Source organism: Pygocentrus nattereri, chromosome 9, assembly GCF_015220715.1.
Source record: "Pygocentrus nattereri isolate fPygNat1 chromosome 9, fPygNat1.pri, whole genome shotgun sequence".
NCBI classification, from domain to species: Eukaryota; Metazoa; Chordata; class Actinopteri; order Characiformes; family Serrasalmidae; genus Pygocentrus; species Pygocentrus nattereri.
In genome coordinates this window covers 14,418,236-14,706,593 of record NC_051219.1, presented here as the reverse complement: position 1 = coordinate 14,706,593, position 288,358 = coordinate 14,418,236, and the positions used below count along the sequence as shown (strand labels likewise).

The 288,358-nt window shown below is 40.3% G+C and overlaps 12 protein-coding genes across 22 annotated transcripts; 6 read left to right on the top strand and 6 right to left on the bottom strand.

Annotated features, from left to right (window-relative positions):
* Positions 1-7,519: 7,519 nt before the first annotated feature.
* On the top strand, positions 7,520-17,663 carry copz1 (COPI coat complex subunit zeta 1). Its single transcript, XM_017707933.2, has 9 exons — positions 7,520-7,640; positions 8,651-8,719; positions 9,789-9,870; positions 10,004-10,095; positions 10,189-10,244; positions 10,340-10,417; positions 13,530-13,581; positions 13,853-13,891; positions 17,009-17,663. Exons 1-9 carry the CDS (start codon positions 7,623-7,625, stop codon positions 17,054-17,056), a joined length of 534 nt encoding a protein of 177 aa, XP_017563422.1. The 5' UTR covers positions 7,520-7,622; the 3' UTR covers positions 17,057-17,663.
* A 28,432-nt stretch (positions 17,664-46,095) lies between these two features.
* znf740b (zinc finger protein 740b) lies at positions 46,096-62,360 on the bottom strand. 4 transcript variants are annotated; one of them, XM_017707929.2, is made up of 7 exons: positions 62,251-62,341; positions 56,974-57,122; positions 56,392-56,640; positions 55,538-55,672; positions 55,262-55,391; positions 52,641-52,759; positions 48,625-48,801 (listed from the first exon to the last, which is right to left on the bottom strand). In XM_017707929.2, exons 2-7 carry the CDS (start codon positions 57,016-57,018, stop codon positions 48,625-48,627), a joined length of 855 nt encoding a protein of 284 aa, XP_017563418.1. In that variant the 5' UTR covers positions 57,019-57,122; positions 62,251-62,341. The 4 variants fall into 4 exon arrangements, with proteins under 4 accessions (XP_037397324.1, XP_017563418.1, XP_017563419.1 ...); XM_017707930.2 differs by having other exon boundaries at positions 62,174-62,274; XM_037541427.1 differs by lacking the exon at positions 62,251-62,341 and having other exon boundaries at positions 46,096-48,801; positions 56,974-57,018.
* Positions 62,361-64,549: 2,189 nt separating this feature from the next.
* On the bottom strand, positions 64,550-82,109 carry csad (cysteine sulfinic acid decarboxylase). The gene is made up of 14 exons (XM_017707926.2): positions 82,026-82,109; positions 81,213-81,337; positions 80,982-81,108; positions 80,250-80,340; positions 74,562-74,784; positions 73,188-73,267; positions 73,033-73,087; positions 72,716-72,832; positions 72,366-72,430; positions 68,904-68,985; positions 67,010-67,209; positions 66,191-66,242; positions 66,007-66,096; positions 64,550-65,868 (listed from the first exon to the last, which is right to left on the bottom strand). The coding sequence occupies exons 1-14, from the start codon at positions 82,045-82,047 to the stop codon at positions 65,695-65,697; spliced, it is 1,503 nt and encodes a 500-aa protein (XP_017563415.2). The 5' UTR covers positions 82,048-82,109; the 3' UTR covers positions 64,550-65,694.
* A 6,142-nt stretch (positions 82,110-88,251) lies between these two features.
* Positions 88,252-95,501, bottom strand: zgc:174906 (uncharacterized protein LOC571548 homolog). 2 transcript variants are annotated; one of them, XM_017707924.1, is made up of 4 exons: positions 95,423-95,501; positions 90,827-91,197; positions 90,649-90,720; positions 88,252-90,063 (listed from the first exon to the last, which is right to left on the bottom strand). In XM_017707924.1, exons 2-4 carry the CDS (start codon positions 91,143-91,145, stop codon positions 89,780-89,782), a joined length of 675 nt encoding a protein of 224 aa, XP_017563413.1. In that variant the 5' UTR covers positions 91,146-91,197; positions 95,423-95,501; the 3' UTR covers positions 88,252-89,779. The 2 variants fall into 2 exon arrangements, with proteins under 2 accessions (XP_017563413.1, XP_017563412.1); XM_017707923.2 differs by having other exon boundaries at positions 95,294-95,488.
* Positions 95,502-97,938: 2,437 nt separating this feature from the next.
* Positions 97,939-123,512, top strand: lima1a (LIM domain and actin binding 1a). Of its 2 annotated transcripts, none has more exons than XM_017707922.2 (13): positions 97,939-98,204; positions 98,498-98,584; positions 104,060-104,458; positions 107,331-107,466; positions 108,858-108,900; positions 112,219-112,587; positions 118,862-118,925; positions 119,172-119,269; positions 120,283-120,357; positions 120,459-120,510; positions 120,886-120,932; positions 121,120-121,253; positions 121,475-123,512. In XM_017707922.2, the coding sequence occupies exons 4-13, from the start codon at positions 107,345-107,347 to the stop codon at positions 122,403-122,405; spliced, it is 1,935 nt and encodes a 644-aa protein (XP_017563411.1). In that variant the 5' UTR covers positions 97,939-98,204; positions 98,498-98,584; positions 104,060-104,458; positions 107,331-107,344; the 3' UTR covers positions 122,406-123,512. The 2 variants fall into 2 exon arrangements, with proteins under 2 accessions (XP_017563411.1, XP_017563410.2); XM_017707921.2 differs by having other exon boundaries at positions 97,942-98,204; positions 121,448-122,448.
* A 2,496-nt stretch (positions 123,513-126,008) lies between these two features.
* Positions 126,009-177,527, bottom strand: spryd3 (SPRY domain containing 3). Its single transcript, XM_017707920.2, has 11 exons — positions 177,369-177,527; positions 176,158-176,285; positions 173,083-173,158; positions 162,930-163,054; positions 162,503-162,638; positions 161,458-161,646; positions 148,751-148,900; positions 141,450-141,507; positions 134,414-134,521; positions 133,577-133,713; positions 126,009-127,654 (listed from the first exon to the last, which is right to left on the bottom strand). The coding sequence occupies exons 2-11, from the start codon at positions 176,283-176,285 to the stop codon at positions 127,520-127,522; spliced, it is 1,242 nt and encodes a 413-aa protein (XP_017563409.1). The 5' UTR covers positions 177,369-177,527; the 3' UTR covers positions 126,009-127,519.
* A 3,206-nt stretch (positions 177,528-180,733) lies between these two features.
* On the top strand, positions 180,734-187,674 carry igfbp6b (insulin-like growth factor binding protein 6b). The gene is made up of 4 exons (XM_017707918.2): positions 180,734-181,348; positions 182,508-182,542; positions 183,051-183,170; positions 186,208-187,674. The coding sequence occupies exons 1-4, from the start codon at positions 180,979-180,981 to the stop codon at positions 186,319-186,321; spliced, it is 639 nt and encodes a 212-aa protein (XP_017563407.1). The 5' UTR covers positions 180,734-180,978; the 3' UTR covers positions 186,322-187,674.
* Positions 187,675-188,988: 1,314 nt separating this feature from the next.
* Positions 188,989-203,412, top strand: pip4k2ca (phosphatidylinositol-5-phosphate 4-kinase, type II, gamma a). The gene is made up of 10 exons (XM_017707917.2): positions 188,989-189,652; positions 190,857-190,954; positions 191,340-191,436; positions 193,450-193,593; positions 197,475-197,621; positions 198,985-199,023; positions 199,134-199,247; positions 200,478-200,742; positions 200,965-201,068; positions 202,532-203,412. Exons 1-10 carry the CDS (start codon positions 189,503-189,505, stop codon positions 202,610-202,612), a joined length of 1,239 nt encoding a protein of 412 aa, XP_017563406.1. The 5' UTR covers positions 188,989-189,502; the 3' UTR covers positions 202,613-203,412.
* An 8,403-nt stretch (positions 203,413-211,815) lies between these two features.
* gpr182 (G protein-coupled receptor 182) lies at positions 211,816-214,672 on the top strand. Its single transcript, XM_017707916.2, has 2 exons — positions 211,816-212,016; positions 212,733-214,672. Exon 2 carries the CDS (start codon positions 212,736-212,738, stop codon positions 213,801-213,803), a length of 1,068 nt encoding a protein of 355 aa, XP_017563405.1. The 5' UTR covers positions 211,816-212,016; positions 212,733-212,735; the 3' UTR covers positions 213,804-214,672.
* A 629-nt stretch (positions 214,673-215,301) lies between these two features.
* Positions 215,302-225,268, bottom strand: LOC108433388 (zinc finger and BTB domain-containing protein 39). Of its 2 annotated transcripts, XM_017707913.2 has the most exons (4): positions 224,984-225,268; positions 223,974-224,043; positions 221,028-222,557; positions 215,302-220,255 (listed from the first exon to the last, which is right to left on the bottom strand). In XM_017707913.2, exons 3-4 carry the CDS (start codon positions 222,531-222,533, stop codon positions 219,341-219,343), a joined length of 2,421 nt encoding a protein of 806 aa, XP_017563402.1. In that variant the 5' UTR covers positions 222,534-222,557; positions 223,974-224,043; positions 224,984-225,268; the 3' UTR covers positions 215,302-219,340. The 2 variants fall into 2 exon arrangements, with proteins under 2 accessions (XP_017563402.1, XP_037397428.1); XM_037541531.1 differs by lacking the exon at positions 223,974-224,043.
* A 4,545-nt stretch (positions 225,269-229,813) lies between these two features.
* agap2 (ArfGAP with GTPase domain, ankyrin repeat and PH domain 2) lies at positions 229,814-265,241 on the bottom strand. 5 transcript variants are annotated; one of them, XM_037541364.1, is made up of 19 exons: positions 264,951-265,241; positions 249,983-250,041; positions 248,781-248,868; positions 246,606-246,691; positions 246,285-246,426; positions 245,598-245,732; positions 244,887-245,008; positions 242,704-242,847; positions 242,319-242,402; positions 240,598-240,702; positions 236,988-237,147; positions 236,787-236,894; positions 235,466-235,603; positions 233,947-234,006; positions 233,468-233,616; positions 232,123-232,213; positions 231,766-231,988; positions 231,224-231,497; positions 229,814-230,512 (listed from the first exon to the last, which is right to left on the bottom strand). In XM_037541364.1, the coding sequence occupies exons 1-19, from the start codon at positions 265,111-265,113 to the stop codon at positions 230,306-230,308; spliced, it is 2,538 nt and encodes an 845-aa protein (XP_037397261.1). In that variant the 5' UTR covers positions 265,114-265,241; the 3' UTR covers positions 229,814-230,305. The 5 variants fall into 5 exon arrangements, with proteins under 5 accessions (XP_037397261.1, XP_017563397.2, XP_017563398.2 ...); XM_017707908.2 differs by lacking the exon at positions 264,951-265,241 and adding an exon at positions 254,211-255,285; XM_017707909.2 differs by lacking the exons at positions 233,947-234,006; positions 264,951-265,241 and adding an exon at positions 254,211-256,170.
* A 7,013-nt stretch (positions 265,242-272,254) lies between these two features.
* Positions 272,255-285,415, top strand: tspan31 (tetraspanin 31). The gene is made up of 6 exons (XM_017707907.2): positions 272,255-272,466; positions 277,393-277,560; positions 278,666-278,746; positions 278,991-279,131; positions 279,341-279,445; positions 283,310-285,415. Exons 1-6 carry the CDS (start codon positions 272,404-272,406, stop codon positions 283,382-283,384), a joined length of 633 nt encoding a protein of 210 aa, XP_017563396.1. The 5' UTR covers positions 272,255-272,403; the 3' UTR covers positions 283,385-285,415.
* The last annotated feature ends 2,943 nt before the right edge of the window (positions 285,416-288,358 follow it).

Here is a 288,358-nt window from a genome sequence, read left to right as displayed (position 1 = left end):
ATTGATGGAACGCAAAGGGCGGAACTTGGAAGTGGGTAAGTGCAGCGCCCGGACAGTCTGTGGCGGCACATAACAGAAACACTACTTGATGAGTAAGAAATCTGACACACTGTGCATTAAAGCCAGGTTAGATCAGGAGTCCCAACCCACATGTCAAGAAGAGCCATTTTGTCCTTTCAACAAAAATCAAACCACCTTGGGAGCCACAATATTTTATGTTCAGTGTGTCTCAGTGTGTGCTGATGTCCTAGTATAGGCTAAAAATGTAAACGAAAACACAGACTTGCTTTGCTCTGCTTTAAGTTTTAGCTCAGCTATATATATATATATATATTTCCTCCCGTCTCTGCCAGAAAACTCCCTCAGAAGTAGAGCAACTTATTGTAAAATGTCTCTCATTGTTCGGCTGTTTTACGAGGCTGAATTCGCTTCTTATTCTCCAGCTTCTTGTTAGAATTTTTCCATTCCACCTTAAATTCTGACTGAGGCGCCGAATGTAAATGCGGCACCACTTAAGGTGGAACGGGAAAATTCGAAAGAGAAGTGCCTTCAGCTTCACAACGTTTTAGTGTTTGACAGTCCGTTGTTGCAGATTTAACGTTCCAGGAAACCAAATGCGCTGCTTATAAATGCGTCTCCAAATGTTCGTCTGAGCTAAATCTCTCTACCGTTTTTCGCTACTAACCAGGAGAGACTGTGTTGCTAAGTGGCCTGCAGTCTCATTGAGAAACGGGGCTTTCATGCTGCATTGCTGACGTCCTGTCTCGCAGATATTTTACTCACACAGTGACACCTGACTCTCTACAACATGACCAAAACCGAAATGATAAAATTAACTAAAGAAAACGGGCAGGTCGGCTGTAACATGCTGCATGGACATCCATTATCACTGGATCTTATTTCACCGTAACAGCCATTTTATCGCAGATGAGTGGCAGCAGCGTCTAATGAGCTCAAAACAAAAGCAGTGAATGAGAGCCTTCCAGTTCACTTACCACATCGCTTCCATTTGTTTTATTAATAAGAGATATTGGAAGTAAATTCATTATAGATCATTACAAATACTTTGCTTTAAAAGCACCAAATCTTCACACAGTGAGGAAAAAAAAAACAGATCCTGCATAGAAATAAAGATGCATTTATAATCGTTTGATAATTGTATCGCAGCCTTCTGAATCATCATCGAATCGAATCATGAGATGCCAGGAGATTCCCATCCCTAATGTTGACCTTAACCTATTTGCATGATAATATTCAAAACATATTCGAGAGTCTTCAAAGCCATACAAACCTCTTAAATATGGAAACTTAGATTCATGTTTGACATGAAAAGAAATCTAATTAAGGCTACATCATGTACATCTTGGATTCGGTTTGAGACTTGGAGTTGTAATGTGCTTCAGACCTCTTCCTCGAGCAGATAAATCCGATGATTGCCAGAGTGTTGAAAGAGTTCAAAGAGAACTCAGTCAAAACTTGGTGAAATACATGTCTTCCAAGAACGTGGGTGAATTATGTACTACTGTCATCATATATTTATAAGTATAATGTTAATTTTACATTTGCAAATTAAAAACAATCAGATGGATTTTTTTTTTTGAACATGAGTGTGGCAATGAAAAACATTTAGACAACCCATTTCCAGAACAGTGGGGAAGCTGTGCAAAATGTAAGTGAAAATACACTGCTCAAAAAAAATAGAGGAAACACTCAAATAACACATCCTAGATCTTATTGAATGAAATACTCATTGAATACTTTGTTCTGTACAACGTTGAATGTGCTGACAACAAAATCACACAGAAATCATTAATGGAAATCAAATTTATTAACCAATGGATGCCTGGATTTGGAGTCACACACAAAATTAAAGTAGAAAAACACACTACAGGCTGATCCAACTTTGATGTAATGTCCTTAAAACAAGTCAAAATGAGGCTCAGTGTTGTGTGTGGCCTCCACGTGCCTGCATGACCTCCCTACAACGCTTGGGCATGCTCCTGATGAGGTGGCGGATGGTCTCCTGAGGGATCTCCTCCCAGACCTGGACTAAAGCATCCGCCAACTCCTGGACAGTCTGTGGTGCAACGTGGCGTTGGTTGATGGAGCGAGACATGATGTCCCAGATGTGCTCAATCAGATTCGGGTCTGGGGAACGGGCGGGCCAGTCCATAGCTTCAATGCCTTCATCTTACAGGAACTGCTGACACACTCCAGCCACATGAGGTCTAGCATTGTCCTGCATTAGGAGGAACCCAGGGCCAACCGCAACAGCATATGGTCTCACAAGAGGTCTGAGGATCTGATCTCGGGACCTAATGGCAGTCAGGCTACCTCTGGCGAGCACATGGAGGGCTGTGCGGCCCTCCAAAGAAATGCCACCCCACACAATCACTGACCCACTGCCAAACTGGTCATGCTGAAGGATGTTGCAGGCAGCAGATTGCTCTCCATGGCGTCTCCAGACTCTGTCCCATCTGTCACTTGTGCTCAGTTTGAACCTGCTTTCATCTGTAAAGAGCACAGGGCGCCAGTGGCGAATTTCCTGGTGTTCTCTGGCAAATGCCAAGCGTCCTGCACAGTGTTGGGCTGTGAGCACAACCCCCATCTGTGGACGTCGGGCCCTCATACCATCCTCATGGAGTCAGTTTCTAACCGTTTGTGCAGACACATGCACATTTGTGGCCTGCTGGAGGTCATATTGCAGGGCTCTGGCAGTGCTCCTCCTGTTCCTCCTTGCACAAAGACAGAGGTAGCGGTCCTGCTGCTGGGTTGTTGCCCTCCTACGGCCTCCTCCACGTCTCCTGGTGTACTGGCCTGTCTCCTGATAGCGCCTCCAGCCTCTGGACACTACGCTGACAGACACAGTAAACCTTCTTGCCACAGCTCACATTGATGTGCCATCCTGGATGAGCTGCACTACCTGAGCCACTTGTGTGTGTTGTAGAGTCCGTCTCATGCTACCACGAGTGTGAAAGCACCACCAACATTCAAAAGTGACCAAAACATCAGCCAGAAAGCAGAAAGGTACTGAGAAGTGGTCTGTGGTCCCCACCTGCAGAACCACTCCTTTATTGAGTGTGTCTTGCTAATTGCCAATAATGTCCACCTGTTGTCTATTCCATTTACACAACAGCTGTGAAATTGATTGTCAATCAGTGTTGCTTCCTAAGTGGACAGTTTGATTTCACAGAAGTTTGATTTACTTGGAGTTATATTGTGTTGTTTAAGTGTTCCCTTTATTTTTTTGAGCAGTGTAATTTAAACCCTTTATTTAACAGAAGATAGTATAAAATCAACATGTCAAATGTTGAAACCAGGAAATTGTTTTTTTTTAAATATATTCCTGTTTTGAATTTGGTGCTGTTTCAGAAAAGTTAGGGCAGGGCATTACCACTATGTTGCATCACCTCATTTTTTAACAAACTCTGTAAGCGTTCAGGAACTGAGGAGACCAATTGCTGTAGTTTTGAAAGTGAAATGTTTTCCCATTCTTGCTTTATATAGGATTTCAGCTGCTCAGCATTTCTGGGTCTCCTTTGTTGTATTTTTGTTTCATAATGTGCCAGTGTTTTTGATGCATGACAGGTCTGGACTGCAGGCAGGTCAGTTAGGCACCCAGACTCTTTTACTACAGAACCATGTTGTTGTAGTGTGTGATTTGGCTTTGTATTGCTGAAATAAACAAGGCCTTCTCTTAAAAAAGACATCATCTGGAAGGCAGCATATCTTGCTCCAAAATGCTCAGCATTTACTGGTGCCTTCACAGATATGCAAGCCATCCATGCCATGTGCACTAATGCACCCCAATACCATCACACATTCTGGCATTTAAACTGAAAGCTTGCAAGATGGTCCCTCCCTTCTTTAGCCTAGAAGACATGGCATCCATGATTTCCAAAAAGAATTTCAAATTTTGATCGTCAGATCACAGGACACTTTTCCACTCAGTGGAAGCAGCAGTGTTTTTGGATCATGTATTTTTTCTTTAGTATAGTTTTGACTTGCATTTTTGGATGCAGTGATACAGTGGTTTTTGAAAGTGTGCATCCCTGTGCAGTGATTTCCACTACAGAATCATGTCTGTTTTTGGTTCAGGGCTGTCTGAGGGCCTTTAGATCACAGCCATCCAATACTGGTTTTTGGCCTTTGCAAACAGAGATTTCTCCAGATTCTCTGAATCATTTAATGATATTTTGTACTGTAGATGATGAAATCCCCAAGTCCTTTGTTATTTTATTTTGAAAAACATTATTCTTGAATTGTTGTATTATTTTCCCACACAGTCTTTCACAGAGTGGTGAACCCCTCCCCACCTTTACTTCTGAAAGACTCAGCCTCTCTGGGATGGCTGGGATTTTATATTCAGTCATGTTACTGATCTGTTGCCAATTAAGCTAATTAGTTATGAAATGTTCCATCAGGTGTTTTTTTAAGCATTCCACTTTGCTAGTCTTTTTTCCTCTGTCCCCAACTCTTTTGAAATGTGTTGCTGGCGTCAAATACAAAATAGGCAAAAAAAAGTAAAAAAAAACAATAAATGTTCAACATTTGATATGTTGTTTTTGTACTATTTTCAATTAAATATAGGGTTCAAATCATTTGCACACCTTGGCATTCTTTTTCATTGACATTTTGCACAGCACCCAACTTTTTTGGAAACGGTTGTAATTTGTGATGCAGTAAACCACAAAAACTTAGAGAAAACCACACACTAAATTTCAAAAGCCAAATAGATTATCAGAATATGTTTATCAGGATTACAGGAACATGAAAAAGGAAACACTTTTACACAAACACATATAACCATATATGCAAAGGCATGACGAAGTCAAAAGCTTAAAGAAATCAGCAGGATAAAACTCTAAAAGTATAGAGAGAGAGAGAGAGAGAGAGAGAGAGAGAGAGAATGATGGGGGTGAGAGCACCCACAGGTGTCATGTTTACAATGCAGACTTGAATGAGCTCAGAAACAAAACTGAGCCCCCTGTTATTGGTGACATTCAGTCAGCAAAGTGTTTCTCTTAATGATGTCAGCAAGAGTCGCTATCAGTCAGACTCAAGGCCTTTGAGCTCCCTGAATGGTCACTTTTCATTCAGTTATACAATAACGTGAATACCTAGTTCAAAATCCTGCACCACAGGCTGCTGACATGTCTGCTAGGACAGACTGGAGATGGGCATAAACAAGTCTTTAGCATATGCCCCAGAATCCTTCTCAAGGAACATGTCCCAGGCCTCACAGAGGCAAAAGGCAAAAGCCAAAGAACTATAGTCCTAGGTGGAAGAAATATGTTCTTATGAAAACCACTTTATTACATTGATTAAAAATTGATTATGGGTAATGATGTGTGTGTGTGTGTGTGTGTGTGTGTCTGTGCATTATCTGTATGATGTAGGCTCAGATTTTTGATTAAAAGGGCTTTAGATGATACCTTAAGATAACCTTAAGCACATTAACAGTACATACATTAGGTATCTAACATCTAACTTTGCTTTAATGACTATACAATGTGTCAATCCTCTATAGTGATGAAGAGAAACGCTGGCACCCAGATTAGATGAAATTGACAAGGGAGAGTCAAATACACTTTGGCTACACAACAGACCTCAATGCATGACAACGCCTGTGCAAAAACATTCTGGTAAATAGTAAGTGGTACTGTAGGCAAGGAAGTGCGCCTATTTTTGTGATACAATTATCTATTGGTTTTGAATTCAGCATGACAGAATGGAAAGTTTCAATAAAGGCAAGACGGCTTGGAATTAGCAAACAACTCTGACACAGTAATCCACACTTTGGGACAGGAAGGTCATAAGTACAGTTAGCAGACACGTTATAGTTCACCATATCCAGAAGAGAGAATGGACAGATGAACTTTTCAAAATGCAGTGATGATGCAGACTGCAGGAAGTGCGGTACTGATAAAATTAAATAGCACAATACTTTTCAAATTATTCATAGTATCACCGTATAAGATGACACTTAGCATTAAGCATTATCACCGTATGAGATGAGACTTCAATAAAGTTAATGAAGCCTGTAATGATTGGCTGTTTTGTTCTTATCTTTTTAAAAGGTGGGGGGGTGCAGTTGTCCAACATGGCAGTTGTTGGTTGTCCTGAGGGGCCTGAGCCATGTACACGAGTTCTCATGAGATGCCATACTTGGCTTTAGTTTCCTAGTGATGGCTCAGGTCCTGCTCGGCCTCTGGAAGGAAATGCTGGGCTTGGAGACGGGACAAGTTAAGCTGGTTGTGGCAACTTGCGGAAGTTGGTAAAGAGTGGGTAGCAGGCACTCCGCAGCACTTGTGCTGGCTGGGACTCTATTTGGACTGTGTAGGCTGCCAGGACAACTGACCTTGGGTAAGGGAGAGATGGTGCTGTGTGGCTTCCACCACACGCCCCACATTTCAAGAGGAGCATGGTATACAAAGCTGTGGCACGCACACCGCCTCTCCTTCATTAGAAAAGACAATTGCTTTTGCTGTGTTGCTCTTCATGTTGGTTTTGTTTTGGTTTGAAATGTACGTGTGTGTTGTTAGAGTGTTTACCACAAAATGAAACCAAAATTATCTGCCTGCTATTCCTATTTTCATGTGCCTTTTCTGCTGGTGTAAATAAAAGATATACGCAGGTCAGGCATAACATTATGACCACTTCCTTGTTTCTATGCTCAATGTCCATTTTATCAGCTCCACTTAGTACATATGTGCACTTTGTAGTCCTACAATTACAGACTGTAGTCCATCTGTTTCTCTGCATACTTTGTTAGCCCCCTTTTACCCCATTCTTCAATGGTCAGGACCCCCATGGACCCTCACAGAGAAGGTACTATTTGTGTGGTGGATCATTCTCAGCACTGCAGTAACACTGATGTGGTGGTGGTGTGTTAGTGTGCGTTGTGCTGGTATAAGTAGATCAGACAGAGCAGTGCTGTGTCTGAAAGAGTTTTTAAATCTTTCAGTGTCACTGCTAGGCCGAGAATATTCCATCAACCAAAAACTGACAAGGCAACAGTGTCTAATAGAGTGGACAGTGAGTGGACAGTGTCTGATAAACTCATACAAGCACAACACACACTAACTCACCACTATCTCTCACCATCAGTGTTACTGCAGTGCTGAGAATGATGCACCACCCAAATAGTACCTGCTCTGTGAGGGTCCATGGGGGTCCTGACCACTGAAGAACAGGGCAAAAGGGGCTAAAACAAAGTATCAGAGAAACAGATGGACTACAGTCTGTAATTGTAGGACTACAAAGTGCACCTGTACAGTAAGTGGAGCTGATAAAATGGACAATGGGGTCGGGGTATATGAGGAGTATTTAAATCTATGCCAAATTTGTTGTCAGACCCTCCACCAGGACACCAAAGCGTCTGCCGTAGATTTAATTTGACTTTTTAGGTACGACTAGGAGAGGGTAGTGTCAGATTAGGTGAGAAAACTGTCTGAGAATATTCTACTGAAATATTTAACGCGTTATTTTGATGACTTGTGTTTTGACGACGTGTGAGAAGCAGCTTCCGTTCCCAGGTCGCCCTCTCACCCCGCCGCAGGAGGAAGTGGAGACAGCTCTGTGAAACATCATCGCTAGCCGCTGCGCTAACTGCCCTGAAGATGGACACGCTAATACTGGTAAACATGTATTAAGGTGTCGTATTGGCGGTCACCTAATGTGGCCCGTGTTTGGTCTCAGACTCCATCAGACGGCAGCTGTAGTGATACAGCGCACTAGCCTTTTCCAGCGTTAGCAGCGAGGCTCACTGATGGACTAGAAAACAGCTGAAAACTAGCCGGACTCCGGCTAAGGCGGTTTTGCGGTAGAGAAGTTGTTAGTTTTATAAATTAGAGCTTTTTCAGGCAGTTGTTTTGGGGCAACCAGGCTCAGTAGACACATACTGAATCCTCCTTTGCTAAGAAGTTTCCCTTCTTTAACATATGGGTGGGTGAAAGCTAGCTAGTAAGCTAAGCTACCTGAGGTACAGAAATCATACCGAGCTGTGATGTAAAGTTAGTGTAGGTGAAACTACATGAAAGTAAATACAAGCACAGTGACAGCACAGTGAACATGGACCATATTAAACAACAGCCTAATGCCCCTGACACATGAAGACAGCAACATTTGTGTCGTGGTCTGGTGCAGAACATGTTTATCAGAGCTGGGCGATGCGGCAATAAATGTCGTATCATGATAACTTCACGAAATTGTCACGATATTTCTTTTTTTCTGATATCTGAAAAGTTGGAACAGACAAAGTAGCGTACCTCTAAAAATACTTTTAAAACCCAGCCCAGTTATTCGTATTTAACATTTCAGATACTCAGCTATACTTAATCAGACATGCAGCTGTAATGTCGATCTGTTAAATGATGTTACATGAAGTTTTATCCTTTATCAGTACAGTACATTGATATGTCTTCAGTTTTATTAATGTATTGATGAGTTTATTTTCAAATATCATTAAATGTTTTAGTTTTAGAGAGATTTTAGCTGGGATGAGTCCTACAGACACAGATTCAGACTCTGCCCTAGACATTGGTCCAACCTTTGCCTTCTGATATGCTGATCTGTGCAAGAGTAGATTAAACCATAAATGTGCTCACTGATTTACTTCTATGATTGTGTGCTGCTGCTGCTGTTCTAGGAGCCCTCACTGTACACTGTGAAAGCGGTCTTAATTATGGACAATGATGGAGAACGACTCTATGCCAAGGTGAGACACACAACCTGCCACCTTATATACCAGCTCTGTCAAGCTCCACTCCCAGGAGGTCCCCTGACAGAGCTTGAATTCAGAATTTCTCAAATTTCTGCCTTGGTTTTGTTTTTTTGTTTTTTTTGTTTGTTTTTTTGGGGGTTTTTTTGTCACAATTTTATTTTGCTCTATTCTTATATTATAAAGTTTTAGGCATTTTTCAAGCATGACAGAGTAATTTATGTTTTTGCCAAGTCCACCAAGGACCAGTATAGAAACAACATACAAAATGAAATGTTTTGGGATGTAAGAAGGGATTTATTGCTCAATAAGTTTGTTGTATGGGAATTTAAACTTTGCTTTGGACAGCTGGTAGGCAGTTCATTTTTTATATTTTGTTTATCAGTGATCTGATGACAGCTCCCTTTGCCAGAGAGTTAATAAAACAGAAAGTTAATATTGTCATGAAGGTAATTTAACAGGCACCATCATTAGTATTGTGGAGTTTTACTGTTGGTGGTTGAGTTCAAACAGGGTTTTGTTGGTTTCCAGTCTGGTTCAGATTCAAAACTTGGTGCTGTATATCGAGTGTAGACAAAATTTTAGGCCCAATTAAAGCTCTATCCCCTGCACTTTCTGGCCATATGCTCTATCCAAGTTAAACGTTTTGATTCTAGAAATCAAGTAGTTATAAAGACCTTCACAGGTTGGTTTTGGTGTGGTAGAGTATTAAAAATACTGAAGTGGTCTGGCTTTTCAGTACAAAACTTCACATGAAACTGCTTTAGGGTAATGTTTGTGAACATCTACTCTTATTAATTGGTGTATTACTCTTATTAATTGGTAGCGCCTAAAGAGCTTCAAGACAACACATTTCTATCAGAAAAAATATTTCATTGGTAATACATCTTGAGAAATTTAATGTTGATACTGTGAAATTGGTCAGACTCCAGTAGTCACCAGAGTAAAGTAAGAGGGTCATGATGGTTGTTTGTCCCAATTAATATATACTGCCACCAAGTTCTAAGACACAAGTTTATATTTGTAGATGGTGTTGTAATATCTGTCTGGTTTATGTCTGTTTCAGTATTATGATGACACTTACCCTACAGTTAAAGAGCAAAAGGCCTTTGAGAAGAACATCTTCAACAAGACACACAGAACAGACAGTAAGGCTGTTATATTGTGTGTGTGTGTGTGTGTGTGTGTGTGTGTGTGTGTGTGTGTGTGTGTATAAATGTTGATGTGTGCCTTCTTTTTTTACATACAGTCCTAAAAGATCATTATTTTTTGTTTTCAAAGGTGAAATTGCTTTGCTGGAAGGCCTCACGGTTGTGTACAAGAGCAACATAGATCTGTATTTCTATGTAATTGGCAGTTCACATGAAAATGAGGTATTTATAGAAACATGATTCTACAACCTATAGCTCATTAACTATCTATGCATGAGTCATATGAACTTATCTGTTTATTTATTTTTCCTGCAGCTGATGCTCATGTCAGTGTTGAATTGTCTGTTTGACTCCTTGAGTCAAATGCTGAGGTAAGAAAGAATTCTCTGACCTGATCTTTCACATACTCTGTAACAGTACCCATGTCAGTTTGCCTTCAATAGTAATAATATTTCTTTTCTTTTAGGAAAAATGTGGAAAAGCGAGCCTTACTTGAAAATATGGAGGGTCTTTTCTTAGCTGTCGATGAGATTGTAGATGGGGGGTATGTATTTTTTTTCTTTTTTTGACTTGACTGACATGTCATAGACATGTAATATAGGCAAGGCAAAGTAAATTAAAGAAGAAATGTTCAAGCTCAGAGTCTACAAATGATTTATGGTTTTCAGGGGGTTTCTTTGCATTTAAGTCACTCACTTTCAACATAACAATAGTTATGTTAGTTGTAGGGCTGTCAAATGATTAAAACAATTAGTTGTAATAGTTTAAGTAATTAATCACATTTGTCTTATAGACATGCTAATATTCAGTAATAACAATCATAAGGATACTGCAGTATTCAGGACACGTGCTGTGGTAGACACTTTGAAATACAACATCACTATAGGAAAGTCTGTTCATTTGATGGCCGTCTTGGCAACACGACAGGGCAGTTATCCCCACTCATACAAGACCAGGCTCCTCTCGCTTTGAATGGGGACAGACTTATGAAACTGAAACCAAATCCATATTAACGTTTTAAATACATATTTGAAATTACTGATAAAATCTGACAAAAGAGCATAAATAATTTTCAGCATTTGGCTCAAATAACACAGAAAAACATTCTGGCTATGACACAAGGAGGAGCTTTTCCCATAAGGAGGAGCTTTTCTTGCTTGCGGCTTAACTAAAAAGCTGATTGGCTCATTTTATTGAAGGGCGGGACTTTCTTAGTAAACATATGCCATGTTGAGCCTTATGAGCTTTCCCATTCATATTTCAACCAGTGACCTGTCTCCTGCTTTATGGTGGTTACAAGTTCCAATCAGTATTATCTTTAGTTTCCATCAAAAGGATTTTTTGTGGAAAATGTTATTCTTCATAAAGTTTGTCAGCATGGACAGTGAAAACAAAAATTGTCTGTAATATCTTACGAAAGTCGCCTTTTTTTTAAATAGCATTTTTAGCATAAATAAGTTTATGCATTTAGTATAAATTTAGTGTTGTGATGAATTACGGCTGCAACTATCGAATATTTTTTGCAATCGAGTATTCTGTCAATTTTTTCATCGATTAAACGAGTAATGGGATAAATCACACTTGTGTTTGTAAACAACTATATCGATAGTGTGTTATGCAACATGAAAGGTCTCTTAAAATGAGCAAGCAATTGGCTGTTATTCCTCACAAAAGGTTTTTATTCAAACTCAACACTTTTACTAGATCAAAGCTTAAAACCTTTGGCTTATTTTCTCCAGAACTAAGCCCATTTATTCAGCCTTTCTGTGAAAATTTTCTGATGTACATTAAAAAAACTATGAAATACAGCTTCACAAACATAGGTTAGCCTATTTGTCCTTAGTTTTACCTGAATAAAAAAGGAAAAAGGTGTAGTGAATGTAGTCATAAATTAATTTGTCCATCTGTTGCATTTATTATTACTACCTCTTGTATGGGGAAGGTGTGTTTTGAGATGTAACCCATCTGTGTGTGTGTGTGTGTGTGTGTGTGCGTGCATGCGTGCGCGGGGGAGGGAGAGATGAGGAGAGATAAATTACATGAGTGAGACCTTGGTGCATTTGCTGTCTTGCTACTTATTATGCCTGGTCACTATCGACTCATAACACGGGCTACAAATAATTACAAATTCTGTACGTTCTACCAAGCGCTGGTGTTCATGTCAGTTAGCAATAGTAAACACATGTTGTAGGGGCTCTGAGTCCACCTGGAGAAGTGCAGTTCACGTGAGGACGCTTTTGGTTCAGGTGCTGACGAAGTACTATTATGGTGGGCCAGGTCTGTTTTACAGTTTATACACTGCACTGCACTGTGCCTCTTGCGTTAAAAAAAATAAATATGTATACAGTTAATGGTTCGAACTCCTGCATGACTGTAGCCTCTTATTCTCACGCTTAATTGTATGTCTTTTGTGTGCTTGTCACAGTGGAGGCTCTCGAGGGGAAACTAAGGAAGTTTTTCACTTTGCTGTTGCTTTTGTTAGTTTGCTGCTCATTGATTAATTCATAGATGTTTCCCAAGCACTGCCCAGCATAGTCTGCCTAAAAGTGCTTAAGGGATCAATTTAAAAGCCAGAGCTACAGGCACAAACTCTTCCAACAGTCATAGACTCTTGCAACATTCAGTCTGCACTACTATGGATGGTTTGAAAGATTAAACTCTGAAAATTCCTTAGCAGCCTAAAAGAAATTGGCTTGTTAATAATTTCACATTAACTTGTCATTAATGCTTTAACATAGGCAGCCCTAGTTAGTTGCAGTTACTTTAATTTTTAAAGTGCAAACACAATTGCTGCACATCCAATAGGTGACACTACTCTAGGTAGTGATGACGTTTACCAGTCTCACTGTAAAAATTCATATGATTAGTATTACTGCTTCAAATTTTAGTTAACATTAAAACCATGGTTCATTGCTGTGACAGGGGGCAACACTTAAAATCGTACGATTCATCTTTGTGACTTCTTTGGCGAATGCATTCTGATAAATTGCTCTTCCTTGTCCACATGTCATACTGTACATACATGTGCTGTACATAAAACTTCATGTAGGATATTTTGATAGCTTAAATCACCTTAATTGAAAAAGCCTAAAGCATTAAAATGTTTTTCTGAGTTTCTTATTCACCAGCTTCTTGTTTAAATTTTCCCATTCCACCTTAAATGGCATAGCAGTTATTATATCACTTCAGGTGCCAGAATGTAGCTGCTGCAACATTTTAAGGTGGAACTGGAAAATTTGAACAAGAAGCTGGAGAGGCTGAAGCTCGTATTAAGCCTGCTGGTAGGATAGTTTGATAGAATAAATTTCCTTCAGAAAATGTTACCAGCATTACAGGAATAAAAATATTTGGATGGCCCAACTCAGCTTAGCAGGGAGAAGTAGCAATGTTAAACTTACTGCCAAGGAACTGAATTAATATAAAAACACAACTTTATCATACATCCCCCTTTTTTTTTTTTTTTGGTCAACATCTTTCCACATCCTAGTATCCACTGAGCGTTTCCCAGAAAAGTGTCTGTCTGTCTGAAGTTAAAGAGATGCTGTGTTACCAATAGCTCTGGGACAATGTTGCAGAATGAAATTATTCAAAGGATTCTTGAAGAACTGCAGTTTTACATAAATTATGTTTCTCATCTTTCTTAATGTTTCTGGCAGTGTCATCCTGGAGAGTGACCCACAGCAAGTGGTCCACAGAGTGGCTCTGAGGGTAACTATCATATTTCATTCTGTCTTAAACATTCAATAATGTCCCCTTACACACTTTGCTCTGGATTTGGTTTATATATGTATATTTTTATTTGTGCTCTGATGCTCGTGACTGATGGGGGAAATGGAAGTATGAAGTAGTCCTGCTGGTAACTGTTAGATTTGATTTTAAGTATTCAGTAGATAGCCAGCGTGATCGAAGTGAAAAATGAATAAGAAGCCCTATTAGAAGTTGATGAATTCCATCACTCATCTCCTTTCACCTCCTACAGGGCGACGACGTGCCTCTGACAGAACAGACCGTCACTCAGGTGAGAGAATACTCTCACTCCAGCCTCTCTGCAGTGTATCTCTCGATCTCTTTTTCTCTTTCTTTTGGGTAAATCCAAATTATTGTTCCTCTTCAAGATTTCAGAAAAAAAGTTTTCACTTGACGATATCAGAGTTACACGAAACAATATAAATTTGGCTGCTGTGCAGATTTTTTTATCTGTTTATTTATTCATTAGTTTTGGAGACACAGTTGTATGCAAAAGTCTGGACATCACGTGTGTTGTTCATTTTCTAAGTGTAAATAAGTTAATTTATCCTCTACAGAGAATAAACCTACTTATGGTGTTTTCCTGCACAATTTCTATTCATTTCCTGAGAAATAAAACATAAAACGTATGTGTCATAACTTTTGCACAGGCCACATGTGCAAAATTTGAATGCACAGTAATTGTGCATTAAAATATTAAAATGTGTGTTCTCTGTAGTGTATGTATGCTTATTTTAGGTACTGGGGCTATAAAAGTAGGAGTGGCTTAAATGTTTGCCTTAAAATCACAACACCAAAAAGTCTAAATAACGTACTGTAATTTCTTACAGTAATTTATAGTAAAAAAAGTTTTCTGCCTCAAGATTTGACCACCATGTTATGAAATATGAGGCATTCTGAATGTCATTTTTAATATCTTAGTTCTCAATGTTATAACGCTTTATCAGTTATTATTGAATCTTCTACATCTCTGTTCATGATTCTGGAAACATCTTAACATTAAAATGTCTTTTAAAATTTTTCTTCCCATTGAAGGTAATTTTTGCATAGGAACTCTGCACTGGGGCCCAAACAATCCCAGTTACACTGTTTGACCTTTCTCTCTCTTGCTATCCTGTTGTCTAACCCCGCTAACAGTTGTTTACTGGTGGCACTGAGCATCTCTGCGCATCTCATTTATAAAGATCAGTCTGTGGTGGTCTGTTCAGCACGTGTACAGCGGTGCCTCTGGGAGTCAGCCTCAGCCTCCCTCTCGCGCCTGCCTCATGTAAAGCATGATGGCTAATTATTGGCGGCTGTCTGGCAGCAGCGGCTCCCTGTGGCCGCGGGAGGTGCGAGTGCAGTCTGATTGATGGGCTCATTTAAGAGGCCTGCGACAGACTGCCTGCATCCCTCCCGTGCCGCTGATTAATGCCGCTCCTTGTCCTCCTGCTTTATGGTTATACTTTACCTCGTCTTTTCACGAATTAAGATGATTAATTAATTCCTGGATATTTTCCCTCGCCTGCATTACTCAAGCAGAAACTTTTTTTTGGGGTATGCTTTTTGACAGTCTCCACTTTCTGCATTTCAGAGTGCGTGTTGGATTGTAAAGGGTTTGTGTTTAGTAAGCGCTCTCTGCTTAACTGCTTTCATTGATAGTTTTCAGTCAGAGGTGACCTGAAAGGGAGGCGTTGATGGTGTGTGGTGGTTCTTTCAGCTTTGAAAACTCGACGTCACTGGCGTGATGAACGACTGTGTAACGATGCAGTAAATAAAAAACGAATGCGTTAATGGCACAACATGGCTTCACTTTGTGAAGATTCAATTAGCACTTTTAGCCTTGTGCCCACAGAAAAATTATTTTTGAGGGATCTCTATTTGTAGGTACCTGTGTTTATCGATGAGAGTCCAGGGCAGAGCACACTCATCAAATAAACTGCCTGATTCTGGCGAGTTACACTAATTAAATGTAACTGCTTTAACCGTTTGGCTTATGGAAATTTGAAAAGTGAGTGTGTAATAATTTCATTTTACTGTCTCTCATATATTCAGCATCCAGAAAGTGTTTGGGGTTGAATATATTAGTTTTATGCAACTGTTTTAAATCTCTGGAGGAGACGTGATTAGATCATCTTTTTTGTATCGAAATCAGTTTAGAAGAGCGCAGTTTTCAAATTGGAAGAACTGTAGTTTTAATTAAAGCACCTTGTCTTTAAGTGGGAAAATTTATCTGATAACATGGAGCTTTTGAACTGCTTGTAGAGGAGTTAGATCAGTCAGAAGCAACTAATCACACATGAATGCATACATGACAACTCCGCATTCAGCACTCAATCCTGAAGCCGGAAAAGGGGGATGTGCTAGTCTTCCTGGCCAAAACAAGACAGGCATGGACCTTAGGATGTGGAAAATAATTTCAGTTTAAATCACAGCTGCAATATTGGTCAGAAAAATCATACAGTTTTAAAAAGGGCTCATCAATTCAAACTAAAAAACTATTTCATGTGGTAAAAAGAATATTAGCTAGTTTTATTTAACCTAAATACATGGGTTGAATGTTACCACATGAAATAATTTTTTAGGTTGAACTGACAAGCCATTTTTTGCAGTGTAATAAGAGATTTTCCCAAATTTCAAAAATCATTCACACTCTGGTGTGTTAAAAATGCAATATTCAAATTTTCCTCACGTTTTTGAATAAAAAAGTTTGTTGTATGTAAACATTGTGCAGATTTCAAAAGATAGTATTCACTCCTCAGTCCTCAGAGTCCAGATATAGAAACTAAGTTGCTAAAACATTCAGTTTAATTCATTTACAGCCATTTATCTGCCTTTTCAGCATACAGCAGTTTAGCTCCACCCATTGTTGAAGGATTGTTTTAATTTGGCCCTTATATGTATGTATGTATGTATGTATGTATATACATATATACACACATGTGTGTTTGTGTGTGTGTGTATATGTGTGTATATATATATATATACATACATACATACATATAAGGGCCAAATTATGTTTTGTTTTCCTAAGTAAAAATAAGTTACACGGATAATACAATAATTACTGTTTGTTTGCTGAGTTTAACATTACAATCTGTGATAGTGTTATGGGACATTTTGTTTATTTCTTCCCAATGTCTTAAATGCCAAATATCAGTTTGTTACCCATAGAGAATATTAACTTAGAAAATCTCATTTGACCAGTTTGTTTATTCCATACAACTGTAAATCCATCTTAAAGACATGGTAACAAAAACAGCTTGATTAATTATAAAGGATATGGAGTCTTTGGAAATAAAATGTAAATAAATTTAGAAAATGGGCCCTTTAAAGTGCTGTTTCATGATTTTTTGCTCTCTCTCTCTCTCTCTCTCTCTCTCTCTCTCTCTCATCTCTCTCTGTGCAGGTGCTGCAGTCTGCAAAAGAGCAGATCAAATGGTCTTTACTACGATAGGACGCTACTGTCATTAAGAACATCGTAGCGCATGTATCACCACTTATCCTGTCACTTATGCCTTTTATCGCATCTTCTTTTCACACTTTTGAGTATTCCCTGTACTGTGAAATTGAAAGTCCCTTGAAAAGAAACGTTTTCTACCATTTATCTGACTTCAAAATGAGACAGGCACTGAACACGTGGAGCCCTGAAGAAATTATGCAAACATTGTTCTGTTTATGACTGTTTGCTGAGTGGACTCTCTCTTTTTCTTGTTCTGGAAAGTAAGTCAAGTCCATACTGCATATGTGTCTACAGTGGATATAGCAAGGACCCATTGCCACGAGCCAATTCTTTTTTTCTGTAATACAGGAAAAGAGAGAGACAGAGCAAACCCAGGGTGTTTTGTTTTGGAGGACTTGCCCTTTAAGGAAAAGTACCAGGGACTTTCTGATTATTCCATTCCGGTTGACCTTGAATGTGTGTTTGTGTGAGAGATTCGTGCTGTACGCAAAACACTGTGCGAATAGAGAATGTGATTCATGTACATTCCAGTGGTCGAGTCTCCCCTCTCCCCTCCCAAATCCATGTTATGATTGAAATAAAACCAACTGTTTCCTCTTTGCCCTTCTTTTTTCCTTTCGGACAGTCATTTCAGGTTGACTTGCGTTTGTCCGTCTGCTGTTATTTTTCTGTTACTTCAGTGTTACTGGAATGATTTTATTTGAATCTAAATGAAGACTATTACTTCCCCCCACTTTTCTCATCAACAGATGCCTTCAACATGGAAAATAGACAGGGACTCACCAGCAATATCAGAGCGCCATCTTCTGGCACAAAGTCAAAAGCACAGTGTTAAAGTTGAGGTACATTCAGTCAGTCTTTGCAACGTTTTCACTCTGATTGGGGACAAACTTGCATATGCACCTCACTATCCATATTAAGAGGTTTACAAAAAAAAGTTTAGTTTTTTTTTCTGGCACTCAGCATGTATTCAGTGGTGACCAGTTAAAGTATTTGTGTAGGCTACTCCATTACTTTATTACAGTACTTTTTTTGAGACTTTTATTTTTTTACTCTACTATGTTTCATAGAAAGATCCTCCACTGCTTTCTGCAGCAAGTGTTGTTAAATAGAAGAGTTGATTTTTCATTATATGAAAACAGTCAACTCCAGAATTACTGACATCCTTTAAGAAACTGGACGAGAACCGTCATAAAAAATAAATAATATGCTTGACACGTTCCTCAACTATGATTGAAGAAATTGCTTACCATTTATCTAATTAGATATAATTTCTATAAAATATGTAGTTTTATTATGAGTATTGTCATTTCAAAAACATGGGGCACAATTTTAAATTGCTTTAAAAAAAAAAAAAATCCTTCCAAAGTGCTGTAAACTCGGATGAGACAGAAGATCGTGAACCTGCGTAGAACAAGTTGAAAATTGCAAGGAACTGTTAAAAAGGATGCATGAGCTTACTGCCCCCACATACAGCTAGGACAGTAAGAGAAGCGAAGACGAACCCAAAGAACGTACTTTTCAGAACTGCACAGTTCAATTCAATACTCCTCCCATTTACTTTTGGGGAAAACACTGTTAGCTTATTTGTTCCCTGTCTCGAAAGCTCTAGGGCTTATATTCTGAGTGTGCTTGTCATAAAAAAAAAAATGCAGCAGAGAAGGTTGAAAGCCACATGTTTTTCCCCCTCCTCCCTCCCGTTTTCATGCAAATGAGCCTGTGCCCCAAGAGAAATGAGAAGGATGACAGGCAGTGTGTTATGGATGTGCTAGAATGATGTATTCTAGGGGAAGTAGAGGTGACATAAGCGCACTCTCGCTGATGTACTCATGCGATGGGCATGACCCCATTAATGGCCTGGCCTCGACCGTCTTCATGCAAAGACTTAAACAATAGCCCATGGTCACTCAGATCAGCATTTGCTGCAACTCTTTTGTCTCCTGATATGCAATAAAAGCATTTCCTAGAATAGCACCAGAGGGCTGGGTATCAGGATTCAATACAGTTGCTCTGGACACTGTTCTGTTGAGAATCCCTGAGCCTGGGCTCTCATGTCGATGTCAGTCTCACATGTTCAGGAATGGTTTGAGGAACATGAAATTGTTGTCCTGGGCCCCAGGTCTCAGTCCTGTTGAGTACCTGTGGGTTGTGCTCGAGGTCCAATCAGCGGCAGCACCACCTTGCAATTAACAGGACTTAAAGGATCTACTGCTAGCGTCTTAGTGCTAGATATCACAGAGCACCTGCAGGGGTTTTGTAGAGTCCATGCCTCGGTTGATTGGAGCAGTTTGGGTGGCAGGTGGAGGACCAACAGCATATTAGGCATAATGTTTTGACTCATGGGTGTATATATATTCTGACGCAGCAAGGATGTGTGTGTGTGTGTGTGTGTATATATATATATATATATATATATGTGTGTGTGTGTGTGTGTGTGTGTATAAAATCTCACTGCTGTCAGTTTGTGATTTTTTTTGTTTTTTTAATATTACTGGTAGTGTGAAATCTTTTTGCATTTCCAAGACGACATTAAAAAAGTATCATCCAGGAATTGGTATCAAAGTCAAGGAGCTCACTGAGAAGCTGCTTTGGTTCAAAGCAGTGGTTGTGAGTCAGCACATGCCGAGTGTGCTGATTAGTTTGTGAGTCGAGTCAGGTGTTCTAGCTGAGGAAAAGCACAAAATGTACACAGTGAGGTCACCAGGTCCAGGATTTGGAACCCCTGGTTTAGAGCTTGTTCAGGCAAGACTGCTGTGCATTCTTACTCACAGTGCACTCCTCCTACTCCTTTCATTGTACCACTTTTATATTCATTCATCCATAGCTCACTCTTTAATAATGACTTGGCGTCCATATGAAAGAAGCACAGAAAGTTGCCTTTATCTTGGCTGCTGCTTTCCTGAGGCATGTAGTGGTTTGTAAAGAGCTAAAGTGGAGACTTTTGCTGAAGCTCAGATACAGCCAGCCTTTATCTTGAAGCCTTCAGCAGTTAATTCCTTCCTCAGTTCAGTGAAGTGGCTGAATTATTAGTTGGTGATTCTTTGCTGGATGGCCCTCCCTTACGGTGCATTTGATTCACATCATTTTTACTATTGATAGGGCCATTAAGTACAAGTTATTCATTTTTGCAGGAGATATTTCTGAAAACAAATCATTAGCAAATCATTGAGAAGATAATGTTCAGAAGTCAGGAACCATCTTCATTCATCCCATCAGTCTTAGAAGTTGGTTACACTTGAAATCTCTCCTGATAATTTTATAACATACTTAATGGCTGTTTTGACTGGTAAATTAAGTAATTAAGCGTGGTCTCTGACGTAAAAGAGGACAAAAAGAAGTGTGTAGGCTCGCTGGGCATTTTGAATAGCAAATAAAATGGCTATATTTGTGTTGTACACATCACAAACTTCTGTTTCGTATCCCCACCACTGTAAAGAAATCTGACTTGATAAACTTCTCCACAAGTAATAATTTCACATCAAACTACCATAAGTGACTGTTTATATCTGTTATAAAATTTTCAAAGATCAATGGAATTCCCTTTTCAAGGTACACTCCTTCATTTTTCCAGAGGAAATGTGCATTTTAAGAAGAAACGTAATAAGATATCAGGATATATGGTGTCAGTGCAACTTGCCCTCGTACAGTTTAGTGCCTTTTTCTAAGTGTGCACTATAGCCCCAGTGAGAAGGTCAGATTATACCTCATCCAGCCCCCCCCCCGCCCACCCATCTCTTCACCCCATCACCCCAACATACCTGCCATTGCCTCTGGCTTTTCATCTGCATATTCCAGCGGCACCTGCGGGTGCGTTCAGCAACTCACTTTCATCTGCTAATTACAGTGGCACCACCATAAAAAAGGCAAAAAGGTAATTTATATTAATTATACAGGAATGAGCATAATAGTCTGAAACGCCACGGCTTGATGCGCTGTACATAACATGCCATAAAATTGTCAAAGGCGTGTGGGCTGGAGGCCTGTAATTGATAGACGCACAGAGCATATGTGTGTGCGGGCTGGTGGCTGCGTGTGTGAGTAATGGTCAATAATGGGTTAGAGATGGCATAAACATGTTAGCAGAAGAGTTTTATGCAATCCAGCCCCAAAAATATAATGAGTTGTCCCTTGATGTGCATTCTCATTACCTGAGCCCATGAGACTAAAAACAAGCTAACTCATCATAAACAGTACAAAACACTAAAGCAAACATAGCAATAGCAAATAGTTATATACTAACAACAGCACAGTGCTGCACACAGAATTGTACCAAAGAAATGGTGTGGTTAGCAGCAGTGGTGCAACTGGTACCTGCAGCAGGGCTTAGCTGAGTAGCTAAACTAGCAGTTACCATAAAGAAATGGAGGAAACTGCAGTTTGTTTGTAGTTAATTGGTCCATTGTATAATATTAGATTTTGTCATTTTTATTATTTTGAATATTTTTAATGAATGAAAAGATTACAATTTATATATATATATATATATATATATATATATATATATATATATATATATATATATATAGTATTAGTGCAACCTTGCACTGAAACTTTTGACAGCAAATGATGGTGAGGTTATTGTGGCCCTTCTTATTGTGTCCCTTCTTCTCTAAACTTTATTCAGAATCACCACCTAAAGTCAGCTGAAAATAAGCCAAACAAGATTAGAACCAGTGAACATTAACATACAGATACCCAGTTAAGCATCATGGAAAGATCTATTAGGTCCTCAACTGGTGGTGAATGGATTTTATTTAGACATGCAGAGAAAGGACTGTTTCATTCTGTTTGAAGGTATTGTGTAAACTGTTTCCATTTCCATCCTTAGACAGAGGCATTGAACTGGGCTGGCCTCAAGCACAATTTCCGAGTCCACTTTAACATTAAACCGAGACAAAACTGAATCAGGATGATACCAAGACAATTTTCAAGTGTGGACTCTTTCACTACAACAAGTAGTGCTAGTGAACCTAGGTTACAAATTTGTGTGTAACAGTTCATGCTAGTGTGACTGGACCTTTAAGTTGTTGTTAGATTTGACCCAAAGTGATGAAAATACACAAATTGTTAATACTTCATTCATGAGTAGTAACAGGGCATTGGTACCAAAAATAAAGATTATTCTATGAACAGCAGTATGTTTTTTGGGAGATTAATACACAATTCAGTCTGTGATATATGTGTATATTGAGTACTTCACAACAGCTTCACCCAGTCAGAGTTTAGAACCAGAACCTTTCCATTTAAAAATAACTCAGTGTGCACTGTAAGTACTGTTTAACTAAAACTACTGCAGTTCACTTTGAACAATCAATATTGGATTTGAAATTTCACACACAGTCTTGTGTTCAGACTCTTTATCCATGTGGGCTTTCAGAGCTGCAGTGGGGACGGCTGCAGCCACTCACCAATGGCTGCCTTGGCTTGGCCTAATCAAGCCCCCACACACCACTCTGTGGATGAAGCTGCGCAAACAGCGTGGCTGCGATAAACGGCAGCTGATGAGATGGAATTGATCAAAGTCTATAGTGGGCAATGACTTGAGAACCCCCACCCCACACACACACACACACACACATAGGGATGAGATAACATGGTTAAGGCTCTGTTGTAGTGGCTTGAGTGCTAAGCTGCATGCCCACGTACACACACGTTGTCTGGGTACAGCCGGTGACATGCTTTACGGTGCCTCACACCCTCACTGGGCCCGTTTATGGATTCCCATCGAATAGAAAATCATTTTAGCTCGGAGGCTGAGGCAGCCAAAAACAACATCGCTGCCACAGCTTTTCTATGCCTCTGTCTATAACTCATACAGGCATCCTGCTCCATACACAACAACCTTTTTTCGCAGTTGCTTAAATTTTCTTGGTAGCTATAACAATTAAAACACATGTAAATTATCACCTTTAAATTCTTGTTAATCATGGTGGTCCAAGAAAGGGTTTTTTGGAGTGATGCCATCGAAGAACCATTTTACATTCAATCTAGACCTTTTCTGAGGCTGTGCAAAAGTTATGGCACATTTAATCTTTTATGTTGTTGTTTTTTCCCCCCAATTATCAGCAAACAGTTAGATATTGTGCACTAAAATTTGCATAAAAATGCTACACTTATGTTTTTTTCCCCTGCAGAGGATGTTTTAAATTATTTTCACTTAAAAAGTAAAGAAAATGTGTAATTTGACCAGGGGTATTCAAGCTTTGGCATATGACCGCATATAAAAATACTCCTAGTGGCTCAGCAGTCCTAAGCAACTGTTTATGCCGCTTATAGTTAGAAACAGCCCTGCCTTCTATACCAATTAATGTTGTTTTTTTTATTGAACTGTATGTCTAAGCCAAGAACCATTTCAGAACCTTTATTTTTTAGAGTGCGGCGGCCAAGATCCTCAGTTCTCATACACAGACTGTATTGAACTTTTTGGAAAACTGCTTGACGCTGAAACGATGGGCCGTTTCATAATTCCACACTATCTATACAACAACATATTATTGCTTTGAAATGCATCATTCAGAGAGAATGAGATGTTATTGCTCTGGCTAGATCTTGGTGTAAGGATATACCTTGTTTTCCTGTCTCCTGACTGGGCGCTTGAAAAGCACATAAATTCAAACAGAGGTATGCCACATCCATCAGCCGGCCTGTTGGACATGTCCAAAAGCCTGTTTGGATATTTCTATTTTCGATTTTGCCTGCGCTATTATTCACCCACTTTGGCAGTGGCTCCCTATTGAAAACAGGCGGCTGTGCTGTGGAGTGCAGCCCTCAGCACCCCCTGCTAACAGCTGAAAGCGATAGTCAATTTTTCCCTTTACCCCACAAGTAAGGTCAGCTAAAAGACGCTTAATGTGCTAAGTTTGCTTTTTTAGCTTTGAACTGGAGCAACAGGGTTTGCAGCACACACTTACTTCAAAACATAGCAAAAAAAAACAGTAAATCTTGAATTACAAATCAATGTTTATAAATAACAGCACTGGCGCAAACCTGGGGGGGGTGGACATGTCCCTACCATGTTTTGATGGGAGGTGACATATTTTGAAAGTGACTTTTCCATAACATTTCTTACACCAGTGATATTTCGCTGTTATTGCAAGCTAAAGGATATAAAATGCTACATTCTTCGGAGAACAGTATCAGAGAGCAACGTCTACAGAACGATGAACATGGATGCGTTTGGACATGGGAAAATAACTATAACCAAAACACTAGATTAGCCTTGTTAGCCGGAGTTGAAACAGCTTGCTAACAAGAAAGTAGTTGTCGAAAAAGTAAACATACATACATACACGTGGTCTGTAGCGCCGCTGTAGACGTTTTCCACAATGAACGACTCCCCGTCAGCAGCACTGCTGTGTCTGATCCACTCGTACCAGCGCAACACACCACAACCACGTCAGTGTTACTGCAGTGCTGAGAATGATCCACCACCCAAATAGTACCTGCTCTGTGAGGGTCCATTTGGGTCCTGACCACTGAAGAACAGGGTAAGAGGGGGCTAACAAAGTGAAACAGATGGACTACAGACTGTAACTGTAGAACTACAAAGTGCACCTATAGAGTAAGTGGAGCTGCTAAAATGGACAATGAGAGTAGAAACGAGGAGGTGGTCATAATGCTGGGCCTGGTCAGTGTATATCAGAAAGTGTACATTTGTTAACATAGTAGAGGTACTTATGCTTGTTGGTTTTATTTTGTGACTGAGACAACGTAGGACCATGAGACGTATGAGAGCATAGTCTTGATTTTGGGAGCATAGAGCTGAATTTCTACAAATTTCAACGTGCAAGTAAGTGGCTGTGGGAACATTGGGATGATCTTGGTCTAAGCTTTTGTTGCATGTTAGCCTCACTGGCCTTACTGCTCCAGTGCAAGCCTAAAAAGCTAAGTTCAAAACATTTTGCTCTATGATTTAGGATGAGCCAGAAATCTCTGCAGATCCTAGAGGCCATCCTGCTGAGTTACACACACACAGCACGTGTACATATGCATTTGTTCACACACTGCTCTCCTTAGTCGTGACTTAGCCCTTAGCGAGCGTGTGTTACAACATCTGGACGCCATTCAGGCAGCTCAGGGTGGAGGTAGCCTCTAAAGTTGCTGTTTCATGGGTCTGCTTTCAAAACTGTTGGTCTACAGTGCATATATTGACTGGTCAGGCAACAAAGGAGACGGATGCTGTGGGAAATTATATGCATCATATTAAATTAATCAAGCTCTTGCAACGAGTAGCGAGTCCTGACCCAAATTTGAATTTGGAACAAAGTGATGTAATTGTTAAGCTGAAATGTTCCCATAACTCACATTTGTGGGAGACACTCGACACCCGATAGCAGTGGTAGCAATAAAGCTTTATGACTTTTTTCCTTTTTTTTTCAGGGTGTTATTTATCCCAAATGCGGCCCTGAGGGGGACATGTGTTCCCTCTCTCATGTGGTCGTGCTCGGTCTTGTCTCGCTCAGTTCTAGTGCTAACTGGCTCCAAGCTCCCTCATTTTATTGTGATTTGTTTAAATGCGGCTTTTCATGTTGGCCAAAGAAAGATGCCTTTTAGTGGCACATATCAGAGCTCTCAGCTCATCTCGCCCTCTCTCTCTCTCTCTCGCTCTCTCGCTCTTTCTCTCTCTCTCTCTCTCGCTCTTTCTCTCTCTCTCTCTCTCTCGCTCTTTCTCTCTCTCTGTCTCTCTCTCTCTCTCTCTCTCTCTCTCTCTCGCTCTCTCGCTCTTTCTCTCTCTCTCTCTCTCGCTCTTTCTCTCTCTCTCTCTCTCTCGCTCTTTCTCTCTCTCTGTCTCTCTCTCTCTCTCTCTCTCTCTCTCTCGCTCTTTCTCTCTCTCTCTCTCTCTCTCTCTCTCTCTCTCTCTCTCTCTCTTTCTCTCTCTCTGTCTCTCCAGCTCTTCCTCTATTCTCTCTCTGCTCACTGTCTTTACTTCTCTTTCTCTACTCTGTTTTATCCAACTCTTTCTTTATTCCTTTATTCTAACTCTCTCTACTCTTTCTACTCTTCTCCCATGCATTCTCTATTCTCTCTGCATATTCCCTCTCTTTCTCTCTTTCTTTACTCTCTCTCTTTGCTCTTTCCATCTTTCTCTCTTTTTCCACTCTCTCTACTTGCTCTCTCCCTCTCTTTCTCACTCTTGCTCTCTGTTGTCTTTTAGTACTCTTTCCTTTACCCTTCTCTCTCCCCCTCGTCACCTTCCCCATTCTTTTTCGCATTTTTTCTACTTTCTGTCTTTTTCTACTTTACCATTTTTCTTTCTGTATCTCCACTCTTCCATTTCTCTCCCTCTACTTTCTTTTTTCTTTCTTTCTTTTTCCTTTCTTTCTTTCTTTTTCTTTCTTTCCTTAACCTTTCTCCTTCTTTCCTCTCTTTTCTCTTTCTACTTTCCTTTTCTTCTTTATCCCTTCTCTTTCTCTATCTCTCCCCATTTGTCCCTTTCTCAGTCTTTTTCCACTTTTCTCACTCCTTTTCTCTTTCTACTTTCTTTCTGTCTCTCCACCCTCCCCCATCTCTCTCTCTCTCTCTCTCTCTCTCCCTCTCTCTCTCGCTCTCTCTCTCTCTCTCTCTCATACTTTCATTCCTCCCTGCCCCCCTTCCCTGCGGATTCCCAGTCTGCACCACAGTGCCCGTTAACAGACCCCCAGCCTGACAGATTTACCGTCGCCGTCCTGCCATTGGCCGCCAGTATGACAGAGCTGATTTAATGCCACTTTCCCATTGGTCCAGAGCTGACAGGTGAATTTACAGCTGTGCTGTGATTTGATGCTGGCTGTCTTTGATGTGAGTTACAGCTCTGTTGCTTATGGGACACAGAAATGGTGTCAGGTTTCAATCGTAAAAGCCTCTCCCTGAGGGAAGGTGCAAGGCGTGCACTACATTTCTGACGTCATGAGAGCAGAAATGAGAGTGAGAGAGAGAGAAAGAGAGGGAGAGAGAGAGAGAGAGAGAGAGAGAGGTTGAATGATTTAAAGCTGAAGTCATTTTCCTTCGCATAGGGCCACTGCTGCAGTTTTGTGGAACGTGTTCACATCCAATTCACCTACTTGAAATAATATCCCATTCCGACACCCCGCACTAAAAGAAAACATTACATACAGAGCCGCATGTTTATTTGGACAAGTCCTCCAGAAACGTAAACATGATTTTCAGCAGATAGTAATGGCTGTTTGTCATTTGTATGGCCCTAATGTTTATACTCTATGAATTTGTAGGCTGGTAATGATGATCATATTCCCTGTATGAGACAGCGCTTATGCTTAAAGCCCCAGTCAGGGCCAGGACAGTGCCAAGGCCACCCCAGGTCTAAATCCAAGGTTAGTTATGGTTTTGCATGCATTTGAATGTGTATAGACTATGAAATTGAAGCACAGGCTTGTGGCGTTTCTTTGAGGCCTGTTGTTGCAATGACAACAGCAGAAGTCCTAAGAAGGGTGCTGGGAGGTCAAACAGAGAGAATATAGGGCTGTTTAGTACTGCAAAAGTCAGAGACCACCTTTTATTTGTTTAATTTCCTGTCATTAAGGATAAGTTATTCATATTTCAGCTGCAGGGAAAAAGCAGAAAACATATTTAACACAAAATGACAACAACTAAATATATATCATTTTAAATATATATATATATATATATATATATATATATATATATATATATATATATATATATATATATATATATAAAATCTATTAATTATTTATTTATTTATTTATTTTATTAAGTGTGTCCACTCTTTACCTTTATTACAGCTTCCATTCTTTTAGGGAGACCTGCTATCATTTTTTCAAAGAAACTTGCAGGGATGTTTTCCCACAAGTTGGTTGCATTTTCCGCTTCTTATGAACCAAATAATCCCGAACATTCAGTGTTGAATTCTGGACTCTGGGGTGGCCAGTCCATCGTACATCTGATGGTGACAGTTTAGGTGGTATGCCAGGTCTTGCCTGTTTGTCAGGAGTCTCTGTATTTCTCAATATACTTTTAAGAATTAAAGTGTCTCCTGTTTTTTTCCAGTGTTTTGTTTGAATTTCTCCTTATGCAGCTGAATTACCTTAAATCTAATCTCCTTAGAAATACAACCTAAAAATGAATACCGTTGTACTTAATGGCTGTTTTGCCTGGAAATTAAATAGATGATGGACGATCTCAGTGTTTTGGGTGACTTTTTTGTTTATATTTCGTTTTTCTTTATTTTAAAGACCAAATAATAAAAAAAAACATCTATAGCAGTTCAAATATTCCAAAATATGTCAGAGGAAAAAGATGCTTTAAAAGAGTTTATTAAAAAGTTTTGAAAATGCATATAAGTCAGTCGGTGTCCATTAAGTTGCGAGAGAGAGCAGTGGAGGAATTTATAATATGCATCGTCAGTGTCATGCAAACTGCCAAGTAATCACTGCCGGCTCATCAGCGAGGTAAATGTTAATTGATTATCTTTTTAATATGCAGTTTAATCCAATAATCACGTCAGCTCTGAAGTTGAGAAATGATTTCTAGCAGTAATCTGCTGTTTATGAACAATGCTGTACAGCATTACCTTCTGTATTTGTCTCTGTAGTGTCTGATGGGATGGACATTGTCCCTGTCACTGTTGAGTGTTCCACCACTGTGCTGTAGTGTCGTCCCTGCTTTGCACACCTTCAAAGCTAGTTATCAAGCCCTGCATGAGGTAAATCAGCTTTGTATTTATGTATAAGTAGGTATATGCTTATAAGACTTGTTTTCATTGTTAACATATTACTGTGTATCCTTTGTTTTATTAGAATGCGTCAGATATTCAGTGTAGGTCTGAAACCTTAAAGCTTTGTTGTGATGAACATGCAGTAAATGGCTGTTGTATTTGGTAGGTATGTTTCTTGTGGTTTAATTTTTAAACCGTGCAAGAGTGGATCAGGTGCTGCTTCCTCAAGACAAATGGCAGCATGCAATTAGTTGACTGTCACATAAATCTTCACTCTGTCTTTCTATCTGTGAGTGTGTGTGTGTGTGTGTGTGTGTAACTGCACTGCAATTTAACTTGAAAGATGAGCGGTTTGAACAGTATCTTTGAAAATTCCCCCGAAATAAGCAAAAGTTGCTCTTATCCGGCCCATTTCTTTTGCTCTTTTATTATCAGCTCTTACATCTCATTGATAGATAGATGCTCAGAAAGTGTCAACAGGGTGTGCAACTTTGGCCCTCTGTCTCTCCACATTAAAGTACAACAGATCTTTTGAATTTTGGTATTTATTACTTATATCATGGCTGCTCCTTTGCCAATTAGGTTTTGGTCCCAAAGTAATAACGGCTTCTGATTTATGAGCTGTTTAAAATGAAAATGTCACACTTCAAAGGCATGTTGCTCATGTCTGACATCATTTATACTGTTGGGAAAGTGCAACATTTCAATTAACAGATGTACCAAGTGCAAAGCCGGTATCTGCTTTTTGCATCCCTCTTTTATTATCAGATCTCTCAGATATTCAGTAAGTACCAACAAAGCACATACAACTCTGAAGTTAGGCCGTCCGTTAGGACATCATAAGGGTATCTTCTTAGATCAGGCCTGGGATTCATAAAGCCTTTCGGAGAGCCTGCTGATCTAGAAGCTATTTATGGGACTGGGTTCACAGATAAAACAGAGGAAGACCCTGATCCTAGATTAGTGCTCCTACTGTGGGATTCTTTATGAATATGGATCCTGAAGCACCGTTTATCCCTCCTGCCCTTGCGCTGCCCCTAAGATCAGTGAAGTAGCATATGACTCATATCTCTTCAAAGCACTCCTAACAGCCACTTATAAATCAGCGTATCGCAGAGTTGATCAACAGAGGCAAACTGCCAAAGTCACTTTGGCCTATAGTGTCTGCACGGGCCCCGGCGGAGCCTACCTGCTCTCGGCTCTTATCTGTCCATCAGCCCCATCAGGCTGACAGCTAATCCCTCAGAGCTCTTCAGCAGCCCGCGTGAACCCTTGTCACGGCCGTGACCCGTGAAAACATCTCAGGGTGAATAGCAAGGCCGGCACCCTCCGTCAAAAGCCCAAGGATTCGCACGCCATGCGGATCGTCTGAATCGGACGCCTCGGTTCGCTCTCCTTTTTGCTTGCTCATGTGGAAAATTGCTGAAAGAGAGGGAGAGAGAGTGAGAAAGAGGATGAGAAAGAGTGAGAGTGAGAGGGCAGAGAGTCATAGAAAGACCTTTCCCTGAAGTGAGTAGATTAAGTCAGTTTTTCATGGAAAGCCATTTTAAAGGAGATTTTTCAAACTTTATGCATAATTGAGTCATTAAGACGTAAACAAAGTCATTCAGAGTGCTTTGACATGAAACACTCTTTTCTAGAGAAACTTGCCAAGTCAGAATTGTTCGCAGTTGTGACAGAAAACAGACGTCTGAAGCAAAACAATGTCCCTTAAAGCTACCACACAGAGAGATATTGCAGGCGCGTGAGACAGTTTAACGATTGTTTTGAGAAAACATTTTGGCCTAACAGTTTTTTTTATGAAAATGAGAGACCACTGCATTCAACTAAACAGTTGTTTTATGCATTTTCTTCATCGAGGAACATCTGGATGCAGTTTGGGTGGGTTGAGAGAAGTTTTGAGGATGTTTTATGGAAAAGATTTGGGTGACTATTGACTTCTAGTCTTAGCAACATTAGCCTCGTAGCTGCAGCGCTAAACTAAAGAAGAAAACTTTGGACATGGCTTTACAGATCAACTACATCTGGGATAAGTTTGGTAAGATTGTTTGATGTCTGAAGTTTCCTTCATTAGCTTTGCACACTGGAGCTAAGAGGCTAATATAGCTAATAAGTAACGGCCACTTATTAACAGTGTCAGAAATAGTTTTCTGAGATTAGGTTATAACTTTACCAGGTTTTAGGCAAGTGTTATTGATATATAGCGATGATGCTAATCGCTGGCTTCAATCATATGTTAGCATTAGCCTCACAGATCTAGTAGAAAGCTAAAGTTAGCTAAAATCTTAGCTGATTATGTTATGTGACCAGTGACCATTTAGGTGTTTCCAAATGCTAATGAGTAAAAATGGCCTGTATCGAATTCTAAAATGGACCCGATGAAGTGAAGCTAAAACAGGACTGATGTCATTTCTCCTCTTTACGCTACAGAGTTGCCAAGCAGCAGCATTTTGAACTGTAGCCATGCAAAGGAGGCCTGACTGAGACCCATATATAGTGAATTATAGCCATCCAGGAGAGATGACACTAGTGAGATGACACCCTTGTCAAAAGTAATTGCGTAATGTCTAGAGAGGCGCATTAGGGCTCAGGACGTGCTTGGCAGCGAATCTTCCAGCCCCTGCGTCTCACCGTCGGCGGTAGATTGTGTAGTTGCACTCTCACAGTGCCGCATTCTTGCGAACAAAAGCAAGCCTCCGCAGCAATGCTTTAGGATCGGAGGTGCAGCTTTGTTGCCCACTGGGTGCTTATGGAAGGTTGGGGAGGCCTAAATGCTTCTTTTATTAGTTTCATTAGCAAAAGGGTCTGTCCCATGAAAAACAACTGCATAAACAGTTCACAGTTTGGGACCTGAAATCATATTTTGGTAATAAAATTGTTAAACCCATGACACACACAAATCCAGGCAAAAAAATGTCCAGTGTATAATTTGGAACCAGAACCAATTAAGAAGACATGTTGTATAATTTGGAGCAAAACTAATTAGGCATGTAATAAAAATAACTTCATAAGATACATATGTTGTAAACTGTGCTGGGGAAAACAAGCCTGTTCTTTAAAAGAAACTTAATAATTGAGTGCCAGTAGTTTATGACAGAAGACAAAATTACAGGCAAAATTTGAGTTTCAAGATGACTGACGTTGCTGTTTTTTTACTATGCAACATTACATCGTCCATTATAATAGGTGGGTCATCTATCATTATGATGGCAAGTGTTGTTATATTGAAGAACATCTGTGAAGTGGTAACACTGCTGACAGCAAGTGGCAGCTTTTCTACATAAGAAATAACATTTAAAAAATAAAATTTACTCTAAGAAATAAAGGTGCTAAACTGTCACTGGGGCAGTGCCCCTCTTTTCACTGGGGTGGCAACCTCAAGGGTACATCTCAGTACCGTTAGTCAGGGAACCTAACTGTACAATAACGATAAGTTGTATTGACTCCACACACCCCGTCTCGTCTCCAGGCTTTTTTATTGTTCCGTTTTAAAAGATTCGGTTATGAAAAGGTGCTAATGTGTACTTTTCACCTGGAAAAACGTATGTAAGGTACAGAACTGGATCTTAAAACCACTGTTCTACCTTCGAGGGTACGTTTCATTGTTTGTGATGAATGAAAATGTGCCTGCACATTACCTTTATTTCTAATAGAGTACGTTTTTTTTTTACTGTATGTAGAAAATTACAACAATTGATTCATTTTGTTATTTGATTTCAATTAACAAGTAACATCACTGACATTACTGACTGATATTTTGTAAATGATCAGAAATATCAAAAGAGATTTCACTAATTATGGACTTATTGTGATCAGTCTTTCTTTCGGTGAGATATGCAAACAATACACAACTTAAAAAGACCTTGCTGTTTGTTTTTTTTGTTTTGTTTTGTTTTGATGAAGTGTTATGTTTCTGTAGCACAGCTGACACCGACAAAACCTCAGGACTTCAGACCTGGAAATATATTTATAAATTTAAAATCATTTTAACATAGAAGAGACCATTTTAATGCATTTTCATAATTTAATATTTAATTTCATGATTGCTGTTTTGACGTGCTGTTTTGTTTAAGCACAACACGACTCAAAACAGTAAAATAAAAAAGGTATTGTTGGTTTGCTTAGGTATAAAATAAAGAATAGACAGACATCAACTTCCAGAGGTTTATTTCTTCTTTGAGCTTATTTTGACTTCCAATTTTGCAGGAAACCATGTATCTCTGCAACGGTAGAATGACCCAGATAACAGTACGTCATACGGTGTCACCATGTCAGAAACCACACGGCCAAGTCTATTTGAGATTGCTTGTAATTACTTGACGTATGTATATATATAAATATTCGAGGAACGTGACAGATGATTATGGCCTGTGGTTTCCACAGTGCTTAAGTATTAGGTTCTAATGCTTGTCAGCTACATAAGCATTGTAGCTTCAACGCAGCACTAACGAAGCAACCACCAAACACACCTCAGATGGTCTCTTCATCACAAGAACTGAAGCCCACTTCCAATACCAAGTCTCGTGCCCTCAAAATGGAGTCCGTGGAGGACGCCGGAATGTTTTCGTGAGCCAACAAATCTAACACCAGACGCCTCCGCTTGTATACATGACAGAGAAGTCATGACCCAGCAGGAAAGAGAGGAGTGCTGTTTCGGGGGCACCACCACCCAGGCCCCTGATCTGGCCCGAGGGAGAGAGAGAGCATCTCTTGCTGGGCCTGACAGTCTGTGCAAGAGTCTGTGGGACTGCAGGACGTCCCAATGAGCTGCAGATTGATGTGGGGGGGACACGGGGCCACCGCCTGTTAATGTATCTGTCGAGGCTAAATGCCTCTTTCGGAAAGTGATTTTTACGCTGTTGGCAGGGCGCCGGGGCGTTCGTCCTGTCACAAGGAATGTGGATGGCTCTTGAACGAGATAAATCTTATCAATGAGGCGCTGGTCAGCTCAAGCCAGCCTGATGTTTTGAGTTTCTGTCACAGAAGGGCTGCTCAGCCTGTTCATACTAGCAGCAATGTAGCATGTTTCAGGCAAAACTTAACACAGAGGTATCAGTTGGCCAAGACATGTTTAGTATCCAAAATTTGTTTCTTTAGTTTCGCACTGGAGTTACAAGGCTAATGTGGCTAATAAGGCATAGAAACTAATGAATGAATAGTACTAGTTAGTATTGTGCAAACTGGAATGTGTAAATCATCACACACTTGGGTCAAGCAAGTCAAGCTGTTAATGTAAAGTAGACGTTCTTATGTGGTTTCTGACACTTTATGTCATATTGTTATCTATAGAAATGGCCAAAGCACAGACAAAATACAGGCTTTGTTTTTTTCAACATTGTTTTTGTTTTAGCTATAAATAATAATAGTAATAATAATAATAATAATAAAATGATAATAATAATATTTAGGTTTATATTTCCTGAAGGAAATACAAGGCAAGAAAATAATATACGATACGATAATGTTTGAGGAATAAGTCACACAATTCAAATGGAAGGAAGGAAGGAAGGAAGGAAGGAAGGAAGGAAGGAAGGAAGGAAAAAGAAGAAATGAATTAGAAGGGAACATAGAAAGCGAGAGGAATAAAAGAAAATAAGAAAAAAATGAATTGTTGGAGAAATGGAACGAAAGTAAGAATTTAAAAAGAAAGAAAGAGAAAAATACTATGAAAGAATAAAGGAAAGACTTTCTGGGGTGAAACATCAGCTTATGGCATGAGGTTTAGAAAACGTCAGATTTAAAATGTAATAAATGATGAAAACAGCTGAACTCCTTTCAGTGCAAAAATGGACGAACAGAGAAGTGATGAGGCTGAAAAAATACAAAAAGGCAGCCAATCAGCTCCAAGGCCACAGGTTGACATCATCAACAGCAGTCTGGTCTGTGGCACTTCAGATCAGCAATTTGTTTACAGAAGACGAGCTGAAGCTGATAAGCAACAGAACACCTGACCTACAGTCCGACGTGGTGGTAGATCCATAATGCTGTGGGCTGCTTTGCTGCCTCAGGTGCTGGAGGCCTCAAGCAGACTGAAGGAATGGTGAAATCAGAAGATTACCAAGGCATTTTAGAGAGAAATGTTTGGGTCAAAGATCATGATAAAGACCCAAAACACACATCAGAAAGCACAGTGGAGTGGTTGCAAAGGAAGACGTGGACTGTCAAACTGGCCAGCAATGAGTCCTGATCTCAACCCCACTGAAAATATTTGGAAAGAGTTGAAATCTGCCATAGGGAAGAAACTTAGAGTTTTCATTGGAGGAAAGAGAAAAATTACCAGCAGACAGGTGCAAGAAGCTTGTAGATAAGATAAGAGCTCTTCAGGGAGCACTTACTCTGATCGCCTCTTGCAAATCTAATGTAACGGAATACAAGTATTGGGAATACATATTCAGAATACACGTATTTTAACATTTTTAGGAGAATACTTTTAGATTACTTACCCAGTACTTTTAAAAAAAATATATATCATTTTTCAAAGAAACACCATCACTGCTTGTTAAGTAACTATTAATCGGCACACAGCATGTAAAGATTTACTGTAAAGAGCTCAAAAATGGCTTCTTTACAAACAGTGAAGTTCCTGCTAAAGCCTGAGTGGACTGATAAATCACTGCGAATAGCCAGTTATTAATCTAAGTTGCAGTAAAATACTTTGAGAGATGACATTTTCTTGGGTGATAAGCTTAGCTTTGGCATTGTATTGGACTTCTGCAGCAAGTTACAGAGCAATCATCAACTGAAAATCACCTCCACTCTTACAATAGATGGTTATTCAAGGGTTCTTTAGTATGGTCTTAACCAGTCCCATGAGTTCTACATAGAACTATTTCCTACTTAAATGGCTCTTTGCATGGTGAAATCATTCTTCAGATTGGTGAAAAATGTTGTACGTGGTTCTATATAGAACCTTTTTGAAAATCTTTGTTTTATTATTACAAGCTTGACATCATAACAACAGCAGAACCCTTTTTGGTGCCATACAGAACCATATCCTCATATACTTCATGCCATGTTCTAAAGTAATTTTAAAAACAGACTTGCTGATGTAGTTTCTGACAGTGTGTGACATTCTTAACTTGTGATGCTCGACGAAGTCTGTTCTTATTAATTTAATCAGTTCTGTATCAGTTACATCAGATTGGAAAGAAAAGGGCGCCATTCATCACTTGAGAGGTTTATTTTTGCTCTGCATGCGGGTTCTTAATGCGGTAAAACCGTACAGCTGCTAACTGGAGTGTTTTAAAATTTGCATGAATATGTATGAATTATTTGGATAAGGTCGGGAGGAGCTTGCAGAATCTGTCTTTAATCCCCCACTGTCCCATGTGGTGTTGGTGACAGGGGCTCTTCCAGTACAAGAAAGAATTGGGGGTGGGTAATTAATCTTATCTTGTGTTTTGTGTCAAAGTGAATGACAAAATGGTGCGTTTGAGAAAAAAAAGATCACAAGCTCCTAAATTAACCACCAGATACAGTCAATCCTTCCTCACAATGGTACCTTCCACTCAGACCAGCACAACACATACTTACACACCACCACTACATCAATGGTACTACAGTGCTGAGAATGATCCACTGCTCAATAATACCTGCTCTGCAGTGGTCCTGTAGGGATCCTGACCATTGAAGAACAGGTTAGAAGGGGGCACACAAAGTATGCAGAGAAACAGATGGACTACATTCTGTAATTGTAGAACTATAAAGTGCACCTATAGTAAGTGGAGCTGATAAAACAGACAATGAGTCTAGAAACAAGCAATATTTAAATGATATGTGCAATGGACTAAAAACTACGAGTGATTTACTTTTTCTAGTATCGAAGAAAAACAGCAAGCCTCTCATTCAGAAATAAAACTTCACCTCATACAACACAGAAAACAACTGAACACCAAGAGAGGCAGAGAAAGGGAACAATCTTATTAAATATTAAGGCCGCACAAATGGACACATTGACCTAAACTGCCCCAGCCTGCAACTGACCAACCCACAAAAACCAAGTTTTTATCCTCTTCTCTGGGTAAAGAGGGTTCATCACCTGGCTTCTCCTTTCCCCTCACAAATATTTCAAACGTTTTGATTTGCCATGCCATGGTGACCTTGAACACCCTTATTTCCAAATTAGATCACTTCTGTACACAGCTTTACACGTCATTATTCATGTCATTATTAACGTCGGTTTTTTTTTCTTATCGAAATTTCGTCTTGAGGTCATGTATTAAAAATATTTACAGGCCAAAGTCACACTCTGACTCTTTATGTATTCTATCTATTAATTTAAACTTGTTTCAATTAAGTATGTGCTTTTCCTTTTTCAAGACATGTTCAGTAATTTCTTGTGGTTTCCAGGCCGCAGCCTTTGATGAGGCTCACACCAATACACCTCCGTGCCCCATACTCAAGGTCACTCACAGATACACACACACAATGGGAGTGGCCCATAAACAGATAGAGCCATACAGCACAATATAAGTAATAAAGATAAGAATCATCTGTTACTTGAACAAACCTTTTAAAAAAAACGTTCACGTTATCAAAAAATCTCACATCACAAAATCACACCGAACCACTCTGAACGACTCTGTTTACATCTGCATTATGCAGAGAAGTAGACAGATCAGTGGAATTCACCCCAAGTAGTGATGCGCTCTACTCTTTCCATCCTTAGATGTTTGCCTCTAGAGCTCCTTTCCTTTCTCCCCTGACCAAGTCTTAGACCAGCCTGTAGGTTTACGACTCTGATTAATTTGGCTCCTGGTGAAGAAAATCTTTATTCATAACACACAGCGAGACATTACAGGCCTTCCTTACTGAGAGCCGGCCCCCCTGTAATTACTCCAATAGCTCATTTTTGTGGAGCTACATATACAGTCACTGGCCACTTTATTAGAAACCCCCACCTTGTAGCTCTCGCTGGTGTACAGAGTTAGAGACAATGGTCTATCATTTTCTGTGCGCAGTTTGCGGCGGTCATCCTCTCGCTCTTCATCACTGACCACATCACTGCTCTTGGCTGGCCATGTAACAACCCCAGCCACACCACCCCGCCACCATGTCAGTGTCACTGCTATTTTGAGAACGCTCCACCACCCAAACGTACTTGGTCAACATCCTGTGGTCAGAAGCTGACCAAGTGACGCATGACTGTCTGTGATATCTAATGTCGCAGTACTTCATGATGCAGTGTGTCACGATATTCATTTTTTATGACATCTGATAAGCAGGAACAGACAAAGTGGCACATTTTTAAAAAAAAAACATCAAAAAACTACGAACCCAGTTATTTGTATTGAACATTGCCAAATAAAACAGAACTAATTAGGCTCTTTTTAACGAAACATGCTGTTGGGAAGTGATTTCAAGCACTCACAGTATCCACAGCACGCTCAGAAAGGCCTGTCGTGGCATATTGTGATGTGATTTGTCACGATAACGATAAATACTGTTGTATTGCCCAACGCCAGGCTGCAGGCTGTGCGGACCTGCCCCATATAAAGTGGCCAGTGAGTGGAATGTGTTTCTAATAAAGTGGCCAGTGAGTGGAAGGTGTTTCTAATAAAGTGGCCAGTGAGTGGAAGGTGTTTCTAATAAAGTGGCCAGTGACTGGTCCCGGGGTCCTGACGGCGTTGCTATAAAGAACACGGTGGCACATTTAGATCCAGGCCCCTCGCCGGCGTGTCCCGCACTCAGCGGACTGCTCTCATGGTAGTCACGCTTTAGCCCCGAGCTTTCATAAGGAGGACGAGGCGCTTTATCAATATTTCATTCCCGTCATTTTGCGGCGAGGCCGTGTTAATACTTCGGCGAGCGCGCGCAGCTGCGCTCCGCGAGACGGGAGTGAAATTTTAATGCGCGTGCTTAAATATCAGCGCTAATGAAGGCGGAGACGGGCGCGCGCGCCGACAAGAGCGTGACGGACGGGCGGGCGCGCGCGGAATCATTTATTAACGAGGACGTAGCAGGAGGACGAGAAGAGAAAGGAGATTTACTAACCAATTACATTCCCTCATACCCCCCTGGCTGAAGGGGAATCCCTCCCGCTTTTCCAAATTTCAGCGTAGTGGTGGAGGACAGAGAGTCGGTGGATGAGAAATGGGTCGCGGTGTCTGCACGCGCCTGCTGGGGTTTATCGTGTAATGTTGATGATGGTAAATATTGTAAATCTGACAGAATATTTTTTCTAGGGACTACTTTGCCTCACGACGCCTTCGCGAGAGTGTAAAAATATTGTGGCGCCAGCGGGGAAGACGCGAAACATGGCGCTTCGAAGGCCGTCGCTGATTTATCAAAGGCAGCGTTAGAGAACCGCCGTTCACGCTGGAACCTCTACCCACACATTTCCGCTCTGTGGCAGAGAGTAAACCCACACAAACCTCCTCAAATAACACGCGTGCACGTCTTTGAATGAGCCACAGCGACTTATCACGAGGTCTGTCTGTCGTGCCGCAGCCATGTTGGGCTATTTCATGTGAAACGTTCTGTGAGGGAGCTTTGAGGGCAGATTGGCAGCCCAGCTGTTAGAAGGAGACATTCTGTCCTTTCAACAAAAATCAAACCACCTTCCCAGGTTGCATGCAGGTGTGGGCCAAGTCTGGCAGAGATGTGGCGCTGCTGGGCCTCGGTCGGTGCTGGATAACTGCAGGAGAGCCGAAAGTGGCCCGCATTTTAAAACGCTCATGTGGCCCATGTACACGTCTTAAAACAGATCTGGGCCACGTCTGGCAAACAGTGCCAGTGTTGGCATGATCTACGTTATAATCATGTTTTAAACAGGGATCAACAGGACTGTGGGGGAGCAGAGTTTACAATCAGATCTTGGCCATATACGGCACAGTAAACGCTCATTTTAATTCATTCAGCACGCTCTGCCTCCGTACTAGGAACACTACCGCATATCCTAGTTTGCAGTTTAATCCAGATTTAATGTTCAGTGGTTTGTGGCAACTTAAAAACACTTATTTTAAATGAAGCAAATCTGTTTAGTTCACAGTGTAGTAAACATGTAGGAAGCGTAGGCTTGTATATGGGCTGAGCATTTGCTCCTTTATCAGGAAATCATGAGCTCAAATCCCATCAACACCATAGCCACCTGCAGCTAGTGGTCCAAAAGTGGAAACACCACCTCTCTCTGAGCCTCATGGCACTGAGCAGCGTTCCCCCCCGAGAGAGCAGTTGTTGTAATGACCTGGTTTTTATACTAATGGTTTTAAGTGGTGGGTCAGTTCTGGCAGTGGTGGTTTTTAGGCAAGCTGAGATGTGGCCCTTGTAATGGCAGTAAACAGGCTGGATTCTGGCAACCGCCTCTGGCCCACTTCTGTGCCGTCATTCCGTGAGGTATGTGGGCCGCATCTAAATGCCGGATGTGGGCCAGGTTGTTCTGTGTCCAGGAAGTGATGGTTTCTTTTATATTAAATATGAAGCATTTACAAACTATGATTTTGCTCAAACGCTCCATCTTACCCCTTTCATTTTGGACCCGCTAGCGTTTGAGAAACCTGGAAGACATTACAGGGTGGTAAGTTCTCTGCCAGTAGCTCTGACTTTTATACTATCATTACAGGTTTTACAGTAGTGAACTTTTGCTTCACTGAGAGTTGACAAGTCACTTATTTATGCTGTTTCACAGAAACAGTAGGTCAGTATATTGTTTTGTCCCATTTGCTAATATTTGTGACCGCAACTCGTTAGCTTCACAGCCGCAACTGTAGCAACACTTTGCTAACCCACTCCCTTGCTAATATTAATTACATTGCTTGCTGTGTGGTTCTTCACTCTAGCATTAAATCACTGTATTTGTCCATACATTTGTGAAGGGTTTTAAGGCGAGACGTAAAAATAAGTTTGCCAGCCCAGTAACTTTCACCTGGCCTTGGCAAGGCTTGTCCAATTTGGGCGGCAGAGCTTCTGAAGGGAGTGGTGTATTTGTTTTGCTGTTGAGGTTCAAATATAAACAGTCATTCTCTAGAACCGAATACTGCGCCTTTAAGTGGTTAGGAATGCCCTGCATGATGTCTGAGACATTGTTTCATGATAGGTTTGAGCTTTTGGCCTAAAAAATGTGGATTTTTTACTATTAGTCCCAAAAGAAAACATTTCCGTCTGATTTTCCACTATTTCACCATCATAAAAGACTCAGAAGACTTGGGTTAACTAGTGGCTTTGGATAGTAAATAAAATAACTATATATACACCTTGAAGACTCTGTGACCTCTGGTTCCCATCACCACCACCGTATAAAACTTCAAGTTTGTCTGCTGTGAACCACATCCTTTCACATCAAACCGCTTTAAATAACTGTTGACTGAAATATGCAGATGTTTAGAAATCTGTGGAATTTACATTTAAGGACTTTTTCTACATGATATTGTATTGAACTCTGGCTACTTTGATTTGATTCATTACTGCATTAGAACAGCAACTTTTGCTACTTACCAAAAGCAAGAAAATGGAAATTAATACAATATGGGTGTTGACATTGACAGTACCACTGTGCTAATCTGAGGTTATACATTGGTTCCAACCCTAAATCTAGCAATCCCAAAGGCCCTAATTAGCAGTACTGGTTGAGTTACAACTGGAGCTATGGGCCGGTCAATGTCCGTGCAAAGTGTTCCTGATGTGCAACTTAGCATTGAATGCTTCTCCAAATCCTCAGGCATTCTGCCCAACCCTAGAAATACGATCAGCGCATTAAAACGCTGAGTGTTGCTCATCTGATTCAGTTCTTCAAGCAGGTCAGATGGCCTAACCAAAGCCAAACTACAATCAGCTGAAGGTGAATTGTGCAGTGCTGTGATAGAGTCTCCTTGGCATTGGAATTGGACATTCCAGCATTAAATGACTGGTCTGGTTGTCTAGGAATCTCCCCAACCCCCATGTTCTCTCGACCCCATCACTGTGTTCATCATTAAGGAGAGACTGCAGTAAATGCTCCCTGTCCACACGCACAGTAAATCAGAGCTACTAACCCGGGCAGAAACCATCCATAATCTTCTCTGAAACCCCACAGAGCCAGACTGCTCTTTATCCTGCATTCGTTTATCTAGTTTTCTAACACATTTCTGCTGAACGTCATTGCTGATGCTCCAGTAGGATATTAGCCACAAAAGCCACACTATTTAAAAAAGAAAAGTGGTTCTTTGAGCGTTGCTGTAGAGGAACCGCTTTAAGTTCCTTAAAGAACCATATTTGAAAATGAGTCTTGCGTGTGAAGAACTTCACAAACTTGTTAGTGTCAAGAACGTTTACTTAATGCAAAGATCCTTCAGATTCTGAGGTCCACACTGTGGATTCTCCTCTTCAGCTCATCCCTCAGGTTTCCTATGGGGGTTTAAGGTCAGGAGACTGGGGTGGCCATGGCAAAACCTTCTGTGGTCAAAGAACCATTTCTGTGTTGATTTTGAAGCGGCTTAACTGTTATAGATGGTGTTGGATTGTGGCTTTGGAGACACTGTGACCCCAAGACCTAACTATTCTCTGCAGTTAGCCATTTGTGATCCCTGGAGATTGTGTGTGCACTTGAGCCAGCCTCCTCACTGTGCATGGGGTCAGTAGAGACATACATTCTCTTCCCGGCTGATTCTTAACACCTCCAGTTGTTTTGTATTTCTAAATTATTGCTCTGATAGTGGAAATGCGCATTTCAGCCGTTTTGCTATTTTCTAGTAGCCATTTCCTGATTTGTGCCACTACCACTCAACAACCTTAGTCACACATCACTCCTGAACTGTCTGGTCTTTCTCATAGTGATGGTGACTGAGGGCATTTGGCCTGTGTTTGATCTCATATATATTCCCCAGTGAATCAGGAAGTCGTGGCTGATCATTTAAGAGTTCCTAATCGCTCAGGTGAATATACTTCAGTTAGATTTCACTCATAGGAATTTCTAGGAGTGCCAACAATTGTGGCACCTATAGATTAAATTAAAAAAGTTTCATGTTATATTTCATGACAATATTTTATTTTTTTAGATATTTTCTTTCAATTCTTTATTTCAATTCTTTTCAATCATTTCAGTTATTTGTAAAATTAAATAAAGGCTAGATTTTGCTAACATTTTGAATAGAGGATCAAAAGAATAAGTAATTAAGAATATTTGTTGCAGCTTATTTTGCTTATAATTACCAGGGGTGTCAATATTTATGGAGGGCACTGTACATAAAAGGGTCATTTGAGTGACAGCATAAATGGACCACTTTAGGTTCCTTAAAGAACTATGTTTGAAAAGGAGATTTGTGAGAATGAAGAACCTTTCAAAGGTTTAAAGAACACTGCCATGATGTACATTTCTAGACCAGTTTGAAGGTTCTTTCTAGACCCTTTCCATTATGTAACGGGTTCTTCACTCACACATCTCATTTACAAAAATGGTTCCCTTAAAACTTTTAATGGGTGTTTTTAGGTGACCATTTTTATGAATGTGATGTGTGAGTGTGAAGAACCAACATATTTTTTAGCATCCAAACAAGCTTCTTCTATCAGGCATCTTTAGGCAACTGTGCTAAGAGACTGAGACTGAGATTAAGCTTAAAGCTGGGTGTAAAAGACATTCTAAAAGGTGATTCACCACTGACACTACAACTTAAGACTGAGCTTAATCCATGTCCAGGAAAGCAGCCCTTCGCTGTTCCAGCGACCAGTAGTTAAAAATGTACCTAGTTCACATTAACGATGTGCGATATGATGATATGTGATCACTGTCGTGATAAATTACACCACAGCAGGCGTTTCTGAGTTTACTGTTGGTACTGCCAGGCCTTCTACAGCACTCAGCAACGGCATGGATCAAATCCAACTTAGATGTTGCCGTTAAGCCAGCCGCCTTTTGGATACCACTGGTGTCAAACCACGGCTAACTAGCCCAAAACGGATAAGGACAAACTAATCCATGTGATGGATCCAAGCTATTCGTTTTACGCTTGGTCATTTTGACGAGAAGATCAAGAGGTACAATTTCTCACGTCACCATGGTTTGGTGTGAGGTACTCCATTCTAGAGCAACCTGCTGAGTCAGAATTGGTGCAGTTTGGAACAAGCTCCTCCGCAGAAATGGTTGTGAATACACTGCCTGATGTCTGAGACATTGTTTTGCAGTAGTTTGTCATCATGTTTTGGGTATAGAAAGTATTTTAATCAGTTTATTTTAATCCATCCGTGGCGGATGGATACATGGAGTGTTCTAAGGCAAACTAGTCCCCAAGAAAACTTTTTTTCCATTTATCAACATTACATATATTAACTCAGAAGACACATGAAGGTTTATTGGTGGTTTTAGATTGTAAATAAATTGGCTATATTTGCGTTGTAGCTAGACATGGAGACCTCTGGTTCATATCAGCACCACTGTAAAGAAATCGGAGTCAGTAAGTTTCTCTGCAAATGAACCATTTTTCACATTAAACTTTTATTTACAACTCAACCACTGAATTAAGCATACATTTTGAAAAATCACTGGAATTCCCCTTTAATGTTTCCACTGTAGACTTTCTGAGGGCTTCGCATTGCGGTACATCTTTTAATAACCTTTATACACAGAAGCGCCATTTTTTCAAGGAGTGTAAATAAACTTTCTTGTTAATTAGTTTTAGTCTCAAAATCTAATATTAAAACATCAACAGTGAAACTGTGGCATAACTGATGATCTGAGGTCAAATTATATTTCACCCACCCCGTTACATCAAAAACAGGACTGCTAATCGGCAGAGGGCGCCCACGAGTGAGCCCTCAATGAATGGGAGTGAACGAAGCTCAACGGCTAAAAACGAAAAGTGAAAATAATTTTTTAACTTTTACCCAGAACATTTCTTTAATTTTAGGAAGTACAAGGATGTGTTTCACTAACAAAAGGAAAGAAAACTCATCTATATACTTCCTTTTTTCTACAGGAAACATGTTTTGGGCAGCAGGAGGCTTTACTGCTACAGCATGATGATTGATTGGCAAGCGGAGCAGCTCATTGGCTGTTCGCGCTCACTGACGTCATGGATCTACATGAGGTGCCGTTTTAAGATTAAGATTAAGATTAAGATTAAGTGACCCTTATTAGTCCCACAACTTGGAAATTCCACCTCCGCATTTAACCCATCCGTGAAGTGAAACACCACATACACTCTAGTGAGCACACACACACACTAGGGGGCAGTGCGCACACTTGCCCAGAGCGGTGGGCAGCCCAATCCCCAGCCCGGGGAGCGGTTGGGGGTTAGGTGTCTTGCTCAAGGACACCTCAGTCATGTGCTGTCGGCTCTGGGGATCGAACCGGCAACCTTCGGGTCCATGACTGCCCCTAAACTAAACTCCTATATTTCGAGTTTAAAAGCTCTTAAAATATAACAGCTATAAAATGGTGTCTAGTGCTAAGCAATGGGTTTGCTAGGAGACGCTCAAGCTATCCGAAAGTGTTTACTTCTTACTTTGCGCACAGACAGAAAAGAGAGACTTTGAAGATCACATTTGACAGGCAGCCGCTTCGGGTCAGACTCTGAAGATGAAGCTACACTAAATTCCCAGACTGTCAGTTGGTTGCTAAATTTCCTTCGGGATCAATAAAGTATCGATCTGGTCTGTGAGGAGCTGGAGAGCGAACGGCCGGCTGAGCAGCGAGTGGGCGGAGCTCGTTACTCTGACGTAGCAACCAAGCTGCTTGTTGCTGCTTGGATCTATAATTTGGCGGAAGGAACGGCGAACATTAAAACACATTAAACGACGCGGTTTGTTTATAACGGCCCAGTTTATTCATCTCTTACTCTATTTATTCAACTGTGGTGAAAAAGCAACAGAACACCGAGGTCGTGTGTTGTCGCTGTTGGCGCGAACTCTCCCTCTCGTGCTCTGCTGCGTATTTCCATCATTGGCCTGGTTCTTATTCCAGTTCCAGTGTACCGCGTACTGCACACCATGAAAAGGTATTCAAGACTCGTGACGTTATGTTTGCCGTCTCGCCCGCTGTAGTTCACCTCAACATGGCCAGAAGCTCTTAGATGGAGACATGACTTCACTAAGCCGTGCAGGGCCCCCCGCTGGCTCGCGCAGCCTTGAAATAACCTCATTACCCTTTGGCCATTACGAACAACGCTGGACCCTAAGATGCTTCTCACGGCCACTGCAGCGGGTCAACTGGGCGTGTCGTAAGCGCTGTAATAGCCAACAAATCATCGCAAACGCATGACACCCTTTTTAGAGGTTAAAAAGCCAAACATTTGCAGACGGTACTTTTGATACAATTAGACTCTGCCGCAAGAATTGGGCACGATGTGCCACCTGGTGGCAATACACAGTACAGCATGTCAACAAATGCTACACAGGCCTGTGTGTGACCTCCTGTCTTCAAATGCTAACAGAGGCAAAAGAAAGCAAATGATTCTTGTAAAAGAAATCAATTTATTGGTGTTTGAGGCCCTATCTCTCCATTCACTACATGTCTAGCTGGGTAAGAAAGTTTAGTGTGCATGTTTGAGCATAATAAAAAATATAAACCAAAAAAAAATAACAATGGTTGCAAAAAAATACTTTCTTCTTTCTTTTAACAATCACAATACAGTATACATTTTGAGCAACTGAACTTCATGCAAACCTACTTATTATAAAAGGGGGCAGGGCTATCGAGACTACCAGTTTAAACACCTGCAGCAGCCTAAAAACCTATCACTACACAAAATGTCTTGGAAAATGCAAAAAATAAAAAAATATATTAACTTAATAATCCAGCAGATGAAAACTGCATGTAGTCTGTGTTCTCAAAGTCTGTATTAGGTTCAGATATAAAAAAATGACTGACTTTAACTGTTAAAAGCACTGTTTGGCCCAAATCGAGTCCAATTACATAACAGCTCTTAAGACGCACTGTCAGAAATACAAGACCTAGTAAAAACAGATCCAGTCGCTGAATGACCCATTTCCAACCTGGATCTGACTTGTTTATAAGACAAGTAGTATCCATACAGTTCATAAGCACATAAAAATAGCAAAGGATAAACACAAATGCATTTCATGACCTTTTCAATGAATGATTGACCTGCACCAGTATTTATTACTTTCCTAGATGTACCCTAGAAAGTAGAAAAGTCCCTCAAACAACATAAGCATTACTGCAATCTGACTTTTCTGATCTGATTGCATTAGTTTGAGTCAGTGGCTTTAGAACTGCTAGGGCTGCAAAAGTTTTGCTCTTAACTGATTCATCATCCGCTGAGCGAGACATGATCTCACGAGAACGTCCAGGGACGGCCATGAGAAATATTGGGCAAAATGTGGAGGGAAATACTGACTTATTATGGTGGGAACAAACTAACGTGAAATTTGTAAACTAATGAAACTCCTCGTAAAGGTGGAGGTCAAAGCAGGGGACGACGGCGGGCTCGTCAACACTATTGGACAAACAACAATCCTGTCATTATTCCATGGATATCAATGTAAGCATGGCTGAAAAATCTCCTGAAAAACTCCAATAAGCGTGTAGATGAGTGCACAGCAAACGCATTACAAGCTGTAAAAATAAACAGCTCCACTAGCTAGTTTGTTTTGCTGGTGTTATTGCTTATACTTGACGTTAAATGACGAGAGGAACTGGGGGGCATAATTTAGAGGGGCCGTCCCCTAGCTCCAGAAGTTTGACAGTTGTCCCCAGACATGTTTTCTCATTTCCAGATCACGTGTCCTTGCAATCTCATGCTCTTGTAGCTGGATGCAAAACTCTTGCCACTTAGATTGTTAAAAGTAATGGGCGAAAAATCGAATATACACCAGTTTCCACTGACCATGTCAGACGAAACATATTTGGTGTCCAAATTTTCCTTCTTTAGTTTAGCGCTAGAGCTACAAGGCTAACACTGATAAACACCAGAAGTGATTATTAACCCAAACCTTTTCCGTAATTACATCCCCAAAACTTCTAACCTGCTCAAACTACATCTAGGGTTTCACTAAGGCTGTCCAGACTTGTCAATGTAGTTTAGGACAAAGTGAAAACTCACATTTATAATTCACAGCAAGTCACATGCACCTTAATGAAAACCTCAACGAGGTTTAAGAGTTGACAGAGGCTCTGGGGAAGTATTTACGGAAAAGATTTGGGTGACTACTGACTTCTAGTGTTTGTTAGCAACACTTAGCCTCATAGCCATAGAGCTAAACTAATGAAGCAAAACTTGGACACCACAGTGGAAAGCTGTGTAAATTAGAATTTTTGCTGAACCAGATGTTTATTAATGGCCACGTTGTCCATATCTGTTTGAATTCAAATGATCAGGAGGTTAAAAAACCTTTAGCTGTTGTATTAGTCAGTTTTACACTGGTTAGCACCTCCTTGCAATTACTACTGGTTATCTTGCTGCAGACATGTGGCATAAAAGGTTGGAGCAAAAATTTAGGTCTGATCATTTCAAGGCCACATGTGACAATGGCTGAAGCCCCTGAACCTGTTCAAAATTATTCCTGTGACAACCCAAATGCAATTCGACACATTAACTGGCCGTGTTATGTGTGTCAACCATTTTCTATCCTGTCACTTGAACCATCAAAGGATGTAGTAGTAATAACCCCATTTCACTGATCCTCTACTTGCTAACTGAACTCATTATTGCCTGTGCAGTGTAACAAACTACTCCAACCCTTCCAGGGTCAGTACCTTCTACTTTAAAAAGAACAATACAAAATGATCCCCCTCCGCCCGAGTCAAAACAATAGAAGAAGGAAAAAGAAAAAGAAAAAAAAAACACTTCCACCGTCTGTGGTTGAATATTGACCTGGTTGGAACAGGGCTGGAGACGGAGTCTTTGCCAGAGGCTCTGGGATCAGTCTGGCATAGTAGAGCACCCCCAGGTGGCTGCATTGAGTCCACTCCCCTCTGACTGAGCTGGCTGACCAGAGGCTTCCATCAGAGCACAGAGCTTCACACAGCCAGTCTGCTGTTGCTGCTGTTGGCCTGTAAGGGGCTCCAGGATGCCGTGTGCTGAGGGGGGTCCTGTGAGTAAGAGCGGCCCTCACAGCACGACTGGTTCTCCTCCTTAGCAATGCCTACAGCACACAGTCGCCGGTGCCGCAACAACCGGTCCGTCCTGGAGAAGTTCTGCCAGCAGGAGAGAACGAGGATGAGTGAGAAAGAAAGAGAAAGAGAGAGAAAGAAAGCAAGTCAAACACTATTATGTTATGTGAAGCAGAAGACTGCAATCTGTCCAGAGCTAGACCTGGACAGACTCCTCGCTATCCAGGTCTAGCTCTTGACTACAACGCTAGCACTAACTCTAAAGTATTATTTCAATTGACATCCCATTCTGATTTGAAAGATCAGTATTAGAGGTGTAATAATGCATCATGACATTGTGAAAGTGAGATGCAAAAACGTAGCAATGAGCATTGTGGAGATGCCATTTCATGCATTTACATTGTTTGAAAACAAAAGTTTGTAAACTAACAGCACAGCTTCTGCCCCACAGCTCTAATGTTATTAATAATACTCATAATTCTTTATTTGCATTTTGTTCAAAATATTGTGAAAATATCAAGTCATGAATCCAGTACGGAAAATCTAATCTATTTATGGGCTGAGCGTGTTGTTACACTCCTAATTAGTACTGGAGCCAGGTCCAATCTGAAAGCTTGTTCTAATTTCAATGCCTTGTTCAGACTATTTTACCCCATTGTGCTGTGTTTACGCTGCTGTCATAGAGGTGACATAAACAGACATTTTCCACAACTTGTAGTGCTGAGGCACATTTTCAGAAGCTAACAAGCAGTGTGCAGCGTGGAACTACTTTGAAGTAGAAAATGCAAACTTGCCAGTGTTTTGACTGCGGTTAGCCTAGCTGCCTTGTTTGAAAAGAAAAAAAAAAGCTAAACCAACTGCATGTAAAATTAGAGTGCATTTCTATGGCACAGAGAAAATCAGTAGTTTGCTCATGTTAGAGCAGCTGAAAGTAAACACATAAAACAGTAAAAAAAAATTAGACAGATTTGCAGAGATTTGAGTATGCAGATGCTTTATCACATTTTAAAAAAACAGTCCCAAAAAAGTATCAGGTATCACACTAAGGACAATAAACTGAGGCACAATGATTTCGGAGTCATCTTGGTACAGGCAGATTAGACAGGTGTTTAGATTCCAAGCTGATATTTGATGATGATGTATTCACTGTATTTAGGTGGCGCTGAGCTACTGTGCTAAATGTTATGTCTCTGTACTGTTAGTCTATGTCAGAGGTGTTCAGTCTTATCAGCAAAGGGCCAGTGTGGTTGCATGTTTTCATTCCCACCTGGTCTGATATCGTCCCAATGACTTCATTCCATAAATGTTTATGCATCTGCATCAGCATAGGCAGATATGTGAACTGGTTCAGAGAGTTCAAAACCCATTTTGGACTTTGAACTAAATATAATCCTTTTGCTTCGAGTGACCTAAAACCTTAATTATCTTTATCTTAGCAAATTAAATGACAGAAAATTCTATTTAGGTCACTAGTTTAGACGAAACAAACAACACTACCGACACTTTACCAAATGTTTCAGTAGTGACTGTTTTAGTAATGACCATTTTACCAAATTTTCAGCATAAATCAAAAATCACAGAACTGTATGTTTTCATTGAAACATAAAAATGTTTACTGAACTGCAGGAAAAAAGTTTGTTTCGATAGTGACAATTCCTAATGTTACACACTTATGATTTCTGGACATATTTACTTTAAAACAATGAGATGTAACTGCTTGCCATGTGGAACTGGAATGCAGTCTCAATGTGAAAATGTGGAACAGCATTTTTTGTACACACACACACTATATATATATATATATATATATATATATATATATATATATATATATGCGCGCACACACACACACACACAGTTAGGGCCAGAAATAGTTTTTTAGCTGTTGTAACATATTCAAGATGCAGTTGTATAACATGTATAAAGTTGTATAAAGTGCAGACTCTCAGCTTTGAGGGTATTCACATCCTAATTGGAGGAAGGGTTTAGGAATTATGGCTCTTTAATATGTAGCTGCCTCTTTTTCAAGGGTCCAAAGGTAATTCAACATGCAGTTAAAGTCACTCTCAATGGAAGTGAAACAGACCACAATTAGGCTGAAAAAAAGAAGAAATCCATCAGAGATAGCAGAAATTTTAGTAGTGGCCAAATCAACAGTTTGGTACATTCTGGGGGAAAAAGAGCCCACTGGTGAGCTCAGGAACTCAACAAGGCCTGGACATCCACAGAAGACAAAAGTCCACCCAAGCTAAAAAAACTCTCCAGGAAGTAGGTGTATCAGTATCTAAGTCTATCATAAACAGAAGACTTTATGAGAGCAAATACAGAGGGTTCACCACAAGGTGCAAACCACTAATCAGCCTTAAAAATAGGCCAGAATAGACTTTGCGAAAAAAACGTCTAAAGAAATCTGGAACTTCTGGAACAGCGGTCTTTGGACAGATGAAACTAAGATCAACCTGTACCAGAATGATGGGAAGAAGAAAGTATGGAGAAGGCTTGAAACGGCTCATGATCCAAAGCACACCACATCCTCTGTAAAACATGGTGGAGGCAGTGCGATCGCATGGGCATGCACAGCTTCCAATGGCACTGGGTCACTAGCGTTTACTGATGATACAACAGAAGACAGAAGCAGCCGGATGAATTCTGAAGTGTACAGGGATATGCCTTCTGCTCAGAATCAACCAAATGCAGCAAGGTTGATTGGACGTCGTTTCTCAGTGCAGATGGAGAATGACCCAAAACATACTGTGAAAGCAACCCAGGAGTTTAAGGCAAAGAAGTGGAATATTCTGCAATGACAATCTGCAATCAATCGCCAGATCTCAACCCGTTCGACCATGCATTTCACTTGCTTAAGACAAAACTTAAGGCAGAAAGACCCACAAACAAGCAACAACGGAAGACAGCTGCAGTAAAGGCCTGGCAAAGCATCACAAAGCAGGAAACCCAGCGTTTGGTGATGTCCATGAGTTCCAGACTTCAGGCAGTCATTGCCTGCAAAGGATTCTCAACAAAGTATTAAAAATGAACATTTTATTTATGGTAAAGTTAATTTGTCCAATTACTTTTGAGCCCATGAAATGAGGAGGCTTTGTAGAAAAATGGTTGCAATTCCTAAACATTTCATAGGATAATTTTGTGCAACCCCTTGAATTAAACCTAAAAGTCTACACTTCAATTGCATCTCAGTTGCTTCATTTCAAATCCAATGTGGTGGCATGCAGAGCCCAAAATCATGAAGATTGTGTTACTGTCCAAATATTTCTGGGCCTACCTGTATGAAAATTTCAATTTCACTTTAAAAGCAATCAAAAAGATCTTTAAAAAAACAAAAAATAAATGAATGAATGAGTAAGTAAATAAATATTTTTACAAGTTGAATTTACAGCCATCTCCAAATGGACAGCACCGTATAAACTATGATTTTGTTTATATGTGACTTACTTATTATCTGAATTAATGTCTTGAGTTTAAACAGATAAGAATCCTTGTGAATATCACAAGACTGAATACTTAAATACTGCTGTTTTTTTTTTTTTAAGTTTTCATTTTGTTTTTTTTGTTTGTTTTTTTACTCAATGGAATGGTCAATTTACATAAAACATTGCATTTTAAAATAACAAGCAGCACAGCATATCTTACCTGAATTGTCTTTAATAATATTAATGTACCTGAATTGTGCACTGTATGGCTGTATTAGCTATAAAAAATAAACATTGGACCAGGACTGGGGCAATTTTAATCCACTCTGATGAGGACTGGGGCAATTTTAATCCACTCTGAACAGGACTGAGAAAACGATCTATAAGTTTATAAACGTATTTCTGGACATTCTTACTTTCCAATGATTTCACTGATTACAGGTATCTCACTCAGGGTACATCAGTAGGTAGATATCTTGCATGCAAGTTACTGACCTGCTGACAGCGGTCACACTGATACGGCTTCTCTCCACTGTGTACACGCTTGTGTCTCTCCAGGTGATAGCGCTGAATAAACCGCATGTCACACATATCGCACCCAAAAGGCTTCTCTCCTACACACAAAACATACATTTATACAGTGAGGCACTCATATTAAAAAACAATCAGGTTATCGGTCATGTTATGTTCAATGGAGACAATAGGCCCTTTTCACAAGATTCGTGATTACTTCCGGGTAATCAGGGTAAAACTCACTTCTTCTCCATATAACTACTGCAGAAGCGATGACAAAATGTTATAGTAGTGACCTATAATGCTCAAACACTGAGCTGCAACTCAAACAGCGAGTGACAAACAGCGAGAACAAGCAGTTGACAGAAGCATTTATTTAACTTTAAACAGAGTTAATGTGTGGGAAAGCCTTGTTTTCACTGCCTCCCATCAAGCAGACTGTCTTTGTACGACATGCAGCGATTTCTGTAATATTTCTGTTTTCAAAACAAAGATGAACTTTTATATGTAGCATGAAATTGATGGATATTAAGCTGGCTGAGCTGGCTAGAAGCTATTACTAACAAAACTAGATTACCTGGCTAACATAAAGCAGCTTTCTTTTTCAAATGTCACTGCATAACCACAATGCTAGCTAAGTTAGCTAGGAGTCATGTTTTTGATTAAGCAGTGAAAGGTGCAATTTATCCGAAGTACTGCTTCAAAAATTGCCATGAACCTAGGAATAATCCTGTTTGGCAGATCGCTAACACAGCTAGCCAGCAAGCTTTAAAGTCTGCTACTCCTATGAAGCTGGTGTTCCTCATATTGCTAATGCTAGGCTAGCTAATTGGCTACTATAGCCTGCTAGCCTACCATAAGCTAAGCCAGAGTTTAAACGATTTCTGTGAAATGGACTTTACATACAGAAGTTTTGGTTCTGCAGCTAAATGTGTCACAGAACCTGCTCCACATTAGCCGGCTAATAAAAGCTAGTTAGCTTCCTTGTTTGGGAACACAGCTACAGTTAGAAATGGCTTCTAGCATAGCTAACTAGCTACAGCTAAACATCATCTATCTAACTCATTCTACATATAAAAGTTCTTCTTTCTTTTGAAAACAGAAATATTACAGAAATTGCCGGCATGTTGTACAAAGGTAGAGAGACTGCTTGATGCGAGCAGCTGCAGCAGCAGTAAGCAGGGCTACATCACAGACACAGCAATTTATCTCTGTTTAAAGTTTCATCGGTGCTTCCATTCACTTCCTAATCTCACTGTTTGGGCATGAAAACTAACATATGTCTGTTGTAGCTCAGTATTTGAGCGTTATGGTTCACTACTACAACATATTGTCATCATTTCTACAGTAGTTGTATGGCGCGGAAGTTTTTAACACTGCTAAAGCTTAAACCGGAGGTAATCACAACTCTTTGTGAAAAGGGCCCATTGATTATTCAATCTGACTGTTGAAGCGAAGAAAGCAAATGTCTTAACACCCATGACCTGAATTAATTCTGCTACTTTACTGATACCGAGATGTTCCGCTGCACACAGACAGTATGTATGATCTCTGTTGAAAAGAACATAATGGGCTGCTCCACATAAGCTTTGGGGTGCATTGCCCCAGCACTGGTGTGTGGAGAAGAGGAACTATGTGGTGGAGCTCCATCCAATACCTATGGGATGAGTTGGAGCAGCTTTTGTGATCTAGAACTAATCATCCAACTTCAGGGTTCAGCAATGTTCCTGCATCTACTGTAGAGCCCTCTGAGAAGAGTAGAGACTATTACTGCAGTAAAAAGGGAACAAACTCCTTATCAATACCATTGAATTTAGAAGAAACGCTAGATAAGCCTGTGTCTACAAACTTTTGGATGTAAACAGTAGTGTGCAAAAGTTAGAGTACAAGTTATTAATTTTTCAGGAAATATTTCTGAGGCGAATAGATAGATAAGGTGATTTACCTGTGCAATGATGCGGGGGGGGGAGTAAAAAGAAAAGACTTCTCAAAGCTGGAGTTCATTAAAAGATAAAGAGAACACTGGACTCCTAATAACCACAAAGACCTGGTAGATCACCACAACCGTCACCATTAGATTAACATTACTTGGTTTCATCTTTGAAATAGAGGTGAAAAACAAGCTTCACTGTTACACAATTGGGACTCCTAACATATATGCAACACCCCCCCCCCAATAAAAAAATTAACAATTTGTACTAAATGGCCATTTTGGTAGACAATAAATAATTAACTTAAATAAATGAAGGATGATCTCTGACTTTTGCGCAGTACTGTAGTACTGTCATTGGTAATAATAGCACTGTGGAAAACAATTCCTAGTTACCCAAGCTATCTAGCTACCACCATTAACTAGAACAAAATGGGAGCTAATGAGCACGGTGAGTCAAATCATTAAAAGCACACATGATAAAATGCCAGATCACGTTTTTGTTACATTGGATTACTGAGCATACACAAGGACACGAATGAGCCATGAATCTCATGGTACAGTTGAAATTCAAGCAGTTTTTGGCCCACAGCGCAGGTGCTTGCCTTTTCTGCTTTTACAGCTTAATTTGTGCTGCATGAAAGCAGGAGTCAGGTAATATTGAAAAGCACACCTGTATGGGTGAGAATGTGCCGTTTCAGGTGGTAACTACTCCGGAACGCTCCGTAGCAGTGCTCACAGATGAAATTCTTCTGGACTTGGGAGTTGAGGGAGCTGTCATCACTGGGATCAGGCATCTCCACCTGTATACATACAAACACAAACTCACAAAAATCAAAAGGGAAGAGACTTCACACTTCAGAAATATATGTGCATACACTTGAAAATGGAAATTCAGATAAATTCTTGCAAAGAAGCATGCAATCACGCAGACAGGCTGGTTACTTGCCTGTGCTTTTTCTCTCACTTTGGTAGGTATTCCTGTCTTTCTGTTCTTCTTCTTTGGCTGCAGGTTCTGGCTGGACTGCATGTCCTTCTCCTCCAGCAGCCTGGAAGAGTGGAACTCTCCATCCTTATTAATGAGCTGCAAGCACAAACAAATGAAGTCTATTAGATTACTTCTCCACCTCTTACCAGTTTGCTTTCCATATTATTTTTTGCTGAAATTTCACTTGTCCTATTTAACTTAAAAATAGTTTTAAATGTTGACAACAGTGCAATAGGAGCAAATCTGGGAGGAAAAAACTCTGGCCACTTTGCCTAACAAGCCAATAAATTAATTGCCTTCACTGACAACTGACATTAAGCTATACAGACATTTACAATGAGGCATATTCCAAAAAGCGAATAACAAAACCAAGTAATAGAAAACGGCACCTCCATTTTATTTGTACCCTATAAACAAGGCCAACTGCTTAATCCTCAATTTTCATGACAAAATTTCCATTTTTGTCGAAGGTCGAATTAGAAGGAGAAAGAAAATGATCTCCAAAATACCACTCACAAAGCAATGCAACTACTGTTTTGTTGAGTGGAGTTACTGTATGGAAGTGTGCCACTTGTTGCATAACACTGCCAGGAATGTCTGGGTGATAATGATTTGATACAGTTTGCTTTGGGAAATTACACAGATCCTTTATCCAGTACAAATGGGCCAGTCAAATTAAGCCCAGATTACATTACCGGACCTCCTCTGGCAAAACTAATCCAGGACTTAAGTGGAGTGAAATTTCGTTTTCCTGTATGAATTCCACAAAATCCTCCGTGATTCCATGAAAATGGCTGCCACAGAGCCAAGCTTACCATTGGTGGGCAGCTGACTCCAGAGGGCAGGACCATGTGGCTGTGGTGACTATGAGCATCCTGGCTGTGGTTCTGGTTGTGGTTTTGGTTCTGGTTGTGGTTGTGGTTGTGGTTATGCCCATGGCTGTGGCTGTGGTTGTCTCTCTGACCCTGGCCCAGTGGAGTGGCCATCTTTTTATGGCTGGGTGTGGAAGTGGCCTGCATCAAAGCCATACTGGAGAGCACTGCCTCACAGCCCAGCAACCCAGCCTGCATATACAAACACAAGTGTTAAAGTAATCTGAGCCATCGACATTTCCTAATTTCCCTTTTTCCTGATCACTGCTAATATTGATTTGTCAGATTGAACTGATTGATTTTGCTGACTTCCAGTTGGGAGGCTGGTTAAGTCAGAGGTTAAGGGTGAATTTGAGAATGTATGCAGAGGTCACAAACAGATTAGGAGCGGATGTGAACATGAAGCACATTTTGGCACCACAGGACTAGCAGTGGAAGCATGTGACAGGAACAAAACACTTAAGCTCTGAACGCAAAGATATGAAACTGAAACAAATGCAAATAAGGGGGAAAACAAACACTGACCCATTTCATGTGCTCTCGGACTGAGTTGCTGGAAAGTTGTGACATCGCAGGGATGAGAGTGTGTGCGTGTGTTGGGGGACAGAGAGCTTCGCACTTGGTAGAGTGAATGAACAGATACCACACAAGCCACAATCATCAGGGGCGCAAGCCTAAAAACAGAGGGGGGGGGGTGTGATGTAAGGCCAAGAAACTGTCCACCCATAAGAAGCTAAGAAGCCCCCAGAAGCTCAGCTTTAGACAACAAATCAAAACATTTACATGCTAAAATCAGGCATTTGCACGTTCTCCCACAGTCCCTCATAGAAATGCATCATTAGATTTAGGCCTGATTATTTCAGGGTCTTTCATTTCAAAGCTCTCAAAGCAAGTGTGTTCAAGGATCACTTTTGGTTCTAAAAAACTTACTTTGAGATGCCTGATACATCTGCTAATAGGCATCTTTATGATAGGGGTGGGGAAAAAAATTGATTCTTGTCGAACTGTGATTCCGAATTGTTTCACTGAGCATTATAATGGAACCTTTTGTTTAAGGAATTCCATTGATTTTTCATCATTTCTGCTTAAGTAAAGTGTCAAGATGTTAACAGAGTGGTTTGATGTGAAATGGTAATAGTTTACACTGGTGCTGATCGAAAATAGACATCTGAAGATTATGGAAAAATAATAAAAAATTATGGAAAACTTGCATGATATCTGAGGGTTTGTTTTATGACACTTTTGAGACAGAGGACTAAAGATTTTGAATATTTTGGCCTGAAACTTTTTTTTTTCTATCCATGACGGAGAGGTACAAACAGGACATTGTAAGGCAAGTAGTATGCAAAGAAATTTTACTTTTTCAGGTTTAACACTATTTCATCATTTTTAACATTACATATTAAAACTCATGTAGGCTCTCGCATCATTCTGAATAGTAAATAAAATGGCCATTTTTGTTGTAGACATTGCAAGACTCTGGTTTATGTTACCATCACTGTAAAAAAAAAAGTCAATAAAACAGTCAGTAATTTTCTCTATAAACCATTTCACATCAAAAATTCTCAACTTTTTAGGTAAACTGCAGGTGAAGTATCCCGGTGGCTTAGCTGAGTTCTAAAATTATGAAAATATAGTACTTTGTGGTTATCCACACACATCTACAGCTGAATTTTATAGCAATCCTAAAGCGATGGAAAACACCTAGTACTCACTCACTCACTCACACCCGCACTCTGAAGTTTCTCATAGGTTATTAGCATGTATCACACTTCAATCGATGAACAAGCAGGAAAATAGCTGTCAAAAAACATCCTCATTGTTATAGTATTTACCATGAGATTTCCAAGAACAGTGTTTCTTTAAATCGATTAACGTGAAGAAAGAACATAAGCCAAAAAATTAATATAAAGTACTTATAAGCTGTAGCAAACCTTGTTAATAATAAATCATAAGCTGCGTGAAGATGCATAAAGAATCATTTTCAAATCGCATCTTGCACCCTAAACGGAAATCGAAAACAATCCATCTGCAAGGTGCCTAAAGATTCCCACCCCTACTTCATAGACATCAATCCTGATTAGCCTGTTGTGTTGTAATGAAAGAAAGCAACGAGGAAAGCCACAATTAACAGTAGCCATTCCACACTAGTCAAATACAGCAGCCACATAATGTAGAAATAAATCAGATGAAGCATGATTTAAAAGAATAATAAACTAGAAAATAAGACTCAATGGAGGGAACTGTACAAGACAAAAATTCAAAAGCAATGAAATGTGTACAGGTGGTTAAAATTACGGTCACAGTTGGTAAGCGCTTATTAAAGTGTGTCTAGCTACTTGGCTACACATACATAGTTTTTACAGAGAAAAATGTATTTCTTTTCAGCAAATGGTGTAAAAAAGCAATGCTTGCTCTATTTACATACTCTGTGTGCTGCTCTTCAATGTCTGACAGGGTTTGCGTAGTGCTGGGTGATCTATCATTTATACCAGTATAACATGGCATTTACATACTGTGATGCTGCTTTTGCATCTCAATTTCAGCAATATGTTTATCAGCACATTCATGACATAATGACCATAAAAAGTGCCAGGTGATTTTTTTATGTACTTTACATATCCAGAGCCTGACAGTTAAATGGGAATTCCAATGGCAAAAAAACTTTTACGATGTACAACCCCATTTCCAAAAAAGTTTGGATGCCGTGTTAAATGTAAATAAAAACAAAACGCAATGATTTGAACCCTATATTTAATTGAAAATAGTACAAAGACAACATATCACATGTTGAAACTGAGAAATTTTATTGTTTATTGAAATATATTTGTCCATTTTTAATTTGACGCTCCAAAAACGTCGGGCCGGCGGCAACAAAGGCTAGTAAAGTTGTCCAATGCTAAAAGAAACTTATTGGCAACAGGTCAGTAACACGATTTGGTACAAAAAGAGCCTGAGACTTTCAGAAGTACAGATGAGTTAGAAGTCTCAGAGAATCTGGAGAAATCTCTGTATGCAAGGGACAAGGCTGAAAACCAATATTGTCTGACTCATGATTTTGGGCCCTTAGATGCTACTGCATTAAAAACGGACATGATTCTGTAGTGGAAGTCACTGCATGGGATCTGCAACACTTCTGAAAAACACTGTCTGTGTAAATAGTTAATCAATGCATCCACAAATGCAAGTTAAAACTCACGCAAAGAAGAAACTAAATACAAACAAGACCCGTAAATGCTGCCGTCTTCTCTGGGCCTGAGCTCATTTAAAATGGACTGAAGTGAAGTGAAAAAGTGTCCTGTGGTCTGACAAACATTCGAAATTCTTTTTGGAAATCATGGACACTGTGTCCTCTCAGCTAAAGACCACCCAGCTTGTTATCAGTGCACAGTTCAAAAGTATAGGAGGGCATTAGTGCACATGGCATGGGTGGCATGTACATCTGTGAAGGCATCATTAATGCTGAATATATACAGGCTTTGGCTACATGTTGTCTGGATGGCAGCATCTTTTTTTCAGGGAAAGCCTTGTTTCATTTCAGCAAGACAATGTAATATTCTGCATATATTACAAAAGCATGGCTCTGTAGCAAAAAAGTCTGGGTGCTAAACTGACCTGCCAGCAGTCCAGACCTGTCACCACCAAAAACATTTGGAGGGTTATGAAATGAAATATAGGACAAAGCATATCCTGAACCTTTGAGCAGCTGAAATCCTACATCAAACAAGAATAGGAAAATATTTCACTTTCAAAACTACATCAGTTAGTCCGCTCAGGTCCCAAACATAGTTTTGTTAAAAGAAGAGGTGATGAAACAACAGTGGTAAACATGCCCCCATCCCAACCTTTTTTGGAATGAGTCACTGGCATCAAATTCAAAATGGGCATATATTTTTCAAAAAACAATAACATTTCTCAGTTTCAACATTTGATATGTTGTCTTTGCAGTTTCCTTTAAAAATACGGTTTACATGATTTGCACATCGTTGCATTCCATTTCAGCGTCACAACTTTTTTGGAAACGGGGTTGTAAATAAAGTCACTGAGAGTAGTTTGATGTGAAATGTTCCATTCTAGATGAACATCAGAATTGCTCACAGTGGCAGTGCTATGACCCTAAAAACGTTTTCCCCCCACTTGTGGTTTTTAACAAATAACATGGCTATATTTGCATTGCGGACATTGTGACTCCTGGTTCCTATCACCACCACCACTGTAAAGAAATCTGAGTCGATCAGCTTCTCTTCAAATGAACCAATTCATGTCAAATCACTCCTTGACTGAATGACTGAATCATGCAGAAATGTTGAAAAATCAGTGGAATTCTCCTTTAACAACGAAGCGCATCACTCCATAAAAATATGGTATGTTTTCTTTCTGGAAATGTGCAGTGCAATAAAACCAAAAGGTATGCGAGTTTCTTTTTTAGAACAAAACAGCAGTAATCAGGAGGCCATTAACTTCATCAACAAAGGTTTTTGCCATTTGGTACAATTATATATTCACAAAATACTGTGGTACTGAATTTGATCAATATCGCCCAGCACTAGTTATATAAATACTTATAGGGGTATTCCGCCAATTTTTCAAAATTTCTGACCAATCCAGTCCTTGAGATGGTAAACTGAGTCATTTAGAGTGGTTTGATAAGAAATGATTAATCATAGAGAAAATTAAAGACTCTGAGTTCTTTACAGTAGTGCTGATAGGAACCAGAGATCCTGACGTCTTCAACACACATCTTATTTACTATCCAAAAACCACCACACTTGAACATACTTCATCATCATCATCATCAGGTCATACCATTAACATTCTTAAGTGTTCTGAGTTTTTAACATGTAACGTTGATAATGGCAAACTAGTCATACAACTGAAAAAGTAAGTTTTCTTTGGGGACTATTTTGCCTTACAACACCCTGTATGTACCCCTTTCACTCACCACCATAAATGGGTTAAAATAAATGGTTTGAAACACGTTTTAAGCCAAAGCTTTATCACAAAACTGTCAAATTCTGTCATGACTTCAGGGAGTATAATCATAAACACTTCATGTAGGTTAATAGCTTTCTGTGAGGGAGAGGCACAAACTCTTCAGACGTCTGGTTCCTATCACCACCACTGTGAACAATTCTGACTCTGAGCGTCTCTCTAGAGCAGAGCATTTCACATCAAATCACCCCGATTCACTTTCTTTAAACCTAAATTTTTTTTTTTTTTTGTTACAATTTTTTTGAGAAATCGGTGGAGTTTCCCTCCATGTATTATGGCTAATAGTATTTCTATGTACTTTGCCTCGTCAGGTTTCTGGTATAATGGAATAACGAAACCCAACAGAACTGTCCGCTCAGTATAGAAGATCCAGCCAAGCAGCTCCACCGTCGCTGGAGACACTAACTCTAAAGTGCTGTGGAGCTCGTTAGCCTGATGCTAAGCTAAACCCCATTCACCATCTGTTCAATCAACACAGCAGCAGCAGCAGCAGCAGGACGAGGCTGAGCTCAGCGCCTTGTTCTCCGGCTTCTTGCTCGAACTGTCCCGTTCCACCTTAAATGGAGCGGCAGTTACATTCGGACGCCCCAGGCGTTATAATAATCACTGCTGCACCATTTAAGGTGGAACGGGAAAAACCAAAAAAACAGCCGAACTGAGCCGCGGAGCAGCAGCGGGGCGGTGAGCTTCACTCCAGCGGCCCGGATTAAACGGCACGCAGCCGCGTGTTTACCGACTGCGCTGCAGGTTACATCACTCGGTCTCACTCAGCTCCGGCTCGGCCCGCTCGGCCGGCTCGGTCCGCGTTACCTTCTCGTCTCTCTCTGCGCGATTTCTCTCCTCCGACTTCCAATTTTTCCCCAGTTTACAAACACAGGAAACGCTACCGGAAGTGCTCTCGGGGGAGCGCGGAGCACGTGACCGGGACACGGCGAGTGACTCTGTTCCTCCGATCCAGCAGGGGGCGCTGACCAGTAAACCCAGCTTAACTTAACCAATTTAATTAACGTTTTTATATCATTAAAAAGGGAATAACAAGACGGACTGTACAACCAGATAACTTCTCAGACGCTAGAGGGCGCTCCCGAGTGAGTCCAAAATGAATGGGTTGATATGGAGCGTTTGAGCAAGATCATAGTTTATAAATGCTGAAATATTTTAATGTAAAATTATGCAATAATTTCCTGAACACTGAATATCATAAAACATTTGAACACTGCTGTTATATATTTAAGAGCTTTTAAACTCGAACTATGGGAGTTTAAAACGGCGCCTCGTGTATGTGCTGTGACGTCAGTGAGCGCGAACAGCCAATGATCTGCTCCGCTCGCCAATCAATCATCACGCCCCGCCTCCTGCTGCCCAAAACCCGTTACCTGTAGAAAAAAAGAAAACATATAGGAGATTTCTTTGTTTTTTTGTTTTTTTTACTGAAATGCATCCTTCTACTTGCTAAAATTAAAGAAACGTTCTGGGTAAAAGTTTAGAAACTATTTTGACTTTTCGTTTTTAGCCGTTGAGCTCCGTTCACTCCCATTCACCGAGGACTCACTCGCGGGCGCCCTCTGCTGATTAGCAGTCCTGTTTTTGAAGTAACGAGGGGATCTTAAACCGGCTCTGGTAGCCCCTTTGAACCATTGCTGTCATTCAAAAGAGACAGAGTTTAAAAAAAAAAAAAGTGAAGTACAGATAAAAAAAACAAAACATAATTAAAAACAACACTAAAAACAATTAAAACAAAGGAATAAAACAAATTTAAAAGAGAAATACATTAAAATAAAAAAATAATAAAAAATAAAATAAAATTAGAAATTAAATTAGGATAGTTAATCAACTAGAAAACTGGAAACTAGAAAAAAAAGTTAAATTAGGATGGAAAAAGAGGAAAAGGGAGCTAGGAACACTAACGGTGTTTAAACTAAGCTGAAGTTGCTTAAATAGGAACGTTTTGAGCCTGGATTTAAAAGTGTCCAGTGTCTGTCTCTTCTAACGCCCTCTGTCAACTCGGTCCATTTAAGAGCAATGTAGTAGGTAAACTCTGCTTCTCCATGTTTAGTCTTCACCTTCGGCAGGACTGACCGACCAGTTCCTAATGATCTGAGAGTTCTGCTCGGCTCATATCGCTGCAACATATGAAATAAACCTGCTGGTCCTGCACCACTGAGCAATTTATAGACCAGTAATAGTATCTTAAAGTCTATTCTGTAACACACTGGTAGCCAGTGTAAGGATTTGAGAACAGGGGTGATGTTTTCCCTTCTTTTACTCCTCGTGTGACTCTGGCAGCTGCGTTCTGAATCAGCTGAAGCTGTTGTCCAGTTAGGAGACTATTACAGTAATCACACAATTCCATCCCAAAGTTAAAGGGTTGACGTAGGGTTGAGTATTTTTTGTGCTAAAATTTTTAGTCTGTAGTTTTTCTCCATGAATGTCCTATTTTTAGCATGTTTTTGAGCAGTTTTGAACACCTGTAATGGGACTTTATAACAGAACCTCATGTGTCATGGCACCAGTGAATGCTCCACTCCTCAGTCAATCAGCACTCAGTAGCAGTAATGCTAACTAATCAGCACTCAGTAGCAGTAATGCTAACTAATCAGCACTCAGTAGCAGTAATGCCAACTAATCAGCACTCAGTAGCAGTAATGCTAACTAATCAGCACTCAGTAGCAGTAATGCCAACTAATCAGCACTGAGTAGCAGTAATGCCAACTAATCAGCACTCAGTAGCAGTAATGCTAACTAATCAGCACTCAGTAGCAGTAATGCTAACTAATCAGCACTCAGTAGCAGTAATGCCAACTAATCAGCACTCAGTAGCAGTAATGCTAACTAATCAGCACTCAGTAGCAGTAATGCTAACTAATCAGCACTGAACTACCAAAAACTGTGAGAACTGTACCCGTCCCCCTCCCCCAAAAAAACGATACCACCAAACCAAACAATATAAATCTGTTTAATAGCTCAAAACCATGTTCAAGTTGGATGTAACATTAAACCCCATGCACAACTATAATGCTCTCTGTTAGTAGGCCTTCATTCCTGCATTTTAAAAGTTGTTCCAGGCTACAAACACCCAGCACAGCAAAGAGTCCACAAAACATATGACTGATTTACAAATTATTTTATTGACAGTACGACATGTTGACATTGTAATTACAGTGTATTAAAAAATTAAAAGTAACAAATTGTCTTGTTCACAGGCATGATGTCTCAGCCTAAACAATTAGATCAGTAGCATTTTATGCCCCCTGTGTTTCTCACTAGCACAAATATTGCTGTGATTACTGTAAGAATAAAAGTAGCCTGGAGGACAGTAAAGAAAGTAAGTAAAAAATGGAAGGACTCAGTTATCAAGTATGCGCTTTTACATATCAAAACCTAATGTTTATAAGGCACCATCTTGGACGTATGTAACACTTTATAGTGGGTCTAAAGTTCTAGTAGCTAGAACCCATTTTTGTTGAGGCCTAGCAGAAGTGATCAGTTCAGGGCCTTGTCTAATTCTCTACTCTAGTACTAAAGAATCCGTCTTCATTAAGACTGACCAGTGCAACGCTAGCACGATCAAGCACAACTTTAGTTTTCCTGACCAAACAAAGCTCTAATGACAAAGTAAAGCTCCACTTTATCTTTCTGGAGCAAAGTCTTACAAAGTTTCTATAAACTTATCTGATGCTACATTTTATTTTTCATAAGACCTATAGTAATGGATGGATGAAATAGAATAAAATGCGTAGAGTATGGATGGAAGAGCAAAAAGAAGAGCAAAAAGAGTGTGGATGGAAAAAAGGAAACATTAAAGAATGATTGATATAAGTCTAAAAAACAAGTCTAGTCTAAACCTACACATCACATAATGTAGATTGAACCAGAATATGGTAGAAACAGAGCTGGCTAAAAAAAAAAAAAAAAACAATAAAAAAATTAATGTACAGAGCAGGACAGGAAAATAGTACAGATTCAAAAGATAGAGACACAGATTGGAAAATACTGGCACAGAAAAAAAAAGCTGAACACAGGGTGGATCAGTGAGCACAAGTAGCACCAGCTTCCTTCTGTAGCATCACAGCCTTCACTTAGTAGTTATTACTAAGTGGTGCCTGATCTTATCAACAGAAGGACAGTGTGGGTCCAAGCTTTCGTTCCACCAAGGAGTAACACGCATAAATCTACTACATGACATACATATATAGCGCAGAATTAAAGGATGTTGAAGAATGAATGACCAGTATCACCCACGGCCCAGCTCAGTTACAGGTCATTGCCGAGCCTCTCTACTTCATCGAGAAAGAAATCCAAGTCACTGTGGTTCAGCTGGGGTGAAAGAATGACCATGCGGAAAAAGTTAACCCGACCGTCCAGAGGCTGATAACCCACCATCATTGAGCCCTTCTTCACCATGCGTTCCTTGATAACTGGTGCCACCTGGTGGTGAAGAGATGGCATAAAATGATACTCGGCATTCTTTTATCCAAAAGAAATGTTACTTCTATCAGATTTACTAAGCTATGTAAACTCATGAGGCTTCCCTGATTTAATACTGGACAAATATAGTGGACATACCTTTGCCAGTTTCTCCTGGTAGTCAGGACTGTTTTCCTTCCCTCTCAGGCTGGGTGGTATAAACCAAAAGCATACATTCACGAACTGAGGCTGTGGGGGAATCCATAAAGAAAGCATATCAATACAACATTGCATTAACATGTTTGTTGCCATCTAAGTGGGAATGACATCTGCAATATGTTACCTCAGAGACAACCTGAAACCCTTCTCTTTTCTTCAGCTCCTCAACAAAATACCTAGAACAGACAGGAAGGAAAGAATGTAAAAAAATTATGTAGTTTAGCCTAATTTCTTTTATGGTTAGTAAGACAAGCCCAACTACCACATAGCTGCTTAATTACTTAGCTATGTAACTATTTATACAGTGAGCTACATAAATACTTGTAACCCATTAATTTTACATTCATTATTTTAATTTGCATACAGTCCTGAATGTATGACTCTAAAGCCAAACTTTTTTTTTTACTTTTTAATATCTTGATATTTATTTAGGGACAAGTTTAGTTGTGACCTAGAAATCTAAATAAAGAAGCTAAAGAAATTGCACGCAGTGGGAAAGAGCTTTTCTCTACGGATCTTTCATATTGTAAGGGACATTTTCATAGTATAAGGGACATTAATATTCTGATCACTGGCTACATTTGACAGAAATATATCTACCCTAACCTGTAACTCCAGGTTTCCAGTCTTTAGAAGAGACAGCTTTGTCAATGGCTGTTCAGAATTGGGTTTCGTTGCTTTTAGCAATTTTACTTTTCTCTCTTTGGGCAAAATTTCCAATACAGTGGTAGTTCCAGCCAAATACATACCATTGTGCATTTTTAAATGAGCAAACACAATTCCTTGTGGCTTACTAATTGCCGCTAATCATTAATTGTCTTCCTGCATATTATGTGGACCTCACGTCTGGTACAATGTCTATAAGAGAAATTTTCCAGAGAACCAAATGGAATTTAGTTTGGTGGTGTTACATATATAATATATATAATAACATATTATCTACCTTGTGCTGGCAAAAGCAATGTCAACACGGTTGGCTAGGCCCTGAGCACCTATTGCCTTCCACATGAGCCACAGTTTCAGACAGTCCACTTTGCGCCCACACTGGATGGACTTGTCCCCAGTGTCCAGGCTCATGTCATAGAACTTGTCTTGCTGGAACAAGTATGTAGCATTGGCACAGTGACAGTGCATCAGCAGGTTCTGGTGTGAGAAAAGGAGTATATGAGAGTTTCCAAAAAAATCTTTGAACATACAATATATGGACAAAAGTATTGGGACACATAACTTTATCATTGAATTCAGGTGTTTTATTCAGTCCCATTGCTACAGGTGTGTAAAATCAAGCACCTAGCCATGCAGTCTGCCTTTACAAACATTTGTAAAAGAATGGGTCGTTATAAGGAGCTCAGTGAATTTGAGCGTGAACCTATAATAAGATGCTACTGTTGCAACATGTTGGTTTGCAAAATTTCTTCCCTTCTAGATATTCCAGGATCAACTATAAGTGGTACAATATATGTGCAAAAGTGTTGGGACACCTACATATTACACATACAGGAACTTTTATGACATCCCCTTCTAAATCCATAGGCATTAATATGGAATTGGTCCCCCTTTGCAGCTATTACAGCTTCCTCTCTTCTGGGAAGCTTTCTACATGATTTCAAAGTGTGTCTGTGGAAATTTTTGCTAATTTATCCAGAAAAGCATTTATGAGGTCAGACACTGACATTGGATAAGAGGGCCCACAATCTGTTAGGAAGGGTCTCCTTGAACAGTGTTCTCCCTCAGAAACCAGAGAATGAAGCGATAAACCAGCTCGGCAAATCCCACTAAGTCCCAAGACAGAGGGCTCTCAATGCAATGATGAACATACACTCTCGTAGAGAGATGAGAGATTTATTCACAAAGCACACAGAAGAAGGGGAAGTCCCCTCTTTATAAACACAGAGAGCCCGTCCCACGTGCTCGCAGGCAGCCAGGAAGGGCCCGACCACATTCTAACATATTTCGTAACCTGCTTGTCCATACATGGAGTTGTTTTTCTCCATCTCTGGATTTGCTCAGTTCAACATCAAAATCCAGTAAGTCAAAAGTGCAAGTGGTTTGCAGAATAAAAGAGGAACAATAGTTATTCACAGCCTGTAAGTATGCACAAAGGGCAGACACCCTTGCACCCTCAGCAGAGTCTGATTTTATTAATACATGTTAGTCACTGGGGAAGAGACAGGCCAAAGGAAAGTTAACCCTTTCACAATCTCTGTTCTACTTCATCCCAAAGCTGTTCGATGGGGTTAAGGTCAGGGAGGGCTGTGAGGACCAGCCATCCCTTTATGGACCATACTTTGTGCACTGTGGCTGTCATGGTGGAACATGCTGCAAAATGGTCTTTCCCAAACTTTTTCCACAAAGTTTAGAATCATACCATTGTCCAAAATGTCTTGGTCTGCTGAAGCTGCTTAAGATTTCCCTTCACTTAACTTAAAAGGCCTAGGCCAAGACCTGAAAAAAACTACATATCATTATACCTCCTCCACCAAACTTTACAGTTGGCACAATGCAATCAGGCAGGTAACGTCCTCTTGACATGTGCCAAACCCACATGTCCCAATACTTTTGTCCATATTGAGTAAATGCCAGTTTGTTAGTGAGTTAACGTATGCTCACTGCATATCTCTACACAGTTATATATACACCTCCAGAGGAAAATCAGATAAAGTTTAACTCTGTAAGAGGTTTAGGGACTCTGGACTTTATGTAATATCTTCACTCTTTGATCACAATCAGTTACCATACTGTAATATTGTATATTTGAGACTGATTAAAAATGACAATACAATGAACTAACTTAAAAACAGTGTTTGGTTTTGATAGCATGTATCATAGGCCCATACCGTTGTGTCTCTCATCAGAAAAACAGAGCACTGAAGTCCAGCCATCAGCATTTTATGTGGATTCCAGGTGCAAGAGTTTGCCCTGAAGATGTAAGAAAAAAGAAAACAGGGTTAAAGCTGGCTCCTGTTCTATGCCTATCGCTGTCAAAAATCATGCTGAAGCCCTGTTCATGTAAACCTTTCATTTTCTCAGGCTCAGGTTTTTTTTGGCCAGTTCTATTCTTAATATATACTTTATTAGAAGCACCTGCAATGTTCAGCCACTCAACCATTGAGCTCCACGTTATAAGGGCAAACTTGTATGCTCATTTTTCAGGAGTACAGTTACAGTGTAGATTATCTGTTGTCATGCAAAATATGTCAGGCTCCCTGTACATAAACTTTGCTTGCTTGCTGTACCCCATTCATCACAGGTTCATTTCTGACCACAGGACCACCGGTGACCAAATATTATTTGGGTGGACCATTCTCAACATAGCAGTGACTAAAGCTTTATTTAAGACTTAAATATTCATTTAAACCAGAAAATAGACCAAGAACTTTCTCTCTGATTCAGCCCAACACACAACAGCACGTTTTGTGTCCAAACCCAATCCAACCCTGACAAAATTTCATCTGAACCCAACCTGAGCCGAACTACCTGAAGGTTTGAGTCCAAAACTGACTGGAGTCAAAACTGACCTGAACCAGGTCCAAAATAGCAGAGAAAAACCTGACAGAATAGCACCAGTTAGCATGTAGTGACAATAATATGTGTCATTAGTTCACAAATTAATGAAATACAAGGCAATATAAATTAATGTTATAATAAAACAATGACCCATTCAAAATGAAATCCTGCTGAAATTTCATATATTCTAAAGTTTTTGATAAACTTTTCATAATGTGCTATTCTCACGCTGTCATCATCATGATCGTCGTTAACCTCTTAGTCCAGATAGGGTTCCGGTAACAGTTGGGAGAGCAGAGAATCCCAGATGACCCTGTCCCCAGCAACTTCCTCCAGCTCATTGGCCAATCCAAGCCACTCCCAGGCCAACTTAGAGATGTAATGCCTCCAGCAGGGGTCTTATGACCCCAGGGTCTTATCCCAGTAGGCCATGGCTGGTACACCCCCACCAGGAGACGTCCAGGGGGCATCTGAATCAGATGCCCGAACCACCTCAGCTGGGTCCTCTCAATGCGGAGAAGTAGCGGCTCTACTCCGAGCTCCTCCCAGATGGCCGAGCACCTCACCCTATCAAATAGTGTGTGGCCCGCCACCCTGTGAAGAAAGCACATTTCCACCGCTTGTATTCGTGATCTCATTCCTTCGGTCATTACCCACAGCTCATGACCATAGGTGAGGGTCGAGATGTAGACTGAATGCCCCCTGGACGCCTTCCAGTGGGGGTGTACCAGGCACGGCCTACGGGTAAGGCCCCGGGGTCGTCCTAGGACCCGCTGGAGGGATTACATCTCCAAGTTGGCCTGGGAGCGGCTTGGGGTCCCTGGGAATGAGATGGAGGAAGTTGCAGGGGACAGGGTCATTTGGGATTCTCTGCTCTCCCAACTGCTACTGTGACCCTATCTGGATTAAGCAGTCAACGATGATGATGATGATGGAATTACAAGTAGTGTGCTCAAATGGTGACACGTGGTAGCGGTATAGTAGGTTGGCCCTACCATGTGGCCCTTAGGTTAAGTGTTGTCCAACCCAAAATATCCTGCCAAGTGTGACAATTCAATGAGAGGCTTGAGGATGGCAAACACAAACTGTGCATAAAAAAAGGTAAATTGATTATCTAAAGTCTCTAATCAGCAAAGTGGGCCTACAAGGTAGATGTTTCTAATGAAGTGATGAGTGTGCATGTACAACCCCAATTCCAATGAAGTTTGGACGTTGTGTAAAGCATAAATAAAAACAGAATATGATGATTTGCAAATCTTTTTCAACCTATATTCAATTGAATGCACTACAAAGACAAGATGTTTAATGTTCAAACAGATAAACTTTATTGTTTTTTGCAAATATTCACTCATTTTGAATTTGATGCCTGCAACACGTTGGGGCAGAAGAAGTTGGGACAGGGGCATGTTCAACACTGTGTTACACCACCTTTCCTTTTAACAACACTCAATAAGCGTTTGAGAACTGAGGACACGAATTGTTGAAGCTTTGTAGGTGGAATTCTTTCCCATTCTTGCTTGATGTACAACTTCAGTTGCTCAACAGTCCGGGGTCTCCGTTGTCGTATTTTGCACTTCATAATGCGCCACACATTTTCAGTGGGAGACAGGTCTGGACTGCAGGCAGGCCAGTCTAGTACCCGCACTCTTTTACTATGAAGCCACGCTGTTGTAACACGTGCAGAATGTGGCTTGGCATTGTCTTCCTGAAATAAGCAGGACGTTCCTGAAAAAGACGTTGCTTGGATGGCAGCATATGTTGCTCCAAAACCTGCATGTACCTTTCAGCTTTAATGGTGCCTTCACAGATGTGCAAGTTACCCATGCCATGGGCACTAACACACCCCCACACCATCAGAGATGCTGGCTTTTGAACTTAGCCCAGGTAACAATCCGGACAGTCCTTTTCGTCTTTGGCCTGGAGTGCACGACGTCCATGATTCCCAAAATCAATTTGAAATGTGGACTCGTCAGACCACAGGACACTTTTCCACTTTGCGTCAGTCCATCTCAGATGAGCTCGGGCCCAGAGAAGCCAGCAGCGTTTCTGGGTGTTGTTGATATATGGCTGTTGCTTTGCGTGGCAGAGTTTTAACTTGCACTTGTAGATGGAGCGACAAACTGCGTTCACTAACAGTGGTTTTCTGAAGTGTTCCTGAGCCCATGTGGTAATATCTGTTACAGAATGATGTCAGTTTTTAATTCAGTGCCGCCTGAGGGATCAAAGGTCACGGCCATTCAAAATTGTTTTTCTGCTTTGCCGCTTACTTGCAGAGATTTCGCCCGATTCTCTGAATCTTTTGATGATATTATGGATGATTCATAGATGATGAAATGCACGTTGAGAAACGTTGTTCTTAAACTGTTGGACTATTTGCTCACGCAGTTGTTCACAAAGTGGTGAACCTCGCCCCATCCTTGCTTGTGAACTGAGCCTTTCAGGGATGCTCCCTTTATACCCAATCATGACACTCACCTGTTTCCAATTAACCTGTTCACCTGTGAAATGTTCCAAACAGGTGTTTTTTGAGCATTCCTCAACTTTCCCAGTCTTTTGTTGCCCCTGTCCCAAATTCTTTGGAACATGTTGCAGGCATCAAATTCAAAATGAGTGAATATTTGCAAAACACAATAAAGCTTATCCATTTAAACATTAAATATCTCGTCTTTGTAGTGTATTCAATTGAATATAAGTTGAAAAAGATTTGCAAATCATCATATTCTGTTTTTATTTATGTTTTACACAATGTCCCAACTTCATAGGAATTGGGGTTGTATATGGGATCTAGATACCTTTCCATTCCTGCAATCAGATGTTTGTGTTTCTTGGAAAACACAACGCTTCCTCCCCAAGCGGCCTGTGAAACAGATTGAGAATAAGGTCAAATCTTGACAAGGTCAGTTTTGTCTGATAAAGGTCTTTCTAGGAATTTGACCTCTGCTCCAGACCAGACGGGCAACGAAATCAATATGCTAATCTTACATAAGAATGTCTGTAACATAGAAGTTATGTCAAGTTGAGGGACCATACATTCAGTGATATTACTTCACATTAGTGCCTGTGCACATCCTTGTTCTTTTGTTCCAGGTGTTTTTGCACAACATAACTTTCTTTGAAGTCATGAAGAAGTGCTCAGGCTTACATCCACATGCATCCATATGCCATTCCTCTCGCTGATGTCAGCTATGCGGTCCAGGGGGTCAAAGGCACCCTGCACAGTGGTACCAGCTGTGGCATTGACAAAGAATGGCACCGCACCCTGTAGGAGGAGGAGAAGGCCCAGTCAATTGCTAATAACCAGACATACACCAGAAATGACAGAAGTGTGAAACATATTAAAATATTACAGTTTGACTTTTCAGTGTTTCTCTGTTCAAGATTTTCATACTAAATTCTAATGCTTAAATCAAATGCTTGAATGTGTCACAAAGAGATCTGTTGGAAGGATAATGTATATACTTGTGATTTGGCATGAACAATTTTAGCTTCAAGGTCCTCTGGGATCATTCTGCCACTGTGGGTACAGAGAAGTTAAAGAAGGATGAAGTGAAGGCTACAGGTGATGTGGGCGTATGTAGACATGACCAGCAAAGGCCTTGTGGAGGCTACTGTACCTTTCATCCACTTTCACGTGGTAAACGTTCTCCGTCCCAATGCCAAGGAACGCAGCAGACTTTTTCATCGAGTAGTGACTCTGAAAGTAAAAGAAGATTGCAACTTTTTTTGCTCCATATCAAATTGAACAATTTACACAATTTCCCTCTTACCCTAAATGTATTGTTGAAGTTGAACAGGAGCTATGAGGCTATGTATCTAAGTCATGGACGTTTTTGCCCCAACCATAAGCATAATGCAAACTGCATGCCTAAATCATGACATACTTCATACATATAGATGTGGTTCCTGCCACTGTGTGACATCTTGTTATCTAAAGAAATGACAATAGACCGTAGAAACCACTTTTTGCCCAAAAGCGGCGCTTAAACTGCCGTTTTGGATGGACATGAGAAATTGCTGGTGGGCCAAATCTTGAGTTTCACTCCCACAACCTCAGTGCAACAATATACTAACCACGGCTATAAGGTGACCTAAGAAAAGGAAAACTAAAAATGAAATATATAAAACTTCAAATAAGAAAAAAATCGAAATCTGATTTTTGAAAAAAAAAAAAAAAAAAAATTTTTCTGCAAATTTGCTTTCAGAATTGACTGATGCTAAGTGGAATCCATTGTTCCATCTACCTGCACAATGCTTCCTGTGCTCCTGGCTGCCACACAACCTCAAAACATAACAGATCCACCTCCATGCTTAACTTATCAAGATGTTCTTCTCATCCAATGCTGCTCCTTTTTTTTCTTCAAATGTACCTTTAGCAATTGTGGCCTCAGTTTCATATTAATTTCAACAGTCCACAGCATGTGGGGGTTTTGTTTTGTTTTTGTGGCCAGAATACGAGCAGTTATATGTGAGTTTTTCTGCTCATCCAGATCTTGCTTTCCACTTTCTTACACTTAACTGTCACTTCTAAATGACATTCCAGACAATGTAAAGTGTGAACACTTTGACACTTTCTTATAACCTTCCCTTACTTTATCATTTTCAGATCCTCAACTAGCTGCTTAGAGGAGCCAAGGGTTGTTGAGTGCACAAACGATGTTTGAAGAGAATTTCGTTACGCTCTGGAATTGTCATCAGCTGACAATTCCTTAGGACGATTCCGATTATCCAGCACTTATATAAGTAATATAAGAACGTATAAGATATATAAGAATATTAGGGTATAAGAACTTAGTTAGTCTTGTAGCTAAAATAAAGAAGTGCAAAAACTGAAAAAGCAAACTTTGGACACCAAACACATGTTGGATGATCAACTAGATTTGGGGTTTCATTTTTGCTTAACTGTCAAATAATTAAAATAAAATTTATCTGGATTTAGCACTTTGTGCTAATCTTGTCGACAAAATACAAAAACATTTTTTCAGTTTTACCTCCTGTGAAGTAAACACAGCCAGGCGTGGGACAGTCCACAGGCCCTGTGTTTTGACTTGCGGGAAAGCCCAGTAGCGGGCCACATTCATGGCATACATGTTAGACACAGAGCCTCCAGGGCAGAAGATTCCATCCCCCTCTGACCAGCCCACCAAAGAGCGTAGTTTGCGTAGAACCACATCCTCCATTAGCACAAACACTGGAGCCACTTCGTAGGTGTACCTGCAGGTGATTTGTACAGGATTAATCTGGATGTGGCTACATTGTGAAGAATGCGAGCTAGCCATCAGCCAATGGTATACAGTATTGTACAAAAGTCTTAGGCCAGCCAAGAAAATTGTAAATTGTTTCTTGTTTTTAGTGGTTATTTTATTGTATTTATTGTTCCTCCTCTTTTACAGGTATAATCATTGCATGGATTTGTTCATTTCCACTGTAAGCATGTGAGCCATGGTTTAGCATGGTTGAGTCAACACAAGATAACACATGGTTAAGAATGGTTAAGATAACACACAAATATTTCAAACTTTTTTGCATAATTAAATAATTAAGATGTAAAAAATGATTGAAGCATTTATTTTCTCTAAAAGCTACATCACAGAAAGTACATCACACAAAATGCTTGCCAATGCATTGCCTGTTACCTGATATGTGGTCTTGAGAACAGTTTAGAGAAGGTTTTGGCCTAAAACCTTGAAAATATTCGTTCACGGCAGAGAGGAACATGCAGAGTATCGTTAGGTGAAACAGTCCCCAAGGAAACCTTTTTCTTTCGGTTTCTAATTTTTTTTTTTACCAATAACATTATGTATGTCCCTCTCCTTGGATCACCACCTTATCGTGGTGGAGGGGTTTGCGTGCTTGAATGATCTTAGGAGCTATGTTGTCTGGAGCAAAAGCTCCTGGTAGGGTCTCCCATGGCAAACTGGTCCTAGGTGACAGGTCAGACAAAGTGTGATCCATAATAACCCCTATGAAGACACAAAAACAGGACTTGCGTACCCTGCCCGGAACAGGGTTACCGGGGCCCCACCCTGGAGCCAGGCCTGGGTGAGGGGCTCGCCAGCGAGCGTCTGGTGGCCGGGCATTTACTCATGGTGCCCGGCCGGGCCCAGCCCGAAGGAGTTACATGAATCCCCCTTCCCATCGACCCACCACCAAAGGGAGGGGCAGTAGTAGGGGTTCGGTGCGTTGTGGATCAGGCAGTGTCCGAAGGCGTGGGCCTTGGTGTTCTGATCCTCGGTTGCTGAAACTGGCTTTTGGAACTTGGAACGTTACCTCACTGGCGGGGAAGGAGCCTGAGTTGGTGCGCGAGGTTGAGAGATACCGGCTAGATATAGTCGGGCTCACCTCAACACACAGCTTGGGCTCTGGGTCCAATCTCCTTGAGAGGGGCTGGACTTTATTCTTTTCTGGAGTTGCCCATGGTGAGAGGCGGCGGGCAGGTGTGGGCTTTCTCATAGCCCCTCGACTCGGTGCCTGTATGTTGGGGTTTTCTCCGGTGGACGAGAGGGTAGCTTCCCTACGCCTTCGGGTTGGGGAACGGGTCCTGACTGTTGTCTGTGCTTATGCACCGAACAGCAGTTCAGAGTACCCAGCCTTCTTAGAGTCCTTGGGAAGGGTGCTTGAAAGTGCTCCTCCTGGAGACTCTATTGTCCTACTGGGGGACTTCAACGCTCACGTGGGCAATGACAGTGAGACCTGGAGGGGTGTGATTGGGAGGAATGGCCTCTCTGATCTGAACCCGAGTGGTGTTCAGTTTTTGGACTTCTGCGCAAACCACAGTTTGTCCATCACGAACACCATGTTTGAACACAAGGATGTCCATAAGTGCACATGGCACCAGGACACCCTAGGCCGCAGTTCAATGATTGACTTTGTAGTCGTGTCATCGGACTTGCGGCCATGTGTTTTGGACACTCGGGTAAAGAGAGGAGCTGAGCTGTCAACTGATCACCACCTGGTGGTGAGTTGGATCAGGTGGTGGGGGAAGATGCCGGTCAGACCAGGCAAGCCCAAACGCATAGTGAGGGTTTGCTGGGAACGTCTAGCAGAAGAACCTGTCAGATTGATCTTCAACTCACACCTCCGTCAGAACTTTGACCAGATATCGGGGGAGGTGGGGGACATTGACTCAGAATGGGCCATGTTCCGTTCCTCCATTGCTGAAGCGGCTGACTGTAGCTGTGGCCGTAAGGTAGTTGGTGCCTGTCGGGGTGGTAATCCTCGAACCCGGTGGTGGACACCCCAGGTGAGAGATGCCGTCAAGCTGAAGAAGGAGTCCTACCGGGCATGGTTGGCCTGTGGGACACCAGAGGCAGCTGGCAGGTATCGACAGGCCAAGCGTTCTGCGGCTTCAGTTGTTGCCAAGGCAAAAACCCGTGTATGGGAGGAGTTTGGTGAGGCCTTGGAAACTGACTTTAAGTCGGCTCCGAAAAGATTCTGGCAAACCGTCAGGCGACTCAGAAGGGGAAAGCAGTGTGCCACTAGCACTGTATATAGTGGAGATGGTGTGCTGCTGACTTCGACTGAAGACGTCATTGGGCGGTGGAAGGAATACTTTGAGGACCTTCTCAATCCCACCGACACGTTCTCCAGTGAGGAGGCTGAGTCTGGGGACATGGGAATAGGCTTGTCCATTACTGAGGCCGAAGTCGCTAAGGTAGTTAAGAAGCTCCTTGGTGGCAAGGCTCCAGGGGTGGATGAGATCCGCCCTGAGTTCCTCAAGGCTCTGGATGTTGTGGGGCTGTCTTGGCTGACACGCCTTTTCAACATTGCGTGGACATCGGGGGCGGTGCCACTGGATTGGCAGACTGGGGTGGTGGTGCCTCTTTTTAAAAAAGGGGACCGGAGGGTGTGTTCCAACTACAGGGGAATCACACTCCTCAGCCTCCCTGGCAAGGTCTATGCAGGGGTAATGGAGAAGAGAGTCCGGCTTATAGTCGAACCTCGGATCCAGGAGGAACAGTGCGGGTTCCGCCCTGGTCGTGGAACACTGGACCAACTCTTCACCCTCTCCAGGATTCTGGAGGGTTCATGGGAGTTTGCCCAACCAGTCCACATGTGCTTTGTGGATCTGGAGAAGGCATTCGACTGTGTTCCCCGGGGTATTCTGTGGGAGGTGCTTCGGGAGTACGGGGTACATGGCTCTTTGCTACGAGCCATTCAGGCCCTGTACAAACAAAGCTGGAGTTTGGTTCGCATAGCCGGCAGTAAGTCAGACTCGTTCCCAGTGAGAGTTGGACTCCGTCAGGGCTGCCCTTTGTCACCGATTCTATTCATAATTTTTATGGATAGAATTTCTAGGCGCAGTCAAGGGATGGAGGGTGTCCGGTTTGGTGACCTCAGGGTCACATCACTGCTGTTTGCAGATGATGTGGTCCTATTGGGGACATCAGGCCGTGAACTTCAGCTTTCGCTGGATCGGTTTGCAGCCGAGTGTGAAGCGGCTGGGATGAGAATCAGTACCTCTAAATCCGAGACCATGGTTCTCAGGCGGAAAAGGGTGGAGAGCCCTCTCTGGGTCGGGGATAGGCTCTTGCCTCAAGTGGAGGAGTTCAAGTATCTCGGGGTCTTGTTCACGAGTGATGGTACAAGGGAGCGGGAGATTGACAGGCGGATTGGTGCTGGGTCAGCAGTGATGCGGGCTCTTTACCGGTCTGTTGTGGTAAAAAAAGAGCTGAGCCATAAGGCAAGGCTCTCGATTTACCGGTCGATCTACGTTCCCACCCTCACCTATGGTCAGGAGCTTTGGGTAATGACCGAAAGAACGAGATCGCGAATACAAGCGGCCGAAATGAGTTTCCTCCGCAGGGTGTCTGGACTCTCCCTTAGAGATAGGGTGAGAAGTTCAGTCATCCGGGAGGGACTCGGAGTAGAGCCGCTGCTTCTTCACGTCGAGACATCTGGTTAGGATGCCTCCTGGACGCCTCCCTCGGGAGGTGTCACAGGCGAGTCCACCTGGGAGGAGACCCCGGGGAAGACCCAGGACACGCTGGCGCGACTATATCGCCCAGCTGGCCTGGGAGCGCCTCGGAATCCCCCTTGGAGAGCTGGTGGAAGTGGCTGGGGAAAGGGAGGTCTGGGCTTCATTGCTTAGGATGCTGCCCCCGCGACCCGAACCCCGGACAAGCGGAAGATAATGGATGGATGGATGGATGGATTATGTATGTCATATAAACATAAGTCATATTTTCATTAGTAAAACATAAAATCATTCTGAGTGGTTTGATATGAAATGTTCTGGTCTAGAAAACTTGCAGAGTCAGAATTGTTCACGGTGATGGCAGACGTCTGAATAATGTCTCTGAATTCATGAATGGTTATGAACATGTTGCCTGATGTCTGAGACAATGTTTTACAATAGTTTTAGGATAGTTTTTAAGCCTTATATACACATACCTCCATAGCAGAGAGGTACAAGAAGGGGGTTATAAGACAAAATAGTCCCCAAAGAAAACATGTTTTCAGATTTGGCACTATTTTTACCATCAACAACATTACACATTAAACATACACATGTAGGTTCACTGGGTCTTTGACAGAAAATAAAATGACTATATTTGTGTTGTAGACACCACAACCATGTGTTCATATCACCGCTGTAAAGAAATTTTGAGTCAATAATTTTCTACATCTGAAATGAGCAGAAATTGTGTTGGTGGAATTCACATTTAATAGGTGTTTTTCTCTGAAAAAGTATAGCTTTAACTATTATTTTCTCAGCTGGCCTAAGACTTTTACACAGCACTGTAAATAATCTGGCTAGTGTGTAAATTAATCACGTAATAAATATGCTTGGGTTATCCAGCTTTACTGCTTTCCTGGACAAGGATGGACAGACAACACAAGTAATAGTCCACCCTGGACTATATGACCCTTGGAGTCGCATATTGGCAATGGTGTTATACATTCATGTGAAGAAATTCTCAAAGGTTTATATTTAAAATGATGTTCTCTCGGTTCAAACGATGTTTATCTCTGAATCTCAGACTGTGCATTCTTGGGTATGTCCCAGTATCATGACTTAATACAACTACCTTAGCATGGCATAAGTGTTTCAGATGTTTCAGGTATGTGAGGTCAGTTTTGAATAATGTCACACGAGCGTATGAGATAACCTTGAGGCAGAACGCTGATCTGACAATCATTGATACAAGGTCTAATGGAAAATCTCTGAGCTACATTGCAGTTAGGCAACAATTTCATGCCGTATTTGGTGATTCTACACCATTTAATAACTGAAGATCAATGAAAGTTTGTAAAAAAGTTTAGCTTGTGCATCTATGTTTATTAATGCATAGATTATTTTTAATTCCTATGTTGTTCTTCTTAGGGTACAATTTCCAAAAAAAATGCTTAATTTCATAAAAATGTCCTTGTACAGTTTCTAATCAATAATATAAACTCAGAATAAAAGCTTCTTAATGAAAAAGAGCCTGGTTTCTTTAAAGCGTCACAGTATTGAGAAATAGTTCAAAATGACTTGACTTTATTGTGCACTTTTAGGGAGTCAGAGGTCAGACTGATTGTTGTTAATGTAACAGGGCAGTCACTGGGTAAAACCAGCACTCATACTGGAAGGTGCATCATTAAAGATCCTGTATTTCAAGTCAAGAGGGTGTGTCTGCCTCTGAGGCTTCCGATGTTCTTATCATTCTTGTGTACTGTGCCTTCTCTACACTTACTGGCTGGTGTTGAGTGCCTCCGTAAGGAAACGCCCGGTCAGGGAGTGGTAATCCACTCCAGCAAACAGCTGATTGAAGAAGCGAGGGTGATCTGCAGAAGAAAAACAAAGCTGTCGATTTCAGCTGATCACCAAACGACTCTTTATCGGACAGACATCTCTATAGTCAGTCTACAAAGCAATGGGTTACAAGAATTTAATTTCTTCCTTTTGTGTGACACATTACAGTAGCATTAAATAGCATTATGGTACTGATGTTACTGACTGCTACTGAGACCGCTGAGAATTTTGGTTCATGCATTATTCACATGTCTATAAAACAACAATATTAAATTTAGATTTACATCCATAATAGGTACATTTAAATGTGTAATTTGGGCATGTTGTGTTACCTATGTCAGTCGCATGTGCGACTTTCATTGCATTTAATCCTGCTAATATGAATCTGATGGATAAATGATGGACTGTGATTGACTATTTCTTTCTAAGTAAGTAATAAGTAGCTTGTTCTTTCCAGGTTTTATGGAGGAATATGGAAGGAAAATAATTAGCAGCTAGACACATATTTCTGGAAGTAATATTTGAAGCAATTCCAGTACAGTTTGGGAAAAGTTACCATAAATCTGTAACGAGTTACTGCTTTGTGTAACCATGTAACGCATTATACAGGAAGAAGAGAGCCAGTTGAGATTTGGTTCTTCAAATGATCTGGCCAGTTTTGAAGGCCACTTACTTGTTTTGACACTGTATCTGGCGATATCGCGGACTCTCTGCAGCAGCTGCTGGTGAGATTCTCCATGGTCTCCCAACTCCAGGTCCATCAGAACCCTCAGCTCCTCTGGATCCTTCCATTCACACACCTGTAAATGCATACGCACCCATATACCATCCCATATATCATTCTGCCCAACATTTTTGCATCCTGTTTTAAAAAAACATAATTAAAAGCAACGCAATATGGCACCTTCTCCTTCACATCTGTGGCCTTGTGGACCGCCTCCTCCAAGATCACTTTGAAAGCCTCGGAGAGGAACAGCTCACCCTCCGAACTGTTGTGATGACCATTCACCCCATTACTCATCCTGCACTCTAAGGGATTTGGAGAGTGAATGAATGAATGAATCCAGAAATATATAATTGCTTAAAAATTGATTGACAACTGCTCTGAGGCAGAACCTCCACAAACTCCCAACTCCCGGGATTATGAAACGACCAGCGGTGAACTGCATGCCCAAAAGGCAACCTTTTCGATCCCGCCCCCTTCATCCTGGCCCCGCCCCCACCCACCTTCTGCGCCCATCCTGCGGCCAGCTTCACCAGAGCCACTGGATATGGGGCGGTACCGCCACGTTGAGAAAAGCCCGCAAGGACTTTCCTGCATTTTATACAACGCTTTGCAAACTAACGTGGCTGTTTTAGTCGACGTGAAACGTTTTCCATTAAAAACCGTCTCGTAAAAGCCTCAGCACGGACAGCGGCTGCATCCCGCCGCGCTACCGCGGAGGGTGGCTGGGTTCACTCGGCATCGTGCTGTCCCAGTTCGCAGCTCTGCTTTGTCTGGAAATGAAGATCCTTCCTCTCCCCGCTGTCTTTTTTAAGTCGCAGCTGAACTCAATGCACATATAAAGGCTTAAGGCTCCTCTACTGAGACGGCTGTATTAGCTATGACGCATTTTTCCAGACAACAAAGTTTCGACCTTTTTCTGCCGCATCCCTCAGGAAAATGTCCGTATGTCCCACAGCAGCGCTTATCAAAGCCAGCCAGGCTGTTTCTCACCTTTAGAAACTATTGTGCTCATTGCTGCGCTCCACCGTGTAGCCTGCTAACTGCACAGAGCCCATGCGTAACCTGATATTTTGAAGTCCGAGTTAAGGCGACCCGCGGGCCAATCAGAAGTCAGGAGCGTGGACGCACCAGCGTGTGATTGGACGAGACAGGTCGGGGTGCAACGGCCGCCGAGCTACAGCTCAGAAAGGCAGCCAGCTAAACATAGCAGTGAATTAGGATTGCGGGCAAATTATAGCCCAGCTTATGAATACGAGCCCTGGAATACGCAGAAATGTGCTGCAGCAGGAGACGCTGCTCCTCTGGCTTTGGGGGCGTTTAACACCTGTTTCCACGCTATAGTTATACAAGCCTGTTAGCGACGCCATAGTTTTATCTCATAATAAAATAACTTTATTTACTTAATTATCTGCATATAAATATCGTCTCTGTCCGGGCAAAACCTCGTATCTCCAAAAAGGAATTAAAAATGATGGCTCTCCAAGGGTTCTTTAGTAAAGACAACGATGAGTTCTATTTAGAACCGCACCATTTCATGCTTAAATGTTCTCCTTTTAGACTGATGGAGAATGTGCTGGGCTCTACATAGAACCTCTTTGAAAGTGGTTCTATATAACACCAAAAAGGGTTACAGAGTGGTTACAAAAGACGGTTCTTCAAAGGCTCTTCAGTAAAGAAAATGGTTTATATAGAACCACTGACACTCAAAGATCCTTTTGCATGACCCAAGCGTTCTTTGCATTGTGAAAGTGTTCTTCAGACTGAAGGAGAATACGTTGTCTATGGTTCTACACAGAGCCTCTTTGAAAAGGGTTCTATATAGCACCAAAAAGGGGTCTTCCATTGTTACAAGCTTGACATCGTAACTCGTTCTGGTGCTAGATAGAACCCTTTTCAGACATCTACAGCACATTCTCCATTAACCTGAAGAACCATTTCACTGTGGAAAGAAGCATCTAAGCATAAATAGCTCTATATTGAACTCAGGGGTCTTAAAAGAACCATTCCTTTTACTGAAGAACCCATGCAGAACCAGTAACTTCACAGGAGAGGCAATAAACATTCTAACGCTTCAACACAAGTTACTATAACTTAATTTTATGCAAAATCATTTCTATTGATTATGGAGTTTTGACACAGTATAAACAACAGCTGTTTTTTTTTTTAAGATAATAAATCGATAAAAAATTGAGATGCAAGCTTCTGTACCAACAGCATTGAATCACCAGAAGTGTCGCATTCTTCAGGGACTGTCACTATGAGTGACTCAAGACTCATGGAGTGCTTTCTAGGACACCTGATAAGTCTATTTAGACTGTATTGGCATTTTTGTTTGCCTATACGATCAGTGAGGTGTGATCTGAAGATAGTGCTTCATTGACATAATAAAGGCTGATAAACTGTTAAAGTCAAAATCAAATCAAAGGCTATTAGCATTTTTGTGAATCATTGACTATAAAAGAGTAAGGAGTGAAAAGGCATGCGATTCAGCTATTGTTTAAATCTGAGTTGTGTGCTGTCAACGAATCATTTTGAAAGAATCGTTAACTTTTTTTGTGATAGTTGATTATCAATGATTATCCATGTGTCAGTAATGTTTTATGCATCGACAGTCAATCATGTCTAATTCATGATTAACAAGCTGGTAATATGCACATTTGATTAGATTGATCAAATTGGAATGATCTGAAGTGTATTCTGACTGAACGTTTCAAGAGTCAAGAGTTTCGATTTCTGAATTATGTGACAGTCCCAGATGCTCTAACGTCTCTTATCTGATCAAATTTGAGCTTTTATTCTTTTATTCTATTATTCCACCTGGCATTTGATTCTGATATATATCAGCACTGATTTCACCTTTAAGCATAAAACTCAAAACTTCCACAAGGCTTAACTCCATGTAAGGCATGAGTTAATTGATTTGATAGCCAATCAGGCTTCAGTTAGTTTAAATACTCATTTTATCTACAGACCAGTGATGTAACCCCTTCCAACCACATTTTTAGGTCATGATTATGTTCATGAGGCTCTTAAATTGCACTGTAAATTGCCCTGATCTTCAGAACTTTGATCCCATGCCTTTATCTATAACTTCTTTCTGCAATTCTCTGTCACTAACATCACTAAAAATGTATTTATAACACACTTTGTTCAGCTTTTTGGGGTTTTACTGGTTTTGGCTCTTGCTTCATATCTGTGCATCAAGGTAGAAAGGATATCACCTTGAAACAATCCCATTAGATGACAATCTAAGCAATCGGGTTTCAATCAGCTATAACTATTGAAAAAAGAATTGCACCTGTTTTTCAAAATTCCTGCATAATGCAGCAGACGAGATGTAAACTAAATCATTCCGAGTGGTTTGATGTGAAATGGTTCACTGTAGAGAAATGTATTGACTCACAGTTGTGGTGATAGTAACCACATACAGCCATTTCATTATCTTTTGAGGTTTCTATGCAATGCTAGTAATGATTAAATAGTAGTAAATCTAGAATCTAATCGGGGGACTACTTTCTCTAACAGTGCCCTGAATGTCCCGCTCCACCATGCATAGATTTACAAAAACACGCTTTGTGCTAAAAATCTGATCCCAAAACTATCAAAAAAAGTCTTAGCACATTTGTCATCACTGTGTGTAATAAGTTTCTGTGAGGGAGCTTTTAGAAGTGGACATCTGGTTCCTATCACCACCACTGTGAACAATTCTGCCTTGGAAAGTATCTCAAGAACGGAGCAATTCATGCCAAACCACAGTGAATGACTTTGTTCACATTTTAATAAATGAACTGTACAGAAATGAGAAGAATCATCAGAATTCCCCTTTAAGGAAACATTTCGTTTCCTGACTAATATTACTAATTTACACAGATCACTGTGTTGTGGTAGTTTGGCAGGTCCTCCCACACATATTCACATGAACGAGTCCTTCATCTTGGGCAGAATATTTAGGCGTGGAAAAGAAAACAACGATGTCTTAATATGCTTTGTGCAGTAATACATTACTTTTAAAGGGGGGTAAAATCTACAATGTAAGCTCTAAGGCATCTATGAAAGGTTTTCTATACACAGTCTGGTGAGAAGAACCACATTGAAGTCATATGCTAAGCTATTACAAACACAAATAAAGCCTTAAAAGTCTCAACAAATAACCACTTTACATAGAACTCAAGCCCAGTCCAATAATATTCCTTATATTAGAGGAAATATGCTTCAAGTAGAGAAAACAGTTGTTAAAGCATCAGCTCATAAACTAACAAATACAAAATTGTAAATCTGACAAAAATCTAAATTAAGTTGTAAAACCTGATAAAACTGTTACTGGTTAACGTCCAGTCCTTTTCACCACTATGACAATAATTAACCAAATTCCTTTTTTTCCTTTTGACTTAAAACAGGCTCAAGGCCAAAAAAAGGGAAAAATAAATAAAAGGAATAAGTGGGGGAAGAATCGACATGTGAGAAGAAATGATGAACGTGAAAAATGAAAGAATGACTCAAAATGGAGGAAACAGGCGTTAATGGCAAGTTTCTCCCCATAGAAGCTCACTGAGAAAGAAAAAGCATGTTAAACAGTCTTGGAATGAAAATATTCCATGATGTGAGGCAGCGCTAGCAAGTTGATGACTGTGCAAGGGAATACTAACAAAGCCCCTCCTCCCAGCTGATTACTTGGCTCACAGTACAAGGGTGAACAAGGGTGAAACACCAGGGTGAAAATGCATCAGGGTGAAACAACGTGATACTTGCCGAGAGAACAAAGGTCACGATAGAACCACTAGATAACTGTTTAAGCTGGAACATAAAAGCCATCCCTTTAAACCCTCCTCATTTCTCACGCCAGGGCTTCACTGAAAAAAAGCTTAGCTATTAAAGCCAAGTCTCCCAGTCCTAAACCAACAGGAGTTTTAATTGGACAAATACCAAAAACAAAGCAGTTTTAATTAGACAACCTCCATTGTTACTGCAGAAAAAGCCTTAATCCGCACGTGGGAAACCAACTGTAGTCACACTGTTAAAAAAAAAATACAATTTAGTTTCATCTTCTATTAAAATTACTTATAGATGGTAACTGGAATGCTGTGATTTTTTTCCCTGCTCCAAAAAATGGAAAAAGAATCTAGTTACCATATAATACAGTGCAAAAACAGGCTGTTTGCATTTGGAAATGTGCCAAACTCCTCAGATTAAGCTGGTTCAAGATGTTTCGGTATTGCCTCTCTTTATGAATAGAAAAGCAAATCATAAGATGATCATGAATCTATTTTGCTTCTTTATTTTAAATAAATGGACCGCATTAGCATTCCATTCATGTGAAAAAATAAGCACAGGCTTACCATTCCAAGAATACTGCTTTATTCTTCCAAAAAGATTAACACATTTCGTGCAAAATCCTTAGCACAGTAGATAAAAACGTCTTTACAGATATAAAAATATACAAAGTGTACCATATATATACCAAATGTGACGCATTCCACATATAAAGTTTGCATTTGCATATTTTCAGAGCAGAAGAAACACTTACAGAAGAAAACAAGAAAAATTCAGCCAACACTGTACTCTTCTAAAATCTCTCCTTGAGCACTGAATGTGCTCTAACACCACTGAGGCAACCGAAGATATGTTTACCACATAGTTTACCCATGCAGATATACAACAGAAAAAACAAAAACAGACAAAAACAACAGACAAAATTCCAAGACTGTGTTTCCCCTTCTCTAAGACTGAATTGACTCACAAAAGACCCTGAGGGAGATTTCATGAAGCAAGATTTGGTTTGTTGGACATCTAATATAAATGTCTATTCTTTTTTCTATGTGGCTTAATGGAAAGCCATAAGCTGCTTTAGGGTTTAGGGTTTACAAATGCAGTGATAAAAAAATTAACAGCTAAAAAAACAAAAAACATCAACGAACAAAATTCACAGGCTAATTTTAAGACAGAAAAATCTTGGTTTACTGGTTTTATTGTCTATTTTCCACTAATGTACAAATAATCATTTGACATGCTTTGTTGGTTTTCTTAGTGAAAATAAGTAAACACATCCTTTACAAAGAACATATAACATAACTTATATACATATATAAGTTGGGAAGCTGTGCAAAATGTAAATAAAAACAAAAATGCAATGTTGTGCAAATCATTTAACCCCTATATTTAATTGAAAATAGTACAAAGACAACATATCAAATGTTGAAACTGAGAAATGTTTTTGTTGTATATATGCCCATTTTGAATTTCATGCCAACATCATGTTCCAAAAAAGTTGTAACAGGTGCAATTCTAAAAAACACCTGGTGGTAGTCTGGCAACAAGTCAGTATCATTATTGGTATCTGGAGAAATCTCTGTATGTAAGGGACAAGGACAAAAAACAGTATTTGCTGGACTTCGGGCCCTCAGGTGGCTCTGCATTAAAAACAGACATGATTCTGTAGTAGATTCTGTGTCTGTGAACACAGTTCATTGCTGCATCCACAAATGCTAAATAAAAGTCTAAAAAGCAGTAACCGTATATAAACAGGATCCGGAAATGCTGCCACCTTCTCTGGGCCCGAGCTAATTTAAATGGACTGAGGGGAAGTGGGAAAAATGTCCTATGATCAACATTTGAAATTCCTTTTGGACATCAAGGACACTGTGGCCTCCAGGCTAAGTACTACTCAGCTTGTTATCAGTACACAGTTCAAAAGCCAGTATTCATGATGGTATCAGGGTGCATTAGTGCACATGGCATGGGTGACTTGCACATCTGTGAAGGCACTGTTAATGCTGAAAAGAATATATACATGTTTTGGCAATATATGCTGCCATCCAGATGACATCTTTTTCAGGGAAGGCCTTGATTATGTCAGCAAGACAATGCCAAAGCACATTCTGCATGTATTACAACAGTATTGCTTTGTATTAAAAGAGCCCGAGTGCTAAACTGGTCTGCCTGCAGTCTAGACCTGTCACCCACTGATAGCATTTGGCACATTATGAAATGAAAAATACAACAAAGGAGACCCCAAAATGTTTAGCAGCTGAGATCCTATACAAAGCAAGAATGGTAAAACCACTTTTTTTCACTATTTTCCTATAAAAATGATAATTTACACATCATTGCATTCTACTTTTATGTACATTCTGCACAGTGTTACAACTTTTTTCGAAATGGGATTGTATATTTATCAGTTATATAAATATATATATACATATATATACACATAGCACTTTTTGTACATTTTACTTCTATTTATTGGCTTTTAACAATATAAAACATACAATATAAAATAGTAAGTAGTTGCGCATTAAAAAGACATGTAACTTATTTTCACTTAGAAAATCAACAAAACATTTCAACAAGTCATTTGACCAGGGATGCCCAACCTTCTGCATACAACCGAAGTCTTGGTGTCACATTCATGTTTGTGTGTTCTGCAAATTTAAAAAAATAATTCTAAATTAAATCAAAATGATCTTATCAAATCGTATAGTGGCAAATCATGATTTCATAATGCACCGAATCATTTCCTAAAGAGCCATCTTTAAACTGAATATAAATGATTTGAATTTATTTTATTATTATTTGATTTGAGACTTTTTAATGCACTGAATCGCCTCCCAAAGAAAGAAAGAAATTTGAACTGAATAGTGGTGATTTTTTTTGTGTGTGTATGATTCATTGAGTCAATTTCTAAAGAGGCATACTGAATACTAATGAAAAAAAGAGAATTTTTGATACAATTAATCGCTTCTTAAAGAGCTGTAGTCAAACCCACATAGTGGTTTAAAAAAAATAAAGGAAGGAAAAAAAATTCACAAATGCACTGTATCATTTCGTAAAGAATCATATTCAAATTGAATACCGATGAAATTTACGGTTACATTCATTACCAGGTTGAAGTGGCACAACTTAGATCTGATGTTTTCGGGGCTATGTGGACACGCAAATCTGATCTTTTCATATCCGACCTGAGTCACTTTCATATGTGGTCCTAGATTCAATACGTTTATGATTGGTGGTCATGTGCCCTTAATGTCAACATTCAGATCGGAATTCATGAGCATTGTTTCCACTGCACGTGCGCATTCAGCATTTCTGTGGCAGCAGCGCCGAACAGAAGTTAAAGCCTGTAAACGGCGGAAAAGCAGCACATCACCACATCTCTTTTCCGCCTTCGTCTCGCTCTAATAATGAAAAGCTGAGAGCTCTTCAGTGTATTTTGGCCCATCTGTGCAGTGAAATACCACATACACACTAGTGAACGCACACACACTAAGGGGCAGTGACCATACTTGCACGGAGCGGTGGCCAGCCCTATCCTATGGTAGCAGATGGAGGTTCAGTGACTTGCTCAAGGGCACTTCAGTCACATACTGTCTGCGCAACGGCCTGAATCAGCAACCTTCCTGTCACAAGGCTGGTTCCCTTACCTCCAGCCCATGACTGCCCCCTTCGTTCCCATTAATGAGATTTAAATCACTTACCCAAACAACTGTAGACTATCATGCCAGAGAGATCAGATTTGAGCAAAAAAATCTGATTTGAGCAATGAAGCTTGTAATGTGAACATAGCCTGAGTTTATGAGGCACTGAATAATTTCCTGAGGAATCCTAGCCAAACCGAAAAATGGTGAAATCTAAGTTCACTGAAGGCACTGAATTGTTTTCTAAAGATTTACACCCCAGTACACTAACCCACGCAGCACCCTTACTCTCCTCCTATCCTGATCTAGCTGATATGGGAGCGGCATGGCAGCTCAGTTGTCTTCCAACAGGAAGTCTATGCTCCCGGGGACCACTGCATTCTCTTCTTGAGTGAGGAGAGAGTGAAGGCGGTCTGCTGTGGCTTTCTCCCTCTCACGCATGGTCCAGTCTCGCAGCATGGTGAACACACATTCTCTGAGGTTTCGGGGGTTTTCCTCCATAATCTGCTCCAGCCTGGTGGAGGAGCTCTCCAGGACCGCCCTGCCCACCTCCTTCCAACTGCTGCCGATGTGGCGAGCCACCAGCATCAGCTGCTTCTCCGTCACCATTCCACTGCCTGGGGGAAAGAATATTCAAAGTTTTCAACTAAATAAAACCAAATGTGGATGCAGATTACCCAAAGTTCAAAGGTTTGGAATTAGTTTGTTCTTTTATATACTATGAAAAACTTATGCAATGTAGATTGAAATGTTATGAACTAGACACCAGCAAGTAGTTTTAGATTAGTATTAAATGAATCCCACCTCAACATTTTTGAAAAATGAGACATTCTGGATTTTACATTTATTATATCTTACAAAACTTTCTTACTTATAATCAACAGCACTGAATTCCACACACATCTACATTTTTTTTCTTACAGCTTTGTAGTTTCCCACGGATTATTTGAAACTTGTGATGTTGCACAGAACCAACATACTAGAACAATGTAAAACATTTTCCTGTTTAATTTAATTGAAAATGCTGATATTGATAGAAGCAGCCAAAATGATGATCAGTGCTATTGATTAATATAAAATGACCATATAGCATCAATATAGCAGCAAGGAGCAAGAATATTTTTATTATCCAAAATCCAGAGAGTCCAGTTTTCTTTTAAAAAGTAAATCAAGGACTGGAAAACTGGTCGTTGTGATCTCACTGGTTTTGCGCGGCTGCTTTAGCGGCACTTCTTCGGCTGGCAGATTTCCTTGTCTTTTTGTCGTCTTCTTCTCTGGAAGTCAAACACATTTAAAATCATTTAAATTTATCGTAAATTTTACAATTTATTTTAGAATTCTTTTATTTAGGCTTCACATGACAACAGTTGGTGTGGTCACCTGCAGTCTCTTGTCTGCCCTGAGGCAGCTTTTTGAGGAAGCCCAGTTTATGAAACGTCTCTTGCATCTCATTCTCCTTTAAGAGATCCAAGAAGATCTGGACACATTCGCTATTTTTTTTCATCATGTAATCCAGGATGTCCCGCACTTTCTCCGACGGGACAGCAGTGGCTTTGACATGCTCATACTCTCGCTCGGACAGTAAGCCAAGTGAATGGCAATGCTGGAGCACAAAGTCTGCATCTCCACGCAGAGCATCTATGAGTTGAGGCTTAAACTTCTGTATGATCCTAGTGCCACCTGCTGGATCTCCATCCATCGTTTCTTATGTACTTTTGGAATAACCCAGCAAACGGGTTTCTCCAGCTCTCCTGTTAAAAAGCAGAAACATGAACAGTTTACACTATTGAGCATTTTTAAAGGTACTTTAACATTTTACAAATTTGTGGCACTTGGTTTGCAGGAATGAAAATCTCTGACCTCAAAACATTTTGATTTGATTACAGTTTTAGGAAACGATTTGTTGCACTGTGAAACAACAGTATAACTGGATAAACTACTTACACAACAGAGACAAAACAAAATACACCAAAAAATGAGCACATACTGTTACATTTTACAATCAATTAAGACTGATTCTAACATTCTGCATCACCACTACTGAGTAGTCAAAGTTTAAAGGCAAAGTCCAACTTTTTTTAAGAAATATCTGCATAATTAAATTGTTAAGATGTAAATAAAGTCATTTAGAGTGGTTTCATGTGAAACACTCCTGGTGTTGAGTGACTGCTAAAGTTTAAATCAAATCACTGGGTATTAAAAATTTAAAACATTAACTACTATTAAAAACTATTAACTACAAAAATAAGTTATTAGTTAAAATGTCACATCTGATCTGAATCCCATGTAAGTTTTATCGTTTTGATCATATTTGAATGTTTGAAGTGTATTTGTTCGTACGTAGCTTTCTAAAGGTCACTTTGGAAAGAGATCCAGATGCTTGCACTTCTCTATGTGAACAGATTTAGCCCTAGCTTTCTAAGGCTGTCTGGAACTGCTTCTACATACATGAATTGTTCTGCCTGTCAACATTTAACTTTTTGCATGTAAACACAAGCTCAAATTTTTTACAAGATTTTATGCCATTTACAGTATTAGAATCAACAATGATGTTATAGAAAGCCATGTTTCAGTGTGCTCCAATTCTTAGTTTATCTAGAGATCAGTGACGTAACCCCATCCAATTACAACCCCAATTCCATTGTCGTATTTTGCGCTTCATAATGCGCCACACATTTTCAATGGGAGACAGGTCTGGACTGCAGGCAGGCCAGTCTAGTACCCGCACTCTTTTACTACGAAGCCATGCTGTTGTAACACGTGCAGAATGTGGCTTGGCATTGTCTTGCTGAAATAAGCAGGACGTTCCTGAAAAAGACGTTGATTGGATGGCAGCATATGTTGCTCCAAAACCTGTATGTACCTTTCAGCATTAATGGTGCCTTCACAGATGTGCAGGTTACCCATGTCATGGGCACTAACACACCCCCACACCATCAGAGACGTTGGCTTTTGAACTTTGCGCTGAAAACAATCCGGACAGTCCTTTTCCTCTTTGGCCTGGAGGACACGACGTCCATGATTTCCAAAAACAATTTGAAATGTGGACTCGTCAGACCACAGGACACTTTTCCACGTTGCGTCAGTCCATCTCAGATGAGCTCGGGCCCAGAGAAGCCGGCGGCGTTTCTGGGTGTTGTTGATTTATGGCTTTCGCTTTGTATGGCAGAGTTTTAACTTGCACTTGTAGATGGAGCGACGAACTGTGTTCACTGACAGTGGTTTTCTGAAGTGTTCCTGAGCGCATGTGGTAATATCCATTACAGATACCGCTACTTCTTACTTTCAGAGAATTATCCATAGAAATATTATAGATTTATTTTGATGACATTATGGACTGTAGATGATAAAATCCTTGCAATTGCATGTTGAGAAATGTTGTTTTTAAACTGATGGTGAACCTCGCCCCATCCTTGCTTGTGAACGACTGAGTCTTTCAAGGATGCTCCCTTTATACCCAATCATGACACTCACCTGTTTCCAATTAACCTGTTCACCTGTGGAATGTTGTTTTGAGCTTTCCCAGTCTTTTGTTGCCCCTGTCCCAACTTCTTTGGAACGTGTTGCAGGCATCAAATTCAAAATGAGTGAATATTTGCAAAAAACAATAATGTTTATCTGGTTGAACATTAAATATCTTGTCTTTGTAGTGTATTCAATTAAATATAGATTGAAAATGATTTGCAAATCATCGTATTCTGTTTTTATTTATGTTTTACACAATGTCCCAACTTCAGTGGAATTGGGATTGTACAATTTCGGTCAATTATTACATTATCCCATGATCTTTGTACCATCCCACTGTGTTATGAGATCCTTAACAAGCCCTGTACACTTTCCATATCTTCATCTCTGACCTCCTGAATTGGTTTATAACTTCTTTTTATTGTTGTTAGATTCTCTTTCCACTTCCTAACTAAGGTCAGCAGTCACTGGAAACAGATCTTGAACATTCCTGCACCAGCTCCGTTCCAGAGAAACAAAGTGTCAGAATTGTTTACACTGGTGATGGTAGGAACCAGATGTCCAAAGTGTTTAATGCCTCTAAAAGCAGGCTCACACATTGCCTGAGGCCTGAGATGTGGTTTTACATTTTCATGGTTGGCCTGAAATCATATTTTTTAAAACTCATTAACGGCTGAGAAGTACATACATGCAAAGCATCAAAAAGCAAAATAAAAAATACCCAAAGTAAATGTATTTCTTGCGATTTACTTTAATTTTACCCTAATTAACAGTACATATGATTTCCCTACAGTGTGTTACATTTGTAACAGTACAAATGATTTCCCTACAGTGCACCATTTCACATCACACACTCTTAATGACTGTTTACATGTCAACAATTGAAATATGAAGAATTTTTGAAAAATCTGTGAAATTCCCCTTCAGCGAGGCAGACTGATCTTTGCTGAGGGTTATAGCTCCTGGTGGAAAAATAGTTAACCAGATAACCTAATCTAAAAGTCAAGCCTGTTGGAGGAGAGCTAAGAGAGGGTCCTAGTGGATAGTACTAGGAATAATGCCTATTAAAATATCCTTTGGGGTATTTCACAAAGAAGGATTTCTCACTTCAGCCAGATAATTTAAGCCCAAAGTCAAGACTGTCCAATAGGAAAGAAGGGACATTCCTACTAGACAGTCTTCATATTTGGGCTCAAGTTATCTGGCTAATGCAGAAATCACTGTGAAATCCTCCCCTACTCATCTCCAGTTAGTGTTAAATTTATATAAGAGATATTGCTGTTAATCATTAACACGCAACCTCCTCATTTTTTCATCTTTGTGCATTATGACGTACGGGGTGAGAACTACTGCATTTGAATATGTTCTTTGTACAGAGGCCCAGAATGCAGAGCATGTGTGCATATGTATGACAGAAGACATATACAATATTTAAAAAGCATCTTAAAAATGTTCTTTGTGTGCTGCGAGGATCTTGACCCACTGATGGTCTAAAGGGGAAAATCATTTCAATTGTGTAATTCAATTACTGAAATGTAAACAAAGTCAAAAGTGGTTTGAAGTGAACTGACACACTGTAGAGAGACCAGCTCTGATTTCTTTACAGTGGTTGTGACAGGAACCAAGGGTTGTGATGTCTACATCGTAAATATACCCATTATATTTGCTGTCCGCTTGCCTTCTGAGTTTTTACATGCTGATTGTTGTTTAAGTTGATGACAGTGCAATAGTAGTAAACCTATGAGGCCAAAAGGATACGATTTTGCCTAACAACAACCTACATCTACCTCACTGCCTTTAATGTACTTTTAAAAGTGGGTTTAGACTAAAACATTTCATAAAACAATGTCTCAGGATTCAGACCACGTATCGTACTTGTATCCATTCAACTTTCTGCTAGAATGCTTTACATATACACACACACACACACACACACACACACACATATATATACACACATATACATATATATATATATATATATATATATATACATATATACATATATATATATATATATATATATATATATATATATATATATATACATACATACACATACATATACACATATACTCATACACATATACACACATATATATACATATATACATATACACATTCTCCCTCAATCTAAAGAACAGTTTAGGCATGAAATGGTTCCCTGTACACTCACTGGAACATTTCGCATCAAACCCACTATGAAGGCCCCTGTTTACATCTGGGACCCTTTTAACATAACGTTACTACAAGGCCTCGACCAGCAAACGTGGCCAAAACAGTTAAGTTATAGTCTCTATGTAACGGACAGGCCATCTAACTACACCCATCTTTTAAAAACAGTATTTACTGTAATCTGTGAGTAAACCGGAGCTAGTTTACCTCCGTAGGACGAAGCTCAATAGGTTGTAGCCCAAACGGTTTCACGGAGCTACAGCTGCTTATCCTTAAATCATTATTTCGAGAACATGTGTAGTATCTGCACATACGTGTGTTTAAATATGTACATACAACTCGGCGACGACTTCGCGTAACTAAACCGCCGCTGCGATCTGCATGAAGGGCGCTTCTCGTTTGTTTTGGTTTTTCCTCAACGTACAATATGAGTGGCCTGCTGTCTCTCTGCTGCCACCAACAGGGCGGAGTATAGTCTCCATAGACTGAACTACAACCTTTGTTTTTATGTGATTTTTTAAAAATTAGGATCCCGTACGCGCACAAGAGTTCAACTATATTATATGTAAACTACACTATACTGCCAAAAGTATTCGCTCGCCTGCCTTCACACGCATGTGAACTTGAGTCACATCCCATTCTTAATCCATAGGTAGAAAGCTTTCCACAAGGGTTAGGAGTGTGTTTATGGGTTTACCATTCTTCACAAGCACATTTGTGAAGTCGGACACTGATGGACGAAGAGGCCTGGCTCGCAGTCTCCGCTCTAATTCATCCCAAAGATGTTCTATCGGGTTGAGGTCAGAACTGCTTTGTGCGCAGTCATGTTGGAACAGGAAGGGGCCGTCCCTGAACTGTTCCCTCAAAGTTGGGAGCATGAAATTGTCCAAAATCTGTTGGTCTGCTGAAACATTAAGAGTTCCTTTCACTGGAATTAAGGGGCCAAGCCCAACTCCTGAAAAACAACCCCACACCATCATCCCCCCTCAACCAAACACTTCACTTGCCACAATGCAGTTAGCCTGTTTTTGAGCTAAGCTGAAGGCCACAAAGTTTGGAGGTCTGTAGCGACTGACTCTGCAGAAAGTTGGTGACCTCTGTGCACTATGCATCTATCACGCTCTGTCATTTTATGTGGCCTACCACTTCGTGGCTGAGTTGCTGTCGTTCCCAATTGCTTCCACTTTGTTATAATACCACTGATAGTTGACTGATAGTTGAAATTTCATGACTGATCTTGCTGCACAGGTGACATCCTATCACGGTATCACATTCGAATTCACTGAGCTCCTGAGAGCAACCCATTCTTTCACTAATGTTTGTAGAAGCAGTCTGCAGGCCTAGGAACTTGGTTTTATAGACCTGTGGCCAAGGAAGTGATTGGAACACCTGAATTCAGTGATTTGGATGGGTGACTGAATACTTTTGGCAATATAGTGTATATTAAAATAAAGACTAAATAGTCCATATTACTTTTCAGGTGTCTAGATCTAAGATACAAGTGGTTCCATATGATTTCCAGCACTGTACTTTAAGATTAAGAGACCCTTATTAGTCCCCCAACAGGGAAATTTCACCTCCACATTTAACCCATCCATGAAGTGAAACACCATACACACTAGGGGGCAGTGAGCACACTTGCCCAGAGCAGGTGGGCAGCCCAATCCGCAGCGCCCAGGGAGCAGTTGGGGGTTAGGTGTCTTGCTCAAGGACACCTCAGTCATGTGCTGTCGGCTCTGGGGATCGAACCGGCGACCTTCCGGTCACGAGGCTGGTTCCCCAACCTACAGCCCACGACTTTACACCCTTGAGAAACTAAGTGATTCTGACAAAAGCACCTTTTCCAGCTGTGACCATGACCACTTGGTCTCTCTGCAAATCTACACAATGCTCTGGAAAGTCTTTCATGACGGACACATACTGTTACTGACATTCAGTCTAGAATGACCTTCACACGTAGCTGCCTTTGTAATAGTGATTTAGCTGCTTTTTTAAAAGGTACTTCCCTCCTTTGGTGTTTACATAAGTGTAATGTATAGCGAGAACTTTGGGGACACTCAGCAGAGAAGGGCAATAGTACTAACTGCTAAAATCACGATACATGGCTCACTGACGCTTTTAAAAGTGTTCTTGTGCACATAAAATGAGCATTTCACTGCGATTTTATGTGGACATAAAAACCTAATATTATTAAATTGCCACATAAACTAAAATAAAAATGAAAAGGATAAAATGTAAATGCAAACCTCTTTTTGCCATTTCTTTTTCCAAAGATCTGTGCAAATATCCCGCCAAAAGTGAAGAGGAAATGAAATGCCTTCGTTTGCCATTTCATTTTTCACATGAGCGCGAGCCGTTTGTGAGAAAAATGAAAATAAATCGTAAACGCCGATTTATCATTTCACTTTAGTGGTTATTCTGGTTTTCACGGCCAAATCAAAATTGAAAAGGCGAAGTTTGTGCTCTGTTTTGTCTGTTAGCTTTTTCATTGTAGATTTGACGGAGCTTCGGTTCACCCACCGGTTCACCCAGTCAGAACAGGCGAAGACACTGACGTCATACCATCTAGTTTATGCCATTTATTTCCAGTTTAGCTGCTAAGTAACATTATATCACTCTCACACACACACACACACACACACACACACTCATACACTCATTCTTTCTAAGCCGCTTCTCCCTCGGGTGACATTATATCACCAGCTCTTTGTTTAAGACCGTGTGTCGTGGGAGCGGCTAGCCGGCTATTTAGCTTTTGGTGGTCGGCCAGCTGACGTAGGTTAATCCCGTGACGCGCCCTTTTGGTGAGGGAGGTTAAATCGTGTTACTGATGCGGGAACCGCGGCTGCGAGTAACGTAGCTTACATGTGTAACATCTCTGTATCAGGCAGGCGAACTGTGGACACAGGCCCTTTGGGTAGCTGACCGTCATCCCCACTGTGCCTTACTCCGAGAGAAGCAGCCCTGGGAGGCCCCAGTCTTCGCATCGATCAGTGTTGATCATTTGACCACTCGTATCGATATGTGCTTTCTATTTGAAGGGCAACTCCACACATGTTTCAGAATTTCTGCATAACTAAGAGGTTTACATGTCAAGAAAATCATCCAGAGTGGTTTGGTATGAAAAGCTCAGTTCTAGTTTAATCTTTTTCCACAGTGGTGGTGTTGAGAACCAGACCTCCAGAAGCAATATGAATATGAATATGCTGCGTGGTGTCAGAGACATTGTTTAACAGTAGTTTTTGGTCTAAAATGTATTTTTGATCAGTTTATTTGAATCCATTCATGGTAGAATGATATAGTCCCCAAAAAAAGAAAGCAAACGTTTTCATACTGTTCACTGTTTCGTCTTTGTGGAGTGAGTAATATAATTTAACAATTTCATATGTGATATTCGTGTAATCGACGTAGGTGATTCCAGCCAATGGAGCAGCACCTCTGACCCAAGGCGGACCAGCCCACTACGCTACGGTCACCACACTGGTGTTGTAACATCAGGTAAGCCAGCATGTGTACCATGCAGTATGGGATCAGCTGCACATTGATGTCTGTCGTTTAATGTTTTGCTGCACGGTTGTTGCTGTAGCTGTATATTTACGATCCAGTGGTTTAAACATATTACCAGATGACATAAAGCTTGTTAAGGGACAAAGGCTGCACAGGACTTGGGATTTCTAACAAAAAGAAGGGTCACACAGTGTATGACCGTAGGTTCATTTGTGCCCATATTGCAGTTTAGGGATATTTTTGATCATTGATTTTTGGAAGAGGATCATTTTAGTCTCCTATCGAAACCGTAACACCAAACTAAAACTGGACTCTTACTCTATGAAGTGAATGGAAATAAAATAAACAGATCCATTGCTTTCTTCGCAACATGAGTGTAGATGACTACTGGTAAATCTGCATTTCTTGTACTTCATCCATCCATCTATCATTGTAGCCATGTGTAACAAGCAACATAAGCAAAAAGAGTACTGTACTGTAGGAGACCGGATATTGCAGTAACGCTTCATGAATTAACTGTCTAGCCTCTCGGATATGGGGTCAGCACAGCTTGTTTGTTCAAACAAATTGTAATTGTACTCTGTGTAAATACCTGTGACAAGGCACAGCATAATGACCTCCTCCTTGTTTCTACTTTTTGTCCTTTTTATCAGCTCCACTTACTGTATAGGTGCAATTATGTAGTTCTACATTTATAGCCTGTAGTCCATCTGTTTCTCTGCATGCTTTGTTAGCCCCCTTTTGCCCCGTTCTTCAGTGGTCAGGATCCCCACGGACCCTCACAGAGCAGGTACTATTTAGGTGGTGCATCATTCTCAGCACTGCAGTAACACTGACGTGGTGCTGGTGCGTTAATGTGTGTTGTGCTGGTACAAGTGGATCAGATACAGCAGTGCTGCTGGAGGTCCACTCGCTGTCCGCTATATTAGACACTCGTCCCTTGTCAGTCCACCTTGTAGATGGAAAGTCAGAGACGATAGCTCATCTGCTGCTGCAGTTTGTGTTAGTCATTCTCTAGTTCTTCATCAGTGGTCACAGGACGCTGTTAGTGGGCTATTCTTATTCCAGCAGCACCACTGTGACTGATCCACTCAGACCAGCCCAACACACACACACACACACACACACACACACACACACACACACCACCACCACTACATCAGTGTTACTGCAGTGCTGAGAATGATCCATCACCCAAATAATACCTGCTCTGTGAGGGTCCATGGGGGTCCTGACCACTGAAGAAACAGGGTAAAAGAGGCTAACAAAGTATCAGAGAAACAGATGGACTACAGTCTGTAATTGTAGAACTACAAAGTACACCTATATAGTAAGTGGAGCTGATAAAATGGACAGTGAGCATAGAATCAAAGAGGTGGTTATAATGCTGTGCCTGATCTGTGTATTTGTTCAACAGGATTGTCATTGCAAACCTCATACTTTATTCCTCCTCTGTCTCAAAGGAAAGAGTAAAACAGTAAATGACAGCCTGTTAAATGTACATTATGTTTTGGTGCTATGCTTTTTAGTTAACAAACTTGCAGGAAATGAGCAGTTCCAGAGGCCTGAGGGGTTAAGGGAAAGGTGAAGTTGTTTCAGATGGACGTTTACTTCCTTGATGGGGTTCCGTTCCTTCTAGACATGACTCAGAACATGCTGGAAAGACCCTGGACAATAGCGCTGTTGAGTCAAGTGTTTTCTACCTGTATGGAGTGGCTTGATTCAGAAAAACTCCACTCCACTCAGCTCTACTTGTGCTGCACAGTATATCGTTTGTTAATGTTTAATGCAAATGTGTAAGTAACATGCATGATGTGAACATCCTGACTACAGTTCCAGATAAGTGTTTTTGTGGGTGTTTAGAAGTATCAAGCAGTTCAGCAAAGTAAATTATTTTGGTCAAAATAATGCAAGGCAGTCTTGATCTGTGTCGCTCTGTTGATTCACTAATATGTTTTCAATATACTGCTAGGTGAATCTCAATAGCACCCCTAGAGGAACTTTGACATTAAAGTGCTTTTACATATGGTCAGATTTACCAGTGCTGCTTGTGGGTAGCGCTGACGCCTCACAGCGCCTCACAGAACCCAGGGCCAGGGTCCTCTCTGTGTGGTTTGCATGTTCTCCCCATGTCTGCATGGGTTTCCTCCGGGTTCTCCGGTTTCCTCCCATAGTCCAAAGACATGCAGTCAGGCCAACTGGACATGCTACATTGCCCCTAGGTGTGTGTGTCTGTCTGTCTGCCCTGTGATGACTGCTGGGATAGGCTCCAGCACCCCACACACATCTACTGCTGGTCAGTTACTCAATGAAGTAATGGACCAGATAGCCTTACAAGCTGTAACAGTTTGTTACAGATTGTAGCTTACAAGCTACAAACTGTTCTGCCAGAACCCTTAAATTTGGTACTGATGCAGGAAAAAAAACATATACAACAATACATTTTATGAATTGAATATATCCGTAGATAATCAGTGATTTCACAGCAAGGTAATGTAGTAACGAAATAGTGACCAGACAACCCTGCTTAATCTAGGTCTCTCACATGTAAACCAGTGATTAGAACCTGTTGCCCAGTGCACTCTTTCAAGGTCCTGCGTCCCTTCGTCTGCACTGCATGCATTTTCGTTTTTTCAGTATTGCAGTGTTTAAACCAGAAACCTTCCAGTCACAACCCTGCTGCCATTCCTATTGAGCAGCCTCCGAGTGCCTCTGCCAGTTTACGACCTAAAACTGCACCATCTGACGTCTTTGTTTCCAGAATTGTGGGGAGGCAAGATGAAAACCCTTTTTCCCTTCATGCTTATTTCACAATGTTCTTCCAGGAAGAGTATTGAGTGGGCGGGAGAAGATGAGGGAGGAGCGGTTGTGATTTAGTGTAGGCTTTACTGTACCTGACCATTGTGTCGTGCCTTATTGAGCTGATTTCACAGGTCAGTGGCTGCTTTTAATGCTTCGGTAGAGACAGGACTGTGTTATGAACATGTATTTTGGGTTCCTGAGACATCAGAGTGGGCCGCATGGTGTTTAGACTGACCTCCATGAGTTGAGTAATCTAAAAGAATACAAGGCATGATATCTTACATATTGAAGATCAATAGTAAATGTTTTACAAACACTGATGTTGTGGAGTCCAGTCTCTTGTGGTTATATGAATCTCTGTGGGAAGATCAGTTTGAATCCAGCCAAGCTGAGTTATTTACCATCCCTAGAGGACCAGCTAAACTTGCAGCTTTGTAAATATTTGTCTGTTTGTGTGCTGAACGTTCCAAAGGAAGTGCTGAAGGAGGCCTGCTATTTTAGGTAAACTTGATGTAAACATGGATTAATAAATGAATAGTTCAGTGACAAGTAGAGATAGCATAATGGTATCAGTGGGTGTTGGTATTGGGACAATATTTGCAGAAAATGCTGGATGGGATATTGGAGGGGGAAAAAAATGAATCAGATCAGTCCTGTAATAAATCTACTTAGAAATGTCACTCATGCGCTGTGCGATGTACAGCTGGGCAAAATCACAATATTTATTGTTATTGTGATGAATTACACCACAGCATGTCATAGTATGCTTTTCTGAGCATATCATGGATATCTTCTATATTTTAAAAAACGCGTCCCAACTGCTTGTTTGAGGATAAAGAGAGTATCATTAGTCCTAGTTACCTGTTTTTATTGTGGAGTACAGTGTGTGAAATGTTCAGTACAGATAATTGGATTAATAGTTTTTGACAGCATTTTTTAAAACTGTAGCATTACTGTGTCCAGTATGTGTTTCAACTTATCAAATGTCAAAAAATGTTGTGACATAATGTGAAAAAAATCTTATATTGTGATATTACATTAGTGTGATGCCGTTTAGTAAGTTGAGCAGTTCTTCCTTTGGGGTAGTAGAGTAAGTAGTTTGTTAGCCTAGTGCTTCAATTGACAATGTTCTAGATTAGTGTATTTGTATCATCACTTAGTCAAGGTTTCAACCTTAGTGTCAGTTATTGAAGTGTATGAAAACTGGGCAAAAGTAAAACTGGCTGTTCCTGTTTTAGCTATATGATGTGTTTTTGTCAGTAAGTCATACAGCAGTCCTGAAGATCCATCACCCTGCAGAGTTTAGCTCCAACCCTAGCCTAACACACCTGATCCAGGTAACGGAAGCCTTCAGGCAGGATCTGAAAACTAGAAGGAAGTGTGTGAGATCTGAACTCTCCAGGGTGGCGGGTCCCAGGACCAGGATTGGGCACCCCTGTCATACAGTTTCAGAAACTACATAAGTAAGTCTGTTCGAGATTACATGTGTTCATCTGTGTCATGATTTAGGAATGTTGTTCAGACAAACTGGTGCTAGCTAAGTTAGCCTCATAGGTCCATTGCAGGACCCATGAGAAGCAAAGACACTAAAATTGCCCTGAGTGAATATAAGACTAAAATAGTGAAAATAAGTTAGATTTTCAGCCAGATGTTTTTCTTTGTTCAGACTGTTCAGCCCATACAAAATGCTTGCTGAGTTCCACGTTAAGCAGTGTGAAGTACTGCTCTAGAGCTCTAAATCCCCTTTAAGATGTGCTTCTGTGTCGAGAGAAGTTAGCTCAAGGCATGTAGTGCCAAGCCCACCCTCACACAAGCCATCCATGTGATTAGGATTATGGTGATGAGACATTCATGTAGACAGCACTGTTGGCACTTTTGGTCCCCCAAAAGCTTTGCCATGGGATGGGATGGTTATTGTGCATGTCTGCACTGCTTAACCGTTCAAATCTGTTTAAGCCTCAACTGTCTAAAGCAGCGCTCCAGCCAGAAGCAAATTTACTCTGTTTTCCCTTTATACCAAATGCAGTTCGTTGGCCAAGACCTGTTTTCTTCTTTCAGTTTTCCACTGGAGGTACAAGGCTCATGCAATAAGTAATCGAAGGTTACACCCCACTAACAAACATCACGCAAACTGCATATTCAAACCACACGTGAAAGTTTTCAAACAGACATACTTGTGAGGTGTTTCACATACTTTTGTCTGTATAAACGGGTGCATGTACAGTGTACAACAAACAATATTAGCAGTTGAAGCCTGAATATTGTCCTTACTTTTTGTTCATTTTTATGTATAAGGATGGGGGGTGATTGTGCAATTTGCACAATGCTAAACTGATGGCTATAGGTTTCAGTTACGTTTTAGATGCATTAGCCATTTAACTCCAAAAAGCAAATATCATTTGATTATGTAAAAGGCATTTTTGGCTGAGGCACTTTAGTACAAGTATTGTGGCATTTTCTTGGCACTCTCTTAGCAAAAGCTACACTTTGATTTCTGGGTTTCCTCTTAACTTCTATTCTTTCCTCTGGATAAAAGTGTTCCATGGTCCTTCTTTCTTCATACTAGAACCTAAAATGAACTCTACATAAACTTCACCTACTTACAAAGTCAAAAGATTTTTTCCATTAAGTTTCTCCAGAATTGTAATGTGTGCTTGTTTTCAGATTTATGATTTCATTTAGAAGGAAGTGGAGACTAAATGCTATTTCCAGGAACTGTGAGGGGTATTCCCAGTCCACCAAAGGAGTCTGGAGTTGAGTCACCCTGATTGGCCACGCTGATAGTGTCTGAAAAGACGGGGGTGATGATGCAAACTTTGAATGGATGAAGCTTTACCTGCTAGGTGAAAGACAGCTGTGTCCTCATTGGCTGAGAGGAGGCCACAGTATTTCACCCTCCCACACATACACACTCGCATAGCCAAAAACCGCTCAGACTGAGCTCAGACACAGTGAGGACAGCAGCAGCCTGCAATCTGTGAAGGACACAACCTGAGGTCTACATATTTTAACCCGTGGACAACAAGAGGAGGATTGACTAACCACCCAGTGCACTTGTGTAAGGTATGTACTCTGTTTTCTGTGTGGAGTTACTGATTATGTGTCATGCACATTTTATACTGTCTAATATTTGGTTATTTTACAAAGTATATTCTTCAAGAACAGTTAAGTCCAAAGTCAAACCCGTCTAATAAGAGGAGAGCAAAGGGGTGTTTCTATTGGAAAATACTTGCTTTTGGCTTAAATGACCATGTTTGCTGGTAAATGCTGCTTTGTGAAATAACCCCCTGGTGACATTCATGAGTAAGTAAATTAATAGGTTAATGTTGTTTATATTTTTTCCCACTGCTTCTCAGTTCTGTTTTGAATGTAGGCTTTCTGAATTGTGACATCTCACTTTTTTTGTTTTACTGACACTATCTTGGTCATCAACAAAAGATGGGACACATTGTGTCTTTTGCTTTGCAAATACAGGACTTGGAGGAAGGCAGCAGGATGAGTCTTTCTCTGGGATGTTGGGCGACTGTTGTGTCGTGATGTTAGTGTGGCTTTGTTGACCCAATGCATCCTGTCATTAAAGCAGAATTATATGGTGGACCAGCCCCACTGCTTTAGCTGTGAAACTTTATGAATTACCGTAGCAGGATGACTGGCTAGGAAAGCATCCGTCTGCAGCGCGTCTGGAAAACCCCTGTGTTGAATTTGATGGCTTAAGATGCTGTCCTTTGACCTCTCAGGGTTTTGTGTAGGGGGAGTTTTGGATGTAGCAGGATCTGAATCATATCCTGTAAGCCAAGGGCCTCAGTTCGCCAGCACTTCTTAATAGATCTGCCTTTCCTTTCCCATGTGTCATGGGACACGGTTCACTTTTTTCACTCATCATGGCCCCTTTCACTTTGAGTGTCCCATTTCGTAGTGGTGGTGAATGTGATGCAATGTGACTGTTACCACAGATTGATGAGTAAACCCATTTAAGTTTTCGCAAGTCATTTGCTTGAATTACAAATTCTGTTCTTTTTAATAGTGTTCTGTATAGTACCCATGATTTTTACAATATATGGAATTATGCTTATGGGCACATTTCAAATTTCTCTCATCTTGCCTTTCTTGTTGACTGCTACAGTGTTTTTGTTTATGAGGACTGACTGAAGACCAGATAGTAGAGAGTAAGTGCTAAGATGGTGTTGCTGCAGTTTACCTAAATAAAATGCTTGCACAACAACTCTCCTTAAGGAAGTGGGGGACAAAAAAACATGACCATATGAAGACATTTGAGGGCCTTAAACTCACTGTAGGCCAAACTTGAATAGCTTTTATATTGTGCTACAATGAGTCACAATGACTGTAGATTTGACAGTGTGAGTCAGCTGCTGTGTCAGGGCTTGCCATGCTTCTGTCTGAGTGACACACAATTCTCTCCAAGTACACACCGTTATCAACAGCAAGATGGTCAGCTTCTTTACACATGGCATTAGTGCAATACCTTGTACTGATACTGGGTCAGGAATTTGCTTTGCCATGGGATGGTTATTGTGCATGTCTGCACTGCTTAACTGTTCAAATCTTTCCCTTATATGCCATTTCACCCTGGACTTATAGCCATATATAGGCAGTAGTTGTCACCAGCAGTGGTCACCTCCTGGAGATCTACCTTCCTATAGGTTTCAATTTTTAACCCAAATTTAATATGCCTTATTCAGCTAATAAGGGACTTCTTAAGGCAGTAATTAGATTGATCAGATGGGGTTGATTTAGGGTTGGAGCTGATGTCTGCAGGAAGGTAGATCTCCAGAAACAGGGTTGGTGACTATTGATATAAGATAATATAAGCAGAGGTGGGTAATTCAGGTCCAAAAAGTAAAAATTCCCCCCAGGATTTGGTTCTGTCTACCTGAGCACATGAGCACATGCTTTATTGAATATTGCTATAATCGATTACAGAGGATTCTAACATTGCTGAATTATTGGCAGTTGAAGTACCACCTTTAGATTACACAGATTTGTTTTACATCCGTAGTACTCACTAAGGTGTTGAAGGAGTAATTAGAAAAGCAGTAGCTACTGAGGCAGTAGTCAGTAAGGCAGGAGTTATGAAGAAAGTCTATATGTACCGATCTGTATCTTGACACACTTTTCCTGTGAAACTAACATTCAGTGTTTTCTGTTTTCCATTCAAATTTTTCCACTCTCACTGCTGATTTAGAAAGCAGATCTCACCTGTAAGTCAGTGTGCAGGTTACGTTTTTATGCAAGTTCCCACTTGCTTTCAGCCAGTCTGTTGTGCCACTCTTTCTCACCAAGTGCAGCTAGACGTCATGCCCTGAGGTACAAGTGACACCTTACTGACTCCTATCTAAAGTAGGTTTTAGCTCATGAGAGAGTGGGTGACGGAACCCCAGGTGAGCAGCAGGTGCTTGGAGCTGAATCTGAACAGTGATTCATTTCCTGTGTTAAAGGAATAAAGTCATGTTCCCATAAAGTTCTCTGTTTTCTCTGTGTGGTTCAGACAAGTCAAATCAGGTCCCTTAAGGTCATACAGGCTTTGTTTTAAATTTTGCTGCCAAAAGCTTTTTGAGTGACAGTACAAAAGTAAATATTTCATCATCCTAGTTTCCCAGGTTCAGTGACTGAACGGTACATGTACATAGCAGTTACAATTCAAGTGTAAATGTAAAAAATTGCAAGATAAAATATAAACACAAAAGTTACACACAACACAAACTCTCATGGACAGAATCTTTAGACACTTAAAAAAAGACCTCAATATATTATGTGAACATTAACTAAGCTTCAGAACGCACTTCACTCCCAGTCCACATAATCTAAATAAGATAAATAAGATGCAAAAACCAAAAAAAACCCGTTTTGACTTTTTCATGGACACAAGGAGGCCATACAGTACTTTATTTGCTGATATCTTCTTTCTTCCTTCCAGCCTCAGAAGCAGCGATGGCAGTCAGCTCTTTCGACAGAAGGCAGTGGGCCTCCCAGTCCCTGCGCGTCACAGCCAAAGAGCTGTCCATTGTGGGAGCGCGGGGCAAGAACACAGCTATAGCTGAGCGCTTCTCTAAGTATGTACATGCATGTTTATTTGATAAGCACATGCCTATTCATGCACAACTCTTTCTGTTTGGCTGCATTTTGCTTTGGACTCCCCATCAGCATGAGCAGACTGGCTCTTACTTTCACTTTGGCTTACACTGAATCTTCGGATCCGGCTTAATTTCACTTTTGTGTTTTTGGAATCTGTTTTTGAAAGTAGGACCTTCATGGACAAGAATAGTTGTAGCAGCATTCTTAAACACTGAATTTTGTCTCTACTTTTGTTCATTTTTATAGTCTTACAGTACATGTCTGTTGAGATGACCGCTTGACACGGTTTAAGATTTGAAGTATGGGATGAATTTAAACATACAGTTCCAATATGTGTCAGCTACATTAGAGGACTTTTGGACCACGCATAAGGAGTGCCTTCGGTTGCTCAGTAGACAATTTAAAAAGACAGTTTAAAAAGGTCACATGAACACCTCCTGAGCTCAGGTGTGAAACTAAAGAAGAGACCTTTGTCTTGACTGCTTAACTACATTTGAAATATCAGGCAAGATCATATACATTTGATTAAGCTGTATGACGAACTCTGGGCCATCTCTGCTTTAGCTGTGAATGTTGTGTTAAGTCTGTGCTAATCTTTCTCCTTTTTCCATCCTTCAGCATTCTGGCCAGCAGACTATCATACCTGATAATTATGCTTGTTTCTGCATTACATTCCAATTCAGCATAATAAACTTGTTCCACTTGTCTATGGTAGAAATACTCCATATGAAACAGTATTAGTTTGGAGTAGAGGAAGAAGTGGTGGGTCTTGGCCATTTAATAAATTGTGGAGAAAATTGGTAACTCTCTCATTTTAAAAAAATACCATCAGTTATTATGTGAATGAATAAGTAATGATTAGCTAGCAATTATGATAATCCATCTTTTAAATTCTTTTGCTGGTATTTCTTACAGTAAGAAATATCTATATGCATTTTTGCCCAATAAGCTTTTTAAACAAAGTATTTTTTGACTCTGTCCAAGTCTGTTTTAATTGTTTGGCCTTTTTTCTAACTCCATTTTTCATCCAAATAATAAATAGATACTCAAGAAACAAGATGGGCAATAGTGACAGCTTTCCATTACAAATCGACCACATTTCAGGTTTTTTTCCACTTTTTTTTGCACTGCCATTTTGCACCACCTGAGGCCACTGTTGTTCTATATAAAAGGGCTTTTGATGGCCACTTTTATGTGAGCTACAAATCTCCTTATCTTCTAAACTTGGATAATTTACTTGGATTATTGGATATTATGAAATGCACTCCCTCAGCGCCACTGGTTAATCTGTTTTCACTAGCTACAGGATTGTGAAGAGCGCCTAAATTTTGCTTTCTGTGTTGATCCTATTCTAGCGTTCTCTCTGCAGGTACCAGAAGGCAGCAGAGGAGACCAACTCGGACAAGAAAAAAGTGAGTGTCTGTGATTTCACCTCCTTGAGTTAGAAAGAAAATTCTGGACAGCACGTTCTGTTCAGTGGTAAAGCGTTTTAATTCTCAGGAGATGCTCACGCAACAGCTAATGTTTCAGCATAAACGATTCATTTGGTCTCATCCACCTAAAACATGCATCAGAATGCTATAGCACTTTCTGAACCCCCAACCATGCACACAAAAAACACAGTTTGGTGGGTTTTTTTTTTTAAAAGTAATTGCCTTTTTTGTATGCAAGCATATGCATAAACAAAACCCTAAATCCCTAAAAGGATATTTTTAGATGTTTTATTCAATAACTAATTTTGTGAACAACAGGGTTGCTCAGTGAATAATGTACTATATCTATTTAGTCATTTGTCTCAAGTTATCTGTCTCAGGATTCGTTCGTGTCATACCAGGAGTTCTTACTTCCAAGCTTCCTACTGATTGATAAGAAACCTGTGAAGTTGCAGAGTTCTAGCATATTAGAATCAGTTTATACATTTGTCTGCAACCAGTATTATATAATTGAAAACATTGATTCTGAACTTTTGAACTGTAGTATAAGATGTATATATTCAGTCATGCCGTGAGCAAACAGACAGGCTCACACGTGTTGTTTCCTTCTCAGCCACACACTGCAGTTAGTGCCTAGTCAACTTAATCCCTATTTAGACTTCTTAATCTGCAGGTAAGTCCCCTGTAGTTGAGCAGCTCCAGATATTTTATGCAGAGCCTCATACCATGGAAAACACACCTGGTGAAGCTGAAGAGAAGAAACTGATTGGCATGTAGGCCCAGGATCTTTATTAGCATAAAGACAAGACTGCAGTAGCTGATCTGAAGAGGCAGAGAATGACTCTCCACTGGGAATAAGCAGGTAGCAGGAAACGAAGGCATTTGTGAAACAGTCTTCAGCCAAAGCTAGACCAGTAACTGATGTATGTTTAAAATGTTTGAATGTGAGACAACACGTTTCTTAACATCTTCCATTTCAGTCATTGTGGGAAATTGTCTTGAGTTAGCTAGTTAAAGACGGGACAAAGACAGAGAACGAAGTTATTGTACGTTTTCACTCATGACATTGTTAAAATATTCAGAAGCAGACTAAAAAGCAGTAATAGATCTTTTAATTTCAGTATTGTATATTTAGATTTTGAGTCTTTTATAACACCAATAAAAGCAAGGACAGTTTTAATGAAAATGCACTATTTTTTTTTTTTTTTTTTTACTGTTAATTATAATTTCGGTACAGTATAACTGTGTCCTGGTGTGTGCAGGTAGACTGTAGCAGTAATCCATTTCCCTCACCTGTGACCTTTTTTTTTCTTAAAAAAACAGTAATTATACAGAGTTGTTGGGAACAGTTTGATTTGAAGCAGTACGATTCTCACTGGGTTTGTACTGCGGTATATTATTAAATCCCTAGCGCTAATGCAGTTTCCCGTTAATGTGGCAATAATGATGACTCGGGTTACTGTTTTATTGTTTAACTTATTTACGTTCGCCTTGTAGACAGGGAGGTCAGGACACCTGAGGTCAGCCAGAAGACACTTGAGCATAGGAGCAGGAAGGAACATATTTCTTTCTTTTATCACAGACCACTCAAAAGATTGGTAACACCTTACCTTTCAAAATAAATAAACAAGTTTTCTGGTTTGCAATAACCTTTGCAAAATGAGAACTGCCAAACGTACTTCCTTGGGAATAATGCCAAAGCCCACATATTTTCTCCCCTTTTTATTCAGTTTTCCCATGAGACTGATGTGAGTGTTTTTGGGGATTGTGTAGTGGAAGCTTGTATGGTTCAGTAGTTTATTATAGGTGGGCTCTTTATTTCTCTATCAGAGGGCAGAGCCTCTGTCAGTTTGCTTTGAGTACTGAGGGATCAACAGAGTTTGGCTTACCTGAAAATTGTCTAGTGTTGTCTAAGTATGGAATATTAGTGTGTCTTGTGATAATGGGTTTGAGCTATTTTGGCATCAACTGTGAAAAGTATAAGAACTAAGAAAGTGGTTTGCGGCTTATTTGAGGCACATTTACATACACACAGTCATTGTCTTGCAGTGTTATTATTATTAGTGTTATTATCATGTTATTATTAGTCGTGGGCTGGAGGTTAGAGAACCAGCCCTGTGACCGGTTCAATCCCCTTGGCTGACAGTCCATGACTGAAGTGCCCTTGAACAAGGCACCTAACCCCCAATTGCTCCCTGGGCGCCATGGATAGGGCTGCCCACTGCTCTGGGCAAGTGTGCTCACTGCCCCCTAGTGTGTGTGTTCACTAACATGCATGTATGTGGGTGTTTTACTGCACGAATGGGTTAAATGTAGAGGTCTAATACAAATGGTTGTAAATTCTATTCTACCTTTTGTTTTAAAATAACTTACATTTTCACTTTCTTATTGATGCCAAATGTGGTAAATATACAAATAATCGTGTTTCTATGTTTTAAAATAAGTCACATTTTCTTATTAGGTCCTTTTTCAGCAAATGTTTCAAACTTTCACGTTTCATGTATTGGCTCTTCTTTGCTTTTCAATGCTTTTTTTTCCTCCATTTTCCCTGTCTTTCTGTGTCTCTTCTCCACTCCCCTTTTCCTAGTTCTCCTCCTGTGCCATAAGGGGGGTGGGCTGATAGTTCCTAACAGTTCACATCTGGGACAGCTTTCTTTCGCTTCCACCTGCACAGGGAGCTGAGGGAGCTGCTCGATTCACCAGGTTTTCTTCTTTTACTGTCCTTGTTTCTAACAAACTAACAAGATCATACTTTCCCCCATACTAATTTACTTTATTCAAGTTTTATCCAAGTTTGTTGTCGGACATGTCGGTCATCTGAGTGAAATACTGAGATTTTCAAATACTTTCACTTGTCAATGTTGTTGTTTTGTTTTTTTTTTTTATCTTTCTGATTATATGTTTATTGAAATGCACTCACATTAAGCTAATATTATAGTTAAAATTAGTAAAATTTAAATTGTGGTATCTTAAAATCTTTGTCTTATTTAGACTAAAGTATATTGTCTCTGTCAGGTCAAAATATTGTATCTCAGCTTTATATACATTTCATGAATACCAATAAAAAGGATCTGGAATTACTTTGGAAAACAATGTACTTTAAACATATGTACTACATAACGTGAGTTAAAGTTAAGAATGTTTTTCCTTCTATTATAAAGTTACCATTTTAGGCATAGAAAGTTTTGTTGCAACAGTAACAGTATGATATCTGGCAGTGAAAAAATGCTCTCATATCCTAAAGGCTACACTACATTGAATAAATCAATTCTAATAAAGAATCGCTTATGCTTTCAGTCTGTGGAGGCTGTAGCCCCTGCCCTGCGCAGTGGCAACCTCGGTGTTCTGAAGAAACGGTGGGAGGCCCAACAGCCTCTCTCACCCGAGCCTACAGCCGTGCAACGCAGGATTCAGGACGAAGTTAAAGACTTGTCTGCAGACACTCCACGCTCTATCTACAAAAAGACTCCATCAAAAGCTGCAGGTATCGAAACAGACACACAGGACCAGGTTAGTCAAGAACCACCTCAAAGCCCCAGAGAGCCAGCTATGGAAGGGTGGGTGCAAGAAGATACAGAGAGTCCAGAGGCAGCAGAAGTGCCCAGCATGCCTAGTGACAAGCCCAGCGTACCTCTCAGCAGTCTCAAAATGATGTTTGAGAACAAGGTGGGTAAATAATTTTACATAGTCATGGTGCCAGTCACATATCATCTTTGTTAAAAGAAATTGTAAGGGGAATTAAATGTATATTGAAAGAATAGTTCAAGTCTTATGAAGTGGGACGCACCTATAAAGAATCCATCTGGATCAGCATTTTGGAAAAATATAACATTTTATTTTAGTAGGTTTACAGCAGTAGTAGCTCTGCATCACTGTGTTATATGTTTGAGAATGTGTTGTGCGTATTGAGAGGTGCTTGATACCAAGATTCACATCACCTCAATAACTAGATAGATATGTTTATTTTTAAAGAGGCTTGTCATGGTGCCAGTCACATGTTCTATCATCATGAAGTCATAAATATGCCCCAGAACTATTTTCTGAGTGAACAAAGGGCTCAATGGACTTCAGGAGCCAGTTGTAACAATTACTGAATTGTTAGAGAAAATTATTTCACACACAAACTTTTACTGCTTGATCACGAGAGTTTAACTTAACCTCTGAAACGAACCAAGATCCTGCAACCCTTCAGTGAATGTGCATGGCACATGATTGCTTTTACATTTGTTGTACCACTACTGCTGGAATTGTTGATGTAAAAGAGAAATGTTGCACTAAACTGAATCCAGTCCAGGTCCTCAAAGCTGTTAGATGTTTCTAAACATCAAACATGTGGAATCATTCACAGTTCACAGTGCTGCCTTATATATTTGATGTTTTACCAGCCTGTGTGGGAAAGAAGGAACTTTCATGTGTAGTCTTCTTTTCATCCGCATTCTTTAATCCTAACTCTCAAAAGGTTGTGTGTTCAAAATAAAAAGGGCCATAACCAGAGACAGTGGCTCTTTGTCTCTTCACAGGGTTGTGAGGGCACTCATGGATAGTTTCTCATCTGGTAATGAGAAAAAGAGACAGAGATAGGGCGGGTGGAAGGAACACTGTAAAGGAGAAAATGAGAGAATATGGATGCAAAAGCTAGAATAAGATTAAAGGAAATTTTCTATCCATCCATCCATCCATCCATTTTCTAAGCCGCTTCTCTAGTGAAACAAAAATATATTGCATTGCTGAGAGTAGCAGTAGTAGCGTACATCTTGATGCCTGAAATTAGTTCATAGCTTTTGTTCATTTTTATAGAAAGCAAAATGTCAAACAGTGTCTGGAATTATAGAATCAACTCAGTATATTTCAGGGTCAGTGGGTGATGATTTAGACTGTAGTTTGTAGTGCACTAATTGGTGGGATAAATGTTACATACTTTTAAGTAAATACTTTTTAGCTGCATTTAGTTTGCAGCTTCTGTACAAAACTAAAGAATCAAACTTTCAGACTGTGAAACTATGCATTTGATTTCTGCCAAACTGTTTTTTTTAATCTTAGACTGGGCCTTAATTACATTTTCTCTCAAATATCTCTCAAATATTTGTAAGGGCTTATATCCCATCATTTTATTTTACTTAAGTTCCACTTAACATTTATGTGGGTATGTGTACTCAAAACAGCCATAATTTACTTTTTCATGACCATCCAACCTCTCTTTTTGCCTTAGAACTTAACAGGCTGCTTTAGGTGCTCTGGCCTTAAGACTGCTATATGTAAATGAGCTCTGTTCTGATTGGGCCTCATTCAAAAAGCAGTACAGGGTGGAACATTCTTTGTAACTTCAGCATAAATGAGTGGGCCCAAATTGCTATAGGCTGAATAGGTGGATATGCATTAATGTGGTGGTTTTCATGACCTTACAAAAATGAAAATGTGTTTTGCAGCTTAGTTTCCGTATATAGACTGGGGAGTGAATAGTGTGTTAAAATCCAGTTTTAAATGGTTAAGCATGGAGCCTGGTTTTGATTTTATTGTTGGTAGGGGTGGTGTTTCGAGCTTTGAATCTTAATTTTTTGCCATCTGTATGTGAGCATATGTTCCCTTTGTATTCTTTACCCTATATTTACGTATATCCTTCCCAGCCCTGTTGTCTTTGAAAGGTCAGGAGATGGTCTTGATTTCCTCCATATGGAGGCACTGGAAGAACACTTTCCTTGGGCTGCTATTAAGGCCTGACTAAGCATCCCTCCTGCCCTTGCATGGCCTCAGCTCCCCCTGCTCATCACCTGACCAGAGGTCATGGTCACTCTACGCCTAGCTGCACAATGCAGTACTCCCTGGGGTGATGTCATGGGATAAGGCTCCACATGACCATAGCAGGGCTAAAGGGCACAGGCCCTTCCTCAGCACAGCTCTTTTCAAAGCCTTGCTTCTCCTGCTTTAGCTGGAGGGAAAGTCATGAGGCTGAGCACCCAGAATGAAAGGAATAGTTCTACAAAAATGATGGTACAGTTTTCTCCTCATGCCAAATGTAGTTTATCAGCCAAGGCATGCTTGGTGTCCAAAGTTTGCATCTTTAACTTTTTTAATCTCTTGAGCAAAACTAATGTGATTAAAACATATACCCTGGCAACTAGCACTATGCAAACTGCATGCTAAATCATCAGACAACTGCTTAAGCAATCAAAAATACAGACAAAATATGAGCAAAAATATCCCATAAGTCTTTTGCTACACTGACTTTGTAGTTCCAATACAGAACTAAAAAAGCAAACTTTGGGCACCAAATACAGCAAATTAGTTTTTTTTCACTGAACTGTCACCTTCCATCTCCTTCCTCTGTATACTTTTTTTATGAAGAGATAGATGGGGATTGAATAACTTGCCCTGATAAATTAACCATTTTAAGAGCTTTAGGAAAAGGTGGTCATTATGAGAGGGGTTGCGCTTCAGATTAGATTTCAGCCATATGCTCTTTCTTGAAAGGGCTTGTTGGGTGGTTGTAATTGCTCTACAGTGATTGGCTTCTGTGTGAGATTCTTGATGAATCAGATGTTATATGATGACAAAGCAAGAGCTCAGGCTGCCTCAAAGTCACTCATTTATCTGATTACACTGCATGTGAGGAGTCTGTGTTTAACTAGTCTTTCATTTTCAAATTCTTTAAAGAGACAGTTCAGCTAATATAATTGGCCCCTTCAAAGTTTTCACCCTTTAAATGTAGGATGCTGCATAGCTAAAAATGATACTAGCAGCCCCTGAATTTCATCTGCACTTGTGTCCATTTTTATAGATAACAGTATGACATACGGTATCAGTAATCAGCTAAGCAAGTCAATTTCATATTACTTAACAAAATGCAGTTTGAGGCTAGTGTGTGATGATTTAAATCCTTTAAACTTCCATTACTTCTGAGCCATATTTGCCTTGTAGCTCCAGTGCAAAGAACCAAATTTGGAACAGCAAACATGTCTTGGCCAGTTGTCTACAATGGATAAAATTCACTTTTTTTCGCAAACGATTGCTTTAAACTTCAGTATGCTTTGACTGAATCTCTGCTTTGATGGAATATAAAACTGAAAGTGTTCCTGGGCTCCCCATTTCCCACTTTGGATGCAGTCATGGCCAGCCTGTCTCAGATGCTCTAACTCTTTTGTATGTTGGATTAGTGTAAGAGGCCTTTGTCTATGCCACCCTCCCACCCCCCCATTGGGGCCTTTGTGCTGCATTTGCCTCCTGCTCCCCTGGTGTCAGCGCTCAGTCTGGAGACTGTAACCGCAGGCCTGGCTGCTTGCCTCCCCGCCTCTCCAACTGATGGCTAATCCACGGAGGGCTGGAACAAGACAGTTTTAACCCCCCTCCCTGTAGTTAAAGGCTGCACCAGCTGCTCGGGGCCCATCCCAACCCCCTTTCCATCCTCCTGCCAACAAAACACAGACAAGCTCCCCATCTCTAATCTGGGGATGTGAGTACAGTCAAGCATTGGACAGACACTCATACACTCACGCACGGCTCTGCACGGCTCCAGGAATCAAATTTAAACTGGATTGAAGACTCTTTTAATAGGTAAGACATAATTAGGGAGCTTTGGCTGAGTAATACCTGCTGGAGACTATGGCAATTTGAGCAGTGGTTTGGTGAAGAGACTGGTTAGAGACTGTTTTATTACATTGTTAACTCAAACAGTCGACTTGCCAGTGAGCAAATTTGAAAGAATTGGCTATTTTGATCAGTGTCTCTATTGTATTGTAAGTTATATAGTATGGACAATTTGGTTTTCAGCTTTGAGCCTTGTACAGTGCTTTTAAATTGGATCACTAGTCAGTTTTTAAGTTTGTTTTGCTGCATTGTCGGTTTAAACCATTGAATTGCTAGCATCACTAGGGGCTGTTCTATCTGAGCAGTGTTTCTGTTGTAAAAAAAAATAGCATGTAGAAAGTTCTCTTGTTTTTAAATGTAAAGCAGTCAGAAAAGTTATAAAGGCCATGTAAAGACACGTTTCTATATTTCAGTTATGTTAAAATGTATTAATTCACAGTGTGATGGGTCTTTTGCATAACCACCAATCTGAGAGAACAGGCTTCCCCTGACACCTATGTATTAGCTATTGTACATTTATACTAGGTTTTCCACATTTAATGTATTATTACTGGATTTTATATTGACACGTTGACAGTTGGACGTCTTGTACTTATCAAATGATTCAAATTCTGGATTATATGTTATGGACATTATAAAAACAATTAAGGAAAAGCTCGCCATGTTCAGTGGGCAGCAATATGCAAATCTGTCACACAATCATAGAGAAGTGTGATTGGCCTGTGGTTCCTTTTAGCAAAGGAGATGAGGGGGGGCCTGGCACCCATCCATTCTGATGAGAATGCAGCCAGTTTTTTGGGACCCCCAGCCATGACACCATGGTTGGGATTCAGACGTTAACTAGTAATAGGGTTCATGTCTGCATATATCACTGAACCTGTTTAGCGTTTGGTAGTTCCCATCACTGGGCTTGGAGAACCCTTGACCTGCATGTTGTTTCCTCTTAAAGCAACACAATGCCAAATTGAATTTTCACAATATATTATTATGAATCACAGTTATTTAGAGGTTGGCAAGACAGTAGAGTAGTGCCACCTTTGAAGAGTCATATAAAAAACGTATGTTATGCAATACACTATTTAAGAACAAAAAAGAGAACAATTGGCATCAAGACAATTTTTAAAAAATAAAACTCATAAAATAGCAGAACGGCATCCAGTGAGCCAACTTGCTGTGCGGTTTTTGTAGTTACCTTACACTGGCTGTTGTGGTTTACAAGATCTCAATATTGGTCTAAATATCTTTTTTAAAAAAATCCTAAAAAAATGTTCTGTCAGTACAGACAGTACCCTTAGTATACACAGAAAAGCATATTTTGATATAATGTATCATAATAATAACATCAAATTGCACACTCCTGTGCCAAACCAAAGAGAGCAAGCTAATCCAATGGTTTCTGCAGCTGTGTTGTCCTCTGCAGGCACTGTCTGTTGTCCTCGCAGCAGGCCCAGCTGTAGGGGCAGGCTGAGGTTTAGCAGGATTGCTGGTGGCTCTGGCAGTGGCCATGGTGTGTGTGGCCAGACGGTGGTGTCTAGCCATGCTTCCGTCGCTCTGAGCTCATTAGTGGATTATTAAAGGCAGGAAAAAACAGAAGAAGCTGGCAGGACATTGCAGAGTCAGAGTCAGTTCTGGAGAAGCTTTTCTCACCTCTTTAACGTCATGGAGTGGCTGTGGCACAGCAGACGCTTTGCACATGCATGGTGCTTTGTCATAGATAGTGTTATGACAATTTTCTCTTTACCCCAACTGTGGTCTGCAAACCCAGATGTTTGGTGTATGGAGTTTGCATTATAAAGTTTTCCACTGGTGCTGCAAGGCTAAAATAAGTAATGGAGGCTTATGTAACGTTCGTTAGCATCATGCAGACTGCACACCTAAATCAGTACACACCTATCTCAGACAATGTTGAGCAATTTGAAATAGACTTGTTTACATGGTTTCTGACACTGTATGACATACCATTAAGAAATTACAAAAAGAGCTGAAAAATTCAAGCTTCAGGATGACTGCTACCATTGTTTTTCACTCAGCGCAGTCCTTGTGACCATTTTTTGTCATGTCTTGGCTGAATGAGTACATTTGGGGGAAAGAAGGAATTTGTTTACATTTTTCATCCCTACAAATGTAATACTACACACTACATCTGAATATTTACGATCTTTTCATGCTATCTGCTTCTCTAATGTGGATCTAGTTTCCTGAAAGAAATTCTTTCCATTCCTAGAGTGCAAATGTTTTAATTGTAATTTAAAGTCTTATTCTTTATATTCATATCAACAAATACTGTGAAAGATTTCCGCAGTTCATCGCAGCCCTTGTCCTGTCTGTATACTAATCTTGTTCTGTTTTGTCTGTGCAGGCATCTGTGGAGCAAGTGAAAGCAGGAGGAAGTGGCCCTGAGAAAATGGAACTTGGAGACAAAGGTGCAGCAAAACATCCCAAAACACTGTACTGAAACTCAGTACTTAGATAATGGGTGAATTATTGAAGTCTTGAGTTACGTGTCGTTTCCTCTTGGCCAGAGCTATCAGTGAGAGAGAGTTCAAGGGGGCAGCGGAAAGTGCTGATGGCAGGCTTAAAGTCATCTAGTACTTTTGGTGGAAATGCTTGTTTTTCATTCATGACCTGACCTTGTGTCTTTCTCAATGTCTCTTTTCTGTGTCTCTCAGGAGTGTTTGATGCAATCGTGGAGACTACTCCACTCAGGGATAGAATGGCTCTCTATCAGGCAGCTGTGTCTAAAGTAGATGTCCCTTCTTCCACTCCGGTGAGTGTCCTGCTGTCAGATTTACTTTTTTTTTTTTTTTTTTTTTTTTTTTTTTACTCAAACCACACATTTCTATATGCATTGAGTTGCTAAGGACCTCATACTGATGCTTATGCCAGTGCAGCACATTACAATTTGTACAGGGTTAGTGTACCAAGGATGGTCTACCACCCAAATATCTTGTGTGGACTGGTTGTTTCATGGTTCCTTTCCATTAATAGAAGAGACTACAAGAGATGGCCTTGCAAAGTGAACTTACATAGTAGATGTACCTGAAAAAATTGGCAGTGATTATAGCTGTAAGGTAAATGTGCCTAATAGACAGCCAAAGTGTGGTGATTTTGTTTGAAAGCTACCTTTTTGTGGTAGCTTTTGTCACTTACCATGGCCAACAAACACCTACTTTGACAGAAAGCGGCCATTTGACTGATATGTGAGGGGATCATTGTTTTTACATGACATAGGAGGAGGTAATTTTCAAAAGGGTGTTTCAAACAGAACTTCTGAATATCTTTTAAAAACATAATGCTGTCAACTTTACTTCATTTTTAAAAATCCAGCAACTATATCCTGCTACAAAGAAAAGGAAACTTGCTTGCTACTGATGCAGACAGGCACGTAACTCTAAAAAACAATAAATGTTTCCAGTCTGACTGATGAAAATCAGTGTACTGAAGTGCTGATAGCCAATCAGAATGCAACAGAAAATCCTTGATGTTGCATGTATGTGTGAGTGAAGCATCTGAGGCAGAGACAAGGGCTACGTTAGCTGAGAATGAATGACAATAATAACCAGCTGTAGCTCTGAACCCTTGAATCTCACATAGTTTAAAAGTCTCTGCTAAATTCTAAGTGGCCTGTCTAACTGATGTGTAAGCAGTAATATGTGCTTTCATTGGTCTACATCTTTTTCGGGACCTTTTTTACTCAGTGGCCTTTTTCTGAAAAAGGTGCCACTCATTCAGGTGGTTTTACTGTAAACTTTACTATATTCTATTTTTCTTCATGTGCAGAGTGAACTGGACATGGAGTTATGCAGCTCCAGTGTGAAACAGAAGGAGAATGTCCCTCCAGCTTCGAGGGATGTGGTACGTCCTCAGTGGCCTTAATGTGCAACTGATGGGAATATTCTATTTTGCCTGTAGGGGACACTATTGCTACTGTTTTACTCAGTATCTCTGTTCAACAGATCTCAACCTCTGAACCCAACAGCAGAAAGGGTTCATCAACAGACAGCAATGGTGAGGCACAATTCCGTACTCGTGTGTAGCCTCTGCAGACTCGGAGGCATTTATACTTTCTACTAGTGATTGTCATCCCAGTGGGTGATGCGTGAGAGCGTTCTTCAGTATTGCACTATTAGAACCTCTCAGGGATGCTCCTTTCTGGGAGCAGGATGGTGATTTAATGCCTAATTGTAATTACTTTTAATAGTAATTGCCAAATAATTCATAGTAGTTTATGAGTAATACATCCTAAGATTAATAATTGAATAATACTGCAGGTTAGGGAGTTGAGCATGAATTTTAATGGCGAATACTGTGTTCCAAGTCCACTGATTCCTTCTAGTGGCCTCATTTTGGTATTGCTCACTGATGGCTTTTCTCTTTCACCAGGCCCTACTGCGACTACTCCTGACCAAGGCCAAAGTAAAGCTTTCAAGGTGATCAAGATTTCTTAGTTTGATTAGTTAACAGCTCATGATATTGCAGATTTCTACTCATTTTTACCACTGAGTGAAGAAAGTGTTGTTTTTTTTAATCTTAAGTAGAACCTTCAAGATAATTTGATATAAATGAACAAAAGAAATGTATGGGATTTGAACATTGAACATGAGTATGTGCGTTCAGAAGTTCCGCCTTCCTGTGTGTGAGACCTGTGTGATGTGCCTGAAGACCGTGTACCCCTTGGAGCGCCTAGTAGCCAATCAGCAAATCTATCATAACACATGCTTCCGCTGTGCCCACTGCAACACCAAACTGAGGTGAGTGAAATGAGGCAGATTTTTTTAATCAAACTTGATGCCACAGAGCTCAGAGCTCTTGATGATTTTATGTTTGAAGTCAGTCTTTGCTTTTGATGTGTCACTCTGTGTGAGGTTTTCCCAGTGATTTATTGTCGCATTTCTCTGGTCGTTCTCTTTTCTCAAATGGTGCTATATGTACCTATGCTGGACAGTATTGGGAACTATGCCTCTCTGCACAGCAATGTCTACTGCAAGCCCCACTTCTGCCAGTTGTTTAAGGCCAAGGGCAACTACGATGAGGGATTTGGCCACCGGCCTCACAAGGAGCTGTGGGAGGCACGGGGAGAGGAGTTAGAGGAGCAGACGAAGGATGTCCCAAAGGAAAGCACCGTCAGTCCTACAGTAGAGGAGTCTCCCCTGGAGAAGGTCAACATACTTGCTGCCACTTTAGAGACACGGGCCCAGTCTGCAGCAGAGTGGGTGGAGAAACCAGTGGAAACTGGCCGGTTGAAGATTTCCTGGCCTCCAAGGACAGATGAAGGTGAGGGAGGTTCACCTAGGGCCTCTGTTGAGGGTGCCATCCGTCCCATTCGTCCAAAGTGGCCACCAGAGGGCGACTCTTCCCCAGTCAGCCCAGAGAAAGCTGAGCTGTCCAGCCTCGGCAGAAGCTCCTCCCTCAAAGAACGCAGCCGGCCATTCTTGATCACTAACTCCGCCTCTCCAGTCATTCAACCAGTAGCGAAAGAGGTCCTATTTGAAGATGAAATGACAACAGCGGGTTCTCCCTTGAGTGCTGAAGACCCTATGATTGAACTGGCCAGTCCCACACAGGAGGAAGAGGAAGCAGTGGCTGAACAGGAAGAGGTGGACAAGAACAATGAGGAAAAAATGGACAGAGGAGAACAAGAGGAAGAGGATGTTACAGAGGAGAAAGATGGCCAACAGGAAGAAGAGGAGCCAGCCTCTTTAACATGCCAAAGCACTTCACTGGATATCACGCCCCCTTCTTCACCCCTAAGTGAATCAGACCCAGGCTCCGGATCTGAATCAGAGCGGCAGAAATCCTCTCAGGATGTGGGATTCTGGGAAGGAGAGGAAGACCAGGCTGACTATTCGGTGGAGGAGCTGATCAGGAGGAATCGTCATTACGATGAGGAGGAAGAAGATTGATTGTTACTGACTCACATCTTTCCAATAAAAGATCAAAACCAAACCAGTCTATTCAATTCCACTGACGAGATGGGGGTCACCATTTTTCATTGTGTTTCTGTCCAAAGCACAATAGGACAGTTTCCCAGAGGCAGATTAAAGGAATAGTACAAAATAAACTAGTAGGAAAATCTAAATTTCTCCTTATCCATAACATAGTCCAATCAGCCATGACATGCCTAAAGTTTGGTTCTTTAACTTTGCACCGGAGTTACAAGTCTAATGTAGCTAATAAGCAGTGGGACCTTGTTCCCCACCAACTGTGCAAACAACTACATTTGGACAAGAGAAAATATATAAATTAGATTTTTCACTAAACTATGCCTTTAAAGCTAGTCTGGGGATTAACTCTCGCACACTGTGCAATTAGGCTCTTTGCCCTGAGCTTTTTTCTTTGTGCCTGTGTATTTGAATGTAAGTCAACATATACAGAAACCCTCAATAATCATTTGCTTATCCACAAAGGTTTTTAGGGCCACGTTATGTGCAACCAACACATGAAATAAATGGACAAGCACAGTTTCCAGAAACACTGATGCATTTGGTACTTTTGTGTATATCTTTGTTTGTCTTTTACCTTCTTTTTTGTATATTATAAATGCATTTCATGCCGCTTTTATGGTGTTCTAGTCTAAAACCTATTTTTATAGGGGCTTTTATCATGTTACCTATTAGTTGGCTTTAGTCCTGAATAAAAGCAGTAGATATATAGACAACAGCAGTACTTGTTAAGGTTGTTCATTGTGGTTCAAATGCAAGGTTCTTTTTGTTTTTTCATCAACTAAGACTTTGTAGTTATTCGACATAAGTGCTGAGTAGTGGTGTATTGCTCTTGCACAGAGTTTGGAATTGCAAAAGAAATGAATTCTCCGAAAGCAAAGACGTCTGGTGCGTAGAAATACTGTGGGATGCAACTGGTCCTAACTAATGTAATATTTTGTGTGCACTATTTGTGTATGTCAACTTAGAATCAGTTGCTTTTTAACTTTTTAATTGCACATTTGATGTTTTTTTTTATCTGAGGACCAAATTTCCTGCAACACTGTTGTTCAATAAATATTTAATGTATAACTGTTTCTTTGTCATTTACCAGCATGTTTGTTACTGTACATTTTGCTTCTTTATTTTTGCACTGTAGCTGCACTACATGGGTAAAAGTACATGGACACCTGAACATTATAGCCATGTGTGAACATCCCATTCTTAAACCATGTGCACAAATAAGGAATTGCTCCCTTGTTTGGTGCTCTGGCAGCGGCCCTACTTTTGGAAAGACTTTCTACTAGATCTTGGAACATGGCTGTGGGGATTCACCTCCATTCAGCCGCAACAGCATTACTGAGGTCAGGCACTGGTGTTTGGCGAAAAGGCCCCGCTCACAGTATTTCCAATTCGACTCAAAGGTGATGGATGGGGTTGAGGTCTGGCCTCTGTGGAGGCCAGTCATATCCTTCCAAACCACTCCTCTATGCACATTGCTTTGTGCTGGAGGGTGCTGTCATGCTGAAACAGTAACGGTCCTTCCCCCACAGTATTCACTTCAGTAGAACCAAGGGTCTGACCTCTTCAGTAATGTCTATGAAGATTAGTTAGCACAGTGCTAATATGTGGGTATAAGGCTGTTGGCTTCCAATTAGCCTTATTAGCTACATCAAAGCTCCCAGGCTCTATGTGAAAAATGTAAAGACGGTATCAGAAGCATCTGTTTAAGCTGCACAAATGTACAAAAGTAGCATTGCTGTAGATGCAGAATGTCTTGACTGATTACATATTTGGGGTAAGGATAAAATTGTGGGCCTGGGTTCGATTCTCTGGCTGGGTGACTGGGGGTCTTTTCTGTGTGGAGTTTTGCATGTTCTCCCTGTGTCTGCGTGGGGTTCCTCCCACAGTCCAAAGACATGCGGTTAGGCCAATTGGACATGCTACATTGCCCCTAGGTGTGAGTGTGTGAGTGATTGTGTATGTCTGTCTGTCTGTCCTGTGATGGACTGGCAACCTGTCCAGGGTGTATCCTGCCTTCCGCCCAATGACTGCTGGGATAGGTTCCAGCACCTCCCTGTGACCCTGAGAGAGAAGCAGCTTAGAAAGTGTGTGTGTGTGTGTGCGTGTGTGTGCGCAATCAGGCATAACATGAAATGGACTTCTTGTCCATTTTATCAGCTCCACTTACTGTACATGTGCACTTTGTAGTTCTACAATTACAGACTGTAGTCCATCTGTTTCTCTGCATACTTTGTTTTACCCCCTTTTGCCCTGTTCTTCAGTGGTCAGGACCCCCATGGACCCTCACATAGCAGGCTCTATTTGGGTGGTGGATCATTCTCAGCACTACAGTAGCACTGACGTGGTGGTGGTGGTGTTTGTGTGCGTTGCACTGGTACAAGCAGATCAGACACAGCAGAGCTGCTGGGGTTTTTAAACACTGTGACCTGTGTCCACTCCATTAGACACTCCTATCTTGTCAGTCCACCTTGTAGATGTAAAGTCAGAGGCGATAGCTCATCTGCTGCTGCTTTGTGTTGGTCATCCTCTAGTCCTCCATCAGTGATCACAGGACACCATTGGCATTTTTGGTGTACTATTCTCAGTCCAGCAGTGACACCTGTGTGTGTGTGTGTGTGTGTTTTTTTAAATAATCTTTCAAGGAAACGATTAAACTCACATTCCTCAAGTGCTCTAAGCCAGCCATAACTAACATGGCTTGTGCTACAAATTCTCAGTGGAATGTGACCTCTTTATTCACTGTACAGTAATTCACATTCTGTTCGTACATAGAGTGCATAATTCTGTCTGATCATGGTCTTGTAGAAGATAAATCTCATTCTTAGTGGATATGGGGTTATAATTATGAGACGGAATCTCACTGAAACGCTGGACCCCAAAATTACATATGGAAATAGTAACTTTATAGTTGTCGTGGCCATATGTTAGAACAGCGCATGCCACAATTATAAAGATGTTTTCATTCATAACGAGAGATCCCACGTAGCAGCAGTGTCTGTGGTGAAATCAGTCATCCATGATTTGCAAACATACTGACCAGCCACATTCCAACATTAGAATTTGAAGTATTCTGCAGACCACTTGACTGTCTGCTTCTTGCATAATCTGAACTGACAAGTGGTATTTGATTTTGGCTTTTATATACATAACAACCCTGTCAGTTGTTTTTAATATTCTGGGCACCACAGAAGCTTTAGAAGATGTGTATTCATATTAGCACAGCAGGAAAACTCTCATATGCATATATGAGTATTTCATTTAATAGAACCTGTAAAAGGGAATACTGAACGGAAAGTGAAGACTGTTGAATTTTGCTAAAATCATTGCTACAATTAAGTCATAAAAGCACTTTCTGCCTGGAGCCTCTTACCCAAAAAGGGTCGTGAATTAGTGACGCTGCAGCAACATACTGATCAAAGTATTACACTTGATCAATGTCCATGTAAATGTGACCTGTTACTTGTCTTACCTGTTTTGGAGACTAAATTTCAGGCCTGACATTCATATGTAGATTCTCAGTATCCAAGATAAAAATCTGAATCACCACAAAGTGAAGCAAGCACTGCCAAACTGATGTAGTTTAATGTAATCCTTCAATGATTGATATGCAAGACAATTAATCAAATTCTCTTTTTGTTGAGGGTGCTAGACATAAGTTGACAAAATGTGACAATTTTGGCATTGAAAAGTATGAAAAAATACATCTCGTTTTTGTGTGACTATCACGAGAAAAAGTCAATGCAGGCTAAACTTTATTACTGTGTCAAGTTTGCTGATTGGTCTAAAGGTGCGAAATGGAGTTCGTTCAAATGGCTGGAACAGAATTTCTAATTTTACCACCACCCCATCTCCAAAATTCTTCAATACAAACATACATAAACTCACAGCTGTATTCTGTCTCTCCTCCACACATTTACAAACACATGGCTTCAAATCAATCTGCCCTAAAGTGCTTGTGGCATCAGTGAACCGGACTAGTAATAAAGTGATTATGAAGATTGGGATGGGGGTTGTTAGGGTACAACCTGATGCAAGGTTAAGACTATAGCTTAGAACTGTTTATGAACAGATTGAGGTTTTTCATGAACTGATTTGCACTGAATTGCATAAGTATAGCTTTAGCAGCCTAGAGAAATGAAACCTGCTGTCCCCTCTCACTTGCCTGGATTTGCTGTTTTTTTTTTTTTGTTTGTTTGTTTGTTTTTTGCTTCATAGCAGCCGAGTAAAACGTGCATCACTGGAAACAAAACGTCAATTTCATCCAACCTTAGCCCTCATTCCAGGCAGAAGAGATAAAGTGGCACATGATTAACTCTGACATTCAGAAATAAAGAACAAAAAAAAAAAAGGACGGAAATGTCACTAGCTTTAGGATTGACTGAGGGGAGGGGGAGTTTGCGGCAGAGTGAATGGGAGTGTGAAGACAATGCTCAGGGACGTGACTGCCCCTTGAATGCATGCTATTTTAAACCAAAATGCCAACCTCTGGCCATTCACCCCTGCTTTCATTCATTCATTCATGCATTCATTCAACATTTTCCTGAAGTGATTCTTTGTTACCTTCTGTGGCATCTTTTGTACAGCAGCCCATATAAATTTACATTATGTACAAGCACGTTAAAAATATATAGTAACATATGGTCTATGCATTTTACAGAAAAAAAAAATCTTCATACAATCTGTTAATTCTCTCGTTAATCAAATATGGTTTGGTTTCATACAGAACCGTCATCAACAATGAACAAAGAACATAGACCTCTATCTGAATTCAGACAGAAAGATCTAAAGACGATATCAGAGGCAACTGTTGTCTGTGTTTAAGTGGAAATCATGCATTCGCTGTTTTTGGGGTCATGGCAATTGATATGAAAAGCATCCACCTCCTCCTACAGTATCTCATCACCCATGAATAAGAAAAAAATAACATTAAATCGATTTGCAGATTCTGATTCAATCTCCATCTGTCCCAATCTAACCCCGTGGTTCTGCTGTAAGCAACAGACAGCTGAAGGCCGGCAGACTGGCATTGTGGCATAAGTTGCTGACACCAGATTGGCTGCACCTGCTGTCTGTCAGCCGCTGAGAGGATGCAGGTCCACTTTCACCTTCTCCCCGCTGCTGAGCATGCCAATGGTGGGGTAGAAGCCTCCCGCTGGCACCATGACTTCCCTCTTCCCAATTATCTTACCATTCCGGGTGAAGAAAACCTACCAGGTGCACACAGGGGGCAACAGTGAGTCAACATTTTCAGAGCTACAGGGCTTGAGATGTAGCCAACAACAGCTGCCTTTTAGAGCAGACAGAGCTTAGTTATAAAAGCTGTGTCTCAAGCCCTACGTATTAGACATACATAAACAAAAGATTGTGCTTCATTCTTTGGCTCACAAAGCTCTCTCAAGGTTTACTTGCTATTATTCGCCAATCACCCTTTTATTCTGATTAACTAAAGTACTTTCAGCAACAATACTAAAATCCATTTTAGTTTGCCAGCTATGTTAATACATTTAAGTAACTTGCTGCATGATATGGATATACATTTTTGAAAATTCTATTGAATATAATCATGATATTAGAATATTCTTTTATAACAAGATAAAAAAAATTCAATTCGGTGAATGCAAAAAAACATCATTATTATTATAATCATTCTATCAATTTATTTTCTTGCTTTCTTTACGCCCTTTAATGAAATCTAACAAATACTACAAGGTAATGATCAACACTAACATCACTAATACACAATTATTTTCAGAGCAAGTAGCAAAATATGGTAATCCAAGTGATCTGACTTAAGCTGGCAACACAGCCACATAGAGGTGCACAAGTACAGAGGAAACAGCAACTTCTAAAACATCAGGATACACCCTGGACAGGTCACCAGTCCATCGCAGGGCAGACAGACAGACAGACAGATACATTCACACCCACACTCACACCTTGGGCAATTTAGCATGTCCAATCAGCCTGCCTGCATGTCTTTGGACTGGGAGAAACCGGAGAACCCGGAGGATACGGGGAGAACATGCAAACTCCACACAGAAGGGACCCTGGTCCCCCAGCCAGGGAATCGAACCCAGGCCCTTCTTGCTGTGAGGCGACAGCGCTAGCTCTAAATCAGTAGTACGGAGCTCTTGCATGCTTCTTTTAATGGTCGCCAGAGCATCTGACCAGTTTTGTCAAACAGTGAGACCAAGAGCTGGTAAGCAGGAGTAGGCATTTCTTTGGGTCAGTGTAAAAACATTGCTACAACATAAAGCTGACCTGCCATTTCCTAGTGAGCACTGCCTTGACTCAGTACTCACCAGGAAATGATGTGCTGATAACATCAAACAAAGTGTCTTGCAACTACAGTTGACACTGGATCTTGCTTTTAGGGCTTGTGACATTGTGCAGACCGCCTACTGTGACCAGCTAGCATTTAGCTTGATACACAAAGGTTTGTTTCCAGAAGGCAGAGCTGACATTTCTTCAAAACATTGTTATGAAATATCATAAATGTTTGTTTCCCAATGGCTTTAATGTTTTCAAATATTTTAATTAGTAAGTCTATGAATATCCATTGTAGCACTAATTGTTATGGTGTAAGAATAAGAGTCAGCATTCCCCCAACAGTTTTTTTCTTCTATAGGCTTACAAACACAAATATGTATGAAACACCTTAAAATCCTTATGCTGATGCAAGTTTGTTGTAACACTTGCCATAACTACTTAACATGTTTTACACAACACAGTGCAGAAAGAGTAGTCGACCAGTTTGAAGTCTTACAGACTAGTAGTAACAGAAAGCTTTCAGTTGTGAACATGTATGTACTTTGAGTGTCAAACTCAACCACTAAAAGGATCATATTAAACAATCTCAATAATTCTGTGGGCCAGAGAACACTTTATTACGTTTGACTTCATGATTAACATTTTGCTAAGACCCGAACAGGCCATTGTTTATTATTTTATTCAGCAAAATAAACTAAAATAAACTTCTGCAGGGTGGGCCATTTATATGGATACACCCAAATAAAATGGGAATGGTTGGTGATATTAACTTCCTGTTTGTGGCACATTAGTTTGTGGGAGGGGGAAAACTTTTCAAGCTGGGTGGTGACCATGGCTTCAAAATGCCATTTTGAAGTCGGCCATTTTGGATCCAACTTTAGTTTTTTCAATGGGAAGAGGGTCATGTGACGCATGAAACTTATTGAGAATTTCACAAGAAAAACAATGGTGTGCTTGGTTTTAACGTATTTTCTTTCATGAGTTATTTACTTCTTTCTGACCACTTATAAAATGTGTTCAAAGTGCTGCCCATTGTGTTGGATTGTCAATGCAACCCTCTTCTCCCACTCTTCACACACTGATAGCAACACTGGAGAAGAAATGCCAGCACAGGCTTCCAGTATCCATAGTTTCAGATGCTGCACATCTTGTATCTTCACAGCATTTATAAAATGCTCTGCTCTTAAACAGAGCTCTTTGGGGGCTGGAGGTTAGGGATCTGGCCCTGTGACTGGAAGGTTGCCGGTTTGATCCCCAGGGCCGACAGTCCATGACTGAGGTGTACTTGAGCAAGACACCTTACCCCCAACTGCTCCCCGGGCGCCGTGGAAAGGGCTGCCCACCGCTCCGTGCAAGGATGTGCTCACTGCCCCCTAGTGTGTGTGTATTCACTAGTGTGTATGTGGTGTTTCACTTCACGGATGGGGTAAATGCGGAGGTGGAATTTCCCCGGTTGTGGGATCAAAAAAGTATCACTTAACTTAATGTCACTCTCTACTGGAGATCTGCATAAGAAATTTGATCCGTTCTGTTATCACAACTCTTTAGAATGTGTTTAAGGCAGAAACTCATCACAATGATGATAAAAATACAATAAATTATATTAACATGAAACATACTAGACAGACCAAGCAAACAAGCTAGATTATTAAATAAATGTGTAAATGTTCTAAACAGAGTGCTATTTTTACCATCAAGCAGCAACGCACTGGCAAATCTAGTGCACCAACCAATATTCTTGTGAAAGTGTGGCAAGGTACGTGATAACCCTTTCCCAGTAGGCAAAGCTGAAAGACTCTGTGGTCAAGTGTTTGTGTTAACTCAATACCAAAATCCCCCATGAATAAGACACAGGCACTGCTCAATTTTCACACCCATGGAAATGAAAAGCACTCAGAGAGCGCATGCACAGAACTGGCACATAAAACTCTGCCCTTTGCTACAGGAAAACACTGCTGACTTAAACAAATTTGTGTGCAACCAACTCCAACCTAAATTTGAAGCTGCATCTAACAAAGACCATGACGATTAATTTATGTAGCTGTCAAATTAAGGCTTTGAGGTTTTGCAGTGACAAATGAATGCCTGTCAGGGAGCAGTTGTTGTAGAAAAGAAATACGTATGATTACACCACTGCCCATGATAATAAAGGGTCTGGGTCACACACAGGCATCAAAAGCTAAAAACACAGGGATCTCTGTCAAAAGGCCAACGGCTACAGCAACAAATCTAAGGCAAATGTTTTAAAAGAAGCATTTGCCTTCAGGTCTTTGAATGGGCGTGGCTGTGTGTACTTGAGACAGGCAAGACAAAGAAGCAGTTTACCAGCTTGCCAGTAAATGACATTTAGTTAGGAATAAACAAATAATTAACGGGTAATTCATTAATTCACTATATTAAACAAAAATGGCATTAAAACTATAACTTATTTATAAAATGCATCAATAAAATATATGAGCTAGACATAAAAACAACTCCATTAAGATACATTACTTCATATATACAACCCCAATTCCAATGAAGTTGGAAAACATGAATAAAAACAGAATATGATGATTTGCAAATCCTTTTCAACCTATTTTTAATTGAATACACTACAAAGATAAGATATTTAATGTTCAAACGGATAAACTTTATTGTTTTTTGCAAATATTCACTCATTTTGAATTTGATGCCTGCAACACGTTCCAAAGAAGTTGGGACAGGGTCATGTTTACCACTGTGTTACACCACCTTTCCTTTTAACAACACTCAGTAAGCGTTTGGGAACTGAGGACACTAATTGTTGAAGCTTTGTAGGTGGAATTCTTTCCCATTCTTGCTTGATGTATAACTTCAGTTGTTCAACAGTCCGGGGTCTCCGTTATCGTATTTTGCGCTTCATAATGCGCCACACATTTTCAATGGGAGACAGGTCTGGACTGCAGGCAGGCCAGTCTAGTACCCACACTCTTTTACTATGAAGCCACGCTGTTGTAACACGTGCAGAATGTGGCTTGGCATTGTCTTGCTGAAATAAGCAGGACGTCCCTGAAAAAGACGTTGCTTGGCACCATATGTTGCTCCAAAACCTGCATGTACCTTTCAGCATTAATGGTGCCTTCACAGATGTGCAAGTTACCCATGCCATGGGCACTAACACACCCCCACACCATCAGAGATGCTGGCTTTTGGACTTTGTGCTGATAACAATCCGGACAGTCCTTTTCCTCTTTGGCCCGGAGGACACGACGTCCATGATTTCCAAAAACAATTTGAAATGTGGCCTCGTCAGACCACAGGACACTTTTCCACTTTACCTCAGATGAGCTCAGAGAAGCTGGCGGCGTTTCTGGGTGTTGTTGATATGTGGCTTTCACTTTGCATGGCAGTGTTTTAACTTGCACTTGTAGATGGAGCAACAACTGTGTTCAGTGGTTTTCTGAAGTCTTCCTGAGCCCATGTGGTAATATCCATTACAGAATGATGTGGGTTTTTAATGCAGTGCCGCCTGAGGGATTGAAGGTCACGGGCATTCAATGTTGGTTTTGTGCCTTGCTGCTTACTTGCAGAGATTTCTCCAGATTCTCTGAATCTTTTGATGATATTATGGACTGTAGATGATGAAATCCCTAAATTCCTTGCAATTGCACGTTGAGAAACGTTGTTCTTAAATTGTTGGACTAAGTGGTGAAACTTGCCCCATCCTTGCTTGTGAATGACTGAGCCTTTCAGGAATGCTCCCTTTTAACCCAATTAACCTGTTCACCTGTGAAATGTTCCAAACAGGTGTTTTTTGAGCATTCCTCAACTTTCCCAGTCTTTTGTTGTCCCTGTCCCAACTTCTTTGGAACGTGTTGCAGGCACCAAATTCAAAATGAGTGAATATTTGCAAAAAACAAAGTTTATCCGTTTGAACATTAAATATCTTGTCTTTGTAGTGTATTTAATTAAATATAGATTGAAAAGGATTTGCAAATCATCATATTCTGTTTTTATTTATGTTTTACACAACATCCCAACTTCACTGGAATTGGGGTTGTAAGTAATATATACAAGTATATAGTTAATAAATGGATTAAGCATCAAGACTGTTCTCTGTACTGGCACCCGGTGGTGGAATGAACTCCCACTGGCTGTATTGAATAGCAGAGTCTCTTGTTGTCTTCAAACGCAGACTGAAGACATATCTCTTTATAAAGCACTTAAATGAGAACTGAAATAAGTATTGATTGTAATGTTTGTACTGCACTTATGTATTGTATTGCACAGAGTTCTGTGTTGAACTGTTCCTTTTTCTCTGGGTATCAACAGTGACTTTTTGTTTCTAGCAGTACCTGAGCTCAGGACTAGCTTTCTCTCTAACCTATTGGTAACTAGCAAATATACTTTCCCTAGAAAGACAAAGCTCTTCTTGTAAATTGCTCTGGATAAGAGCATCTGCTAAATTCTGTAGATATAAATGTAAGGTAATTTGTGGGCTTTGACTTGCCAATTTGTACGGGACAAAGTGTCTGTGTACAGTCTGAATATTCACATCGGCGTTACATGACCGCATCACAATACAGCACGTCTATTAGTAGGTTTTGTTATTACAAAATCACTAAGTCAATTAGAACTGGATTGTTATTACAGAATGATTGTTATTCCATTCGCCCTACAATTATTAATCAGACTTGCAGAATTTACAGCCATTGCAAGTTCGTACTGGATAAACGTCACCGATCTCATCAGTAATTACCAAAATTACACTACTTCCCCAGGTAAAACTAATCAAGCTCAGAAAGGGCTTATGATTATTGTACTGTGACCTTTTTATATTGTCCTAGCTCATGTGTAGGCCAAGGACTGGAGTCAGCATGAACGTCAGAACCGCTTACCATAACTTTCCTGCCTTCCTGCTCCTGATCTGCGTCATCTCCCTCTTCCTCCTCGTCCTCATCATACAAGTACAGAAAGTTCTGTACACGACCCGGCTTGGGGCGGTCATCCGCTGCTTCCCCATCATCAACTTCATCTGAAAGAGAAAGAATATACCAACTGAACACAATTAAACACAGACTACATGAATACTTTACACAGAAATGCTAAAATGGATAACAATTGGAAGGCTCAGAATGGTGATCTGCACACTGACCATGAATTACTAAGAAACTGGAAAATTGCCACAATTTAACAACCCTCATCAGCTATAGCCAGCACACTGGCATATCTCTGCAGCATGTTTCATTCAAACAGTTGAATTACCTTCAACTATAAGATCTCCATACTAGATAAGGTAAGCACACTATTAAACCAAGACTGTTATGATCAGTTACACTTGATAACTCAATTGAAAAAGATTCAAATTTACTTTCTTAGTGATCTGTCAATAATTAGTTGTCAGTCTGCAGAATAAATAATATTTTCAAAATCATGTTTCTAAATTCTACTACTGCTGTCTTATTAAGAGGAATAGTCTGACTGACACAGGGTTTGCCATGGTTTTTATACCTTTTATGTATACTTTATGTATCTTTAAAGTCTCTAGTTTCTCTACAGAATCTTTGAAAGGTTTTTTATGTATCTATGGAATGTATTTTATTTGTATTTTATTATGTATTTTTTTGTATCTATGGAATCTTTATAAGGCATGGTTTGTAATCGTTCAGTTAAGTAGATAAAAAAAAATACCTCAACAGCCCCATATTAAACATGAAGTCTGGGAGGGATCTTACCTTCATAGTCACGTGGGAACATGATCCCACAGCCCATGATATCCCCTTCAAAGCAGCGAGGCCCAAACGGATCGCCAACTCCACTTCCATGGAAGATCTTTCCATCATCTATTGGAGACAGTGACACAAACCAAGAAAGCTAGTATTGATGAATTTTATGCTTCTACATCACATAAAACAACGAAATGCTAGTTTTTTCTCTATCAATTACACAGTTTCAGGTCAGTTTCAAATCAAAGTGTAGTCCAGTCTATGGTTTTGTGTTCAAAGGGCCTATAAGACCATAACTGACTGCAGTTTTTGAAACTCAAAGGAATTTCTTGCCCACCGTTTGTCATATAAAGGCTAATGTTCTCTGGAAAAGTAGGATAGCATTAATAATTTCTTTGCACGGCTGATGCTTGGCATAGCTTAAACCTAGGCCTTGAAGGGTAATTTAGTGTGTGACGCAGACAGATTATACTGTCAAGCCATGAGTTTCAGTAGGGCATTATACTTTATTTTATGTACAGCACCAGCAGGCCTATACAACTAACATTTATTCTGAAGATAGAACTTCACTGACAGCACATACACGGCAGACTGAAGTGACTTCATGGCTACAGGCTACCAATGCAATTTTACAGACCTATTCTCAATTTACAATGGCCCACTGATAAAACTATAAAGTTCAAGGGCTGTATAAAACGTTACATTTCGTTATTTTAGTATTTTTTTGTGATGTATTTTGAAAAAAAAGTGTTCAAACATTTACCTACATAAAGCATTCCCAATGCAGATAATTATGACTCTAGTAAGAGAAAAGGTGTAGACAGTAAATTAAGCTAGTTCAGTGTTTTGCTTAGGCCATTATATGGACAAAATATCATACTATATATTACATTTGCAATATAAACCTTACAATATATCAAAATCACATTATAGATGTGACTTTGTTACAGTCTGGCCTGCATTATATATGTTTTGTTTTTTGATAATGTGAATGCCTTAATTCATTCAAAACAGTCAAAGCAGATTTGTGATTGGCCAAGATGCTCAAAGCACACAAGAAAATGTTCAGTGATTGGAAAGAGGATCATTGCACACTTCTGAGAAATCCTTACTGCAAAATTAGATGTTGCAATGACAATTAAGGAATCACGTTGTAAAACCCTAGATAATATTCATAAGACAAAAATTCATCTGAGAAGTTGCAATGAAACTTGCAAGAGAGAGACAATGCCAGAGCCAGTGGTTTTACGCACCTGCTCCTCCACGTTGAGACCTTGTCTGAACTTAAACTTCCCCGTACTGCTAGAACATTCCCTTCGTGTTCAGCTCTTAATGATCCCAGAACTTGTTATGCTCTTGATGCAGAGACTGACAGGTCAAAACAAAACATAGCTCTCTCCTCTCTATCTAAACTTCTTCCCCGCTCTTTTATTTGAGCGCTCTGGCGGAAAACAAAACCCAAGAAAAGATGCCAAGATGAGGCAACAACAACAATAAAAGAGGGAGTGTAAGAGAGACACTGAAAAGGTAGCCTGCAGAAAAAAGCCTATTGCACTGCGTGGCGGGTAAATATTTGCAGAGTTGTCATGGGACCCGTCCCCGGCTCAGGATACTGTTTAAACAATCTCTATCTGAATACGGGGCGGGCGATGGAGACACTGTATCATTAAGGCTCCCATGCGGGGCCCTGTCACAACACCACACACTCAGCAAACACCACAACCAGTGTGGGAGAGGAAGATGGCTAAAAATAGATGAGGGGGCAAGTAGTGTGGAGGGGTGGGGGGTGCTTGGGCATGCTTTCTTGGCCTGCTGGAACACTTTTAGGCCTTCTGGCACCTGAGCAGATAGGAAACGGTACACCAGAGAATGGACAGGGCTTTCCTCGTACAACAGGCCATTTCCCAGAGCCCCGTCTGGAAAAGACGAGTGAAGACATCTCTGCCGCAATGCTACTGACTGCAATGCTTCCACAAACAAGGAAGATGATTTTAAGGTCCTTTGGACTGAAGAGCAAAACCAGGGGCAGAGGTCCGCAAGTACAAGATACAGGGCATTCTGGTGCCCTTGACAAATGCTTATCATGCCTGCAGAATATGGTCACAAATTTTAAAAAATGTAAAAATGTAAATTTACAAGATAATACATTTTTTTATTCAACACAATACATGCTCTATTGAAATATTCCAATGAGCAAAAATAAATATTGAGATGAGTCTGCATATCCATATATATTAACTTATCCTACAATGCTACCCCAGGTTTATTTCAGACCTATGGGAAACACTGTTTGAGGCTGTACCCATTGCAATTCTTTTTTTTTTTGCATACCACAGGAGTAATGGTGGACTTTACAATACTTGAATCAAGCAGTTTGTGGAATGACAATAGTTCTGCCACTTGGCAGAGTAAGGAATTATACAACACTGTGAGGAGAAAAGTGCCCTATCACTATTTGATAACACATTACTGCTTTACTACACAACATCTTTTTCAGATGAAAAACTCAAACCCCAAACTCATAAAGTTTATTTTATTATGAACAGGAATAATGTACCAGCACAGAAAAAGAGCAGGTATGTGATAAAACAACAGACTGTTTGGACTGATCCCAGTGAGGGCTTTGCCCCAGGGGTGTGTATAGGACAGTACCAGTCTCACAGATGGGGGCTTCATTTACATTGGGGTACCTTAATGAGGCATGGCCTCCACATCTGGACCACTGCTCAGCCCTGAGTAGTCTCCTCAAGAAGCCTCACAATAACAAACAGCTATGGCTTGAATTGATGGATGTGATAAGCAGGCAAGCTCCTTCGTAGCATAGGGAACAATGATAATGGAGGAGCAGGGAGGATATAGCAACCTGAATGCACAGGTTTGTTCATTAAAATTAAAGTCAGTCTGCACTGTAGTCCATATAGTTACAGAATAATAAGCCTTAGGATACTATAAGCCTAGGATATGAAGGGATTAATTACATCACATTCATGTAATAAATACTGTAAAACAAACAGACACTGAGGGTACAGACACCATTAACAGGTCACATTCTCCTAAAAGTAGGCAGGACTGGTAAGTCAAATCCAAAAATTATGAAGCCCATTAAAAATAGGACTGATATTCTAGGTTATTTTCAGGAAAATAAATATTGGTCTTGGTCTTCAACTACATTTAAGTTTAAGGGAAACTGAGTAAATGTGATTTTTCACAACTATCACTTTAAAAAAAAGCTGTCAGAAATGAACATTAATAGAATCACTATCTGATTCTGATGCACATGAAACACAGGCCCTATTCACACTTGGTATTAACATGCGTCTCAAGTGATCTGATCATAAGTGGACAGCAAAATGTGTCGCCGTTCACACCTAGCACTTCCATGGTTCTTAAATGCATCTCCAGTGATCGCATTTCATTTGCTACATCAGTCTCTTGCCGTGTTTCCTGTCAGACAAAAATGTACCCCAAGTTTGTGTAATGAAAGGGCTGTAATATGAGTTTAGACCACACAAACCACTAACACGACTTATAAACAAATGATAAGAGACAAAAATGAAGCTACACAGCTGCTTATTGCTAGCGAAGTGTTTTTCAGCACATAGTTATGTGCCATTTCCATCAGGCTACTGCATTAGAGATTCTCAAAGCTCTCATGTTTTGATGGAGGAGAAAGCATTGAAGCTGAAGACACCATGCAGAGGGTGCTGCTGGAACTGTGGAACCATGAGCACACTCCTGCATTTCAACTTGGGCATGGTAAAGCATGGAAAACCACATCTATCATTCACCTCACTAACAAATAAGATTAATGGCAGCTGTGCTGGGGCGCTCAAATTTTTGCAGCCTTCTCCAGCTCTGAGGCCAGGAGCTGCGGGAAACCACATAACCCCCAGTGAGTGGCAGAGCCCTGAGCCTGTGCCACATAGGTGGCTGCCGAGGGACGCACCAGTTGCAGTGCACAGCACTTAATTAAAACCAGCACCTTCGCAAGCTGGGACATAAAACGCATTAATGCATCGTGATCCATCAAGCTGAAGGTGCGAATTCAACTGCATTGATTTTGCATTGTTAGTATTGTTGATATGTATGCACATTTTTGCTTGAAATAAAATTCTCTGGTTATTCACAAACTTCATAAAAGCTTCATATATTGTCTATACTTCTGAATCGTTTTGAGTTTTCATGATGCATTCAGGCATCTCCTGAAGAATCATAAACAAACCAAATTATTGTCAGACTTACACCACTAGCCAGCACTTGGAACGTTTCCCACATCAAACTCCTGCATCCAGGCCCAGTCTGGTCATGGAGATGTGGGTCATCCTAGGCATGCTAATCCCCTCAGCACAAAGCCTTGGTGCCATGACAGATGTGTGGAGGGATACCACAGAAGTGGCTGTCTTCACATGGGGCCAACTGTGCATGGTTACTCAACTCTATCTGATATAGCGGAACTGCCTTTCTCTACTGTGTGGAGATGGGAGGCTGTAGGCTAAGATAGTGTTTTTTATCCTCTCCACGTCTTCAGAAGCCCCGCTTCCCTTGCTAATCAGCCTTCCATCTTCCATCTTCTGAAGCCTGTTATCAGGCCTTCAGTGAGCTGCAGACACAGAGCTCACAGATTCAAAAGATACATGGCAACCCTGAGGCTCCTGACCACACTCAAAAGCCCCTAACAGGAATTCAATGTAATCCATGGATGAGCACAGGCACATGAAAGGGGCAGATTATTGAGCAGATTTACAGTTTTAGATGAGGCTGGTTCTTATAAAAGAACAGGGTGTAAACACTACAGTACCAAAAAGATTTGTCTTAATTACTAATTGGGTTTTATATGCGGCAGTTCCTGAGGGCATTCTCACTAATTACTAGGCCTGCACGATAGGACAAAGTAATTGGATATTGTCGATGACAGATAAGTCCCCTAATGGCGATGTGCAAAAGGCGATGATCAGGAAATATCAGAGAGACAACATGAGAACACTAATTTACTTTTAAACAGCTTGTAAATACTGTAGTGTTTGACACTATAAAATAAGACACAGCTGTTTCCATACAAAACGTTCAGCTTTATTTAAGTCTGTACTGGACTCCAACTTTGCTTCACACATAGAATATTTCTTCTTTTGCCCTCAGCCTCGCTACTTCGAACATCTTCTAATGATAAATGTGACGCTCTCTTCCTGAACTAAGCATCAACACAAAGAAAGAAGGCTTCGCAATAAGAATCCCTGCAGAAAAAAACCCTGAAAATAGCTGCAGCTAAACAGATAATCCAGAATAAACATGCAAGTGGCCATGATACTGAAGTTATCTACAACCAGAAAAGGCTTGTGAATGCTTGTGAATGTGTTTGCAGTAACATCCCTTATAACAAAGGTGAAGTAAAGGTTTTCTAAATTATTGGGTTACTCAATATTATGTGGTTTCAGATTTTCATTAAAAAAAGTTAATGTTCAAAAAAAAGCATATGGACCAAATATACAAAGAAGCAAGGTGAAAGCTGAAGCAGAGCATGTGTATTTGTTTCATGAACGAGGGTGAAGTTCACAGGGCAGGTTCATGCGATATCGATAATCCCAATTTTTTTTAACTAGACATTTTTGTGCTAACTGCTTTTAGATAGATATCGGCCAGGCCCAACAGTCACACCACACTGTATAAGAGTTGGCTTGTAAAATCATATGCAATTCAGCATCATCTGATTGTTACCCTAGCCATATTAATAATCGTGGCCTGGAGCAGGGCTTATTAGGTCTGCCAGCAGGCAAATGAAAGTCACTTTCCAAATAACTAAATAATTAAATAAAGAATATTTACACAATCATTAATAACAACAAGATATTATTACTTATTTTTATAATAATAAATACATTTTAAAATGAAAATAGTAAAATAAAAAGAAAATGTGTTTTCTACAAGAAGAATATTTATTAAGGAATTACCAATATGGGAATTGTGTACCACACACGTTGTGTGTCACGAGCCCACTATCTGAACACGTTTTTATTTATTTATTTATGTATTTATTTTCACCCGATTTTCTCCCCAATTTAGTTGTCTCCAATTCCACCTGCTAGTGAGGACTCCCCCAATCACACGATGCTACCAGTGCTAGGAGGGTGAAGGCTTGCACAGGCTTCCTCAGAGACCGCTTCTTTTCGAACTGCCGCTCATGCAACGCCACGGGACAGCTGAACGCGCTCGGAGGAAAGTGCCAGCCGCCAGATCTGTTACATCAGCTAACAGACACCTGCGCTGACTAGTATCGCGCTGAGTGATGGGAGGAGAAGGGGGGGCCATCCTACCTACCGAAAGAGAGCGAGGCCAATTGTGCTCTCTTGGGCTCCCGGCTACGGATGGCTGTAGCATCACCAGGGATCGAACTCGCGATCTCCTGATGATAGGGCCAACGCTTAGACGGTTGCACCACTTGGGAACCCCCTGAGAACGTTTTTAGTGTGTAAAGACAGGTGACCGGTGCCATGAGGCTGTGCATAACCGGAACTTGAAGCTGAAGACCTTCTGAAGCCATATTCACTGCAATTTTCTTTAGTAACCCGTTTCAGTACGGCAAGTAACAAAGTAACACCACAGAGAAGCCTTCTTAAACAGGAGAAAATAATGTTTGTTTCCTGGTCAGGAACTTGTAGGTTAACTTTGGTCATTCTTGCTGTAGGTATAATAAATTGCACATTATCAGTCTATAAATCACTTCTTGTTAAAAATAATAATTATGGCTAAAATCTGCCATGACTTATCTATTTAGCAAGCACATCCAAAGCAAAGAAGAAGTGCTGTATTTCTGATTGAAGACAGACATATTAGGGCCAACACAGCACATACCAAATATTTTTGTGCATTTAAAACTTCCCATCACAAGAATGTTATCTGATTCATTAAGGTTTGTGGCAGAAGGTCTTTGCCTCTGAAGGTCACTGCTGTGTTAACACAACATAGAACATTTTAAGACATTTTTGTGGTACAATGGTTTAGGAAAACTTTGGACTACTGCAGTACACAAAAAGAAGGTAAAGATACCCACCTGCATGATATGCTACTGAACCTCTGCTCCAGCCAGGGTGTCTGTTCTTTGGGTAGTCCTGAAAAAGAAATTAAAAGAAGAAGAAGAAAAAAAAAAACATTAAAAAAAAAAAACATGCTTTCTTATTACGGATTTCTACAGCATCACCACTGAACCCCTATTTATATGCTCTAGGGAAGCTTTTAATATGGTAAATCTACAAGACCATTAAAATCAAAACACCTCACTCAACATTTCCACATAACTATAATTACTCATACTACAAAACTAAAGACATAAAACAATTACTGTGTTACACTTGTGTGTTTTGTGTTTTTGGTGGACGGATACGGAGTATTGTCACATTGCACAGGATACATCTTTTGTATGAAGACATGCCACACCAGCACAAACATTCACAGCAGCCAATTTGTTGTTTTTTTGGATAAGATCAGGGAATGAGTCATTAATTATATGAAATGAGTTTTCACATTTTTGTGTCTCCATGAGAGGAGACAACCAAAGCAACTGCGCAAGTAATATGCAACCTTTATTCATTCCTCAAAAGTTTAATTTCTTCCTAAAGTCTAAACACACAGATTGAGCATTCATTCCTTAAGTATGTGATGTATGGGGATAGATATATCAGGATCTAAAGGAAAATTAAACAGTGGACCCCTGGGAGCTGCAGTCTCAGTTACTATCATTGAAAACATACATTAAATGTAAACAGGGATACATCAATATTGATACTGGTATCAGGTATCAGCCTATGTGGTGCTCATTTACCCTTACTCATAAAAATTCATCGCTAGCAACACATGAATGCCAGCTTTGATGGAGGCCAAGTGTACACGGCCATGTTAACGAACATATGCCGTGAAGGTGTCTCTGCTCACAGAGAGGTGTTAGCAGATTCCGTGACACAAAGTTGCTGATCATATTAAACATTCCACCTTGGGATATTCCTGCCAGACCTACGCTGTGTGATTTTAGCCTGTTTTTAAACACAAATCACAATCGCTTCCCCAGTACGAGTGGACACACACAGGCCAGCTAAACAGAGGAAAAAAAGTCAAAATTTAATGGTCCACATGTACTGATTTAACTGTCTGAATGACCAGAATAACAAGGCATAAATGTTAATACAGTAAAACAGGCTGTTGAGAGACAGTACTATCCTATCATGTACATCACCACCTGGCTTTGGCTTCAGTGTACAATGTTAGCAGCAATGAGACGTTTCTCAGCTTATTTACGCAGTATACTGTGCACAATATGTTATTTTTAGGGAAACAGCTTTATTTTAAGTGTGAGTATTTACATTGTCTTTGTGCGTGCATGGTCTATTCAGACCTACAGTGAGTCATCAAAGAACAATGGGCCTTATTCACCAATACCATCCTGAGCTTTTTCTTAAATTTGTTCCTGAAAAAGTGTACATCAGGTTGAGCTGATTCTGTTCTCACAGAAGAACAAATTCAAAACAACAAAACATTGGCGAATGGCAGAATCTTGATGAAAACTGCTTAAGTGTGTTTTAAGAAGGAATTTCTTCTTAAGGATGATTGGTGAATGAGGCCCAATGTTTCAGAAATCACAGAGTGCATGTCTAGCGAGAACAATCAATTACAGCACAACCAGCCAAACGAAAGATTTTTAAAAGACAAAACTCTACATGGGACCACCTCAGAAGCAGTAACCTCACATGTGATTCCTGCAGTCACTGCACCACACACATACACACACACACACACACACCGATACTGAAAGAGACAGATGAGAAACAAAACTATAAATAGTACTTTTACAAGCAGTTCAGTACAGAAGCACTTTTCTGACAAAGCCCACTCTTCTCCACTGCAACACTTTCATTGTAGTAAATATGAGTGCAGACAGTGCTTTTCATTAGTAAATATTAAAAAGAGCAGTTTCCTTTAAATGCCTTACTGCTTTTTTAAAATTCTTTTTATGTTTATTATTTATTATGGATGCCATTTGTTTAATATTCTCCACTTGTCCCTTGTTTTAAGTTGTCTGAGAATGACAAGAAATGCTACCATTTCTCAGAAAGCAGCAACACTGCTGGGCAGTGGGGGAATGGGGGCAGTGTAGCACCAGATAGGATAGGAGACATGGATAGCAGAAGCAACAGAATGTGAGTTCTCCGCTTTAGCCAAATCCTCATTTTCTGCTCTGTAACCGCAAGACCTGGTTTTCGTAAGCTCATCTCCAGGATTACGTTTCCTTATGTCTTCAGGAAATTGTCTTGGTTCGGGCTCATAAAAGAACGTAGCTGACAGCAGTGTTGCGCAGAGGACCGTGCTGTTTGATCTGTTTATCTAATTAGGAATAGAGACGAGGTCAGTGACCAGTGGAGCAAAAGCTGATGGATTTACTGTCTTGCTAAAAAAGCCACAGACCCCAGCCTTAACAAGATGGATGATATGCTTAAATATTCATTCCCTTTCCATCTTCTGGGTACAGTTAAGAACCATCTCAACGTAAGCATTCTTTGGGGTGTTAGGATTAGGGCATGAAGCTGAGCATGAGAATAATTTGCAAAAGAGGATTTAGGTGATGATACCTCAGGCAAACCTGAAAAGCATGTAGGGACAATAGGAAGCAGTCTTGGGAGATTATACATGTCAAAATCAATCATTTTCATACATAATTTCATTTTGTATGAGTTTTATGCCTGGGTTCCTGACAGTGTGATGAATGTTTGCACATTCCATACATTTGCTCGATTGCATCTGTGTTCCAGATCATGTTACGTACACAAACACACACACAAGCACAGGCACTTAACAATAATATTACACAGAGCACATTATCGTGTCAATCAAGAATGCTGGTAGCATAGGAAAAGAAAACACAACAGTTGAAGGGCTTAAAGAAAAGCTTTCAATTAACCCTCTCCACTGCTTAAAAAAAACAGAAAAAAAACAGAAATATATCCAAGCAGAAATATCCAAGCAGAGAGTATCTTAACCTCCAACCAAGCTGCAAAAGCCATTAAAGGGAGGCATCATGCTTCCAAGGAACACAAACAGTAGCGCTTGTGTCAGTGGCACAGTCCTATCTGATCCACTGGGGCATTTTATCTGCGTTATTTGAGCAGCCTGCATTTCCACACTGTGGCAAAATCAACAAGTGGCCGAGAGGCTGCTGATGGAGGTTGATGCCCATCTCTCTGCTACAAATTTAGCACAGAGATAGTGAGGGAGAGTAAGGTACGGGCTACCAACCGCCACAATGAGGGTAGGGTAGGAGTGTGAAAAGATTCCTTTGTGCCAACCCCTCGTCACTGTTGAATTATAAACATCAAATTCAACTGGAGACAAATCCCTGGCCTCTGCTGGTCTTGTGTACAAAGTATTGTGTTTCTGAAGAGCAGCAAGATGTTAAGGTCTAAAGGGCACTCTGAGCTTATATAATATAGCTATTAGCTGTTTGAAGGCTAGGCTATAACTAGCCTGGCATCGCTATTAGCTATATTTAAACAACAGGATTCAGCTAATTGTCCCGCGCTTATTAGAAAGGACATGAATTTTTAATAAAAATACATTGTAGAAATAATAAAACACTAGAAATGAAATTAGTAACTTCAACAATGCTGCCAAAAAGAAGAAACTTGAAGTTTTGCGTGGGCACAGGGCACAGATGTTGTCCACGAAGCGGTTGATGTTTGAAATGTACTTACAAAGAAAATCTTCAGTATTTGGTGTTGTGGTATCCTGCAATACAACAGGATGAATCTGAGCTCATGTCTGAATCAGGTATTAATAAAGTGTTCTTGAATTGTAGTGTATCCACAAATACAAAATGGGAAAATGGTAATGTCTTATTTTCAAGAGACTCGAGGATACTGCAAATTGTCAGGTTTTATTCTGAACGCATGTTCTGGGGACTGAACAGCTGATTAAGAATTGACTGTTATTGGTCTGTTTTAAGTGAAAGACATCTAATCTAATAAGAGCTATAAGTTAAGTAAGATCTACTTTAAATGAAAAAACAAAAAAAACAATAAGAGTGCACGATTCAAAAACACCTGCAAATACTGACTGACAGAGTGCTCCTTTCTGCAATAACCTGTTTCAGCACAGCAGGCTATATGATAACACCACACAGAAACCTGCTTAAATCAGACAAAATAAACTTGCTTGAGTATGTGCTCAGAAACTTGCAAGCTAACCTTGTTTTTTGTATGGTTTGGTTTTGCACTACATTTAATAAACTGTGCACTTACAGCCTATAAATCACTTCTTGTAAAAATAATAAAAGGCTGACATATCCTGTAACGTCAGTCTATAAGCTACTGTTATTGTGGCTTTCCTTTAGCGTAGCCTATTATTAGGCATTTAAAAACGATATTTGTTTTTATTAACTTCGATGTTACCACAACATGGAAATCTTTTAAGCCCTCATGAAGCTGCGCTAAGCCCTTGTTTCAAGAGGGAAGGAGTCCTGGCTGTTGAAGGCTGCAACATGGCTTTATCTATTTAACAAGAATGACCACGATAAAATAGAAACACAAGGGCTGTCTTGTGCTGACACAGAATGTCCTGAAATTATGTAACATGGACATAGAAACACACTAAACGAACAGACAAATGTGATTATTGCATATTAAAGCCACAGCGTCATGTTCTATATTTGAGTAGTCCAACTTGAACGCCAAATCGCAAGATGCAATCCGCTGGCATTTCATGATACTATCAATTACCTAAATTCAAAACTACACATTTATTATCACCAGCAATCATTTCTCAGAATTAAATCACATATGCAGACATTAATGAGCTAACATGATACATTATTAATGCCACTAATATTAATTAATGGCCCTTCAAACTAGTTCCAGCCTAAACAGCCTAAAGCCCAGCTGCTCTAGTCCTCTCATTCAAATACAGCTTTTAAAGTGTTTTCACTGACAGCTCTCTTAATAAAACCAAAGCTATTTCCAGCTACAGCCTTTGTGAATCTGTTTATCACCAAAGTACATTGAGTCTGCAGTATCATTTACAAGCAACACACACACACACACAGGAGACACACACACACAGGAGACACAGGTGCACTAATATCAGTGAAACCAGTAAGTCAAGTCCTGGAGGGCATCTTGAGTAGAATACACTGGACACTGGGAGAGAACTGTGGATAAATCAACAACCTGTAATCTAATAACAACAAAATGAAACGCTGTAGTGCTCCTCAAAATAACATGTAACAGCAAAATGAGAGCAAAAGAGCTACAATCACAGAGGATTTGGAACATGTAACCACTGTTACTCTCATTTTGCTTCGGTGATGAAACTTGGAAACTGTGTTCACGCTATTTTCATGTTTGCCCTGTGGTCATAAGATTTTCATGTCCGAGGTCAGTTACTGAACAACTGAAAGTAATAAAGCCATATTTACTCTTATTTTGTTCACTAGTTATAACAAAATGTGTGCACACACACGTACCCCTGCCCCCCCCACACATTCCATGGGAACTGTTGTAGAGTCAGCTGAAGTGGTGCAGCCGGAAGGGAAGAGAGGAAAGGGCCGGCTCAGGTCGGGAAGGCCAGAGGCCGATAAGGGACGAGGCCATTGATTCGGCTATGGCTGCTGGGGCACCGGCCACCGGGACACGTCGCCGCCTCTCATTAGGGTCATGCAGACCTTTGTCCTGCATCCTAGCAACCGGTGTGTATTCCGGATGCAAGCAGAAGTGCTCCAGAGCTGCAAACGAGCTGTTGGCGGCACACGGGGTGGGGGGATTCAGGCTAAAGCTGAAGCAGCTCGGTAGCGCAGTCTTCAGCCAGCGGGGTGAGGGTTCACTGATCTCAGATAACAGCCTTCTACCTCCACCTCAGCCCCCATGTGCCCCTACACCTTCAGACAAACTCATACTGAAACCAGGAAAACACATTAGCAATCTCAAGAATGTAAACTATACACATTCATCACATGAGCTAGAGTATGAGCCAAATCTGCCTTTAGGACTCCAACCAAATCCTTGGGTTGCTTCATATTATTTCAACTTCTAATATGCCTAAAGTAGATCATTAGAAGCTGTAAAATCTTTATCAACTGGAGGAGGAGCTGAAGTGAACAAAGTGATGAACCTTTAAATAAACATTGCTAAAATTACATTTTCAATATAACTTCTTAGCTATTGATATCCAGAGGGTTGAAATCATAACCAGCTGAAGCAGACTGATAAATCAGGCTGTTCTTCTGTGGAGTGGCACCTTCATGGACGGTCAACTCTGCACTGGGATTCCCCTTCAGCTCTGCCAGAAGTGAGTAGGTGAGTAGGCAACTGAAAAGGCCAGCTATGACTCTCTCTGGGACATGTGAACTTCCAGCTTGTGAGCATGCATGCCACAGTCTCTCAGACACAGGATGCTGTGAGAAGCCTGACATCCAACGCAAGTAAACAGTAATTAAGCAGCCCTGCAATTACCCGCTTTACCACCTTTGTTGGCCTTTGCCATAAACGTTGTGTAACGAAACACAGATGCACAAGGACCTCAACGTTCCAGTGGAAGTATCAGTACCGTTGATAAACCTCCCCTACCGTTCCCACTTCCCTTTATTCCCCTCAGAGGACGACAAGGCAGTGGCCTTGCTCAACCCTCTGCTTGACAAGTCTGTTTATCGTCTGTGGTTGCAGACCTGAGAGCAATTATCCAAGCTCCTGGTATGGCTGTCCAAGACAAAAGGCAGGGTGATGTGGAAGCTGTGCACCCAAATTTGTCATGGTTAACACAAAGAAGGCAGAGTGAAGCACAGCTAGGGATATGGACAAATAAAAGTCTGGTGTGTACTTGGTAAGGAGTATTTTTCTTTCATTGTTTTGTAGGTTAGAACACTCATTTGATTATGCTAAGGGGAAAAAATGTGTTGTGCTCTAAACAATTTTCATGCTTTACAGACTGTGCTGATTCTTCTTTTCCTCTGACTGTCGCTTGTGAGGGAAAGAGCAAGAGGTGATCCGCATTAAGGATGCTGCTCATGTATGTGCTCTACATTATGTATGCGTTACATTATATCATATAGAGCCAATATGTGCAGTCTCAAGAGAGAAACTGATTATTTAAAATGACCTGACCGTGTATTCCTGTATTGCTGAAGAAAAAAAAAAAAAAAAAAAAAATCACATTTTAGACAGAAAAACAACTTGCTTTGTTATTTAAATGACTTTAAATAAACTTCTTACAAGTTCAAAGGTCTTTGGAAATTTCTCTAATTCTCTCTAAACCTCCAGTAATATTTCATCATAATCTAAATATATAACTACATATAAGTGAGGTTAAGGCTTCACTTACTCTTCGAGCAAGGCCCAAGGCAATGTAGCATTTCTCTCCAGGGTCCACAATCTCCACCTCAAAATAGTGGCTCCGTGTGCAGAGCGGCTGCCGAGCCTGAGCCAGACCCACATCCATGATGCTTTTCCCTTTTCCTACGTACTCCAGCAGCTGAGGGGAACATATACCAAAAGAAATATGGGTAACCGAACACAGGAAAGATTTGCAAGTTCAGTACAGTAACACAGTTGCTAATGTTTCTAACACAGTAGCTAAAAGTCTAGATCTTTTCATTCATGCAATGACAGGTATTAGGAACTTTTGCAAGGAGGAAAAAAATATTATATAGAATCCTATATAAACCTCTGTTTGGCTAAAGCGGCAGTGTATGAATTAGATGAATCTATGTTAAACCAGAAAACTATAGTAGACAGAGGCTACATGTTTATAGATGCTAGATGTAAACAGATACATATTTACATTAAAAACATTCATTCATTTATCGTATATTTATAGCAGTTTGGCTTCCCTCACCGGCAAGTACAAGTGAAAAGACCAAGACAAAACTACTGCAAATGGTATAAAGCCTGCCAGTCCAACTGTTTCTGTACTAGAGGAGTCACCTACGTTTTAAGTCCAAAACTCTCAAGTGTGCACCTAGGACCTGTCCTAGACCCAGTTTTTTGACTGCATCAAAATTTTATCTCAACCATTAGGAGGATCCAATATGATACTGCTTCACAATGATCTCTACAACTATAGTTGTCACTAGAAATCAAAGATTTAAAGAGTCAAAGATGACGCATGCTCCAGATAGAATACACAACATAAAGTACAATAGGCGTGTCCTCTTTTGAGAAGTATGTTTACCAGATGAGTGATCTTTTTGAGCAACTTTTTCCAAGTTTGCTTCCATGTTTATAGGTGTGTGCATAGAGATGCTGTTGTAATACCCTGACTTAAGTGGAGTAAATGCTGACCATTCTAATAAGCTCACAGAACAACATGGGTGCAGCCATGTGAGGCAGGTGAGGAGGTAGCATTTATTGGCCTCACCTTCCTTCAAAAAACATTTACTGAGGAAGTTAATTTTCTACTTATTCTGACTACAAACTAAATGTGAAAATTTAGAGCACCATAAAGTCACAACTTACTGTAACCGTGTCTGTGCTGCTGCCTATGGACTAAGGTTTGATACAACAGCACTGTATTGCTGTACACCTTCTGTATCTGAAATTGCATCTTCTATTCAGGACACGGTCCATCTTTTACCTCATTTCTCTCCAGAACAAAGGCGCTTAACCTAATCCACAACAGACCACTGTAATTACTTTCAGATTTTAAGCAGTCTTCATTAATTGCCCCAAAATTTCCATTTGCAAATGTCAAAATCACCATGTGCCCAAACAATGGAAACAATCCTCTGACGCCATATACAACACCTGGCATCCTTGTTTACTCCAGATATTGAATGCTGCTCAGACAGTCTGACAGACAGACAGACAGACAGCCTCAGAGAGCTACGAAGCAGCTCATAAAACCATATACTACAGAATTCTGATGGCCCATATTTTGGTTCTAGCTCTACAGCAGACACACACCAAAAAGCTGAATACAGCATTGTTCTAAACTGGTAACAGTCTCTAACCCTGCATTTATTTTACTACTACTGAGCCTTGCTGGTTTGTTGGTCCTTGTCAATAGTTTTGAGAGTTACAGTCAAGCAACAATAGCACAAAAGGTGGTACTATTTTGGGCAGTGTTTCTACTAAGCAAAACATTTCTATTTAATCAGTACTGACATCTATATACACCAACAGTATTATTCTTTTTGAGTTCAATACCCCTGGTACTTTTCATAACTCAAAGATTCTATTTTTATCTCTAGAGGCTCAAGCAGGATTTAGTAACACATTCACTTGGCTGTTGATTTCCATCAGTGGGTATCAACTGTGGGATTGTTTTTTTTTTTTTTTTAAATCCTGCTACTGGTGCTGCTGCTGTTGTTGGTTCTTGCCCTTCTTAGCTCTTTAGATTCTCATCCACCTCCTCACTCTTCATGCCAGGACCAGTTGTCTGCTCCATTCTGAAGGCAAAGGTAAAATTGCACAAGTCACACCTTCCTGCCTACTCGATGCTGAGTAACAGGGGGAGGCTGGCCACTCCCAGCGGCTCCCAACAACTCCCAGCACGCTCTGGTGATGGCGCTGACAGATCCGACCACTTTCATCCATGCCCCTGCGTGGGGGTTTTCTGCTTGTTTTGTTGACCTGCTGCCCAGGCAACAGGTGCAGAGCTCTGAACAGCCTTCCTAGTTTCTGGAGCATCTCAAAAAGCTGTAAGAGGTGAGGAAGAGACTGTCTGGCATGCATCCATCAACAAGAGCACTTCTGTCATTTGTGCAATGTGAGTGCTTGTCAGTCACTCTTGGCCTGCAGAATGTGTTTTTATCTATCATCACCCTGTGACTGATTGCGATGGAAATGATACAGACAGCTCATGCCATTAAAACAAGAGTTAAATGGAGCTTCTGCTGGAACCGTGCATGTCTCTGTACTCTGAAGGAGAGGCACTTCAATCTAATTGACTCAATCTTCCATTAAGAGGCTTGATGGAACATTTTCATGCTGTCTTATGTGCCAGATACAACTGCCACTCAAGGTTTCCAAGGAGTTCCAAAATATTTCTAAAGTTCCTTAGCAAATGCACATCAACAACAAGTAAAGTAAACCAGCAAAAAGTGACACACTAGAAAAACAGACAAAAAACTCTTGCAAGGCTTAAACACACCTATAAGGCATCAAGTAAAGGACAACAGTTTTAATCTTGACCTCCAGTGGTGATTAGGCATGAAAAGCACAGGGAAATTTAAAGGCTTAGGTGATCATTTTGCACTTCTCAGCAAACGGTCAGATCAAAACAAGGAGGGGGGCTGTTCTCTGAGATCTTATCTTTTGCTTCTCTTGTGGAGGTTTTCACTACCTTTTAATATTGCCTGTACAGCCATTCTTATTATTCCTGCACAGAAGATGCTGCCCAACAGCCATCACGCTTCTGTCAAAAAAATAGTGAATGGATGTATGACGTTTTGGACATCTTACAAAAAGGTAATTATTTAAGCATGTTTGAGGCTATACCTAAGCTGGTTATACAGTTAGTGAGAGCAATATGTCCTCTAAAATTTTAGAACTAAATGGCTGAAAACTACTTGGCTCAATGAGCTACTGATGATGAGCCAATAATATTACAGATGTTTGTGCTATCAAGGACCTAAAGCAGGGCTGCCCATAGTCTGGCTGATCACGGCCCGGGGACAAATTTTAACTGGCCCGTGGCTTCCATTTTAGAATGTTTTATACATAGCCTGCTACCAAATACATCACAGATTTTTCTTTAACCTGATCGTGGCACTAAAATTAATGTAATGCACCACAATGTATTGTGATCTTATCTCAAGTTTAAGAGCCTTTCATTTGTTTGTCAAGACTACACCCATAAAGCATTAACATTCTGCAATTTGGGCAAAATCTAAATTTCACTATTTTGTGAGATCTACAGCAAATGTACATATCAAAGCACTGTAATCAATTTAATATCAACAGACTTGAAACAAAGTATGTTACAAAAAATATTTAGGGGAGGAGAAGGCCAGGGAAGTAAAGCAAATGCAAGCTACCTGGGTCTTATACCTACTGAATATACGCAAACATGTTCTAAAGAGAGTTAGCCAGACAGCTAACGCTAGCTACCGTTACTGAGGTAAAATGGTCAAATAAAACTAATGATAAACAACTCGTGCTGTTTATCAGAGCGTCGTCACTCCCCACATCCCCCTCCCACCTTGATTCTAGGTCATATCATTAGCCAGTCTGGGGTGACAATAGAACGAACAATCCACACATTAAATTGCTTACAGAGATACAATGGCCATTTCTTTCCTATATACACATGCATGTTTTATTGTTAAGCTAGCTGTATTTAACCTTAAGTTTTTCTCTTTTACAGGTACCAACGGCCTGGCTCCCACCTCGCCTAGATCCCCCTGAACTTCAGGTAAGTACAAGTTTAAATGAATGGTATTAAGTGCCTATCATATTAAAAGTCACCACAGTATTTGTTGCAGTCTTGGTGATATGTTGGGGTAACCTGACATCATCACAGGTAATTTAGGATGTTTCTGTAATACCATTTCATCTGGAAATAAGACGATAGACTTAAGAACTGTTGTTCTGTAATGTAAACTTCCAAAACAACAATCTTGCAGGAGAGATAAATAATTCTAGCCTTTCCACTGCCTTGGATTAATCTTCATGACATGCCTATTTAGGACACAAAAGCCATCTCTTTCTTAACTTCTGTGAGTGCTTAACTGTGTAAAGCCTTAATTATTGTACATTGATCATATCTACACTCAGCAAGATTGTGTGAAATGAACAAGACTATGGGATTTTTTTTAAAGGCTATTTTTTATACTTACTGTACCATAAGTGTTCACACAGTCCATGGAAATCACAGGCATTCCAGGAGAGCTCTGTACACTAAATGGAGTGGAATGTTTTGATCACGGCCAACTACAACTAATAATGACTGCAAGCTATCATGAATTTGATTTGTCAACAATACATGGCCGAAACCAAAATCTTGACTCATTTTTCTTCAGTGTCATCTCACTTTCCATCATGAACAGGGCAGAAACAGTCACACCCAAAGTGGAAATCTCTTGTTAAAGCAGGTTACCAGGCCTCACCCTGTGAGCGATAAAGTCTGCATTTCCTTTTTTCTCACACACTCGTTTTCCTAGAGAAGAGAGAACTCAAAAGATTGTTCCACAGCTCTCACCCTCTGGTAGAGTTTCAAAAGGAACCAGAGGGTTTACAGGAAAAAGATGAACTCTGTTTGAGTGAAGGAGCCAGCTCATTGTCTGTGCATGGAAGACACCATCTTTAATCTTCAAATGGGTGCGGACTCAACAGAAAATAAAGAGAAGGGTCTTTGAAAGGTCACTACATGGAAAGGAGGCGAAACAGCCCATTCACACAAAACAATGTCCCATTCGTGTTAGCATATTTATGTGCTATGCAGGCTAGCCGACAGTGGTTAGTGTTACTGTAATCCCAATAGAGTTGCCACAGTAATTTAATTCTCATATAAATTTAATTCTTAGAAAAAGTGTACAGTAAGCATCTTGTGGCCCCAGCACCGTGCTCAGAGAGCCCATGTGGTCAGAGCTTTCGCCACACGGGTGTGACCAGGATTGCAGTAAATCAGCGGGCTGAATGGGTGCAAGAACCACTGCAGCAGCATGACACACATCTGCCGCCACTGACTCTCCAAGTTACTACATCTGCTGGCCGTTGCTAACCTCAGTGCTGAAACATATGGGCTAAGCTCCTAAAGCTCCACATTTGAAAAAGACCAGGCAACTGCTCCAATTCATTTTGAATACTGGGGAAAAAAAAAACACATTCATGTACCTTTACCCCCAACCTACACTGTTGAGCGGAGTTGACTGTGAGTAAGAGGGTATGTGAATCTATAGCACAGCACAAAAATCAGAGACAATCCTTCATTCATTTTAATTTTTCTTTTGTCAGCATCATGAAAAAAGACAAGCAGAAAGCATACATTTATGCTAACCATTATTTAGTGTGCACACCTTTTGCCTTTATTACAACTTCCATTATTTTCAGAAGCTCAGCCATGAAGTGGTATACCTCCAAACTTCTGCCGCATCACACACTACTTAGCTCCAAACTGACTCTGGAAGCAACATCAGCAAAAGAACTGCGTCAAGAGCTTCATGAAATGGGTATCCATGGCTGAGCAGCTGCACACAAGCATAAGATTACTATGTGCAATGCCAAGTGTTAGCTGGAGGGGTGTAAAGCATGCCACCACTGACTCTTGAGCACTGGAAGCGTGTTATCTGATGAAATATGCTTCACTATCTGGCAGTCTGATGAATTAATCTGAGCCTGGTGGATAAGAGGAGAACGCTACCTATGGGAAAGCATAGTACCAACAGTAAAGTTTGGTGGAGGAAAGGCTCTTTTTTCAGTGAAGGTTAATGTTAATACTATATCATACAAATGTGGGTCTCCTCCATATTAAAGTCAATGGTTTCAAAAATGGATATCCAGCAAGCTTATAATAGTATGATGATCAGACCAAATGTGTCAAATATGATTGACTACTTTCAGAGTAAAAGGGAAAACTGTGTCTCAAACTATCTAATTGTCATGGGTGCAAAGGTCTGTACTCGGAGGTGTATGTTTGTGAAGGTACATAGGATTGTATAAATCTGTGTCTGGTGGCTGGCTGTGTACAAGAAAAGAAAGAGATAGAGGCCCAGGTGGAGTCTGCCCGCTCCACAGCACAGAGGGATTAAACAGCCGGGCACAGCCGCTGCTGTGGCAACAGGCACAGGGATCTCTGCCTTGTGTTTGCATGGAGCAGCACGTACACACCGGCGCCAGCCAAACGCCTCCTCATAATACAAACAGTACAGCAGGGGAGCAAAAAAAATAAATAAAAATATTAACCGACCTGAGTCTACTTATCTTTGTGTTTAACACCACTGAACCCAGCAACAGCTCTAGGTATGGTAGTAAGGTCTAAATGCGTTTTGGGTAATGTCTCAAAACTAATGACGTGACCATCATTACCAGCACTGCTCATTAAATTTGGACAGAAACAGCTGAGCCTCTCAGCGTTAATGCTTTTCCACTCTCCCCTGCAAGTTTAAATTTAAAACATATCATTCCTGATGAAGACCACAGAACATAAAATTAAGCAATCTGTGGTTAGCTGTATGCTGCAGAAAACCTAAAAATGAAATTAAGCATGCGTGTCAGCAACTCTGTGCTCAAAATATTTGTTTTTGGGAATGAATGTCAATGTCACTTCATGTGAAAATATCGCTCAATTCATATATAAAGAATGAAAGATGAAAGAGGTGTCAAGGCACTGATATTTCAAAATACGTCAAAAAGCACAGATATGTCAAATTACATCAAAAGGCATCTTCACATTGTCTTGGAGGCACTTCCAGTGGGGCCAGATATCTTTGCTTCAGAACCAAGACCCTGGGTCAAAGAAGGAGATTAGAAATAACACTCAGGTAACAAAATGTGACAATTATTTCCCAGTTATTATCTGACAGATGCCTATATGCAGAATATAAACAAAAAATGTGAGTGTTTGGGGTCAACCTAGGCAGCTATGATGACAGTTAGCTCTGACTTAGGATGCAGTGCTCGCTTTTCTAAACAGGAGTGTCCGACAGACAATAAAAGTAAACAGAGCAAACAAATGCCTAGGCTCCACGGAGGGCAAGAACTCATGTTATGTGTATTCTGCGGCTAAACCCTCCTCCTATCCACCTCATAAAATACATACCATTCAGAAGGGCTGAGCATAGCAAACCAAATTATCTGCACCAAGGTGATGGTACAAGAATCTATCAAGTATATTTGTAATGTACAATATAGGCAGGCTGTGGGACACATTGCATTAAAATGCATTCTGAGGCTATGCTCCTTAACTTTTAACCTGATGGCTATTGAAAAGATTACAGGTTCAAACAAATCAAGATAAAATAACACTTCAGGCCTCTGACACTAAATTAAACACAAAAAATACATAACCAGTTGCAAGCATATTGCTTGCTGTTTTAAGAGGTCCTCTTCTAATGAATGAAATATTTGGCCCTGGAAAAAGATATCAGTAAACAAAAGGAGATCACCATAACACAAATGAATTAAGTACAGCTGTGCTCCAACGACTGGCCAAACCATTCCAATACAGCTCACAAAATCAACTATCCTTCTGATGTAAAAAATTTTAACAAAACATTCAATTTGTCCATACCCACATGTTCACTTTATTGAAAGGGGTTGATCGTATGTGAGTCTACAAACAGGAAACATTCAGATGTTTGGCACTTTTAGGTAAAGTAATTTTTGTAGAGTAGGAACAGGTTGATGTCATCTTTCATAGACCAGTTACCCCAGTAGTCTAACAGATAGATTAGAGAAGGTAGCCCAATTTAGGTCAATAGGTCTGAAACTATTAATACCTTGGTTTAGCCACTTTAATGCATTGCAGCACTTTACAAAGAGTTGTTGAAAGTAACAGTATATGCTACTGCAAGCTAAGAGGCACATTTGCTGAGCACCGCAGGACCTGCAATTTTTTATTTAGTTTTTTGAAGGCAGTTCACACCTCTTTCAATGACAGTGGAAGAGAGGAGAAGAGTCAGGGGCAGAGGGGGTAGTGAGACATAAATTATTAAAGTAGTAGACATAGAACTCATTAAGCCTGTTTGGAAGCTCTGAGTCATCTCTGAGTGGGAATACTGGAGATTTTTTTTGTAGTTCGTCACTTTCTGCAGGTTTTCCCCTACCACTCTGGTGCGAATGTATAATTAAAACTGATATCCAGCAGACAACTCGGCATGATATAGAATGCAAACAACATATTTCAATGGCAGACATAAGATGAAGCTCACAGGGGAACACAACTGCAACGAGAACATTCTGGGCCATTTACTGTACTGTTCAGCAAACACAAGCTCTCCTCTATGAAAATATTACTGCACCAAAGTTGATACACCAGAAAAGAGATGTTGCATCGTACGGTGATTGAAAGTTTTGCCGACCTGTTGGCGATGGGGAACTGTCTCCTAGACCCCACAGAGCCGATTCATCTTTGCCCGTTTTACTACAGTATTCCACACTTAACAACAGCCTCTTTGACAGTCCTATTGGATATCATTGAAAGAATAACTACACCCCATTATTTTCAGCTAACTCTACCCCTAGCTCATCTTTGAAAAATGCTCAAATGGGAGAGGTACTGCAGTCATGTTCGGGTTTGGAGGTGGGGCTGTGAAGGAAACCGGGTGAGCTGGACCACTGTGTTTTTTATAGCTAAGGTTAGCTACCAGAAAATATAGAGAATGACAATCAAATTGCACTTTTGCAACCGAGAGGTCTTCCAAAGCTGATGACTATTCTCCAGTACGATCTCTGGTTTCGATGGGGGAAATGTTTCTGATCAGGCAGTGTGTCTTGAGCCTTATCAGTATGAGCCACTGACTCAAAACTGGTGAAGAGTCATGTAGTTAACGCAGTTAATGTAGTGAGAGAAAATTATTAACAGTGAGCAGGAGACACATCAGAGTGGTTGAACACTCCCTTAAACACTAACCACTACCTTCTAATCATCTGTTCAGTAAGATCCATATTCGATAAAACAAAGAGAAAAGCTCAAGAAAAGCTCAACACAGTCAGTAACAAGCAGATGTCACGAGTCAGATGTCATCATTGGGGGGCTGTAACATTGGTTGATTAATTTGCATACTGTGACATGTCATCCTACTTTGGTACAAAGACATGACTTTCGCACCTACAGCAGAGGTGACTCAGAGGGACGCTGCAGAGATGGATTTGACCACGATAAAAAAAATATATATATATATTTTTACAGTTTGGAAAGATGTGTTCACATTTCAAGCAAGGCTGGTATATTTTATTATCACAAAGCAATGCATTTCAGCTGTTAATGAAAAAAGGTCTTAGGGAAGCTGCTCTTAAACGGTGTCTGAAGCAAAATACAAGTCATGGGAGGAGTTTGGTGAGGCCATGGAAAAAGACTTTCAGTTGGCTTCAAGGAGGTTCTGGACAACCATCCGGCAACTCGGGAGTGGTCAGGGTGGCCTCACCCAAGCTGTACTCTGCAGGGGTGGAGAAATTCGGACTTCAAATGAGGATATTGTCAGTCAGTGGAAGGATCACTTTGAGGAACTCCTTAACACAAAAGACATGCCTCCCTCACAGGTGTCAGGGCCAGAGGTTTCTGGTGTGTCATTTTCCTGGTGAAGGTCACTGAAGTAGTTGGCCAACTCCTTGGTGGCAAGGCACCAGGGGGTGGGTGAAATTCATCCAGAAATGCTTAAGGCTCTGGTTGCTGAGGGGCTGTCGTGGCAGACATGCCTCTGCAATGTCACATGCACCTCGGACTGGCAGACCGGGTGGTGTTCCCCGAGACATCCTGTGGGAGGTCCTTCGGGCGAATGGGGTGCAGGGGCCACTGCTCTTGGCCATTCAATCTCTGTACTCCCAGAGTGAGAGTTGTGTTTGTATATTGGGCATTACATCAAGCTTGTTCAGTGTGAGTTTTGAACTCCACCAAGTCTGTGCCTTGTCTCTACTCCTGTTTGTCAAGGCATAGCCGAGGCCAGGAGGTCAGGAGGTTGGCATCTCTGCTATTTGCAGATAATGTTGTGCATTTGGCTGAAACGCATGGATGCCTCCAGCACTCACTGGATTGGTTTGAAGTGAGTGTGAAGAGGTTGGTTTGTGCATCAGCACCTCCAAGCCCATAGTCCATGTTAACACGGTAATGGATGGCATGTCTACTCCAAGTAAAGGGAAAGGACCTGCCCCCTTTGAAGGTGTTTAAATATCTTGGGGTCTTGTTCACGAGTGATGAGAGGAGGGATCGTGAGATTGGCTACAAGCCGGGACAGGCAGCAGCAATAATGCACACTCTGTCCCAGACTGTAGTGGTGAAGAGGGAGCTGAGCCATAAGGCAAAGCTCTCTGTTTACTGGCTGGTCTACATCCCAGTCCACAACTATGGTCATGAGCTCTGAGTAATGACCGACAGAATGAGATCACGAATACAAGTGGCCGAAATTAGTTTTCTTCGCAGGGAGGTGGGCTACACTCAACTTGATGTTCAGGGTGCCCCGAGCCAGAAGAGGTTGCAGGCAAGGGTCACCTGGGATTCTCTGTTCTCCCAAATGCTACCATAACCCTCTATCTGGATTAAGCAGTTAAAGATGATGATAATGGTTATTTAAACTGACAAATAAAAATGACAAACATCTAAAACACCCAATCAGAGCTTATACTGGAGGGAGACATCCTGTCACCATATTTAAAAGCCCAGATACAGATATTATGCTCCATCATACTAACAAATTACAAGTCTCTTGTAAAGAAGATACATAATAGAAAGCAGCATTTTTGCTAAATTTAAGTTTGCCATATTGAAAAAAAATTCAACCAGTACTCAGCCTTGCAAATTAGGCTTTACTGCATGAGTATATAGGTGTATAAATGACTTTGGTCAAGACACAAAAAACAAAAATTGATCATGGGCCAGCATTATGAGCCAAGAACTCCGTCAGAGATCACCGTCAAACCAGCATGATGCGACTTACACGCTATAAATAATCTGTTTATAACTACGATAACACTGACTGTTGGATCAACGTTGTCAGTCCACCATTCAAACAAAAGACTTGTGTTATTATTTCAATCGATAGAGACTGCTGTGAAAAATGAACTTCAGGACAGTCGGTCCTCAATTTTCTGTGCCCAAACTTTCAAAGCCTGTCAAAACATGCCTTTATCATATCTGGGTAGAAGTGTTAACTACACTGAGGCATGCAGGTAAAGGCCTCTCTCTCCCTCCCAATGGCAGCTCAAAGGCAGAATGCATTTAAGGGCCCCAGGTTACATATCCTAGAACCGGATTTATACTAAGAGAATAAGACCAATTAGCTCTAAAACTACGCAACACGTTAAACTTTTCACTCTTAAAAATGATTTTTTAAAAATGATTAGCTAGGATGTATAGTTTTGGAAAAATCTTTGATTGGCATAGAACCTTTGTAATATATAGAGAAATTGGTCTTGTTCTATTGGTTCATAATGTCACTCAGACAAGAGGACTGAGCATGCAGCATTTTCAATGGGTGGTCTGGACAGCCCAGGCAATCTCAGGAATGGCGCGCTCACCACTACAGGACATTTACAATTCCAGGGTCCTTAGAAGGGGCCAAAAGATCATCAAGGACAGGACTCACCCCCAGCACAATCTCATCACACTACTCCTATCTGGCAAACGATACAGGAGTGTGAAATCAATGAGCACAAGATTACGGAACAGTTTCTTCCCCCAGGCCACTGGGACTCTGAACATCTCGCAATCAATGGCCCTCCCTCCAACCACCACAACACCTCATTCTCCATAGGCCTCTGGCCAGTGATGTGGTCTCAGGACATGAAACTCTTCGATACTGAATAAGAGTAAGCAGAGCCTGTATTTCTAGAAACACATCAGTGACCTAAAGTTGGGCTAAACACAACTGCATGTTGCCTGCCGCACTTACTTTGGAGAATTATAGGTGAATATTGTCACCTCTGACACACAATTCTCTTCCATTTTGTCACAAAGGAATCTTGTGCGAAAAAACACACATGCCTGGCACGGCGCGCCTTCCTCTGTAATACTAGCCCTCCAGGTGCTTTTCGCAAGAGTGGAGATGCTGTAAACTGTATGCGCACAGGCAGCCAAGACGAAATCTCAGGCCCAGTTCTTTCATAATTCACTCTGGTTTGGTAAAACACTAACTCATTATCCTGGGGCCAGTAAATAATTCACATGTTTGAGACGCAGCCTTAATCACAGTATTGCAAGAGCACTCTTTGAAAATGGAGAGGATCAAATTCTGCAATAGTAATATTTCATGTATAAATTTTGTAATACAATTGAATTGATAATCATTAAAACACAATTAACTATTAATCATCATTTATTTTTTGGAAAGAGAACAATGCAACAATGTTTTTATTATTTCTTCCACCCTAAGAAACCAATCAACCCAAGTACACCTTGCACTTCTAGGAAACTAGAGAATGGCGCTGTTGGCTTACCGTTCCACTGACTCGGACATCATAGAGACGGCCCCACTCGTCCTCATGGCTGTCAACCATCATCACACTGTCTTCTTCCTCTCTGCCCCACTCGGCCTGAAGGTCTAGCCGCACCTCCTCCCCCAAAGAGTGCATCCCGATAGCGGGGAAGAGTCCATCCGGAGCCACTGGCACCACCACAGAGCCGACCTGCACCATCCACCCCCGCCCCACAGAACGTACACAAACAGACACACACACAGACACACACAGACACACACAGACACACACAGACACACACAGACATGGGTTTTGAGTAAGCAGAGAACATTTGCACTGAAAAGATGAACTACTGAAAAAGAAAAAAAAACCTGTTGCTTACTTCATCATTGCATGTGTTAACGGTGTGTGCACTGTAATTGTTTTCGGGTCACTAATGATCATTGAGAACGAAAGGTCATAACAGGGCAGTTATTTACAAGTCATGGATCACTTTGTGAAAGTAGGCTGTAGAAGAACATGCTGTGAAATAAGGCCTACATTTCTGTTGGCCCTAAACTTGCCTGATGGAAAGCATGGGCTTATTAACTGGCTTCAGCATGGAAGCTCACCATTGGTTGAGTGAATTTAACGCCATGCAAGCATTTGTAATCAGTGAAGTGCTTATGAACTTTCTCACAGCAAGCATTTACCCACAATGCATAACTGCATGTCTTGTTTCTTACATCACAGGGAGAATATCAACATGGGACAAATGCCAGCGCCAAATAACTTCTTCACAGTCTGTCGTAATCTCATTCATTTGAAGTTACTGTTCATTTCTGTGAAGTTCCTTTTCAAAGAAGGCCACATACAGGAAACACTGAACAGTAGAAATAAAGCCAGGAAGCCCTCAACTAAAAGAACAAATAGTTCGAGAACAACATGACTACTGTACTGTGCTGAGGTGAACTGACAGCCAGCTAATAAGAAGTATCTGTGGACACAGTTTACATTCATGTACATATATCTGTCATAGAACAGTTTCTGAAATGGAAGATGTTTGTGGTGAGCAAGAGTGACTCACCTCTTTGCCGTTCTTGGTGAAAAACACGGTCGTGAGTCCAGCATCAAAAGTGTCTGCATAGATTCCACAGCCTATTCGATCACCACGGTTACACTTGGGGCCAAACTGCTGGCCAACTGGGTTGCCGTTATACAGTCTGAAAAAGACAGCAAAGAGAGTCAGCAGACCTTCAGCACTAACATCTGATTAGCTGTTCATTTGGAAGGTGGGGGCTGAGAAAGCAGGAAGTGTTTCTCATTAACAGAAAAACAGCAGAACAAAAACACCATCAGATTACAGGGTAGAAAAGCCAAAAACACTTACATAAGATGTTCACATTTACCTACAGTACTTATTTTCTACCTGGATAATAATTTGAGAAAAAAAAAACAAAAAAAACGACTGAACACTTAAAAATTCTAAATGGTAAACTAAATGGTAAACTTACTTCCCATCGTCAGCATGGTAAGCTATGGAGTGGGGTAGCCAGCCAGGCTGATGGTCAAGCTTGTAGTACTGAGGTACCAAGCCCACAGCAATTGTCCCCCTGACTCCCGTGTCCATTATGGTCACCTGTAGGACCACAAACACATTTCAGCCCATTCATGCAAAATTGTTCATGGATTTTTTTTGTGCTGGGTAATGCTGCCTTTTGACCGTGGCCTCTGCTCAACAACTTAAGTCACAAATTCAAAATTGTGATTGAATTTTAGCAAAACAATCGGAAAGTGACCTTAACACAGACTGAATGTAGATTATTAGCTAGCGATCACAACTTCAATTTGAAACTTAATAAGCAATATTATTGACGTGACTATAACACGACAAAGGGGGAATGGGTGGGGTATCTAAAAAAGCGCCAGCAGCTGTGTACATTTTGAGAGAAAGGTTGCCAGGAATAACAGACCTCAGGTCTACTGAGTCAGAGGAAGAAGTCATGGCAAGTAACCTGCAATTAAGAATGTGACCTCCCAGCTACTGCTTAACTGCGTGTATGCAAAACATTACAACAGTGCAATAGGCACAACCACGCCCTACCAAGGAGCATAGTAGGAGCACCATACAACCATAACTCAACTTGCTTCTGAACTACTTCTTCTTGATCTCTAACAACTGGAGACTACTGACACTAATCACAATCACTAACCCTAATTAGACTCTTCCCCTTCTCCGGGTAATCTTCTCAATGAATTTAATAACATCCTCCCATGCAATACTTAATTAATGATCTTTACATAGGTCAGAATAACATGAAATTGATGGATTATGAGGACATTTGGCCACAGTAGAAAAGCAGGTAAGATTCTGGTCCACATGGCTTAATGTTTGTAACTATCTCCAATAGAATGGCTGGTGTACAGCTGTTGGCTATCCACATCTTCCTGCTCTACAAACTAAACCCTATACAGAGCCAAAGCTTATTCATAGTCTGAGAGAGTCTCCTCATGTTCCTGCACCCCCCAACCCTTCGCCTGCTGACTCTTTCGAGGATTTGCTCTCCAAGCTTTACGAAGCTACAGTAAATCCTAAAAGCATTTCCTAAATATTAATGTTTGCTGTTCATTCTACAAGCATCCTACTGTGAATTTAATGTGCCATGAACACTGAAGACATGCAATTCCTCAAAAGAGAACCCTGCCGTGAACTCGGCAGCTAAGAATTCCATCCCACACTTCCAGAGAAAACAATCAATTAGGCTAATAGAGAAAATTTCCACTTGACTAAGGACAAAATTGACTTGCACACGCACGCTCCCTGAAAAAGCAGACAGCTTTAGATCACTGTAGAGGTTTTTTTCTTTGAGTGAATGAGGTTGTTTAGACAAGAGGAAGAGCTTAAAGAGCTAAAGGATCAGCAGCGTATGTGCAGGAGTTTTGGGCAAGCAGGCTGCTGCTTGGGGGCCAAAAGAGGTGAAATGAAACTCCTGTGAAAGTGTCACGGGGAAACTTGAGCGTGCCATTGACGCATATTCCGCCAGGCACATGACCTTTACAGGGAAAAAAAAAAATAAAATTATGCTCCCGTGATCCAGGGGATTCTCTCAGAAACGTGCGTCACAATCAGATGCCCTACATCACCCAGAAGAATCAATCCCACTCAAGTCATGGCTGAAAATGTCAAACTCGTTTGTGAGGACCGAACGTCTTCAAAAAGCATGCATGAAGGCATGTGTGCGATTCTACCCTTCTGGGACTGTTCTGTAACACAAATTAAAATAGCCAGACACTGCTAATTATACTGCAAATACAGTACATCCATACTCTGACAATGGATATCAAGTGATGCAGCATATCTAAAAGACAGTAACTACATGCTTGCCAAAAATTCAAGAACACCTAGCTTTTCTTTTCTTTGCCAGTTTTCAATAACATTTGCAATATTACTGCAATATATAATTTGATGGATTATTACCATACTGAAGTCTAACCAGGACTATGCTGAAGAACAAAATACTGCATACTGGGGGTCTAACAATACACAAATTTCATAATACGACATATACTGTCATTTTTGTATTACAATAGTAGAACACAAACGCATTACTTTCACATTTATTTACTTTTTTTAATTTCAATGCACTTTTTGTAATTTCGACTGTTGTCCCCATAAGACAAACAATGATAGTTTAATGGATAACAAGTGCAAGTCATTTTCTTAGAAGAAATTCTTAGAAATTTCTAATAATAAATGAATAATAATAATAAACAAAAGTTGAAGACTTATGTTCAAGAGAATGTGTACTGACTATCATAAAAAAATGTGTAGACCATAAATTAATGAACAGAGCACTACAAGTTAATTTTCGATTGGATCTTGTGTTTCTATAAAAAGTGTGGCTCTTATTTTATGGCTGAAATAGGTGAAAGGGGATTTTCTAATATGGTTCAATCACTTCTAACACACTGAGAAGTCCAAGTACAAGTCCACGCTCTACATCAGAGTACCTAAGAACATTCCTGTGGAGAGAGTTATTTGATTTGCCGGGTCAGAACTAATACAAAAAGCAGATCCCTGAGGAGAAGAATCTCCTGCGACTTGTTTCTTCTCCTTGCTATGGTAAACATTTGAGTGATGTCTTCACAAATGCTTCAGCATATTTAAGGTACTAGTAACAGGTATTTGATTCTAGAGTTGAGCAATGTTGGTACACTGCAAATATTCAATCAATTATTGTACTCAAACAGAAGATTGCTTTCTCCCCCTTCTAGCCATACCAGGTAGGCTGTTCAAACTGATAGTATAAAGTATTTTTTTCCACTTGAGTTTCTCTTTTTTTTCCTCTGTTGTTGCTATCAATGTTATTATTTCAAAAAAGTATCATGAATTGAAACAGAACTTTAGAAATCACGTATTTTATAACATGAATATCTGATTAGGGGTGTACCACATCGTATCGTTCGTGATAATACCAGTATAACTTTCTAAACGATAAAAAAAAAAGTCCATATCGTGATAAAAACGATATTCTGACTTGTTGACGTAATGACGTCATGCACAACATTTGTTGCAGGAGTCATTTTGGAACAGAAAGAAGTATGGCGCAAAGCAGCTCTGTGGTGGAGTTTCTCCTTTTGCCAATCTGACTGAAACAATCGGATTACAGACTCAGACTGAGGTGTTTATGCTCATTCTATTCAACAATCTGATGAAAATCTTAATTTACATGCTCGCTACAAGTAATCCGATGCAAAATGACGTGCATGCGTGGAGCAGCGCTTAAAGTAAACGTTACCATGACAGCGAGCATCATGTGAGGTCCAGTCGGCGTGAGATGAGTTTCCAGTTGGCACGCTGTGTTTTTAAGAGCTTGAAATTGATGTCGAGAGGAAGACATCGTGTTCTGAGACGCATAACCTGGACGTCCGTCCCACCGTCATCTTTTAAAGATCAGAGCATAAACTCTGTGTCCTCTGCAGATCAATTTCTGCTTCGTGGTGTAACGGTATAAACCTTTCGTTGTGACGCGATGCGCATGCGCAGAACGTACTTACGCATTCCGATTGGAGTGTAATCAGATTCAGGCGTTTACACGGCCGTTATTCTTCTTTTTAACGGATTATTACTCACCTCGTTCAATCGGCTAGAAGTTGTATTCCAAATGGCCTCAATCCGACTGAGGTGTTTATATGGACGTATTCCATTCCATACTCTATTAAAGTGCTCAACAGCCAATAGCCACGTTTAAATGCATCCAAATAATCTGTTAATCCGACTAATATCTCAATTGGAATCAGTTTTTTTTTTGGTTTACTGAATATGGTCCCGAAGAGCGATTCTGGGCTTGTTTCCTTTTAAGAAATGATAAAATCTAGGGATCTAAAATCTATAATGCTAGGGATGCATCGCAATTTCAGCCACTGAAAGATTTTGGCTGAAAACGAGCAAGAAGAAGAAGTACATTTTTACAAACAAATTTAAAAGTAGACGAAGGTAGTGAAGACACATTCAAACAATTTAAGTGGGAGCAAAAGGAAGCATTAATAATGCATCAATAATATCTGTTCACAGCAACTGTTAATAGAATACAATGCCAAAGAACTTCTCCACCTCGGGTTTGACACAAGAAAACAAGACATCCCGGTTAATGCAAAAGTTCCAGCTAGCACGCCAACACCATTTTAAACTAGTTTTTAAATTATGAAAAAGTTACAAACAACAGTGTCAAAGTGTTGTATAATTTAAAGTATAATTAAAGAAATAATGGAGTTAACTCCCTTGGATGACCAACTGTTTTTGGTCAAGAACAGAGGCACATAATGTAGCCTACATACTGTAATAATTTTAGGAGGTTTAACAGTTTTTATCCATTTTCACTTTTTTTTTTCCTGTTTGTAGTTTTGGTTTTTAGCCTAGTGTGTCCTAGTGTATTTGGTTTTGGTCATTTCAATTACAATCCATTACTAATTAAAGTAATTATACTATTAGAATTACAATGTAGACTTCCTAACACCTGATGTCCTTGATCTAAATGAAATATTGAATTCAATAATACATACAAGCATTACTGAGCAGTTATAGCTGTTAAGTGATATTTTATGATGAGGCTTTTTGTTATAGCAAGCACACTCATTTATTAAAATTTTTTGAAAACTTCTGGCAGACAGTGTACAAACTTGATATTGCCAGAATCTCCAAGATCAAGAGTTTCTGGGAGGTACGTTACAGCGAGTTGAGTGGGGCTGAGCGCTGGGCCACATGTATGTGCAGCACAGCAGAATAATGGACAGGGTGTTACTTTCCAGCTCCAATGCCCAGGAGAGGAAGTCCATCAAACCAGGCTGTGCTGCCAGCAGCCCACAGCCCGGCAGCAGCTGCCTCTCATCCAGATGGCCTCAGCCCAGCTCCATAAATCACACCCTGCATGCCCTCTCCCAAAACCTAATTTACAACTCAAAATCACAGACTTTCCCGTATTAAATCACTGGGATCTTCTTTTTCCCCAAACTGTATTTTATGGCAAATGTTTCAGGACAGGTAAAGCTTGTATGCCTTCGTCAGCACATCAGTATGTTCTGGAGAGTTGCAAAAACTGAAATTAGTTGTTTTTCAAGACCTTGCTTGCATCTAGACGTCAGGGGGATGTCCCAGTGAATATAGGCATAAGTATATATCATGGGTGTCAGTACTTCTGGAGCACTGTACAACTGCATGCATCATTAACCTACTTGTCCAAAGGCCTAAAAGTTTTTTTGTCTTTGTCCCAAAACAGATATATATAAAATATTTTTTAAAAATAAATAAAACAAACACCGCCTCACATATGGTGTCAGGTCACTTTGTCTCCCATTTCTGTTATTTATGCCAAGATTTTGTATTCTTTTGTATTAACCGTCTGTCCAACCAACATTTTTAATTGCAGTTGTGTTTCATATAACAAATTTTACTGTTGTACTTTTTAAGCTTTGTCAAAAATATTTTATATATCAGGATGATAGATTCTCATTTTGTTAAACTGCAAGCTGACAAAACGAGACAATATCTCAATAAATCCACATCAACATTTTAATTATTACTCCACCCACATATTTCTTAGGCAGGACCTCTGTTGAGATATTATATGAGTGGCAGACCATTCTCAAGTCAGCAGTGACAATGACATGGTAGTAGCATGGCAGTTTATGTGTGGCACAGCACCACTGCTGGAGGTTTTTAAACATTGTCTCAGACATGAAAAAATGTGACTGAAAACAAAAAAATGAAAAAAATGTTCAGAAAACAATGTCCCTTACCGTTATTATTTTTAAGTATTTTGACTAATTTGTGAAAGTTCTGTTGCTTACCATAAAGTCAAAAGATCAAAGTGTATGAAACATGGCAGATATCTCCTTTCAAGAACCCAAATAAAAATGAATTAAAATAGCAACTAATCTAAAAATTAAGACCATCCTTTGGGTTCTACTAGGGTTCTACTAACTACATAAAGCATTTGGAGTCCATTGACTGCTACTTTGAAAAGTAATTTGTAGATAGTTCTCATAGCGGGTATAACACTCCACAGAAATCAACATGTTCTAGTGGACTGTCTTGGTCTCAAACAATAATTTACATACACTATATTGCCAAAAGTACTCGCTCGTCTGCCTTCACACGCATATGAACTCTTAATCTATAGGGTTTAGCATGTCGGCCCACCCTTTGCAGCTATAACAGCTTCAACTCTTCTGCAGAGGCTTTCCCCACGGGTTAGGAGTGTGTTTATGGTGATTTTTGACCATTCTTCCAGAAGCGCATTTGTGAGGTCAGATACTAACGTTAGACAAGAAGGCCTGAATCGCAGTCTCCACTCCAATTCATCCCAAAGGTGTTCTATCAGGTTGAGGTCAGGACTCTGCAGGTTTTTCCTCACCAAACTCATTCTTCCATGTCTTTATGGACCTTGCTTTGTGCACTGGTGCGCAGTCATGTTGGAACAGGAAGGGGCCATCCCCCCAAACTGTGCTCACAAAGTTGGGAGCATGAGATTGTCCAAACACGAAGCATCAAGAGTTCCTTTCACTGGAACTAAGGGGTTGACAAACAACCCCACAGCATAATCCCCCCTCCACCAAACTTGACACTTGACACAATGCAATCAGAAAAGTACCGTTCTCCTGGCAACCACCAAATCCAGACTCATTCATTGGAGTACCAGACAGAGAAGCACGATTCATCACTCCAGAGAACACGTCTCCACTGCTCAGGAGTCCAGTGGTGGCACTTTACACCACTGCATTCGACGCTTTGCTCTGCGCATCTGCTGACCCCGTGCTGTTATATTAAGTGGCCTACCACTTTGTGGCTGAATCGCTGTTGTTCCCAATCGCTTACACCTTGTTATAATATCACTAACAGTTGTCCATGGAATATTTATTAGTGAGGAAATTTCGCGATTGGACCCATCACAGTACCACACTTGAGTTCACTGAGCTCCTGAGAGCAACCCATTCTTTCACTAATGTTTATAGAAGCAGTCTGCATGCATAGGTGTTTTATACACCTGTGGCCATGGAAGTGATTGGAACACTTGAATTCAATGATTTGGACAGGTGAATACTTTTGGCAATACAGTGTGTATTAACCTTTTCAAAAGCTACAGAAGAAACAAATTATCCATGTGACAATTAAATCAGTTTCACTGCACACAAAATGTGGTTTTCTTTTCATTTTGGTAACGTTTTGACTGGCCAATAAAAATTTTAATATTCTATCTGAACTGGCTGAATAATGACTGTAAACTGCTGCTGTCGTGTGTTTGGGGGGAGAGGAAGGCTTATCTCTCAGAACCTGGACCCGCTTTCCCTTCCCACACGAAAAAACTTCAAATGTACACAATTCACGTGAATGGCATATTCATCCTGCCTGTAGGACACCAGAGGCAGCTGGCAGGTATCGACAGGCCAAGCAATCTGCGGCTTCAGTCGTTGCCAAGGCAAAAACCCCGGGTGTGGGAAGAGTTCGGTGAGGCCTTGGAAAGTGACTTTAAGTCGGCTCCGAAAAGATTCTGGCAAACCGTCAGGCGACTCAGAAGGGGAAAGCAGTGTGCCACTAGCACTGTATATAGTGGAGATGGTGTGCTGCTGACTTCGACTGAAGACGTCATTGGGCGGTGTAAGGAATAATTTGAGGACCTTCTCAATCCCACCAACACATTCTCCAGTGAGGAGGCAGAGTCTGGGGACATGGGAATAGGCTTGTCCATTACTGAGGCCGAAGTCGCTAAGGTAGTTAAAAAGCTCCTTGGCGGCAAGGCTCCAGGGGTGGATGAGATCCGTCCCGAGTTCCTCAAGGCTCTGGATGTTGTGGGGCTGTCTTGTCTGACACGCCTTTTCAACATTGCGTGGACATCGGGGGTGGTGCCACTGGATTGGCAGACTAGGGTGGTGGTGCCTCTTTTTAAAAAGGGGGACCGGAGGGTGTGTTCCAACTATAGGGGAATCACACTCCTCAGCCTCCCTGGCAAGGTCTATGCAGGGGTACTGGAGAAGAGAGTCCGGCTCATAGTCGAATCTCGGATTCAGGAGGAGCAGTGCGGGTTCCGCCCTGGTCGTGGAACACTGGACCAACTCTTTACCCTCTCCAGGATTCTGGAGGGTTCATGGGAATTTGTCCAACCAGTCCACATGTGCTTTGTGGATTTGGAGAAGGCTTTCGACTGTGTTCCCCGGGGTATTCTGTGGGAGGTGCTTCGGGAGTACGGGGTACATGGCGCTTTGCTACGAGCCATTCAGGCCCTGTACAAACAAAGCAGGAGTTTGGTTCGCATGGCCGGCAGTAAGTCAGACTTTTTCCCAGTGAGAGTTGGACTCCGTCAGGGCTGCCCTTTGTCACCCGTTCTATTCATAATTTTTATGGATAGAATTTCTAGGCGCAGTCAGGGGATGGAGGGTGTCCGGTTTGGTGACCTCAGGGTCACATCACTGCTGTTTGCAGATGATGTGGTCCTATTGGGGACATCAGGCCGTGAACTTCAGCTTTCACTGGATCAGTTTGCAGCCGAGTGTGAAGCGGCCGGGATGAGGATCAGTACCTCCACATCCGAGGCCATGGTTCTCACGCAGGAAAGGGTGGAGAGCCCTCTCTGGGTCGGGGATGAGCTCTTGCCTCATGTGGAGGAGTTTAAGTATCTTGGGGTCTTGTTCACGAGTGATGGTACAAGGGAGCGGTAGATTGACAGGCGGATTGGTGCTGGGTCAGCAGTGATGCAGGCTCTTTACCGGTCTGTTGTGGTAAAGAAAGAGCTGAGCCATAAGGCAAGGCTCTCGATTTACTGGTCGATCTACGTTCCCACCCTCACCTATGGTCATGAGCTTTGGGTAATGACCGAAAGAACGAGATTGCGAATACAAGCAGCCGAAATGAGTTTCCTCCGCAGGGTGGCTGGACTCTCCCTTAGAGATAGGATGAGAAGTTTGGTCATCCGGGAGGGACTCAAAGTAGAGCTGCTGCTTCTCCACGTCGAGAGGAGCCAGTTGAGGTGGTTCGGGCATCTGGTTAGGATGCCTCCTGGACGCCTCCCTTGGGAGGTGTCACAGGCAAGTCCACCGGGGAGGAGACCCCGGGGAAGACCCAGGACACGCTGACGTGACTATATCGCCCAGCTGGCCTGGGAGCGCCTCGGAATCCCTCTCAGGGAGCTAGTGGAAGTGGCTGGGGAAAGGGAGGTCTGGGCCTCATTGCTCAGGATGCTGCCCCCGCGACCCGAACTCCGGAGAAGTGGAAGATGATGGATGGATGGATGGATGGCATATTCATCCTTCAAAACAGTGAACTTTTCAGAAAGGCAAAGAGTTTGTACGTGTGGTGTCAAGACCTACTGTACACTTTAATGAGGACATTGTTATTACACTTCGTACATGTAAACTGAGATTGTGACGCATCTTTTTTTGCATTTTATATTTCTGATCTAGCTCCTCATCCATCAGTAGTCGGTTCCTGAGTGAAGTAAAGACATACTGCCTATATTGTATATCTACACCTTTGGTGTGTGTCTTTGTGTGTGTTTCTGTGCAGAGATTTTAAGAGATTCTTTTTTTTTATTCTACTACACTACTACAAAGGCTTCTCACTGAAATATCTTCATATATAACATACACTTTTTTTCCTTTGGTAAAGACGTGGTCCAATTTATGAGAAAGTATAAACATGAGATACATTTTGAAAATTTTGAAACAAAGACAAAGTGTAGTTTTCTGATTTGTGTACAGTTGACCTCCATGAACAGCTGCTGAAAAACAGCATGAGCACCAAAGAGTTAAAAAGATACATATAGAATAATTAGAAAGTCCTGTGTTCCATGACTCTAGTGGAAGATATCTAGACTCTTATTACATGAAGACAAGGGAAAACAATTTTCAGAAAGGACAAAAAAAAGCTTGTGGCAGGATATTCCTTATTATGTGATTTACAAGCTCAATTTACATTTCAAATCTGTTTCCATCCTTCAATGAATGGAAATATCATAATTTGTTTGTACTGCTGTCAAAACAGGGATTTTGCATAAAATGAAAAAAACTTAAAAGGCTACTGAAAGTTGATTTCAGCACAGTATGAATGAATGACAAAACCATCATTAAGTTAACATCTGCATTGGCATTGTATCTCAATGCTGACGTGCCACCTACCTCAAAGTAGCAGTTTCCCTTTGACAAAGGCCGCGAAGCCACATAACAGCCAACCTCATCAGAGTTCCCTTGGTAACTACAGCAGGGAAGTAGAAAGAAACTAATTTAGAAACTCTTGATATAAAGCACTGTTGCTATAGGTACTTACATCCTGTCAAAGAAATAGCCAGCAAAATTGATAACAGTCCATGTTTCTACAATGATCATCCTCTATCAGTCAGGTTCGGGAGGAATTAACACCTTCCTATTAAAATTGCATAAGCTTTTCTCACATAATAATATAGCTTCATCTAATTCCAGAATATTTAGTTTTTAAGTCACAAAGCTGTCTCTAAATCCAATTAAATGCAACCTGCTGATTTGTGAGAATAAAGTCTGTGAATCCTTTAGCAATATCTGATTTTCTGCATGAATTGCTTCACCAAATTAAACAGGGTCACTAGAAATACCTCAAACATCATTTAAGTTTAAGGTATATGGCATTTTTTGAATTGGATTAGTATTGCAATGGGAAGTTGAGGGATGCTATTTTTAACCAATGTTTTTCATTTATTTTAGTCCCATGCGAATTCATCATATCGTTGTTATTTTTACACACTGTGTGCTTCCAAGTCAGTAAAACGTTTGGCGCCTTTTACCTTGTGGTTAAATTAACCCTATGTGAATTAAAATGTCAAAAAAACGGCATCATACCCTGTGAAAAAGAAGGTTCTTAAGTATGTGAACACTCAAAGAAGTGCTTATTTGCATTCTCTTTGGCTACTATCAAGCTGATATGTACTGTCCTACCTCAAGTGTATAACACAAAACATTATAATGCAGAAAATTACCAAAAAAAAAGTCGGATTCTATAGATTGCTGTTGACTGCGGCCTGTAAATTCCCAAGGCAAACAACACAGTGTAGTCACTAAGACAGTGAGATATGGTAAAGATAAATGGACTAGAGGCTAGATTAAATGTTCGGATATGTTTTTTACTTGTTTCTTTACGTATCTCTGTCATTTACACCAAGATTTAACCTGTGCGAACTGGTCATAAACTTTCTACATGTCCTGATATAAACTAGTGTTACCAGACTTTCCCATCGGAATAGTACTTAATACACTGCCCTGACATTCTCCTGGAGAATTTTCATTAGTTATTGAAAGACAAGCCTTTATGGCCCTGTAGTAAAGCAATTCCACACCATTACATTTCCTCTACTATGCTTCAGAATTGGGATTTTGTTTTTGTTGTTCGTTTTCCTCCAAACATTATACTGTGTGACCAAAAAGTTAAACTTATTCATGTTGTCTGTACAGAATGTAGAAGTAATGCTATGGAATATCCAAACAGGGCTTGGCCAATGTATTAGTTAACTGATAACATCAGCCAATAATGGCCCACAATAACATAATTAACATGATTTTTGTTAAGTCATCACTGGTATTCTAACTAGCAGTCTGCCAGCAGAAGGGAAAAACATTACACAGTCTTGCCACAAAACACCATGAAAGTTAGCATAATAAGTATCTGAGCCTGACCTTCAGCATGAGAATTACATGTAATGACAAAGTACCTTTTTATAAAAACAAAGTGGAAAATAAAAAGGGAACATTAACAGAAACCAAAAACACAAATAATTCTGTTCCATCCCAAACACTGCAATATTTATGTAAGACCAGGTTTTTGTCATTAACTTGAGTTTTACAAATATGAAACATGACCATTTAATATTATTCTCACCAATACTATCAGTTGTCAGAATGTTTAGCCCCTTGAAATCTGTATCCATATTTGCTACAGAGTTTTCATATTAGTCAGGCCCTACATTTAAGCATTCTTTACCTAACTTAAATGAGTAGCAATTGTTTAATGCTAAGAACTGATTGCCTCCCATGAACATCAACATTGTTCATGGACACAGATCTTATATAAGGTGTTAGAGATGCCTGGAAATCTTTTGTCATTTAATGGTTTTTCGTCACCTGTTGAAGGATTCGAAGTGGTTCAGAATTTGTTTCATTTGTAAAACATTTGTATGACAGTTGACTGGTGAAGGCTCAATTTTTTTTAGAAAGACTTTGTAACGCTTGCAGAAAAGACTTTTCTTCTCAAGGCCTTTTTCCTTTGATCAGGACATGCTGCACAGAATTCCTCAGTAGACAGCAGGCAATCAACACTACAGGTAATTTAATTTTTAATATGGCAGCACAGCCTCTTTTCAATTGGCCATAATGCTAAAAATGCATGTTTTATACAAAAATGAGCATGATCTTTTAAACTTTTTGTTCAAAAAAAGCTAATGTAAAAAAAACTATTGAATTATAATTCTAAAAGGATCACAGGCTCTCCTGCAACTGTACATACAGGTTATTTGTAATTCAATATGACAGAGACAGTGAATCCTCATCAGAGGACTTCAAGTATCAGAGAAGTGCAAAAAAATAGAACGTTTTATGTTTTGTGCAATTCTAACACCATATTGCACAAAGACTGATGCTTTTTCCAATACGTCAAATGTGCTTTCATCTTTTGCTGACCAAAAAACAAGCAGCCCATAACTTTCCCTGGGATTATAATTGTTTCAATCAGTGAGGTTGAGAGAGGCAGTCTTGTTTGCGTTTTTGGTAGAAGCTGATGGCTTGAATGCACGCACACATGATGCTTTTCAGTCCCAATTCCACCTCGTTGACAAACCCCAGCTTTTCCAGAGAAACATAAGCACTGGGGCTAGTTCTGACTGTGGCTGACATTCAAAATCCTTAAATAAATGCTAAAGGCACAAAATGACAAACGTGACAAAACACAAAAATGAGGCAAGGCACTACGATACATAGATAAACAAATACAATTCTTTCATGAAACACTATGTATCATTTCAGTAACACATTAATACCAAACAAGCCACACAGACTAATCATCCATATGCTTCATTTAACTACAAGAGAGACTAACATAATGAGGCCAAAACATTGGTAATTAAATTACATACACAAATGTTGAGCATGGCAATTTTGCTGTTGATCTTTAATAACAAAACATTAGACTTGCTGCAGTCAGCATATACAGTTCAGGCCACTTGTCAGACCTACCTCAGAGTGTCCCCATCCTTCAGCATGCGTTTGTAGCGCTCCTGATAACGCACAGCACGCACTTCCCTGATTTCTCTGATCCTACGCCTCCAGTTCAGGAACCTGTAGTGTAAATTGATGTCATCCATCTTGGTGGGGGAAGGGGTGGCAGGGTAACCGTGGAAACAAAAATATTGACACAAGATTTTTACTTCTCAGGTTGTGAACAGATGTTTAGAAAATGCAATCAAGCTGCAACCTATTTTCTAATCTAATTACTGAGTGAAAGAGGCTATGATAGTCTTGCTTTGATTGCAGTTTTTATTCATAGAATATTTGCACTGCTATCACAATTAACGTGACAGAAAGTGCCTTTCCAAGTTTCAGTCTGAATGAACGTCAAGTGATGAACTTCCAGTCCCATGCTCAATAAACAAATGTACAAACAGACATACTGGGTTAGATAACAAGTCTTTGAAGGCAGACGTCGCCAAACGTTTTCCACACATTAGACTAAAACACATGTTGACTAAAACAAAACCAGTAAAGTCAGTGACAGTGCCCAGGTGTGATAGGGATGTAGTGTTAAAGCCAATGGAACCAAACTAGCAACAATGAAGCTGACGTCTTGTCAATGGTTGGGTAATATTCAGAAAAACGCCACACGAAAGTGAGTCACACTAAAGGACCGCCGCTGGCCTGGGATGACAGCAGATAGCCAAATGACTGAACAACGTAACGTCACAAGGACGTAACAATTCGGCTGTTACAGTATTGACAAAACATCTGGTTTAGCAGCTATTTCAAAACACACGGCGGACTGTTTCCATATTTCATTGTGTCTTTCCAGTTATAAACGCCATGCTGGGGACGAGTTTCGACGCTTCGACCTATTCAACCTAAAGTTTACAGGCTAACATGCTAGCTGGCTAGCGTGTCGCTGATATACTGGCTAACTACATTAGCAAATTAGTCACATTTTATACAGCCAGCAGGCTAAAACCTAAAAACGCAGCGACTGTCGCTTTCGACTGTGTTCAGCCTCGTCAAACTAGCTAAGCTAGCTAAGCGCTAACGTCTCCAAATAAAGGCACTGTAACTTCATTTCTCGTTCGGCTAACGTATTAGCATAACTAACCATATCAGTAAAAGGTAAGATTGTCGATCAGCCGCACCACTAACCTATCAGTCAGCTCTTCACTGAAGTATAACCATTTCGTTTAACTCCTTACCTTACATCAGTAGGAAAGAAATTAGAATATTTAAGGCCACTTGTGTTTACTTCTAGTTAGGGACTCCATCAGCTAGTTATGTAGCTGAAAACTTGGCTAAACTGTGTAGGACTTTTCCTGTTTACATCAGAGGCCGGCGGATAAGACGCGCCAATGGAGGCAAAAGCGTGGCGCTGCTGATGTGATAGTAACCAATTGGAGAATTAGCGAGCTTCTCCGAGGCGGGATCGACCATGTTCACTGCTCATAGTGCCCGTCTGAATCACTGACACCTCTGGTAAAGAATATAAACTCACAGATGATTCAAGTTCAAGAGGAATTACGCCGTTTTAAAAAAAAAAAATTCCTGCAGAATGAAACCCCTGAAATGTAAACGAACTAAATCAGTGTTTCGATGCGAAATAGTTAATTGTAGAAACACTCACTGATTCTAATTGCTTTACAGTGGTAGTTATAGGAACCAGGGATCACAACGTCTACAACCCAAATATAGCCATTTTATTTACAATCCAAAATGACCAACCTACATGTGCCTTCTACGTTTTTATGTAATACCGGTAAATCAGGAAAAAAACATTCTTTGGCTACTACTTTACCTTGCATCAATCTGCATGTACTTCTGTGTATTTTAAAAGGTATTTTGAAAAATACATTTTAGACCAAAAACTTCTCAAAGCTTTCAGAAACATCAGGCAGCAGGAAACATTATTTATAACCATTTAATGTAATAGTTTTATGTGAGGCATGTGTCTGGTTTCTATCAAAACCATTGTCAACAATTCTGGCTATTTCTCTGAAACAGTGCATTTCACTTAAAACTACCTGGAATTACTTTGTTTACAACTTAACGATTCAAAACACTAAGATAGAAGTGGGAATATATGTCGGTTAGAATTTGTAGCAGTGCCATTCATTGTAACTGTATGTATGAATATGTATGTATGTATGTATATATATATATATATATATATATATATATACACGTGTGTATATGTATATATATATATATATATATATATATATATATATATATATACACATACATGTACACGTGTATATATACATACACTTGTTTTTTGTTTAATATTCTACCTCACTGAGTAGAATATTTTTTTCAGTGCAAGTTCAAGCTGATCAACACACATTTCACAGCCGTTTTTTTACCAAGGGTGGCAGTAATTCTAGAGGGCACTGTATCTTTATCTCCAGCTTTAGGAGACATACGTGTCCAAAACCTTTTCAAACAATTTAATGAGATGACATGGACACCGTGATCTGATTAAAGAGCTGATTTAATTTAGTTGAAGCATTACCTTCCAGTTTCCATCCTCATGCTCATTTAGGTATAACATGCATGATGAACTCATAACATTAAGACTGTCTGATTTATTAAAATATCTCCATTTCTGATTCTATGAGGCACACTTGTCCAAAAACGACTTTTGAAACCATTTAATGAAAAGACATGGGATCTGCGTTAACCTTAAAAAGCCATGATTTTCCAGTTGAACCATTAGTCAGACCATTATCTTCCAGTTTCCATTCTCGGTAGTGATGTGTTTCCAGGCAGCTGAAACGGTCTGGTGCAAACCTTGCCACAACAGTACAGCTGAGAACAGATTCACAAACCTCTGGAACAATGGAAAAATCCATAAGTATACATGACAAGTATTTAAAGCCTAGTAGGAACGAAGGCACCTGTAAGTACTGTAAATCTGTGTACTAATGTGTGAAGGCTCCTTAATAAAAGTGGCAGCCTGTGCAGTATTTGTTTATTTTATAGACTTAAAGCAAAAAAAGAACACAAGAACCTGAAGAGAAAGATTAGATTTTTCTCAATTCCCCCCAGATATGGGCGGGGAGGTAAGCCTGTAGTCCTGTGGGTCAAGTTTGGAAAAGAGAACCCCCATTAACTCCCATTGGCCTGGTGTGCCTCTTGGAACATTCTCCTGACAAAACATGTGCAAACTGAGCATGAGGCTGGGTTGTGCTGTGCTGTTCTAGGCCTTCGATGGGAATGCATGACAGCAGGTGATTTTTGCTCCCTTTGCCAAGATTAATCATCTTTAATAAGAACGCCAGCCAGCTGACATTTGAGCAGAGAAAAAGAGAGAGATAGACAACCCCAGCCTGGTGGGGTTTCCCAGAGTTCAAGGAAGTTTTGTATCAGGATTCTCACAATTGTTCAAGTGAAAACAACAGTCATGCTTAGATTTTGTTCAGGCATCTCAGTGGATAGGCCAGGGCAAAACGTATCTTTGCTTGGGAGTGGTGCAAGGGCCACACATGTCAATATAGTTAGATAAACATCTAAATCCTGTTTGCCTCTACTCATACCAGCGTATCTTTGATATCGCAAAATTCCAACTCCTTCATGACAAAATCAAATAAACAAAGTTTGTCCTTACAAGACCCTCCCGGCTGCTCGTGAACTGAAAGCATCACCATCATAAACACCACAGATTTCAAAAGACCCCAGTTTGTGGCCTAAGTTTGGCTTCTCAAAGACAGAAAAACATATTTTCAAAGAGAACCACCTGTTTCTAAATCTGGATATGTTCATCATAAAGCAGGAGTCCACTGTTTGTATAATGTAAGTAGCGCCATCCACAATATGGCACCATTTCCACACTATTTTTGCTAACTGCAGTAGAAGACAGCACAGCACATCTCATCCAAGGTCTGGGCCTAGAGGTATTCAGGTTAAAGGAAACGCACATGGACGTCACAAAACCTCCCCCGGAGAACAGATTGAAATGGTTCAGCGGATAGATGGATTGCATTATTAGCTGCTGGAATTGGTCGTCTTGTGTTCATTCCATGGAAAACACTGTCACAATTATCCAGATGATGCCTTCCTTCTCCAGCATAAACTTTGAGGTGACAAAAGTCTGACAGCCTGTCTGCCATCCCTTCCCCATCCTTTCAGTCACTGTACACATAGAAATAAATACTTGCACTTATGCGCTTCTACTACACATGGACTATAACAGACAACCATTTTGGTGTTTTTAAGGTTAATAGTGCAACTCTTAAAGGGTCTCAAAAGACTGTGAAGTCATGACAGAAACCCAATCCCTCGTCCTCATTGTGTTACCATGGTAAATGTTGCCAGAATGGTCTGACATGTTCATATGTGATGAAAACAAAGTGTATATTGCTTGACATAAGCAGACAAAGTATTTCTGGGTAAAGGACTGTCTCCAGATGCAGTACTAGGTGAAGAAAAGCTGGAGCTGGAGCTTGATCATTTGTGAAAGGAAAAATAATCTCTCTTTCTCTACCCTCTCTTTCACTCTGTCTCTCTCCCTCCCTTTTTCCCTTGCGCTCTCTCTCTCTCTCTCCCTCTCTCTCTCTCACTCCCAGCCCCTGAAGGTGTCATAACTGTGCTCTCTCTCCCTCTCTCACTCTCTATCACCGCCTTTCTGATCTTTAAAAGCCTCCCTCACAGTCGGATCGTATCCCTCTGGCTGCCGCGCGACCGAACAGGGCTGAGCACCAAGCTGAAACAGAGGAACGTGTAAAGAAAACAGAGAACAGGGGGGTAGAAAGAGGAACACGAACGTCCAGAAATAGCATCAGCCACGTCCGTACAAGCATACGAGGGAGCATGGAGAACCTCCTGAGACCAGAGCGCAAGAAGATGCCTTTCCTCTCCAACTTGACCGCTATCGTGCTGTTGCTGGTGGCTCACTGTGGATCCTGGACCACGGCCAGCCGCTTGGGCCCCCACAAGCTCTGTCCATCCTGCAAAGACTCACTGGGTTCGGGCCGAGCCTCACGGGACCATGTAGGGGCGTCCAACACGGCTGTCCTGGCTTTGGGGGAGCCATGTGGGGTCTACACCCTGAGCTGTGCCAAGGGCCTGCGCTGCATGCCTCCTCCGAAGGAGCACAGCCCACTCCAGGCTCTGCTGCAGGGCAGGGGCATCTGCGCCAAGCACAACAAGATGGGTCCCACAGAGAGACCGCACCCCGCAGGTAAAGACTTTAGGACATCTTTTTGCCCCTTCACAAATAAGCATTGAATGTTTCAGGGGCCCCAGGAGCTAGAAAGGGGCCCTGAAACATGCCAGAGATTTATAGATGCCATTTTTAACTAATACTACTGTGTTACTTTCAGGGGTATGCAAATGTACCAACACAAAAGTTGCTATTCTCTAACATAAAAAAATCTTCAGATATTGTTTTTCCTCCAGTCATATTTATGTATTCAGTGTATTTTAAAAAATAGCTCTGAATCACACCGACATAAATCAAATTGAGGTGAAACATGAGATTCCATGATGCATCAAATTGTTTCCTAAAGAACTGTTATTTGAATAAATCGTTTGGAGCTCAGAGATTCCCACCCATGGTTACTTTCTGTGCTTTTCTCAGAGGGTCCAGGGTTTCTAGCCTCGCCCTGCCTTGACCACACGGGTACTGGCCGTATTTCTCCACAGCTTCGCTAGTACAGCGCAGCCTCATCGTCTGCTCTATCATTCTGCTGGGCAGCATGCAGCATGAGAATGACAGGCATAATCCGCTTTAAGCGCTCCGGCAAATAGCAGCAGCATGTGTTTCAGGTTCCAGGGACGCATTGGCAAGCGCTCGCCTCGTACAGCGCACTGGTAGGATGACAGAAATGTTAGTGGAGGAAGGGCAGGAGCATAAAAACACCAGGAATAGCTGCTGGTTTGCAAGCAATGGCAATAAATTCCTTTGCGGTATGAAAGCATTTCTGTGACTTGAGGCTCTAGGGTGGTGCAATTGTGCTGATGGTTAACAGATCACTTGCTGTCATTGTTCATGTGTGTCTATACGTCCATTCTTGGTGTATGTGTCATATGTGCGTAAGTGAGAAACTTACTAGTGCTTGAGTGTCTTATAGTGACACAGAAATGAACCTAGAGACACACAGAAACAGAGAATTGTGTGCACATTTTGACAGTGCTGATTCATATAGCAGGCATCTCCATCTACTGTTCATCGCAAGCTACTGCGGTTAAGCAGAAAACTGAGAATGGGTTCATTCTGACATACTCAGGAATATGCATTTAGTGTAATATAAGGGATAAAATATTCTATGACACACAATTACATGTAATGAATTATTGAAATGCATTAACATGCCTGTGTCATCTTGTTGTATTCCCAGGTCCGCATCCTTCACACAGCAGTGAAATTGATAAGGTTAGTCTTTTCATTTCATAGTTGTTCTACAGCACCTCAATACCTTAATGTTTATTTTCCACTCTTTCGCCCAATGACTGATCCTATTCGCATGGGCAAGCACAATACGCCCATGAAACTCGTCTACTAAAACATCCCCTATTATCATATATCTGTTATAATAGTGGTGCTGAGTAAGCAGGATTTAACACTTAAGTGGTCTGCTGATGACTGAAAGCCCCTCATTTTCCATGAATCATCACAGATTGTTGCCCAAAATGCCTCATGGTTGATCTCATACCTTTTCGACTGTTATCGGCAAAGCAGAAACAGCTGTTTCATCTAGAAAACTTAAAAAAAAAAAAAAACCCTGGTACACAGGATCAAGAACAGTGTTATGGGATCCCTGATGTGCACTGAACAATCACCAATAATGCTTATCACATTCTTGATCAGAGAGGTATGCAAGAGGTTGTCTCTTTGCTTCATATTTACCATCTCTCCCTCTGTGCTTTCATTTCCTCCCCAGGCTCCGTGCCGGAAGCTGCTCAATGCTGTGCTGCGGAGTCTCGAGCTCACCGTTTTCCAGTCTGACCGTGATATCTACATCCCCAACTGTGACACTCGTGGCTTCTACAGAAAAAAGCAGGTAGACAGGCATGCAAGAGCCACAACTCAGTAAATGAATCCTTATACAAGTGATTATGAAATCCTGGTTCTACAGTACCCTTTCCAAACTTCCAGAACTCAGAAAGGGCACGGCAGTTTACACAATGCTAACCTGGTAACTAGAAACTTCCATTAATTGTATGCTACACTACACTCACAGCTCCATGCAAAACTAACCATCAGACACCAAACATGTCTTGGCTGATCAAATGCATTTGGGATAAGTCAAAGACTGCTTTTAAGTTCAACATAAGTTTGCAGGTACTCAAATATAAAATAAAGGTGCCACGTGGACCAAAATGGTTCTTTGGAGATAAAAAAACGGTTCTTTGATGCAATGCCACAGAATAACCACTTTTGATTTCTTAAAAAAACTTTCAATAGATGGTTTAAAGCAGTGTTCATCAATCATGGTCCTGAAGATCAACTTTCCAGCGAAGTGCAGTTCCAGCCATAATCTGCCACACCTCCACCTAATTTAGTTCTTTAGAAGACCCTGGTTGGCAGAATTAGATGCAGAAGTGTTTGTAAAGAGGTGGGGCAGCATATTAGATGCAGAACTAAACTCTGCAGGAAAATAGATCTCCAAGAGGAGAGATACAAAAAGCTTTCAAAAATGGTTCTTCTAAATGCTTTCAAAGAAGGTTTGTTGCAGAACCTCTCCTTCATCAATCCCTAAGCAGTCGTCCAAGAACCAACATCACAAGATTCTTCAGATGATACTTCAATAGCTCTGTAATGAAACCAAACCTATTTTGTAAAGCAAATATATGAGTAACCAGAACGTACTACTAGTTAACATACACACAATGTGAGACAGCTTGGACGCTAGTTAGTAAGTTAACAGTAATATATCTACTACTAGCTCACTAGTTAGTTAAAGTTAGCATGTTATCACTAGGATAACTTTTACTTTTCTAAGACAAGCCTTTGAACAGTGCTACCAACTTGTTTCTTTGTAAACATCACAGTTTGGAAAGTTCACTTGCCAAGATTTTTTTCCACCCATATTAAAAGGAGGCATAAGACAAGCTTTCGTTGCAAAGTGTGCACACTGAATCAAGTGAAGGGAGAAGACAAAGCATTGGGACAAAGAACAATTTATACTACCACTTTCACTAATTCAATATATTCAATAAGTGACGAACAGACAGATTTACAGTCTCCAGAATTGAAAGACCCAAGGAATCTAAATCTGTGCTTTCTTTCTGATAAGCTCAAGTTGATCTTGCAGGCAGAAAGTAATGATGTACTAAGAATACCCTTTGAATATCCATTGAATGTTCCAATGACCAATAAATAACCAATACATTTTATATATTATATTTAAACTTTGTTTAGCATGGTCCTTCATTTTATGTTGAAAACCACTGAAGACAAGGACAAATTTAAAAAGTATGAAACATTGCGGTATTATTGAAAAACAGGTCCGCAGTTATAGCCTTGTAACAGCACTACACATTCAAATTGTAATTACATTTATTCATCTTCTTTTTAAAGCAGCTTTGCTGACCACAGCTGTTTTACATAGTTTACCTTTATAACGCTGGACACACATTAGCACTAACTTAGGTTAGCTAGCGTTAGCTAACTAGGTTACATGGTTAAATTAGCTGTTACTGATGGAACATTAACTTAGGTTAAATACTACTCTAATGACTTGAGTTTTTTACACCGAGTTTCATACAAATGACAATAAAATACAACATTCATTACTGTAAGTTTAAACCTACCTCAATACGGAACTTTGCTAACCTAACCTTAGCTAGCCTTGTTGGCTAAACTCACTGACGTTACTGTCGTCAATTCTCGTAAATGAACATAGGCTACAGTTGATAAGTTCCAAGTTAATTTATCAGACGTGACACATAATCATAAGCTTATTGATGTGTATTAATATTAATTGTGAGGAAAACTAGAAGAAGGTCATTGTTTAGCTCACTTTTTTGCACTAACCGTCGACTCGGGTTTCCGTTGAGGTTTGAATTTGAAAAATGAGAGCGTTCTCGTGCGCGCGTGCTGGACTGACCTCATACAGTATCTGCGGTCCGGGAGGCGCAAACCGTTAATCAGGCTGTGGGGAGGAGCAGTGAGTGGGTGGGCGTGCGTTTCAAAGAGAAACATAAAAAAAGCAGGACGGGTCAAGTGCTCGGATCACGTGATAACAACATAGGTTTTCGAGGAAGACATTACGTTAATATTTGAAAAAGTTACATGTTCTCCGTTTTCCAAATGGATCCCACATGACACCTAGCCCAAATACATGTAAATCGCAATGCTCATGTTTTTGATGCCAGCAGGGCACAGAAGCTCGTTACTACACTTTTCTTTTTAATTGATCCTAATCTTCAAATTAAAGACATTTTATTGAATTATAGGTTTACATTTGAGCAACTGAACGTAGGAGAAAAAGCTAGTATAATGTTAGAATGTGTGTGTGTGTGCGTGAAACTCAGCAAAGAGATAGAAATTGTGCAGTAACATTTGTAGAAAATGGCACACTACATTTGTTCCCTGTGATGTGCTTATTTTTAACTTATTTTCGGATAACAATCAACAAAACATGTCATTTTACTGGGGGTGTTCAAACTTTTGCACACGAGTCTACGAGTTAAACGACTGACTGGTGAAAAGTGTCGAAAGTTTATCCCCTTAAGCCAAGCGAGGTCAAACAACCAAGACACGTTTGGTGCCTGAAACTTGCTTCTTTGGCTTGTGAGCTTCTTTAGCTTGTGAGCTGCAAGGCTAATGAAGCTACCAGGTAATGGAAGCATGTACCCCACAAATTAGCACAAAATTGAGCAAACTCCGGCATAAAAATCATCTCACACTTTCCTCAAACTGTGTTGAGCTGTTGAGTAATCTCAGACAGACCGGATTATGCGGTGTCTGACATCCTTTTATATGTTAAAATGGACAAAAGGACATAGCTACATAGCCATAGTGTCCATTTTCTCAGATAACAGCACGGTGCTCTGCTGTAGACTTTTGTTAACTGTCTCTTCTGTGTACCGCAGTGTCGCTCCTCCAAGGGCATGCAGCGTGGCCACTGCTGGTGCGTGGACGAGCTTGGGGTCACCATTCCGTCCCGTGCGGGCGAGGACGGCGCCCTACCCTGCGATGGAGAGTGACAGGCGGCAAGCGGCCCCACAGCGCTGAGCCAGGAGGAAGAAGAGGGAGAGGAGGGACGCAGGGAGAGGGGATGACAATTTTAGCTTGCGCTGAACACTGCCTGGCCTGGAGACACCAGGGAGAAAGTCACACCATATGGGAAACAAACACCCACGTCCAACCAATCCTGACCAATCCAAAACCAAGGTCCATGCCCACTGCCATAAAGCTGCCGCAATCTTGTGGATCAGGCATGGGCAGTGTAAGCACAGAGCCAACGTTTAAGCTGTGGTAGGCCGCCAAGTCCCTAAGAGCTAAGGCCCTGGCCCCCAAACAGTAAAGCCCCTTTCTTTGCCATAGCCATCACTGCCTGTGTCTTGTGTCTTTCCAAGTAGGCTGTAATACTGTTAAATCAGGTGGGGCTGCCAATTTGCATTTAACTAACCCCTTCCTCTCCCACCATCCCCTCTCCCTCTCTCCAAAGATACACTGACTTAAACTATTACGTATGAAAGCGAAATATACCTTTCCGTCTAATTTATTCTGGAGTATTACTCTGTTTCCTCGAAGACTCACGTACTTCTGAACTGTTGCCATGTAACCAAGACATCGACACACTATCCTATGTGCACATGATTTGGGAAAGCATTCAGTCCTTTCTTTTGTGTCAAAGTGACACGCTACCCGCTAATACATAGTGGATTGTTTGTACATAAATGCATTTTTTTTGTTTGTTTTTGTGGTTGATAGCTAACATGGGTGACACGTTCCTGAGAGCTGATGGCTGTTACTCTTTCTGAGAAGTTGTTAGGCATATTTTTATATACTTCAATATTATATTTTATATATAAATTGCAGGTTTATTTAATGAACTACAATGCCATGTATTTTTATATTGTCAGCATTTTTTCATTATCGAGGCACTCATAAAAGAAAAAGCAGTGAATACCAAACTTTAATGGCACATTTATGAAAAGAAGCACACTCATTTAAGCTTACCCTCCAGTTATCTCGTACTGCTTAAAATCATTATTATTTCTTTTTCTGACGGTTGCTATTTATGTTGAGTCCGAATTGGAATGTACTATGACAATGCTTGATTTCAAACAATTTCTAATTCTGTTGTAATGCAGCATTTCAGGATTTTCCTTCCAAAGTCTGATATACAGTATTTTCTCAAACCCAAATGCATAGAGGAAATGAAAGTGCACAAAAAGCTGTGTGATGACTCCCAATTCACACTCATTCTCTTGTATTGGTGTGTGTGCCAGTGGTTGCAGGTCCTTGCAAAGGAGGTGCAAAAAAAGAAACAAAAAAAAAATAAAAGTATTAATATGGACGAAAAACACATATAAGCTATATTACCTTATAAATGACAGTCTACTGTGTCTTATTTGGGATCTCTGCTTACCAAGAACATCATAAAATGCTAAAAACGGGACAGATGAATCATTTTTGTGGCATTTTCTGCAAACGCAAGCTCTAGATAAACAATAACATACCAAATTTAGTTCACAAGAAAAACACAAGCAGGGGCTAAATCTAGAATAGCTCCCTACTACCTACAAAGTGCACTATGACAGTCATGAAATAAAGGCTCCTACACCTAAATAGTGCATTATATATCAAAAAGAAAGGCATTTGTATTAAGGCATAAGCTATACAACTCTCCATGCTGTCATCACTATTTGGGTGCAGAAGCCTAGGTTTTTTGGCCTTTGCAGTGCACTATGCAAAGACTGGGGGGCCATTTGAGGCCCAGACAGAAAGTCACAATTGATCCAGCAGCAAGAAAGAGCAGTTATCATCTGCAAATGATCGACTGTATAAATACAAAGCTCTGTGTAAACTTACATACTACTGAAACTGACTAACCTTTATTTCTACTTTTATGAAGGACACACAAGTTGAACCTGTTCTACTTTTAATACTAACAGTACTGTTATGTGTTGAAAATACACAAATCAGCCATAACAGCAAAACGTCCTTCTTGCTTCTACACTCATGCATACAACTTTAGTTCTAATTAGTTCTAATTACAGGCTGTAGTCTATCTGTTGCTCTGCATACTGTTATCCCACTTTCACCCTGTTCTTCAGTTATCAGGACCGCCACAGGACTACCACACAGCAGGTACTATTTCAGTGGTGGATCATTCTCAGCACCACAGTGACACTGACGGTGGCGGTGGTGTCTTAGTGTGTGTTGTGCTGGTCTGAGTGGACCAGACACAGTAGTACTGCTGGAGTTTTTAAACACATCAGTGAATGACACTTGGTTGGAACAGTATAGTCCACCAACCAATAATATCCAGCCATCTGCGTCCTGTGGGCAGTGTTCTGTGACCACTGATGAAGGACTAGAGGATGAATAACATTAGTTTTGTGGTAATGCCAAAGGCCCCCTAGCAGTACCACAACAGCCCACAGGGGTACCGCGGCCCACAGGATGAAAACCACTGTCCTGGGCTAAAGGCACACGCTCATGCTAAACTTTCTACAATAAAGAACTAAAGATTTCCGCCTTCAGTACATCACGTGATTTCAGTATGCCCCGTCACGCTGGCTCCCAATATCTGTCCAATCAGGGAGGGGTCAGGTGAGCTAACCGGAGAAGTTTCTTGGCGATTTCTTACTTAGCTGTCACAAAGCACTTTTTCTGGAAGTAGAAAGAAGGTTATTCAGGGCCTATGTGTGCTCCAAAAGTTACAATTATGTGCAGGAACCAGGGCAGGAGAACATAAAGGCAACGACGAAGAGCGGTCGCCGCATGCTGCTCGCCCACTCGACCTTTGACTGACAGCTGAGGCACCAGCCGGGAAATTCGAGTCAGTTTACCGAACCGATTCTGGCTAACTGTTCGTCTCGGTGAATCGAACGTCCGATTCACTGATTCCTTGATTCAAAGCCGTCAATTTTGGCCACATCTTCATATACACTGGTATTCGGACCGGTCAGAGTCTAATGTGTACAACGATTGGACCAAGTCAACTTCTCATCCCCTCCAGATATGATAATGCTCGATTCAGAGCAGACAAAAAGGTCGATTCAGTTTGACTTGAGAATCGGCTCATTCGGTTTAATTAAACGAATCGATTCAAAGGGATTCGATTCCTTCTGCTAGCAGGAGAAGGAAAAGCAGCGACAGCCGAGAGAAACGGGCTGCTACAGCTTTCTCACAGCCAGCCAGGCGGGCAGCCGCATGATGGCCTCTCACAGCAGTACCGGCCCTATGGTCATGCTGGCCCCCAAAACCAAGACCAAAAAGAAGCATTTTGTCCAGCAGAAGGTGAAAGTCTTCCGGGCCAGCGACCCGGTGCTCAGCGTCTTTATGTGGGGTGTGAATCATTCGGTAGGTTTTTTCCCTCAGCTTCATTAAACTTCCAGAGACAGCTCCCATTTTTGTAGGCTAACAGTTTATGCTACGACCTCGTTTCGATGTTCTGCGCTCGTCCAGTAGGGATGAGAATTAGCCTGAGTCATTTATGTCGCCATGTAGGTGGCAGAAATACAGTTGTTTGCCTGTGGTATTGCCGAGCTAACGCTAGCTAATCTAACCTACGTGAAGCCAGTCTACAACTCGCACATAAACACGAGCACTGAAGCTAACAAGCTACATTCAGCTATACACAGCTACATTAAAAGTGAGGATAATCTGATTTATTCTGTAATTATGAATTTCATTTCGCGAATTATTCACCGTATTTATGTAGTAATTACTCTGTAGACTGTATGCGAGCTATTATCTTGTAAATGTAGCGTTAAAAAGCATCGGTTAGCTAATTAAGCTATCCATTCTGTGAGATGCAGTGGGATCACACTTCAGGTGGATCCTGTCAAGTTAAATGGGATCAGTACAGCTAATTTTTCAGATGCCTGGTAGATTGATGAACTTGTAACGTAATGTTAGCCTATATTTCGAGCAGAACAGACTTCAAGTCGCTCGTTGGTAAATAACTGATGTTGGCTGTTGAGCTGTATGTATCCCAGCTCCAGTCATGCCCATCTGCCCTGCTGTTTCATATATTCTTCTCTAACACACTGTTTCTCAGCCCTGGTCCTGGAGGCCCAATGTCTTGCACTTTAGTTTGTTCACTGCTCCCAACACACCTGATCCAACTAATCAGCTCTTTAACAGCCCATCATTGAGTCAAAGTGAGTGTGTTGTGTTAAAACAGGAAAAGCTGTAAAATGTACAGGGCAGTGGACCACCAGGACCAGAGTTGAGAAACACTGCTCTAATACACCTAAATCAGATTGATCATTAGCTGATGATATGACTCAGTTGCAGGGAAAACACAGGACTGGGCAGTACAGATGGACAAGAGACCTCTAGTCGGGAACCACTTGCTTTAGACTGTTTAAGTGAAAGGTTTGCTCATCACCCAAAAGCACTGGAGATTTTGGGGGTAGTTATTTCAAAAGTAGACCCTATCAGTTAGCATGCTTAGTGATGTTCACCCCGTTGCACTGTTTTCCATAAAGGCTTTTACCGCTGTGGTGCATTTGAATATTTAAAGCATGACATGGCATATTTGTGTTTTTCTCTTCTTCAGATAAATGACCTAAACCAAGTTCCAGTTCCAGTCATGCTTCTCCCAGATGACTTTAAAGCCAACACCAAAATCAAAGTCAACAACCATCTCTTCAACAAGTAATCTCCCCACACGGCCCATGATTGTGGCAGGATATTTACTCTTGGCAGTATATCAGTCTATCTCAGTAAATCAGTTCTCATTATTGGTTAGGCCTGGTCACATTACAGTTGTTTTTTGAAAGGACTGAAAGTTTTGGTTTGAATGTTGGTCATGATGAGTTCAGCATAAACACTGTTAGATGCCTTTGCGTACTGAGACACAGGCTTTCATACATGTTAGGTATTATAATGACTGGAGCTGAAATGCCTGGAAATGAACAGGCAGATGTAAGAAGTAAGAAATTCCTGTGGTGTGTGTCAGTTAGAAATGATTGAGGGAGCCTGTTGGCTGCAAAGACAGTAATTATGGGATGCATAACGTGACTAGACTTCCTCTTTACAGGGAGAATCTGCCTGGACATTTTAAATTCAAGGAATACTGTCCTCAAGTCTTCAGGAACCTGCGAGAGCGATTTGGCATTGAAGATCTGGACTACCAGGTATTTAATGCATATTAATGTGTCTGCTTCTTGTGAAATGTTTTACCTGATCAGTCCCTTAGCATTAATTTATTCATTTCAAGTTTGCACATGCAGCTGGTGAGATATTAGCTCCGTTAGAGTTTTTCAGAAGTTAAAGGCGTCCATACATGAGGTACTACTGAATTACACGAAGTTGCATAAAGCATACATTAAATATGACCATGCACAAAGTGAGCCTCATTCACCAGTATCTGCCTTTTTCCTAAATTTGTTCTTGAGAGAGGTTCTAAGGAAAACAATACATCAGATTCATGAAGTGTTCTTAAATCCCAGAATTATTATTACACACCCAAATGCAAAAAAGTGGAACAGTAGGTAAAATGTAAATACAAGCAGAAAGCAGTAATTTTATCTACTTTTAAAGCCACTATTTGAACAAAGATACGCTGTACTTTGTTGTAGTTGTTTTTTTGTAAATAAATGCTCGTTCTGAAACTGATGTCTGCAACACATTCTAAAAAAGTTGGGACGAAGCAATTTAAGAATGTTGTGAAAGGTACAAAAACTTCTTAAACAAGTCATGCAATCATGCTTAGATACAAAAGGAGCACTCAGGAAAGGCTATATGAGCAAGGTTGGGTCAAGACTCACCACATCTAAAAATCCAGCAGTTTAAGAATAACGTTCCACAGTGAACAACTGCTAGGATTTTAGTTATTTTCCCTTCGACAGTTCATAATAATAGCAAAAGATTCAGGGAATCTCGAGAAATCTCTTTGTATAACGGTGAAGGCTGAAAACCACAACTAAATACCCATTACCTTTAACCCCTCAGCTGTCACTGCATTAAAAACCAGCATGCTTTTGTGAAATGCCATCATATGGACTCGGGGAAAACTTTGACAAACTGTTGGCAGTGAACACAGTTTCAGTCCCGAAATGATTATTAAGTGCTGTTAAAAGAAAGAAAGGCGATGTACCACATCGGTAAACATGTTCTTCTGCCATTTTTTTTTTTGGAACATGTTGCAAGTATCAAATTTAAAATGAACATTGTTTATGAAAACAAAAGTTCATAAGGTAAAACAGAAAATATTGTTTTGTATAATTTCCTATGTAATAAAGTGCATGTACTAGTTATTATCTTGCGTTTTTATAACATATTGCATGCTGTCCCAACCTGTTTTTGAATTGGGTTTGTATGATCATTGATCATCAGTGAATTGATTGAGCCATTATGCTTTCTGTTGTTTGCTTCACTGTGATCGCTCCGTGTCCCCAGCGTAATTTGCTCCTCTTATGCAATGCTACATATTGCACTGCCCAGTCTGTACTGTACAGTACTGTGTTTTTATGGCATCATATTACCAGATTGGCTTGGTGGTAACGCATTCCATTCCAGTTATTACTTCAGTGTTACTTGCCATGTATATCATTATAATACTGGTTAATGCTGAAGTAACTGTATAAGTACCTCTTAGTTATTAAATAACTACTGCTTTGATAAAAACAAACATCTTTGGAATTTGCCGTGTTAGTGCCAAGCTAACAGTAGTATACATTCACTTTCCCCACATTGGGTTTGATACCCAAGTTAACACACACTGTACATTTAAATACAGAATTGTTCTGCAAATTTTTGTGCACAGTTTGCTTGCTGAGTTTAATACAGGGGGGGGCAAAACATACAGTATAAAATGGTCCTTTGTAGACAACATTATAAATGTCAATATATGTAAAGTTATGCAATACACACTGAGTGCCAGTAAATGTAGCGCAGTACATAAACCCTACTCAGTACAAATTGTGCAGGGGATCAGGGAGCCACTGTCAGTTTTCTTTGTTACAAGCACTTTTCCTGTTTTATGGTGCAATGAAACAGTCATTATCTCTACACTTCCTACACTAGTCTGTCAGAATGACCACTTATAGTATGTCAGCTTTTTTTCATAATTGGTGCTGATGATAAATTATCACCCAGTCTTGCAGCTCTTTTTGATATGCTGTTTGTTTATACTTGTCATTCTTTAGGTGTCCCTCACCCGCAGTCCACCTGTGAAGGGGGAGGGGCAGGGCGAGGGTCTCTTCACTTCGTATGACCGTACTCTAGTGATCAAGCAGATCTCCAGTGAGGATGTAGCAGACATGCACAGCATCCTGTCTGAATATCACCAGGTACTTCTGCTAGTCCCTCAAGTCTGTTCCTGAATCAGTAGCATGAACATTTAAATTGAAGAATAGAAGCCATGCTTCTAGGTGACATAGTAACCACATACCAATTCAAAGGTGAAAAAGACCTTCGTAACAAATCTTAACAAAAGTCCTGCAAAATATTTTATTACTATGTCAATGGAAATTTAAACCATTTATTTGTTATTTGATAGTGGTGTAAAGTGTCTGACCTCACAGTGATCCGATTCAACTGTGATTCTTTAGAAAACGATTCAATGAATCAAGAAATCTTTAGGGTCTTTAACTTTACAGAGATGCTGTTTTTTGTGTCAAGAAATGGTCGAGAGTCTCATTAGTTTTGTGTTCAGTGGTCCAGCAGCTACTGTTAACATTAACTTTCCTCTATGTGTTGCTTAGTAACTTGCTGTGCATGTTGGTATACATTCAGCTGATGTGACCTACGGTGTTGACTAGAAATTGAGTGGAATTTGTACAGTTGTACCCTCAATCACAATAAGAGAAAAAGTGGACGGCATGTTCAGCTGGGCGCTTCGACGCAAATAGGGATCCATTTTGGTCAATTCATTAGTTTTGGTTCAGATTTAATATTCTTTTTTAAAAATAAAATCACAAATGCAACTAGAAGGACTAGCCATAAAAGCATAGTTGATTTGATGTGATAATTGATTATAAACCATTGAAATCATTAAATTGATGCTTAAAAAGTGCTTTGATACATTTAAATCCCACCATTATAGTCTTTTTTTCATTGTATCTTTTGAAATATGTAATGTGGTAACATCCACTTTTTTTTTAAATGCACAAGACCTTCAGATGTCTGGCATGTTTGAACTCTTATCTCGTCCTAAGTGAGGGTGCTTCTGTCTTAGAAATCCTCTGTGCCTGAAGAATTCACCCTTCGTCTATTTTTATCCCCGTTCTGGCCTCCAATAAAGGAAATAGGGCAACAGTGCATGTTGTGTATTACCTCTGTAAGCCAGGCCATTTTCCTATTCCCCTACACTTCCCTGACATAGGCAAATGCCCTTGCTTATTTTCGTACTGTTGACTGTTGTCACTTCTTATGTAAAACAAATTGTTTTTGTAGTTTAAAGCTCCTATCTACTCAGGTTTTTGATGAATATCTAACTGTCTTCTATAATTTTTGTGATGTTTACTACGAACTGGCAAGGAATAGTGTTGGTCTTTTCTCTTGAGAGAATTTTTACATTTTATGCTGTTTCATTCTGTTTGATTTGAGTTGGGTGTGGCTTAAAGTTGGTGCAGGTGTTATCGGATCTGCCAAAGTACCAATCACAGTTAGCAATATGTGTATGTGAGCAACTCGCGTTCCACTCACTCACATAAACTGACTACTGTGCCCAACCAAAACTCAGCAAGTAGGTGTTTAAGCTTTTTGAAAATTTAACAGTGCTTATTATAGTTTAGTGCACCGTTGCTTGTAGTGTAGTTAAATGCTGCTCCCTACATGCGTTGGGCAGAACCGGTTGCAGAATTCTCTTATAAGCGACTAACTTCATTTACGAGAGCATAATAGCTAGCTCTCCACCTTGGCTGTAGGAATAAAATAATGTGTTGGCTTGGCCTACAATGCAACATCAAGGCTCAGTGTTTCCCCTTTTTGAAGCTTTAACCTTTTTAGTGAGCAGTGTTGAGTAATGTTTGTAAGCTACGTCACTAATGTTTTTAGCATGTCTGCTAGCAGAATAGAAAAAAGGTTGTTTTGTTTTTGTTTATTTTTTATTTTTTTTGCTTATATTTCACTCTCAAAAAATATGTAAGCTTGGCTCAACTCCACGCATGAATTTGTGGAACTGTAGACATTTAATGAAAGTGTTTATCTATTATGAAATTGTATTAATTTAACTATATTCATAACTATATGGTCAGTGCTGCTTCTGTAGCATATCTTTACTATTAAAACAAAATTTTAAACATTTGAAACCATGTTGACAGGCTTTAAACGCAAATACTGAAGTGCATCATCGTGTGTTAGCAGGTGGAATATGGTGGTGTGGTTACCCCTCCTTTTTTAAATGTATATACAGCAACACTGTGACCCCATTGTGTGGCTGTAGAGCTGAGTCAGATGTTTGTTTAATGGCAGTGGTCATGTCATGAAAGCCGTGTGAGAGTTGTGTTTTTTTTTTTTATTTTTTATCTGATTATTCAAATGCAGCCGAACGAGCCGAGGTTAAACAGAACTGCTGCTTTGCTGTAGTTATTGGAGGACTTTCAGATTTTACACAGGTCCGGAGGGCTTGATTTCACTTACCCAGGAATTTGTCAGGAGTCCAGCATAAACAGATGTTTGGGCTTGCAAGCTGCATCAGTGTGTTTGATTTTCTGCTCTGTGTGTGCTCATCTGTATGCCTTTTCTAGACGTATGCATCCTCTGCACTTTATCTCGCTCATGTACTGTTCAGACAGAACGAGTCCTTGCTTACATTAATGTATTGCAATAGGTTACATAGTGTAGTTGAAGACTAAACAGATCGTCATTACGCCATGGACAGTTTGAGAAACAAGCAGTGAAGAAACTGTGCACTTTGTAATTTATTAATCCCAGAGGTGGCTGCGACCTTGTTTTGAGAATTGTTTTATTGTCCCCAGCTGAATTGTTTAATGTTCAATCTTGCTAAAAGTTACTAATGTCAGTCTGATTCAGAATGTAAAAAAATGTGCACTTTCTATATTACATTTATATCATTAATACTATTTTAAATGTCATGTATTAACAATTAGCAACTATACAATATGTACAGCGCTGTGCACAAAAGTCAGAGACCACTCTTCTTTAATTTCCTGTCACAGCAGCCATCAAATAAAAGTTAGCCTTTTCTTAGAGAAGGAGTAGATTAGATAAAATCATCTTGCATAAAGAAAGAAAAAGTAATGAAAAAAACAGTATTACTCGCTAAGACTGAAAATCGGGAAAAGATGGGACTCCTAACAATCATGTGAGTACTGGTAGACCACCACTGTTGTTGCCATTAGATAGAAAGTACTTAAAGCTTTTGAGAAAGAAGAGAAAAGCAAGCTCCACTCTTGCACTGATGTTTCTGTATCTTTCCACTGCGAGAAGACAACTTGGCACTGTGAGTGTGAAAGGATGTGTAGATGTCGAGAAGCCATCGCTGAGAAAATTTAATGGACAAAAAACATTTGTGGCAAAGGAGCCGTTAGGGTTCTCAGAACAATGGGTCCATCACAGAGTCCAGAACTCTTGAGATTGCTTGGGTCATAAGAAGCAGGAAATGTGTCAGACTTCAAAGACTGAGCCATAGAGATCTATTAAAAAAAAAAAGCCCAGGGTTTTTTTTTTTTTTAGAAACTGAAAGCAAGTCTCCTGAAAAGAATAGAAGCTGTTATTGGCAAAGAATGGACACACTAATATGGAAAAATATCACACTTTACGTCTAGAGTGAGGCCCTTCATTTTCTAAGTTTTTAATAGGTACGATCATGGGGTGTTATCTACACAGACAACTGTCATAAAAGGGAGAAAATTATACAGCAACACAACGCAGTTTGTGGTGTTATGTACACTTTTTTTCTTGTATTTCTCCTTAGTCCTAGATTATGAGAATGTTTAATGATTTGTTGTTTTCTGTAATATAAAATAAATTTAGTTATAAATAATAAGATAAATGTATAGGATACCAATTACTGGTGAAGGGTCTTAATTAAACCAGAGAGCAGCCTTATGTCTACAGAACTGCCCTTTATTTATGGCGCACAGGTATCCAGACATTCAGGCCAGCCCACTGGTTTGACAAGGGTTTGGATCCCTTACTAGAGGGCTACCATTTCTTGGTAAATTCACAGCCACTTTAATTCACAGATTTTTATACTCTGTTGCAGCACATAGTGAAGTGTCATGGCAGCACACTTCTCCCCCAGTTTTTGGGCATGTACCGCGTCAGTGTGGAGAGTGAGGACACCTACCTCATCGTCATGAGGAACATGTTCAGCCACCGACTTGTCGTCCACAGGAAATACGATCTAAAGGTAAGATGCTCCAGAGCTGAACCACAGTAAATGTAGTAGAGACTATAAGAGATTGTACAGATCTGAGATTTGGAAATCACTGTTCAGTTTGTTTGTTTATTTGTTTGTTTGTTTTTTTACTTTTCATCGCAGTAGACCGAGTAAATATACAGGCTAACGATTCGGAGAAAGGCGAAAGGCTTTTTGCCAATGACACCTAGTATAGGACATGACTGGGAGGGAGATATCACTATCTAGATGAGCTAGTCTAACTAATGTTAGCTAGGTCCAGAAACAATGACAGTATATTTCTCTGACAAACAACATGTTGATCATCCACTGAGGAGAGAATATCTCAAACAGAGGAGTCCTCATCCGCATCCAACATGACATTTATTAGAAGTTTTAGCTCATGATCTCATCTGCAGAGGCAGCCATTGTTACTTATCTAACACAAACATTTGCCAATTTACCTTGACTGTCTTTGAATAATAATAATACTTGTCTCCAATGAGTTGGAATTCGCAATCCTAGTTGATATTGGTAGAAAATGCTGAATCAGATATCACAGAGGAAAAGAATAATGAGCCTCATTCAATCATGTAACAAATCTAACCTGAAATAGCACACACTCACATTGTGTGATGTGGTGTTAGCTGTATTTTTTTCCCTCTGGGGAAGTAGTGTGTTTGAGACATTTGAGCATGTTGGTCTGCTGTTAGATGGTCATCTTGGGTGCAGTGTTTTAATTATGAATTATAAATCAGTATTGCCATCTATAATCATTGTAGTGCATACTGTCATGCAAAAAATGGCCAAGAATCAAAGATGATGGACAAACGAACACAGTAAGTTAGCATGGGATAGCTTAGTTTTTTTAGTTTTTTTAAAATGCTGAAGTCTGGTGGATAAACTTGCAGACATACTTTTAGAAAGAAGTTTTATTCAGCATTGATTGCTTCAAACATTTGAAGAACAATGCCAAGCGAGTTTGTGTATAATAGGAGACTAAATATACTACAGGGTTTAAATCTGGACTCCTACTAGGCCAAAACCTTCAGAAAAACACAGGTTTTTCAGCCTTAGCCTTTTTTTGTGTGTGTGGGAGTGTACACTGAGGATCAGAGATGCCAGGATGATAATGTGGTGTTTTATCTTTTTCATTCAGTTCAAACAAACTTGTTTTTCCATGCATTTGCCATTGCATAGCACTTGCTTTTGAACTTTGTACCCACTCCAATTCAGCTGCATCCAATTGTGCTACTGAAAGAAGGCCACAAGGGGGTGTTCTCTACGACCAAGCTTGATATTTTATGATGACTCATGATCACGTCTGTCTGTTTCCTAAATTGTTTGAAATACTTTCACTGTTGTTTTTATGCAGGGTTCCTTGGTATCACGTGAGGCCAGTGATAAAGAGAAGGTATTACATGAGATGTTTTTGCCCATCTGAATACATTTGAATACATTTTTTTATTAAAATACCTCCCTGTTACATCCTGCTGTAATGTCTTGTTGCTGTGATAATGGCAGGTAAAAGAGTTACCGACCTTCAAGGACGTGGATTTCAGGAACAACATGCAAAAGGTGTACGTGACAGAGGAGCAGAAGGAAAAGATCATGGAGAAACTGAACAGAGATGTGGAGGTAAGAAACTGATACTATAATTCAAATGTTTGAGGTCACTTATAAGTAATATGAAGCAAATTTCATTGCGGATATGTGTAAAATAATTCTAATATGCTAGTACTATACAACTTCACTAGTTTCATATAATTAGGAAGAATGAAACTAGGAATTTTAAATAATTAGGGTTAGAATACCCTTCCATTCAAAAGTGGCAAATATCTCAAGGCAGATAACTTGATAGATACAATTTAAACAAATAATTACAGAATACTGTCTGTAATCTAGTATTCTAGATATTTACACAGAAGTAAATAGTCCCCAGTAAATTCATTTTTGGGCTCTTATTTTAACACTCCAAGTGCATCTTTAGGCACTCATCTCGCCACAGCTTATCTGAACATGGAGATAGGTTAATAGCTGATTCCAATAGGATGTGAAACGATATTTCTATAAATCTATATGAATTGGCTTGGTACTAAACACTGGAATACTTCATGGAATACTGGAATGCCATCAGTCCTAAACAGTTTTTGTTAGCTGATCTTAATCTCAGAATTTACTATGGAACATGAATTTGGCTTTGCAATTAGGAAAAGAATTGCTGAATTAACTAAACATAGCTAAAAAAATTTAGTCATAAATTGTACTTATCTGTGTCATTGTTGCTGTCTCTGCCTTTTTAGAACATTAATAACTTATGAATTTACAATGAATGTTAATACTATACAATTACATTAACTCCAGAAACTGTTAGAGGGAAGAGCAGAGCTGCCAGCAGAGGGCACTGTGGGGTCTAAAAGAAGGGAAATTCCCACCGCAATGAACTACACTTTAGCGTCAGTGCTTACACAAGCTAAAAAGGAGTCATGGAGGCTCTTCAAGAAAAGCTGCGTAGTTGCATTCAAAAGGTTGCAAGCTAAAAAACAGGATGCAGACAGTAATCAGTTGTTATTATTGGCCAAAATTTTGAATACCGGTCCAAAAGGTTTTCCCTTGCAAATAATGCATTGGCTGTATATCTTGCATCTCTTCAACAGGTGAAATGCCAGTTTCCCCTGTGAAAGTGAAAGTAATTTACCTATAACTCAATTAATGTACACAGTTGGATTTTAACAGTGCATAAATCATTGTAAAATATAAAAAATAAGCATGATGTATGATTTAAATTTTTTTTGAGTGGTAGCGTAAATTCAGGCTTTTGGGGTGTGTAATATCATCTTATTTCCTGCAATGTTATGGGTGTTGTAGTTCCTAGTGAAACTGAAGATAATGGACTACAGCCTGCTGCTGGGCATCCATGACGTGGGGCGGGCCGAACGTGAGGAAGAGGAGGGTGAGGAGCCCAGCTGTGAGGATGAAGGAGAGTCAGAGAATGGTCTCAATCCAGCTCCGCAAGTGGGCTCCTTCGGCACGTCCCCCGAGGGCATTGCAGGCTACATGAACTCCTTCAAACCGCTGGGTCCTGGGGAGTTTGACCCGTATGTGGATGTGTATGCTGTCAAAAGTGCTCCAGGTTAGTTTTCTTGGAAAGGTGAGAGGAAGTTGATTCATCATTCAGGAAGTGTGTTATCGCACTACTGTTATTTATTAGTCACCTCCCCATTCTGTGAAAACATATAGTCCAGGTCAAGTTAAAGAAGGAAACAAATAAAACGCTGAAGTGTTTTGGACACACAGGGCTCTAACTGGCAGAGAGAGTCTTAACATACACGTATCATTTCCTGTTGGTTCCCAGGAGCACCGCAGAGGGAAGTGTACTTCATGGGCCTCATTGACGTGTTGACGCAGTATGATACCAAGAAGAAAGCTGCACACGCTGCGAAGACTGTTAAACATGGGGTGAGTAATAAGGCAAAATGGTGCAGAAACAGATGTAAATAAATTGGTTGGACGGGTTAAATGTTACATTTTTCAGGTGGGTTCCATTTTCAGTGCAGGAAAAAAAATTCTTATTTTATACTGTGATTAGACTGCCGATTTTGTTTTATTTCAAGGAAAGCTTCAGTCATAAATTTGTTAGTTTGATATGGGCTATGACCAAAAGGTTTGCATTGTAGGGTGCTATTAAATGCATCAGCTATTTTTCTCTTTGTCATGAATCATAAAATTAAATTTCAGAATGTACACCCATAATTTCCGTTAAGCACCATAGATCTCAACCTCAACAGAATATATACCAGCAGAGTTACAAAGCAACAGACAGGAATGTTAGATCATGTCAATTCTGAGCTGCTGTAAATGCAACTTATAAGACTCTCTGGCAGAACACAAACACAGCAGTTGTGTACAGTTTAAAAACAAGGACCCTAATGCATGTACAGTCTGCTGCTCATCGTACAGTAAAACCATAAGGTTATTGCAATCATGGCCCTCAAGCCCATGCAACATGTAAAACATTTAAAATGTATGTGGTGGTGAATAAGAGAACTTCAGCCTCGCTCAGGCGACTGATGTTGGCTTGTTATTACGGTCCTAGAGGCCCACTGCCCTACACATTTTACTGCATTTCTTGCTGTAACACAGCCACTTAAACTCAGTAATGCGCTGTTAATGAGCTGATTAGGTGGATCAAGTGTGTTGGAAGCAGGGAAAGTACTACAAAGTGCAGGGCAGTGGGCCTCCAGGGCCAGGGCTGAGAACCACTGATTCATGCAAATGGTGAATACTGCTTGATGTCTGAATTAACTTACCGATTCAAGTGTGTTTACTGCTGTTTAGTTAATTAATCCATTTTGGCCACAGCCATGAAAAGCTTGAAATATCAAATTTGGACTTAATTGAAATATCCACAGCAGAGAGCTGCCATCATTAGTTGGTGTCATTGGCTGGCAGTTGTTAACGGACAAGCCTAAAATGAAGGACTCATCCATCAGATATATAATAAACTAATAGTTCTACCACTGAAATTTAATTGGCTAAGCTATGGGTAAAGTCATTGTACAATACTTGATATACACACGTACTTATAAGCACATTTAGCTGAGTTCTGTAGAAATCCAGGAAGGTGCCAAAGTGTGTTGCCTGAATGGACTGTAGAATGCAGTACTGATAGGTGGGCCAGGCGTGTGTGTGTGTGTGTGTGTGTGTGTGTGTGTGTGTGTGTATGAAGTAAACCCCCTCATATGTACAGTTGAAAAGCATTTCTCAACACGCTTATCCAGATAGTACTGTGTTGTTCATTGGAATAATTTTTTTTTAAATATAAACAGCAGCATTGGTTGAGTAGTCTCATCATATTGTATTGCCCAATTTCAAAAAATTGGAAATTAGCAAAAATCCAACAAATTTTTGTTCTTTTTCAGGCCGGTGCAGAAATATCCACTGTTCATCCAGAACAGTACGCCAAACGATTCCGTGACTTCATCTCCACTATTTTTGCGTAGCATCACCAGTGTACAGTCACTGGGGTGAAAAGGATTCCTGCTGTATCTTTCCATGTTGCTCAGCTTGAGTATCTCTCCAATGGTTTTGTATATATATATTTTACAAAAGCTGGCATGATTCCATAAGCACACTAGATAAGCAAGACATTTTTAAGATGAGCTCAAACATTATGATCAATGTGATGTAAATCATGTGCATATTTATTGGTGAATAGGGTAAGATGAGACTGAAATCATCTTGTAATATCTTGTATCTCTCATTGAGGGTAAAAAAAAGGGGACACTACTTAATCTGCTCTTTCTCTGAAGAGATGTGACTGAACCTGTAGCAGTTCCACATTTTACACACTAAACCTCCTGTGTGAGCTTTTTGTCTCTCTCTCTTCTCCGGAGTGGAGGAGGGAAACTGCCTTAGCTTGTTATTATCAGTGTGAACAGAACAAACGCATAGAATTCCGCTGTACTCTGTAGCGCACTGCTTTTAGCAGCTTTGCTGTCTTTAAGCTGCACTAGAACAGTGATTAACATTCAGACTGGTTATCCGCCTTTAGGTGTCTGGGGGGGGATAAAAAAGCAATATTTTGAATGTTGAATATTTGTACCAATGCCTAGAGTACAGAGTCCCAACATGTTTTCTAGCTATTTTATGCAATTTAGCTTTAAGACTGAGAAGAGACATTTTGTAGCTTAGAGAATAGAGGCTGTTAAGCTCAATTAGGATCTCATGCCTTATTGTTGCATTTTATTTATATTGCAAATCAGTGTTTGGACCAAATATATTTTTCAAAGGTTTTCAGAAACATGGCTTGAGTTTGAGTTATTTCATCCATCACAGACAGTCTCTCTTTGGTTTAATGAGCACTGCAGTACCATCTGTAATTAGCCTATAGGTCTTCCAGGCTAGCTGTTCCCTGTTAGTGCTGTAACCCCAGGTGATAATCAAATTTGAAAAATGACATTTTTTTCAGTTTATTTTTATATCAGTTTATTATTATTGATATTTTTGTTACTTTAAATGGAACGTAATGTGTACTTCATTATTCAGTACATCTGGGACAGTTTCTGTTTGCACCAGAAGGGAAACAAAGACCTAGGACAGAGCAGCTAAAGTGAAGAAATTTTTAAAAGTATAATTAGCTCTATACAGGTCGGTGATGTGTTGCTTGACTTTTTTAAGTCAAGGGGCCTTTGTCATTCCTCAGTATAACTTGTGTATATTGGAGCAAAATGGACAGTGTGAAACGAGTGCAGAATAGTAAATATACAGAACAATGAATACACAAGACAAATACTGGACAGGATTTCAAAATAATATATAATATATACAAGTGGACAGCATAATACTGCTGTAAGAAGAAAACCTATCTCCATTTTTGCTGTTTTTCAGTTTTTGACACAATTTGAAAATGTTGCTCTTTACATTGTCTGTAAATTTCATTAAGAGTGAACCAAAAGAAATGGATCAAAATGACTTGGCAAAAAGTCTGGTTCCAGTTTTTTTTTCTTTTTTTACTTCTCCTGTTAAAGTTACCATTTTGGAAATACATATCACTGTTATCAGATGAAAACCTTGTATGTAAATATACACATGCATGTATATTTTTGTTAACTTCTTACAAAAACATGATGTAATGAGAAAAAAAAGACGCTAAAATAAGATGTGTGCACTGCTGTGAGTCGCCCTGTAAAGCCTGAAATGGTCATTTAAAGGTTGAGGCATTGGGTCTGAATTCCCTGTAATTTTTTGACCATGTTGTACATATTAACATCACGTGCACAGGCTCAGAATAAGGTCTGGCATGATGTTTAGGTCCCAAATGCAACATCAGCATTATACTGACGAAGATATGACGACAATAATAGGTAATACTATGTAATTCAATGTCCTTGGAAGACACGTCCTTAACCTTGTTTTGACTTGTGTTCTTTTTGAATATTCTTTCAACACCGATTTATCCGCTCAGGGAATGGGTTTGAGGCACACCCTACCTTGTTAAACATTCTTCTGCATATTGCATGCAGTTACACGTTTCCACCACAGAGGTCTCCAAATCCCTCTAATATCTTACATTGTGTAGCTTTAAATCAATCATTCAAATGTGTTTAAGCGGTATAACGATGCAAAAAAGCTGAAATGTCATTAAGATTGACATGCTTCTGGGAAATCTTTTTTCACTACTTTCAATCATTCTATCCACAGTCATCCATGGCTGACATTTCAAGATGGCACAATTGGTCTTGCTCTCTTTGGGTAGGGTGACCCTCTCTCTCCCCTGTCATTCAGTGTTTCCATAAAGCAACCCGAGATGGTTTTCTCTGGTTGCTTTATTCAAATATACGCATTTGGGACAGACTTGTGCAACGTGCAGGTTCTGCATGCGCCGCACCCAGCACATCGGTGGTACAGTTTTCTAAATGAGGTCATTTGCTTGTCTACAGCAGCTCAATTCAGATTACAAGCTCAATGCAGCTTAATGACTAGTTAGATAAATAAATGCATTTTTACGTGCATGAGTGTCATGTTAGTCACGCAGCTGTAAACAAAACCCTCAACTGTAATTGGTCCTTGCTTGTATCTCAAGGAATTTTGAATAAGAGACTGCTGTTATGTCACCATTGTCACGGCCTTGAGTGCCAAACTGAGAAATGGGACGCCCTACACAGTGCACGTGAGTGTGCGTTTTGGGACAGGACTGTTATTGCCTTAGCAGCACTTTACATCACTCGGAGGAAGCGCATGCTAGCCTTCACGTTCCCAGCTTGGTTGCATTGTTTGTAAGGGGGGAGCCTAGGTAGCTTTCTAGAGTTGGCCATGACTAAATAAGGGGGAACAAATATTACAGTTTTAAAAACTTGTCCACAAAGTAATTTTCCTCAGGTGTCAGCGTGGTGGAATCCACATGCAGAAAGGCATATTGTTGCTGTTTACATAAAGTACATCACAAAACCCTGAAAACCCTCATGCTTTTGTGCGAAGTTCAGATAGTTTTTTAGGAATGTCTAAAAGAAACTGACGTCCACGGTTGTGTTTCAATGCTGCTCATTACAGCAATTCAGAGCAGTGTCCAGTGGGGTTACAGGTCAGTTGATGTGATGAGAATTTGGCTAAACTTTTTACTCCGAAGTAATTTTTAAGAAAATGAACATGAAACTTACCAAAATTTACAAATCTCACAAAAGACCACCGTGAAGTTAAATAAAGCTAATTATTCAGTGAGATTTTGTTTTCAACATAATAATGATTAGGCCCATGGTCTAATGAGCTGAACACCATTTGACATTTTAAGGATTATTAAATCAAGGATTTCAGTGAGAATGGTATAAAACTTAATGAAACATTATTGTGAATCTAGCACATGCATTTTAAAGCTGGTGTTCATTTCAGCATTAAATCTTGTTCAGTATCCAAAGCGGGCCAAGAAAAGGAGACCAAACAGCTTTGTCATTTTTGCCTGTAATATACAGTTGTATGCAAAACTTTTAATACCAGTGGTCAAATGTCATGTTTTGTAGATTTTCTCAGTGAAAAAAGTTCAAACATCCTGGACAGGGAACATAAATATGATTTAAACATTTTTTTTTTATTCAATTTAATGCACATTTTCAATTTATTAGCAGAGTTTAACATATCATCAAATAGTCCATTTTCTGTATTCACTAAACTTTTGCCTACGACTGTGTAAATACTGCAGACTCTGCTTTCTTACATAACGTAAGGCACATAAAAGCAAGAAAAACAGAAAGAAATCATTCCTTGTCCTTTCCATGATCTTTCTTTTTGTTTAACAAAATAATCACGTCCATGTTCTTCACTTCTCTGATGATTAATCATTATCAATAATTATTATTAATATAATAACTGATCCCAGCCAACACCCAATACTTCCCAGTCACAGGACTGGTGTACATCAGCCTTTTTTAAACAGTACGCAGCCTGATAAGAGCTTGAGAATTTATTAGTGTGGGCCTCAGATAAGTCTAGCCCAGCATGTGGTGGGGGGTCAGGGACAGGATCCGCTTTGCCTCTTCCAGAAGCCCCAAAACTGCTGACGGACCGTTTCCTGCTGCTCCAGCGAAAAAAAGACATGACTGCTCTTAACAATGGAGGAAAACAAGACAGGAAAGAGGGGAGGGAGAAGAGTGGGATCCTACTAATCGAACAAAATGCTGACCAAACCGCGGCCTGGTTTTAGGAGAGACTGGAACAGGGTGTCCCGCAACCGCATTAATCTGAAGCAGGGAATCGTGGCCAACACAAATCATCCTCCACGACTCCTGACAAGAGCAATCAGCAGACACCCCACCGCCACCACTGCTGACTGCTCTGATGACTGCTTTGAACTTTTAACAAAGCTGAATGCTGTTTTATATGCAGTAATAACACATATAAGCTAGACACCAAGGGTGTTACATTCGTTTGTGATTTCATTTGGTTTCATTTTTTGCATCATTTTCAACATTAAATGTATGTTTTTGTATTTATTTTATTTAATGATTGATCCTTTTAACCCCTCTCAGAAGCAATATCTCTTTTTTTTGCACCGTTTCTTTGCTGATAAAGGCTTAAATGAGTAACAAGGCTGAGCAGAGAATTAGCAAATACACAGATGCAGATATTTAATATCCATGCTAATGGAATTGGGATATCAAGGACACACTAATACTAATTATTTACTTATATCATTTACACTTAATCTGGAGTTTGTGTAACAGAGTTGACTTTTCAAATTTAACTCATCAATCAATTTGACAGTATACAAAATAATGATAACAAAAAGAAAAGAACTTTTCTTCACCCCATGATCGTAATTAAATTCCCATTGCTTGTGAGTGATGAACACGACTAAATATGCACATAACCTATAATGCATGACTCATAAATCAAGCATTCAAACAATCAAAAAATAAGATTTTTTTTAAGGATTATATTTCAAGGTATAATGTAGTTACAGTGGGCTGAGACAGGTTTAAATGTTTAAAATGTCCTCAATGTGAAGTTCAGACAGGACAAGCAACAAGAAACGTTTTATAATTTACCTACAACCAGATTGGCTTCATACTATTGACAATATTGACTCCAAACTTTTTGCAGTGTACTGCATGCTTGCACAGACAGGAGATTTGCCTTCTCTTGCATAGACACCCATGCATTCTTTCATCTATAGGCGGAAAGAAATTAAACCTTCATGAACTGATTATTTTATCAAATCTGTACGTCCATAGCAGAAACTGTGAGAGGGAACCGCACATAAGAGGCAACTCAAACAGCAGTGGAACTAGGGGAAAAAGTCAAGGGCAATGTTAAAGAACGACATTAGTGAGCAGTTTTTTTTTGACCCTTTACCGTAACATTAACATTTTTCCACACAGTATTTAGCAGGGGGGTTTAAGGTGCTGAAAGGAGCGGGCAGGGAGGCAGCGCTGGGTTAAAGGGCCCCCCTGCTCATTGAGGTTTTGATGTACGGCAGGCTTCCTACCTCCCCTTTGCCCGTGCCTCTCAGTTAATGCTCCTCTACAACACTGGCATTTCCCGCTATTGTCTAGCTATATGTTTTTCCTAGAATTTTGGAAGAGGCATAAAAGATTCCACAGCGGTGCAGCCCAGCAGACAACAAAATACGTTCCGTTTTCTGGTGAGCTGAAGTATAAGCTTGATATTTGTTTTCTTGCCACATTAAGTCGAACATACAAGCCTGTCTGACAGTAATCGGTGTGGTACAGCGTTAAAAATTGTTTAAAAAGTATAACATGGCTGAGAAAGCACATGTACATGATCATTTGATGGGCTTAAAAATGTGCTGTACAGGGTTTTTTGGAAGTGTTATACAACCATATATACCATTATATAACAAATGTTATATGATTTGATTATATTTTGGAAACAGGTGGGCCTAAATACTGAATTACACCATCAGCGCTTCTATGGAAGCTTTCTTTGAAAACATCCACAGAATGTAATCAGCACAAGAACTGGGCTAATTGCATAAGTACACAAAAAGTCAAAATCCGACACCAAAAGCAGAAGCTTGGTCATGTCAGCTGGTGGTGACCTTCAGCCAATGTAAGAATCGATCATCAAAACTAGTAGTTTGTGTGGGTTTTATGTATCTAAAATAGTCAAAATTCAATTTTATGACCACTTTCCAACCTCTCAGATATAAATAGGTTTTTGTTGAATAAATGTATGTAAATGATGACTTTTGTAATTGGGTGCTTTGCATTGTGCCTTGCTCAAAAAGCAGCCTTGGCTGAAACACTACGTCTAAACCATGTGTCAAACCTAAGGCATGCGGGATAGATTAGGCCCGTGGCACAATCTAATCCAGCCCTTTAAAATATTTTGATATTCTGTTAATATTTACCCATTTCACAGTCAGCAGCGCTATAATCCCCGGCGTGCACTGCAGTGTATTTTGCGCTGACACCGCCTTCCCCCAACAAAAATCTATGGAACAGTAGTTTTCTACCCTATTGCAAACATCATATCACCAAACACACCTACAGCGTTTCCGCTGCAGTTGAACCAACACAAAAACTATAAACACTCAGCAGAATTATTGAGCAGCAGAAAAGATGTCAGGTGTTGAGACCAAGCACACAGGTAGATTTAGAAGACCTACATCCTTGGGACTTTTAAAGAGATTTAAAAGTTTTGTAGCTAATGTAGCCTACATATCACAAGTATTCACATCTAATGTTTGAAGGTTTATTACAATGTACAATGGCTATATTTTGCTTCAACGGTAAGGGGCTAGGTTAAACTGATGTAGGCTGGATAGGTGAGTATATGTTACATATCGCTCCTGTCAGAACAAAACCGTATCTCCATTTTTCAGTTTTTGATGTAATTTAAAAATGTTTGTTGCTCTTTACATTGTGTGTAAATTTCATGATGAATGGACCAATAGAAACGGACTGTAATATATATATATATATATATATATATATATATATATATATATATATATATATATACTGCTCAAAAAAATAAAGGGAACACTGAAATAACACATCCTAGATCTGAATGAATGAAATATTCTCATCGAATACTTTGTTCTGTACAAAGTTGAATGTGCTGACAACAAAATCACACAAAAATCATCAATGGAAATCAAATTTATTAACCAATGGAGGCCTGGATTTGGAGTCACACACAAAATTAAAGTGGAAAAACACACTACAGGCTGATCCAACTTTGATGTAATGTCATTAAAACAAGTTAAAATGAGGCTCAGTATTGTGTGTGGCCTCCACGTGCCTATATGACCTCCCTACAACGCCTGGGCATGCTCCTGATGAGGTGGCAGATGGTCTCCTGAGGGATCTCCTCCCAGACCTGGACTAAAGCATCCGCCAACTCCTGGACAGTCTGTTGGTGGATGGGACGAGACATGATGTCCCAGATGTGCTCAATAGGATTCAGGTCTGGGGAACGGGCGGGCCAGTCCATAGCTTCAATGCCTTCATCTTGCAGAACTGCTGATACACTCCAGCCACATAAGGTCTAGCATTGTCCTGCATTAGGAGGAACCCAGGGCCAACCGCACCAGCATATGGTCTCACAAGGGGTCTGAGGATCTCATCTCGGTACCTAATGGCAGTCAGGCTACCTCTGGCGAGCACATGGAGGGCTGTGTGGCCCTCCAAAGAAATGCCACCCCACACCATTACTGACCCACTGCCAAACCGGTCAAGCTGAAGGACATTGCAGGCAGCAGATCGCTCTCCACGGCGTCTCCAGACTCGGTCACGTCTGTCACATGTGCTTATTGTGAGCCTGCTTTCATCTGTGAAGAGCACAGGGCGCCAGTGGCGAATTTGCCAATCCTGGTGTTCTCTGGCAAATGCCAAGTGTCCTGCATGGTGTTGGGCTGTGAGCACAACCCCCATCTGTGGACGTCGGGCCCTCATACCATCCTCATGGAGTCGATTTCTAACCATTTGTGCAGACGCACGCACATTTGTGGCCTGCTGGAGGTCATTTTGCAGGGCTCTGGCAGTGCTCCTCCTGTTCCTCCTTGCACAAAGGCGGAGGTAGCGGTCCTGCTGCTGGGTTGTTGCCCTCCTACGGCCTCCTCCACGTCTCCTGGTGTACTGGCCTGTCTCCTGGTAGCGCCTCCAGCCTCTGGACACTACGCTGACAGGCACAGCAAACCTTCTTGCCACAGCTCGCATTGATGTGCCATCCTGGATGAGCTGCACTACCTGAGCCACTTGTGTGGGTTGTAGAGTCCGTCTCATGCTACCACGAGTGTGAAAGCACCACCAACATTCAAAAGTGACCAAAACATCAGCCAGAAAGCAGAAAGTTGCTTCCTAAGTGGACAGTTTTATTTCACAGAAGTTTGATTTACTTGGAGTTATATTGTGTTGTTTAAGTGTCCCCTTTATTTTTTTGAGCAGTGTATATATATATATATATATCCATCCATCCATCCATTTTCTAAGCCGCTTCTCCGTCAGGGTCGCGGGGGGGAGCTGGAGCCTATCCCAGCAGTCATCGGGCGGAAGGCAGGATACACCCTGGACAGGTCGCCAGTCCATCGCAGGGCAGACACACAGACACAGACAGTCACTCACACACTCACACCTAGGGACAATTTAGCACACCCAATTGGCCTGACTGCATGTCTTTGGACTGTGGGAGGAAACCGGAGAACCCGGAGGAAACCCACGCAGACACAGGGAGAACATGCAAACTCCACACAGAGAGGACCCCGGTCACCCGGCCGGGGAATCGAACCCAGGCCCTCCTTGCTGTGAAGCGACAGCGCTACCCACCACGCCACCGTGCCGCCCGGTATATATACACTGTTTTTGCAGCCTGATTTCCATACATGGACTATGTGGACTAGGTAAAATTTGGTTTTCATGATATGGATATATATACCTACAAATGATTACAAATAACAAGGTACTCTGTACTTTCATATATCTTAATCTTGAAATCTTGTGGTGAAAATGAGCCACTCCATAAAAAGCTGACATGATCACACATCCCGTACTCACATTGGTATCCTTACATAACACATGAATGCTTGCACTTTGATTGCTTGGGTGGTTTTGATAGACATATATCACCAAGTTCTCACCTGGACCGCTATTTGCAGCTTTACCAGGGAAAGAGGGATTTCCTGGGAGCCTTTCCTGCCGAGCATGCCTCCTTCCTGTCCTGGGAATATGTCCTATCAGCAGCTCTGCTAAAGACACAGAAAGGGGAGGGAGAGAGACAGAGACAGAGAGAGGCACAGAGAGGAGGGCTTAATGCTCCATTCCCGCCAGGTCAAAGACTGAAGCTCCACACATCTCCAGCCAGTACAGTCTTCGTTTCTCCAGGATAGTCCTCCACCAGAGGGGTCTACCCTCGCTCCAGCTTGTCCACTGGCACTCTCTACCCAGGCAAGGTAGGCCTTCTGAATCCTTTTTTTAACTCCAGATCATTAAGATGCACAATTCCAGATGCTGATTAAAACAGTTTTAAAGACAAAACTTTTCATTAATTTGAGCCCCTACTCATAAAACCTTCATTAGACACCTGGTCACACTCTCTATTCTTGATCATTTCTAAAAACTTTCCAAAAAGATTATCAGAATCAAGCACACATGCCTTTCGCTATATCTCGATCATCTAGAACCACCTCAAGTTGATTGTGGAAGTCAATAGTGCAGTACAGGCCCTTCCTGAAAGCTTTACAATGCAACTATGAACAATATAAAGAGAAAATCTCACAAGGGCGGTTATGAGAAGAGCCACTCTGACTGGGAAAACTTCCTGAGAACGGTAAAGCTAAACTCAAGCAGTTTGAGCGAGTATCTCAAAGCTGAGGTTATATTATACATACACTATGAAAAATTGGGGCAAAGTGCACCCTGATGTCTGCAGTTAACTTCTGTAAGGGTGGGTGAATACCCCTTGGTCCAAAAGTGCAAAATCCAGGTTTTACCCAAAACCCTGTTTATCACATTTAAACAAAGTTAGATGGATTGATTTATTTTTATTACATCTTCTATTGTATTTCTTGCAAGGCAGCAGGTACCCGACAGCTTGCAAAGGCAACGACAGTTCCACTGAATTTCTGAGTACACCCACCCATGCAAACCCTTTCTTCTTTTTCCCTAGACCATGTCGCATGATGTCAACACAACCGATTACCCTCACACACTGTGGTTCTACGAGTGCACCTTTGACCTGGACAGGGATGCACGGCGCATTGCCCTCTTCCTCCTCTACCTGTTCCTATTCATGGTGGGTTTGGTCGAGAACAGTTTGGTGGTTTGGGTGAACTGGCGGCGACGCCACTCGGCCAGTGGTGTGCTCTTCTGCGTCATCAACGTCAGCCTGTCTGACCTGATGGTGATGTTCACCATGCCCTTCTTCATGCTAGAGGTGACCATGGACAAGGTTTGGCTTTGGGGCCGCTTCCTGTGCAAGGTGACCCACCTTATCTATGTCATCAACTTCTACAGCAGCTCCTTCTTCCTGGCCTTCATGACCCTGGAGAGGTACCTGTCCTTGGCACGACCAAATGCACTGCCCTTATTCCCACTGCAGCCCAGGCACAGACGCTGGCTGCTTTGTGGCGGGCTGTGGCTGCTGTCCGTGGTGCTGGCACTCCTGGAGAACGTGCATGTAGACCTGCTGGAGTGGGACGAACCTGGCTGCTACATGGTGCCCGAACACAATTACACCGAATGGTTCGTATCCGTGGCTTTCCTGATTCTGATCTTCCAGTTCCTGGGACCTGCATCCATCATTATAACCTGCAACATACTGATTGCCAAAGCTGCCCGGACATCACCAGACGTCCAGGGCCGCCGGGACCTGTGGCTAGTGCATGTCTACTCACTGGTGTTTGTGGCTTGCTGGCTGCCCTACCACTTGGTGATGTTCCTATTGATGGTGGATGACTTGAACCCACACCTGATGTCCTGCAATGCAGTGGAGGTGCTATACTTTTCCTTCAGTGTAGTGCAGTGCCTTTCGCTTTTCCACTGTATCGCCAACCCCATTCTCTACAACTTCTTGAGCAAAAGCTTCCGCACCAATCTTATCAACGGCATAATTTCCCACATCTCTCCTCTACCACCCACTGGTGCCAGTGCCCCAGCCAACGGCACGGGGGCAGCAGCGCCAGGAAAGGAGCGAAAGATCAGCAATGCCAGCACCAGCCACTCAGAAATAGGATCCTAAAGAATTGAAATCCCAGCAGCGCACCGTAGAGTCCCCCAGGAGAAGCGAGGAAGGAAACACTTAGAGGTTTCTCCCAATGTGCTGCTGTGAATAAAAATAAATTCTCAATGTTTTCTCAAAATGTCCCTGTAAAAGACACTTAGTAACACCTTTGGACACTCAAAGCATCTCACCATATTTCTCATCCTTCTTCATGTGTTTTAAAAAACACAAATGAAAGGGTTAGGAAAATGTCCCCTTCAAAAAGGTCTAATTTGTCAGCACAAGAACAAACAGTAAATGACAAAGAACGTTTAAAGACGCGAAATTGTTTGTTTTTATTGCTTGTAAACACTGTAGTCAAAAGACCTAGCTGGAGTTGTAATCTTATGTAAACAAATACCACTTTAGGCATCCCCAATTGTCATTTCAAGAGAGGAAGGAAGAAAACTGACTGTATCAGACTCCCACAGGAAGCAATGATAACATCTAGGAACATGCCACACTTCAAAGGAAACTATTAGCAAAGTACGATCTGTACACTGGAAAAAATGTAACTTGGTCCTGCTGCTAGAATTTTCTGTAAGCTTTTTTTTTTTTATCACAATACCTTCATATTCACAATACAAGTCCATCTCTATTTAAAGTTGGCCAACAGAATTTTAGTCCACATTGGTCCATGATAATTGCTTTTATGATCACTACTCAGTGGTCATTTATCATCAAAAGCATTTAAAACCTATAAGATTCATTAGCTACAAACTATAGTTCTACAGTTGCACCAGACTATTTTTTTAAACATAACATCAGATGTCCCACTGAATGTGTACATACTGTAACAGATGTTGATGTTATATACATGCATTAAAAAAATTAAGACTTGTGACTCAGTTGGCAGTTTTTTTTATTAATAGTGCAAAGCAGTGCTTTAAATCAGTTTGACTGCTGACAGCACCTCCATGTGGAGAATCTTTAGCCTGCTAAATGTGAATGAGTGAGGTACAAGCCAGGTCCATGAGGTGTTTACCATTTTAAAAAAGTTTGCTGTAATGGCAGATGCCAGTACTGAACACAAAATGACTCCAAGAGAAAAGTCATGACTTTGACTCGGACTCCATTTTAGCTTCACCAGCAACAACACCCACAAGCTTATGATCATTTTATTCAGAACACATACTAAACAAATACAGTTGTGAACAAAGAAATACATATCCATTCATGAAAACACTCAATACAAAATATAATGTATCAACTTAAAAATCTATAAATACAATAAATAAATACAGATCTTAACGTGTCTGATAAGGCAATTTTTTCACATTAGAAAAATATCACACGCTGTGGAAATAACACCGCCCGGTTGCATTAATCACTGGATGAAGGAGCAATAGGTATCATTTCTATGGTTTACTGGTCAGATAGAGATATTAAGAACTTGGGTTGTGTACTATTCACACAGACAACTGGTAAAATGCATTTTGCACCCCAACCCCCCCCCCCACCCCCCCCACCCCTTCACCAAAATTGCAATTTAATAACTTTTAAAAACAAATGCTACTTATTGCTGCCTTATAGTTATGAGAAAAAAGCTCCTGGTCCCTTTGGAATTATCTGCATTCCTGCATGAATGAATCATAAAATGTGATCTGTTTTTCACCCAAGACATAATAAATAACAAAAAATGGAAAAAAAAAACAAAAAAAAAACATCAAGGTTTCAATCAAGGCTGCTGATGGAAAAAATGTGAAAGTACGATGACCACTAGAAAAGACAGTAACAAACCAACTGTACCAATTAGATCAGGTGCAAGTTTGACCTGCATAATTTTGATGACCTGCTCGAACTTCTATGTACCTACAGAGACACAAAGAAGTATTTGTTCAATGTGTTGGGAAGATGTAAAACAAAGTGCCACTTCTTTTAAACAGACCATTCCAAGTTACATTTAGCAAAGTATTCTTTTACGATCTCATCAATGAACTCAAGCTCAGTGACACCACTGTAAGAAAAACACGCCCTGACTTTGGTGCTTTACCGCACTCTTAGTGCAGTTTGGTTGGAGCTTTCTCTACACAAAGAGTGTACCATCATTTAGATCTTGTGCTGAAAGGGTCATCTTCATTTAAATTTACCAATGTGTCCAAATATTTTTGGAGTCACTGTATGTTCATAACCAAATTCAGCCCATGTACAACATGGCCCCAACAAAAAGTGACGAGAGGTGTCAAAATCGTAATGCTTACAGAAGTCTGGCTTGGCTCTTGGCCAATGACTCGGAGAGTCAAACTGCTTGAAGTCTCAAGAGACATTTTGATGGCTGCATGTATAATGCAGGGAGTAGTTTGAGTCTGAGTAGCATTAGTTCAATTACAAGACTGCAGGTAGCTTCAACAGCATCTGTTTATTAGCACGTAATAGCCATGACCAGCCTGGAAATATTAGAACTCAAACTCATGTGACAACTTGATATTATTATAAAAAATGACCAATTCCCTGTGATCTGTATTAAGTCAAAAAAGTGGGTAATCTACCTTTAAAATGGTTTTATTTCCTCTATATCCATTTATCAATGGCTCTTGTGCCGTCTTGGTTACTGTTACGGAGTTCAGTGGTCGAATCTATCGATTCCAGTAAAAGGAGTGGAAAGTCATACATCACTAAACAAACAGGTGTTTCAGAGGACCTAAGAAGAGAAGTTGTTTTAGCTCATTGTACCAACAGTTCGTTGTAACAAGTCACAAGCTAAATAAAATCAACACTGTTGCCCTTTTCTTTATAGTAGTAAGCATACGAGTGCAAATGCATGGCAAATAATGCTAGAATGGCAGCTAAACATCGGCTAGCATCTCTTCCCCTTGACAACGTGTGTGTTCATCAGTCTACCATTAAAATAAAATGAGTGTTAAAAACGAGTGATAAAAATAAGTACTGCTTGTCTTAAGTTTGTTCCACAGCACCACTGAATATTGTTAAATTCTCAATGTTCTATTGACAGAAAAGACAAACCGATGGTTTGCCATTTACGAGGGACCAACTGTATTCAAGTTATATCAGGAAATTCTACCATAGAACGGCAACACATGAATCCTGACTTACAAAGTAGTCTGATTAAAATGCAGAGGCATAACGTGAAGCAGGCAGTCCAACCAGGACATTGTAGGAATACACATAAACTGAAACAGTCCTCAGCTAAAATCCGTCTGAAACACCGCAGTAGAACAGGAGTTATATAAAGCGTTTAGTTGAAGTTACTGCTAAACATGAAGGTACCACTGGTTATTAAATAAGAGTTCACATAGTGAATATTCTATCAAAGACCATGGCTGCTTAAACCACTTGTTTGATTAAAATATGGCACTGTAAAATAATGCATTTTTTGTTACGCCAGATATTACAGTTGTTATAGCTACACGGTGTTATACAGTTGTTTTGTTACATAAGATGTTACAGTTACGATGATGCAGATGAAGATCGGATTACATTTTTGGACCCATTCCTGCAGAAACTCACTCCAAAGAAATCACAAACTTTCTCACAACTGGATTTTGGATCCACTAATTGTTAAAATTTGACCAGCCATCATTAGGATTATGTCTTTACGATGCTCTCAAGTGTTCTTTAAACTCAGTCGTCTTACAAGCATATTCAAACAAAGGTGAACACTGTTTCTGAAGCTTATAAAAATGTGACAGAGGAATGAATAAAGCTTTCATCTGTTGTGCCAACATTCTTTACCATCCACGCCCACGATTCCTTGGGGAAGCTTTAACTCTGTATAAAGTCTGACAGATATATTAGCTCATTCTTTTCATCCCTTCTGTAATTTCCCATCATAACACATAAAACTAACCTTGTACAAATGACCCTTTGGAGCACTTTGTGGTGAATTAACACACAACATACAAATAGTAGGGAATATCATGAATAGGCATTTCTAATTCTACGCGATAAACATCTCTGTATGTGATAAAGCAGTTTGCTTCTGCTTCCACAGCATAACTGCTGCCATTTTGTGCCTCTTAACTAAAGAAGCTCAACACCAACACCACCACAGCCATCCATGAGATATGTTGTTTTAACGCTCTGGAACAGCCATAGTCTTTTAGCTTATATTGATTACAAGATGAGTTGAATGAATAATAAGAAGAGGTAATCCTAAACTAACACTCAGCTCAACATCCGCAAGGACAATAATGAGTCCGTCCTCACCCATTTTGAGAGTACCTAAATGCTGCCACCACGTGGCAATGCAATAACAGTACCAACTGAAAATTACAATTCTGCTTCTTTTAAAACGTCTCCTTTCTCAAGCACATAAAACATTGTTACATCCTAATGTCTACAGACACTTGGTCCTCAACAACAGTGACTGATAATGAGCGAGATTAAAGGAACAGTTTGGCGAAAACTCAAACGATGTAGCCGAGGAGCTGAGACACATCTGGAGTCCAAATTTGCTTCTTTAGTTTAGAACTCCAGCTACGAGGCTAATGGTGCTAACAAGCAGTGAAAGTTAAGTCACCCAAATCTTATATAACCCCAAAACTTCACTCAGTCCTTCATCAAGTTTGTGAGGATGTTTTGATGTGTTTTAGACGGATTAGTATGACTTATTGCAAGCTAGCTTTACTTTTGCAATTGTTTCTTTTTTAATAACCAAAATTCTTGAATTTATGAAAACTCAGTACATGCTCATAACATGAACACAAAGGGGAGTTCTGGGTGGGAGCCAGAATTCAGCACAACATTTGCTGTCATAAAAAACTAAACAAAACAAACGCTGTATTTACCTACATGGTGAAGAAAATCATACTGGCTCCTAAACAACGTTAGCCTTGTAGCTCCAGTGCTCAACTAAGCAAAATATGTCTTGGCTATTTGACTACATGTGGGCTAAGTGGAAAAGTTTAAATTTGGTTTTTGGCCAAACCATTTCTTTAAAATGAGTGATGCACCGAACTTAAAATTCTTAGTCAAAACATAAACTGAAATTAAGGAAGTCGATGTTTTTTTAGCCTCTTTGGACCATTGCATTAATTCTATTCATTTGCTTTGCTTTTTCACTAATTAATCTTGAAATGATGTGTTATATTCTGATGTTTTATCGACTTCATCCTGGTCTGTAAATTTAAAAAAGCTTTAATAATTAGGACTGCAACAAACAATTATTTCTAGAATTGATTAACCCTGAAAACTATTATTCAATCAAGCATTATTTATGCCTTCTTCAGTTTCTCTCTTCGCTGCTGCCATCATCAAAGTTCTGTGGATTTACGGTGCAACAACAAGTGTCTTTTTGCCCCTAATTCTAACTGCTATCCGTCACATGATTGTAAATATTTTATATTAACTTTAAAGAGCTTTACGAGGCATTTTAAAAAGATCATTTCATGAATGACATCACTGATTTTGTGGCAGTCCTAAATAATGTAAACAGCTTACTTGTTCAGTCAGAATTTTTTGGCCAAAACCTGCAAGAGTCATTTTTGAATTTGGTCCAAATTTCGGTGCATCACTATATTATTACTGAGGCACAGTATAAACATTTGAGTATAAATTCATGAGTCCAAATTAGGGAGAGGCTCTTTGGAGTGATCATTGTACATGAACGTCTCCTCTATGTTGAAGTCCGGAGGCAAGTGGTCTTTGTGGAGCTCCATATGTGAGGAGACCATTTTTAGTGTGGAGAAGTAGAGGCCGCAGACAGTGCAGCGGTACATGAGGGCACCGGCATGCGTCTTCAGGTGGCAGATCATGGTGGAACGGCCGCGGAAGAAACGCAGACACACTTTGCATTGGTACGGCTTCTCTCCCGTGTGAATGCGCAGGTGGTAGGTGAACTCGCCAGAGTGAGCGAAGCGCTTGCCACAGTACCGGCAGCGGTACCACTTCTGCTTGAGACCTGTGCCTGCAGAAGCAGAGCCTGAGGAATTTCCGTTCTGCAAGAATCCAGCGGGGAACGGCATTCCCCCTTGAATCGCTTTGTCCGGAAGGCCAAGCCCCATGCCCATGTTAAATCCAAGGCTACCAAGTTTACCCAAGCCACTTGCCTCTAGTGGGGAGGAAGAGGAGGAAGAAAACTCCAGAGATTGGTCTGCTTTGCGCTTTACTGGCCATGTCTGGCCACCTTGCGACTCACTTGGGTGCATGCTGAGATGGTAATGGAAGGCTGTGTCTGTGCGGAACGTCTGCGGACACAAGAAGCATTGAAATTCCCCCTGGCCTTCTGTACCACCTTCCTGACCACCTTCATCCTCCTTCAATAGAGCTCCTTCTTCAGCATGCATGGCTAAGTGTCTGTCCAGCAGAGGGCGCTCCAGGAAGGGACAGGCACACTGTGGACAGGAGTGAATGAGGAGGAGGTGCGTCAGGGTGTGCCAGAGAAGAGTGCACCGAGACGGCTGGGGCGACTGGCACACACCACATCGCAAGGTTCGCAAACACACATGGCTCTGCACGTGGTCCCTGACAGCCTGAAAGAAGGATTATTTACAGAGAAAAATTAGACAAGAAAAATTGGGGGAAAAAAATCATTAAAGCAAAACATCAATCGGCCAGAAGCAAGATTCCTTTATAAAGGCATAAAAAAGAGCACCGAGTTCTACTACAGCGCTACAAATCCAGTACAGCATAGAGGTGGTTCAAAGAAGTAGATTCTGTCAGTTTTCAAACTGAAAGTTCAGCAAAAAATCTAACTGACACAGTTTTCCAGTTATATCAAATGTAATCAATCAGCCAAGACAGCTGGGCATCTAAAGTTTGCTTCTTCCTTTGCACAGAAGTTCAGAGGCTATTGCAGCTAACCAGTACCGGAATTTAGGAAAGGTGTGTCAAATTCCACAACTCTGCAGGGTTCTGCGTTTTCCCTTTCCTAACACTCAACTTGGCCCTTCAAACTGGCCAATAGGTGTGACCGAAATTAATTCCTATTAACGCTTAGGGCACTATTAAGTACCCCAGCCATTTTTCATAGTGTCTAACTCATAAAATGGAATTCTAAAGTGAATTTGAGGACACTGCAATCTGCCAAAATGCACTTGTCATTTCCAGTGAACACAGCAGATCATGACAGGCTCTCTGATAAACAAATCCAATCCAAATAGGGCGATTGTAAACTTTTCTACCTTCTTGTCGTTTTCTGAACTTTTCAAACTTTTTGCCAGCTACGGAAAACTGTGAACATCTGAGTTTTCACTAGCTAAACTTTTACGCAATACCAAATGAATAAGAAATGAACAAACAGACCTTGAAATCTTTAGGAATGGATTTAGCACACACAGCACACTGAAGTTCCCCTCCGGACCCCTGAGAGGTGCTGTTCAGCTGGTTAGGCTGCTGGGGGACACATCGTGCTGCTGACTGGCGTCTGTGGCGGATCAGTTTAGCCTCTGTACAGAACTGCAGCTCACAGATGTCACAGGAAAACAGCATGATGCCTACATGAGTCAGGGCATGGGTGATGCTGGCCACACGATCAGGAAAGGAAGCGCCACATACTTTGCAGTTTCCAGTCTCAGACAGGTGTGTCTCTGCATGAGAGCGGAGGGCGCTGTTGTCTGCGGGCAGCAAAACTCCACAAGCTTTACATGGCTGCGATGACAGAGGCAACTGGCCCAAACTGACCGCTGTGCCGTTTCCGCCATTTTCTATGCACATCAGTTCCTCGTCATCTTCGTCTTCCTCTATATAATTCTCTTCATCATCACTCAGCTCAATAATGTCACCTGCCAGTGCCCTCCACTGATCTCCATCCTCTGGGGGCCCTTCCTGTAGGCTCCTCTTTTCGATGTCATCCCCTTCCCCAAACAAAACGGCTTCTTTAACTGTCCCGACCCCAAGTCCAACACCACCTTCAACTGCCCTGAGCTGCAGGTTCTCCAGAGGATCTCCAGAAGAGGATGAGGGGGCGCAGCTTTCTCCTCCGGCCTGTGCTGAGGAGTCAGGAATAGAGCACGCTTCTGTTAGCACCAGTTTGCTCCCACTGCTGACTGCTTGGTCCTCTGAGATGTTGGTCTCATCCACTTTCTCCTCCTCCTGCTCCGTTTTAAGCTGTAGTGTCAGACCCGGAAGAATCTCAGATGCTTGAGAACGGTGGTCATCCAGTGAGCTCTGCTTGCTGTCAGCCAGCTGACTGTAACTCAAATGCAACTGAAAGCTATCCTCCGCTTTAGGAGACTGGGAGAGCGACATGGGAGCCATGTGGGTACGACTGAGCCTAGGCCCTCTGCTCTGAGGGAGTGGCGAAGGAGCAACTGGAGTGGGAGCGGCAGGAGAGGACAGAGAGGAACAGGAGGCAGCAGAGGAAGAGCAAACAGAAGCAGCCATGGTTGTAGCAGGAGCCATGTCTGCATCTACATCACCATCTGAACTCTTCATGTCAGGGAAGGTAGCATGGCAAGCACGCACCAGCTCCCTCACGCCCAGTCTTTCTGCCAACTCATATAGCACCCCAACGTCTATCAAATCAGTGAGGATCTCACCTGTATAAATGAAAGTCAACACCTTCTCAAAATTGGTTGCGGAGATAAAGTCCAAAGAGATGGTTGCAGGGACTCCATCCTGGCCATAAGAGCTCCTGGAAAACAGGCTGTTAAAGTGAGAGCCTGCACAGGCAAGCACTGCACGATGGGCAGGAAAGGAACGTCCTCCGACTTGCAGAACCACATCGCAGAGAAGCCGAGAGAGGCGACAGCGGTTGAGCTCGGAGAGGAGAAGGGCCGCGTGGCCTGAGCCCTGCAGCCTGATCCGCATGGCTGGCACTGCAGCTCAGATTACCTGCAACACAACGCAAACAACATTATCCATAAGTATTCATGAGCACAGATGTCATCACAGTTACACCAGACTGTAATTTGGTTCTAAAGGTATGAGCCGTTTTTTTGGGCATGGACCAAGCCTTGGACTAAAACTGCAGCAATTAAAAATCCTATTTTTTAGAGATGCAACAATGGGTACATTTGCCGTTCTCAATAATGATATATACAAATTTATAAAATGTAGAAACTGGGACTAAATTCACCAAGATTCTCATTAAAGAAAAATACACTTACTTTTATAGGGTTACAAAATGCACTAAAATTAACAAAATGCAGACATTTTAGCACAGGAGATCAGCATTGCTGGTTACAATAAATATATCATCAAATATTAGTTGTAAATATTGATCAACTGTAAACAACTGATAATTATCCAGTTATCTGGCAACACCAATATGATTCTAATAACACTGTGCATCCCTACCATTTTGTCTTGGCATATGCCAAGTGGGGGAAACCCCACTGACATTTAAACATTTTTGCATAAGTACAAAGTCATTCGGAGTGGTTTAACATGAAATGCTCCATTCTAAATAAACTTACTAACTTTTTTCTTTTGCAGTGTTGGTGACAGGAACCAGGGATGCAATGTCTACAACACAAATATAGCCATTTTACTTTTACATCTTACTATCCAAATCCACCAGTGAACCTAAACATGTCCTCTGAGAAGTTACATATAATGATGATAATGGAAAAAAAATAACGTTATATGTAAAAATACAAGTATTCTAAATGTTAGAATCAGAATCCTTTATTGATCCCAGAGGGAAACTGCACTTGTTACAGTTGCAACCATTTATGTAAAAGAATAAACACTTTAATCATTTAAAACAAAAGAGAAAGAGAAATTTGCAGTATGCAGACGAGATTTAAGTTTTATGAATACATCCATCCATCAGTAAAGTAGTATTTCGCCAAACAATGTTTTAGGCCAAAGCTGTTTCTTAAAACTTTCATTTCACATTTCAGGCATCAAGCTGCACATTCGTAACCATTTCGTGCAAATAACCTTATGAGAGAGAATGTTTGGAGGCGGACATCTGGTTCCTGTCACGACCACTGGGAACAATTCTGACTCAGTAAGTGTCTCTAGAGTGGAACATTTCACACCAACCCACTCTGAATGACTCTGTTTACACCTGAAACTTTTAATCTTGCAGACATTTTGAAAAATATCGGTGGAATTCTCCTTCAGTCTGGGTCTGGGAAACCGACCATAAGTAAATTTGTCCTGCTGCTTGTCAGGCCTTGCCTATTATATCAGCTGTTAAAACTTTACAAACATCACAAAATATGTAGCATAAAGAATTTTAAAGACTATTCCTAAAAACCTTGCACCATCTTAAGTTGCCTGATGTAGGTAGTTAGTTACCTGTGACAAAGAATGACACAGTGGCTAGTTTGGATTCCTCATAAAACAAACTGCTGAACTGTGTTCCTTGCTGGAAAAAAAAAACACAGAAATCATTAAATGTTTCTATTGGTTCCTGGTGGTGTCCAGTAGTCAGTAATGGTATTTTGCGTTTTCCTGATGGGCTGTTATCAGTGTATAGGATTATAATGGTTTAGCAAGTGACAGGGGCCTGAAATCTGAAGGTTTTCTTAAGCTAAAAGGTGTCCTACAGGAAACTAGTGTTGTCCAATGGTAGCGAACTATTAAGCCAATACCTATTAGAAAGGCAAACCATCCGGTTATAACCATAAAGGTTCTAGCTAACGGTCTTGGTTCAGCAGAATACCTTAGGCCAAACATCAGCTAACTAATCAACCTGGTCATAAACAAGGGGGGGATGGAATAACGTTGGTGCGTCAAATTAAAAACAGGCATACTATTAAAGTCTGACTATTCTGTGAAACTGTGGAGAACATTCAGCGTTTATGACCGTCTTAAGAAACAAATTATTTCTCAAGTCACCATCTAAACAACAATTCTGAACACACTAGCTGGCTAACGCTAACTGAACTACCGCGCAGCGTAGCGTTGCTTTCCCCTACCACCGCGTATCTGCCTGCGAGCTAGCGCTCTAGCTAGCGAACAAAGAAGGAGGTTTTTGCGGCAGCGTGTAACGCATTTTGAAGTCGACTGTGAAAAACAGCTAACGTATTTTTGTGAGAAACCTGTCAACCAGGTCAGCCAGCTGGCTAATTCAGCTGAGCTAACGTTTATTAGTTGACCATTTCACTGGAACATTTCTAACGTTAGCCAACAAGCTAACTTGGTCAACGGGGCTCTGTACACTAGCGGAGCGTTAGCTTGATTTGGCTAACCGGGCCAACTAGGCGGCTAGCGCTGAAATCCAATTCCCGTAAACGTGTTGCTGAAGTAGCTCAGTAACAACTGTCAGCACGTAAATAGGTGGAAATATAGAATCGTCTATTTACCCACAGAGCGGCGGTAGTTTACAATGAACAGAACTCCTCTCCAGTTTTATCTACTTCTCTCCTCGACTCGGAGGCTAATGGCTAACATACAATGAGCCGGAGCAGCCCTATCAAAACTGGAATGAGCTGCTGCCGGCTGGGAGAGCGCTTATGTTTTTAAGATTCCTCATGAAGTCAGCCACCTTAACCTCAAACTGCACTGCACTGCATTTAGCGAGACACCCAAACAACATCGACTGAATAGCCCAGCCGTGGGAAGGAGTGGAGTATAAGAGCGTGAGAAAAGCAGAAGTAATTATACTCCTGAAAAGATGGGGTACTTGATTCAGTTATAGTTGAGCAAATAAACACTGCCGCTGGTGTCATCTTTAAAAAAACAATACTACACCTCACAGCGACGCTTTATGATGCAGGCCTATAAATAAGACACACTAGTGGCCTTGTTTAATACAAAGTGCTACTGTCTCTGGTCACATGCCAATATCACCACTTTTATCTTCTCATTCCTGGCATAACTTATTGATCTACATGCAAAACAATGAGAAAGTTTATTTTATATGACATTTATCTCTAAAACAGTCTTGACTATATGGAAGCCCGTTTCTGCCACTGGGGAAAGAAAAAGATATAACCATTTAGTAAGAATAATGAGAAAGTTTTCCATAAATATAACTTAGTATCTAATAATTATGACTTGCTTTCTTGTAATTATGACTCAGTATCTCATAGTAATGACTATTATGTCATCGTTATGACTTGCAATGTCATTATTATGACTTCATATCTCACAATTATGATATAGGAACTCATTATGACACCATAGCAATTCAGAATTATGGAAAACGTTCTCATTATTTTGACTTGCTATATGGCTATATATTTTTTCTCCATTTACATTTGGCAGGTGCGCTTATCCAGAGCGACTTGCAATTTCATCATTTTTACACAGGTAGGCGAAGGCAGTGTTAGGAGTTTTGCCCAAGGACTCTTATTGGTATAGTGTAGAGTCTTTGCCCGAGCAGTCTACAGTTTAAAAGGCAGGGGTTTTATCCACTACAAATAATTCTCCATAAGTCTATATATACACTATATTGCCCAAAAGTATTCGCTTTTTTACCCGCCTTTACGCAACATATGAACTTGAGTGACATCCCATTCTTAATCCATAGGGTTTAGTATGATGTTGGCCCACCCTTTGCAGCTATAACAGCTTCAACTCTTCTGGGAAGGCTTTCCACAAGGTTAGGAGTGTGTTTATAGGAATTTTTGACCGTTCTTCCAGAAGCACATTTGTGAGGTCAGACACTGATGTTGGACATGAAAGCCTGGCTCGCAGTCTCCGCTATAATTCATCTCAAAGGTGTTGTATCAGTTTGAGGTCAAGACTCTTTTATGGACCTTGCACTGGTGCGCAGTCTTGTTGGAACAGGAAGGGGCCATCCCCAAATTGTTCCCACAAAGTTGGGAGCATGAAATTGTCCAAAATCTCTTGGTCTTCCTTTCACTGGAACTAAGGGGCCAAGCCCAACTCATGAAAAACAACCCCACACCATAATCCCCCCTCCACCAAACTTTACACTTGGCACAATGGAGTCAGAGAAGTACCATTCTCCTGGCAACCACCAAACCTCATCCATGGGATTGCCAGATGGAGAAGCATGATTTGTCAATCCAGAGAACACGTCTCCACTGCTCTAGAGTCCAGTGGTGGCGCTTTACACCACTGCATTTGACGCTTTGCATTGCACTTGGTGAAGTAAGGCTTGGATGCAGCTGCTTGGCCATGAAAACCCATTCCATGAAGTTCTGTACACTGTGCTTGAGCTAATCTGAAGGCCACATGAAGTCTGGAGGTCTGTAGCGATTGATTCTGCAGACATTTGGCGACCGCTGCCCACTATGCGCCTCAGCATCCGCTGACCCTGCTCACGTGGCCTACCACTTTGTGGCTGAGTTGCTGTTATTCACAATTGTTTCCACTTTGTTATAATGCCGCTGACAGCTGACTGTGGAATATTTGGTAGTGAGAAAATTTCACGACTGGACTTGTTGCACAGGTGGCGTCATGGTACCACACTGGAATTCACTGAGCTCCTGAGAGCACCCTTTCTTTCACAAATGTTTGTAGAAGCAGTCTGCAGCCCTAGGTGCTTGGCTTAATACACCTGTGGTCAAGGAAGTTATTGGAACACCTGAATTCAGTGATTTGGATACTTTTGGCAATATAGTATATCACCAAACACACCTACTGCGTTTCCACTGCAATGTAGAGAAACTGAAAACCAACTTTGGTCAGTGTTTACTGTCAGTGGTCTGTGGGGACTATTTTGCCTCACACCACTCTGCATTTACCTTTCCACCATAAATCTATTTTTAAAAAATGCACTTTAGCCCAAAATCTGTAATAGCTTTATGTGAGGTACATTAGAGGCATTCAGACATGTGGTTCCTATCACCTCTACTGTAAGCAGTTCTGATTCAGCAAGTTTCTCTAGAAGGAAGCATTTCACAATAAACCACTCTGAATGACTTTGCTCACGCCTTAACGGCTAAATTATACAGACATTATGAAAAATCTGTGGGATTCCCCTTTAACTTACTAGACCAACTTTCACTTTTCAGAGACTGTCTGCTCAAGAGCCTGCAGACAGAGTACCATGTTTTGTTTTTAAACTAGGATTCAGACTCTGATGAGAAGAAACCATTCGAGTTTTGTTGTATTTCACAATTGAATAATTTTTGGATAAACAAGGAAAGAATATTATGAATTCCAAACAAACAAGTTGGCATGAAACTCAACGGCCAGATATGTGCAGTTACATGTAACCTGAGATATGTTTAATTCATTAACAAATCCAGTACTTAACAACAGTAACAGCACAAATATTTTTGCTGTAAACAGCAACTCCTCAGAATTTTCTAACTTTCTGTGTAATTAAATGATTAAGATGTAAGCAAAGTCATTCAGTGTGGTTTGACGTAAAAGCACCATTTTAGAGAAACTTACAGAATCAGAATTGTTCACAGTGGTGGTGATAGGAACCAGACATCTGAAGCGTTTAATGCCTCTAAAAGCTCCCTCACGGAAAGTTATTACACTAAACGGTTGCAAATATGTTGCCTGATGTCTGAGACATTGTTTTATGGTGCTTTAGATATTAAGTTTTAGCCTAAAATGGATATTTTAAAAAATCTATTCATGGCAGAAAGATATATGCATGGAGTCATAAGGCAAATTATAAGGTCCCCACAGAAAACTTTGTTTTGGACATTTACCACTATTTTATCATCATCAACATTACATGAAACGTATAGGTCCACTGTTTATTTGGATAGTACATAAAATGGCTGCATTTTTGTCATGACCCCTAGTTCCCATCACCAACACTGTAAAGAAATCGGAGCCTTTAAGTTTCTCTACACCAAGCATGTTCACACTGAATCACTCTGAATGACTTAAAAGCCCAATTCCAGTTGGGACATAGTTGTAAGTAAAATGTAAATAAAAACAGAAAACAGTGACATTTCAATAAAAGAGTACAAAGACAAAATATGTAAACTTCTAGTTTATCAACTTATTTGTAAATATATGCTCATTCTAAAATTGTCTGCAACATGTTCCAAAAAAGTTGGGACAGGAGCAATTTAAGACTAGAAATATTGAAGAAAAAAAAACAAAAACATCTTAAACAGGTTTTGCAGTCATGCTTGGGTTCATCCTGAAAAGGCCTAGTCTTTATGAGCAAGGATGGGTTGAGGCTTGTCACTTTGTCAGACATGCATCAGCAAATAATCTCACAGTTTAAGAAAAATATTACTCAGTGAGCGATTGCAGAGACTTTAGGTATTTCACCCTATGCGGTGGATAATAACAAAAAGATTCAGGGAATCCAGAGAAATCTCCGTGTATAAAAGAAAAGAGCAACATCAAGCCAAAATATCTGTGACCTTCAACCCCCTGGCACTGTATTAAAAACTAGCTTGTTTTTCTGAAGGATCATTACATAAGAAACGCTGCCCACTTCTCTGGGCTGTAGCTCATCTGAAGGCACACACACACACACACACACAACATCACATCACTAACCATGCTGTTAAAACAGCATGGCTGCAGAATCAGAGTGCAGGTGTTAGACTGGCCTACCTGCAGTCCAGTGTCCTATTGAAAATATTTTATCTTATTAAGCTCAAAATACAACAACAAAGGCGCTTTACAGTTGCACAGCTGACAAATTGTGAGAAGAATGGGTACATATTCTGCTAACAACATTGGATCAATTTGTGTCTTCAGTCTCCAAACAATTACTAAGTGCTGTTAAAAAGAAAGGTGACGTAACGCAGTACTGAACACGCTTCAATCCCAGTTTTTGGAACATGTTGCAGGCATCAAATTTGAAATGAGCATATGTTTACAAAAGCAGTAGAGTTTATAGGCTAAACCTTATGTTCATATTTTAATACTGTATTTTTTCCTATTTTCAGTTGAATACAGATCAAACAGGATTAATTACTGCTTTATGTTTTTAACAACATTTCACATACTATCCCAACTTTTTTGGAATTGAGATGTTTTACATCTCAGTCACTGAATTCTGACGACATTTTGGAAAAATCAGTGGAATTTAGATGTAGCCCTTGAGCTACAATGATTTTGTCATTAATACATATTCTAAGACATATGTTTGTACCTAACCTCTAGGTACTTTCCTTCTGAGTTGCTCTGGCTCAAATAGCAAATCTTCAGTTAGACTTTTTCAAAAATGAGGTGATTACTCACACTTAAGTAAATTTGATTTGGCCTCCAACCCTAAAAAAACAGCCGTTGTGTTACCAAAAATTTTAAGGATTGAAGTTTATTAATACTAGTACTTAGAAATGGCGCACAATGACATACTATTCCTTTCCCATAGAAACATGATAATTTGCCATTAGTTCTTGCTTGTTGTAAGGAACAGTTTGTTTTTTATGACAGTCATACAGTAATGACGAATACATGTCCTCAGATTGCTTTGAGAAACACTCTAGGCTACATTTTACTTTGTAATAGGTATATTACAGTATAATTAGCATGTATAATATTGCTTTAACTGACTGAAACAGTATCTGTATTTCAAAAAAGACATTCCTAATTTTGTTTCATACAATGACATTTTTTTACATTTTTTGCCTTTTCTGAGGAGGAATCGGATGGGTTGTTTATGAATGAGGACAGAGAAGAACACCCACGGAGACATACACAGCTTTTGTAACAAAATGAAATAAAAATGGACCAGTTTTGTCAGAAAGGAAGAAGGTTTATCTGTCCATCTGTTCTTTTCCAAGTTATGTGACCCTTCTCCTGGAGTTGGTGCGTCCGAGACTCGTGATGCTACTTTTGCGAGAGAGAACAGGTGTGGGTGCGGTCGGTGAAGTCTCGTAGGGGCAGCCATGTTGAACCAGGATCTCAATGCACTCTTGGCTTCCAGCTTGCCGTGCCAGCGTTAGAGCGGTTTGACCTTGAGGATTCTTTGCTTTCACGTCGCTGCCATACTAAAACGAGAAAAAGGTTCAAATCACTGAGCGTTGAAAATCAAACTTATTGTCTGGTGAAGCACGTATACACAAAAGTGCTAGATTATCCTAAGTGGTTGTTACATATCTGAAGAAATCCATAACAGTTGAACATAAAGATGTTCTTTATTTTAATCAACTGCAAGTGTATTATTCAGTTTTTAAGCTTAAGGTTTATTATTAAGCTACCACTATAAGTTATTTGGTAACTGCTATGTGAGGAATTAGAGACTGGTACCTAACACAGTCGCTTGCAGTTTAAGGGGTTAATAATAATAATAGGGTTTTTTTTGTGGGCTGATACTAATGTATATTTTACTGAATGTACATTAAAGTTCTAAATGTATATATGTATATTAAATTATCTGCAAACATATTTGTTTTATATTGCTGGAACATTTTATACATGTATATAAGGCAATGTTTTCAATGTTTTCAGTAATTTAATAAGAAAAGTGAGTGTATATAAAAATGCTGGTGTATACTGTATATTCCATACAACATATAGAATATTAGCAATATTTTCACAACAACTTGAGTAAAATGACCTTAATTAGCCATATTGATAATGATTTGGATTGGCACAATGTTTAGGCATAATAGGATGCATTAGTTAACCTTTACTGGCAATGGCCCTGTACTGTATTTTTATTTATTTGAAAATATTTTCATGGCATATGCAACCCTTACCCAGACTAGGAGATGAGTCATGACTACATCTCCCAGTTGGCAGGCAACATGTAAGGGGCTTTGAGGCTGCAGAGGGGAGCCTGCTGGTGGGGCGTTGAGCTGCTCCTTGGTGCTGTGAGCCAACAGCAGCAGGAGTTTGGGAAGGTCTCTCTCCGTGACGGCGCTGAGCAGCTGAGCTGACGTCACCTCCCCTGGACTCTCGCCCTGAGTCGGCAAGGGTGCTACGAACAGCTTCTGCTCATATTTAGCCCGGATCCATGACTCCCTCTGCTCTCTAAGTTAAACACAAATGAAACAAGCAAAGAAGACTAGTTGGTTTATCTGTGTATAACCCCAGATTTCGTTTCACTCTTAAGATATTTCAGGGTTGTTGCTTGGACTTTGTTAAGAGAGTTGGGAACTGCAGATGTGCACTGAAAATATGGTAAAAGATCATTCAACTTGCAAAAATTGCACCTTGGAATTTTGACAACATCAGCATGGGCAGGCTTTGCTGTGATTTGTTGCCTTTAACAGAAACAACTCCAAGAGGTTCCGCTTACCTCGTTGCTTCTGGTGTTGGCTTTTGGCGTCCTTGTTTAGACTTTTCCCAGACGCTGTTGGCCATGTGGTTGCCTATAGCTGTTAATACCTTGGTAAGCTCACTGGGCCAGTCATCCAGATCCAGGGAGCGTACTCGGGACAAGTGTGTCCCAAGGTTCCGATGGATTCCTGAGCACTCAATGCAAATGAGTGCCCCCAAGTTAAGACTTGCCCAAGTGGGATCTGTTGAGAGGAGAGAAAAACGATCATATATACATCTGCAGTGTATTTGCAGCTACACAGAAGTTGTTGATGCCATGCAGGTTGGCACGATATGATACTCATGTGATTCAGTAATAGGTTAAGGAAACACTCACTTGGTGCCTCACAGTCCACGCACAGGTCATTGCCTTTGGCATTGCGAATGGCTTGTATTGCCACAGCTTCACTCTGGCTGCACCTTCGAGTCTGAGGCACACATATATGCACACATTTATGGTTAGCATTTTCATTCACCGACAGCCGGGGTGTCCAATCTTACCTTAAAGGGCCATGGCTTTTATTCCAACAAAGCAGAAGCGAAACACACCCGATCAATCAACCTAGTCATGTAACAACTGTCAGCAGGTTGGACAAGCTTTACAGAACATTAGAAAGAAATCCCAAGAAAGACAAATTGCAGCACACTTTGCTGAGGTGCTAGATGCTGAGTTTTAAATGCTATACTTCTGAGCTACACCAAGGTGTCCCATTTGACTAATCAATACAAGGCATGAGAAAAAAATACTAGGATACTAGGAAAAATACAAAAAAAAAAAATCTGTTGGTAACAAAGTTGTACGTGCAGGAAAATGTCAAGATATCTCACTTACAAGCTATATAAGATGTGATGCCATAATATTAACACATGTTTTTTGGTTGAGCTACTATATCTACATGCTTCAGACACATCGCAGTGCACAGAACTGGCACCTGCTTGTAAAGCAGTGTTTTCCATTAGATTAAAACTGGTATATTACAGGTAGCCTGGTAGCAACTGACTAAATCTTGATAACTGTGGTCAGCTTAAAGGGGCATTCTGACCTAAGATTAGCATTTAATACATCATTTGCCATGTTATGCGATACCCTGTAGTGGAGCATTGCATCCCTCTGCCTCATCGGTTTCCTCTCACTGTGATACCGAGCAGGCAATACCCAAACACATAATATAACCACTGGGAATCCCCTAACACAGCAATAAAGAACTCTTCTGATGTAGAGGCTAATAAATACACACATGACATCTGGCTTCCTGTCAGTACCATTAGCTCTCCTTCTTCCTTCTGCATTCACCAGTCAGCGGTCCAAAAATTCAAGCAGCCAATCCTCAAGTATCTACCCCAAAACATCTTAGATTCTCCTACCTTCAATATACATCATCAAAAGGGGGTTTATTTGTCTTTAAACCAGAGATTCTCACTCTTTGACTACTATGGTACCACTTTAGCAGCAAATAAGCATGTTTACAACAGATGCAGCAATGGTTACATCTTTTTAGCTGTAGTGCTCCTTTAACATGCAGTAGATATCAGGTGGTCTGTACCTATGTGGGCTGAGCATCTGAAGCTGAGACTAAGAGTGTCTCTGCTTGATTGAAATAAAAACATTACCATTTTCTGAGTAAAACTGGACAACCCTGACCTACAGATACGTTTTGATTACCATTCATTGTCAAACCAACCTTATTTCTACTTTCACACAGTTGCAAAGACGCAAGGATTTGGCTCTCAATGGCCTGCACCCAGGCATCTCTGTCCTCCTGATTCTGGGCTTCGAAGTGCCAGCTCTGCCCCGTGCTCGATATGATGATAAAGTCTGCGCTCTCCTCCTCTGCAAGGAACGGGCAACAGTTATTTACCAGAGAGGAAGTAATCAATGGAAGGCCCCCTTTGAAGCCCTCAGACTAATACATCAAATTCTCATTACCATGACATATGAGAGAGAGAGAGAGAGAGAGAGAGAGAGAGAGAAAGAGAAAGAGAGAGAGTAAGTGAGGAAGCGACAGAGAGAAGGATGGAAATGGGTGCACAAATCCATTTGCTGTAATCTAATGATGTGGCATCAAGGCTGAGAAATGAACAACGACACACATACAGCGGAGCAACAGCCAGGCATTCTGGAGCTCAACAGTACAATCTCATCCACGCCATTCCTTATTACCTGTTCTGTTAATGTTTCTCAAGCTACCAAAGCTTTTCAATTTCCACATTTTGCGCTTGGCTTGCAGTGCGAGAAATTAGCCCAGGACAGCAGAGGACAAAAGGGAAAGGAGAGAGAGAGAGAGAGAGAGAAGGGAAGGCAGGAGAAAAGGAGAGAAGCAAAAGAGAACATAAGGTGATTTCAGAGAATGCTGTTGCATTGTGTCAAATCTGCATGAACATCATAAAAGAGAGGCAGAAAGAACAGATGGAAGACAGGATTCATAGGATAGAACTCTTTCAGGCCAAAATTTCTAATCTTGACTTATAATTTTGAAAGCCCATATTATGGAGTTGTGATATGTAAACAATGCTAATAATTCAAAACGTATGGTTCACTCCATAGTCCAAACATGAAAAACAGCTTATTTTGAAACTATTGTTTTTGAGATGTCACGAAAGCCAACTCCCTTTACATACATGCTCATTCAGCCCACAGCAGTTTAGCCGCATGCCCTCACAATTAAGTCATAGACTTGTATAGTATTTCAGTCTGTACTTCTTTTTTCAACGAAGTATTAATACAGGGAAGCCAATCAGAACAGCGCTCATTTACATACTTGTACATGTCTTAACAGCACAGAAACAAAAACAGCCTGTTTAATTCTAAGGATAAAGAGAGGTTTGAAAATGGTCATGTAAAATTAATTATGACTGATTTTGGTATGTAAAACTGAGCAAACATCATAAGTGGACCTCAGGTGAACAAATACAATACAAGATAAATGCAGGAAATGGGCCCCTAAATTTATTTTTTAAAAAACAATCATCAATAACGGCCATGAAATTGATAGGTAAAATGTATTGTTTTTGTTCTCTTCTTACATGCATAAGCACTGTACACTCCAAAACTCTATTATCCAAAACAGTCCTGGTTTAACTGACCCACACAGAGCTGTTTCTGAATATTTTGTGGCCCTAAGCCATGGATGGAGAACTTGGGTCCAGAGTTCAGCACAGTTTGGTGAGTTTCCTGCTGTAACACACCTACTAAGCCTGGTAATTAACTAATAAGTTGAGTCAGGTTTGTCTGAGAACACTGCAACAAATATCTTGGCGAGTGAAATTATCTAAAATCTAGTCAATACAGCCTACCAGCACCAGAGATCCTTACCCCTGCCCTGAGCGATATCCTAAATACTGTGGTTTTGGTTATCCCCCTTTAGGCAGGTAACAGAGGCTCAAAACAGCAGGAAATAATTTGTGATGGCTATTTTTATATTTGCAGCTGTTTTGGGCATAATTTTGATCTTTTATTTGTTGTTTGTTGGCTTTGTCGCCCCCTCTGGCAAAAACAGGAACTGTCCATGGAATACTGATTAAACTATTGAACACCTGAGCTTTAAATAACAATATTCATATTTATCAGTAATTTTGGCCCAGTTAGTCAATTATTCAAAATCTCTCATTGTCCCTTCCCTATTAAAGCTTATAATTTCGTAGGGTTGTCAGGCTTTTTGTATCGTTCTAGTGGGGCTCACCGTCAGCCTGGCTGGCTGCAATGTCTCCTTTCACATTCATGCTCTTCTTCCTCTTGGTCTTCTTCCTGTCACTCATAGGAGAGGATGGGGTGAGCTCTTTTCCCAGAGGAGAGCCTAGAGCCCCTTCAAGGCTGGAGTCTGTTAGAGTGCAGAAATGAAAAATTTGTCAGATCTTTTGAACTGTGTAGGATTTATCAGACATTTTCTGACTTCCTAAAGATAAGAAAGGCTACAACGCCGCATGCCAGTTCTCTATAATGAGGAATTAAATGAGCTAAAGGGAATATAGTCAACCAGTCTAGACACGTGGTGTCTGAGGTTTTCTTCTCTGGTTTTCCACTCAAGCTACGAGGCTAATGTAGCCAGCAAGCTGATAGTTACCAAGATAGCATTGTGAAAATGGCAGCTTAAATCATCACAAATTTGCCTCATGGTATGAAGTAACCTCAAACAACCTTCTTACATGATTTCCCTTATTAAAAATGTGGAACTGTTGAAAAATAAACAGAGAAATATGTCACATCGATAATTTGGAGCTTGAATATAGTCCACACTTCGCTATGATAGATAATGTTATACAATGTGAGAACCACATGAGAAAGTCTATTTATTATAAGTTTGCACAATGCTAACTTGGTTTCTGTAAGTTTCTATTACTTTTTAGCTACATTAGCCTTGGAGCTCCAATGAAAAGAAGGCCCTAAACTCATATAGGCTGATTACACCATAAAAAATGTATCTTGGCAAGTAAAGTCATCTTAAATCTAGTTTATATATCAAACATTTCTCATTGTGAGATTGTTGTGGTAATATTATAAGACTATTCTCTTTATTTAAAGACATTTGCTGCTTGTTTGAAGTGATTTCATTTGCAGACATTTTACTGATTCTGTTAGCAGATAAATTCACCTGCTTTGGATATTATTCTCATAATTGTGTGCATGTATGTCTTAAAACAAGCACAATTATCTGCCAATGGAATAAGACAGTGAAGTATAAACATCTAGACAATAAGTTAAATAATCTTATTCAATATTATATATATATATATATATATATATATATATATATATATATATATATATAAAATCTTATAATATTCATAAAACAGTCTCATAATGAGTAACATTCAATATGTTTGCTAGATTTAACATGTTTTCACTTACCCAAATATCATTTTTGCACATTAAGTAATTTGGGGTTTGATGAAAACAGGAAAATAGATAGAATAAATAAACAGATCTTGGGCTAAACAATCGCTTTCAGGCAGAGATGAGAGGGCTGGAGCTGCTTCTGCTGTTTCTGTAAAGCACTGACGTACCCATGCTCACGCCTTTATTGGATACAGACGATGGGCAGCGTTTGACCCTTTGTTCATCTTGAGGCAATGTCATGGTGCTGGCCCCTTCATCTACCGTGAGCAGATTTGCTGCATACATAATGAAAACGAGACACAGGTCAGACAAGGCAAAGCGTTTGCTGTGTAATATATAAAGAAAGAGAGCGTCCAGCATTCACTCACATGAGGTCCCCCCTTCAGATGCTGGCTTGTCCTTTGTAAGACCGTTGATCCCGGGGGCGGGGCCGGTCGGAGGTGCTGCCCGGGGCAGGCGCTTTCCAGGTACTTTCACAGTCACACGCAGAAGGTCCATCTCTTTACCATGAGTGTTCTGCTTGTACTCCTGCACACAGGATTTATGCTTGTTGACATGCAGATTCAGTTTACTTCTTTCACTTCTCAAAGGTGTTTCCACCTTTTGAGCTACTTTCCTGTTTAGATGATAATCTGTGACTGCTGTTGCTCTTGCAGCCCAGTCCATAAGCAACTGGACAGTGGCATAGTTTTTGTTGTCAGGCCCCTGTAGTGAAGTTGGAGTAAAACAACTGAAATTGAAGTGAAATGCACACTGTCAGTTCCATATTTCCACAGTTCTAAAGAAGGTTTTAAATTTACATTTGGGGACCAAAAATCAGATTGCTGCTTTTTAGCCAAATGCATTTTGCTGCTTTGTTAGTTCTAAAGGTCTCTGTGGTGATTTTGCTTCTGAGTTTGTTGCTGTTGACTTCTGAGAACACCAGCAGCTTCCTTGTTTGATTTTCTGAAATGATTTTCTTTTTTTAACCGTTTCCTTTTCTCAGTAATGACTTCTTGAAGCTGAACATCCCTTCAGACTCACGGTGGTGTTATGTCTTCTCACAGTGGAAGGATGGACAGAAACACCTGTGGATTTTTTAAAGATCTGTAGCAGGAGTGGAGCTTTCTCAAAGATGAAAGCTTTAAGTGCTGTTTATCTGATCATATTTTGGTGGTAAACCAGGTCCTGCACAGGTTTTAGGTGTCACATTTTCTCTACATGTTTTAAGAATTTTATTACAGTCATTTTTAACCATCTAACCTCCTCATAAATACCTCATGAACAATATCTAGTACTTAACAGCCATTTTGCCTACAAATTAAATAAATGAAGAGTGACTTTTGCAGAGTACTGTTACTTCTTAATACTTGCATTTCATTTATATTATGTAAACATACAGTTTCAGTTCTTCTTGTGTAATAAGGCCTGCTCCAGTAACTTCTCCCCAGAAACATAGGCTATTTAGGTCAGTTATTCAGAAACATAAATATGAAACAAAGACAGTTCTTATTTCATTAATCACCTCCCACAATGACAGCTGGAAGAGAGAGTGTATGTTCATCTTAAAGTGATTTGAAATGGCAAGAATAGGTCTTACTGGGAATTCAGAGATCAAATGAAATATTCAGAAAGAGCAAAAGAGGAAGCAGAACGTGGTTCTCAGTCCCACTGTAGTTTCTCACATCATCCTGCTTTAGTTATCTTCCCCTTTACGTCACTTGATGCACTGCGATGATAACGTCAGTTTGGGTGTGAATCTTCTGCATAAACAGACTGTGAGTGAACTTTAGGTGAGATTCCCTAAACTTGTCGTTAACGTTTATTTGCACGTATCCAAAATGACCAGTAAAAGACTAACAGCGGTGCGAGGCTAACTTTTAGTGTGGTGTGTGGGACTGGGTGGTTAACCGCAGAGTATGCAGAGGAGCATTGCATTACAACAACCATTTAATATTTCGTATAAACACATTATATTTAACATCAAAATAGCAAAAATGTATCAGCTCATTCTAAATAGTAGTGAAGCAACCAATCATGTCATCATGCAAATTGCATTTTGATTGGTGGCAGAAATGGTCGATTCAGACGGATGACTACAGCTGTGGAAAGTGATCCTAAGAAAGGGAATACACGACAATAAAGCAGACTAAAGGCAGTCTGACATGTGGCAGTCATGTTCAGTTGTGACTAACGGGGATGAAAACTAGCTGTATGGGACTGCAGGCGGGAGCGGGACAAACAGCACAGATTAGAGAGAGTTTAAACTCTAATTCAGGGATTATTTTTCCTTACAACACCCTGCATGCAGCTATCCACACTCTATACATTTAAAAGTATGTTTAAGGCCAAAAGACATAATTCAAAACCTCATGTAAAAATGTTCTGGGAATGGGCTTTTAGAGCCAATCAGATGTCTGATTCATATCACCACCATACCTGCCAACTTAATCTTATTAGAAATATAGATGTGGGTGAGCCAACCTGCACACCACCAGTCCCCCTAACCCAATGCCCTGAATTCTTCACTTTTAGGATTTATGACCCATATAAATACAATCTGAACTCTTTTCTACATCCCCGTCTCCAAACAACAGCTGTACAAAATGGAAATAAAAATGGAATCCAGTGGTGTTCAAATCACTTAAACCCCATATTTCACTGAAAATTTGATGTTGTCTTTGTACTATTTTCAATTCAAAATATGTTTAAATGATTTGAACATCATTGCATTCTGTCGTTATTTACATTTTGCCCAGTCCCAGTTTTTTTGGAAATACGGTTTATTACAGTCATTGATTAAAAATGTGTGGTATTTATTTATTTATTTGTTTGTTTGTTTGTTCGGTCAGCTGATAAAAGTATTGATCACTGAACTTAATAATGATCTCAAATGATCAGAAATCTGTGCATGTATGTTAACTTGTCCCAGATGCTGCCCTGTGTTGGATGAGCGTGCAGATGGCATTAAAGCATTCTGTAACGTCAAACACCCGTGAGTCCTGTGGCGCAGTGATTTTTACACCATGCAAATGCTTTACAAAAAAAAAAAACAGTGTTCCCCTAGATTTGACTTCATGATGTATCAAATTTAACGCTGCACTCAGGGGATATTTCTATGTACATATGTACACCATTTAGACGCTGACTGGTCTCAGCATCTGACCTAAAACGAAGCATTTCACATTAAACTGCTCTGAATGACACTGTTTACATATTGACCATTTAATACAGCAGAACTTTTTAACAACCTGGTGGAATCCTTTCCTCACTAACCAACTAGTAAATCATACCAATGCTATAAATATTGCTTTTAATTGATATTACTTGTCATGACAGATTTTGTTTCGTAATATAACAGTGTTGTGTTGCCATTAGATAACTGTCAATGCAGGTGCCATTGGGGCAGTCATGAGCTGGAGGTTAGGGAACCAGCCCGGTTTGATCCCCAGAGCTGACACATGACTGAGGTGTCCTTGAGCAAGACTCCTAACCCCCAACTACTCCCCAGGCGCTGCGGATAGGCCTGCCAACTGCTCCGGGCAAGTGTGCTTTCTGCCGCCTAGTGTCTGTGCTCACTAATGTGTGTGTGGTGTTTCACTTCACAGATGGGTTAAATGCAGAGGTGAAATTTCCTCATTGTGGGACTAATAAAGGTCACTTAATCTTAATAATGTTTGATTCTCCAGGAAGGCTTTGAGTCTTTGGGAAGCTAAGAACTACAATCAATTATTAAATTAAAATTGTCAGATTACTTTTGATCCCTCAAATTAGGCAGAATGTTCATAGAAATGCAGTGATTTATATATGCTTCATCCCCTATATCCTCAACATCCTACTTACAGTGTGCACTTTAACTTCATAGGCATTGTTTCATATCAAATCCAATGCGCCGGAATTGAGGCCAAACAACAAAAGCTGTGTCACTGCCCAATTACTTACGGATTCAGCCTGACTCAGTCACTGCACATCCTGCATAACAGAAGAAATGTGGCTCACATTGATGTTTGAATGGTACATCAGCATGCCGTGGTTGGACAAAGTGACAAACTTCTTCTTCCATTCCTTGTTCAAAGAGCGCTCACTACGCTTCCATAAAGTGCCCTGACAGAGAGAAAAAAAACACATTTCATCACTTCATCTGCATCAGACATGGTCTTGAAAAGAAATTTATTCTCCACATGTGAATGATGTGTGAATAATGGTGACTGACTTCATTTCTGGGCTTAATTTTTTTATATTAGTCCTTATTTTTCATATAAAGCAGCACTTTTGACAGATATTAAAGCAAAAGTTTGACGAAAAGTCAAATTAGCTCAGTTTTCCCTTTATAATATAATCAATCAGCTGAAACACTTTTGGTTTCTGAAGTTTGCTTCTTCAGTGTTGCGTAGATGTTATGAAGCTAATGTAGCTATGGAAGCTGTACTTTCTATATTTTTGTCTATACTTTTGTCCACTGTTTACAGACATACACATATTATTCAGTCACAAAACTTCAGAAGAAAGTCTATTTGAGATTACTTAACAACATGAAATGGTTTAAGCATGCAGTTTGTGCAGTGCTAATTGGTGAGCTCCTATTACTTGTTGGCATTATTAGCTTTGTAGCTCAAGTGTAAAACTATAGAAGCAGACACATAACCCAAACATATCTTGGGTGATAGACTATATCTGACAATTTTGACTATAAAGAAACATTGTTTTACTAAACAAATGCTTTAAATTGGGAGTTACAACAGTTTTCACATTTCTGCTTAATACATGGTTAAGACTAAGTTCTTCAGAGTGATGTTAAGTGCTTTACTCTAGAGTAATTTACCGAATCAGAGTTACTCACAGCAATGGTGTCCATAGCATTCCATGTTTTACAAAAGGTTTGAGCTTTTGGCTTTCTTTTATCCATCAGTGGTGGAGAGGTACATGCAGGATGTTGTAAAGCAAAATAGTGCTGAAAACTTCAGATTTACCACTAATTTTACTATAATTAACTTTACATATAAAACTAGACACAAGTATGCTTGCTGGTCATTTTGGATAGTACATAAAATGTCTGTTTTGCATTGTAGTCACCATCACCACTGCACCACTGTAAGGAAACCAGAGTCTTTGCAATTCTTTAAATGAACCACATCACATCAGATTATTCTGAATGACTCTGTTTATGCTGCAATGATTTAACTATGCAGAAAATGTGAAAAATTTAAAAGCTTGAAACTGAGCACTATTATTCGGCACACTTAGATTGTATTTACTTTTATTCCCCATTTTATCAGCTCCACTTACCATATATGTGTGCCCTGTAGCTCTACAATTACAGACTATAGTCCATCTGTTTCTCTGCATAATTTGCTGTCCCAGTTTTATCCTGTTTATCAGTGGTCAGGGCCATAGAGCAGGTACTATTTGGGTAGTGGATCATTCTCAGCACTGCAGTGACAACTGACATGGTGGTGACATGTTAGTGTGTGGGATAACAAATTATCTAAAGGAACAGATGGACTATAGTCTGTATTTGTGAAACTACAAAGTGCACCTATATGGTACGTGGAGCTGTTAAAATAGACAGTGATGGTAAATACAATTTAGGTGTACCTCCTGTGAGTGTATTACCTTGTTTTCTTCCATTATAATATATAAAATATATAATAAAAATTAGTGCAGCTTTCCTTTTAAGACATTATATCACTTACTACTCTTAAAGAGAACTGAAGACCTACCTGTCTAATAATGACTGTTCTACTGCTTCCCACATCAGGTCTGCTGTCTGGGGTCCTCCTCTCAGTGTCACTCCCCCGGCGATTCTAAAATGGCAGGCATGTCAGATAAAGCACCGGCGATGTTCAGAGATGGATAGAGGAGCAGGACGGAGACGAAACATGGAATGAGATGAGAGACAGAATGACAGAGAGGTTCTTTGACATGGTCTGAGTTACTTGGCTTCTGAAATGATAGCATTTCTGCAATCATTCATTGCTCAAACAGCTCATATTATGTGAACTGGGAATGTCTCTCTCTCCCCAAAAGTTTCTGTGCTATTTCCATTTGGACATGCTAAGTCTCTTCATATTTTTTTTTGCACTGTATGGAGGCAGGAGAACTAACCGTGAACAAGGAGGTCCGTCGGCGGGGAACGTTTCGCTGCGAGCCCCCCTCTCCCCCCGCCCCTCCCCGTATTTCTCTGTGACTTATCACAGGGGTGGAGGGCAAAGAGGAGGAGTAATCACTACTCTGACCCCCATTACTGGCCTGAGAGAGGGAGAGAGAGGGGGACAGAGAGAGACACAGGACAGATAGAGAGGGATGTTAAATGGAACAGATAAAGAATGAGGGGCGTAGAGTAGACAAACACCAAGAGAGAACACTGCACTTCTTTAAACCACTGCCGTCATAAGAAAACCTCATTTTAAGAGCTTTGTTCTTATTAAATATATCTAAATCTGACCGTCTGCTTTACACTCTCCTCTACACATTTCACTGCTCTGGTGTCTAAAAAAATCTCTATACATTTTTGTGGAAATCGGTGTTGATTAGGCCAAAAATTGGAGGAGGACTTTGATGCTTGTCTGAAAAGCGGTGGCTTCAAAGTTGGGAGGTTTTCTCACTGTGGCAACTAGATTAAGGGCCTCTTTTACCAAAGCATTTAAGCGTTGGTGTACAGTAGGGCTGCGACTATTCAATATTCTATCAAATATTATCTTGAATATTCTGACATTTTATGACAATAAGTCATTTAATTGCATTAACTGTATAGAAAAAAAAATTGTATTCTTATTATTGGCTTATTTAATATATTATGCTATTTGTGCAGTATTGAATAAATTGCATTTAATGATAAAACTTAATGAAAATACAAGGTAATAAATAAGACATCACTTTAAATAATCATTTCACAGTAAGTTCTTAATCCTATCCAACCTGGCAACCCTCACCGGTACTGAACAGTAGTAGGTGGCACAGGAGAGCAGGAACAGCTTGTTTTAACCATCACGTTATGAAAGTTTTTTTTAAGACAATCAAAACCGCTTTATACATTTTGAACACATTTTTGATGGGAATATATATAATCTATATAATCTGGCAACCTTGACAGCTAGCTAGCCAGCATGCTCTTGATTTGTTTTCAACTGAGAGCTGGCAATCCAGAGCAGTAGAAGGCTTATTTGTATTTGGACAGCATCTAGACGTAAAACCGACCCTGGCTGTGTCTCAAACGTAACAAATGTTGCCTAATCAGACAGTGTTCTGAGGCAGGAAGACAGCCAGTCATGTCTGAAGCAAATGTCTGTATAAACCGCTGTCTGCTGAGGTTACTAGCCTAGGCAGCGTAGATGTATCCTTCGCTAAGAGAAAAATGCTAAATCATACTTATCTTAGCCAAACACCTACTATGTTCTTTTAGTATCATGTACCACAGCTCTTCATTGTGTCTGTTTTGCTGAAAGTCTGTTTGCTACCATCCTAAAACCAGCATAGACCAGCATTACTGATCAACAGCACGACAACATAAGCTGTGTTCTGGATGTTGCTATGCTGGTCAGTAGCAATGGAAGTTGATAGGCTATTCATCACCAAAACCAGTATATGTTGTGTTTTGACACTGGTATGCTGGTCAACCAGCACGACCATGCTAGGGTGACTCTGCTAGTTTGCTTGTTCTGCACTCAGCTAGGTTAGCCTCAGTGAGCTAATCAGTTAGCAACAACCAAAATAAAGGTAAAATGCCACAGTTTTAAACTAAAGCTTTTGGGCAGATGTAATTTTTCACAGAATGTATCTACATTACGTTAGAATCCTCAAAAACGTACCAAAATGACAAAGTTTGCATGGCTAGCTGATTAACTCATTGAGGCTAACTTAGCCCAGGGCAAGTGCATTTAAAATCCTTCGATTCTTGTGCTGTGAGTTTTAAAAAGGTGTCTTGGCATGTCCACAGGTCTCATATAACTACATATTTGGTGGCCACTTATGATAAAATTTTGTGACTGGAGGAAGGGTGCACATTTACCACATGAGTCTCTAGCTGCCTTTGTTTTCAGACAAAATTCTGCCTTGTTTTTTATCTCTTATATGAAGCAGCGGACCTCATGCATACCTGTGCTTAGCGCTGTCCACTTATAATCGGAGCACCCAAGAGGTCTGATGTGTGCTAAACACTTTGATGAGCTTGAACCATTATTTACCATTTGTGCTACTTTGTAAACACACCAGAGCCATACAGTGACCAAGTGTACCATAAAACAACTGTTATGATGTCAAAAGGTAGATAAACTGCCAGAACATAGTACCTGTCCTGGGAATGGAGCAGACACTGGCGTGGAGGATCCAGAGTGGCTGGGGGAGTTGGGAAGAGACTTGCATGATGCCAGTAGAGCAGCTTGCTTCTTAGCTGCCACTATCTTCTGTGATACTGAGAGGTGAACGGTTCGATTAGCAAATCAAAAACAGCACATCGCCATGAGCATACTGTGATCTAAGAAGACCAGGGAGCAATTAAATTTCAGCTCAGTCAACTCAGATGATCTTATATTTGCTTAACTGGCCAATTGTCCAATTAACTATTATTATTTTACTGAATTCAGTTTGCCCCTCGAATTTGGGAATCTGAAGTTGACCCTAAAAGAATTAATGCATGGATTAAACTTTATATGTGAAATAATGAACAGATTGATAGATGGATAGATGAACGGATGAAGGCATGAATGGATGTGTAAATATTTGAATGGATTAGTGAATGAATGAATAAATGAATCAAATTAAGATCTTACTAACTAATCTAAAGTAGGACAGCTTCCTCATTAGTCTATCCTATAGCTTAAAAGATGAATGGATGAGTGAACTTCCTTTCTGATACATAGCTGGGTGCTGGGTGAATGTACCAAATGGAGTTCTAATAGGCCATCCAATTTAGCCTCGTTTCAAAATTATGAAGCTGAAATTTGATTGACCCTGGAAAACAATACCAGTCTTTTGTGTAACTAGTCAAAAGGGAGCCTAACCCTCGGTAAAGACTCGGTCCACATTAAGTCCATAAGTGGCGCAGGTCTCATAGTAGGCACAGCGTCGCACGTCGGCACAAAGCTGCTGCACTCTCTTATCCTCGATCACACGGACGTTAGTGCTGCTAATCTTATCTGTGGTGAGAGGCACATTGACACATTGACTTCACTTTGCCACCTTTAAAAGAGCTAATCTAGAATCAGTTTATTCTTGTCTTAAACTTCTGAATTACAAGGTTGGTTGGCAGTTGTAATACAAATAACGCTACAAACATGCTACAAACAAAACTTTCCCACACATTGATAGAAAGTCTACCATTAAACAGAGTTGCATGCCAACACCAGCCTGTAGGTTACTAGTGTCAGAGCAGCTTTACTACCACATTTGACAAAGCTTGTTGTGAAAAGTCTGTGTGGGATCTTTTGGTGTGGTTTCCAGTCTTATAATGTATATTTGGTGGTATCTTGCGTGTAGCAATATTCGTATTTCGGCTTCTTGGCCTTGCAATTCAGAGGATCTGGCAATGTTTGGAGGAAAATTGTCCATACAATGAAATTTGCAATATAAAAGTTTACCATAAGCTGGTGGAAGCAACAAATTTCCAAAATGCCATTTATTTTTCTTACAGAGAAACATGACGTTCGTGCAGTGCTGCTGACCACAGTTTAGATTCATGTGACCCATACCTTGTGTACCCACTACTGTGAGGGCGATGTCTGCTGTGTTGCGGTGGGTGCTAAGTTCCCTGAAATATTCATACACTTCTTGAAAACTGGCTTCATTTTCCAGGCTAAACACCATGATGACGGCATCGACCCAGTTGCTAAACTGCGATCCCAAATCGGAAGACAAGAAAGGAAAAGGTATGAGAACATGGCTCACAGTGATTCATCTAATCCACTATTATCTTGGAACATTTTCAGAGTAAGTGTGGGTTGTGGGAATTCTTGGTTTCATGCTTACAGACTGCTTGGTAGCACTCACAGAAGACACTAACAGTCACAAACCTGTGGGCTAGGATGGCCCGTTTCCTCCCGAATCAGTAACAAGTGACTCTGTCCATCCACCAGCACCTCCTTCTTATATCTCCCACCTGATAAAGGGAAAAGGACAGAGAGAAACCAACACTTTAACAGTGAGATGAGGGTTTGGTTTTGCTTTAAAGAGACAAGCACTAAGCTCAATTTTCTGAGGTGTAAACGTGTATATATGTTTAAGGGATTTGGCATATTTTGTTAACAATAATGATTTCTTCAATAATACCTATAAAACACTTGAGTCTGAAAAAAACTCTTCTGCTGGTGAAAACATAGTTTTCCCAAGAAAATTGTGTTTTGTTACATCTGTAGCCCCAATCTCTGTCTGTGATTTAGAAGAGAGTTGATCAGTCAATTGTGGTCACAGGTGCTTTGCTTTCTATGCCAAGTATAAAAACTCATCTGAGAAATGCCAGTTTCTATTGGTTTGTTGGTTTGTTGGTTCATTTGTGGATTATGTTGTTTTTCTAATTTTATAGAAGCTGCTCCCTCTCCAAATCCCACCTCTGCACACATGCTTGCAGTCTATCCCCTTAATGTGTATATTTCAAATATGTTGATAAGAGAAAGCAGTAACCTAGGATAAACGTACTGGGGCTTTATGAGCCAGACCCGACACCTACATTATTGGATCTGGCACTTAGTTCATATGAAATGGCCGATATCTTACATTTTTTATATTTCGCTTTTGTGGTTTTATGTATTAAAAACAGTCATAATTCTCTTTTTTAACCATTTTACAATCTATCTTTAACTGTTAGAATCGAACAGGCTGTTTTTGTAAATGGGCTCTGTTTTACTTGGCTGCACCTCATTCAAAAAGAAGTTCAGGCTGAACCACTCTTATAACAACTTTTAACAAGAATGGGCATCATGTCATGACATCATAGAAACATCATATTTAAAATGCAACTTCATTTCCACATATAGACTGTACAGACTGTGGGGAGTAAATGGTACATTTTGTAACTTTAACAATATTTACATACTATTTCAGACTTATTTATTTAAAAAAGTAGTGTGAAACTTAGTTGTCCATGATATCACAATATTTTCTATAAGTAACTTGAAATGTACAGCAAAAAAAATGTGAAAAAGTTAACTAAAATGTAGCACGCTGTGTAGTGGCACGTACACACTTTCACTTTCAACCCTTGTTTGGGCGTACAGTGACAGAAACATTAATAAAACAACACAGACGCTGTTTATCTGTCTGCTCCTGTGACTGTATGTCTTTCAAAAGAGCTTAGAAACGCTGAGCTGAGCTGAGCTTTGGGAAACCGATGACTGACGCTCATTAACATGTAAGAACTAACAATATGAGGAAAACTCTAACAGAGCTGCCTGGCCTCCAACACCCTATCAACTTGCCAGATCCAGTACTAGTCAGGTTTCTGGGACCTCATCATTTTCAAATTAAGCCCTAGATTAGAATCTTTTTCTTTTTTCAAAATATTGGCATAATCGAGTCATTTAGATGTAAACAAAGCCATTCAGAGTGATTTGATGTGAAATGTACCCATCTAGAGAAACTAGCTGCTTCAGAAATATTCACAGTGGTGGTGATAGTAACCAGACATCTGAAGCGTTTAGTGTCTTTAAAAGCACATCATAGAGTTTTATTACACAAAATGGTTACAAATATGTTGCCTGACGTCTGAAAGGTTATGACAGCTTATGATATGCTTTTTGCCTAAAACATATGTTTATGGACTATGCTTCATGAAGAGTGATGTAAGGCAAAATAGTCCCCAAAGAAAGCAAATATTTTCACCCTGTTTTACCAAAATTACACATAAAATGTGTAGATTCACTGGTCGTTTTGAATAATAAAACCAATAACTGCATTCATGTTATTTCTGGTTTCTTTCACTACACTGTAAAGAAAGCAATAGGTCAGTCTCTCTACAATGAGCCGTTTCACATCAAACCACTCTCAATGACTTGGCGTACAGTGATTTATACAGAAATGTTTGTGGCAATGTAAATAATAATAAACTTACAATCTCCTAAAATGATTCACCCTCATAATATTCACAACCCTAACTTTAACCTAAAGTAACCATTATGGCATGCATGTGAAATCTGTTTACACTGTAGGACGATCAGATGGTGGAAGTTGTTGAAAGAGGCCAAAGTTCTCACCCTCGTGTGACTCCAGGGGAAGGTAGCTTCCTGTGATGAATCTGTTTACTAGAGCAGATTTTCCGCTCCGCAAGCTACCCAGCACCCCCTGCATGAACCCAGAGACAGACATTAATAACAAAGAAGACACAGGCAGCATTTACAGCTCTGCTACACAGTTACTCTCTTGATAAGATATAGTACTAAACAAAAATGTTTTCATGCTTAACTGAATTGCCTCATCCTGGTCCTTCTCAGGACTTCAAAAGCATGAAGAACAACCAGAAAACATTGATTGGATGCAGGGATGTAGTGGAAAAAGGTGCATAAACCTTATGGCACAACTGTAACACAATGGACTTCATAAATCAGCCAAGCATATCCTTTCATCGCTTATCTTTAATATAGTTATATATTATTTTTTTTATTCTACTATCAGTACACACAAATTATTTTTGTGTATCATCCCATAAAACCTATATTTTCAAGCTATATGCTTAGCGTTTTGGCGTGTCTGGGTTGGGGGCCTGAGGTGGCACAGAACCGCCCACCCCCCCAAAGGAATTGTGGTTAGTCAGAGCAGTGCCTGCCCCATTATAGCTGGTAGTTGATATGTTATTGAATGGTCACTACTAGATAGGGTTCAGCCAGTTCTTTAAAGGATTCAGGAGAAAATATTTCTATTCTACTAGAAACGAATTATGTTACACTTCGTATAAGCATTTTATTAATGGCAAAGGTGGTGCTTTGCTCCCTGCCACGTGAAATATTTCTACAATACTGTTTTCACAAAAGTTAGCCAGTTTGCATAACGCAGCAGAGAGTTCAACGCTCCACTGTTTAAATGAACATTCTGCTATGTTTTGCAGGGCTGAACACATCCCTGGTACCTGGACGCATCTTGTCAGAGTAAAGTGGGAGGGGAAGGAGGCAGGGCTTATACACTGCAAACACCCAAACTCAAATGGCTGGGCTTTTTTTCTCACCGTTTCTAGTGGCTTGCTATATGGAGAATAGATAGACATTGCCGGTATTAAAGACAACACTTATCAGTTTGAATCTAAATAGGTAAGTTAGCAAATTCTAATAAAAGATGAGTACGCGCCATTTAAAGTCTTAGATCGGTACATGAACAGCATTTATGTGCATTCATTCTCCACTACACCCCTGTCTGGATGATGCTGTCTGTCACTTGGATGGTGATAATGGTATAGTTGTCTTACCACTCTCAGCTCTGGAATAGAGCGATTTAGGGTCCATTCCTGACTGTTGGCGCACGATGCTTTGAAGAGAATGAAAGAGAGTTCACAGACAGTCAGCCTCCTTTTTCAAACACAAGAAGGACTACGGCGCTTAAAATATCACATTCATATTAATAGGATGAAACTGACATATGAACTCTTTTTAAAGTCAGACATATCAGACAATCTGGTTGTACTAAAGCTACAGCACAGCATACTGAGCCCAAAACCCTCGTTTTCACTTCACTTGTGCCTAAATCTAGCTCACCAACACTATCTCACTTGTCAAAATATATACATGAAAGCTAATGGAAATTGGAGAACTAATCACATGATTGCTGTCTATCCACAGCTTCCCCTAAACTTTGGTCATCTTTCTGCTATTACGCTCATATCAGGAAAGTCTAAAAGCTTGACCTGTATTGCTCTTCGGAAATCTTGAACCAGTACTACATTTACTGATTCTCATAAACTCCAAATCTTCATGAATGTAATTGATTATGGAAAGTCTTTTCATTCAACCCCAAAAATGCATTTTGTGTGGTGGGAAGCCAGTTTAACTGGGTTTATCAAACCAGTCAAATACAGTCTTTGGTTAAAATACCATTTAAGATGGACAAAAGACAAAAACCCTTTCACAAGTCAAACTTTACTTGTCCCTACTATTTAATCAGCACGTGAGGATTGAAAAAACTAAATGTGAAAATGTATTGAAAGCTGTCTCGTATATGTGCTCCATGGTTTCCTCTGAGAGTCCCTCAGTTGCCATCTTTCATGGTCATTATTGTCAGAATGTTGTGCAACGTTTTGTTACAGTTTCCAGGTTTAGCCTCATGTTTCATTGAAATGGTGCGAAACGGTATGCAACAGGCTTTGAAGTATTTCTTTCATTTGATGGCCGTGTCAGTGGTGTTATCCCATTGGAAGCAACATGTATATAAATCCTGATGTATTAAAAAGGCACTACACAGAATGGATCATTTTTTGTAATATTTTGGGGATCTGTAATGTCTTTACCCTGCATGACCTTTTTTAGGACTTTTTTCTGATTTTCTCCACATCTTTAGTCATATTTAATTCCACCCACCAGTGAGGCCCCCAGTCACAGAGTACCACCAGCACTAGGAGAGTGAATGCTGGGACAAGCTTCCTCCAAGTTATAAAGTCAGCCACCACATTTAGAACTCACGATGATGTGTACCACCAACACTAGAGGGGGGAGACAGTTATGCCACATGAGAGCTTACACAGTTCACCACTTGGGAGACCCACACATTGGATTCTAATAAAGTCCTCTACAAATACGGCCGCTGCAGCTTGGTGTGGGCAACTGAAGACGTTAAAAGACGTCTGTATTGTATGTTATTATTATAATTTTTTTAATAGAATAAGCTAGACGTTTCCAAGAATGGCAACACTCAAATAACTGTTTTTATGTTTTTTTTAAAGTTGTTTATACACTGTTGTCTAAACCTCTGGGGCTACTTAAAAAATCAGAGATTACCTTTTTATTTAAACCTGGAAATTAAACCAAAAGAAAAGACTTTTCAAGTGGAATTACATTTGTGACGGCAATATTAAGACATTTGTACACTTTTTTCATACCTTCCAAGCACATGTTCAGACAATTCTTTAGTGGATTTGATCTACCTTGCGGAGTCCATGCCAACTCAAGCTGTGCATGCTGTCATTAAGGGGGGGGCGACCAAGGAGTGAGAAATTCTGAAATTTATGATAAAATATCAAAGGTTCTACTTTTCACAAAAATTGTTAAAATAATAATAGAATTTGTGTTGAAAAACTTTGTATTACACCATTAATTCTAGGAGTTGTGATTTTTGGGACTTTAGGGCAGTGGGGCAGGCTCTGAAAACTTTTATTTGCCTGATTCAAACCAATCTTGGCCCAGTTTCCCCAAAGGCATCTTAATGTTAAGATTATCGGACCTGGTTGAAAGAGTGTTCAGTGTGATGCTCCCTCTACCATTTAAGAATCATCTTGTGCTAAGATGCTTTTGGGGAGCCCATCCCTGTGTGCTGTATAAATAATTGTAAATATCTCAGGTCTGAATACTCAGAAATGGGTTTTGAACTCGACTTTGATCCAACATGGTACAATGATCAATATGCAAATAAGTATCTCAAAGTAATTACTCAAGTAGTTTTTCAATAAATAACTAATTTACCCTTCTTTGAGTAACTTGTATTATCCATTCTTTTACTTGTACTCATTAAGAGTAACATTACTCTTATATTAGTAAGGATTTTCAGTTCTCTTTCCAACCCGGACACTAAGCCTCTAATTTATACAGTGAGAAAAAAAGCTTGATTTTGAGAAGAGAAAGAGCTCTTGACCTACAGATGTACTTTCTCTTTATCTCTCATGCCTTTCTCACATTGAGGAGTGGCTCAAGCCCAGCTGTTGTGCTGTTGACAGTGACTGATGGAGTAGGACATTGTCCTGCCTGCGATTGCTTTGTCAGATATGGATGTGCAAAGGAGACGCAGCTGAGACCTTGTGAAGAGTGTTTTATGACACACCACCACTATAACCTGCGCTGCTTGACCAACAGGCCTGCTGCCTCTACATACAAGCAGAAGCTAGTGGTCGAGATAAAGCAAAGGTTTCTGAACTCGCCATTATCAACTTCCAACTTCCTGTGTGAAATGTAGGCCTTCACATAAAAATGCCAGCCCCCTCCTCAAAAGCCCACCCGAATTCAGCACACTTCTATGAGGGCATTATGAGACCGGACCACCAGACAGTACGATCCTTATGCAGATCTTGAAGCCTCCATATATAGCAGTGTATCCGGAGTGGCTGGGGTTGAAAAAAGGATGCTCTATGTGTCACATTCTAAAGCCTATTTTCCTTTTTTTGGATTCTTTTCAAAAGACCCCCCCCCCACCCCTCACTGACTCCCCCATGCTCCCCACACATATACAGCCCGGCTCTCTCATTCATTGAACTGGGGACTCTCTCCCTGGCATCACGCAGCCGTACAACAAGGCAGTTCCGTCCGCCTGCCTGTTGCCATGACAACCCTACCTCCAGCCGCTCCGTCAGCTCGCCCGGAGAACACATACGTAAATATTTTCCTGCGCGCATGCGTTGGTTTGCACACAGACGCACCAGCCAGTGCTCACAGTTCAGGGACCACACACATGCAGACATAATCACGCCCTTACCAACAGGGCATCTGAGGCACAATTATTATATACATTGTTATGGTTTAAAATTGAGGAATTTCTCTATTCTTACAATTTTCAAACAATTAAGATTATTTCTAATTTTACATCCATATATACCTTAAAAATGAAAATCTACTGAAAAGTTAAGGTTGCTACCACAGGCCTGCTTCAAGTACACAAATGAAGCTAAGGCCATATGATACACTACACCCGCAAAAACTATGCATAATAAATACTTTCATATATTCTCCAAGGCCTCAGTTTCAAGAGCGTAGTCTAAATGCATCTGCTAAAACTCACTGATGGTCTGCCAAAGGATCTTAGGCCTCCTTCACATCTAAATTTGCACCTCAGGATATGAAATACATTTCAAAACGTTGCTTTTCATTTTTAAAAAGGCTGTAGTTAACAAAGAGAGCAGTCGATAAATCTGGGAGTATCAAACGGCTGGTTTTGACATGGTTTGGAATCAGAGAAAAGAATGGAAGCTGCCACGGAGGAAAATGATTGGGATAAAAAAACAGGCAGTGGGTGGAACATCAAAGATGGGATTAGGACATTGGCTGTAATTGCACAGCGTTTGGCGTAGGCATTATCAAATTTGTTTCCTATTCCAACTGTTCCGGATCAGGAACTGGGACAGTTGGAGGGTTGACAACATAGAAAAGACTCAGATGTCTTTAACTTATGCCACAGCTCCTGGATTTACTACAAATACCATTTGAAATTCTTGAAGTGTGACATGAAAAGTCTTCCCTACAAAGCTGTCTCAAAGATCAAGGACCTTTATCATTTCTTGCAGTTTCTGTATACAATGAATGCTCTCATCCAAATCAGTGGATAATTTTTAAAATTCATATGTTGTCTGTTTTTCATATTCATATGTATCTCTGTACCAAACATCAAAATCAAAAGGAGACCCAAAGTGACCTTCCCTTTGAACTATGCCACTTTGCACTATTTGAGAACATAACCTAACAGGACAGAGTTGTGAATGAGACTGGAGGGTGCTTTCCTACCTTCATCCTCACTGGACTCCCTCTGGGACAAGCCAGGAGTTTGGGGTACTGTGCCAGTGTTGGCTGGGACTTGTGTACTTTGTGTACTCTTCGTGAAAATGCCGCTAATAAATCGGAGCATTTTGCGATCTCGTGTCGTGGCTCCCTGCGACTGACCTGCCCTCATGTCTGATGTGATTTGGCCACCTTTTCCTTTCAGAAGGTCCTCTGACAAGCAATTCAAATCACTGTTGTCCAAGGTGCGACTCTTTCCCTTACGCTGTGGCTTGGACACCATGGTGACTGGGGCCGGAAGAGATGTAGACCCTGCTTTCAGTCTCTCTGCTCTTGGGCTCTGGGTCCGCATGGCTATCGTCCCTTCTATAGATGCTTTAGCTCCTGTGCCTCCTTTCAGATCGTCCTGATTGGGCTTGGCCTCACACACAGCCCAAGATGCCCTGAAGGAACCAGGAGCAGGGCTGGCTGGGGACTGGATTCCAGACCTGCTGTCTTTACGGTCCAGGCTCTTGGAGGAGGCATGCATGCTGTCTCTAGCCTCTCGCAGTTCACGACTACTGAGGGCACCGCTGTGTGCCTTCAGAAGGGACATAGGCCTCTTGCTAACACGTCCTGGGACACTGCTCGAGCCTGGGGGTTGGGTTAGTTCAACTGCTTCCTTGGCTGTAGATGTTTGAGCTGCTCCTGGGGCTTCTCTTACCCTGCCGTTTTCAGTTGCAGATGAAGTTATTGATTTTTGCCTGTCACTGGGGTGAGCACCATCTGTAAGAAGTGCTTTATGGTCCCTGGGGCTTGGAAGTATTTCCTGCTGGACGTCTTTCTTGGCCTCTGGCTCAGTGACCTCTTCCTGTTTCTGTGGATGCTGAACCCCATTGCTTGAGTCTGTCTTTGGAGGTGGGTGTTTTCCTCCAGCTTGACTCGTCTCCCCCTCCACGTTTTGCCTGGCCTTTTCTGTCCCATGGTCCTCAGCTGTCTCCACTTTCACCAGGGTGAGTGAGATAAGGTAAGTGGTTCTATGATGCGATATGCCAGTTTGCTCCATGAGATCCAAGTGTGGCAGGCAGACAGACACAGACATAGATTAATCTGATCTGCAGAATGTCCTCTGTTATGACCGCAAGCGCAAAGAAAATTCAGATGAGCGTTAGCGGACAAGAGACGACTGTTTCCCTGGCGTGGATCAAATTGTTACCAGTGTCCTTTGTGCCCACTGATCTCACTGTTAGTCTCCCACATGTCTCTAAACCTCAAATATCTAATTTATCTCCATGTGACTGCAATCATATTCCTTGTCCTAAGGCTTGTGAGTGCACTGGTTGTTGCAACAAAGCAAATTATTACTTGAATTGCATTCTTCCTAACCTTCCAGCCAACAGATTTGTCTGGAAGGCAGAGTACAACATGACATTGATACCAAAACGTAGTGAATACCATTTACTCTGATAGAGAGGAAAATGACATCCCGCTGTTCCCTTCAGACTAAGACATGCCATTTGCAGACATACGCCAGAATGTGTAGAAGACCAAGCAGGAGAGAGTAAAAGGAACACAAGCAAGAAGACTACCTGACACATGGATCAGCAAGAGGAGCTTAGAGTAAGCCCAAAGAGAGTGATCCCAGGTTCCCTACAGAGAGTCCATCCATCACGCCTCCAGTGATCTGAGGTTTCCACCATGCGGATGGCAGACTCCAGCATCAAGCCCCCTGGTGCACGAAGCAAACGTGCATACTTGCGGATGAAAAACTTCACAAGTGTCAGCTCAGTATGCCCTTGAGCAAAGGAATCCCTCAAATCCCTCTGCCAGATGCCTTTTTGTAGTGCCCTTGCTGATCAACATTGTGCTGGAGGACCTCGCATGCTCTCTGCATCTTCCTCTTCTCTCTCTGCCTGCCTGCCCTTGTCACCAGCCAGACAGCTCACAGCCTCTGCTTTCCACAGTTATTCCCCCCTCCCTCCCTTTCCCTCTTTCCTTTTCTCTCTCCCTCGACCACCCCCTTCTCTCTCTCCCCCTCTCCTCTTCCTCATCCTCTCTCTCTCTCTCTCTCTCTCTCTCAGTGGAACACAGAGAGGCAATGATGTGTTTGTGGGAAGAGGCGGGTGCATGCTCAAAGGACCTGGAGCCAATAAAAGGCTTGTGAAGGAGAGGGGAGGAGTCACAGAAACACCTAATCAACAAATGAGGGAATCTAAGCATAGCTAATCAAGACATCTAAATCCATGGGGACGTCTGTTTGTTTTTATCTATCACTACATTACAAAAACACCAGCTCTGATCGTCTTTCACCAGTGCAGTTAAAAAGCTGTTAGAGTTGCTGTCCCCCCTCCCCAGCTTTTTTTTTCTCTCTCTGGATGCTGAGGCAGCTTGTTACCAAGGTATTCTGGAGCATAAACTCCTCCTCCTTGCACTGGCTGTATCTCGTCTCTGACTCTTTACAGCCATCTCTGTGTAAAACTCTCTGCTTTGTCCATGCAAAAATTTATGTGTTCATATCTGCATGTGTAAAATAAACTATTTATTCATTGCTCTTGTTGCAAAGTGTTATTTTTTTATCTTCTTGCAAGGAGCTATTCTGCTCGCAAGACTAGTATAACTGAAAGTCTATATTCATACTTATGTGTCAGCCACACAAAACCTTCATTCATAAGAAGGTAGCGTGTTAAATTGTTAATGTTCAGCCACATTGTGGTCAGAAATCAATAATAAATGCTATTGATTGGACACAAGAGAACAAATATCACTTAGAAGAATATCAGTAGAAGGTTTAAACTGGAGTACTCGGCATCAAAAAGCATCTCATTGCGCTTGGAAGACAGTACTCCACCTGACATGGCAACAATGTCCCAACAGGCTTGTTAAGCCTATAGAACCTTTCAGCTGAATCATGCTATGAAATCAACCCTTCTGCTTGGGGAAGGGAAGCATGTTTCATGCATACTGGTCATTTTCTTTCTAGAAAATAGCCACAGAGTCAAGATGATGAGGGATTTTCTGCCTTAGTGCATGGTCTGCATGTCCTACACACTAAATATCAGTCATACAGCTCTCCCAGTGAAGAGGGAGTGAAGTGTGGGAATCAGTCATATTGGCATCAGGCAGATGGTTAGATTTCACTGATAATTTAAACCCACATTTGATGATAAATGATCTGAAAGAACATAATGTTTAGATGACACTGGTCTACTGTGTTAAATGTTTTCATTTAAGTAATTTTCATGCATTTTTCTCCAACCCATTACAAAAAATGGTAGATTTCTCCATAACGCTAATCCAGGTAGATTTATTTGCAATTTGCACATTTTATGTATGTTTTTGTTGGTGTTGAACCATAACCAGATCTTCACTTAGGGCCAGGAATGACAAAAAACTCAGCCATAAATGAGAAAACAGTTCTATGGTAAGGCTAACTTCTTCTTATGGGATTCTATGTTTGCTAACAGCAATTCACATTAATGGTTTTTGGCCATTCTAGATGAAACGTTGACATTTGAACATTGTCTAAGACATCTTGTTTTATTTGAAGCTTGAAACACACATATTGACACAAATTTTCCTAGTTTTCAGTGATTCTTTCAGTAAAGAACCCTGACGTACAGCTGCCGCTGAAGTGTGTTGTCATGCTACCACCTTCTCAGTAAAGCTTTACGAAACTGGAACCACACTTTGGAAATGGGATTTTTTGATGTCACAAACAGGTCCTGTGTATGTTACCAGTTAATTTAACACATCAGAACTTCAGTCCAGCTCCTGAAAGCCTAACCGGTAGGCCAACGGCTATATTTACTACTACAGAGAAAAAATCTTGATGGGATAATTTTCTATTGGGTGTTTTAAGGATTTAACCCAGCAAGAAATTGATGATTAAATAATAGTATTAATAACAATATTTGCTATGTTTGAATACAAAAAGGATGATTTTATTAAATTAAAATGAACTAAATATTAGACATTCAACTTTTGTTTCACAGGCACAGTAAAGACACTTTCTCTGAAGGCCTAGAAGGCCCTGATGGTTCCCGACTTGTTTGTTTATAAGCAGATTTGTATGTGAAAAATGTTGGATATCAGTATCAGCCCAGATTTTTTTATATAGTTAAATTGTTCTTTATTTTCATGGACACATGGTCACATCTATCTTCAGCTATCTCTTTCTGTTTCCACCAAACATAAGAGGATTTCCAGTCTGTCTTTCTCTCCATTGCTTTTAGCAATCCCCACTAAAAATCTCATATTCTCTCCATCACTCATCCAGTCTCTTGGCTCCTTTTAGCAAGCGCTATTTAAATCTGTCAGATCTATTCTCAAATGGCAACACTTTGTGCCCAGGAGCATCATAGCATTTCTCTCCACTCTTTTTTTCTACCTTCAATGCTTCACAGTTTATATTATTTTCTTTCATCTTGCAAAGGCTACGCGTGTGACATTCAATGACCACTCAGTTGTTTTTTAAAGGGGATTTATAGTTTTGAAATTTCTGTTTAATTAAATGGCTATGGTGTAATCAAAGTAATTTGGAGTGGTTTGTTGTGAAATGATCTGTTCAAGAGTAGTCAGAATTATTCACAGTGGTGGAACCAGACGTCTGAAGTGTAGTGCCTCTAAAAGCTTCCTCATTCAAAGTCATTACACAAAATGGTTACAAACAAGCTTCCTGATGCCTCATACATTGTTTTAAGAAAATATTTTAGGCCTAAAATTTATTTTTTCATACCCATAGAAGCAGAGAATGTTTAGCGAGGAGAACTGCCGTTCAATGTCTTGCGAGTTCGTCAAATCACTAGAAGGCACTAGGATAGGCTCCTATGGACCATTTGTGGAAAATCATTGTTTGAAAAATGCACAATTTTCCTGAATACAGAGCAGTCTAAAATATTTCAACACTGCTGTTATATTTTGATATTAATAGTATTCCGATAATGTCACAACCATGCTGCCACCATTTTGGTAGGCAACATCAAGTTCATTCAGCAGTGCTGCGGCTGTCTGTAATGAAATAAAGTCATAACTGATCCCTGGCAGTTAACACATTATTTTTAGATCACTTTTTAAATCCCATTTTTAAAGCGTATTATCGGACATATTTGAGTGTTTTGCCTTGATTTTATTTGATTTGTTGCTGTAGTGAGAACCAAAGAAAGCTGAAATCTACATGGCAGAGATTTCCCACTGGATTACTAGTGCCCTGTCCCAAACTGCATACTAGCACACTAAATGGTGTGTAAAATCAAGCATGTACCATTAGACGTTGGTCATTAGTGCAGTAGGTAAAGTACACAAGTGTGTGGTTTTGTGGACAAAAACCTTGCGTTTCTGTTTATGTTGTTTTTCAGTTTAACATTATTTAAAATGGCTGCTGCCTTTTATATTGTGTGTAAATGTCAGGATAAATGGAAAAAAGTCTGGTTCCCTTGACTTGCATGAAAAGTAAAGTATGTTTTTCTCTTGTCCTGTAAAGTTATCATTTTGGAGATAAGAAATTTTTTTCCGACAGCAGCGATATGTTTATGAGTTTACTATTTAAGAGCTCTGGCAGCCACTCTTATTAACTTCTGTAAAATGCCACAAATTAGAATTTTTGGAATTTTCTGAACTGAAAAATGCAGGTTGTACAGATCCAGTCAACTAGTCTAGCTGATCTTCACATAGCGTTTTCTGGAGACTGAATCTAAAGCATCTACATATCTTTTTATCTTTTTTTGTGGTGATTCTGGTCTATTGTGCTTGGTTTTATCTACCTGCAGGGTTGTAGCTGGAGTAACAGTGATGAGATGAGCTCTATCAGAGCAGTCAGGCTTACAACTTGCCTACCAACATGGTGACATGGTCTTTTTAATTAAATAATTGAATACTATGAATATGAGTTTGCAACAGTGCCTCCCATGTAAATGTTAAGAAAATATCCTATTAAACTTAATGTAATTTCGTTTTTAGCCATTTAGCTCCATTCACTACCATTCATTGAGCATTTGCTTTCATGTGCTAACACTTTACAAGGAGAATATAATGGGAGAAATAGGAAGTGGCCAGGCTCCCATTAAACTGGCTTTTAAATAGGGCATTTTAAGACAGCTCCCAAAACCTTTTTTAAGGTTTCCTGCTATTGTACAATTATTAACATTACATATAAAAGCACATATAGGTTTTCTGATCATAAATAAAGTGCCTATATTTGCATTGTGACCTATTTGCATTTGTGACCTCTGGTTCCTCTCACCACCACTGCAAAGAGTCTGAGTTGCTAAGTTTCTCTACAAATTAACCATTTTACAGCAAACCAGTCCAGATGACTTTGTTTACATCTCAATGACTAAATTATGCAGAGATTTTGAAAAATGTGTATAGTTTTGCTTTAAGCAAACGTCATAATAGCACATCTATATTATCAGCCAGTAAAGTACTTTATGATTTGCCAAAGTCTGTAATGAACCACAGGTTCAGAGAAAATGTGGCCAGTTGCAGAGATGCTGTCTTGTCTATATTCTGTTGTCGTCAGCTAGATCAGCCATAATTACATGCAGGAGAGGAAGTAGTCTGAGGAGGAAGTGAATTACAGAGAGAGCAAAGCTGAAAGACTAAATGAAAGTCAAATTAACCATTGTCACCAGAACAGCTGACCTCATGACCCTATCAAACACATGGGTGGGCATCTGGTAGCATGTAATAGAAATGGAAATGACCATTGTGAGGGAGGGGTGGGGGGGATTGTCCGGTGGAAACCACGAGGTGTGAGCCTAGATACTAGATATAAAAGCAGTAAAAGTAATAATAACTATGCATGGATACAGTTGGTTACAGATCGGATATACTGAAATAAATATACCAGAATACACCAAAATTAGTGCTTCTTTTTAAATATAGAGCGTAAGACTGACGTGACAGGTGGTGTCTGAGATGGAGAGGAAGTGGGTTTTGGGGCAGCGAGAGAGCGGCAGACAGGAAGTGGGCCCATACGAAAGCCTGCTGCCATGACAACATCTGAGTGATGGTGATAATCTGGCAACCTGAGCCTTCAACTTAATATCCACTTGGCCGATTAAATGTTTAGACTGTGGGACCGACTAACAGCTGAGCATAATGGAGATACATTGCTACAGGACGAGATGAGCCTGCGCTCCATTTAGGAAGTGACGTGGCTGCTAATGATGCATTACCGTTATATGGTTTCAGGGAGATCATTTCAGACCGTCACTGCTGGGCACACTCCTGTTCTTCTAACCACAGAAACAAGACTTAACTCTTCACAGCACCAATTGTTAAAAAAAACGTACCTAGAGTTTTCAAAGATGTGTATGGTCCATATAAACTGAACAGCCCTTTAAAAATACATGGAACTTCTCTTTCTGCTCTGTTTCTTTACCTAAATTGTATCTTTAAGGGGAACATATCATGAAATAAGTGTATTTTATTCACATTTTTGAAATGTGGTTTGATATGGGATGTAAACTTTGTTAATGTTTCTCTCCCCAGTTTGTACAATCCGTATAGTATATGGAAACGAAGGTGCACAAACAGCTTATTTTGAATTATATTTATCCACAACAAAATCCCACAGATTTCTGCCCATATATATATATATATATATATATATATATATATGCATTTATCAGTCTTAAAGGCACAGTAAAATAAATAGTTTATATGTTACATAATTCAGCTTTTCTTAAGGTCTATTATGTAATATTTCTTTTTTTATACGGGAATAATATTTATATTGTGAATGTAGTAATTATTATAAGCAATACACTCACAATAACAGTGATATCATCCTATAACTGTTGTTACTAATACTGTGGGCAAGTATAACATAGTGAAGTTCTTGTTGTCTGTACGCTTTCTTTTCAATAAAATATTGCCCAGAACAGCCTAAAAACAGGTGAATTTTGATTTCTTTGAAAAGTTTTATTAAAAAGTTAACATATTAGGACTCCCCAGAAGTAAGCGAATTGATTTTTGTCAATTCTCTTTAAGATATCCATCAAAATGTAACATAATTGTTTATTTCTGCAGATAAAACATCTGATCATTCTTAATGTCATGGGTTTTTCTTTTGAATGGCTGCTGTTTCGACCAGTAACGCAATTGCTAATATTCGTTAACACCTTTAAAATGTTAGCGCCAATCTAACCAAGGTTTAAATTCCCATCTCCACACTAGATTTAATACTACTTACAGCAGCTCTACATAAACAAGGACTTTTGAATGCTGTAGATGTAACAAACTCTTTCCTTTGCAGAAAAGTCTTCAGTAAATATTTTAACTTAAGGCCCATTCTGAATAATACTGAAAGAGCTTCTTAGCCTGATAGCTACCTTAGCTACCTGCTAAGTCAGTCCAGAGCTAGCACCATGCATGAAAGGCCTAATGCTAGCATACAGTGCTTCAGGAAAGTTTCAGGGAAGTACTAAGCTGAACACTCCCTCCCCGTCTACAAACACCCCGGCTGTGTGATTACAGGAAAACAGGTTTGGCAATACACAGTAACATAGTGTGAAATAAAGCACACCCATGAATCAAGTGTGAGTTTAAACTGCAAAAAAGCATATCTTAGCAAGAAAAACATCCGAAATCCAGTCAACAAATCTAATATTTCTCATCATGTGATTGCTGTAGGAATATTATACGGTTCTTTTACTTACTTCTCGAATTTTCTGCTTGTCTGACATGCTGTTATCTTATAAAAGTGTCTTATTCCACTGGCAGCTAATTTTATTTGTTTTAAGCATTATTTCTAGAAATAAGCTAAATTATCTGTAGTATGTCTTAAATATAGTATATTACAGATAATAACACTGGGCCTCTTTCACCAAACATTCCTAAGAAGAAATTTCTTCTTAAAACCCCAACCAGTTTTCAAGAAGATTCTGAAATTCATCCATGCTTTTTATTTGAGATTTGTAAGAGCAGAATCTACATACACCTAAGAGCACATAGGTGTGTGGTGTGAGGTTTAAGAACACGTCAAAGGTCTGACGTAGACCTTTTCTCAGGACGTTTTTCATGAACAAATAAAATAAAAACTTAAGAAGGTATTGGTGAATGAGGCCTGCTCTTTAGAAATGGGTTGATTAATATAACAATAACAAATATTATAACAATTTTCTCATGAGATTTTACAACAATCTCATGAGAAATATCAGCTGTATTGACTACAACACAAAATGTTTTTGCTTGCTAAGATTTCTGGGTGAGGGCAGGTAGGGCTTCCCAGACACAAGCTGACGCAAGTCTTGGAATAGTTTACACAGTCAACAGGAAAATCCCACTAAAAGTCCTGTTAGTTTATTGTAGGTAAAACAAATGTTTGGTGTAGTAAATTTTCAAGAGGAGGACAAAACTAATATCTTGGCAAGTGAAAACATTATAAATGTAGCCAATATGTGTCCCTCATGTTATTATTCAACTTATTTCTAAATCTTTCTGACTTGTTTTAAGTCTAGGGAAAGTGTCTTAATTCATTTGCGGATCATTTTTCTTGTTTCTAGAAAAAATGCTTGAAATAACATTATCTGGCAATGGAATAAGGCACTTTTGCCAGATAACGTTCCTTGAAACAAGCAAAAATGTTTAGAAATAGATTGAATAATCTTACATATTGAGATATGGACTAGATTTAAGAAGGTTTCACTCACCAAGATGTTGGTTTTTGCACTGTTACTACTGTAGCAATGTAAAGGGCAGTAGGATAAAAAAACAACAAAGAAAAAAAACAAGCAAGAAGTGTTGGTGAACTGTGCTGAAATGACCTCACTCTTTTATATGCTCTCTAGAGGAAGACTGCACTGTATGTGCAGATACAGTGTGACAACATCACTTACTGCAGGTAACAGCACAGAATTTCACACACAAAACAACACAGGCAAGAGAGAAGTCATGCTTCAGTACGGTTATGTTCCTGTCATGTTTCAGTATAGCTGTGCTCCTGCCTATATAATGTCCACTCAAAAAACATGCAATATTAACACATAGGGATGCACCAATGTGGGTATCGATTGTGAATTGTAGCCAATATCTGATATTTTTGTATTTCATGCACATATTTGTCAATGCTGACCCAAAAGCATTCATAAAATGTAGAAATTATAACTCAATCGATTAGAATTAGCATTATGGGGGAATATAACGTTGCTTCTATAGGGTTACAGATAGTAATAAGAACAAAATACAGACAGTTTAATACAGTAGTTCTACTCTTCCAACATACGTTAAATGCGTCGGTTTAGAATATTGGTCAAATCTAAACAAATCTGTCCCATTTTTACCAAATAATCTGCCACTACCGATATGCTGCTGATATCACTGTGGATCCCCATCATCACATATGAGATGTTCAAATCTATTTTCAACAAGTTTCACTGAAGTCACATGCTTGAGCGTTTTATTCTTTGAGAGCGAGAACTCGAAAGGAACAAGGGAGGATATATCTACACCTACAACCTCCTTTCGGTAAATCATTTCCGCAAAGAGAAGGAGAGAAGTCCACAATGAAGAGTCCACAGCTCTTCTGACCCAGATGTTGTAAGTCCATCATGTAGTGCTCTACATGATGTCAGAACAGGTTCTGATTGTTCCCCTATTCCTGCTTTTTTATGTCTGAGAAGTAAGCTTTGGGTGGGTTCATTTTCTCTTAAAAGAGATGTAGATACTCAAAAAATGTATAATAATTAGCAGGAATTGAGTCATGCTGGACAAAAAAAAACAGATTCATTGTATGTGTTAGATTCATTAAACACCAGATGGACTCACCTTGGATACTGTGGATGTAAACCTTCAGCCCAGTCCTGAGCTGCTGGTCCCCAACCCTGTCCAGCTGTTTCAGCACTTTGTTGAGAGTGTTCTGCAGGCTTTCATGTCGCTTCACTTCGGCTCTGATAGCGCTCGAATGTGCCACTTTAATTGAGTTATTCATGTTCTTTCAGCTGAGTCTGCCTAACTTGGACAAAGTTACTCCTGCAACCCATTGGCCCCCGCAGCCTCCATGCTTCTTTCACGCACAGCAGCCACAAGGCATTTGAACCTGCTGCACAAGCAGAGAGGACACGCAGAGAAGTATAGCTTGCATGAATTTCCTCTGTGAGCATCTGAGTTCACTTCCTGATTTCAAAAATGTCGCCACTTCATAGGCTGTTCTCTCACAAACAGGACTTTGTGGTAAATTCACTCCAACTGAAAAAAAAAAAAGCCTTGCGGACTAGTTATTCAAAACACTAGGTCTAGACAAACACTGGGCCGAGTTTGCTTAATCATTTTATTCAGTAGTTAAGTAAATATAGAGCACCAACATAATCCGTTAGTAAAAATAGCTGTTAAATTACTGTTAAGTAAAATTTTCCAGTGAACTGAAAATTTAAGAAAGACAATGTCAGGAACAGTTGGTCTAACGATTGGTAACATCTCTGAATAGTACATTCTAACGGTGAGGAACCTTCAAGTTCATCTAGGGCTTTAGAGAAAGCCTAACAATACCTGGAAACTGAAAAACATGTCCATGATTTAGTTCGTTTTTATTTTAAAGCTACGTTTTAGGAGTTTGGAGACCTCTTGGGTGGAAATGTGTAATTACATACAACAAGTAACATCAGTTGTGCTTTTGACTCCTTCCCTGAGTGGATGGTTCATTTTTACCTTAAAGCTAAGATTTGGGGATTTGGAGACCTCTCTGGTGCCAATGGGTAACTGCATGCAACATGTGAAGGAACATTTTGTAGCATGGGGTTGTGCCTTACACTAGAGATCTGCCCTTCTGCAGGGTTCCTGCTGGACCGGCGGGACCCACCACAATATCTTGTAGCACAGGACTGATTTTCAGTGTTGTGGGCGGGAGCGGGTGGGTTACCAGCCCACTGCAAGGGGGAGCGGGAGGAAGCACATGAAGAGAAATCAATTTAAATTAATGAAATGAATGAATAGCCTAAATAAAGTAAAATGATCACTAAATCACATATATAAACAATATAAAATGATGACAGTAAAACAAGTACAATGAAGTCATTGTAAAGAGTTGCGAAGCAACCGATCATGTGAACAACACGCAAATTCTCCAAGCTCACAGAGATGGTGGAGCCTTCAGTCTGATGGGCACAGCTTATTTCATGTATTCATGAATCATGTATTTGTGAAAAGACTATGTCACTTTTGCCTTGATAGAACTGTGTGGGCAGGACAAAACGTTTTGGTTGTGGGTGAGAGCAGGACAAATTATTCCAGTTCTCTGCAGGAGCGGGCGGGAGCGGGATGAAATCATGCGGGAGTGGGCCTGAAAACAGTCCCATGCAGGCCTCTAATTTAGACCTCGTCCCCAAGCAGATGAATCTGATGATTGTGAGTGTGTTGAAAGAGTATTCAAAGAGAACTCAGTGAAAACTTGGTGTCTTCCGAGGATGTAAGTGAATCCTCATATCGTAAGTGTCGTCATATCTTCATCAGTACAATGTTGATTTCGCATTCGAGACCTAAACATCAAGCCAGACCTTCTTTTTGACTCTGTGCATGTGATTTTACGACATAAAGACGTATGACGTGGTCTGAAACACTCTGTCTCTCCTGTTGATTAGGCCTTCAGCTCCTGAAGTAATGCAAAATAAGGCAAAATAAAACATTAGTGTCATGTTAGTGTCTATTACAAGCTTCAAATGAAACGTGCAATGCCTTTCGCAAGCTTTTACAATATCTGTTTAAACTAAACTGGCCAAAATTGTTCATATGCACCACAGTTAGCTTAGAGAGATCATAGTATCATAATATTGGACTGAAGAGCTTAAAAAATAACATCTATCAATAGCTCACATTCTGTAACATCATACGAAGAGCTCTTTTATAGCTACAGCCATAAATCAAAGAAATCAGCTGTCTGTCTGATTACAGGTCACACTGTAACATTTAAACGTTGATGTGCACCATTACCTAATAATATAACGAGGTAACAAAGCATCATACTTATTTCCAGTCAGACAAGACCAGACTGCCTTCTCTTTGAATAGGGAGACCTAAAAACTCGAAACTCCAGGCCAAATCACCTTTCAAAACATTTGACATCACTGGTAAAATCAGACAAAGTCTCTTGCATAGTGTGTAATGTTTAATGATGCTGCTCTGGCTATTAAGATCTCCACAACTGAAGGGGACGTTTCTCATTTGTGGCTTTACCAGCAAGCCGATTGGCTCTTCTCACTGAAAGGCAGGACATTCTCCGCAAACAGATGGCATGTTGCACGTTATGAGCTTTCTCATTCATCTTCCGACCAGTGGTCAGAAACTTTCCCTCTCTTTTTCCAACCATTCCCAACCACCTGTCTCCGCTTTTATAGTGTCTTTGTTAACAAGCAGTTATAAGCTCCAAATGTCATTGCAATGCTTCTATAGCAGCCCTGTTTGCATGGCACTAACATAATACTGTGAATCCTACAGAGTGCCTTTGAGAAACTAGCCATCAGATAAATGCAGGCTTCTTATGTAGCTAATTAAAACATGTCTGCATTAAACTTTGCCACATAATGAGATGCTCACACTCGGTCCATGAATGTGCCAGCTCGTCAAATTCAGTGTGTGTCTATCTTTGCGATAATACAGTGCAGAAATACGGTTCAACCATTTGCTGAATATGTAGATCCGCCCTTTCCATTCCATGCTATCACAAGATTGTCCGTCATTCACATCCAGAGTTATGAGGCTGTGAGGAGGAGTTGAGATGCACGTCATCTCCCTCTCACTGCGTGTAACCAGTGATTCGCGTGTCCATCTACATTTTGTGTAGAACTGACCAATGGAAACCACTAAGGACTGACCCATCACTTCGCAAACCCTTCATTCTCCATTCCGTGGATATTGGAGGTACATGTGAAATGGTGTGTGAAGAGTTTACAGATGCTGAAGCTGCTGTAGAGGTTTAAGAAAGTAGTGATGTAGATTTCAGAGCACGGTGAAATGAAACCTATGGGGATCGTGATATTTGCAAGTGAAAGAGTTATTAACAGCGAGCACAACAGTGTGGATGCCAAAAATAAAGCCTTACTGTGATGCCTTTCAAGTGGTTTCAGACAGTGTTGTATTTATAAGTGGGAAACTGGTGATTCTGGATGGTTCAATGAGTTTATGAGATGTGACATAACATGACCATTCACCTCTTCCACCGATGAAAAATGGTAAACTTGGTGGTGAAGGGGGAAAAACACCTCATGTACTTCTATGTGTTCTATGTGCTTTATAATACAGCAAAGAAAAGGCAGAATATGTTTTTGTCCAGACTTCCTTCCTTTCTTTCTGCGTGTGGTGGGTGCATCTTTCACCAAGCAGCTAAATGACCATTTAACCATCTGGTACGTGATGAGCTCCCAACTGCAACATTAATACTAGCCCACTTATACCAGTATACTAGTAAAATTCGAGCAGAAATTTGCATGGTTGAAGATGATGAAGATGAAGGTGATTTTGAACCCTGAACTGAAGGCCTTTACCAAGGCATTATTAGGATCATTCTTCTGAATTGGTTCAAAATTCTAAATATAATTTGGACGTTTAACTGACTCGGACTTAAAGACTAAAATCCTTTTAATGTGAGTGACCCTAATCCCATCTTAATTAGTTTATTAAAAGAAATGATTGAACTTGCCATTTTGTCGCTAACGATATAAACATAACACTACCGAAACTTTACCAGATCTTTCACTAGTGACTGTTTTGGTAACTCAGAAACGTTAGCCAGTACATCACTAGCATAACACAGCTTTGAACTGCTGTACAAACATAAATCGTCATATTTTTCATTAACACACACAAAAAAAAGACTTTCGGTGGAGACAATTCTTCAAAACAATGGGATCTATCTGCTCAGCACGTGGCCATCAAGTGAGCCTCACGTCCTGCTCTAAAATGTAGGTGTGGGTCGAAAATAAGGCTACAGACTAAAACTCATTATGTGCTTCGGCAATGACAAGAAAATATGGGACAGCATAGTTTTCGTTAGATAAATAGATAGTTTAATTATTTAAAAAGGAACTCACCACAAATCTTAATCCGTCAACTTCACTTTAAAAGAATTCAAAAAAGATCTTTAGAAAAAAATGAAATTTTTATTTTCAGATTTAGGGTTTAGGACAGACGCCTCGCAATAGAAAGTAACCTATAAATGATAACTTTGTGTATTTTTAACTTATTACTGTCTCAATTCATGTCTTGGGTTTAAATAGATCATAACATAACCCTTAGAAATGTCTATGGTCTGAGTGCTGAATTATTTTTTTAATTGTTTTCTATGGAACTACAGTTTGAACTAATTTGGTTGAATGGCCGCTGTACAGTTCATACTATACTACAACATAAGGTTGTGCGACATGGCAAACATATAATATCGCAATACCTCAGGACATTTTCTCAATACATGATATGCATCACTGTACTTAGTTTTCTTGTTTGATAAGTTGGAACAAAGAAAAAAAGGACCAATGGTGCTAAAAAAAAGACTCAAAAACTACGAATATAGTGATTTTATTCAACATTTCACAAACTGTGCTGCACTGAATTCAGTTACCAGGACTAATTATGGTCTTTGTATTGAAATGAAGTACCGACGATGGCAGTTTAATCAGAAAAGCATAATGTGACTAATCAGATATAATTGATCATGATAGTAATAAATGTCATCATCCTTCCCACCATATCATAACATTATGTGTTACATAACCTATTAGGAAACTCACTGGTGTACAATTTTTAGTATTATATATATAATTGAAACAGTACCTACTGCAAACTACCCAAAGCATGACTGGCACAGTCTGAATGTAGTCAGCATTACACAGGCACACAGTTGTGGGCTGCTGGCAGAGTTGAGCATAATGTGCAGCTGTGCATCACCAAAGATACTCTTAGATAGTCTAGATAGATCACTTCTTAATCCTTTTGACCTGAGGTTACATGGTAGTTGTTTTTTTTTTATTCTGGGGTTTTCATGAGTTGAAACAGACACAATGCATTGACCGGATTTAAAGAGAAATTCCACTGACCTTTCTAAATTTCTGCATAATTAAATGGCTAAGATGTAAGCAAAGTCATTCAGAGTCGTTTGGTGTGAAACTTACTGAGGCAGCAGAATATAATGCCTCTAAAAGCTTCCTTTGCAGAAAGGTGTTGCATATGCTACCTGACATCAAAGATATTGTTTTACGATAGATTTAGTCTAAAACATATTTTTTCTAATCCAGTCCTGTACAAATAGACCTCCTTTGGTAAAACTAATCCAGCTCAAATATGGCTTTAGTTAAACCTTCACCACTGACTTATGCTTACATTTTGAAAAAATAGATGGAGTTCTCCTTTAAAATCTTTATAAATAAGATAAGATAAGATAAGATAAGACGCCTTTATTGTCATTGCACAGCATACCACGAATTTGAGCAGCAATTCAACGGCACTTTCTACACACAAAAACAATGTAATATTATCATATTTAGGTAGGGGAGCTATTTCTGAATGAAAATCGAGTCTGTCCTGTTAAAATGAGGTTGTCTTCTTCAGCATGGAGATCTTTATCCATCAGTATAATATTACAGTTTAATATTGTATCACTACAATTACAGTTTACAGCACTTCCTATCATAAACTACTGACAAGGCACAGATAATCTATATAGAGGAAATGTACGTTTCAGTGCATCGCATGTAGTTAACACTGATCCGTTAGAGACGTGTGAGGAACGCAAGCAATCAAATTCCAATAAAAGTCAGGAACTGAAATGTAGTTGCAAGAATTTTAACAGTTTTGTTAGAGGAAAAAAGTAATTACACTACTCATGTTCAACTCTTCACAGGTGTGAATCAAATGCAAAGGTTAAAAACGCCAGAGAACATTTCCACTAGTCTTTTAAAGTAATGAAGCCCCTTTGGTAGGTGTTTAACATCACCATTGTACTAGGCCATCCATATGGAAGAACAACTTTTGAAATATATTCCTAAAAGATATTTGCCCAGTTAATATATCTAAATCAAATATATGTATAAATGCATGTCATACAGTATATGCACAAATATTCTTAGGGGAAAACGTTGTTGATCAAGCAAATGTATTGTTTTATTTGCAAAAATAACAAAAAGGAAGGAAGTGCTTGTAAAAAGATCAATGAAAAAAAAACTCGAATGTTGACGTCCGCTCTTTATTATTCGTCAAAATATATATTTTTTACTCTTTCATACACTTTCACCTACATAATGATAATATTATTCAGGAAAAAATAATATATCTCGGCATGGTTGTGAAGATATTAGAATGCATTTGCCATATTTTCTTTAGTGCAAAATAAATGTTGTGTTTTTCCAGACCATCTGTGGCCTGTCAAAGTCAGTGTTTATAGCCAAACAATGTACTGAATTGGGGCAAAACGACAACAACAACAAACAAAACAAATGTGGCTCCTGTTCTTTCACTCATTCTCCTAAAAGAGCTTCTCAGATTTTCTCTACTGTACTCAGTGCATACCTGCACTTCAATATACACAATGTACATGTTTTATAAATATGTTTACATTTATGTTTTTATTTGCTGCCCAGTTCTTTTAGCATTATGTACTGTTTATATTAATTTAGCTTATTTTGATTATTTTGTTGGGGGCCGCACACAAAATACGAAAATATATTCATCTCAAAAGAGAAGAGAAGCTTTGCGCCCCAGAGTTATTGACAGTTGCTGGGCACATAAACATATGACTAATACTGAAAACACAATATACACTACAAAATACTGCATATAAATATGTACCTCCAGTACTTGCTTGTCTTTGTACTTATTTCCCACTTCACATCCTTTTACTTGTTGTTTGTTTGTGTAACTCACTGTCTATTTTATGTTTATATATAGGCTAGCATGTACTTCTCTGTACTCATTGTACTGGATTTAACTGTATGTTGACACCTGCACAACGAAAAACTGCTTGTACTCCCGGTATTTGCCGAATAAAGATTCTGATTCTGATTTTACCCGCAATGCACTACTAAGCAAGTCGCCCGAGTAGCCCCTCTTGCCGTCAGCACGTCGGCGGATGATCTGTGGCTTCGCTCTTTCGTAGGTCTGACTGAGCGGCTCACTCGGTTATTGGTAGTTAGAGCTGAACCCGCAGCAGCGAAACTAGCTGAAGAAGAAAACAAGAGGAAGAGGCTCTGGAAATCCCCCAACACCTTCACCTCCGCTGATAAATGCCTCAGGGTCCAACATGGTCTGTGGAGGATTCACTTGCTCGAAAAATGCCCTCTGCTCTCTCAACGTTGTTTACATGGTGAGTCATGAGTGTCTGTGTGGCTAGTTAGCATCTCTGCTAGCCTGCACTGTGGCCTAGCTAACGCTAATTTGCGGTGTGTCGCCTGTTACTAAGCCGCTCTGCCGAGTAATGTCGACGGGTCAGCGCGATTCAAACAGATGTATATTTATTACCGAATGTCAAGGCCTGAAACCGCTCGGTAGCTCGGCAGGTAGGTTGGCTTTGTATGGCAGAGTAACGGTGAGCCACCCACCCCGTCCCATGACATGTAACCTGGCTAACTTAGCTAGCTAGCTAACGCGGCTGAAGTTGGCTTCTCTTTCACCGGTTTGTTCGAATTCTCCCGTTCCACCTTAAATGGCGCAGTAGTTACACACTGGCGCCTGACGCACATCTATGGATTGCTGCACCATTTAAGGTGGAACGGGAAATTCGAACAAGAGTCTGATTTTAGCTTCGCGGTTAGCTCACAGGTTTCTTTCTTTTTAGGGCGTTTTATTATAGACGAGGAAAAGAGAAACGCGAGAGTAAAAGCCTCGGGGCGGTTAGGCGACGCGTTTTAGAGGCACCCTTTAGCCGGCTGGCTGTAGAAGTAGCCTGTTTGTGGTTGATGTGCTTTATAAAAATAGCCTGGAGCCGCTGCCATTGCGTAACCGTTAGCTTGTCTGCAGGCGCTGTGATGAGAGCCGGCGGGTTTAGCGGCCGTTTTAACGCGTTGTCGTTCAGTCTTTCTCTCCGAAACGCTGCGCAGTGCTTGTGTAACGTGTTGATTTGGGTCCCAGCGCGGGTGAAATACGCCGATCAGCCGAATCAGTCACCACCTTGTTTCTGCACTCCTTGTTCATTTGATCAGCTCGTAGCGCTTCGTAGCTCTACAGTTACAGACTGTAGTCCATCTGTTTCTCTGATACTCTGTTAGCCCTCTTTATCCTGTTCTTCAGTGGTCAGGGCCTCACAGGACCACCACAGAGCAGGTACTGTTTGGGTGGTGGATCATTCTCAGCACTGCAGTGACGCTGATGTGATGGTGTGTTAGTGGGTGTTGCGCTGGTCTGAGTGGATCAGACACAGCAGTGCTGCTGGAGTTTTTAAACACCGCTGGACTGAGAATAGCCCACCAATCAAAAATGTCCAGCTAACAGCGTCCTCTGACCAGTAACTGACCACTGATGAGGGACTAGAGGATGACCAACGCAAACAGGCAAACGGATGAACTCCAGTTTGTGATTGTAGAACTACAGAGTGGAGCTGAAGAAACGAACGGTCAGTGTAGAAACGATCTAGATGTACCTAATAAAATGTCTAACCGTGTGTAAATTACACGGTTACATACTTTTATTAGATCTCTAAAAAAAAAAAGAAAAAACAAACCTAGACCTCTGACTAGGGACGCTCAGCGATATCGGAATCATATCCGTAATGGCTTAAATTAAAATGAGTGGTCAGGCAGGTGTTAACTGGCTGTGACTCGGGCTCTGTCTGAGTTTAGATAATTCAGATTCTTCTTCGCCAGCTTGTCATTTGAATTTTTCGTCCTACCTTAAGTGGAGCTGCAGCCACACCCAGGTAGAATGAATTTCGGCAGCTGATGAATACGAAGCCAGAGTCAGCTGACCTCAGTAAATCCTTCACTTTACCTCAATAAATGCTCCTTAATCAACAAATACCTTAAACTTTCTCTTGGAGATGTTTAGTGAGCAGGTAATATACAGCAGGGCATTAGATAGAATTAACAACCATTTGTCACTGTGTTTGCACACTGTGAAATTAGACCTCTGCATTTCGGCAGTTGTGGGCTGGAGGTTAGGGAGCTGGCCCTGTGACCGGAAGGTTGCCGGTTCGATCCCCAGGGCCGACAGTCCATGACTGAGGTGTCCTTGAGCAAGACGCCTAACCCCCAACTGCTCCCCGGGCGCCGTGGATAGGACTGCCCACCGCTCTGGGCAAGTGTGCTCACTGCCCCCTAGTATGTGTGTTCACTGGTGTGTATGTGGTGTTTCACGTCACAGATGGGTTAAATGCGGAGGTGGAATTTCCCCGGTTGTGGGATCAAAAAAAGTATCACTTACTTACTTAACCCATCCGTGCAGTGAAACACCCACATATATGACTGTGAGCCAAGGGGATCGAAACGGCGACCTTCCGGTTACAGGGCTGGTTCCCTAACCTCCAGCCCACGACTTTAAATTTCCAGTCAGTGCCCATGTAGTCTGTCATATAAGCATCAGTGAGCCATAAGCATGCTCCAAAATCCAGACTAGTGATTGGCTGTCTAAGGCTACGTTTACACAGCAGGTAAAAGTGGCCCAAATCTGATTTTCTCACCAAGTCTGGTTTTTTTTTTGTTTGTTTTCCTGTTCACACCATCTTTTAAATGTGACCTGTATGCGACATCAGTCTGAACAGATCAGCTCCCAAACCGACCCACATGCGCGAAAGATCAGTACTTCACGTGGCTCGTCCAGAGGTAAACAGGCATGACGACTAGCGAACACTAGTCGCTCCTGGTTTCGTCTTCACCAGCATCGCAGGAGCGGTTATGCAGTTCCAGTGGTTGACAGCTGGATTCATCACCCACAGTGTGTTCGAGTTCGGCATGAAAAGGGCCCGGTATTCGGCCACGGCCTGTTCTTCGGTTCGTGTCCTCGGATCGTTTAGACTGTTTTCTGGCGCTGCAGCCTCGGGCTCCTCCGGCCGCGCTCGGCCGCTTCGTTAGAAACCTCTCCAAACACAGAGCGGCTGCGACGAGTCTCTTCTAATTTTTTACTACAGAATCATCAGCCTGAGATCGGATCGGATGCAGATCGGGTTCCAGTACCTCATAAGAAAGCATCTCAAATCGGAATTGAAAGAGTTGGATTCTATGCGATTTTGGTTCACACAGACACACGTCTGTCACATTTGAGGAAAAAACTTGGATTTGGGCCACTTTCACCTGCTGTGTAAACGTAGCCAAAATTAGAGTTCCTATGTGTATTACTGATCTCGGACCTTCTTGATTAGTTTTGAATTCAGCAGTAATTATTTGCAGTGGTTTGAGCCGCACTCACGCTCAGTTACTGAACGGAAATATCGGTATTGGTATTGATGTCGGTCTGGAAGTATTTTAAACAGTACCTTTTCAGATTCATGTCACTTGTTTACATTGTAAGTGTATTTATGATGGCTGCTTATCTTGCTGTCATACTGACCAAGTTGCGGTGTGAATGTTTACGCTAATGTCCAGTTGCACTTCAGACATAAACAGGTTTGACAGAACTAGAGTATCACGTTTCATTTGGGCACTAGAAACTGCAACATGCATTTCACAATATTGCCTAAAGAAAGGTCAGTAAGGCTTCATTTAGGCCTGAACTGTGTCACCAACTTGCACTTTGTTAGTCACTGATGAAGCTTTGTTTCTCACCCTGCTGCGACTCGTCCTCATATGTATGAAAATAGTGTTGCATCAGCGCTGTGTGTTCTCACACATCATCCTATTTTTAGTAGTCGAATGGGCTGTGTAAATTGGCTCAATTAGCAATGTAAATGTGGTATAAAAATGATTTAATCACTACAGGAATTGGACTGAAGTTCCTGTCCGCTAGGGTGAACATTTTAGTTCAGTTTTATAAAAAGTTCAATTCAAATTTGACCCTGATTTGGCTCCTCCTACAGACTCTTGCTTATTAGAATAAGGAAACTGCCATTTACTGGTGTTTTTTTGTGTCTGCATGCGTTTTGCTCTCTCCTCATCCTTCAACCCTGATTAGATCTTTGATCCGCAATGAGAACGGGCGTCCTTATCACAGGGTGGAAGGCTCCAAAGGATTTTGGCAGAATTAGACTTAAAGCATAGAAACCTCTTTTACAGTTGGCTGTAGCTGTTTATTATTTAGCCGTGTCTAGGCTGAAGCCTGCTGGTGCTAAGAAAAACTAAGCCTGGCTTTAAAAGGGCTGATTTAAGTACCACAGCTCCATTCTTCTTTTTTTCCTCCATACCATGCAGGTTGGTATCAGACCTGCTTTTGTTAATAATAGATGTGGACCTTCTCCAAACTTTCTCTAGCCACAAAACTAACTCAAAATTGAGACCAGGCACGAGTGATATGATGTCCCTTCTCCTCACCGAGTGCCAAATTCCTGTTCTAATTCACTTTGAAAGCTTGATTCGGAGACGTCTTGAGTTTTGCTAATGTTATTTGTGTCTTGCAGCTGAGAGAACGTTTGCATACAACATAACTTATTTCATATTTTCCTTTTAATGTTGTATTTTTAAGGGTTTTATAGCAACAAAATATGGTGTGATATTGGACAATAAATTTTAAAAAATGTAAGTTGAAGCCTGCATGTTTTCTTTGTTTGCATTGTGACTGGTAGTTATCATACATGTTGATCACGATTATAAAAATGTGAAACAGTATGATTATCACTGGCTTATATTCTGTGGATTATTAAAACTGATAACTGCCCATGCCTTATGTAGATCAGTGACCGGTTTCCATCCACATGTTATTATGCATATTTATAGATTTATAGACATTTTATTTTTAAAAGAATAATAAATCAGCAAATTCACATAAGTTTATACATTGATGTAGATTTAAAAGAAATGCAGTAAATTATGATGGAAACTCATCTGCCAATTGAATAATGTAAATGCGAATGTAATAAATTCAGCAAATAAACAGTAATTGTACACCCAGAAACCTGTAGAGGGTTTGGAACACAGCCTTATTTGCTGTAAGTGGACATGATTATAGGCCACAACAGACTAATCAGTCAGTTTCTGCTGAATTGTTAAACCAGGGGTGTTCATCGCTGGTCTTGGAGGGCTGGCGTCCAGCACTGTTTTGTAATCGCCTTTTGTAAATGCTTCTCAACCAGAGATGTACACCCCTAGAAAAAACTGTAGTATGTTAATACAACTCTGTGTTTTCTGCTGGCTTCTCATCTTTGCCGCAGTTGGTGGGGCTGCTGCTGATTGGTGTAGCCGCTTGGGGGAAGGGCTTTGGAATCGTATCCAGCATCCACATCATCGGAGGCGTGATCGCCGTGGGCTTTTTCCTGCTGCTTATCTCCATTGTGGGCCTCATTGGAGCCGTCCATCACCACCAAGTCATGCTTTTCTTTGTATCCTTTATCAAAGTCTGTTTAGAGAAGTTTTCTCACTTCAGCTTCTCTTTTTTTAATGCACCCTTGGGCAGCTGATTTCAGCCGTGCGAAAATAGAGCTTTTTTGAGTACAGAGTTCAGATGGAGGGGTGAGGAGTGCACCAAGTGCCTAATGCGCTGAATCTATTAGCAAAACCTGCGTCTCTTTCACGCTACACAGCCTATGACTTTTTCGACAGCACATGCCTGACAGCGTTCTACAGTGTACAAGGTGCCCGACCTGTTTTCGCATCCACTGTTAACATTAACAAAATCTACATACACAGTCTGTGGCATAGGGGATGTTTGTGTCTGCACTAGTCTACACTAGAGATGTAAATAATAAACTGAGTAACATAATTAACACAATAAACAGTTGGTTCGACCTATGCGATCATTGAGAAAACGTTACGGTGATTTTATTTCCAGTCAACAAAGGTTCCTGTTTGAATAGATGAGTTTATCATTCAAGTTGAGGAACGTATTTGAATTGTATGCATTTTAACTAGAATAAAAAAGTGAGTGCCCTACTAAAAAGAAAGATTTGCGAAAGTGTGATGCATGGCAGTGTGAGGAAATCGCACATGGTTGTGTAATACTAAATAGAAGGATGTGGTGGACAGTGAAAGCTTTAATGAGCTACTGGGGGCTTTGGCATTTGTTTGTTTTAACCTGGGCTAGTAATGAATATGGTAAATACAGCTTTAGAATATAAAACTTGTAAAACTTTCAGTAGCCCATCATATATTTTGTCAACTTTTTAGTTTTTGGTCATACAATCATGAACATAGTTGTCAGACACCAAGTTTAATATTTTTATATAAGTTTAAAGTTTTTATATCTATTTTATGCCCAGAAAACTACTACAATGGCATAGAAGCATCAGTAAAGATGAATATGCATGATTATGCAAATTTTAAACCTTTTTCAAACCTTTGTTCTTTAAGCCCATTTCCAGCTGAGTTTAACTGTTTACTGCAGCTACTTTCCATGTGATTACCTGAATAAGGGGACTGTTACTGGAACAGGACTAACTCTAGGCACTAAGGTTACCAGTTTGCCTTGACTCTTGATTTCTTCTCCAGTACATGGTCATTCTGTTCATAGTCTTCCTCTTCCAGTTCGGTGTGTCCTGTTCTTGCCTGGCCATGAATCCGGGCCAGCAGGTAGGCTTTGTTCAGATGTTGATCATGGCTGTTAACTGACAATGTTTAAGTAATGTGCAGTTACTGTGCAGTACTTTGAGTTGACATTTGAGGCAAATCAGATTAAAATGTTTATGCAAAGATGGTGGCTTTATTTTCCAATTAAAATATCAGAATGTTTTCACTTGCAGTTTATTTATTTTAATACTTTAACATTATTTTTTATTTTTGAGTATTTATTTGTGTTATTGATGCTGCCTTGCAGAAAGTGGTGCTAAACTCTACGTGGCGAATTATGAGCAATGAAACTAGGCAGAACTTGGAGACCGAGCTGGACTGCTGTGGACTTTTCAACAACACTGAGAGTCATGTCCGGTTTGAAGCTGATGTGTCCATTTGTACTGCTGTCAGTATCAGAAGTCGTCTTGGATGCTGCCAAAATGTGGAAGATTGGAATGAAACTGATAGCATAGATAATTTCACACAAAATGCCTTTTAGAAGTTATTAAATTCTTTGTAGGGGTAATAGTACAGAAGGGCTAACAATACATTGAGAGGCTTTTGAAACATCCTGGATTTGTGAAATGCTAACAGTGTTTTCCTATCCAACCACAGTCTTGTAAACCCACCTGCCCAACCTGCGGAAAGAAAATGCTTGATCATGCGTCTGAGGCCCTGAGGATCCTGGGTGGAGTTGGGCTCTTCTTCAGCTTTACTGAGGTCAGTCCAGGCCCCACTGTTTTATTTATTTTTTGCTTTTGACAACATGAACCTGATGGGCCAAGTACCAGGCCCCAAATAAAAAAGAAAGCCGCTTGTTTAAATTTACCAGCAGAGGACATGCATCACATGCATGTTCCTGTTATCTACTTCACCTTGTAGAATCTGCTCTCTGTGTGTTTTATCATGACATATCACATACATGAGACTTGCTTTTTGCTGAATGCAGTGTATTTTTCTACAACACCTTTGTTTATTTGTTGTTTTTATTTATGTATTTATTATTAATTCTTTGGATCCACCTCCCATCTGTTGACACAAAGCTTGCCTGTAGAATTGCCAGTGCCCTATGGAGTTAATTTAGAGTTTGCTAGAATTACCAAGGACTGTTATGACTTTCTAGCAGTTTCTAGCAGTGAGGTGGGCTGTTTTATTAAAGATGTTGCCCTACTTCATTACTTGTATATAGATAGACAGATAGGAGATCAAATGTCTCAGTATAGCCTACATTGAAATAGACCACAGATCTTTAGGCTGGTGCTGAAAAATGCTTCACATTTAGTAATCAGTCAGTACCTTCCTTTAGCAATAAGCTGACCAAATAGAAATTCATAATCAACGTTAGCCCGTCTTCCATGGCCTGTAGGTGGAGCCATTCAGCAGCACTTGTATGCACTCAGGAAAATCATTATCTCTCTGTTGGGTAAGGTATTTGTCTTGCAGCCCATGTTGCCCACCCAAAGGGGTCCCGACCATCAGGTTAAGAACCCCTGGACAAGAGTGTGTTCCTTGTCCAGTTTTTCTTTGTAATGGGCTCCCACAAGTACATACATTTCTTTGAGGTTTTGAGGTTGACATAAAGCATGACTTTGTATGATGAAGATTTACCTGCTTGATTTGACACGTAAAGTCTGCCTTTCACAGTTGTAAATGCTCTGAATGCATTGCGTCTGTCCTGGAGAAACATCTCTCTTTCTGCACCCAACTTTATTGCCTTCCCATGTAACAATGAGAAAAATAATTCTTTTCATCTTGGAAAAGCACTTCCACTGTTGATTTGTCATTTTGTATGTTACTGGTCATCAAGTATTTTTGGCAGAACAGCCAAAAATAAATGTTAAATAAAACACAAAATACATAAGGGCAGTTCTCTGGCTCTGTAATACAGATATGACACTTGAACTTTACACGGGGGTATAAAAAAAAAAATTAGATTTTGAAAAAAATATCCAACCCAACATATATTCGTTTTAAATTAACATAAAAGAACTAATTAAGATACCTAGTTATAGTTGTCTTCCCGCTAGAAAGGCACCAGATGTCCCATTCCTATGTGTCCCAGGATTCGTAGTGCCAATATAAAGCGCGTTCAGTTATGCTCATGCTTTCCATGAACCACCACTCCATGAACCTGCAGACAGGTGTCCTAGAGGAAACAGCAGGGGCCAACATGTCGGCACCATGTTTAGAAATATCCATAAAGTTTTACAAGGCAAAACTAGTAACCTATTGCTAGTAAAGGTAAAATAAGGTAAAACCCTACTGCTGCTTTTTTCACCTCCAGCAAGATAGAGTTGAAAGATGGCATAGAATACATGCTAAAAGGACCACATATAGGTCATGCTGAAATAACATCAATACAAGGTTCAACTACTTTAACATTACTGATGGATTGTTATACATGGTACTAACAAACCATTAACAAGCCAGGCTCACTTTGTGTGGACCTTAGCCTGAGTGTGTCATCACACTTATAACTGAAGAGAGGTCAGCATAAACACAGACAAGCCCTCCAGTTTGTAGTGCAGTTTTCCAAACGGTGGCAGGCATGTAATACACAAGTGTTAATGCCATTGCTAAAACAGGTTTTTATCAAGTTCTACATTCATACATTTTTCAAGTTATTTTTACTTTTAAGAAAAAAGATCAACTGAAAGAGTCGGTAGAGTAGCAGTAAGGGTCTCTTGCTGGTCATCTTTTTCAAAATTGAGCTAACTACATGGAACATTGCTTAGCCAAGTACATGATGTGTACTACAGTACTAGAGATATGGGTGTTGGGGAAGTACATTTTGATCTGTCAGTCTTTCATTTCTGACCTCTAGTGGTTTATATCTGCCACTACAATGTAATATATTAGAACTGGAGTCAAGGGTTCAGATTGATTGCTGTCAGTCAATTCAGTTACTTCAGTGCATAGACAGAAACGAAATACTGCAAACCAGGCCAAGGCAAGCATAATAAACATGAAGGTGAAATCGAAGGTCTGTGAAATTAGGCTGCTACTATTTAGAATCATTTCGAATCTTCATAACGGACAAATAATGACTGAATAATTTCTTACGGTTGTATGTCTTGTGTGACACGTGAGCCACTTTCCCCCATCGTCTGAAAGCTCCCTTTTCATGCAACCACTTTATAAAGTGGATCCAGTCAAAAATGAACAATAGCAATGAATAATCATCACTTTACTCTGACCCGAGACCACTTTCTTTTGAGATTAAGATCAAGTTTGTATAGATAAAGCTATTCTTAAGTGTTCCAGCAGCACATGTACATATTAAAATGTGCTTAGTAAGTGCTGATATTCAAAATTGTGACCTGCATTTGTTGCTTTTGAATGCTGTGGATCATGACCGAAACAAGTGTGCAGGAACATTTTAGGTTGTGTCTGTAAATAGCCACAGCCTCGCTGAACAATCCCCTACTGGAGCTGTGAACCAGATGTACCAAAACCAAATGTTCTTGGTCGCTAGCTCCAGTTGCTGTATTTTCTGCCGCACTCTCATGGTTTTTAGTGGCCAGCTTGTGGCAGCAGCGTTTGTTTGGCTGAATTCAGTTTGAGACGTTCCTGTGACGTTGCTGTGTACTCAGAAAGCATTTGTTCTAAACCTTCCCATTTAGAGACTTTTGACCTGAATTCTTGCCAAGTGAGGTCTGGAAACAGCACTGGTGTGTAGGAATCATGGGGCTTTTTTTACCCTTATATTGCAGGCACATCACCTACTGCTGTGGTAACATTGCAGTTACTCTCAGGAAGGTCAGACAAAATCTAATTGGAGGCAAATAGTTCTGTTTCCGACTGTATTGCAGTATTAATTTGGTCAGTTTACTTAATGTTGGGTGTTTCTGAATGTGTAAAATTTCAACTGGTTTGCTGATTTGTTTAAAAAAAGAAACAAAATTGCTAAATAAAATGTAGTATGCAGTATCAACCCATGAGGTGTCTGTTTTATCCTTCCACTCTGAGGATCCAACTCAAGGTTTAAAGGTTTAAAAAAAATTGGCAGCTGTCAAGAAGCCCTTTAAAGGAATAGGAAGAACAGTTTCAAATCAAACAAAAAAGCTGCTGATCTTCTCGGGGACTGCGCCCCAAAGTCCAGACCTCAACCTCACTGAATATGATTGGGATTACTTGTTGTGTAAGAAGCCGAAAGTACAGACCAACTTCTAAGACAGAACTTTGGAGGTGTGGAAACAAATTCTGTTCAAAAGTAATCTTGAATAAAGGCATGTGATAAAGGCACATTATGGACACAATAAATGCTGGGGGGAAAAAAATTATATTTAGTTGTACAGGCTTCTGTGTGATTTTCTGTTGTGTTCATGTTGAAAAATATAAACATGCATTTAATGGCCATTTTGACTAGAAATGAAATAAATAGACGGTCTCTGGCTCCAGCTGTGTGTGAGTGAGTGAATGAGAAAAAAAAAAAAATATATATATATATATATATATATATATATATATATATATATATATATATATATAAAATGTATGTATGTATGTATGTATGTATGTATGTATGTATGTCACTGTATTATTTTTAAGTCTTGTTTTTAATGGTTTGTTCTTTTCTTTCAGATTTTGGGAGTTTGGCTGGCCATGCGCTACAGGAACCAGAAAGACCCCCGGGCAAACCCCAGCGCTTTCTTATAGTCTCCTGGCCTTCTCCAGTCCCACAATGCAGTAGCGTAGACAAGTGATTCCAATTCCCTTTACACACGTAGAACGGAACATACCTAGAGGCACTCAGGCATTCAGCATGGACTTCAAACCCAACACAGACTAACGCAGAGGAAGTGCACACTGGCATGCTGGACTCAATACACCATCTCACAGATTTGTACGGTTTGAAGTGTTTTTGAAGGTGCCAGAGAGTTGGAGCACTACTTTTTTTTCTTTTCTTTTTTCTTTTTTTTTTTTAAATAGAGCAAGTGTATTTCCACTGTAGGATCTGGTCATTTTTAGTCTCCTCCCCCTAAAATTGAACGCAGAGGTCACTTTCCGAATAAGCAGAAGCTGGACGTCTCATGTATGATAGGATGACATTGATTTTTGTTTATGGTACCACCCCATCCTTGATTTTGAGAAATGCGTCCCAGACTATGTATGCAAAAAATGAGAACTAGCCATGTAAAGGCATTAATATCCGCATGCTTGTGGCCATAAACTACAGCTGTCCTGTGTTTCTATTATGTAGAAATGGCTCTTAATACAGCAGATCCTTAGTCCTTACATGCTCCCTGTAGTTTTACAATTGCTGAGTAAATCACTACACTGTTTTGGCTTTAGCGCTGATGCTGTTAGTTCATGCTCATAGTGGTCAATGAGTTGGTCATGGTCAGTTCCAATGTTCTGTGTTCCAAGTGCAACATCATTCTAGACTCATATAAGCAAACTGAGAACTTTGCTGCGCTATAGAGACGTGTCTTGGTGAGGTGAGCCGTCATTCCAGATGTTTTTGGGGGGTTTTAGTTTAGAAATTAGGTTTTTAGTGTGAATATTTAAGAAACTTGTGTAACTGAGCCAGGTGGATGGAACGAGTTCCTCTGCCAGCGGACTGCAGCCCTCGTGTTGTGTATATACTTGTTTCAGTGACAGGGTTGGTTTGCTTACTCACTTTTCAGCTTTTCACACCTTCCCAGGTTGATCTGAAGTTGAAGCTGGCCTCTGGTCAAGGTACGACCCGCACTGGAATTTTAACACTTTCCTTTTTTGTGCTTATCTGTATTACTCTAAGTTTTTCTTTTGTTTAGTAGGGGAATTTAGTAATATTGTGAGTTCTCAGTTTGCGTGTGCTGTAGCTTCGTCCAGTGCCATCAGTTTGTTTAATCCAAACTCGTCCTCTCCTCATTTTTGCCTCTTTTGTGAAAATCAAGCTCTTTGTGCGTTATTTTTATTTCGGAACTGAAACTGAATCGCTTAATTTCAGCATTTTTGCCAAATTGAATTTCTCCATGCAGTTTCTTTGTAATGGGTTAGTCTCATTTCAGGCAGCTGGATGAGGGGTCCCTTGCTTACTGTTTGAAGTCATTACTTAAGTGTTTCCTTCTGTTTGCTCATACCATGTTATTTTTATCTTGCCAAATTATTATTGTACATCACACTGTGCTGTTTGAGTTTTGCACCGTTTTCTCCTTTTACGTTTAAAAGTATTAATGTGGCCATTCAAGACTTTTTTTTGTTCGTTAAATGCCAATCTTTTTTTGTCATAAAAGACTAAGTTATTTGTATATTGTATACTAGGTAATCATGAGTTTGCTAATCACCCTTTCTGTTTGTTTGCATACATTTTGCTGGTATTTAGTTATTTTAGTGAGACTGTCAGTCTTAAATCTCAGTTTCTTAACTGCCTAAATCCAGGTACACACTTAGCAGTGCAGCCTGATCTGCTCGGTCTTGGATACGGTGTAGATGTGTTTATTTAAAGTCTACTCTTTAATTCTCACTTCACTTACGTTAAGGATGCACTGATTTCTCACTCACTATAGTTACAGATATTGTGTTTTGACAGCAGATTCCTCTGTACTACAAATGTTGGTGTTGCCATTTACAACTTATTTAATTTATGAGCAAGTTATATCCTTATTCTTGGAGCTCTGTCTGCACCTGCACCCCCTGTCCCTGGACTTTCCTTGTATTTTTGAAACTGATTTTTTTCCAATTAAAACATCTTGGAGCAAAATATGTGGAGCTGGCATGTGGCTCATTTTCAACACTAGAAGTTAAGTAGGAAACCCAACAACACAGTGCAAGGAGGCCTCATCGTGTAGAACACTTCCTGCACATTTTCATGTGTTCCTGCTCTACCACATGTAGGAAGGACTGTTAATAAACTGGGCCCAGATTTCCAAAAGCTTCGTAGAATTAAGATCATCTTAAAGAGAGTATTTAATATGCTTGTTTTACCATTTAACTGTAATGTTTATGATAAGAAGGGGTACTGCAAGAGCAGGGTCAGAAACAACTGCAATAAATACTGTATTCAAGTCAGGTGAAGGATTCTGTATAAGCTGCTTTGTCCATAGGAGCATATCGCTGTTGTTACAAAACAAAAACCTTATATTTCCATTTTTGTCGTTTTTCAGTTTTTGACATAACTTGAAAATACTTGTTGCCCTTTAGGTTGTTTGTAAATTTCATGATGAATGGACTAAAAGAAACGGCCCAAAATGACATGGAAAAAATTCTGGTTCCATTGACTTCCATTAAAAATAAAGTAGGTTTTTCCTTCTCCTGTAAAGTTAATAGTTTTGGAGATACAAGGTTTTGTCCCAACATAAGCGATACATTAAATAAGTAAAGCGGGAAGATAACACAATCCAACCCAAGATCTACCTTAATGCAGAGTTTAGTTCCAACCTGTATCCAATAACCCCTTACCTAACTTATGTGTGATCCAGCCCATCAGGGACTTTGGAAGAGGTTGATTAGCCAGTGCAGATGTACCAAACTGTGGTTGGAATTAGGCTCTGCAGTAAGGTGGATCTCCAGGACCATGGCTGGAGATAAATGCCATTTCGCTATTACATGTTTAAATGTGTTGGTTTTTGTCTGTATTATTGCATACTGTAATATGTATGGAATTACTAGTCAACAGCTAATTGGTTCAAAAGCATTAAGGACAGACACAATAACTAGGATGGTAAATATTTTTAAGCATTAAAGTTTGCTGAAGCTGTAAATGATTAGGTGGGCATTTAAATGTATTGAAATTAAGCTTATATAAATGTCACCAAGTTTCAAGCAGCACAATATTTTCCTGTCTTGCTCAAAATCTTAATCTAGTAGTAAGTCTGCATTTATCTGTGTACTTACTGTATGTTGTACATTGTTAGTTTTAAATATATGGGCACTGTGCCCTAACCACCTTGGAATTACTTTCATTTGGGTTTATACATACCATAACTGAACCACTGGCAGTTGTGTAATGTACCACCGCATGGTAGTACATTTAGAAATGTATAAAAAACACCCATTCATATTTTGTGATGCATTACTCCCCAAAAACAAAAAAGAGAAAACCTCACATTGAGTTTCGAAAGAAGAATAAAGTTTAATAGGAACATTTTTTTTCCAGAATTGCAGGAACATGAAAAGGAAATATGATTTAAAAAATGGATCAAAATCAAGCAAAGTCATCAACAGGTTTTCATGTTCACACAAACACACAACCAAATACAATACACACAGCAATAGGCCAAAACTGGACATGGTGGGGGTGAGGGCATCTGCCGACGTCTTCCCGTCTAACAGACTTGGTCAAAGCAAATATAGCTTTATGCAAATCCTATGTATATTAGACGGTCTACATACACAATTGCTGATTCATTATTACAAATAAAAACTCTCATAATGCAGATTTGAATAGGCTCAGAAACTAAAATGAAGCCAGTGTTTTTGGTGAGATTCAGTCAGCAAAGATAGTGTCCCTCTTAATGGTGTCAGCAAGAGTCACTCTCAGTCAGGCTCAAGGCCTTGAAAGTCCCAAAGTGGTCACATTTCACCCAGCTATACAGTGATGGACATACCCAGTTCAAACTCCTGTGCTACAGGCCACCGCCATGTCTGGTAGGATAGACTGGAGATGGGCATAAACAAATCTTTAGGTCATGTCCCAGACCTCAGAGGGACAAAAATTCCTAGGTGAAAGAAATCTTTAGAAAAATATTCTATATATAAAAAGATGGCAATTTGATAATGGGAGGTAATTTATATCCTTTCATGACTGTCATGTCGCACTACATCACCCTCCCATGTGGCTATGCCTAAGAGTGTAGTGTGTAGAGATGGTGCGCATTTACAAATGTTCAGTGTTGGGGTGCAGCAGAGGATATGGCCACTCTATAATCAGTTTCAGAAAATGAGACCAAAGCGAAATGGCTCAAATTTCTTTCTCTTTCTGTGCTAGCTGCACATTTCACTATACAGCAGGATTTAATGTTTAGACCTTCACTTTGTTAGCAGCCTTCGCACAAATGATTATCGTTGCTAGATATTTCTGCTAAAACCGAGAATTGAAGCTTGTAAGACATGCCTGTTTATGTAAGGTTGGGGTTCTTCAGCATGGGGATCTCTCTCCATGAGGTTCATGTATACTGTTAGCATTGTTGGATGATTTGACAGATTGCTCTTTGAGTTTACAGCAGTATATTTGCCTGCACGCTTGTTTTATTCACAGTCAAAGTTGCAGCCAGCTGTTACATGTAGTGCATGTGCGCGCAATTTACATAAAAGGACAAAAATATTTTCAAATTCGTTTTGTTCCTGTTGTGTTCAGTGCAATATCATGCAGTATCTCAGAACTGCCAGCAGGGTGAGTCAAAAGGTTGCTAGAACAGACAGGAAGTGATGTAGCGTTGTTGTTACCCTGCTTTTTCTGGTGGTTGCTTATCATTAAAAGGAGTTGAATCATCCATCGTTCCTTTGCTTAATTACTTGCCATCAGCCATAACAAAATTGGCAACTAGGATTCCCTTTGCATATTTTTCTTGATTGGTGACTTATTTTTTGATGATGGCAGTTGAAAGTGTGTCTTTTCCAAGCTTTTTTCTCCCATGTCCTGGTGAGCCTGCAGTGCTTTTTCCAATGTGGCTGCAAATGTTTGATAATTACTTGTTTGGTCATTAA

What these genes read in the sequence shown, in the direction of transcription:
- copz1 (XM_017707933.2), top strand. An exon ending in GCAGTTCACATGAAAATGAG is followed by an intron (nt 10,096 to 10,188) that starts GTATTTATAGAA and finishes TTTTTCCTGCAG; the next exon opens with CTGATGCTCATGTCAGTGTT. An exon ending in CAGAACAGACCGTCACTCAG is followed by an intron (nt 13,892 to 17,008) that starts GTGAGAGAATAC and finishes CTCTCTGTGCAG; the next exon opens with GTGCTGCAGTCTGCAAAAGA.
- znf740b (XM_017707929.2), bottom strand. Translation starts at nt 57,018, where the DNA reads ATGTCACAACTTTCCAGCAACTCAGTCCGAGAGCACATGAAATGG. An exon ending in TCCGAGAGCACATGAAATGG is followed by an intron (nt 56,641 to 56,973) that starts GTCAGTGTTTGT and finishes TTGTATATGCAG; the next exon opens with GCTGGGTTGCTGGGCTGTGA. An exon ending in GCACATTCTCACCCATACAG is followed by an intron (nt 52,760 to 55,261) that starts GTGTGCTTTTCA and finishes TTTTGTGTGTAG; the next exon opens with GAGAGAAGCCTTTTGGGTGC.
- csad (XM_017707926.2), bottom strand. Translation starts at nt 82,047, where the DNA reads ATGAGCACAATAGTTTCTAAAG. An exon ending in CTGTGTTTACTTCACAGGAG is followed by an intron (nt 73,268 to 74,561) that starts GTAAAACTGAAA and finishes TTTTACTTTCAG; the next exon opens with AGTCACTACTCGATGAAAAA. An exon ending in CTGATTGCAGGAATGGAAAG is followed by an intron (nt 68,986 to 72,365) that starts GTATCTAGATCC and finishes TTACATCTTCAG; the next exon opens with GGCAAACTCTTGCACCTGGA.
- zgc:174906 (XM_017707924.1), bottom strand. Translation starts at nt 91,145, where the DNA reads ATGGATGGAGATCCAGCAGGTGGCACTAGGATCATACAGAAGTTTAAG. An exon ending in GGGCAGACAAGAGACTGCAG is followed by an intron (nt 90,721 to 90,826) that starts GTGACCACACCA and finishes TTTGACTTCCAG; the next exon opens with AGAAGAAGACGACAAAAAGA. An exon ending in AAAGCAGCCGCGCAAAACCA is followed by an intron (nt 90,064 to 90,648) that starts GTGAGATCACAA and finishes TCTTTCCCCCAG; the next exon opens with GCAGTGGAATGGTGACGGAG.
- lima1a (XM_017707921.2), top strand. Translation starts at nt 107,345, where the DNA reads ATGGCAGTCAGCTCTTTCGACAGAAGGCAGTGGGCCTCCCAGTCCCTG. An exon ending in ATAGCTGAGCGCTTCTCTAA is followed by an intron (nt 107,467 to 108,857) that starts GTATGTACATGC and finishes TTCTCTCTGCAG; the next exon opens with GTACCAGAAGGCAGCAGAGG. An exon ending in CACTGCAACACCAAACTGAG is followed by an intron (nt 121,254 to 121,447) that starts GTGAGTGAAATG and finishes TATGCTGGACAG; the next exon opens with TATTGGGAACTATGCCTCTC.
- spryd3 (XM_017707920.2), bottom strand. Translation starts at nt 176,285, where the DNA reads ATGGATGACATCAATTTACACTACAGGTTCCTGAACTGGAGGCGTAGG. An exon ending in CCTTGGGCCTTGCTCGAAGA is followed by an intron (nt 141,508 to 148,750) that starts GTAAGTGAAGCC and finishes TTTCTTTTTCAG; the next exon opens with GACTACCCAAAGAACAGACA. An exon ending in AGGAAGGCAGGAAAGTTATG is followed by an intron (nt 127,655 to 133,576) that starts GTAAGCGGTTCT and finishes TGCACCTGGTAG; the next exon opens with GTTTTCTTCACCCGGAATGG.
- igfbp6b (XM_017707918.2), top strand. Translation starts at nt 180,979, where the DNA reads ATGGAGAACCTCCTGAGACCAGAGCGCAAGAAGATGCCTTTCCTCTCC. An exon ending in AGAGAGACCGCACCCCGCAG is followed by an intron (nt 181,349 to 182,507) that starts GTAAAGACTTTA and finishes TTGTATTCCCAG; the next exon opens with GTCCGCATCCTTCACACAGC. An exon ending in ACAGCAGTGAAATTGATAAG is followed by an intron (nt 182,543 to 183,050) that starts GTTAGTCTTTTC and finishes TTTCCTCCCCAG; the next exon opens with GCTCCGTGCCGGAAGCTGCT.
- pip4k2ca (XM_017707917.2), top strand. Translation starts at nt 189,503, where the DNA reads ATGATGGCCTCTCACAGCAGTACCGGCCCTATGGTCATGCTGGCCCCC. An exon ending in TTGAAGATCTGGACTACCAG is followed by an intron (nt 191,437 to 193,449) that starts GTATTTAATGCA and finishes GTCATTCTTTAG; the next exon opens with GTGTCCCTCACCCGCAGTCC. An exon ending in TCCTGTCTGAATATCACCAG is followed by an intron (nt 193,594 to 197,474) that starts GTACTTCTGCTA and finishes ACTCTGTTGCAG; the next exon opens with CACATAGTGAAGTGTCATGG.
- gpr182 (XM_017707916.2), top strand. Translation starts at nt 212,736, where the DNA reads ATGTCGCATGATGTCAACACAACCGATTACCCTCACACACTGTGGTTC.
- LOC108433388 (XM_017707913.2), bottom strand. Translation starts at nt 222,533, where the DNA reads ATGCGGATCAGGCTGCAGGGCTCAGGCCACGCGGCCCTTCTCCTCTCC. An exon ending in CCATTCCTAAAGATTTCAAG is followed by an intron (nt 220,256 to 221,027) that starts GTCTGTTTGTTC and finishes TCCTTCTTTCAG; the next exon opens with GCTGTCAGGGACCACGTGCA.
- agap2 (XM_017707908.2), bottom strand. Translation starts at nt 255,285, where the DNA reads ATGTCTGTGTCTGTCTGCCTGCCACACTTGGATCTCATGGAGCAAACT. An exon ending in GGACCGAGTCTTTACCGAGG is followed by an intron (nt 245,009 to 245,597) that starts GTTAGGCTCCCT and finishes TTCACCTCTCAG; the next exon opens with TATCACAGAAGATAGTGGCA. An exon ending in TGACTCATCTCCTAGTCTGG is followed by an intron (nt 230,513 to 231,223) that starts GTAAGGGTTGCA and finishes TTCTCGTTTTAG; the next exon opens with TATGGCAGCGACGTGAAAGC.
- tspan31 (XM_017707907.2), top strand. Translation starts at nt 272,404, where the DNA reads ATGGTCTGTGGAGGATTCACTTGCTCGAAAAATGCCCTCTGCTCTCTC. An exon ending in ATGTGTCCATTTGTACTGCT is followed by an intron (nt 279,132 to 279,340) that starts GTCAGTATCAGA and finishes ATCCAACCACAG; the next exon opens with TCTTGTAAACCCACCTGCCC. An exon ending in TCTTCTTCAGCTTTACTGAG is followed by an intron (nt 279,446 to 283,309) that starts GTCAGTCCAGGC and finishes CTTTTCTTTCAG; the next exon opens with ATTTTGGGAGTTTGGCTGGC.